At 44.5% G+C, this 288,358-nt stretch overlaps 1 long non-coding RNA gene across 9 annotated transcripts; it reads right to left on the bottom strand.

The window, feature by feature from the left end:
• Positions 1-15,420: 15,420 nt before the first annotated feature.
• On the bottom strand, positions 15,421-230,719 carry LOC103693014 (uncharacterized). 9 transcript variants are annotated; one of them, XR_015627511.1, is made up of 7 exons: positions 192,288-192,474; positions 191,561-191,675; positions 191,141-191,227; positions 173,189-173,353; positions 62,647-62,749; positions 38,883-39,075; positions 26,463-27,105 (listed from the first exon to the last, which is right to left on the bottom strand). It is a non-coding gene; the product is annotated as an uncharacterized LOC103693014 (long non-coding RNA). The 9 variants fall into 9 exon arrangements; XR_015627516.1 differs by lacking the exons at positions 26,463-27,105; positions 38,883-39,075; positions 62,647-62,749; ... (1 more) ...; positions 191,561-191,675; positions 192,288-192,474 and adding exons at positions 184,345-186,273; positions 196,087-196,250; positions 229,998-230,156; positions 230,693-230,719; XR_015627517.1 differs by lacking the exons at positions 26,463-27,105; positions 38,883-39,075; positions 62,647-62,749; positions 173,189-173,353; positions 192,288-192,474 and adding exons at positions 184,350-186,273; positions 189,473-189,601; positions 196,087-196,189.
• Positions 230,720-288,358: the final 57,639 nt, after the last annotated feature.

The following is a 288,358-nucleotide window of genomic DNA, read 5'->3' on the forward strand; positions in this document are numbered from 1 at the left end:
CCCCTTCAGATCTTGTCTCCATGGCAATCTGGCCTCAGCTCAGAGGATTCCTTAGAAGGGCTGCCCTCTGACACCCGCCACAGACATCATGGTTCACACCTGTCACTCCGTGTCCTTCTACGGGTTCTCAATCTGGACTAATCCTGTTTCTCTGTATGTTTACTCCTTACTCCTACTAGAGCTTAAAGGAGAAGCTTCCAAGGAGAAAGGAGCTCATCCGTCTGCCAGCTGAATGCCCAGAAGGCACTCATCGTCTGATACAAAAGTAGATGTTCCAGAATTATGTGTGACTAACTTAGGCAAATCCTTTCCAAACATTTTGGGAACTTGCAGGTGGATAGAGCAGGTGGGAGCCATGTTCTCCAGGCAGATTTCTGCTCCTGTGAGAGACGAAACAGGAACATGGTAGTTGGTAAATTAGCAGCGAGTTCTGGAGTCCTCAGGTTGTAGGGCAGCTGTGTTTGGAGGGCCAAACAATGTCGGATTGATCTTCCTTTCTGGCTTTGTGAAGAAGCAGGCAGATGAAATCAGTGATTTCAAGATGAGTCACTGGAAACAAGGGGGTTCACAGAACATCTTGAAGTTTAAACAGGTGGAGGCAAAGAATCAACAGAAACACAGCCGGCTCTCAAGCCTAGGAAAGCCTTGCAGTGCAGAGAGAGTCTGCCAGCTATGAGCCTCTACGCCAGTGTTTCTCAATTGATGGGTCACAAGCCCTCTCCCAGGGTCACCTAAGGCCACCAGAAGACACAGATATTTACATTATGATTCATAACAGTAGCAAAATCACAGTTAGGAAGTGGCAATGAAAATAATTTTACGGTTGAGAGTCAGCACAACACGAGGGACTGTATTAAAGGGTTTGCAGTGTTAGGAAGGCTGAGAGCCACTGGTCTAAGCCACACAGCCCAGGACACCCAACAAATGAGTGCTGCTTGTGATTTGTAGATGGCTGTCTTTCTGACACGGGCTGGTTAAACTTTTATTGCTGTGTTATTTTTAATGAAAAAAGTAATTTTTTTCTAGTTAAGAGGCATCTGGAAAAAAAAATCTCTCGAGCTTGAGAGTGTGGGGTAGACTTTTCAAGTTGTATACCTAAGACAATTCCATAGCACTGGTGCATGACTGTGCTGAACTGCTGTACTGTGAGCCTACTGAACACTCCTGGAAGGCCTGAAGTGTTTTTATGCGCAATAGGTGCCTCCAAGATGATGAAGACTATAGATGCCACCGGCGGAGCACTTCCCAGACACCACATTCTCTCCTAAACTTGCCATCAACATCCAAAGCAGATCCTTTTTGTGATGTCTTAATATAGCTGTGATGGGTATGTATGGAATTGGAGGTCAGGTGGGTGTCAGAACCACGACAGCATCAACACTGCTTTCCTGACAACACCGACACCAGCCTGTTCTTAATCATCCATGGGAGTCCCTTCAAGACTCCAGATGGAACCCAATAGGTAGAGTGTCTGCCTAGCATGCACAAGGCCCTGGGTTTGATCCCAGTCTCAGCCTTTGAGAGGTAGAAGCAGGAGGATTAGAAATCCAAAGTCATCCTCAGTACATAGCAAGTTCAAGGCCAGAGTGGGCTATAGAACAGCCTTTCTCAATGAATGGATGAATAAATGAATATATACCTACCTATATACATATATATACATATACATACACACATACATATATACATACACACATACATATATACATACATTCATACATATACATACATATATACATACATGCATACATATATATACATAAACACACATATGCATATATATACATATATACATACATATATGCCTACATACATATATATACATGCATACACGTATACATATATACACACATATACACACATGCATATATACGTGCATACATATATACATACATATACATACATACATACATACATACTAGTTAACTGGAACTTGGTGTACTTTGTGACTGCCAAGACATTGAAATTCCCCACTGCAAAGAATAGTCATGCCAGCAATTCCTCCTCCTCTGTTGTTTCTGGCCCTCCAAAAGGCCTCTCTTCGTGAAGGAACCTGACAGGCAGGCTTTCTGAGTTTCTGTCTTGAAAAACTGGGCCCAAGAAACAGTCCAGTGAGAGGGGTTTTAAGGAGAAGTACACTTGAGAATCTGACTCTGGCTCGCAGGGCTGTCCTCCCGGCCCTGAGGTGCCCAGAGCAGAGGAAAGGACAACTCTGTTCAGATGAGGCTGCTTCAACATTACACTACAATTTTCTTCAGTGCTGTGAGCAGGGAGCCTTGTTCTCCAGGGTCTATCACAGATGCCCCATTTCTACCAAAAGGCCGGAAGTGTTGTCCCTAACTGGAGAAGCTTCCAGAAGAAAGGGTGAGCAGCAGTCTGACCTTGAAATTTTATTCCTTTTCATGTTAGGAATGTTTTTATCCTGGGAATTGTCTTAAGAATCTGAGAGTGACTTAGAGAGCGATCGATCATGTTTTACTGTGTACCTAGGGAGAAAACACACAATCTCACTATACTGCCTTTATATCCAACAGTAAGAATATCTCTCAGACGGTCTTCTCTTGCTTGTAACTTTGATGTTTCTAGTTAGCATATGTTAATTATACATAACGGGGTTTTCATCGTGACATCCTATACAGGCATAATGCATTGTGGTCCTATCCACCCCATTCCTTTCTGTCCTCCCTCCAACTCCCAGCTGACACACCTGTAATTCTTCTTATGGAGTATGACCTATTCTTGTCCTCCCCAAGTGCATTTTTCTTTTTTTATATCATACCTTGGTTTGAAACTCCAAAATTAACCCTTTACAGGATGTAATGATGAACCTGAATTTTTCACTTCAACTATTCAGAAATTGTTTTATCCACTGAGCATTTGGCAGGAAACAGGGAAATAACAACTGGACGTGGGTAAAGACACAGAGAAGGGCATTGAGGATGTACCCTCAGTGCCTGTCTGCAGGCTTCCTGGGTCGCTGTACACGCTCTGCAGGGATATCACTGGTGGCAGAGAAACACGTTTGTTCTCATCTACTAGCATTTCCCGATACTCTTCTGACATTTCAATGTGAACAGCCTTTGGGACCACACTAACATTTAATAATAGTAGTGGCCATAAGAAGAGAGTCAACTATGGGAAAGGCTGAGACAAGAGGACTGCAACTGCAAGTCTTGGCTGCACACTGGTTCCAAGCTAGCCTAGAGGTGGGGGGCAGGGGAAAGCTCCTGAGTTCCCTGGTGTGCTCAAGGCTGTGGGTTTGGTCCCCAAGTACTGAGGCTCAGTTGTGTAACTAACTTCACTCTCAACACAGGGACGTGTAAGGCACTGCCTGCCATGCAATGGGAATTTATTTTTTATATATTATCACCATCATATGTGTATGTAGAAATTAAGGACAACTTTGAGGACTGGGGTCCCTTCCATCTCTATGTGCTTTCTAAGGGCGAGATTTGGCTTGTCGGGCATACATGTCAAGCACTGAACCCTCGGAGTCATCTTCAGGCTGATGCAGGTGTGTCTTCTGTTTTGACAGCCAAGGGGTGAGTTTAGAATTCAGTGTTGATGGCTCCTGGTCTTGGTGTTGGACTTCTCAGAAGTGGCTTCTCTGCTGCCGATGGGATTCTACTCTAGTCTCTTCAAAGAATTTCAGCCATTTTTGAATCTGGATTTGTTCCAGATTCCTAACAGCTCCAGCAGGTGCCTGTAAGGACAGACAAGGTTTTCTGTATGTCAGTATTGTAATGGTGCTTAATATTCAACATGCGTGTTCAACAGAACGCACAGCCCTGAGTAAGAGGCTGTGTTTTCCAGGAAGGCTCAGTGCAGTCATTAGAGAAAATGTGCCTTTGGGTCATTAATGCTTTAAAAAAGATGCAATTCTAGCCATTACAGATTTTGGAGGATCTTAAAAACCTTAAAATAATTTAGGGTTTGAAATCAGATGCAAAGAAGTAAAGTGTACCTGAAGCATCATGGGATGGTAAGTGGAAACATGAAGGCGGATGATGTCAGTGGCAAACTCTTCCAATGTGGCACCAGAAACCCAACCAAAACTGATGTAAGAAAAAGAATCCACTACTAAGGACTGGGAGTGTGGCTTCAGGGCCAACAGTATGATGAGGTTCTCTCTGTATCTCTCCACTTTGCTCCTCTTTGTCTGAGGTGCTCTGCTTACCACGTGGTGTGAGCAGGGAAGCTCATATGACTTATTCATCGTTCCAGGCCCTTGGCTCTGTGTCAATCTTTCCATCTCAGCGGCCACTGACCCTTTCCCAGACTTAATTCCTGTAAATCTCATGAGAGATTCTGACTGGTTCAGCTGAGGTCATTAGCCTATCACATTGATGTGTCATGCGACGCTTGGCCTGGCCTTACTCACTTGACTAGTTCTGTGGTAGGTGGTCTGTGTGGGTGTGAGTGCTCATGTACATGCCTGTGTGTGTGTGTGTGTGTGTGTGTGTGTGTGTGTGTAATGTAGCACTTGTCCCTACAAGTAGTTTATTTTGTATATCTTTCAAAGACAAAGAATGGTGTATTGGTAGAAAATGAAATTGTCCAAGATGTATGATTTAAATTTTATCCATTTATTTTCTTAGAATAGCATGGGGGCCATCTGGAAGAATCAATCTTCAAAGATTGGCTGTGGGTATAATCATGTACCATGAGAAGAGACACTGTAGAAACTGTGACCATGACCTCAGCTAGAGTTTCCCCCTACAGTCTGATGGAGCTAGTTCCAGGCAGCCAAGCATCATAGGAAATTTCCAGAGAGGATACAACGTGGCTTCATCTGAGTTGAGACTTATGTCAACAACAGGAATTGCAGGCCAACACAATACAGGGAAGTGTGGCTGGCACTTGGCCCTGCAAGGTCCAGAGGTTTGTGGATTATCCTTTCCGTGGGAAATAAACAGTTGGGAATCAAACGAAGTGGAAGGAAAATTACTCAGTGAGAACAAAGCGTGGCTTTCTCATGGCTCCTGATCAAAGCCGTCTGTAGCCGCACTCTCTGAAGGAGATAAAGCAGTGAGGAATATCCGCTACCTGGCACTTTTGATTGACACAGGCGCCTGGCCAGGGTCTTGACCTGCCTTCCTGGTGGAATTAAACAACATAAGTTGACACCCCTATGCATTAAAGTGGAAAGCGAGTGCTGTGAGTCCTAGCCTTCTCCGGAGACATGGCAGTCTGACTTTCTGAGTCTCGGTTTCCTCGTTTGCAATAGAGAAACCCAGGCTGAGAGCCTAGACTTGTTGTTTCCCATCTAGGGATTTCTAAGTGATGATGTTTCCCTCTTAACGGGATAGTTAGATGACCTGACTGGAAAGCACACGAAACTGCGTATATAAATTTCAGAGAAGAGGGCTGAGGTTTGTGATCAAGGCATTTGGGTTCAGGATTAACAGGATGGTGTCCAGCCCTTGGATGACATACTAGATGGATTAGTAGGCCTTGGCAATGACCACATCCTGTGAGCCTCTGCCCACCTTATCTTCCACATGGAGGGGCTTTGTAAGTGGTTAAGTTAGGATCTTGATGTAGAATGGGGTGATGGGACGAGGGCCCAAGCAAGGAGCTCTCTCTAAAGGGAGGAAGTCAGTTCTTTGGAGTCCTTAACCTAAGCCACCAATTTTTGTCGTTGTTCTTTAAAAACAATTCTACAAATTTTTGAGTAACACTCTGAGGATGGCAGCACTGGTTCCAACCAGTCTTGAAGGTTGAGATCTCTGATGATTTCGGAACAGGGAGGGCTTTCAGAGAATGGAGCCAGTGACATTTGAGTGGACAACTGAAGTTGGAAACATACTGAGGAGAAGTGGGCAGGGGGAAGGGGATTGGAGTGAACTGTAATTGGGTACAAGCTAAAAGAAGGATTTTTCTCTATGTGGGGGAGACTTTCAAATTCTTCTGCCTACTTTTTAAAAATGTTCCATGTACACTAAAAATCTTGGTCTTCTCACTACTCCATTGTAGGGCTTAGTCTGTACTTATTCTGACTTCCCAGGCCACTGTGAGCAGCACGTCTCTTCGCCGTTGGCTGTCAGAAGCATTTCAGTTTGTGGAACCCTGCCCATCTGTTTGTGACTCACCTGCATTTTGTTGCTGCTGCTTTTGGGGTTTGGTCCCAAGAAGTCGTTGCCTAAAAAAAAGGTTCTGGAATTTTCCCTGTATCATTATGTAGTGTCAGGCTCTTCTCTTACAGCCTTTATCTGTCTGGAGTTGAGTTGTGCATCTGGTGACAGAGAAGGTTCTGATTTCACTCTCCTGCATGCAGATCCACAGTTTCTCTCCACAACTTATAGGAGAAAATTGCGGACTTTGTGTTCCTAATAATGAAAACCTGTCCTTGTTCTCCCCACACTCATGTTTGTCTCCACCCTGTATACACTTCCTCTACTGTTAGAACCTCTCCTGCCCCTGACTCCTGGGACCTGAGTTAAATGCCTTCTCAGTCTGACCTAAGTTAGACTGTCAATCTTTCTCACTGACCATGTTGATTCATTCCTGGATCTTATCACAATTTATAATGATGTGCTTGTTTGCTGTCTTTCCTCCTGCTGGACAGGAACTTTTCTGAGAACAAATTCTTTCAGACAGGAAGACATATCACTTGCTCAAAGCACTCCCAGCTGGGCTTAATGCAAGGGGGAGTTACGGGGGTGGGGAGGATGCTGAAGTGTGGAGAGGACTGACCTGGTGCCAGGAACTTGTAAGAGTAGAGCCCTTGTCACCCCAGTCTGCAGGAGAAAAGAGGGCCCACGCCTGGGGAGGGAGAGAAACAGGAATGCAGTGGCACCCCAGCAGGTATCCTACCAATATCAGGAACCTAGCCAGCCAAGCCAACTCCACATACAGGAAACCAAGGCCACAAAGACCCCATCTTTCTTCTTTATGTCTCAACCTCTGCTGGAAGCCTAAGACCCAGGATGACCAGTGATATCCTGGAGGGTGAGAGAGGAGAGAAGACAGAACCAACAGCAAACACCACACTCGCTTAACTCTGTCCCTCGTGCTGAGCTCAGAGTGCTGAGTTCACCTATTATTTATCTGCAGATAATTGCAACTGCAAGTAAATGACGATTAAATCAAACAAATTAGTTCCCTGCCACTTGTTTTATTATACTTCCCTTCTCATTATTTTTGAGGAGGTGCTGAGGATGGTTCTCCCATGCAGGCTATTAGTTTGAGCTCTCTGGGGCAGATGGGCCCTGCAGCATCTCTCTGCTTGAAGGCTTCATGGATGGCAGGCGGTGACCAACAGCCCATCCACTGGAGAACTGTCTTGGGCTCGCTATTGTTGGGCTGTGGTAGGTGGGAGGAGGGCCCTTGACAGAATCAAGGACACAGCTCTGGTGAGGGGGAGAGGGAGTGGCAGTCTTTATCCACACTGCTTTCCTTTTCTGTCCCCGACCACTACCTCGTCCTGATGGTGAGGGGATGGTGTAACCTCCCGCAGCTATCGAGGTGTTTGGTAGAGCAGCACTCCTCGACTGTCCCATATCAGAAACGGGACAGTCTTATCTGGGGCCACATTTTGTCTCTCAGTGACTGCAGCACAGCCTGGAACAGAGAGGCCTCTAGGCACTAAGGGAGGGACCCCAGGACTGTCCCCTCCAGTGAGTGTGACAGACTTAGGAGAGGGATTAGAATACAAGTGTGAGCAGAAGAAAGCCGTGCTGCTAGGAGCTGTAGAGTGAGGAGAGAATATTGTTCCCTACACTATAGGAGCAGGGTTGTGACTCTGGTGGCCTGGCCTCAGGAGCGAGGTAGACATGGCGGTGATGGCTTAGAAGGGAGGATCCCAGATAAGTTTATTCCTAATAGGATGGGATGTTTTAGATATTCATGGAGCCAAAGACACATTGTATCTTTACCCAATTTTTGATGCAGTTGTACTGGGAAATATCTCTTGTTTGCATATTTACCACAGACAGAGTTTAATCCAGGTATCAGAGTCCTCAGGCTTTGCTTGGAGAAGGCTGACTCTCAGGTGTAAAGGTGAGCAGGAGCCTGGCCCAGGCAGGCCTCGGCTGCTGCCTTGCACCCCTGGAGCACTGCATGCTCATTACCTCACTTGCCTGGCTCTTGGCTCCCAGGGCTTAATCAAAACCACAGAGCCCACAGAGATGAATATGTAAATTATAATTTGAATTATTCATCTGCAAAAGAGCTATTTCTTACCCATATCTGAATTTATGTGACTCTCAGTGTGTCTTTGTCTTCGGTCTTCCCTGTTAGAGAGGCCGAGTGACTGTGTTTCTAGGACTTTAGGGTGGAATTGATGATGCAGCACGCTGTGGTTTGATTGCCGCATCTGGCAAACTAAAACCAGTGCCATACTCCGTGTGCTCAGTAGAAGATGCACACCAGTGTTTCACACGGGTGTGAAAACGGGGGCTGCACATAGCAGACTGTTTCTTAGAAACTGCAAGAGGTCTGGAGTGTGGCTGAATTGGCGTTGTGCCTACCCAGCTTGCACAGAGCTCTCTGCATTCAATCGCCACCTCGTCAGTGGGGTGCGGTGGTACTCACGCATGCTCCCAGCATTCAGGAGGTGGACGTGGGATGAGCGAGAGAGTTCAGTGTCATCCTCACATACATAGTTAATTCAAGAAGTGTCAGAGCGGCACGAGTGGAGGAACAGAGAACGTGTGGCCCATTCCTTGCGAAAGGAGCAATGGGGTGTGTTTTACTGAGAGATCAGTCAGGGTTCTTGGAAGGGGGTTTGAATGATGTGGAGAACTTATGATCACTTTAGAGTTAGTAGTATTTCACTTTGTAGTATGCACAGTTTAGTGTTAATTTCAAATTAACCTGGAGTGATGTTTTATGAAACAGAAACACTAGTCCGATTACTATTTATTTGAGGACCTGTTGCATGCCAAATATTGGGGACACTCTGGAGAGCTCCGGCCGCTCTTCCTCCTTGGTGCTGACGTACACAGACGTGCCAACCCAGCTGTCTCAGGAATGTTCTAGTGACCATGCTCAGAGCCTATCTCCAGGGAGATGGAGTAACCCTGATGGTTCTCATTGCCTACCTTCTTTCCAGGCTCCAGGGGCACTTGTGTCCACATAACACTTCGACATAAATTAAAGTAGCAGCCTGGCTGGGTGCCAAGATCCTTCTTCAGGAATGCAGTTCACTGTCCCTCAGCTTTCGCTTTTACAGCATAATGCTGTATGATGTATTTTTTTGAAATGAACAAATTATATCTGGTTAGAACCGGCACACTAGTCCAAACCTTTAGAAAGAAGATTCCCATCTGAGCTCTGGTAGGCATTTCCCTGTCACCTCAGTTTGAACAACCTTAACTGTAGCCAGTCCGAGTATTTAAGACATGATCCCACTGTGAAGATACATACGCGCAAAGATCCAGAGTAGGCTCCTGCTCTCTCCACAGTGAGGCACATCAGCACTCACGAGAAGCCTCCAAGAGGCCGGCGTCTGCCACACCAGTGCTAAGGGAGGAGCCGATTTTGGTAACTGATCAGAAACAGATAGTACAGCTTCATTGATGAAGACACCACATAGACAATCAAGCTGAAGCTGGGTAGCATTTAAAGTGCCAGGGTGCCACCCAGGCTGCTGGAGGGGAAAAGGCGTCAACTGTCTTACCGGCTATGTCTCTGAGGTACTGACTCGCTGGGTAAGATGCATCCTCTGGTGCAGCAGTGGCCTGGATGGTTTTTTTTTTTTTTTTCCTTTTTTTTCTTATTAACTTGAGTATCTCTTATTTACATTTCGAATGTTATTCCCTTTCCCGGTTTCCGGGCAAACATCCCCCTCCCCCTCCCCTTCCTTATGGGTTTTCCCCTCCCACCCTCCCCCCATTGCCACCCTCCCCCTAACAATCTAGTTCACTGGGGGTTCAGTCTTAGCAGGACCCAGGACTTCCCCTTCCACTGGTGCTCTTACTAGGATATTCATTGCTACCTATCAGGTCAGAGTCCAGGGTCAGTCCATGTATAGTCTTTAGGTAGTGGCTTAGTCCCTGGAAGCTCTGGTTGCTTGGCATTGTTGTTCATATGGGGTCTCGAGCCCCTTCAAGCTCTTCCAGTTCTTTCTCTGATTCCTTCAACGGGGGGCCTATTCTCAGTTCAGTGGTTTGCTGCTGGCATTCGCCTCTGTGTTTGCTGTATTCTGGCTGTGTCTCTCAGGAGAGATCTACATCCGGTTCCTGTCGGCCTGCACTTCATTGCTTCATCCATCTTGTCTAATTGGGTGGCTATATATGTATGGGCCACATGTGGGGCAGGCTCTGAACGGGTGTTCCTTCAGTCTCTGTTTTAATCTTTGCCTCTCTCTTCCCTGCCAAGGGTATTCTTGTTCCCCTTTTAAAGAAGGAGTGAAGCATTCACATTTTGATCATCCGTCTTGAGTTTCATGTGTTCTATGCATTAAGGGTAATTCAAGCATTTGGGCTAATAGCCACTTATCAATGAGTGCATACCATGTGTGTTTTTCTGGGATTGGGTTACCTCACTCAGGATGATATTTGCCAGTTCCAACCATTTGCCTATGATTTTCATAAAGGCATTGTTTTTGATAGCTGAGTAATATTCCATTGTGTAGATGTACCACGATTTCTGTATCCATTCCTCTGTTGAAGGGCATCTGGGTTCTTTCCAGCTTCTGGCTATTATAAATAAGGCTGCTATGAGCATAGTGGAGCACGTGTCTTTTTTATATGTTGGGGCATCTTTTGGGTATATGCCCAAGAGAGGTATAGCTGGGTCCTCAGGCAGTTCAATGTCCAATTTTCTGAGGAACCTCCAGACTGATTTCCAGAATGGTTGTACCAGTCTGCAATCCCACCAACAATGGAGGAGTGTTCCTCTTTCTCCGCATCCTTGCCAGCATCTGCTGTCATCTGAGTTTTTTATCTTAGCCATTCTCACTGGTGTGAGGTGAAATCTCAGGGTTGTTTTGATTTGCATTTCCCTGATGACTAAGGATGTTGAACATTTCTTTAGGTGTTTCTCAGCCATTCGGCATTCCTCAGCTGTGAATTCTTTGTTTAGCTATGAACCCCATTTTTTAATAGGGTTATTTGTCTCCCTGCGGTCTAACTTCTTGAGTTCTTTGTATATTTTGGATATAAGGCCTCTATCTGTTGTAGGATTGGTAAAGATCTTTTCCCAATCTGTTGGTTGCCGTTTTGTCCTAACCACCGTGTCCTTTGCCTTACAGAAGCTTTGCAGTTTTATGAGATCCCATTTGTCGATTCTTGATCTTAGAGCATAAGCCATTGGTGTTTTGTTCAGGAAATTTTTTCCAGTGCCCATGTGTTCCAGATGCTTCCCTAGTTTTTCTTCTATTAGTTTGAGTGTATCTGGTTTGATGTGGAGATCCTTGATCCACTGGGACTTAAGCTTTGTACAGGGTGATAAGCATGGATCAATCTGCATTCTTCTACATGTTGACCTCCAGTTGAACCAGCACCATTTGCTGAAAATGCTATCTTTTTTCCATTGGATGGTTTTGGCTCCTTTGTCAAAAATCAAGTGCCCACAGGTGTGTGGGTTCGTTTCTGGGTCTTCAATTCTGTTCCTTTGGTCTATCTGTCTGTCTCTGTACCAATACCACGCAGTTTTTATCACTACTGCTTGAGTTCAGGCATAGTGATTCCCCCTGAAGTCCTTTTATTGTTGAGGATAGTTTTAGCTATCCTGGGTTTTTTGTTATTCCAGATGAATTTGCAAATTGTTCTGTCTAACTCTTTGAAGAATTGGGTTGGTATTTTGATGGGGATTGCATTGACTCTGTAGATCGCTTTTGGTAAAATGGCCATTTTTACTATATTAATTCTGCCAATCCATGAGCATGGGAGATCTTTCCATCTTCTGAGGTCTTCTTCAATTTCTTTCTTCAGAGTCTTGAAGTTCTTATTGTACAGATCTTTTACTTGCTTGGTTAAAGTCACACCGAGGTACTTTTTATTATTTGGGTCTATTATGAAGGATGCCATTTCCCTAATTTCTTTCTCGGCTTATTTCTCTTTTGTGTAGAGGAAGGCTACTGATTTATTTGAGTTAATTTTATACCCAGCCACTTTGCTGAAGTTGTTTATCAGCTTTAGTGGTTCTCTGGTGGAACTTTTGGGATCACTTAAATATACTATCATATCATCTGCAAATAGTGATATTTTGACTTCTTCTTTTCCGATCTGTATCCCCTTGACCTCCTTTTGCTGTCTGATTGCTCTGGCTAGAACTTCAAGAACTATATTGAATAAGTAGGGAGAGAGTGGGCAGCCTTGTCTAGTCCCTGATTTTAGTGGGATTGCTTCAAGTTTCTCTCCATTTAGTTTAATGTTAGCAACTGGTTTGCTGTATATGGCTTTTACTATGTTTAGGTAAGGGCCTTGAATTCCTATTCTTTCCAGGACTTTTATCATGAAGGGGTGTTGAATTTTGTCAAATGCTTTCTCAGCATCTAATGAAATGATCATGTGGTTTTGTTCTTTCAGTTTGTTTATATAATGGATCACGTTGATGGTTTTCCGTATATTAAACCATCCCTGCATGCCTGGGATGAAGCCTACTTGATCATGGTGGATGATTGTTTTGATGTGCTCTTGGATTCGGTTTGCCAGAATTTTATTGAGTATTTTTGCGTCGATATTCATAAGGGAAATTGATCTGAAATTCTCTTTTTTTGTTTGGTCTTCGTGTGGTTTAGGTATAAGAGTAATTGTGGCTTTATAGAAGGAATTCGGTAGTGATCCATCTGTTTCAATTTTGTGGAATAGTTTGGATGGTATTGGTATGAGGTCTTCTATGAAGATCTGATAGAATTCTACACTAAACCCGTCTGGACCTGGGCTCTTTTTGGTTGGGAGACCTTTAATGACTGCTTCTATTTCCTTAGGAGTTATGGGGTTGTTTAACTGGTTTATCTGTTCCTGATTTAACTTCGGTACCTGGTATCTGCCTAGGAAATTGTCCATTTCCTGCAGATTTTCAAGTTTTGTTGAATATAGGCTTTTATAGTAAGATCTGATGATTTTTTTAATTTCCTCTGATTCTGTAGTTATGTCTCCCTTTTCATTTCTGATTTTGTTAATTTGGACACACTCTCTGTGTCCTCTCGTTAGTCTGGCTTAGTGTTTATCTATCTTGTTGATTTTCTCAAAGAATCAACTTTTGGTTCTGTTGATTCTTTCTATGGTCCTTTTTGTTTCTACTTGGTAGATTTCAGCTCTGAGTTTGATTATTTCCTGCCTTCTACTCCTCCTGGGTGTATTTGCTTCTTTTTGTTCTAGAGCTTTTAGGTGTGCTGTCAAGCTGCTGGCATATGCTCTTTCCTGTTTCTTTCTGCAGGCACTCAGTGCTATGAGTTTTCCTCTTAGCACAGCTTTCATTGTGTCCCATAAGTTTGGGTATGTTGTACCTTCATTTTCATTAAATTCTAAGAAGTCTTCAATTTCTTTCTTTATTTTTTCCTTGACCAGGTTACCGTTGAGTAGAGCATTGTTCAACTTCCACGTATATGTGTGCATTCTTCCCTTATTGTTATTGAAGATCAGCTTTAGGCCGTGGTGGTCTGATAGGATGCATGGGATTATTTCTATCTTTCTGTACCTGTTGAGGCCCGTTTTTTTGACCAATTATATGGTCAATTTTGGAGAAAGTACCATGAGGAGCTGAGAAGAATGTATATCCTTTTGCTTTAGGATAGAATGTTCTATAAATATCCGTTAAGTCCATTTGGCTCATGACTTCTCTTAGTCTGTCGACATCACTGTTTAATTTCTGTTTCCATGATCTGTCCATTGATGAGAGTGGGGTGTTGAAATCTCCTACTATTATTGTGTGAGGTGCAATGTGTGTTTTGAGCTTTAGTAAGGTTTCTTTTACGTATGTAGGTGCCCTTGTATTTGGGGCATAGATATTTAGGATTGAGAGTTCATCTTGGTGGATTTTTCCTTTGATGAATATGAAGTGTCCTTCCTTATCTTTTTTGATGACTTTTAGTTGAAAATTGATTTTATTTGTTATTAGAATGGCTACTCCAGCTTGCTTCTACTGACCATTTGCTTGGAAAGTTGTTTTTGGCCTGGATGTTTTATGGTAACCACTTACTTTCTGATTTCGTTGGAGGACTGATGCATGAGAACCAATGCATATCTCATGCTACAATCTGGTCAAAGCTTATGACAGGGAGGTCCCGAACCCTAGGTGCAGGGGGCTTACTGCTGATGTTATGCTAAATGAACATAAAGCCAAATTGCTTTCTAGATATTTGCGTGCCTACGTTTAGACTCATGCTGATCTCCTGAGAAGTTTGTCTTTACAGTGGCCAACAGTTATCACAGAGACCCTGAACTGGTGACAGTTTTGAGAATGAATAACTAGTGACAGAAGGCATCTGCATTGTCCCCTCAAGGCCCAGAGAGTGTGGCATTAGAGGGGGTGGAAAGATTGTGTGAGCCAGGGGATGAGGAATAGTGCTGCGAAATGCTGCCTTCTGATGACATGGCCCCTGAATCATGAACACACAGAAGTAAGACTACTTACATATACACGTGGACACATGTGCATGTGCGTGCACACACAAACACAGACATGCACATGCATGGGCCCACATATGCACACATGTGAAAATAGAGCTGGGAAGAAGGAGGAGAGGAAGAGGAGTAAGAAAGGACAATGGGAACAAATATGATCATGACACATTGTGCACATGTATAAAATTGTCAAAATAACTGTCTTGGTGTTCTATTGCTGTGGGATACCATGACCACAGCAACTCTTACAAAGGAAAGAGTCTTGCTTACAGTTTTAGAAGTTTAAGCCATTATCTGCATGGCAGAAAGCATGGTGGCATGCAGACCGACATAGTGCTGGAGAAGGAGCTGGGAGTTCTACAACTGAATCTGCAGGCAGCAAGAAGAGAAGAGATAATGGGACGGGCTTGGGCTATTGAAACCTCACCCCTTCCCTTCCTGTAACGCACTTCGTCCAACAAGGCCACACTTCTAACACTACCTCTTGACGAATGAATTCAAATATATGAGTCTATGAGGGCCGTTCTCAATCAACCCACCATAGTAATGGACTAAAGAACTGGATCTGTAAGGCAAGGACAAGAGAGAAAGGGCAGACGGGTCCATCAGTGCTGCCCCACTGTGCTGAACGGAGGGTGTGAGCATGGCCACTAGCTCTGCCAGGACTTCTATCCACTGAGCTTCCAGCTCAGACTCTGGAGCAGTCTCAGCTCTGCACAGTGACAGTGTTCTGTGGAGGGGACCCGGGCAGGCTGTCGGGGTTTTGTCAGAAACTGCCTCAAGGCTCTTGTCATTTGAGTTTTCAATTCTGTTTCCAGGATCTGCAAATTGACAGTTACTTGACCGCAACCTCACCAGTTTGGGACAAACTGACCTTTTAGAGGCATCACTAATTTTTGCTGTTGGTTGATGAATTCTTTTAGTTTGTATTAATTTATCTCCTCCCAAATTAACTCTTGGTAGAATTTTAAAACCACTTAAAAAAATACACCATGTTACCATGTTTTTTTTCCTTCTGAGCAGTCTGATTAAGGAGAGATTAGAATCCTACTGACAGATAATAGTTTGGAACCTACAGTCAAATACTAAATGTTCAAAGATATTAGAAGTCAGCCAACCTTGTTATTGGAAAGTTTTCATGAGCCTAGCAAGAAGCAAATGTTTTTTCTACTCTAATGAAGTTAGGCACTTTAGAAATCCAATGGGACACTGTACAAAGCCAGCCTGGCACGGGAAGGTGGGTCTGGTTCAGAAAGGACTTCTGTGACGACCTCAGCTGCTAAGGGTGAGAAATGTCATGCTTCCCTTCTGAGGGGTGTGTCCCTCACACACTGTGTCCTGTGAGTCCAGTTACTTCTTGGAAGCTCAGGTTTCTTTTCTGCTTGGGCTGAAACAAAAGGAATGAAAAGTAAAATTACCATCTATTGGCACCGGCACCTGGTGTTTCATAGGGATTTTTAGTATAGTGTGCCTTCATATTTTTACGAAAGTTTTTTATGCTACCTGTCACCTGTTCCATTTACAGGGGAAGAGAATGAAGTTTACATAGCTTGACTGACTTGTCCCAGATCAAATGCTAGTCACTAGCATTTTTATCTCTGACTCCTGAGTTTGGTCTCGGAAAGCCCCGCTTGGTGGTCCATACCTATAACTCCAACACTTGGGAGGTAGACGTGGAAGGATCACGAATTGGAGATCGTACTCAGCTACATAGTCAGTTTGAGGCTAACCTGGGTTATATAAGAGCCTACCTCAACAGATAGACAGACAGGCAAATAAGACAGACAGACAGGCAGAAGGCAGGCTGAGTGGACAAGAGTCTCTCTTGCAGGAACACATCATATTGCTGTTGCCTGGCCCATGTCTTTTAGCTACAGGTCACTACCAACAAGTATCAATGACCATAGGCATCACGGTCATCATTAGCAGACATCCTTTAACTCCAGGAGAACATGCAGCAAGCTAGACCATCCCCTGGTCTGCAGCAGGCATGACATGGACATTGAGCAGATCTGCCCACCTCTGTCTCCCAAGCACTGAGATTAAAAGTGTGCTCCACTGTAGCTGACGTCAGGCTTTAGTCTGAACATGGGGATGACTTAGAGCCAGATAAGGATTCTGTTCACATAGCACTGTGGCTGTATGAAATGTCAGTAAACCTTCCTCTAATGAGATGAGGTTTATATTCTACACACTTCACCTGAAACAAAGATGGGAGGTAAACAGGTCTTTATTCACTCATAGGTCTTTGTTTCAGTGTGCTCGTTGTGATGTAATTCCATCCTGCTTGAAAATCCTTACCGCATGGAATTTATGGTTGAAAGTCTTACACGGAAATGTCACAGTCCCTGCGACTTAGAGAACTCATCACTCATCATGATGAACCTGCATTGTTTATACCTGTCCCCAGAGTGCCACTGCTCTGTTGTACCCAGATGTTGTCTGATCTCAGGTCTCCCTTGTTCACACACACATATATATGTATATGATTGGTATGTGTGCATACACACACACATGAGCGACAGGCAGAGAAAGAGACACACAGACAATATGTTTTCTTCTGTGGAAAGCTGTGATCTGTATGACTGCTAGAGTGAGGAGGGCCTGTGGTGAGCCACCACAATAATGTGGGTGAAAAAGCTGAATACAAAGCTTTGGGTTTGGAAAAGCCAGAGTCTGACGATGGTGACTGCCACAGTGCAGATGTCCCACGTGCTTTAAGACCTCTGCTAAAGCCCATTCCTTCTGGTTTACTTAGTCCAGGAGGTTCCTATTTCTATTTAATATCATAGCGGATTTTCAACATGGCTCCAAAACCCAATAAAGAAGATTCTGCTCTCCTGCGGAAAGAGGTGTTACGGTTCCCGAAGCGGCCTGTCAGACGCTCACTCTTCATTCTCTCACCTGAGCCTCTCCGTGTGTCTGAACAGTCTGGGCATTTTCCTCTGCGATGTGTCCAGTGAGCAACCTAATTGGCCCTCCACAGACACAGTGTTTTGAAATGCTTTTCCTCACTCGGGTCAGATTCCCATTTTCTCCTTCAGTACTGTAAACTTGCCCAGAAACTCTCCAACAAGCCCCAACACTGATTCTCAGGGGCTTCGGTGCAGTGCACTGTTTGCCCACGACACCACTGTCTCCATGGCAACCCTTCCAGCTAGGCAGCTCTCGGTCAGAAGACAAATAAAGCAAAGGGGTTGCTGTAATGTCCTCATCCTTGTAATTGTTTCTTACTGAGAGGGAGTGAGGCTGAGGATTGACTGTGCTGGGAATACCAAAGGAAGCTTGAAGCCACGTCCTTAGAGCCCCTCCGGTCATCTCCTGTCTTCAGTTTCTCTCCCGTTCCCTTCATAAGTCTGAACTATTCCGAGCCTACTTGAGCAAGTGCTCTGCATACTGAAAAGGAAAAGGAACGTTATTAATATGGGAGGCCCCCATCCAATAGAGCCCCAGGATTAAGACTGAAAACTGATGGGGTCCATGAATCCCAGTGGTCCAATCAGATTCTCTGTGCCACTACTCAGGAATGGAAGGAGGTGAGCGCTCACTCTGTCCCTGAAATTGCGGTGTGACAAGACCTGAGTGGCTTTAATTTCCCCAAAATTTTAGTGTGTGTGTGTGTGTGTGTGTGTGTGTGTGTGTGTGTGTGTGTGTTTTGTTTTTGTTTTTTTTGCCAATAAGCAGAGACCATAACACTACCTTTCATACATATTTGCGCACTCTATTTTAATTATGGTGATCACTGTGCCATAAACTTCTTCAAGAAAACATTCTTCTCCCCAAAAGGAGATCTAAATAAACACGTTTCCTGTTTAGTTCTGTCCCCACTCCCGCTCCTCCAGAGCAATCAACTGGAGACGGGGCCTGAGGGATCCGTCTTAGCCTCTGCTGTCCAGAGAGCAAGATAAAGAACAGAAATCCTCTTTATGGAGAAGTTCTTCAAATATTTGTGGATTGCCTTATATGTAAAACTCACCATGGTGAACTCAATAGCAAGGCAGATACTGCTCCCTGCATCACGGGGCTGACAACATAGATTCTTACATTTAGGAAAACGTGCTCTGTAGCACATCATGTCATGAGTGACATGACTGATACAGTGTAGGTGCACACTGTGCATGGCAGGCTCACTGGCCACTTTAGGCTTCAGCCTCATGGGCAAGCCACGGTGATTCCGGTAAGGAGTGTGTTCAAGCAGTGCAAAGGAAACAGGAAAAGACCAGACACTGCTGGCCGGCCCGGAAGATTCTACATCGAATTTTCTTCTGCAGATACTCGGAGCAAATCTTCATTCCCTCTGACTCATGCAGTCTAACTAAAGCAAATGCCAGCAAGATTTGAGACGGCTTACATGGACCTTAGCTTTAAGGGCATGTATGACTCACTGCCCTCAGGCAGTGTAGATAGAGATGGGCAAACAGGATTGACAGGAAATAAGTAACTTGCATGGTTTCAGCGCCAAGCAATAAATACAGGTAGCAAATTGTAGCTGAATTTCGAGATGGCAAGTCACAATGTTTGAACTAGTAAATACGAACTTCTCTGCAGTAGAAGTTTTGTCCGGCTTATCTAAACTGTGGTTCAGTTGTAGCATTTTCCTGATGTTGATGGTAATCTCACTAGTTACCTTTACTGGTGCATTCGAAGTGTTTCCTCACTGTGCTTTCTGTGATTGACATCAAAGTTTACATATTTTATACTGTGTACCATGGACATATCTTTGTGACCGCAATTGGTTTTGAGTACTTTTATATTTTAACCTCGATGCTAGAATGAAAAGTGCTTTATAGCCCATTATTTTAAAGAATTATACTATATATTTCCTTTTATATTTGCACGTGATTGGATTTTGATCTTTGGTAGTCCTTTATTTCAACTTGGGAACTCCTTCAGTGCTCTCAGTGAGGCAAGTCTAGTTTCTTTGTCTGGAAAAGTCTGTTTTTCCATTCGTTTCTGAAGGACATCTGCATTCAGTCCAGCATTACTGCTTGGTAGCTTTTTTGTCTTTCAGCAATGTGACCATGTCAGCATAGTCCTTCCGGACTGCGAAGGGTTTTTTTCTGAGAAATCTCCTCAGTTTCATAGACATTTCCTTGGGAGGGGAAACCTGTTTTTCCCTGGATTCTTTCACAGCGCTTTCTTGACGTTTGGTTTTTGACTTTGACAGCTGACGTACAGTGTTTCTGTGTGGACTTTCGGGCTTCGAGTTTAGCATTTGTTCAGTGTCCTGCATCCAGAAGTGGAGGTGTCCCTTCCCTAGTTATTGCTCTGTTTGGGAAACTGCTAAAACACCAGTCACCATTAGATGACGTCTCAGTTCCTGATGAGGTTCCTGAACCTTCTTGACATTTTCATTTCTTCTTATTTTTGTCTCTCTGCCCAAGTCCTTTCAGATGGCTGGCCACTGGAGTTCACTGATTCTTCTGTCCCGGTTCGTCTGCTGTTGAACATTTAGCAAGGACTTTTCGGCTCAGTGTTTGTATTTTCCAGCTCCTATTCTCTCACGTGACTCCTTTTAGCTCAGCACTGCTCATGTGAAGTGGGAGTCAAGACCACAGGAGGAGCTGCCCTTCAGCTCCTGGGTGAGATCAGCTGCTTCTGTCACTGTGAGAAGACGGCTTAAGGAAGGAAAAGCTAATATGGCTCACAGTTCCTGAGACGTTTCATCCTGTCATGCTGGGGGGGGGGGGGTGAGTGGCAGTGTGCAGGGTGGCAACTTGTTCCTAACAAGGCAGAGAAAAGAAACAGAAAGACTAGGCTAGAACCAAGAGCAGTCGTAACTTCCAGAGCCCCAAAACGAATGGTTACTGCCAGCCAGCCAAGTCCCACAGCCTTTATATAGCACCATGAGCATTCAAACCATGAGTGTGGGATGTGAATGTGTATCAACCAGAGAAGTGTTTGCATAGCATGCAGCAAACCTGGGTGTCTGCCCTTTAGCACCTCATAAATTGGACATAGTAGTGCATATCTGTAGGTTCAGAATTAAACAGGTGAATTGAGGCCAGCCTGAGTTACACAGGCATTGTTTCAAAAGAGTAATTAATGTCTCCTAATGTCTCAGATGCCCGCTACAGCTGAGTGATAGGACACTTGAAGTGTAGTGATCACAGTGGAATATTTTCAGCCCTTGAAGGGAAGGACTTGGGAGTGGACATGAGTGCATCCTAGAGGTAGATAAGTACTGTGCCTGCTATAAGCAGCGCAGCCTGCTGCCTCTGTGCAAACTGCTAAGTGGACAGACTTCAGTAAAAAGTGTTATTACAACTTTTTTCCAGAAGCATGTATACTATATTCTTTTATTGGATTTTTATCTACATTTCAAATGTTATCCCCTTTCCCGGTTTCCCCTCAAGAAACCCGTTATCCCATTCACCCTCCCCCTGCTTCTATGAGGGTGCTTGCTCCCCCACCCATCCACCCACTCCCTCCTACCTCCCTGCCCTGACATTCCCCTATCCTGAGGCATGGAGCTGTCCCAGGACCAAGGGCCTCTCCTCCCATTGCTGCTTGACAAGACCATTCTCTGCCACATATGAGACTGGAGCCATAGGTCCATCCCTGTGTACTCTTGAAATGTCGGTTTAATCCCTTGGAGCTCTGGGGGGAGGGGTCTAGTTGGTTGATGTTGTTGTTCTTCTTATGGGGTTGCAAACCCCTTCAGCTACTTCAGTTCTTTCTCTAACTCCTCCACTGGGGACCCTGCTCTCATTTTAAAGGTTGGCCCCGTTAGCATTTGCCTCTGTATTTGTCAGGCTCTCTCAGAGACTCTCAGCAGACAGCTGTAACAGACTCCTGTTAGCATGCACTTCTTGGCATTCCCAATATTGTCTGGCTTTGGTCGCTGTATATGGGATGGATCCTCAGGTGGGACACTTTCCGAATGGCCTTTCCTTAAGTCTCTGTTCCACATTTTTTCTCCATGTTTCCTCCTTTGAGTATTTTTGTTTCCCCTTCTAAGAAGCACTGAAGCATCCATACTTTGGTCTTCCTTCTTCTTGAATTGTATCTTGGGTATTCCGAGCTTTTGGGATAATATCCACTTATCAGTAAGTGCATATCATGTATGTTCTTTTGTGATTATGTTATCTCACTCAGAATGATATTTTCTAGTTCTGTCCATTTGCCTATGAGTTTCATGAAGTCATTGTTTTTGATAGCTGAATAGTACTCCATTGTATAGATGTGCCACATTTTCTGTATCCATTCCTCTGTTGAAGGGCATCTGGGTTTTTTCCAGCTTCTGGCTATTATTAATAAGGCTGCTATGAACATAGTGAACCATATGTCTTTGCTGTATGTTGGAGCATCATTTGGGTATATGACCAGGAGTTGTATATCTAGATCCTCAGGTAGTACTATCTCTAATTTTCAATTTTCTGAGGAACCTCCAGACTGATTTCCAGAATGGTTGTACCAACTTGCAATCCCACCAACAATGGAGGAGTGTTCCTCTTTCTCCACATCCTCACCAGCATCTGTTGTTACCTGAGTTTTTGATCTTAGCCATTCTGACTGGTGTGAGGTGGAATCTCAGGGTTGTTTTGATTTGCATTTCCCTGATGATTAAGGATGTTGAACATTTTTTAGGTACTTCTCAGGCATTTGATATTCTTCATTTGAGAATTCTTTGTTTATCTCTGAACCCCATTTTTAATAGGGTTATTTGGCTCTTTGGAGTCTAACTTCTTGACTTCTTTGTATATATTGGATGTTAGCCCTCTATCAGATATAGGATTGGTAAAGATCTTTTCCTTATCTGTTGGTTGCCATTTTGTCCTAAGGACAGTGTCCTTTGCCTTACAGAAGCTTTGCAGTTTTATGAGGTCCCATTTCTTAATTCTTGATCTTAGAGCATAAGCCATTGGTGTTTTGTTCAGGAAATTTTCCCCAGTGCCCATGTGTTCGAGATGCTTCCTCATCTTTTCTTCCAATAGTTCAAGTGTATCTGGTTTGATGTGGAGGTCCTTGATCCACTTGGACTTAAGCTTTGTACAGGCCGATAAGAATGGTCGATCTGCATTCTTCTACATGCTGAGCTCCAGTTGAACCAACATCATTTGTTGAAAATGCTTTTTCCACGGGATGGTTTTGGCTCCTTAGTCAAGGATAGACCATAGGTGTGTGGGCTCATTTCTGGCTCTTCAATTTTATTCTATTGATCTACCTGCCTGTTTCTGCACCAATACCATACAGGTTTTTTTTGTTTTGTTTTGTTTTGTTTTATTCTTTTGTTTTTGAGCTGGGGACCAAACCCAGGGCCTTGCGCTTGCTAGGCAAGTGCTCTACCACTGAGCTAAATCCCCAACCCCTACCATACAGTTTTTAATCACTATTTCTCTTTAATACTGCTTGAGATCAGGGATGGTGATTCCCCCAGAAGTTCTTTTTCTGTTGATAGTGTTTGCTATCCTGGGTTTTTTGTTATTCCAAATGAATTTGCAAATTGCTCTTTGTAACTCTATGAAGAATGGAATTTTGATGGGGATTGCATTGAATCTGTAGATTGCTTTCTGCAAAATGGCCATTCTTACTATATTAATCCTGCCAATCCATAAGCATGGGAGGTCTTTCCATCTTCTGAGGTCTTCTTCAATTTCTTTCCTCAGAGGCTTGTAGTTCTTGTCATACAGATCTTTCACTTGCTTGGTTAGAGTCACACCAAGGTATTTTATGTTATTTGTGATTATTGTGAAGGGTGTCATTTCCCTAATTTCTTTCTCAGCCTGTTTGTCCTTTGACTAGAGGAAGGCTATTGATTTGTTTGAGTTAATTTTATACCCAGCCACTTTCCTGAAGTTGTTTATCAGGCTTAGTAGTTCTCTAGTGAAACTTTTGGGGTCACTTAAGTATACTATCATATCATCTGCAAATAGTGATATTTTGACTTCTTCCTTTCCAATTTGTATCCCTTTGACCTTTGTTGTTTGATTACTCTGGCTAGGCCATCGAGTACTATATTGAATAAGTAGGGAGAGAGTGGGCAGCCTTGTCTAGTCCCTGATTTTAGTGGGATTGCTTCAAGTTTCTCTCCATTTAGTTTGATGCTGGCTACTGGTTTGCTGTATATTGTTTTTACTATGTTTAGGGATGGGCTGTGAATTCCTGATCTTTCCAAGACTATTAAAATGAAGGGATGTTGAATTTTGTCAAATGATTTCTCAGCATCTAATGAGATGATCATGTGTTATTTTTTTTCCTTGCGTTTGTTTACATAGTGGATTACTTGATGGATTTCTATATTTTGAACCATTTCTGCATCCCTGGGATGAGAACTACTTGATCATGATGTATGATCATTTTTATGTGTTCTTGGATTCAGTTTGTGAGAATTTAATTGAGTATTTTTGCATCAATATTCATAAAGAAAATTGGTCTGAAGTTCTCTTTCTTTTTTGGGTCTTTGATTTAGGTATAAACGTAATTGTGGCTTCATAGAAGGAATAGGTAGAGCTCCTTCTGTTTCTTTTGTGGAATAGTTTGGAAAGTATTGGTATGAGGTCTTCTATGAAAGTCTGATAGATTTCTGCACTAAACCCATCTGGTCCTGGGCTTCTTTTGATTGGGATGCTTTTAATAACTGCTTCTATTTCTTTAGGAGTTATGGGACTATTTAGATGGTTTATCTGATCCTGATTTAACTTTGGTACCTGGTATCTGTCTAGAAAATTGTCCATTTTATCAAGGTCTTTCAGTTTTGTTGAATATAGGCTTTTGTAGTAGGATCTGATGAGTTTTTGAATTTCATCAGATTCTGTTGTTATGTCTCCCTTTTCATTTCCGATTTTGTTAATTTGGACACACTCTCTGTGCCCTCTGGTTAGTCTGGCTAAGGGTTTATCTATCTTGTTGATTTTCTCAAAGAACCAGCTCATGGTTTCGTTGATTCTTTGTATAGTTCTTTTTGTTTCTACTTGGTTGATTTCAGCCCTGAGTTTGATTATTTCCTGCCTTCTACTCCTCTTTTGTGTATTTGCTTTTTTTTTTTTTTTTTTTTTTTTGTTCTAGAGCTTTTAGGTGTGCAGTCAAGCTGTTTGTGGATGATTCTCCAGTTTCTTTTTGGAGGCACTCAGAACTATGAGTTTTCCTTTTAGCACTACTTTCCTTGTGTCCTATAAGTTTAGGTATGTTGTGCCTTCATTTTTATTAAATTCTAAAACGTCTTTAATTTTTTTCTTTATTTCTTCCTTGACCAAGTTATCATTGAGTAGAGCATTGTTCAATTTCCATGTGTATGTGGCTTTCTGTCATTTTTGTTGTTATTGAAGACCAGCCTTAGTTCATGGTGATCTGACAGGACGCATGGGATTGTTTTTTTTTTTTTTTTTTTTTTTGGTTTTTTTTTTTCCGGAGCTGGGGACCGAACCCAGGGCCTTGCGCTTCCTAGGTAAGCGCTCTACCACTGAGCTAAATCCCCAGCCCCGCATGGGATTGTTTTAATCTACTTATTTCTGTTGAGGCCTGTTTTGTGATCAATTATATGGTCAGTTTTGGAAAAGGTACCATGAGGTGCTGAGAGGAAGGTATATTCTTTTGTTTTAGGATAAAAAGTTTTATAAATATTCATTAAATTCATTTGGTTCATAACTTCTGTTAGTTTCACTGTATCTCTGTTTAGTTTCTGTTTCCACAATCTGTCCATTGATGAGAGTGGGGAGTTGAAGTCTTCCATTATTATTGTGTGAAGTACAATGTGTGCTTTGAGCTTTAGTAAGTTTTTTTTTCTTTAATGAATGTAGGTGCTTTTGCATTTGGACCATTGATATTCAGGATTGTGAGTTCAGGATTTTTTCCTTTGATGAATATGAAGTGTCCTTCCATATCTTTTTTGATAACTGTTTGTTGAAAGTCAATTTTATTTGATATTAGAATGGCTATTCCAGATTGTTTCTTGGGACCATTTGCTTGAAAAATTATTTCCCAACCTTTTACTCTGAGGTAGTTTCTGTCTTTGTCACTGAGGTGTGTTTCCTATATGCAGTAAAATGCTGGGTCCTCTTTCCTTATCTAGTCTGTTATTCCATGTCTTTTTATTGGGGAATTGAGTCCATTGACATTAAGAGGAATTAAGGAATAGTGATCATTGTTTCCTGTTATTTTTGTTGTTAGAGTTGGAATTATGTTTGAGTGGCTCTCTTTGTTTGCTTTCATTGCAAGGAGATTACTTTTTTGCTTTTTCTAGGGTGTAGTTTCCTTCCCTGTGTCCGAGTCTTCCATTTATTATCCCTTGTAGGGCTGGGTTTGTGGAAAGATAATTGTGTAAGTTTGGTTTTGTCATGGAATATCTTTGTTTCTCCATCTATGTTAGTTGAGAGTTTTGCTGGGTATAGTAGCCTGGGCTGGCATTTGTGTTCTCTTAGGGTCGGTGTGACATCTGCCCAGGATCTTCTGACTTTCGTAGTCTCTGATGAGAAGTCTGGTGTAATTCGTATAGGTCTGCCTTTATTTGTTACTTGACCTTTTCCCCTTACTGCTTTTAATGTTCTTTCTTTGTTTTGTGCATTTGGTAGTTTGACTATTATGTGACAGAAAGAATATCTTTTCTGGTCCTGTCTATTTGGAGTTCTGTAGGCTTCTTGTATGTTTATGGGCATCTCTTTCTTTAGTTTAGGGAAGTTTTCTTCTATAATCTTGTTGAAGATATTTACTAGCCCTTTAAATTGGGAGTCTTCACTCTCTTCTATACCTATTATCCTTAGGTTTGATCTTCTCATTATGTCCTGGATTTTCTGGATGTTTTGGGCTAGGAGCTTTTTGCATTTTACATTATCTTTGACAGTTGTGTTGATGTTTTCTATGGTATCTCTTGCCTCGGAGATTCTCTCTTCTATCTCTTGTATTCTGTTGGTGATGCTTGCATCTATGACTCCTAATCTCTTTCCTGGGTTTTCTGTCTCCAGGGTTGTCTTCCTTTATGACTTCTTTATCGTTTTTATCTCCATTTTTAAATCTTGGATGGTTTTGTTCAATTCCTTCACCTGTTTTGTTGTGTTTTTCTGTAATTCTTTAAGGGATTTTTGTGTTTCCTCTTTAAAGACTTTTACTTGTTTACCTGTGTTGTCCTGTATTTCTTTAAGGGAGTTATTTATATCCTTCTTAAAGTCCTCTATCATCATCATGAGATGTGATTTTAAATCTAAATCTTGCTTTTCTGGTGTGTTTGGATATACAGTGTTTGGTTCGATGGGACAACTTGGCTCCGATGATGCCAAGTAGTCTTGGTTTCTGTTGCTTATTTTCCCCCACGTGCCTCTCACCATCACATTAGTCTCTGGTGTTAGTTTGTGTTGCTGTCTCTGACAGTGGCTTGCCACTGTAAGTCTCTGTGTCAGCACTCCTTTAGTCCTGTTTTCTTTCAGCTGGATCTGGGACCAGAGAGCTGCTCCTTGGTTTGTGGGTCCTGAAGCCTCCGGGTGGGTCTCTTGGAGCAGAATAGTTGGTCTTACCTGTGCTCTCAGGTGTTTCAGCTCTCCTGGCAACTGGCTTTCAGCTCTGGGCTCAGGCAGAAACCAGAAGGGTCCTGCCCCTGACTTCTCCTAGGTTCCTGTATCCAGAGGGCACAGAAGGCACTAGGGGTTTCCTCTTGGGCCTGGAATGTGATCAGAAGTGGCTTTATTAACCAATCTATCCTCAGGCTAAGGAGCTAAGACTCAAACTGAGTTTGAATTGCAGTCCTTGTAACTGACAAAGAATTCTGCCTTGTGGGGGTGTCTATCAGTCAATGAGGTCCATCACCTGACAAGAAGTGACTGTCTATACACCAGCAGCAAGCCACAGTGTCCCTGAGATGGTTTTGCAGGTGTTGATTCCACAAAGAAAGTACAGCCCTGCTTCTTAATGGTGGGCACCATCAAATTCCTGATAAAATAGAATTTATTCTCCAAGACACCATTACCAGCATAGCTTCAGTTGCATAATAAGTTGATCTATTTAGACCCTGCCATAAAGGCTGATTTCTAGAAGTCCTGTATAAATAATGTTACTGGGGAAACAGCTAATCTATTGGAGTACTTGTCTTGTGAGCATGAGGACCTGAGTTTAGTCCCCAGAAACCACGTGGAAAATGTTGAATGTGATGGTGTGTGCGGGGGCGGGGGTGTGTGTGTGTGTGTGGAGATCGTCAAGTTTCTGGGACTTGATGGTCAGTCAGTCTAACCTATGGAGTGAGTTCCAGGCCATTGAGAGAAGTTGTCTCAGAAAGCATGGTGAATGACACCTAAGGGATGACACCAAAGGATGACCTCTCCCCTACTCACAAATCTATGTACCTTCATAAGCACATAAAATAATTTCTATTGAATGCTAAGAGACTTAGTTAAGTTAATCACAGTAGTATTTGTTTATTATATTGTTCAAAGCACCTTTACCTACAATGCAGTCAGCATCTTACCTTTTTTGTACAATTATTATAGATTTTTCTGGAGATAACATCTATAAGATTAGAAATTGCAAAATTGCAGTCTCTCAGGTTTTGTTGTTTTTTGTTTGTTTGTTTGTTTGTTTGTTTGTTTTTTGTTTTTGGTTAAGGATCAGTCCTAGCTTCTCTAAGCTGAAACAGGAGTGACAAGGTCTACTCCTAATAGTCACAGGCATAGCACCCTTAAGATCCCTAGTGATCCATTAGCTTACCGTGTGTACCAGGATTTCCTATGGGATGCTTTCACTGATTCTAAGGGGTCTGTGGGGGGAAGAAAACTCCCTTCTTACTTGTACTACAGCAGGGCAAGCACCAGAATGAGATCAAGAGGAAATGATCCAATGTTCATCAGAAAACAGAACATGCAAACGCTACCAGCATGGTTTAAAACAAGTAACCACGTGGGGGTTTCTCTCAATGATTTTATTTGAACCGATATAATTGATATGCATTCTGCTGATCTTGGTCCAAGTACTGTCTACTTTCATGATTCTCTCCCTTCCTGTTAGTGCCATCCAGTAATTCCTGACTTGGGCTCTTGGCCTAGAAAACTGGACCATGGCTTCTTCCTCTTAGCCTATGTGGTTCTGAACACCTGTGATAGCCATATACATTGGCGTATATTTGTGATTCTACCACTCCTGAAAGCTGAGTAGGAATCTGGGCTCAATCCGAAAAGAGAAGGAAAAAAAAAGGAGTACAGGTTGCTGCTAAAAAATGGAAATTTGGTGTAACCTTTCCCAGATAAAGGATTTAGGAAAGCTGTGAGGAAAGTAAGTGAGCTGCGCTGACAAAGACAGGTGATAGATATACCCTAAAATCCAAAAGCATTAACATGCCAAGACATGCAGCTTCCGCACAGGGAGGGTTTGGAGGGTCCCTGGGCGAGAACATGGAGGATGATTGACAATGAAGGAGAGATGCTGTGGAGATGGTTTGAATGTGAGGAAACCACTTCGGATCTGCTGAGGAGGGAGTTAGAGATGTGTCAGCCTCGAGTGAATGACGGCATTCAAGGCGACCGGTGAGCATGGCTAAGAGAAAAACATGCTTTGACAGGAAGCTGGTCCAAAGCAGGTGTGGGGAGAGAGGAATTCTGCTGAAGGGGGGGCCTTCTGGTCCCAAGTGGGTTTTCATGGTGCCACTGTTGACTTTTTCTATGAAAATAGAAAGACCAAAACCATGTGTAGAAGACATCATTATTAACTAAGGCCATATGGCTTGCCTGCCCGCGTTGAGGCAGCTCATTACACTCCAGAGTGGGTTTCCCAGCTCTCTAAAACAATTCCCTCTTCTCTGTCTATCTTGCTATCTTGCTTGTCATGCCTAACATCTGGGTATAATCTAAGTTATTATTTGTCTTGGTGAAAAACAATGGGCTTGAAGCTCATTTTAGCTTTCTGATATGAGACAGATTTTAATATTTAGATAAGACATCGTGTTTCTAAGAAGACTTCGTAAACTTCCGATCTGGTCTGAGAATGAAGCCTGGCACCCATCTTTTCCTGAGTTTTCTGCTGAGAGCTTCACCAGCAAACAGCCTGCCAGTTGTTGCATCTGCTGCTCTGCACTCTGCTCCTCGGTAAGGAAGTAGCTGGGCTCTCTTTCAGAAGCCCCACCTCACTTGCTGTCCCTCTCCTCAACACCACACCATGCAGGTCCCTCCAATCCCACTCTGAGAAGTGCCGCTCAGCCTAGCTCTGTGTTCCTCCACCTTAGCCCACATAGGCTGCTCAGAGGTACCTCGGTAGCCTGGATTCCTGAGCCAAATGATGCCTGGGCGAAGTATTATCAGTTTTCTGCAGTTGGCAATCTTAGTGATGGAATATAAACTTCTGAAACGAGCATTTCCAGCTTTAAACCTCTTTATGCCATTCGAAAGGACCGTTACATCATCCTTTTGCTCACTGTCTCTCTCCAGCCTGCCAAAATGTTAGATCTTTTAGGTGTTTTCTATGGGAAATCAGGAGGCAGAGGAAAGAGGGGAAGGAAAAGAGTACTTGGGCTTGGAGGAGGCAGCACTGCACATTCTGATGCTTGAAGATTGACGCTCTACAAATATTCATGAGACCAAGTTTACTGCTGTTGCCCTTTGAGAATAAATGTCCCTGTGGGTTTCTGCCTAACTTACATCAGTCATCACAGGAACTGATATTTAAATTACTTGTTAATGATTCTAGATTTGTCTATTTATCCTTCCTGGTTCACCTATCTTAAATTGCTCTCATCAGGAGCACAATTACTTGGGATCGTGGCATTCGAATGCACTATTCGCCATCCTTTTGAGACATGCCCCCTCATCCCTTATGAATATTCTCTGCTTCGGAATTTACTTCTTCAGTTCAAGTCACTCTGCTACATTTAAATTTTATTCTTAGAGTGACCTTTGCCCATCTTTTACTTTTAACTAATTTACATCATTATGTTGAAAATTATTTTTCACATGAAGTATGTTGGATTTTTAAACTGCCATCGGAATTCTCACTCTTGCTTGGAGTATGAAGAACATTTACGTTTAATGTAGTTATGGTTTGAGTCATTTTGCTGTTTGTTCCAAGTGCTCTTCATTTCTGGTTTCCTTTTTTTTTAAATTTTTAAAATTTTTTTGTCTTCTTTTGAATTAATTAATCTTGCTTCTAGTGATTCCAGTTTTCTGTTTTGTTTGCTAATTAGCTAATAAATGGTTGCTTTAGGGTCCAGTGATTGCCTTAGGGCTTGCTGATTGCCTTGGGGTTCGATGATTGCTTTGGGCTTCAGTAATTGCTTTAGGGTTTAATGATTGCTTTAGGGATTAGTGGTTGCTTTAGATTTTCATAGGATATCTATTTTAACTGGCCACATACCGCTAGTCACTGTCACTGCATTTACTTCACGAATGTTTAAGAATGTTCTGACATTATTTTTTTTATCTCCGCCTTCTTAGCCTTTATGTTGCATCTTGTAACATTTATTCTCAGTGGTTATGGGGGCTGTGCATGTTCAAGGTCAAGATGATGGCAGGCCCTGTGCCTGGTAGATGAGAACATCCTGGTTGTACTCCTACAGGGTTTCCTTCCTTTTAATCATGACCTTGACTTTCAATCTGTACTTTGACCTTGGGTCTTCCAGCCTTGTTTAAGAATGTCCTGATCCTGAAAAACAATTTCTAGTTGATTCTGTCTAGACGCTGTGGCTATTACCACTGAAAGTCACAACTTTAATTCACCTGTTCAGCACGTGCTAACACTTACTGCTTCGGAAGAGTCATTTTTAGTCATTAAATCACTTCTGTCTCTTGTGTCTCCAAAGGACAGGGGCTAGGAGACTGGAGTTCTCTTTCGTCTCTTCTTACAAGTGTGATAAAGCTGTCACTAGGGCACCATCCTCATGCCCTGATTAGCTGTCCACTTCTGAACAATAAATCATTGGCATCTCCAATACTGGTGTGGATTTTAAGGAGCATAAACTTGTAGTGATGATATATTATAAATGTCCAAATAGCTTGTCATTTTGTTTAGTTATTATCTCTTAAGGAGATTTGCATACACAAACAGCATGTATTATCCACATGAAGCCGGTTTCTGCTGCTCTTCATCTCTTTATATAGATCAGGTTTCTATCTTGTATCACCTCTAGCCTGAAGGATTGTTCTTTAACAAATGTATAAGGCAAATCTTGGGTGGTGTGATGAGCTCAGCCTTTGTGTATCTGGAAACACCTTTACTTTGAATGATGTTTGTACTGGATAAGTTAAAGCTGGCTGGTTTGTTTCTTTAGGAATTGTGAATACCTTCCGCCATCTTCTCACTTTCATTGCCTCAGGTAATGAGTCTGCTGTCACTCTTGTTTTCTTCTGTGCATAGCATGTTCTTTGGCTGTTTTCAAAGTTTCGTGTGTAACCTTCAGCTGTTTGCCAATAACATGCCTAGATTTTATTTTCTTCAGGTTTCTTGTGCAAAGCATTTATTGAGTTTCTTGGATTTAGAGTTCTTGTTATATTTTGAATGTCTTGCCTTATTCCTTATCTATGTATCTCTTCTGAGGGCCAGCATTACCTAAGTTGGCCCATCTGAAGCTCACTCACAGTTCTTGGTCCACATTCCATTTCCCATCTGAAGCTCATTTTGGATGAGTTTTAATGGTCTGCAGTGAAGCTCACCATTCTCTCCTGCAACATTTTTTGTCATACTCTGGTCCATTGTGGTTTCCCCCGTGGTACATCATTCTTCATACCCTGGAGCTTTGTAATTAATAGCTTTGCCTCAATTTAAATGTCCAACAATCTAGATTGTTAAAGGTCCTTCTGTGGATCATTTTGAATTGATTCTGTCTGATCCCCCACCCCCACTACGGACCATATGTCTTTGTATGCCTAGTGACCTTTGGTTGAATTCCATGTACTTTGATCCATTTTTAGTTTGACAGAGTCTCTCTATGGCTCTATGGCTCAAAATTCTGAGTTCAAATGATATTCCTACCTCAGCCTCCCAGAGTTGAATTACAGGCATGCACTATATTCCCAACATAAACCCAGTCTAAAACTTAAATTAGAGCCTTAGGGCGTAGCTCAGTAGCAAATCAAATGCTTAGTATTCATGAGATTCTGGATTTAAGCCCAAGTCCAATAAAGCAAAACACGCCAAACAACAACAAAACACTGTGTGTGTGAAAGGGAGAACTTGCCCGTTCAGCTTCTTCGAATTCAAGTTCAATACATTCCTTGCTGTACCCATCAACTAATCAGCATACACATTTCTTGTGTGAGTTACCATAAAATGCTGTCTTTTTACCTCATCTTTAAACATGCTGTTCCCAATGACTGAAGTGGAGCCTCTCATATTCATTTATTAACTTCTTATCCTTTATTTGTTAGTTCAAATATCACTTCCTTGGCACCTTCTCTTGAGTCCCAGAACTAGTCTTAATCCCTTCTTTTAGGTTCTGAGATTTCCCTTCTTCTCATTAAACTTAATTTCTTAGAGTTTGGTTCTTATCGTAAATCTTGACCTCTAAGTGTAGGAACATCAGTTATAATAAACGTGGGTAGGAATATTAGTTATATTAACACAAATATTTACATATACATTCACAAATGCACATTTATACATATATATATATATACACATGCATATACATATGTATATTTAAAGTAATGTCACTGATAGTGGGGAACCCATAAAAGTACTCACTTAAATTCCCTTTCAATGTATCCAGTTGACTATACATGAAGGACATATTCACCATTTACTGCCTAGGACCCCAGTGAGAAGGGAAGGTACAGAAGTGTGTGATAGAGAGTACACAAGCTTTTGACACCAGGCAAACATGAGTTTAAATGGTGGCCTCTTCATGTATTAGCTGAGCGCTTTTGAAAAGTAATTTGCTTTCTAAGTCTCAAGGTGTCAGTGACGTTGTTAACGTGGAGACAATAGCTTCTCTCTGGAGCTGCTATGACAAGTGAGTGAGGTGAATTTATAAAGCTCTTAATACAGTGCTTAAAATAGAGAGATGCTGCCCAGCCTCTGTTCATCCACTTGCTGCTCCACTCTGGACTTCCTTGCTCACCTTCTCCTGAGTGAATTATTAACACCAATGTCATAGAAGAATGTCCCTTCTCTAAGCTGTCAGCAGAAACACAAAAAAACCTAGATATAATGTAAGATCACAGAGAACCAGAATCAGAGGAGACTCAAGGAAAAACCTTAACTGTGGGGAAGAGATTGACATTCAGAGAAGTTAGTTATCCAGAGCCCCAGAGGAAGCAATAAAGGTCTCAGGGACAAACACCCCTAAATACATTAAGGTAACTGAATAGTCATACAATAGTAGTCAAACAATGACAGACTCATGTTGAGGCACTTGTGACAACTGACAAAAAAGGTGCAGGTGCTGGGGTCCACTCTGTCATATTCTCCATGCCTCAAACCCAAGACTGCCAGTGTCAAAGTGTCAGGAGGATTCTGGGCTTCACAGGGCTCATTGTTCAGAGTAGTCTATAGTTACCATCTTCTGTATCTCACTCTGTGTGTAAAACTCTTATGAGAGGCAAGTTGGGGCATGTCTACAAAGGTCAGGTCCATATGTTGTCCTGTTGGGGAAGGTGGCTGGTGGATAGGAAGGTAAGTGTGAACTCTAGTGTCAGTTGGTCCTGATAGGAACCGAGCCATTGGCATCTTATGAGTGAATGCGTTGTTCTTTAGAGTTGATCTCTGGGACAAGTGCCAGAAAATAAATGAGAACCAAAGCCCAAATTAAACATTGCCTTGTCATTATGTTAGTGACAAAAGCATGAAGATAAAAATCTAGAAGCCAAATAGATCCAGGACAAAGGGGAAATAGTGGCAGCTGGAAGCATAGTTTGGAGCTAAGAAGTGGAACAAATGAGGCGGCCATCTGCTCGGAAGAAGAGGGAGCCTCAGAAAGACACTGCATTGGGAATCTGCTGATGGGTCTCATGGCCTCTGCCCAGCCTTGGGGGACCTAGGAAGAGTAGCCTGTTCTCTCTGTAGTTCAGTCTCCTCCATTAACACACTCTTGCCTTTTCACAAGAACAATACAGATTAAGTCTCTAAGGGCTTCCTACATTCTGCCCACAGTTAACATCTACCTTAGCTTCCATGATTTCCTAAGACCCCCAGTGTGTGTGTGTGTGTGTGTGTGTGTGTGTGTGTGTGTGTGTGTGTTTAGAGCTCATATAGTGGCATGCATGTGGAAGTCAGAGGGCAGATTGTGTGGTTGAGTTTCTTCTTTCACCTTTATGTGGGTTCTGGGATTGAACTCAGGTCATCATGCTTGCATGCAAGCACCTTTACTGGCTGAGCCACCTTGCCATCCCAAACTCATTTTAAACATTTAAATGTATATACAAATACATACGTGTCAAAGACTTGTTTAGACTACCACTGGAGGAAGCGGGACTGGCACTGGAGATACTGGAAGAAGGAAATCTGTGTAGTCCATGGAAGAAAATTGCAGAATTTTAAATAACCATGACAGACTTTGTTTTCATCTGCTTGCTGTCTATTTTATTTCGGAAGAAGCATACCCCAAAGTTCTCCGAATTCTTTTTCTTTTGTAGTGACTTTTCTGTCAGTTAATTTCTGCATGGCTTCTACACAGGTTTCCTTGTGAGCTATTACATTTTATCAGTGATTTAAAAAAACAAAACTAAACTGGGTGCCTGTCAATCCTGTGAGATTCGGGGATGCTGAAGTGAAATTAAGTTGTGTACAAAACTGTCAGTATCCCACGGAGCCATGAAATGGTGTCCCCTTGGTTATCTTTTTAATGGGGTGTTTATTACGCTTATCTCTAGGGGGCCGTGGTAGCCTTACAGCTCACCAGCCTCCAAGTTAACACTTAGCTTTGCAGGCTAATTAATAAGAAAACCTTAGTTAAATGAAATCACAGTGCTGGGGCAAGAGGGTCTCAAGTGATGTCTCACTTGTTTTTCCATTTTAACCCTTCCATTTTAATTTATTCCTTATCCTGGGTCTTCACATGGACTCAAGCCCCTCCCATTTTACAGCCCTTTGCTTTAGGAATGCTGAAGGCAGAAGAACTGCCTCTCTCTCTCTCTCTGTCTCTCTCTCTCTCTCTCTCTCTCTCTCTCTCTCTCTCTCTCTCTCTTTCTTCTGTGACTCCTCTCTTAGGCAGGCTTTCCAAGATTCCTCCCGTTGGGGCCAGTCACCAGCCTCTGTTTCTCAGCCTTTCCTTCTGCCCCTTTCAAGTGTTCTTTGCCCTTAGTTAGAGGGGAGCAAAAGGAGCCCAGCAACTGAAGGTAAATCAACGGGCACTTCCTAAAGGGGCAGCTTTTATTCTTTAATCCGTGATGCCTTTTAGTCACAGTTAATACTTTAAATGCAAAAATAACATGAGTTTTGATCCCAATAGTAACACATACTTTAAAAGTAGTTTGGCATAGCATGTGTCATCACGATAGATTCTTGCATATTTGTCTTTGTGCCCTCCTGCATGCCTTTGTACAACTGTACCCACTGAACTGTGGACACCAAGTTGATAAAAGCTGGGAAACCGAGCCTGTCGGGACCTGTGCTCTTCCAGGATGAGTAAGACTGAGGAGCTGAGGGTTCAATTACCTAGCTCTGCACACAGGGCTGCCTTTCACAAGCAGACAATCTACAATTGTTTGTCTTCTAATTCATTTGAAGTACAACAGAAGTCAGTAACGAAGAGCATTCTCACAAAGACCCCTGTGCTCTGTGAATGCAGAGGCCCATGCAGTGCTACTGGGAGGACCTGAGACCTGAGTTCAAATCCGTGCAGGAAAGTAGGTAACCTGAGAGAGCCATTCACGGTCTCTCTGGGCTTTAGTTTCTTCCTCTATAAAATGAAGATGCTGGCCATCATTTTGAGGGTTAGTAAAGAAAGAAGACACTACGTGTTACACACACTCTGTGACAAGGTACAGATGACCAAGCATGCTGTGGTGGCATCTACTGAAATCCCAGCACTCAAGACACAGGGACAGAGGATAAGAAGTTTAAGGCCGTCTTGGGCTACTGGCAAAACCATGTTTCAGAAACAGGAAATCATAAGAATAAAAAAAAAATAGGTATTTTGAACAGTCACCCTCAGTTGACACTCAGAGCAGCTCTCTTTACAGGGATCCCAGAGATAGATGTGACCAAGGGGCCCTCTCTCAGCAACTTTCAACTCCTCCTTTGCTTTGTCTCTAGAACAACCCGTTTGCACCTGTTTTATCCTATGCCCTTATTTTACAGATCTGCAAATTATTAACTTTGACAGCCAAAGGACAACTTTCTTAAAAAGACATCTTCTTTGCCAGAGACCTCATGACCTTTTCATTCGCCATTGCACAATTAAAATTTTATCCCCAGGCAATGTAGATGATGCCTGTGTGGGCACTGTGGCATCTCCTGGTTCAGTCATGTACTGTAGCTGCTCCTATGCTGGCAGGATTTGGGAGGAGAAGCCATTGTGAACAGCAAGGTAAAAGACTAAAAATCGCCAGTAAGAATGGTGTGTGTATGTGTGTGTGTGTGTGTGTGTGTGTGTGTGTGTCTGTGTCTGTGTGTCTGTGTGTGCGTGTGTGCATGTGTGTGTGTCTGTGTGTGTGTGTCTGTCTGTGTGTATGTGTGCGTGTGGATGCGTGTGTGTCTGTATGTGTGTGTGTGTGTGTCTGTGTGTGTCTGTCTGTCTGTCTGTGTGTGTTTTCCTTCTACCCTGCATCATCATGTACACGGATGGCCCATGGCTTTTCCCAGTTCACTACCCAACTATTTAATTTCCTGAACCTATTGTAACATCACAAATGCTCCTAAGTTGGTGACAATCTAACACAAAGGCATTCTCCTTCTGAACAGCAAGTTCCAGGAGGGATTGAGCTGAGCTAGAAGCAAAGTTTTGTCAGGGCTGTTTTCTCACTGGAGACTTTGAGGCAAATCCAGTTCTTTGCTTTTGTTCTAGGAGCCGCCCAGGTTTCCTCATGAACCTCTTCAACCTCAGATCCAGTCATGCTGAACTGAAGTCTGACCGCATCTCTCTGACCTGCTTCTGCTCCTTTTCCTCCTTTAGGAACTTATGAGTTGACTTTGGCTTTACCCACAGAATGCAGAAGAAATTTGCTGTTCTTAAAGTCACCTCATTAATCAACCTTCTTTCCTTCCTCTTTCTTTCTTTTTCTTTCTTTCTTATTATTTTTGTAAAATTACACATTGGCATGTTCCAGAAAAGACACCCACTTTGGAGGAGGGGAACATTGTGCTCACCACGGAAAATCAAAACAATCTGAAACTGTTGAATGAGCGTCACTACTTCCACAGTATTTAATATACATATGAGTCGGTATCTGAAAGACGAGGACCCGGATGAGAGATGTGTGTGAATGCTGCCATGATAGGTCCTTCCGTCCAGGAGCCCAAGCTTGCGGCCATGGCCTCATGCTAGCAGTGCTTCTTAGCCCCGCTGTGAGAGCCCCTAAAGACTTCCTTGTCCTGTGCTGTTCCTGTCCTTCATGGATTTGCCATGAGGACGAGGAATTCTAAGCATTGTTAATTACTGTAGGTTTGGAAAAAGTGTCTCAACTGACTCAAAGTTAAGTTCTAAAGCTTGACGCATAAATCTGCTAACGCAGTTAAACCTTTGGTTCTATTAACTCACCAGTGAAATGAGACTCCTCTGTGTTAGGATGCAGTGCAGGGCAGGGTAGGGTAGGGGTTTGGAGCCTGAGACAGTAGAGAGGCCAGGATGCCTGGGGTGGGAGACTACTGCATAAGAGAAGGCTGTGCTGGGTTGAAAGACGTGTTTACTAATGTGTTAAGAAAACTGTTCATACTACATAGTAATTATAAAACACCCTAGAGACTTCCTTTACGGACCTTACTTAAGGGACATTTATGGGATGCCATGAAGATAAATGTATTTATTCTTTTTATTTTGAGCCTGGGTCCTTTCAGCGTGGGAACTTTCCAGTTACTTGGAACTTGAACTTGGCTATGGATGGCCTTGCTGGGTATTCTCAGGTGACGCCTATGTAGTTCAAAGGGGCACAGCTTTTTCTGCATTCGCTTTTTTCTACCTTGGCTGGCTTGCAACGGTAGAGTCAGTGAAGCCTCCTCACACATTCACAAAGCAAAGCAAGGCCAGAGCACACCTGTGAGCTCTTGTCTTTCCATCTTTTAAGCACCTTCCCTTCCTGCCTTCTTATGTAACGACTCCAGGCCTTCCATGGCAGGCTGCGGTGTCATCGCCTCCGGCTTTGGACACCTCTGTGTTTGGATGGGCAGGCTCCAAGGAACACTCCATCAGCCACACTGAGCTTAGGGCCAATGGAGGAGGACCCCTGCCAGTGATGCAAACTTAGGCTCATGGCCTGTGGGCTTCTGGGAAGGGAAAGCAAGCGTAGTAGAGGGCAGCCATCAGAAGTTGGCAGGAAACAAGTATCCTTTTAAACAAAACCGTTTAGAAGACCATGAATCAAACAGTACCTCAGAAGCTCTGAATATCTGAGCTCATCCTCACATCTCCTCAGGATGAGGAAGTAGAAAGAGATGGTTGTGTCCTGGGGTCCTGTGTCCTTGCACTCCAATGTCATTGGAACAGGAGGAAGAGAGGCCTCAGGAACATATGGAATCAAACACTCCATCAAGTATCCTGGAACTGCTGCCCCATATTCTTGGCCTGAAACAATAAAGAAGTCAGTGTTTCCTCCCACATTGAGGTATTTTACTGCTGAATGTCAGCAGTTATGACTGACTCAATTCTTCTAACAAACATCTGAAAGCTGGAATAATAATAAAAATGGGATTCATTGACGAATAACCAATCAGCCAGTCAATCAGGAAGGCTTAGGAAGCAGCCAGCAGATTGCTGACATGGTATATTAAAGATAAGGAATAATATTGTATAGTAGGATAGTAGACTAATAGCTGCCAGCAGCTATTCCGTGCATGTTTTGTGCCAAGTATCATTCCAGAGCTCAGATCGCACAGCTGTTGGTGTGTGTGTTCTTCTCATTCCTACTACACAGATGTGGAAACCTAGGCAAAGAAAGAATGAGTTTTAAGACACATGTTACATGCTAGGGGACAGACGTAGAATTCATACCTAGACATTATTACTTTCTGGGTCATGTTCTTTTCTTTAAAGGACTTAATTTTTTATTTTATATTTATGTGTGCAGATATTTAACTATATGTATTTCTGTGAATCCTGTGTGTGTCCAATGCCCATAGAGGCTAGAAGATGGCTGTAACAGACCCCCAGAGCTTAGTACAACTGACACCACCGTGGAGGTGTAGTTTAGGCCATAAAACTCAGTGTGAAGATAGCACTGAGTGCCAAAATGAAAACCAAGACCCGTAGTTCTGGGAAAGTCTCGAAATGCACTAACCTTGCCTTGCTAACTGTTCTTATTAACTGAAGTATGACAATCTAAGACATGGTTTTTTGTGCTTAAAAGCTCACTCTGAGAAGGGGATCCCCCACAGCCCACTGTAGTTGCAGAGACTTTCTATTGGCTTTACACCAATATCCAAGTAGTTGTCCCTGGTGGAAACCCCACAGCAAGGATATCGGATCCCCTGGAACTGGAGCCACATTCAGTTGTAGCCATCATGTGAGCTCTGCGTTATTTAACCTGGGTTCCCTGGAAGAGCAGCCAGTGCTCTTAACTGCTAAGCAATCTATTAGGTCCTCAGTCCATGTCCTTAACTGCTAAACTAATACTGCCTTCATAGAAGAGAAACAATAAGGCCTTCTTCTTTGAGGACACTGAAAATGAGAAGCTCTTCAGTGGATACAATGTGCTTCAAGCGAGAGATGACTTGGGCTAAAATGGATAATGAAGATCCAGTGTATTAGGAGAGAAGCCATGGCATGGAAATGACGTAGAGGTTCAGAAGTTCAGAGAGTGTTTCTTGACACTTAGCTTCCCAGCCTCCTTCAGTTACTAGAAGTGTCTGTCAAACGTTATGACAACCAAGAGATTCTCCATAGGCACAAACCAGGGCTGGGGAGATGTCTCAGTGGATAAAGGCGCTTGCTATGCAAGCATGAGGACCTGAGTTCAATCCCAGCACCCACCTAAAAAGCCGGGTGTTGTCTCTATGCCTGCAATCCCGGTGCTGTGGGTATGTAAGCCATAGATGAGGGGAAAGAGAATACTGGGGCTTCCTGCGCACCAGCCTTACTCCAGCTTCATCGAGAGATCTTGTCTTAAGGGAATAAGATAGAAAGTGAAAGAGCAGAACACTGGACATCTCCATCTGACCTAAGAGCTCATGAGCATGGGTGTGCACTTGTAATGCACACACACATACACACACATGCTCACAGACACATACACACATACACACGCACACACACATATATACACATATATTCACACACATCACACACATTCACACACATGCACACACACATGCACACACACATACACACACATACAAACACACGCATACATACACCCACCACTACATATCCAGAACTTCTGGTTCAATGGGGGAGGGAGGGCACACAGGAAATTTCTACCAAATTCCTAGGTATTATTATGCTGCAGAAAACTTTGAAATTTTTGTTTTTAAGCAGAAGGCAAAAAGACCCATGAGAAAGGCCCAAGATGTGGTTGGGGATGGAAGGGAACAGAAATGAAGAAATAGTATGAGTTTCTGACAGTGATGGCTAGCTAGCAAGTGATAATTTGTTCTGAACCCAAGCTTATCAACCATCCAGCATGTATTATCCTTTTATCTTCAAATCAAATTTATATGGAGTTGTTGCTCCCTTTTTACAGCAGAGCGAGAACTACATCACTAGGACCATCCCAGGCTGTGTACGTGTAGCCTGGCGCCCACGGTCAGGTAGACACAGTTGGCACCACTGCTCCAGAGTTCAAAGTGTATGATCCATAAAAGTTTCAGTCAGTGACATTGGGAAACAAACGAGCTAATTAGAACACATTATTTCCATTCCTAAAGGTCTTATAACCTCCCCAAACACTGCCACCAACGAAGGTCCAAGTGAGATATGTGAGCCTATGTGAGGCATTCTTAGTCAAATCACATCAAGTGCCCATCACTGGGAGGGGAACAAAGGACAAAATCATACGCAGAGACAGAGCCAGGCATCTCCTCCAGCCAAGATCTCTTTTTGTTCGTATATGTGATGTTTGCAGGCAGACTTTGCAACCACAAGTTTCCATCTTGTATCTGTGAGATAGAATTCACCAAAAACAGTGATTTGTTTTATTTTAATCATGTAGATGTGTGCACGCTTGCATATGTGTGCGGATGGCCTCAGAGACCAGAAGAGGGTCACATCCTGTAGAGTTGGAGGTATAGGCCTTTGGGACCTGCCCAGTGTGGCTGCTGGGAAGTAAACATGGGTTCTCTGTAAGCACAGTGTGTATTCATAACCACAACATCTTTTTAAGGAAAGGCCTTTTATTGCTCAAGGTTCCTGTTTAGCTGAGGAAAGCCTTGTGTTCCTAGCCCTTCTGCTTCTATTCCTGGGATTCCAGGAACACACCACCATGTCTGGCTTTTCTCTGCTGTTTAGAGATAAGAAATCGAAGGTGAGTGTAAGTTTCTTCACTAGTAGCTTTTTGCCCATTCCTGATGTTCTCCGTGTTCTAGACCTTTCCACAGGGTGGATTGTCTTGTCACGTTTGGATCAGAGTGGATGTCTTCTGGAAAAATCCTCAATTATCTCTTCACTTTTTTCTCAGTTTAATTGTGATTTCCTGCAGAGGACTCCAGTCTCTATGGGATGGAGCCTCTTAGTCTGTCCTCTAAGTTTATTGACATCTTCTGTATTTTTATGTGGATGCTTCAAAAACTCTGGGAATAAAGTCTTTAAAATGAGCATACAGTCACTATATTTCCCATCACTCATATTCTCTTAATGTGGTGTTTTGAATAAAAATGGCCCCTACAGGGAGTGGGACTATTAGGAGGAGTGGCCTTGTTGGAGGTAGATGTCACTGAGGGGTGAGTTTTGATGTTTCAGAAACTCAAGCCAGGCCTAGTAGTTCACTGTCTCTTCCTGCTGCCTGAAAATCCAGATGTAGAACTCTCAACTACCTCTCCAGCACCATGTTGGCCTGCATGCCACGATGGTAATGAACTAAACCTCTAAATTGTAAGTCAGCCCTAACTAATTCCTTTTTAAGAGATGCTGTGGTCATGGCGTCCCTTCATAGCAATAGAAACTCTAGAAACTCTAATACACTAATATTTAAACTTTACGTATATGGGTATTTTGCATGCATATACATGCACATGAACATATACATCCATGCACCATTTGAGTGAGTGCTTGGTGTCAAGTCAGACACCCTGGGGCTGGAGGCACAGATGGTTCCATGTGGACAGCCACATGGACAGCTGCGATGTGGGTGTCAAGGTTGACCTCCGTCCTCTGGAAAGGCAGCTAATTCTCTGAACCCCTGAGCCATCTCTCCAGCCCCCTCTCCCTAATCTCCCATTTAATTCATTTTGTTTAATTTCATTTACCTTTTGTCACTTTGATTTTTAAGTTATTTCCTTAAGACGTGTTTGGTTAGACCTTCTTTTCCCAGGCAGATCAAACATTCTTTATCTTATATCTGATATTCGGCTATTCTAACATTTTGGAACTTTGTCTGGCTATGTCTGCAGTGTTATTTCAGCTCTTACATATGTTGTCTTGTTTCTCTGTATATGGTCATTTTTTGAAAAAAATCTTTACCTAATAGTCATTCTTCCATTATCCATAGAATTCTTTTAGGCCATGCCAAAATAGATTTACTTAGGTAACATTTTAGCTTTCCTCTTATAACCTGTGAATAAGAATCAAAACATGATGCTACTTTATTAGAATTTCAATGTTGAGGTTTTTTTCACCATGTAGGAGGTGTGGAATTGGACCTAAAGCATATGCATGTCTAGCTTTTAATTCTGAAATCATCAGTTAATTTTTTCCTCTCCTGTTCCTACTGCCAAGATGAGAAGCGATGCCTCTGGGGCTCATGAAATGGCTCAGAGAGTAAGAAAACACGTCTCTTTCAATGGATCTAGGTTGGGTTCTCAGCTCCCACGTGACAGATACAACGACCCGTAAAAACATTACGCAGGATCTGATGCCCTCCGCTGTTCTCTAAGCCGACTAGGCCCGTACTTACACACATGCAAGAGAAACACTCGTCCACACAAAAGGCAGGGAGATGTCCCCCTGCTGCACTTCTAAGAGGAAGTTGTACTGAACGGCGTCACAGGCTTATGTGAGGAGCACAGTTACCCCTTCTGTTTGCATGTATGTTCATCTTTGTCTACTTTTGTGTGCTATGCAGTCCTTGAATATTCAGTTTCACCAGGACTTAGTAGATTCTGGTCAAAGCCAGTTCTTGCTTTCCCATATCACTTTGGTTAAGCTTCAGCAGTACTGCATGAGTTTGTGTCAGCTCAGTGACACACTTAAAATTGTCTAAATATATAAATGTACACACGGAAGAAATGCTTCAACTGCTTTCAACAGAAGGCTTTGTTTAGGGTACACAATTGCCTGATCTATAGAAGAAAGTGCAAGTCCAGAGTAAGTTTGAAAATGTATTAGGAATTAGGCTAAAACACAAGAAGAAAAATAGTGATTTTTTTTCACTTAATGCTATTGTTAAATGAAATAACAAGCAAAGCTCCCAAGGAGCAATATAGGTTTTTAATTTTAACCTTAACTTTATTCTGTATGAATGAGAGGTCTGCACACATGTATATATGTGCACTGTTTGCAGGTCTGGTGCCCAAGGAGGTCAGAAGAGGGGATTGGATCTCTTGGTCTTGGGGTTACAGAAGGTTCTGAGCCACCATGTAGGTGCTCAGAATTGAACCCCAATTCTTTGGAAGAACAGCAAGTGCTCTTAACTACTGGTCTCTCTCTCCAGCTCCAGAAACAGAACACTTTTTATTTCCACCTTTAAAGCTCTGTATTGTGCCAAGACAAGGAGCTCTGTAGAGAAAGAATATAACAGTGCAAACATTTGTGTGGAATACAGAGTTTCAAAGGCTTTCATGACTATAACCCATTATTGAATGTATTTGGGAATGTGCTTGGCTGGCTTCTGCCTGCCTGGATATTTATGACACACATGCGTGTGCATTTGCTAAGTATTTCTAGCACTATAATGTCCTCCCAGTTTGTGCAGAGCCCAACACCTTTCTGATGAGCTGTCAGGTAGGCTATTAACAGATAGGTGCACACCTCAGCAACTTCCATTAGCACTAACCCACTTCAGACTCGACATTCTAAATGTATTCTAACTTTAGGAGGTGATTCACTCTCTGGCTTTGATGAATTTTGTATATGGAATTTTTCTCAGGCTGGGTTTTCCATGTGCTAAGAAGAAGGCAAGATGCTGAATATAAAATTAAAGAAAATACGAGAACCTCCTGTGTGGGTTCTCTCTTCCTTAGTGTGGCGGCACACCCGAAGGAAGCAACTTCAAGGAGAGGTTTACTTTGGCTCACTGTTTAAAGAACTACCACCCGTCATGGTTGGGAAGGCATGTTGTCCTGGCTTCTGTTTCCCTGAGAATCAAGGAAGCAGAAAGAGAGAGAGGGGGCGGGAGAGAGAGAGAGAAAGAGAGAGAGAGAGAGAGAGCGCGCGCTGGGATTCTGAATAACCCACAAGGCTCACTTTCTCCAGGTTTGTCCCCTCTCCATGTGCTCTCCAACCTCCAAAATGGGCTGTCATCCAGGAACCAAATATTGAAGCCCATGGGGTACCCCACACTCAAATCATCACACCAAGAAAAGGCAAGTCTTTCCCCACAGTGTTCCCTTGAAAGTGGAGGAGCTCTTCAGACTTTGAAGTAGAGAGCAGTGTGGAAACCCAGAGTGTCAGAGTTCTGTCTGGCTCAGTCTGTCTGTCTGGAACTCCATTCTCTTGAGTATCTAACTGGGCTTGAGAACTCCCATTGTTCAGTGGTCAGAAGGCACTTTGTCTCTTTAAAGGAAGCTTAGAATGGCATTTAGAGCAGGTGTTAGAATCAAGTAAATGGGCATTCAACCCTGGCTTCATCATTTTACTGTCTTCATTTACAAATGAGCTACTAACCCTTCAAAGCTCTGTTCCATCGTTGGGAGTAGACTAAAGGAACTTGTCTTAAATACTGCCATTTTGACTTTAGACTCCATTTTACCTAAGCTGACCAACTCCCTCTCTAACCAACAATAGTTCCCCAAAACAGAATGCCTATTCCAAACTTCAGAAAGAACAAATGAATTTAATTGGTTGGGCAAAACCACTGACAGTCAGTTGACAATGATGGAACACTGGAGAAAGTCCCTCATCCCTGAGTTTTGAGAGGTGAAAATTATAACTGGAACTTGGCCTACATGCTTGTGTGTTCTGTGCTTATAAACCCCAATTCAGTCCCTGCTTGGGACAGCCAGGAGAAGCATGGCTCCCGAGACCCTGTCTGGTGGTCCTGGCTGATCACTGACTTCACTTAATGTTGTTGGCACACAATAGGCCAAGATATCTGCAAATTAAAGAGTCTACTCTCTTAGTAGTGTAAACTGTTGTCCACATTTCTCCTCTGACTTTAGCCTTCCCCAATGGGAGGAACGAGAGGTAAGTAAGGTGGTGCTTTGTTAAAATGAAGTCACATGGAGAGGTCTATTCAATCGCGGGCTGGCCGCTTGCCCTGTTTAGGGGTAGAAAGAATTCTCTCTGTTCTTTCGAGCTAGAACACCTGACTCGAGCTTCCCAGGCCGGCAGTCTTCGGTCCTTCCTACCACGCCTTGGCAGAGCTAACACACGACATTGAATCAAATGCTGACGGGGAGCTTTGTGGTAGAGGCCGCACCACCCACATCATCTCCATGAAGGAGCACTGTGTCCGACTGCCAAACTCCTCAAAGCCTAGCTAGAGATAAAAGCCGCGCCTTTCAGGACTGCTTTGCGGACACAGAGAGGCCTTTCTCTGCTCCTTTGTTTGAGAACTCCCACCTTGCCCGCAGCAATCACGCTTGGTTAGAAAGAAATATGGAGTTCTAACAGGAAATCTCGGTGGCCAATAGGTTTCAGAAGAATGTGTGCGGTAACATGCACTGTCTGACAGAAGAGTGACTCTGACTTAGAACACAGAGGCAATCAGAACGCAGGGTCATCTGTGGGGTTACAGAATTTCCTCTATACCGCAACCCCCACACTTGCGAATCTTTTACTTGATTTGTGACATTAAGGGATTAGGCATTATGGGCTATGAGGCCTTTCACTTCAACTTAGAAGCAAACTATTTTACAGAGATATTTCAACCTTCCTACTACATAACCATTATATATACATTATGAATCACTGACATCTGGGACAGAGAGTGAGAGCAAGTGGCTTCCATTGGGGGTAACTTCTGTAATCCTAGACATAGTGTAAGAGACTGTCCATGACTGCAGATCCTAGACTCTCACCATGACCACTGATTAGCACAGACAGCACAGAAAGCCCCACCCCCACACTGTGCACGGTGCCCTCAGCGGTCAGAAGAGGACATTGGATTCCCTGAAGCCGGAGTGTTAGGCGATTCTGAGTCATCAGTGGTTCTGAGAACAGAACTCAGGTCCTCTACAAGAGCAGAACCTTAATCTCTGAGCCATTGTGCAGGTCCTAGAAGTTCTTATTGTTATCATTTAAAAGTGAAGCTTGACAAGTTAAAAAAATGCACTAAAATCAGAGTGCTGGCTAATTGCTGTTCTCTGCTTCTACATGACGAATATGATACACTAAGGGCAACAACACGGGACTATGCATGGTTTCGGTTTCCCACACAGATCGAGTGTCTGCCAACAGCTCATGTACCTGTAGGTCTTTATCTGCCCTCAGTTTCATTCTCTTGTTGCTTCTTTCTTTTAAAGCTTTTAAAACAAATACTTGATGAACCATCTCTGAACCCAGAATCTCCCGCCTCCTTCTCTGTTTGTTCTTGTTCTCCTTCTCCTCCCCCTCCCCCTCTTCCTCCTTCTCCTCCCCTCTCCCTCCCCCTCTCCCTCCTCCACCTCCCTCTCCCCTTCCCCCTCCTCTACCTCCCCTTCCCCTCCCTCCTTCTCCCCCTCCTCCTCCTCTCCCCCTCCTCCTCTCCTCTTCCTCCTCCTCCTCGGATCTTACTATGTAGCCCAGGCTGGCCATGAACCCACTCTGTCTTCACTCTGTATTGAACTCACAATCCTTCTAGCTCAGTCTCTTGAGTATTTTGATTACAGACCTGTACCACCATATCCTGCTGTAATTGCATTTCTATAGAGGAAAGGCAAAGATAATTTGGCATCTCTCATTATTATTGATTAAATTCTTTTCGACTTGCTTCAGTGATGTTGTACATGGGTTTATTTCCGCTTTGCAGTGTGGCTAAAGGTCTGTGACCTATAAGGAATGCGGAAAGATTTTAGTTTGTTTGATCTCATAGGAAGGGCAGCAAAGTAAAAATAAACTTAGCATTTTATGTGCTGCATTGTTGAGTACCTTCTGGTAGAAGGGGATCTCCACTTTGTTCAGAGTGTTAAATGTCAGCTCTGTGATTTCCTCTTTGATGACTAGAAAGTTTTCCCAAAAACTCACTGCTTCTCCACACGTTTTCAAACTGATTTCTCATCCTCTCTTCACATTTAAAATCAGGCACTGTAGAATCCACTAAGTATGCAGCACATCTCACATCTTGATAGGACATTTCAGGAATACCGGTCAAGGGTGGTCCTCACAACCAGAGCAACTGTGTGCAGAAGTGAAATGTCTCAGTGCTGAACTAAATGGATCATGAATGCAACCGACTTCCTCCTTCCCAATCACTAAAAATGTGTATAGCTGCTCTAATACTTCTTACACACACAAACAGCCATGCATGTGCTGGTCAAACACTTGACAGAGAATAAAAATAAAAAATTAGTCAGCCAACACTGGAGCAAAGTTTCCTGTGAAAGATGGGACACACTGCAAACTAATGAGTCTTATCACCAGGCATGAGCTTGGATCTACAGAAGGAATAGCAAACACAAAGAGAGCAAAGGAAAGAGGTAATCGTGTGTGTGTGTGTGTGTGTGTGTGTGTGTGTGTGTGTGTGTGTACATACATATATATCCTCTTAAAATGAATATGACTTTTAAAGTAAACTTGCTTAAGACAGAAAAATGTAGCATTTTAGTGTAAAGTTTTTACAATGAACTCAGATGTAGAAAAACAAAAAAACTTGCAGATGTGAAAAGAGCGTGTGTATATAAGGCCTTCTCTATATGAGTTGGTGCAATGATGACCCTTCACATGTTGTTAAAGATGAATATTTAAATGCCCACACAAAGACACAAGATGGCAACTCATAAAGCTACAAAATGAAAAAATTAATTAAAATTAAATATCAGAATTTATTCAGGATAGGAAAGGAGTGACAATATCAGGGTCAAACGACACAAACAAAATCAAAACTATATAAACTAAAAGTCAGTGGGAAGGATGTAAATGTTAAGACATCTATGTATCCATACTTGATTTTAATTTTTGTACTGAGATGTTTATACACACGCATAATATGCTTTGAACAAGTCTACTCTCACTCCTCTTCAATCTCTCACCCCTTTCCCTCCACCTTTCCCTCTCAACTCCTCATGCTCTTCCTTTTAATCCCACAGAGTCCACTTAGTGATGACCCCCTGTGCATGGGTGTGAGACCACGGGCAGCTGATCAAAGCTGATTCCCTGACCAAAACTGATTCTGCCTCTCTCGGCAGCCATCTGTTACCAATAGGTCCTCAGGAAGGGTTGGGACATCATAAGCCCTCCCCATCGACACTGGGGTTTTGCATGGCTTGGTCTTGTGCAGGTCTTTCACATGCAGTGTAGCCTCTGTGTTCTCATGTGTGCAGCCCTTCAAGTGTCTGGAGAATGCTGTTTTGCAATAGTTGCTCACTGCCTCTGGCTGTTGTAATCAATCTGCCTTCACTGGCATGATGGTCTCTGAACCCTGTGAGAGGAAGCACGGTAAGGACGTCCATTGGAAGCTGAGTACTGCACTGTTTTTGATTCTCTGCATGTCCACCACTCGTGAGTGTCTGTATTAGTTTTCAACTGAATGAAGGTTTTCTGGTAAGATTTGAGAGTGTGTAGGTAGAGAGGCAAGTACTGAGGATGAGATAATACAATGCCCACTTAGCAGAACAATAATAATAGTTTTTCCCCTAGGAAACCCACCCACAGGTTCTAGGTCTATTTAACAGGTATGAGTTCATTTTTGTGGAGCAGGCTTTAAATCACTCAGAACATGATTGGTTACGGCTGTAACGCGTGTGCCTCTGTTGCGTCATTGGGCAGATCTTGCTGGGCCAGTTATTACTGTAGCTCGTATGGCTCACAGCTGGGTAGGGTGGATGATTACCTTTCTCCTCTGACGATGTGCACACCTTCCAGTGTTAGGAAAGCTAGCCAGTAGAGGCGAAGCTTCCGGATCAGTATTACCTCGATTTCATATCTCTAATCCTATCATGCAGGTATGTGATGTCCTCAGCAATAGGGTTTACCATCAGGTCTAGAAGGTCACTCTGAATAATGGCAAACATGCACTTTTTTTGGTGGTCTAAGAGATCCTGCTGATCAGCAATGTGAAAGGACCTGTCACCTGGCATACACCTGTCACATTTGTTTGATAGACTATATTGTCTTGGACAGGCTTGGTCCTCTTGTTATATAGTCTCTCTCTCTCTCTCTCTCTCTCTCTCTCTCTCTCTCTATCTCTATCTCTATCTCTATCTCTGTGAGAGAGAGAGATTGTCCATGTTAATAGTAGTCAAAACACTAACTGTGCAAAGCAATTGGAAGACTCAAGAGATAAAAAGATCAAGTCAAAAGGCTTTTCATAATAAGAGATGACTCTTCCATGGATATTTCCAAAGCCAGAAGGTCTTAGATTATGATACCACAAGTTTGGAAAGACTATAACACCAGCCCAGACTTCTATACCAAGTAAAAATGTCATAGTCAAAGGGGGGGGGGGAGGAATTTTCTGTGATAAAAAGCAGGCTAAAGGAATTTAGGACCACCAAAGCAGCCCTGCAGACAACACTGGAAGAAATGACTCTGGATGGATCAGATGATTGGTAGTTATTGATTGTGATTATGATTGAGATGATTTGATTTTTCAAAAAACTTTTATTGGTTCTTCGTGAATTTCACATTGTGTACCCCAATCTCACTCATCTCCCCATCCCCTTGTACCCCTCCTCCACCCTTGTAACTTTCCCCACCCCAAAGAAACAAAACTCTTGTTGTAGAAACTGTAGTATGTCACGGGGTGTCCCACAATATACCCTTTATCCACACTTCTTTACTTGCCGATGTTCATTGCAATGAGTTGTTGGTCTGGTTGGACGCCCCTGGCTTTTGCTACACTCTCAATACTGGATCCTCACCAGGACTCCTCTCCGAGATCCTGCTGTTGTCATAGAGAAGCTGTAGTTTTGGATCTGCAAGACTGTCCTTTTCACATGCTCCCGCAGCTCGTTGATGGGGTAGATGTTGGGGTGGGTGAGTTCAAAGCCCTGGATCCTGGACTGAGAAGTATTTGATCTAGTCAACCAGTAAGCTCTCTTTCACCCACGCCATGGCAGCTACCTCTACAGCTGTGCTCTGTAGATCATTCAGTGCCACAGCTAGCATGGGGCATAGCCAGATCTCATTCCCTCAGGGCTGGCTCACTTGCAAGCCCCACAACCAGGACTATCTCTTCTTTGCTGCCCAAGCAAGGTGTAGGACCCACTCTCCTTAATGACAAGCCCATCTCTCCCACTCTCATGACCCCAGGCCTTGTTCTCCCACCTGCCATAATGGTAAGGGACAGGGAGTTGGAGGTGAACAAGTTGCAAGGCCAGCTCTCCCATGCTCACACTGCCAGGGTCAGCTCTACTGTGCTGCCCAAGCTCGGTGCAGGGCCTGCTCCCCTGCTCTCATGACCCCAGGGCCAACTCTTCTTCCCACTGCAGGTAGTGAGGGCTAGGCAAGAGGGAGGGCATCGGTCTCTTACCCACACCACTTCACCCACAGAAGAGAGGCAGGGCCTGCACTCCCATGACAAGGGGTTGGGGGGACAGTTCTGCACAGCCCATCAATAGCTGTCTGAGCAGCTGCTCTTTGTTGGTAACGGATCCCTGCTACTGCAGGCCCATGGACCCAGACTTGGCCCTCAGTGGCAGCACAGACCAGAGACTCACTCTGGTCTTAGGTGGCAACACCAGCTACATACATCAGGGTACCCTTGAGTCTCCAGTTCTGCCTCTCTTCATTGAGCCCACATCCTTCTGTTTCTCTTCCATTTCTCTACCACTTGTTCTCTTAGAGGCCTCTGGAGTCTCTGAGTGGCTACGCTCATCTCAGGAGTAGCCTCGGGAGGACTATACCTGCCTTTGGAGTGTGACACTGGGCAGGAGTCATCTCAGGTGTGGTTTGCCCACCAGGGTCTGTGCAGGGTCTGTGTCTTCTTAGACTTGCTTGTTGCCTGGCCCCCATGGAGACAGAATAGTGATCGTCTTGGGCTCCCTCCTGCCTGGGCTGCACAGTTTCAGGCAGGGGTCTTCTTGTCATGGCCTTTCTCCCTGCTCCAGACACATGGCATCTGGCAGAAGTAGGTGTCTGGGTGGTGGTCATCTTTGGCTTGTCCCTTGCCAGCCTCCATGGCCCCAGACTAGTAATCAGTCACCTTGGCTCACTCTGTGCTTGTGTCCTGCTGGCCCCAGACGGAGGTTGTTACATCTAGGGCTGTGTCCCACCTGAATGCTGCATTTTTAACTATTGGCACTTAGTGATTTAATTCAGAGCCTCATACATTTTAGGGAAGAACTCTATTATTAAGTAATATTCAAAGCCCTAGGGTTTTATTTTTTATTTGACTTGTGAGTATGTATGTTTATGTGCATGTGTAAATAAAACAGTATTTGCTACTTAATGAACTGGGCAGACGGTAACCCAGAAGAATATAATCATTGCCTAGAGAATAGAAAATGTTATCTCCTAATGTTTTGCGCACACATGATCCTACTGCGTCCTCCTGGTGTCTCCACTCAGTGCCATTCTCACTTAGAAAGTCTAGAAGGAAGGGTTAGCAAATACCTGGGATTTCAGTTCAGAGTTGTATGAGTCTAAGCCACCTTCTCATCTTGCCTCAGAAAACGCCAAACCCAGGTGATGTATTTAAAGAAGCTTTGATGTCAGCACTAGTTAACATTTTTAGATGTTGCTTAGCAGAATTGAGGGGGTTTAATATAGAAGAGTAAAGTTGGCATTATCCTCAACCATCCAACTCACATTTATTGAGTTCCTACTTTACACAGGCACAGAGCAGATAGGACGCAGCTTTGATCCGGTCCAGTCCCTGTTCTATAGATGCTTACAGTGGAGCGTTTGGAGGAAGGAACACAGGTCCCGGCAAGACAAGCTGTTGAGTGCTGTGACAGGGTTGAGCACACAGGCAGGTCTCTGCTCAGCCATCAGAAGGTTTGAAAGCTGCTAGGACAGCCTGCTAGGGTAGGGGGATGACTCTGTGTGAGCTGTGTCAATATATAGAAGGAACAGAGAACATGATTATGAAGAAGGTGGGAGTGAGGGTGGGGGAGGGGTGATGGCAATCTCCTAAACAGAGGAACTTAATGGTAGGGACAGAGCCAATGTCACACGCTGTCGTCTCAAGTGGCCTTAACATGCTGCCTAATACTTGTGCTTGTTGGGACAAGAGTGTGTAGGCAGAGAGGGGGCCACTTATTGGATGTACGGATAATTGGGCAACATAATCCAGTAATTACTCTATGAGCAAGAGATGAGAGGTATTGACCCAGAAATTCCCTGTAAAAGGGCTTTCTCTGTCCTTTCAATTCCCAGAGACAGCTTGTGCTGATGTCGGAGGGGAACCCTGCGCCTTCGCCCCTCCTGTCTAAGTAGGTCAGCATTTGCTGACACTATGGGAGCCTGTGTTATTTCTCAGTTTGCTAGAACACTGCACTAATGAGGAGCAGGTCATGGGTTTAATCCCCTCTCGGGCCTCTTAGCTTCCCTCTGTTCTGTAGCCACAGACAGCACCCTTAACCCTGGTGATGCGTCTTCTCAAATGCCAGCAGCCAGCCCGGAAGGCTGGTGAGACTCTTAGACAGATGAGAGAAAATTCATCTGCATAAGGCAAGGATATGGCTTCCAGTGAGGAGTCCAGTGTCCTGGCTTTGCACAATCAGTGTGATTGTGGTTTGCCAAGAACGATAAAAGCATTTATCTTTATTGTATCTCTCACCTCAGCTCCTGCTGAACATTTGCAGACAGGCTATTATTACACCATTTTCCTCTTCAATGGAAACTAAAAAGATTTATCAATTTATCCTGCTGAATTGGGAGGGTCTTACTAAATTATCCAATAAGAGGACCCGAGGAGCTAACCCTCACGCATCCAAGCCTGATTTTAAAATTCGTATAAAACGCAATCATTTTGTAACACAATCCATAGCTCCAGGACTAAGCGAGGCATCTATGTGCTCATCACTCAGTGTTCAATAAAGCATCCACACTCAAGCTGGCTAAGTGTACTTCACTATCCATTCAACCCACTGCTCTGCATGCTCTTGTGAATTCTTCTGGCGGTCCACCACAGCTACAGCATGAAGTCATGCTACAGAAGACACCACACATCTTGATTGTAAACTACAGAGGAAACAGGCTGGGTTTTAGCTGGGAACTCTCTTTCTGATGGGTAGCATCCAATATACCAGAGGACATCAAGTAGGTTGTTGGAGCAGAAAGGGCATCTTTGATCTTGCCAACTATGAATCCTGTGAATTGGAAGTTCATTCTGGACAAGATATGCCAACCTGTGCAACTGCCACTATTGTGAGGACAACTGACTGTCCTCTGGTTGGATTTGAGGCCTACTCTGTGGAGGTGAGCGGGAGGGGAATCCATGCTGGTACAGTAAGCCCAGCTAACCATCCAGCCCTGGAGTAAATCAGAGTCACTTCCTTACAGTGAATGGTGGTAAATTAGAGACTCATGTTTGCCCGAGATACAGAGACCAAGCATCAACTATGGGCTCAGCCCTAAACAAATCACTTACGCCTCCTTCTCTAAAGCTTGAAGAATTTCAAAAGGGGGGGTAGGAAGTGCATAAGAGCAAGAAGATGGGGTCAAGACTTAGTGGATGGGGTGGTAGGGAGGTGTGTGAGGGTTGGTTAGTATTCATCATCACATTCATAAATTACCTAATAAAAATTTAATTAATAATTATTTTTAGCAAATCGAGCTCATTTGCCTTTTTATGTAATCTTCAGAACTACATTTATGGCTTCAGAGAGAGTTGTTGGGATTTTGACTGGAATTGCTTTGAACCTATGAATCCACAAGAGAACTGCCGTGCTCACTGTAGTGACTCTTCTAACAATGCCTCCAGCGTTCAGAGTCCTGGGATAGGTTTTATCAGCTTCTTGTAACTTCAGACACAGGTTTTGTTAGCTCCACATTCACTCCCATTATTCTAGAGTGATTGGAATGCTGCCATACTTATTTTTTACTGGTTTCTGTGAACTTTCTGTTGGTATGTAAATGTACCATGCCTGTATTTTGACCTTTATCCTATATCCTTGCTAAGGCTGTTGATTGCCAATATTTTTATAGAATATTGGAGCCATTCTGTATCTTTAAATGACACACCTTTCTGTCTTCTCTCCACATGACCCTGCTATGTGCTCTGATAATGTTTTGTTCCACAGCATCAGCCCATGATTAACTGAATCAGTTTGTCCCGTCAAAAATGCCTCATGTTACTGCTTGTTTCCTGAAGGATGTTTTCATTAGGGAGAAACTTACTTCTAAACCCACTTCTTACACTATTTGAAAAACGTTGCCTTGACCTTGTGGCTTCTGTGGGGAGATGGACTGTGCGGTCTTCCCTGTGCGGTCTTCCCTGTGAGTGCTGTCTCTTCCTCTGGTTCAAGGTGGGACTTCACCGCCTTTCCCTGACTGTGAATGTGTCTCACAGGGTGGCGTGGGGTTCCTTTTGGATTTCCTTGTTTGTATTATCTCAAGCTTATTAATTTACTGGAAAGGGGACCTGATCTCTGAAGACTGTGCACACATCTGATGAGTAGAAAAATGCAAATTAGAACCAGCCTCTGGTGCTTGAGGCTCCTATGCCCTTCCGTAAGGACTCTGCCAACTAGACTCTCTGGTCCCAACCAAGGATTTCCTCTGGGAACTTGTTTCCATGAAGAGGTCCCTGCTAAAAGCTTTGTGCTTGCTGGGTATGGCTGAGCAGCTGTCTTATATGCACTTACAACTTTAACATGTGTATAACATGGGAAATGGAATTGTCACTGAGCATGGGCACCTCTGAAACCAGAGGGTAAGGGCTAAGACAGCAGCATCCTTTGGGGTGAGCAATGCTCGCACCAGGGTTTCTTCCTAGATGCGTTTCCTTTACAGAACCTGCTCCATTGTAGAAGGCCCGAGGTCTATGTTCTCATGGATAAGTATTAGAGAATCCAAAAATGTTAAACATGCAGCAGAAAGGATTTATACTTTTCCCAGCCAGAAAGCTGGAGTGGATATTGTTCATTAGCCTGGTGATAATTTCCTTTCTGTAGGGCCAGGCCTTACTTAAAAAACCCATTCTTATGAAGAAGGTCCCATGTACTAAGCAAAAGAGTCTTCTCATATGCCTATTATAAACTCTTCCTCCTTTATTTCAGCATTGTTTCCCAGTCCATAGAACCCAGCCTTGGGGAAGAAGTCACAGGGGCTTTGCAAAAGATGGAGTTTCAGAGCAGCCAGGCCTGGAGCTTTGTTGTGATAATTATCAAGAGGAAACTTTCCCCCAAAGTTTTACTGTGTTTAAATATGTCAAAAATAGACTGCTTGGTGTCAGACTCCAGAGGTCTGAAGCGGCCCAGCTAAGTTATACTGAACCAAGATTCCTCATTAACTCTTGAGGATCTTTTCCCTGTAGGCGGCATAGGCCCTCTCTCTCTCTCTCTCTCTCTCTCTCTCTCTCTCTCTCTCTCTCTCTCTCTCTCTCTCTCCCTCTTTACCCCCTTCTCTCCCCACACATAGAGGCCAGAGGTTAGCGGCTGTGGCTCCTCAGACCCTGTCTACCCTGACATTTTTGAAGCAGGGTCCCTCATTGCACTGGTACTCACCATTTCAGCTTGGCCAGCTGGCTATGAAACTGCCAGGGTCTAACCATCTCTGTCTTCCCAGCGCGGGCATTACGATTGTGTACTGCCACATCTGGCTTTTTCATCTGGGCTCTGGGGATTGAACTCCCACACTCACACTGCTGCGCTTGCAAGGCAAGCATTTTACTAACTGAGTCATCTCCCCAGCTCTAGACTTTCGCTCTCTGATTGGCAAGGCAACAGAGCTAAGCTACAAAGCCGTCTTAGAAACTCAGCCAGGGATTGACTATTTGCTTAATAGCACTGTTTTGTGACTGTGTTGCTGTAGTTAGCAGATATACGCAGCTATGAGATGAAGTCTCAGCTCTTAAGGAATTCTTACTTTATCAAGGAAGACAAACTACAAGTTAAACATGATATGTTAGTAGATATAAGCCAAGGAGGTGTTGGGGATCCAAAGACAAGACCTTAAGTGGTCTCTGATGTGGTGACACACTACCAGGCTCCGAAAGAAAAATCATAGTTCATGGGGAGCAGTTTCGGCAGGGAGGGAGGTTCCCAGCAGAGGGAGAAGGTTTGCAGGCGTGGTGAGTACAGTGCCTCCGGTATCTTTACTTGGATTTGACTGGGACTCGGGGCATAAGGTAGTATGGACAGGTAGACTTCTGACCATAAAAAAGCCATTCCATCTCTTGCTCACGAGGGACTCTGAATGTGACAGCATGGGTAAGAGGTTTTAATTTATATCTAAACTGGAAAGACAACCCAAAGTACAAGGCCGGCTGCTGATAAATCAGTTGTCTGAGATGTGTGTCAGATCCTATGGGGTGGGGAGTGATGCAGAAGAAAGGCCGGCCTGCTGACTGAACCTGCTCTCTCAGACTGTGGGGCGGGAACTGCTGAGTAGAAGTCTTTGGCATCCCACTGTGGGTAAACAGTTTTGTTTAGAGGTCTATCCTCCAGGCAAATAGCAAGGTGTTTTTGAGGCATGGAGGAGGGCACGACTCACCAGGGGGTAGCTGGTGTGGGAAGTAGGAGCTGCCTGGGCTTGCTTAGGCCTCCCAGTTCACAGGAATCCCAAGAGGTGAAGGCATGGAGGAAAGAGTTCGGCCAAAGCCAAAGGGATGCTTAAACTTAGGCAGGTGCATTGGGAGAGAGATGCCCTGTGAGCTCTTGGGTGTTGAGCTTTGAGCTGAGATCCCTTCCTTGAAGTATAATAACAGTAGGCGATATGGTCCAAGCTTGCCTTTTCTCGAGTCCTAATATACACATGCCACTGCTCAGAATATCTCCTCCACTGTTCTGGGACCCAGAGTAAAACACACGAAGGGGCAGGCACCCTTATGGGCAACATTTGCAGGAGATTTTGGGAAAGAGAGGTGGTAAATTGGTTATGGTTGGCTAAGTTTAAACTAGGGTAAGAAAGGAGAGGGGAAGGGAAGGGAGAAAGAGATTGGAAATTGAGGATATTTGGAATGTGTACAAGTCATCCTTAGTATGGAAAAAGGGCGATGTCTTAGAGCACAATGACACAAGCAAGACTGTTTTTCATGGGCTCATGGAATGCTCAGTAGGCCAGATTCATCAGACATCCACCAACCCACCCACCCAAGCACCTACACATCCACCCAGGTACCCACTCACCCTGGTATCCACTCACCCAGGCACCTACCCACCCAGGCACCCACCCAGGCACTATATTTTAACCTGTTCTTCTGATCACCAGTTGCTACTCACTATACCTCTTGTCATTAGAAGAAACTCCACATTCAAATGCAAACTTGTTTCTGAAGGACTGGCATCCTATCTCATCGTGGAAAGCTGGCAGTTGCTTTTTCCTCTGTGTTTCATATTATGTACTCCCAGGTCAAGATCTCCCTCCCAAGGTCAAGGTACAGTGATTGTGCTAAGGCTAGACCACAGTTTGGGAAGATAGTCATGTGTAAGTTTCCAAGGGCTTCCAAGACAGATTCTAAACTTTGGTAAGATGGTTCCATTCTCACTTTGGTGCAACTTTGGGATTGGAGTTGAAAGCTGTTGTCGGATACTTGGAAGAAATAGCCCAATTGTTCTTCAGAGAGTCTGACTACCTCAGGGATGGGAGTCAAGATCTTGGAGGACTTGGGGTGGAAGTGATAATCAAGGCTTTGTTCTTTGGGCCAGAGACAGCATGGCTCTGTCTGAGCTTGCTCTGACCTTGAGACAAGTAGGAATTATGATAAATTTAGGAAGAAGAAGTGACTGTTGTACAGACACACAGGTGTCTCCAACTAGGGACAGAGAAGAGAGCAAACCAAGCAGGCCAACACTTGGAGCTACGCTGAGACTCTTAAGAAGACAATTGTCTTACTCAGAGTTACTATTACTATGACAAAACACTACGAGCAAAGCAACTTGGGAAGGAAACGGTTTACTATGCTCACAGTTCCTCATCACTGAAGGAAGTCAGGACAAATATGACAGGAATTGGAGGTAGGGGCTGATGCTGAGACCATGGAAGAGTAACACTTATTAGCTTGCTCAACCTGCTTTCTTATAATACCCAGGACTACCAGCCTAGGGATGGCCCCAACAGCAATGAAGTGGGTCCTCCCTCCCTCCCCTTCTCTCTCTCCCTCTCTCCCTCCTTCTCTCCCTCCCTCTCTAATTAAGAAAATGCCCTACAGGTTTGTCTGCTTAGAACCGGACCTTCTGAAGACATTTTACCATTGAGATTCCAGCCTCTCAGATGACTATAGCTGGCATCAAGCTAACATAAAACTAGCCAGCACAATATAAAGAGGTAAGTACAGCATCATTCGTGTCACTTTCTGTCCTATGTAGCATCAGCTGTTAACTTGGCACAGCCTCAAATCTTCTCGAAAAAAGTCTTTCTTAAGTAATTGCCTTTATCGGGTTGGTTTGAAGGCATGTATGTGAGGAATTGCCTGGAATATTAATTTATTCAGGAGGGCCCAGTCCACTAAGGGTGGCGCCATTCCCTGACAGGGGTTCCTGAATGCTATGAAGAATTTAATGAGTGAGTCAGCAAGCATATTTCCTCCATTATCTCCACTTCAAGATCTTGAGTTCCTGATCTGAGTTCTCTTAACAACAGACTGTAACCTGTAAGGTGAAGTAGACCCAGTCCTCTACTACATGGTTTTTGGTCTAGTACATGTTTTTCTGTAGCCCAGCAACAGAAAACAAGGCCACATCCTGAGCCTTGGAGACCTGTATAGGTTGATCTTGGTCTTGGATGATCTGGGAATGGGTACTTTAAAGTCTACTTGTACATCTCTCTATATTTCAACTCTATTTCAGAAAGAACAAACTCAAATGATGCTCTTCAAATTCTAATCATTGTCTTCAAATACCCCAAATGGGCAGTTCATACACTTCTATATTCATCTGCCCCACACTTTGTTGACAGAACATCTCATTTATTACAGGTTCCTGAGCCTAACTTCTTTGTCTCTAATGACCCTTGGCTACCCAGTCCCACTTTTCATGTTTTGTCCCTTTTTTTCTGGTGATCCAATCACAGAAGATTGTCAACTTTCCTTGTGGAGATTGAAGTAGGAAGCAGGCAGTAACCTAGACTGCCTTTAGGCTGCCTCCAGGTCTTCATGATGGGATTAAAGTTCCAGGCCTGGGTTCTCAGATGCTTCAGAGTCTGAGATGCTTGGATATGTTAGAATTGGTGAGCTTTGGAATCTATCAGAGTGAAACTCTCATCTTTTCTATATTGTTTCAGAATAAGATAGAAGTGAGGTTTGGTCTGTTCCCATCCATTGAAAAAGTCCTTCTTATCTCCAGCATATCTGTCAAATATGGTTTGGTCAGATGAACATTGGGAACTGGCTGGGCGTTTCTGTCCTCACCTATCTGGTGAGGGGAGGTTGGTGAGGAGTAGCGAAGGCTTTAAAAGGGCTTGCTTTGTGCCATGCTCTCAGCCTATTTTGCCAACTGTAGCTCTACTCTCATAAAGGTTAAAAAAGTAGACTGCATGACCTCACCCTTGGCCACAGCTCTGAGGTGTGATGCCGGTAAATCCAGCAGGGCAGAGTCAGCACACACAAAATGTAGACACCTTCATTCTCATCTCAGAAATGACTGTAACTGAAAACAGGAGGCTGTTTTTCCATATAAATTTTACCTTAATGTTTTAAGCCTGTGGGTTTCTTCTGAGGAATCCTTTGGTTGAGTTTGGGAAGAGAGGAGAGGAAAGAGTGGAAGGAAGGAGACAAAGTCCTCATTAGCTGGGCTTTGTGGAGGGCACTGCACAGATGACGGTGGACCTTTCTACCCAGTGTTCTAGAAATTATAGCCACCAGGGAATACAGCAAATATTTGCTCTACTTTTTAGCAAAAACACAAACCAGGGCCCTTTTTTGATATTGCTGTGCTTTGGAATTCTGCTAATCTCTGGGATGATGGTCCTCTTGCTCCAGTTGGCAATCTGCCCTACAAATCCCCCCACCCCCTGTGCTCCTCCAGTCAGCATGGCAGGCAGTGAGTTTGCTTTGCCCACAGCCTCCTAAGAGGATGGTAGCTCTAGCTCTTCGCCAGCATTTCAGACGGGATTGCATGCTCAACAGAAGCTGGACTTGCTGACTGCACCAGAGGAATCTAGATGAAGGTACAAGCCTGGCTTTACCTTCATCTCTAACCTCTCCCCAATTGCATAGCCTATCTCCTGAGCCCAGCACCCAAGAGAATAAAACTCTGGGGACTATGAATTCCCACCCCCAGTTTTGCTTTGACATCAGACTGCTAATGTGTACGTGTGTCTCTTTTTTAGAAGGAAGCACATGGCACTGGGCTTCTGGGAAATGCATTGCTACACACCCTTCAGAAAGACAGGGCCATAGGCTGGGAATGTGGTTCAGCTGATATAAGAGCATGCTGTTTCAAACATGCAGAACCCAGTTTGGAATCCTAGTACTCAAGACAAAAGACGGCTTGGTTGCGTACATGTGTAATTCCAGATCTGGGAGGTAAAGACAAAAGGATCCTTGGCAGTTACCATCCAGGAAGGCTGGCTGAATCAGTGAGCTTCAGTTTTAGTGGGAGACTTTGCCTCAAAAGTAAAGCTGTCTCGGTGAAGAGCTATGGGCAGTTAATTTCTACTGAGAGAGGGAGAATCATTCCCCAGAGATAAGCTCCTGGTTGGTTATCCTATACCCACTCTACATACCAGCAACACTAGATGGATTCAGCAGGTTGCATTTATACATGCCTATGTGTGCACACATGTAGCAATAATGATTAAAAAGAGAAAGAAATGAGTGAAGAGGAATAGAGGGAGACATTCAAGTTGATCTCTGACATTAACACAGGCCACTTGTGCATGCTTATCTGTACACATATGCATATATAAATACACACACAGACACACGCACATACAGAAACACACACACACAGACACACACACAGACACACACAGACATACACACACAGAGAAACACACACAGACACATACAGACATACACACACAGACACACACACACATACACACACAAATACACACAAATACACACACAGACACATGCACATATACATAAACACAGACCCACAGACACACACATACACACACACATACACACAAACACAGACACACACACAGACACACACAAACATAGACACACACTCATACACACACACAAACAGAGACACACATACACACATATACACACACAGAGACACACATACACACACAGAGACACACATATACACACAGAGACACACACGCACATATATATAAACACATACACACAGACACGCACACACACACATACATAAATAAACACAGACACACACACACTCACACACACAAATACACACACATACACTCACAGACAGACACATACTGACACACACAGACACACAGACACACATACAGACACACACACACACACACACAGAGGACAGGGGATCAGAAAAGTTGTCTTTGAGCTGAGGAAGAGTTAAAACTAAAAAGGACTTTAAATGTAGAGGATGGTCAGCTCAGATGACTGGGGAGGAGCTCTGAGGGAATGAAGACTGCAGTAGGGCTAGTCCTTCATGATACTGCAGAAGGCTAAGGCCCTCATGACTGGGTTCTTGCGGCTGCTCTTACCTTCGGGACTACTATCTCTTGGCTGCTTTCTGGATGTTTGGATAGTGGTATGTCCTGCTCAGGGCCAGGGTCCGTTGAGGGAGTCAGCTCTTCACAGCTGTACCTTGCATAAGAATTTGAGAAAACATGTAAGACACATTTGATGGCCTCCACCTATGTGTCAAGAGATAAGCAGACCTGAGCAGGTGCAGAGAGAATGAGATGGCCCAGGAGAGGTGTGGCTATACTGTGCAAGAAGAGAGTAAGAGAATGACGGTATTGTGCTCCTTCTGTTAGACATGTACCCTACACCATTTTGGCAAGTCAACGGAAACTTCAGGCAGCCTCAGTACAGACTTTGCTTCCCAGGCAGGAAGTAAGACGCGGGCTGTGACTGTCTTTCTTTGCTCCCCCCTCTTCTCTTTAGGTCCCATGCAATGGAGGGCAGTAGCTCTCTCTTTAGCTATCCGCCAGCAAACCGATGGCCCTGCCTATGTCCACACACATACATTTCTCCCACATTCCTGTTGGAGAGAAAACAGGACCATGAGCTGGTTCACCTCTTCTTTCCTTGGCTCGAGGACTTGCTCCCATAGTCGCCATTAAATTATCTCCTGTCTCCTGCATCGACAGTTTGTCCTCTGCAAAGTGGTTCCCATTAGTGAGATTCACTCCAGTGCAGCGTCCTAGCTGCCAGTGCATTCCTCTGCCCTATTTTAACCAAAGCTCCTCCACCCATAGTTACACATTTGTCTAGCTGTTAGCTTCCTACACTGGTTTAATACATTCCACTCACATCTTTCTCTCTAACCTCCCTCAACACCAGTCAGGGTCACTAGTGATTTTCATCATGACCAAGTCAAGAGTCTGTTTATACCTTTGGCTGTGCTCAGCTGCCCCAGGCTGGCCATTCCTGTCTTCAAAGCCGTGGGCTCTATCCCAGCATACCATTCTCTGCCACGTACTCTTCTGGGACAAGCGTTTTCAGACCTTCGACGCCTTCTCTCTGCACCTTGTCGGAATCTCTGCTTAGGAAGGTTTCCTTGTGATGCCCAGCTTCAGCCTCTGTTCCTCACCCCACCCTGCCTTCCTTCCTAACACTGAGCATTGCTGAAACGACATATTTATTTGTAGATTATGAGTGACGTCCTCTGGACCATAAATCAACTCCAAGAACAGAGGGACTTACACCCTCCACATCCCCGGTACCTACCCCTCAATAAGAACTACTGGGTACTGATTGAATGAAGGCATGGTCCTACCCCTAAGGTAGGACCCTCATTGAGAATGATGCTGATGCTATGGTGTACCAAGTGCTGAGTGTTTACACTTGCTGATCAGAATCTTCCTGGGAACTGTACGAAGGCACCGTGTCTACGAAACATGCCTACTAGGCTTTGGAGAATCCTGTGACTTGCCTACCATTACACAGTGGTCAACAGAGAAAGCAGCAACAGAAAGAAGGTCCCTCTGGTCTGGCGCTGGGTTCTTTGGCCATGAGGGCTTTGACCGCTCAGGTTAACAGTGTATGGAAAGGCTACAGCAGTCTGTTCAGGTCGTATTCCGGAGGACACAGCGGAATGCCTACTTGTGGACAGGCAACACCCACCCGTTTATGCTTGCCTGGGAGAAAAGAATGCTGACCTCACTCATTTCACTCTGAAAGCAGTCTCTATGCCAGAAGCCAAAACACACAGGGCTGGTAAATATTTTGCACTTGGTTATAATAGCAAGGACCCAAATCCAATTAATGTCGGCTCAGGGTCATACCGTTGTTTACCAGTTTTGGGAAATGTGTAGGTAGGTTCAGCTCTAGCTTGAAAGTGTTCCTCAGTTGTGTTTCAACTGAATCTTTTAGCCAATTAAAACCTTTCAATGTCTTCTGGCTTGTTCTCTATCATGGTTTATAGTCAGATTTGGTGCAAACCCCTGCCTATGGGGTCCAGGATTTGGAGTCTCCCATTGTACAATGAATGAATAAGGAGCTTGCTGTCTAGACTAGGAGAAATAAGCATGAGCTAGCGGAGACCGGAGGCTCCTTTCTGACCAGTTGTAGATGTGATGCTAATATGTCTAGCAATCTCATTAAACAATAAAAGGAAACTGGAGAAATTAATTTTAGCAGCAGATGTCAGATAATGCAATATACTCAGACTATCATTGCAATGTGCGGTGTCTATGTCTGTGCAATTATTAATTCTAGCTGTAGTGTACGCCTCCAGCACATCTCAGGTTAGCTGAGCTGCATTTCAAGAGCTGAGGGGCCACTCGTGGATGATAACCGTAGGGCTAGAGAAGGAATAGCGGCAGTGGGCTGTGGTGTCCATGAAGCCACCACTGAGGCCGAAGTATTTGATACTGAGTTAAAGAGGCCGGGTTGAGTTTCTCTGCGGTTGGGTGGAGAGCAAATCTGATGCCCTCCTGTTTGTACATTTGAAGCCAGTTTCTTTTGGTGTCCATCTCTCTGAATCAACTGCTCTCTCACTTCTGTCCCTGTTCCTGATGGTGTCATTTTGTTCCTGGGAACAGATTCCAGATTTCCAATGTCCACAGGAAAGGGGCCGCATGCAGCCCCAGCACCCTCAAATTAATTGAGTCCATGAACTCAATTCACATGACTCCTGGACTACAGTGTCACAGCTCCTTTAACCCACAAATCCCTCACCCTGGTTTCCATGGCAACACTTGCTCATATGTACAGTGTATCCAACCCACACTGGGCACATGGCTCCTGCTTCACCTAACTCTATAGAACGAAGAGAACAGTAGTTTTAAAAAAATGCCACAGTTAAATGATGTGAGAAGATTCTAATGACCATGACATGTTTTTCTCTTAAAACCAGAAATTCTAGGACAGTTTTCGTTACACGACCTAGTATACTAATATAATAGTCCTCCTCAACTGTCCATTATTAACATTTTTTAAGATGTTTTAAGTAACCTTTTTTAAAAAGTGTTTATGTCAGCAATTAAACTTTTAAAAGAAAGAATTTAGTTTTATTTTACATGTGTGTATGTTTTGCCTGCATGTATATCTCTGTACCAAATGTGGCCAGAGAGGCCAGAAGAGGGTGTTGGATCTCCCTGGAGTGGGAGTAACAGGGAGCTGTGAGCTGCTAGGTGGATGCTGGGAACTGAGCTCCAGTCCTCTGGAAGAGCGGTTGGTTCTCTGAAGTACTGAGTCGCCTTCCCAGAATGTGCCACTCAAATCCGAGGGTTCTATCTGCACACAAAGCCTTGCAACTTCAGAGCTCTTGAATTGGATATCCTGGGTGGCTGTGTTTAGTGACTTCTAACTACTGCATACTCTCTTAAACGGAAACACATCCATCTGTCTGCATTGCCCAGGACTGCCTTCTCTCTGCCTTAGTTCAGGAACTCCCTGCTCATGCCTGTGTTTAATTTATATGTCACCACTTATACCATATTCAGGATGATTTTAAAAAGGTTTTCAGCACATCCTGATCTATTGTGTGCATATGTGGCAGTCAGACAACTTTAGGAGTCAGTCGGACCCAGCCATACGGGTCTTTGGAATTGAACTTAGTTCATTAAAGCTGGTGGCAGGTGCCCTTACCTGCTGAGCAGGACTGTGATTTGGGACAGTTCGTGTTTGTATCTGCACTGTTACACGCAGTCCCTGTGGAAGCCATTCCTTTGCTTTGAGTGTGTGTGTGTGTGTGTGTGTGTGTGTGTGTGTGGTGTGGTGTGTGTGTGTGTGGTGTGGTGTGTGTGTGTGGTGTGGTGTGTGTGTGTGGTGTGGTGTGTGTGTGTATGTGGTGTGTGTGTGTGTGTGTGTGTGTGTGTGTGTGTGTGTGTGGGTATGTGCACCCAGACTGCTGGATTACACATTGTGTTAAAGATAGGGCTCACCTTGGTAATGGTGTGTAAACAACAGTAGTAAACAGTGCTCAGTAACTGTTGGTTAAATAACCATTTACTCAGGTAATGGTCCTCAAATCATCCTCACTCCTATTGTAAAGTCGAGCCAGTTGGAACTTGTCAGTGACTGACAAAGCTGCAGTTCCAGGTGGAGACTTCTAAGGATGGATCTAAAACCAGCTGCACTGCCTCTGTGCACTCCCTGGTGTCTGGAGCTCCTCAGACCACAGGCCTCTGTGATCTCATTGCAGAGAAGAGCTGATGTGCAGATTCCAGACAGAAAGACAGCACAGCGAACCTGCGTCTAACACCACCAAGGCTTTGAACCCTGGAGCCACTATGTCTCTGGGTGGCCTACAGAGAGCGTGAGCTTGGTGTCCCCGCTCTGCTTATCTCTCAGATTTCTGTCACACAAGCTTGCTGCTCATAGGACATACTTGGGTTCCAAACTGCTTAAGAACAATCTCCATCACTATGTCCTTGTCATGCCGTATAGCATAATAAGAAATAGTAACAATAACAACAGCAATTTAGTTTAAATGCCATTAATTTTGCCTATTCAAAGTAGTCATGTTTATTGTTGAAAGTTTGGGAAAATATACTTTCAATATCAAGTAGAAAAAATTACCCATCAAATAATCTTTTATTTTCTCTTACAAAAACCAACACATTTTCTCTCATTTGACATATAGATGTTTTATTTTAACATGTGTTGAACATTTTATTAAATATATTTATTAAATATACATACATACATATATATATACATATACACACACATATGGGGAGAAATTCTTATTGTGTATGTTTAGGATTTCCCTGCATTAAATCTTGTAAGTAATATCCTAATATTTATTCTTGGACATTAATCTCTGCACTCAGGACTTTTTTTTTTATTAACTTGAGTATTTCTTATTTACATTTTGAGTGTTATTCCTTTTCCCGGTTTATAGACCAATATCCCCCTAACCCCTCCCCCTCCCCTTCTTTATGGGTGTTCCCCTTCCCATCCTCCCCCCACTGCCGCCCTTCCCCCAACAATCACATTCACTGGGGGTTCAGTCTTAGCAGGACCCAGGGCTTCCCCTTACACTGGTGATCTTACTAGGATATTCAATGCTACCTATGAGGTCAGAATCCAGGGTCAGTCCATGTATAGTCTTTAGGTAGTGGCTTAGTCCCTGGAAGCTCTGGTTGCTTGGCATTGTTGTTCATATGGGGTCTCGAGCCCCTTCAAGCTTTCCAGTTCTTTCTCTGATTCCTTCAACGGGGGTCCTGTTCTCAGTTCAGTGGTTTGCTGCTGGCATTCGCCTCTGTATTTGCTGTATTCTGGCTGTGTCTCTCAGGAGCGATCTACATCTGGCTCCTGTCGGTCTGCACTTCTTTGCTTCATCCATCTTGTCTAATTGGGTGGCTGTATATGTATGGGCCACAGGTGGGGCAGGCTCTGAATGGGTGTTCCTTCTGTCTCTGTTTTAATCTTTGCCTCTCTATTCCCTGCCAAGGGTATTCTTGTTCCCCTTTTAAAGAAGGAGTGAAGCATTCACATTTTGATCATCCATCTTGAGTTTCGTGTGTTCTATGCATCTAGGGTAATTCAAGCATTTGGACTAATAGCCACTTATCAATGAGTGCATACCATGTGTGTTTTTCTGGGATTGGGTTACCTCACTCAGGATGATATTTTCCAGTTCCAACCATTTGCCTACGAATTTCATAAAGTCATTGTTTTTGATAGCTGAGTAATATTCCATTGTGTAGATGTACCACATTTTCTGTATCCATTCCTCTGTTGAAGGGCATCTGGGTTCTTTCCAGCTTCTGGCTATTATAAATAAGGCTGCGATGAACATAGTGGAGCACGTGTCTTTTTTATATGTTGGGGCATCTTTTGGGTATATGCCCAAGAGAGGTATAGCTGGATCCTCAGGCAGTTCAATGTCCAATTTTCTGAGGAACCTCCAGACTGATTTCCAGAATGGTTGTACCAGTTTGCAATCCCACCAACAATGGAGGAGTGTTCCTCTTTCTCCACATCCTCGCCAGCATCTGCTGTCACCTGAGTTTTTGATCTTAGCCATTCTCACTGGTGTGAGGTGAAATCTCAGGGTTGTTTTGATTTGCATTTCCCTTATGACTAAAGATGTTGAACATTTCTTTAGGTGTTTCTCAGCCATTCGGCATTCCTCAGCTGTGAATTCTTTGTTTAGCTCTGAACCCCATTTTTAATAGGGTTATTTGTCTCCCTGCGGTCTAATTTCTTGAGTTCTTTGTATATTTTGGATATAAGGCCTCTATCTGTTGTAGGATTGGTAAAGATCTTTTCCCAATCTGTTGGTTGCCGTTTTGTCCTAACCACAGTGTCCTTTGCCTTACAGAAGCTTTGCAGTTTTATGAGATCCCATTTGTCGATTCTTGATCTTAGAGCATAAGCCATTGGTGTTTTGTTCAGGAAATTTTTTCCAGTGCCCATGTGTTCCAGATGCCTCCCTAGTTTTTCTTCTATTAGTTTGAGTGTATCTGGTTTGATGTGGAGGTCCTTGATCCATTTGGACTTAAGCTTTGTACAGGGTGATAAGCATGGATCGATTTGCGTTCTTCTACATGTTGCCCTCCAGTTGAACCAGCACCATTTGCTGAAAATGCTATCTTTTTTCCATTGGGTGGTTTTGGCTCCTTTGTCAAAAATCAAGTGCCCATAGGTGTGTGGGTTCATTTTTGGGTCTTCAATTCTGTTCCATTGGTCTATCTGTCTCCACTCAGGACTTTTTAAAGGGGACTTTTTTCCCTCTAATTTACTTGGTCAAATGCTGTGCCAGGTCTTATGAGCATAAGTCCCTGCAACTGGGCCGCATGTCAAAGGGCTCACAGGACTCTGTCCCTCAGAAGTAATCGGATTAAATCGAGGATTAGAATTCCTGGCTTCTAATTACCTAGAGTAGGTTTGACTGCTTAAGGTTCTTTTTATTATCTCCCCATTTTCTTGCTGTCTGAAAACTGAGCCCAGAATGGGATGAGAGCTACTTTGCATTCAAGCTGGTTGCCTCTGCCACAAAGGCAGTGATGACCAAGAGAAGGAAGGACAGACAGGAGGCAGACAGGGAGACAGGTCATAGAGCCTCTGGCAGCCACCCTTCTCTCTAAGGAATTAGACCGTGCCACCCCCTCACACCAATGGGTCACTGCTGTGAAGTTTAAAGGACACACATTACAGATCTCCAAGAAGAGAGCAAAGCTTGCCCCTTGGCTTCTCAGCTGCAAGATAAAATTATGGTCCTACCTAGTACTTGACTCCATGCCTGTCAGGAGTTGAATTGACTAGGCCAGACTAAATGGTGTGGAAAATTCCCTTAGTTGGGGAGATTTCTCTGAAAACTTGCTCTCTGTCTTCCTTGAGTCTCTTTATCATGTTGTACATAAAGGCTGTCTGTCCTTACTCTTTTACTTTAATCTGTCTTTTAATATTCTCATGAAGTTCACAATGTGCCCACCTCAACACCTCCATGTGTTTGAAGGGAAATTCTCTCTGTCTCTCTCTGTCTCTCCCTGTCTCTCTCTGTCTCTCCCTGTCTCTCTCTGTCTCTCCCTGTCTCTCTCTGTCTCTCTCTGTCTCTCTCTGTCTCTCTCTGTCTCTCTCTGTCTCTCTCTGTCTCTCTCTGTCTCTCCCTGTCTCTCTCTGTCTCTCTCTGTCTCTCCCTGTCTCTCTCTGTCTCTCTCTGTCTCTCCCTGTCTCTCTCTGTCTCTCTCTGTCTCTCTCTGTCTCTCTCTGTCTCTCCCTGTCTCTCTCTGTCTCTCTCTGTCTCTCCCTGTCTCTCTCTGTCTCTCTCTGTCTCTCCCTGTCTCTCTCTGTCTCTCCCTGTCTCTCTCTGTCTCTCTCTGTCTCTCCCTGTCTCTCTCTGTCTCTCCCTGTCTCTCTCTGTCTCTCTCTGTCTCTCCCTGTCTCTCTCTGTCTCTGTCTCTCTGTGTCTCTCTGTCTCTGTCTGTCTGTCTGTCTATCTCTCTCTCTCAGTTATAACAATCATCTTTTCAGTCTATTTAACTAAGAAAGGAAAGAAAAGCTACTACCCATGTTAATGCTGCCCCAGGGCAACTGAGTGGCTGTAAGTTGAACCTGTAGCTTCTAAGGCCGCTGCTGTTAGGACCCTTGCAGGCTGCAAGAGAATGCAGGACGAACTCGCTGCACTGAACAACATGCTCAGTGTCTTGAGAACAAACAGACTTTTCTTTGGTGCGAGTTACAAGCTTCTTTTCTTTCTGCTTATTCAGGGCTCCAAGAAGCAAGAACTAAACTCTGTGGAAGTTCAAGGAAAGCTCGTGATGGAGTCACAAGCTGCCCAGCAGCCAGCGTGAGAAAAGCTCTGCACATCTGCTTCCCTGTGTGGAAGACAAAGCCATTCTGTTGACAGACCTATTTACAGTTCTTTCATTTCAGATGATTTTTCAAATAGAAGTCATCTGTCTGTCTGTCTGTCTGTCTGTCTGTCTATCATCTATCACCTATCTATCAATCTATCAATCAATCTATCTATCTATCATCTATCAATCTATCATCTATCAATCAATCAATTTATCATCTATCTACCTATCATCTATCAATCTATGTACCATTTATCAGTCTATCATCTTTATCAGCTATCATCTATTTTTTATTGTTGATCATAATCTATACTCTATCTACCCTCTATTAGTTCACTGTTATTTCTTTATCTTCCGTGTCAGTGGTTCTCAGCCTTCCTTGCACTAGTATAGTTTAGTACAGCTCCTCATCTTGTGGAACTATTTCCTCAATTGAGGCTTATGTCTCTGCGACGACTATAGCTTGTGTCAAGTTCAGATAAAACGAGCCAGCACATGCTGTTCACGAACACTTAGAAAACTTGCTTGTAATATTGACTCATGTGATCCGATCTTTGTCCACTATCAGCCCCCAAAATCTGGAATGCCTTTCAGCTATGTGCCACATGACCCCCAAGCATAAAATTTTACTCTTTGCTGCTTCATAGCTGTACTTTTGTTATTGCTATGAGTCACAAATATCTGACATGTGACTGTGAAAGTGGCATTTGAACCCCAAAGGGGTCTCCACCCATAGGTTAGAAACCCCAATCTATCATCTTTCAATCATCAGTCTATTAGCTATCAATCTATAATCTATCATCTGTCTGTCATTTATTATCTATCCATCTATTATGTATGTATGTATGTATGTATCTATGTGTGTATATATGTATATATGTATGTATCTATGTGTGTATATATGTATGTATGTATCTATGTGTGTATATATGTATATATGTATGTATCTATGTATGTATCTATCTATCTATCTATCTATCTATCTCTCCAGTTTGTGCCTTACATCAAGTCACATACCTGATACAAATGTCACAATGCCAGTCTCCAAAGAACTTAGTGTTAGTGTGACTCTCAGGTGGTGAGTACTGCTTAATTACAATGTAAGAGGTGCAATGGGGAGACCGGAAGCCATGCCTGGACTAACAAGGGCGATGACCCAGACGTGGGCAGAAAGCTGCCCAGGGAAGTATTCTCATGAAGTTCCTGTTGGTATCTAAGCCCGGCGATGAAAGAGTTCCCTCCGCACTAGCCAGGCAAAGGTGATTGCAAAGGAGTTAAGACACAGACAGACAATGTCCAGTTGCAGACAATAGATCATTCCCTCTTATACCTTTACCAGGAAAATCTTCATCAGAGCATATCATCAAAGATTATAAACAGACATTAGTCTTAAATCCTCCTGTCCAACTTCCCTTGCACACTTCCTTTCTTGGACCCCTAATCAAATACATCTCCATAAAACCCGGCTTGCTTTTCTTCTTAGTTGGTGTCTAGACCTCCCAATATCGCTTGATGCCCAACTGGCGCTGAGCAGAACATACGGAGAAGGAGTTTAGCAGCCCTCGTGCTGCAATCCCTTCGAATCAGGGACAAAAAGCAAATGATGCTGACCTCAGGGAGGAGAGTTTTAAAGGAAGGGAATTTCCATGAGGGTTGAGTGACTTGTCCAAAGCCTCGATAGCTCCAGAACCAGACTTGTTTAGGGCTCTTCCTCTAATACCCATCCCTGATCCTCCTGGCTTTTCTCCTAATGCACATCCAACTCAAGCCCAGACATGGGCCTTCAAAGTTATGGGCAGCAATAAACACCTAGTGACTTCTGAATTGGAGGTATGTGCTCATGTGAGTGTTTTCTGATCTCTGTGCTTTCTTATCCAAAGTCTCAGAACTGGTCATGCTTCTCTTCACTTTAATCCATTGTGGATGCTCATACAGGTGCATGTGCGCGCGCGCGCACACACACACACACACACACACACACACACACACACACACACACATGTTCAGGGACAACTGTTCTAAGATACATTGACTGTGAAGCAAGCGAAATGGCTTGTTGGGGTTTGAGCTACCCTGACTCTGCTTTAGACTAATGAGTCAGGGGACACCTCATCTGGAAAAGTGAGATTTGATCTGAGCTATGATAACGGCAATCAAAGCAAAGTGCTGGAGGAGGGGCAGAGAGAAATACCAGGGGTCCGGGGGGACATGAGATGGGGAAGCAGTACTTGGCCACTTGGTCAAGAAAGAAAGCCAGTATAACTGAAGCAGAGAGCATAAGAGGGGACAGCACATAGGAGGGTCAGAGCTTTGTGGACCATGTTAAAGACCCTCAGTCCAAGGCAGCTTCCTCAACCCAATAAGGGCAACTTATAACTAATAATTCTAATCCCTTGGTATATAGCTGATTCAGTGTACTTCTGTTAAGGAGTGTTTATATGTCTATCTACACAGGCATTTCCCACAGAGGGATGAGGAAGTTACAGCTTGCTGTCAGGATGTCCCAGAGGGTGTGGGGGATGGACCTGTACTAACACTGCAAACACCACAACAGTGTTTCAGACACAACCTTACACCTCTGTGCTTCTTTGTGGTTATCAGCAGTATAATCGCCAGAAACTGGGGTATTATTCAACACCTCTTATTACTTCTAGAGTCTTCCACGTATCTTGCTTTCAGAGACTGTGACAAAATACCCAAAGGAGTCAACTTCTAAAGACTCTGGGTTCTGAGTTTCAACATTTCAGCCCTTGCTCTAGCGCCTGTGATGGGCACACGGCCAATGACCTACTTCCTTTAGTGAGCATTAACCTCCTTGACATCCCATGGTCTCCCAAGAGCACCACCAGCTAAGGGTCAAACGCTCACCACAGGAGCTTCTGGGGGACATTCTAGATTTTAAAGTGTATACCTAACTCAATCCTACCCTCTTTCAGAGTGTTTTCAGTACTGAAGAGAAACTCGAATGTTAGCAACACACACGAAGATGGGCAGGGTACAAAGGTACCAGGCACACTTGCAGATTCTCGTGAAATGCCAGTGAATAAATACCACTTGTCAAATTAAAACCCTCTAGTAGCTGCATATTGGCCACAGGACATAGTATAAACTTATCAGAGTGCACGGCAACTTCCCAGGGCAATAGTATGAAGGGAGCCTGATTCTCACTTGTCAGGTTGTAAATCAAGCCCTCCGATGCACCTTCAGTTCTTCCCTGCCCGAAAGCCTTGACAAATGTAACTCCTGCAGCGATCGGGGAAGAGCCTGGTCGGGTTCCCAGACTCCTAGAATCCCAGTCCAGATGGTCAGGCACTGGGATGCCTGGGGCTCCTGTGCAGCCTCTTTTCTCTTCATCCCACACCACAGGAGGCCTCCTCCAGCATCAAACACCTCAGCCCTCATACCCAAGCTCCTCCTCCTGTCGCTGAGTCAGCCCCCTGTAGTCAGCTCTTAGTGTGCACAGTTCCTGACATTTATGGCAAACTTAATTCCAGACCTGGATCTAGTCTACAAAAGGCATTATCTCCAGAAGAACATGTCCTCTGGACTCTGCTAAACTACTCTGCAGACTATAGTGAAGGCCACAGATGAATGAGAGTCCAAGAGGCATCTGAGTCCTAGAATTAATTCCCCATTATACTTAAATCCGTGAGCAGTTCTGTAACCCTTCTTTCATGGGGTTGATTCTTCAGTCTTGACTGTACTTTGCCACCACAGCCCCAGGAAGTTTGTCTGTGTGCCTCCAGCCTTCCATGTCTCCCTACCTGGGCTTTACCCTAAATTTCCTTTTCTGTGGAAGGATTTTCCCATGGAAGCTTGGTATGATCTAAAAAAGTCCTCAAAACCTTTAACATTTCTATGGAGAAATCAAAGTCCCCTCCCTTAAATCTGAGTGGGCTTGTGACTCAAAAGAAAGCAATGGACATGCCACCAAATGACCCAGGGTCAGAACATCAAAAGACTGGCATCTTCTACTTTTCTTGCTGGAATTCCTTCTCTTGGAGCCTTGAGCTTCACGTAAGAAATTTAGCTGCTTTGAACATTCCATGACACCAAGTCCACGTGTCAGTACCTCGATCCACAGTGAAGTCAACTTAACCTTCCAGCAATCTCTCTGAAGGCAGCAGCAAGGGAGTAAAGCAGTCTGGGATTCTAGCGCCATCCCGTCCCTTGCATGTAATGATTTACCTTGACTCACACGGCCTCTTTGGTAAGAAGTCTCTGAGGACCTTATGGGCATAGCCCGTAGGATTCACAGGTTGATGTGTGTCTAAGAATCTCATGAGCATTGCCTCAAAATGGCCCCAAACTCCAGGACTGAAAATAGCTCATCTTAAAGTATGAGTGACTGTGGATATTTGTTTGTTGAAAATAATTTTATAAATCATCACACAAGAAACAAACATGGGGCCAGCAAGATGGCTCAGCAGGAAGAACTGGTTGCTGCCAAGTTTGATGACCCAGGTTCAGTCTTTGGAACCCATGTGGTAGACAAAGAGAACCAACTAGTAAAAGTTGTCCTCTGACCTCCACACTTGTGATATAGCATTCCCTGCCCCCAAAATATTGAATAAAAAACCTAACGAAGGAGCTATAGTCCATTCAGAATATGGTGCCCCAAATTTGTTTGTCCTAATGGTTGGTTTGACAGGATTAAGCAGCGTGATCTTTAGAAGGGAATTAAGTCATGAGGACTGGAAACAGCCACCATTATGACAACTGGAACCCTTATCAAAGAATAGATAGAATAGGTTTGTTCCCTTTTGCTTTCCTCTGTGTGTGTGTGTGTGTGTGTGTGTGTGTGTGTGTGTGTGTGTGTGTGTGAAGCAGAAAGGCACCGTTCTGAGAGACAAAGCAGCCTTTGCCTGACGGAACCTGCCAGCATCTTAATCTTAGACTTACCAGAAAGAAATTTCTGTTGTTTATTAATCATCTGCCCTCAGATATTTTGTTAAACCAGCATAAGAGACTCTGATCCGAAGCCCATAAAGCCTTTAAGGGCTTTCTCTCAGTGTGGATGTAAAGATACAGAAACAGTACAGGAAGGCAGCCTTGGATCTCTGAACTCCCATGGGTAGGAAGCACAATAAGAGATACATTTGACTGCAAATATAGGCTACACTGATTCAGAAGGGGAACCAAGAACCTGGAGAACGGACTGGTGAGTCAGGGCACAGGGTTAAAACCTAGGCAAAGGAAAGACTGACTGAGCTTAAGAGCTATGAGCCAGTAAACAAGAGCCTTCTCAAACAGGGCTGTGCACGTGCCTTCCTCTTCCGTCCCACCATTGTCTATCTGTGGGGATGCAGATAGAAAAAAATAATCCTTTCAACTTATAGGCACTCAGGCTTAGAGCAGCCATATCTAGGAAGTGGACCTGACAAGACCTGATGACTTCTGGGTTAATTTTGTGGGTGAGCGTCTAGACCTTAGGCTTAAACCTGATAACTGATTGAGGGAGGCATTTACAAAGGAGGTAAGTGGATCTGGTGCACAGACTACATTGAATAACAGATGGTACTAGGGATGGCCGTGGATGTGTGTAGAATGACACAGATACACATTAATTATCCCTCTGTCGAGAAACGAGGCATACATCCATCTCTTCTTATTGAGCCTGGAATATTTACATCTGCTTTGACTGATGTAACCTGGTGATTGCCAGCAAGCCAAAGGAAAAGAGAGTGAAGCTTCCATGCATCTTATAGACAAATTAGCCCCCAGAGCAGAAGATTAGCCAGTGACCCTTCTTGACCCCATATGGAAGGAAGGAATTCTCCAGCTCACCGTTTTCCAAATTCTTGACCCACAAACTGATGTTGTATTAAGACTCTAAATTTTTGGTAATTTGTTACCCAGAAATACATTGCTAGTTACCATCATTGAAGGCTGGCCTTAACAATTCCCATCTCTGTGTGTCTATGGAACATTGTCCTGCCACACTGTGGTGTAATTATTTCCTAGGGAGGAGGTGGTGTCCTGCATCTGGAACAAAGGCTTGCAAAGCAGCACCCGTTTGTCATCTCTTCCTTCAGTTCCTACCTAAGAAGCTGACCTGACTCACTGAGCAGCAAAGGGTGGGTGGGGTAGGTATGCTGCCTGCTTTATTCTCTGTGCTCACAGCGGGCTGAGTTGGGCCTGGCTTCCACAGGCTTCTGCAGTGTGCTTTAGCCTGCCCTGTCTGCAGACGTTCATAGGAGGGGCATTCTCCAAAATAAGAAACAGGACCAGGGTAGTCAGATCCTGTAGAAATACACATGGGTTTGAAGCTAAAGTGGGTAATTGTGTGCAGAAACATGTTTTGAGTTTGCCTCTCCCAGAACCTTTGAAAAATAGAACATAATGTGTAGCCAAACCCCCAGCACTCCTGGACTTGTAGAGCTTGAGTAATCCCATCCAGATTCATTTACTTTCATGGAGTGGATTTCTGATTTCAAGATTTTTTTTTCCAGTTTGAAAACCAACTCCTTGAGAAAATTGTTCATCTGTGAGTGGAAGCCTGCCTGATACTCCCAGAGCTCCAAAGTTACCCCAGAAATTGCAGGCACTGACCCTCAATCTTCTTGTCTAAAAAATATATACTTGAAATGTATGATGAGCCTACACAGTGAGACACCCTGCCCGAAGCCTGGCTTCCGTCCCAGCTCAGCCACTAGCCAGCTGGGTGACTCTCAGCAAGGTGTTTAATCTCCCCGAGTCCGTTTCCACAAAAGCAGGGAAGAATAACAGTGTCCCATTCCAGTCCTGGATGAACTAATGCATGTCAAATATTCAGCCATTTTGTGCGTGCTAAAACTCTCAGTGAACTTAAGAACCCTGACAGTTACTGTTCTGACACCCGTCCCTCCTCTGCTCTTTATGGATGAATCTGTTTGTATGAATCAGTGTTTGTGTGTATAGTTGTGTGTATGCTTGTGTGGGGGTCGGAAGCCAACGGCAAGCATCGTTCTCCACAGTCCTTCTTATTTTTTCAGAGACAGGTCTTGCATACTGAACCTGCTGCTTACACTCTGCAGCCAGCAAGCTTCAGGGACCTCCTTCTCTTGCCTCTCCAGTGCTAGGATTACCGGTGCAATCCACCACAACTAGCTTTGTAAAATGTGGGTTCGGGGATTGAACTCAGGTCCTCATGCTTGCACGGAGAGCATCGCACTGGCTCCACCTGCTCTGTCGGTAGAAGGTTAACAGAGTACCCCTGCAGACTGTCTGTCTGACTCTTCAGAAACAATGGACTGTCACCATTCCCCTGGAAGCACACCATCTCGGTGCTTTAGAGCAAAGCACCAAACTAGAACTTAGCAATGAGTGGAGGAGAGTTATACTAAAGCAGAAAAGAAGCACCCCAGCTTCTCTGTACCCTGTTTTCCCGCATTCTCTGTCTAGACCCTGTCAGATCCTGATGTCTGTCGTCATACTGACCATGTTTTCTGAATTTCACGTAAGGCCCCACGGTCTTACAAAAGCCAGACTTCTTCAGAGGTGACATGTCTCAAAATTTTAAATCAAGATTGCTCTAGAAAAATGTAGGACATATGGTGACCATGCCCAGGGCTCTCAAAGCCAGATGCTGACTGGCTCTGTGAGGAGAAAACCAAAACAATCAGAAATCCCTTCTTTTGCCAAAACAAATCCTGTGTCCCTCCCAGTGTTATTCCTGTAGATATCTTCATTTGGATTGGGCCCAGTCACAGTTTCCATTCTATTGCATTTCTGAGATGAGGGAAGGCTAACTTCACCCATGCTGGCAAATTTCTTTCTTGGGTGGATTTTAGGAATAGAGGAAATTGGAGAGTCCTTTTCAGTTTTGTGGCTCCTTTCCTGTCTTTTTCCCATGTAAGGAGTCTTCAATTATTGCTTTCCCTTCTGCCCCTCACTGATTAATAACTCTATCAACATGAATAAAGCCTTTATTATAGATTTTAACATTTATTTATTTAGCACTTATCAGGAACTTGCTTTTAAACATATTTACTTCTCACAACAAACTTAGTGGTAAGTGTTATTATCTTAGAGTTAAACACCAATGACTTAGAGATGTTCAGTTCATTGGTTTGGTAAGTGGTAGCAAAAGTTAGACACAGTTTTCTTTTCTTTTTTTTCTTTTCTTTTCTTTTTTTTTGGTTCTTTTTTTCGGAGCTGGGGTAGACACAGTTTTCTAAGTCACTCGTTCTCATTAGCCCATGCAGTTACTTTCCATAGATTGTCTTGGTAAAGTGAATTCTGGAGTCAGCCAATATAAACAGAGCATCTATTATAATGAGTTTCTGATAAATTGTCTTCTAGTCCTCACAGAAATCTTTCTTTGAGCTACCTGATTTCTAATCCGTCAAGCCAAGAACCAATCTTGTTGCTGTTGCTGCTTATGTTAAAGGTTCAAAGCCCTTTCGAGGTCTCAGTAGGCCTTTTGCTAGAGTTCTAAATGGATGTGTGTAGCAATTCAACTATCAGGAGAAGGGAGCAGAGTAAACACAGGATGTTAAAGGATCCTGTGCAGAGTCCAGACACCAAGTTTGGATGAGTATATGTCGATATTGTGACAAACATGAGACAAACAACTGAAGGAAGGAGGAGACCGTCCATGATGACACCACTATTTGGAGCCTGGTCAGTGTGGCCTTCCCTCACAAATCCATAAGCTCAGCACTGAAGTCAGCACCATCACTAGACCCTCCGCTGGGGACTGAGCCTGCTGGTGGGGCATAGGGAGAGAGAAGGAAAGGACAGGAAACAGAAGGAAGAAGGAATCTTAGCCATGTGCTCTGAGTAGCCATTAATCCACAGCACTGTGTGAGGCCTATCTCAGACATGGACAGTGACCTTCACCTTAGCCAAGGGTGTTGATTTCAGAAGGTTTCAAGTCACTGTTTTGAGTGTTCTGGAGAAAGAAGAAAACACAAAGTAGAATCAAAAGGCAAGGGGAAAAGTTAAAAAAGGTAAAATCAATTTTGTTTCTGAGAAACAGAACACCTAATCTTAAATGACTGCTATGACTAAAATAGGAAAAATGTAAAACCCTGAAATCTGATAGGCATCTAGAGAGAGATGGCTACACATCTGGCTCAGTGGTTAGGAGTCATGACAAGTGCTTGCTGTAGTCATGACAGCCAGAGCCAGTTCCCCACACTCCTGTGACCTCAGCGCCAAGGTGGCCAAAGGCAGGAGGACGATTGGGGTTTTCTGGCTTCCGGTCTGAGAAAATGGGAAGCCCCAAGTTCAGGGCGTCAAAGGATAAGTCAAGATGATAACAGAGCAACCTTTGTCTGGCCCTGTGTGTGTACAGACATACATGCCCACACATAAGTAAATAGATGTGTTATTAAAATGTCCACTTCCAGCCCAGTTATTTAGAGACCCACACCTCCATTTTACTTCCTACAACTCTATAGCTTCTCAAGACCATTCAAACTGATGTGGGCAAGCAGTGTTTACTTCAACCTTAATTCTTATTTTCCAAACATTCTCAAAAGCCTCTGGTTATAGAATGTGTGCACTCACCAGAAAAGCATGGGATATTCAGAAAACTTAATGGATCAGAATGAGAATCTTCTCCCACCCCTTCTCTCCCTTCATTGACATTGTTGAGGTTTTCCCCCATCTTCAATTCCCTCATTGAGATGATGAAGGAAGGTGCATTTTTTTTTAAAAAAAACTCAACATACACCACAGACTGTGTCATTAGTGTCTGAGGACACAGGCTTTAATCATCCCTGGAATTGTATCTACATGCTGGAGTGTGTCAGCAAACTGTGTTGTTATGTGTTTAGGCGGATTTCAAAATGTCAACAGTACACAAGCAGTATTCTACACAATACTTGCTCCATGGTGCTTGCTTCCTTTAACACACCTTGGCTCAGAATTACTTGTCTTTTACTTTAACCGACTCGATAATGGCAGGCACCCATGACCCTGTGACATCATCTTAGGCTAACCTAGGGCTATTCTACTTCTGTTTTAATGAAGATGTCAGTTCTTCTCCTTCTCCCCTCAGAAATAGAGCATAGGAAAGTAAAGATTAATAAAAATGACAGCTGAGATCTCTGTGAGTCTGCTACACTTACAAAACAAACAGTTTCCGAGCCTCGGGTCTTTACTAGTGGTAGTAAGGTGTTGCAAGTATACAATGTAGTTGTAAATCACTGTTGAGCTGACCCTAGCAAAACCCCTCAGATTTCTGAGTACATTTGGCACCAATTTCTAGCCAAAGATTCTCTCTAGCTGTGTGTGTGTTAGGAACTGTAAATTACAGATGAAAGTGTGTCTTCGTTTTGAGAAGTGAGTAGAACAGCCATTGGGGGTGACTGAATAAGTCTGAAGGGACATGTTTGAGTTCACACCTCTCCTCCCATCTGTGCAGGATTCGGATGCTGTTTGTGTGGGATGAGCTTAATGCAGGGCTCTGAGTCACTGCAGTAACACTGAGAAGGTATCGATGAACCTCTTTACTTTCTCAGATGGATATTTTCAGCTGTCTTAGTTTCTTACCTTAGATATTTTCCTTATGTTACATGCCTTCTAAGAACAGGAATGGGTGACTGAGATACCCAGGAACGAGTTGACACAATCTCCAGAGAAAGTACACTGCTTGAATCACATGCAGGAAGGGAACATCACAGCTCAGGGGGGTGCACTGCTGTCGTCTAGGTGTGCTAAGCTGGCAATCATCCCGTCTTTATGAGTCCTAATGTTGTACCCCTCCCTGCCCAGTAATCTATCATACGTGAAAGGCCTTTACCTGCCTGGAGAACTTTAAGCCTGCATTGGCTGGCCCCTTTTGACCACAACAACATATAAGGACTTGAACTAGTTTTAAGGGAATTAAGTTTACTGGCTAAATAAAGTCTATGGTTGAAATAGCAAATTGTGTTGGGCATGGATGCCACCAGCTAAGGGAATGGTGAGAGCGAGGACACACAATACCAGGCCTGGGTTCCGCCTTGTGCCTGAGATTTTTCTCCTGCCAAGACACCATCATTCCTTCTTCTTGGATTCCTTTTGTCTACTGCCTTATGTTCTTTTCCCGTTGCTGTGATAAATACTGGAAAGCAACCTAAGTCAGAAAGTGCTCTGGCCCACAGTAGGAGCACAGTCTCTGGGGCACAGTAGGAGCACAGCCTCTGGCTCACAGTAGGAGCATAGCCTCTGGCCCACAGTAGGAGCACAGCCTCTGGCCCACAGTAGGAGCACAGTCTCTGGGGCACAGTAGGAGCACAGTCTCTGGGGCACAGTAGGAGCACAGCCTCTGGCGCACAGTAGGAGCACAGCCTCTGGCCCACAGTAGGAGCACAGCCTCTGGCCCACAGTAGGAGCACAGCCTCTGGCCCACAGTAGGAGCACAGCCTCTGGCGCACAGTAGGAGCACAGCCTCTGGCCCACAGTAGGAGCACAGCCTCTGGCCCACAGTAGGAGCACAGCCTCTGGCGCACAGTAGGAGCACAGCCTCTGGCCCACAGTAGGAGCACAGCCTCTGGCGCACAGTAGGAGCACAGCCTCTGGCCCACAGTAGGAGCACAGCCTCTGGCCCACAGTAGGAGCACAGCCTCTGGCCCACAGTAGGAGCACAGCCTCTGGCTCACAGTAGGAGCACAGCCTCTAGCTCACAGTAGGAGCACAGCCTCTGGGGCAGGGGGAGTCCCAGTGGCTAGAGCTCAAGGGAACTCTTGCAGAGTTGAGTAACAGAGAGGTAGGAGTGCTCCCTCACTCTTAGCTCTTTATTTTATACTGTCCAAGATCACGTTCTCAGGAAAAACCCAGCCACGCCCAATTGGGTCTTCTCCATTAACACGCTCAGGGATCCTCTCCCAGGTGATTATAGGTCCAGGCAGCAGGTTGATAACTAGTACAATTAATATTGTCATTTTTTTTTTGCTGAAAACCTCGTGTGTGTGTGTGTGTGTGTGTGTGTGTCTGTCTGTCTGTCTGTCTGTCTGTCTGTCTGTCTGACTGTCTTATGGGAAGATTAAAGGATAGTTTTCCAAGACCAAACTAAAATGGAGGCAGCCACTAGCACCTGAGGGGGCTGTTCCGGGGAGTCTGAGAGACCGTTGGAGACTTTGTGGGGAGAAGGGGCAGTGAAGGATGAGCGAACAGAGAACACGATTTCTTCAGAACAACTAAGAAAAGGCAGGTCTCATGGGAAGATGCTTTTTTAAAAGTGGTTTTGTAGAATTGGAAAAAAAAATGGTGGAGCGAGCAGCATGCACCATGGAGAAAGAAGAAGACAGAGGGAAAGGTGACCTCAGAACAGAAGCAACGGGGACGACAGCCAAGGCAGACAAACAGGTCCTTCAGGAGTGGGGCCAGTCTGTGGGCCACCCAGAGGCACTGGGCCCATCAGACTACATTCCTAAATCTAGCCCCCAAGGTCCATTCCTTTGTTTGGCACTGACTCGTTCCTGAGATGGAACGCCAAAGTCCAGCAATCAAATTCACGATTTGGCTTCACTGGCAAAGTTAACCAATCAGGATGTACCAACTCACCCTAGCAGGAACTTTACCGTTTTCCTTAAAAACCACTTCCACAGAAACGCCTCCTGCTTGCTTGCTGTCTTTGTCCAGTCCTGGAGCATTTGCCCCTTCCTACCTCCTCCGTCCCTGACCCTCTGGGGTAATAAATGTTCTTTGTGATGCAAACTTGGTGTCTGGGTGTGTTGTGGACCAACTCCAAGGCCCCTTACAGTTTCTCCTTCTTCAACAGTGGCTCTCAACTTTCCTAATGCTGTGCTCCCTGAATACAGTTCCTCATGTTGTGGTGGCCCCAATCGTAAAATTATTTTGTTGCTACTTCATACTGTGCTTTTGTGACTGTTATGAATTGAAATGTAAATATCTGGTATGTAGGATATCTGGTGTGGGAGAGCCAAGGGGGTTGTGACCTGCAGGTTGAGAACTGCTGGTCTATGACAGGGAAGCTGTACCTAAGATATGTCAACTAAACGGTTGTCTAATGAAGACCAGCACAATGACCACCCAGTTGGCTCGCCCATGAGGACGGGGGAAATCTCACCAGGCCCCAACCCTAGATGCTACTGGCAATCAATGACTAACGCAGTGAGGTTATCCAATCTGGTAGCCAGCCCTAAACACACACACACACACAAATGGCCAATACTACATGGACTCAGCAACTTGTACTTACATACGTGTGTGTGTGTGTGTGTGTGTGTGTGTGTAACACCATGCTAATTACAGAAGAGCTCATGAATTTAAGGTGGAATTAGAGAAATATGAGAGGAGTCCTATGGGGACTGGGGGGTGGAAACTATGTAAATAAAGTACTCCTTTATAAAATTCTCAAAAATTAAATTAAAAAAAAGTGAGACAAAAGAATTTTTTTTTGCAATAAACAGAAATTTTTATTGCAACAGACATCCCAGAACTGGGCTATGTTTCAGAGGAGTCAGTGAGGGAGAGAATACAGAGGTTGAAGTTGGAGAGGATAAAAGAATAGAGTTGTGCAAGTAATGTATACCTCAGCATATATGTTACTTGTATTAGTGTCTTTCTATTAACAAGAATATGCATCTGTACTTATATAAGACACTGCTCCTGGCGGCCATCAATCTCCTCCTTGCCACCCCTTGCTGGAACCAAGGGTCTCAGACAGAAGCCAGAGATTCCTCTTTGGCTTGAGAGAGCAAAAGCTGGGTGTGTTTGGCTTTGCCTGGCTGGTCTCCATAGCCGCACAGCAATGCTGTCTACTCTCTCCCACACCCTGGCGCTGGGCAGACAGCTACCTTCCCCTGCAGAAAACGGAAACCGTGCACTAACGGGAAACACACATGCCAGCATTCAAGTCAAGCTTTTTATTAAGTGATCATTGCAGGGATGGTTAGTACTCATTTAAATAATTTGCTGGGTCGTCTGTGGGCTGCGTGTATGGAATCAGATTTTCCTTGCATGCCACATTGTTATAAAATTCCCAGCTTGCCCCAGAAATCTGTTTACCACAGAAACCAGGCAGGTTTTGCCTCTCCGGTTTGGAGAGAAGCGATTCTCAACTACAAGGTCAAACCACTGAAGCACCCACGGGCAAAAGAACAAATAGCCCGGGTTCCTGAAATGTAGCAAGATTCAGACACCAGGCGACTGAGAAGCTCTTACCTCGGAATGCAAGCATAGTTAGTGAGAGTCGCCCGGAAACAGCACAAAGTGAAAAGGCATGCTGTGATAAGCAAGTAAGACGCAAATCTCTGCTGGCCATAGCAGGCCATGAGAAGTCATGGCCGACCTGCACAGACTTCTGGGGGTCGTTGTCAAGGAGACCAGGTGTGAGGAACTGCGCACTCAGCAACTGGCCTCTGCTTTCAGTTCCTCACTAATATTGTTGGCTATTTTTAATATCGCTTTTGACAGAGGCTATAAACATATGTGTACAGATTACCTATGCGGGTGTACTTTTAGATATATAGACAAGACACAGGTTACTGTTAATTCCAAACATGCACGAGGAGGGACCGCCCACCTAATCATCATGGCCAAATTAATTAATGCAAGCAAACAATTAAAATAAGCTTTTCTTTAAATCTATGTAGATGGGCCGTCTCCCCCTAAAGACGGGGTTCCAGAGATTGGACATGAGGAAGACAAGGTTTTTATAGCTCGGGGTTCCACATTTCCAAATTGGGGTCTTGGCGGGCAAAATAGGCAGATTTACAGAAGCAGAAGACAAGCGTAAGAAGTTGGTCATAACAACCTCCTGAAACAAAGATGTAATTGCAAAGGTGGTTGCAGCAAGGTGTCATAGCAACTTCTGGAAAAATGGTTACAAGCATCTTTTTGAAACAAAGACGTGGTTGTCAGTTCCCTGGAAAAGACAGTACAGAGCCATTTGTAGTTAATATTGCAGGTGGGGACTAGCCCAGTGCTTGAGAAGTAGAGCTTTAGTCATAAACAGGAATGAACCTGGCTTGTCTTTCCTATAAGATGGCGTTTAAGCCTAAAGCGGAGTCAGGCTGGTTCACCATTACACAAATACCTTCATTATGGAGAGAAGACGGAAGAAACCCTGCCTGAAACAGAGAGCTTTATTTGCCTCTGAGAGAGAGTACTAAAGTCCAAGCATTTCTTCTCCTTGTCTGTGTGCCCCCTCCCCACTTTAAACTAGTGCCTCACCTGCTCCAAGTTGGAGTCAAACTTCGTATGCGGCCAAGGTTGGCCGGTGTGCCTGAACCCATCTCTGCAGGGCTGTGATTACAGATGTGCACCACCAGGCCCTGCTTGTGAGGTGTTGGGGCTGGGGTGGGACAGCCAAGGGCTTTATGCATAGCACAAGGGTACTTAACCAACTTAGTTACATGCTTGGTCCTTATCTGTCTTTTGTAAGAGGATTTGTCCCCTCGAGTCCTCACCTGACAGGCCCCATTTGTGTTCGTGGTGTGTCTGGGGGCGGGGATCTGCTACTCTGCGGGAGCCACATTTCCAGCTATTTTCCGCTTATATTGGAATTCTGGGATTCATTCGTCTTTCTTCCTTGCTTCCTTTTTATTTCCCTCCTTCCTTCCTGCTCTGGACAGAGAGGTTACATGTTCCTGGGCAAGGCTACTTCTGCCTTTCTTTGTATGTGTACCTTTCTTTGCTGTATTTCTTCGGGAAAAGGAATTTGCAGCCTCGTTCTGACTTGAAGCTCGGGTCTTGAATTTCACAAACGCCCTTTGCTTTGGAAAGTGTTTGCTCTCCTCCACGCAGCCTGACCTCTTCCCATCTACATGCATGGAATTTGCTGGCCTCCCTACTGAAGTCCACAGCACTGTCTACAGCAGTGCCTTCTTCCTCCTGTCCATCAGTAGCAGGAGAGGAAGAAATGAGATGCGTTTGCACATTTTTTTCTTCATAGGTTTATGCTGTTTTGAAGCATTCGGTATTTTCTTTGCTCATACTATCAAGAAATCTCTTACAATTTACTTCAGAATTTTGCAAAGATTTTATAGCTCCTCTAACTAATGTCTTCTGAGATCTTTCTCCATCTTTCAAAAGTTAGGACGGTATGTGCTTGTAAACTTTCCAAGCGTTTTTATTCTCGTTATTGACAGTATAGCCTTGTACATTGGCATAAAGCTGATAGAGAGCTAAGATGCTTAGAAACGGTGTCCATTTCAACCCAGATCAGAAAGCTCTCAGCGGCACTGGTGGATCATATGAACCCAAATGGGGACCTATCGGATCAGGAATTGGAAGGTCTAATTTATAAATCCTCTTACAAGACAAAGAGAAGAGCCAAGGATGGGGCTCAGTTGGTTGAGAATCTGTCTGGTATGCACAAAGCCCTGGGTTGCACCCCGAGGACCTCACAAACTGGTGATACCTGTCTGTAATCCCCGCACTAAAGAGACAGATTCAGGCAGACCGGAAGTTCAAACTCATCCCTGGCTACATAAGAAGTTTGACTCCAGCTTGGAAGACGTGAGATACCACCTCAAAGGAGGGTGGTGCACTCGCAGAGAGAAGAGACGCTTGCATTTTAGTAATTGCTATGAAAAGTACCTGTTACAGAGTACTGGCTCCTCTCCGCAACTTCCCCCTCCCCCGCCCAGCTCCTGACCCCTAGCCTAAGCTTCTGCGCCCCCTCCCCTGCCCAGCTCCCTGACCCCTAGCCTAAGCTTCTGCACCTCCTGGATTTTGCTTCCCCTCCTCCAGCGTCCCATCTCTGTATAATCCAGACATTTCTGCTACAAGCTTTCTTGGCTTCTTGGTTCTTCTCTTGGTTCCCATGTACACTCTTGGCTTACCTGTCTACATTCTCGCCCTCTCTGTTCTTCTCTCCTCATTTTCTTTTGCCTACTTCCACTCACGACCATGTTGAATCTGCTGGTCACATTCAGTCTGGACTCTTCCAGATGCCTGCGGCTGTTCTCTCCCTCCCTTCGACATTAAAACCCTTCTCTTAACCATATCCAGGAGCCGCCGCGTCCTCAGTTCCATGCATACAGTTTGTAAGTCAATTTCAAGTATATAATTATGTCTATAACTTATAAACATTATAGTTTTATAGTTAAGTAAACGAAAACCTAAGATATTGAAATGAAAAAAGAATTAAAAAAAATAAATTGGAGAACAAGTGTCACAGCAGGGGTCCAGGGAGGCTGGAAGACACCAAAGCCCTGTTCCCCGGTCTCATTAGACGCCATTACGCAATGGCAAGGTGGAAAAGAGAAACACAGAGCGGCGCATGTGCTGTGGAGAGAGGTGCAACTGGGGGTGATGGCAGCGACCTCTGACAGAGAGAGTGAGGCCTACACGCTCGCTGTCTTTGCCTAGTAAGGCTCTTATTGCCCAGTAAAGTCAGTGGAGTGTTGTACAGCAGCCTGGCGCTTACACAGATGCAGACTCAGCCCCTGACCTGCTGCTACTTCCTAAATTGGACCTCCTCAAAGGACTACTATGAGAGGCTGCGTTGGTGACTGTGGCCCATGCTCCTGCCCCAGACCACGATGAAACCTAAGATCCATGTGGATGAATGCAGTTCGTGATGTTCTTGAGCTTTTCTGCCTCAGAGGGCATTCTGATGTGAGGCCATGTTGAGACCCATGGCCCATGTAGCTGCTAAGGGCCATGAGTGGGTCAGTGGTCCTGATACAGCCAAGGGCCATGTAGATGTCTGGGGCCCTTGTAAACACCTAAGCCCATGGGGACATTCCTGGTCTGGGCTGCGACTGTCTGTGCTAGGGAGAAAGCCGGCCCCGCCCCTCGCAGGTAGAAGCAGAGTGGAACCTGCGGCCTCATCAGCCCACACCACTGGCTTTCCTCAATTGATAGCATTTGGAGAAAGACTCACTCTTCTTGAGGGAGCTGACTGCTAGGAGTTTGACCATGCATCAATGAGTATACAGACAGCACAAAGTGGACTTGTTCTTTCGTTTTGTTGTGTTTGTTTTTTAAGGGGGAGGAAGCCACGGAGGATGGAGGTGCGGGCATGGGAAAACTGGGAGATGAGCACGATTGGAGTACATGATGTGAGGTTCCCAAAAATCAATAAAGTAAAAATAAAATATTTGAAATGAAACAATACAAACGTTAATGGTTTCCCATTCAGGGGTCAGAGAAGCGACATGGCAGAGAGAGCAGAGACAGACGAAAACCCAAGAGCAGTAGACACAGACCTGAGGAGCACCGCCACACTCGAAAGCAGAACCCAACGACGTCACTGCACAACCCAGAGAGCATGCGTGTGGCTTGGTGGAATTAGGATTGTAAACTTGGGGAACAGAGCAGGAGGATAGTGAATGTTGAAAAATGGAAAGGGAAGAAAGGGAAGGGGGAAGGAGTAGAGGAGGGGGAGGAGGGGGAGGAGGAAGAGGAGGATGAGGAAGAGGAGGAGGAGAAAGGGAAGGGGGAAGGAATAGAGGAGGGGGAGGAGGGAGAGGAGGAGAAAGGGATAGGGGGGAGGAGGGAGGCTGGTAGAAAAGATCAAAGAGAAATGATCACATAATCACCCCCATTGCAAAATGAGAGAATTTACAACTATAATGGGAAAAAACAAAACCAAAATGAACTAAGACCCTGTGTCTGGAGAGGGACTCACTGGACAAAAACACCTTGTAAACAGGAAGACTTGAGTTCAAATCCCTAGAACATTGGTCACTGTGCCATTTCATTTCATAATACGTTTCTATCCCTGTTCCTCTGAAGGCTGAGTCTCAAGAGAGGCTCACGTGCAGCCCCAATCCTCCTGAGAACTCTTCTCAAAGGACGTGAGCCGGGCCTGGGCGGAATGACTGGGAAACAGATCAGTGCTTCTGTCTTTTCAGGATCCTGTAAGGAGCTGTGTGGAATGTCTTTGGAGTGTCGAGAAATGAATGAAGCAAACTTTTCTCCTGGGTTCATTTCCCCACAGGTCTGGTGTTTGCCTGGGAAGCTTGTATTTCTATATGTCCCTAGACTGAACAAACGGGACTATATGAAAAATTTAAAATTTTCTCACAGTAGAGGGAACAGGCAACCTACAGAAGTGTAGAGAACCCCTGTGAGCTAAGCTCATTCTGATTATTATCTAGAATAGATAAAGAACTTCAAAATTAAACACACAAAAAAGTCCCAAAGTGCCAATCAAAATGGACTGATGAAACGAACAGGCAGTTTTCAAGAAAAGAAATACAAATGGTCAATAAATAATTTTAAAGGTGTCCAACAGCCTTAGCAATCAGGGAAATGCAAACTAAAAGTACTTTGAGTTTCTCTTGCCAGTCAGAACAGCTCTCATCAGGAGAGCACAGCAGCAAGCACTAAAGACGCTGTGTGGAAAGAAGTCATCTTGTCTGCTGTTGGTGGGAGTGTGAACTGGTACAGCCACGTGGAAATCAGTGTGAAGGCTTCTCAAAACGTGAACTACCCCATGGCCCAGCTGTACCACCCTGGTGGATGACCAAAGGGACCCTATGTCCTAGCATATAGATACTTACACATCCATGTTCACTGGTCTATTCATAATCAAATGGTTAATGTACGCTTGCTGCATACAACAGTGGGTTTTATTCAGAAATTGTGATGGCTTTGGAAAGGGGATTGATCTGGGAATTATCACTTTAAATAAGGTGACCCAGATTCAGAAAAACAAGCATCCACTTCCCTGCACGTGTGGGTATGTATGTGGGTGTGGAGGTAATGGTGCATGTTGAAAAAGGACAGAAGAAAAAAGGACACACAAGGCACGAAAGCCTGATACTGATAGGAGAAGGTGGGGGGAGCAACTACAGCAAAACGTATTGGGGAAATGCGATCACAAAACCTAATCTTTTGTTTGCCAATTTAAAAATAAAATTAAAAAGGATGGATCAGGTAAGCAAGGGTTTCCTGACTCCTGGCAGGAAGGACAAGAGACTTGGGAAAGATACCAGCAACAATGGAGTTGCTGTGAGTGAGAAGGCTCCCTGGGGTCCTGATAAATGGTTTCTTCTTTCTCCTTACTGATTCTGGATTTGGGGACATGGCCCAGCTCTCCAATCACCTCACACAAGGACAATGTCAGTGATGGACACAGAGACCAGTCTCCTTCATAATTCCCCTTAAGATATTTTTTCTGAAAGAGGAAGCTTTTTCCCCTCCATCTTTATTAAATTGGGTATTTCTTATTTACATTTCAATTGTTGTTCACTTTCCCGGTTTCCAGGCCAACATCCCCCTAACCCCTCCTCCTCCCATTCTATATGGGTGTTCCCCTCCCCATCCTCCCCCCATTACCGCCCTCCCCCCAACAATCCCATTCACTGGGGGGTTCAGTCTTGGCAGGACCAAGGGCTTCCCCTTCCACTGGTGCTCTTACTAGGCTATTCATTGCTACCTATGAGGTCAGAGTCCAGGGTCAGTCCATTTATAGTCTTTAGGTAGTGGCTTAGTCCCTGGAAGCTCTGGTTGCTTGGCATTGTTGTTCATATGGGGTCTCGAGCCCCTTCAAGCTCTTTCAGTCCTTTCTCTGATTCCTTCAACGGGAGTCCTATTCTCAGTTCAGTGGTTTGTTGCTGGCATTCGCCTCTGTATTTGCTGTATTCTGGCTGTGTCTCTCAGGAGAGATCTACATCCGGTTCCTGTCAGCCTGCACTTCTTTGCTTCATCCATCTTGTCTAATTGGGTGGCTGTATATGTACGGGCCACATGTTGGGCAGGCTCTGAATGGGCGTTCCTTTAGTCTCTGTTCTAAACTTTGCCTTCCTATCCCCTGCCAAGGGTATTCTTGTTCCCCTTTTAAAGAAGGAGTGAAGCATTCGCATTTTGGTCATCCTTCTTGAGTTTCATGTGTTCTGTATATTTAAAATAATTTGAGCATTTGGGCTAATATCCACTTATCAATGAGTGCATACCATGTGTGTTTTTCTGGGATTGGGTTACCTCACTCAGGATGATATTTTCCAGTTTCATCTATTTGTCTATGAATTTCATAAAGTCATTGTTTAAGCTGGAAAGAACCCAGGTGCCCTTCCAGAGGAACGGATACAGAAAATGTGGTACATCTACACAATGGAATATTACTCAGCTATCAAGAGGAAGCTTTTTATACACATCCAGAAGTTCATGGTAGCTGAGCATCTGAGCCATGGCAGCAGCAGGACAGCTGGCTTGAATTCTCTGCTTCAAACAAATGATAAGAGTCAGACACAGAGGCCAGAAGAGCAGCATGTCCCACATGGACAGAGGAAGGAGACTCCAGGGCCACCCTGAACAACTCTAGCTCTGTTTACCTGTGGCCAGCCCACAAAGCACTGTGGGAGGACACAGATAAACACACATGCATCGCTGTTACATGTCTATAGTGTTTTTAGTTGCTCTGAGGCAGGGAGAGGAAAGGATAAGTACTTTGAGTTGTAGAGGGATGATGATGAACTCCAGGGCCGGAGCCACAGTGGTGCCCAGCATGGATGAGACCCTATATTTGATTCCTAGCTCCAGAAAAAAAAAAGAAAATAGCAAAATAAAATAAGCAAAGGTAAAAAAAAAATCTATTTCTAAGTCCCAGACACCATAGGGATGGAACACAGATTCAGAGACTGGCTTAGTACCATCTCTGGTCCTGCTAGCAAATCGGTCAGCTGTTAGTTGATTTTTTTTCAAAGGGAGCTTTATCACTGGAAAATCCCTAAGGTTTATCTGTTCCACCTCCTAAATCCCCTAAATCTCCAAACGTAAACCAATAGCAATGAACCATGAATCTTGATAGAGTAGAGCCCTTTGCCAAGGAGGAAATCCCATAATTCTCTTTACTTCTTGGGCTGGCCACAGGTAAACAGAGCTGGAGTTGGTCAGGGTGGCCCTGGGGTCTCTCTCCACTGAATGTCTATCCATGTAGGACATGCTGTGGAGTCCTGTATATACCTTTGCCAAGGGAATAGAATGGGATATTCCCCATTCAGTTTTCCCATCTCTATCAAACAACTTTTTGAAGAGATTATTATTCATTAAATTACCACTTAGTATAGGTTAAGGTCTACAAGATAGGACTTGACAACTGGATAGACCCACATAGCTAGACACTGGAAAAGCAAACCAGTAACTGAAGCTTTCATTTGGTAAAGACAATTCCCATTGTGAATTCACTGGGGGAGTGGGAAAGGCACGCGTAAGTGAGACATTGGGGGCTATCTAGCATCACTCCACTTTCTTTCTTTCGAGGAATTATTCTTGTTTTATATGAATTCACATACATCCTGAGGCTGAATCATTTCACTAGGGCTGGTCTGATTTAGACCTTGTGCATCAGAATCTTCTACCCCTATTACTAGAATAGTCTTTATACAGATGTTCATGACATACACGTAAGGTTTCCCATTCTTCCAAAGGCTTCATCACTACTGCTCATGGCTATATTTAAAAAGCATGGGTGACTTTTCAATTGATCTGTTCTTAAACATCAGAAGTAGCTGAACTGAGGAGCTATGATTTGTAACTGAAAATTTCATGGCTACACTCAGTTTCATATCAAGGGAGTCTTTTCTAATATTCAGAGTTGACTGTTTTAAGTTACCTGTCCCTTGTTAGTAATTCCATCCCTGAATAGCTACATCTACCAAAAGGAGACTTCAAACCTCATCTAATAGGGTAGGAATTCTAAATTCTTAGAGTAAATCAGATTCAAGCACAGCTCCATGTGGCACAGAGGAGGATTGCCTATGTCTTTCTGGGTAATAAGGAGTAGATGGGGGAGGGAGGTGTCAACAGTAGGCCTTGTGCTGTGCTATCACAGTAAGAGCTTATGCGTCCCCCAGGTTCCATTCAAACCTGATACAAACTCATCTTGTAAAACAGAAGTTGGATAAAATCGACTCAAGGCCGGCCTCAAACTCTCTAGATAGCTGAAGACAACCTTGAACTTCTGCTTTTCCTGACTCAGGCTTGGGAATTACAAACATGCCACCACCTCCAGTTCAAATTATCTTTTTAGAGTCTTTTGTGTGTCTTCTTGCCCACGTGTCTCTAGGTTAAGGGGTGATTGCTTAACCCCTTTCCACTGGGCATGAAACTATCTTCACTTTCTAAATAGGAAGTGCATGCTGGGAGTTCTTGGCCCCCGTGTAAGTACATGGAGCTTACTGCCATTGCTGCCATGAGCATATTTTTGTTGTGAGGCATCTGTAAAACGACATTTAAAGTCCTGGAACAACTTAGATTGCAAGAGGTAGAACATTTCCTTCTGTTGCTCTTTTAAAAAAAATAACAGTGGTTGTGCCTGTGGCTTGTGAAAATTACGAGAAGCCATGACAAGAAGCTGCAGTATGGAAGGATGCTTATTAAAGCCTGCATACATTATGTATGAATCTGCACTCATTTTGACCTCCTCTCCTGGAACCCTCCCAATCCTGATTATACCAGGCTGAGCTGTGAAGCTCAGAAAACTGCAAAGCCCTTTAATTGGGGCATTAGGAGCTTCAAAATACCAGTTCAGCAAAGCTTCTCAAGGCTTTATGTTTCTCAAAATATATAAGCTAAGTTCTTGTACCCGTGCCATGTTCTACCCTGAGAAGATAGATCCAGTCAACACTGAGTGTGCCAGCCCGGCAGCCTGTCAAGACCAGGGATGGAACACTTATTTTATAAATCTGTACAGAACAGCAAAATTAGGGAACTGGTAAATGCTAGGGCAGGACTACTCCTTCAACTTCAACCTACAAACTCTCCACTTCCTGACATTAGCAGATATAAAGGAACTGCTCTTTAGAATAAAGGACAATGTAAGTCACACAGGATGAACAGATGCCTTTTCAAAGACACATTTGAAATTCCAGCTGGTTTGGAGTTCTGGAAGAAGCCTTGATCTTTTGTTCTGGTGGAAGGTGTGTTTGCCTTTGAGTGGAGCAGGGACAAAGGGCTCCATGCCATGTCTAATAGCTGAAAGCTCCCATTTGATGAGAGGGGATGGCTTAGATGAGCCAGGGCACAGCAGTGCAGAGTGGGGGTCAAGACAGGGAAAGAGTAAATGGGTGAACAAGCCCCATCTCCTCTTCAATTACCTGAACCAGTTGTTCAAACTGGAATCAACACTTTGGGCTCCAAGATCACTCAAAGATGAGGCAGCCATAGTTGAGGCATGAGGGTATAGCACCCTGGCTTGTTGAACATAAACATGTCTCCACACTTGGGTAATGGAACACTTACTTTGTGGACCTGAATATGTAATAGTCAGACACAAGCTTTAAATCTCTGAAAAATGCAATTTAGAAAAATGAGTTTTGGCTTTTCGGCCAATCTCCAAAACATATCTAGCCCTGTAAGGGTCCATGATTTGCAGAAGAATGATACCCTGGACTCAATAGTATGTAAACACAAAGAGTGTTTTATTCTGCAGAAGTCCATCACACTGGGGTCTTCCATTATCAAGATAGATGAGCAAGTGAACTCCCAGGCCTGATTTAAAGCCCAAGAGGGAACTCTAGGATAGGTGACATCTATGTTAGTCCGTTGGGTCCACGGGATGAGGGGGCTGGAAACTTGCTGGGGAAGTTGGATCTGTTGCAGAGGCAGTACCTGATGAGGTCTGGAAACTGCTGCTAACACGAATTGTCCTTGTCTCAGGCCAGGTGGTAGGGCAGCTTCTGAAGCCTGGACTTGCCTGGAATTGCCCAGTTCTTGGAAACAGAGATTTGTTTAGGCCTAGTCTCCTTAACTGCCGATTTGAAGCCTGTCATGGAATCAGCCCGAGCCTTCTCAACCCATTTCCTAACATCATTATCTACCCTGTAATCATTATCTCGTTAAACTTTTATGTGTTGCTTTTGTTTTGTTCTATGTGTTAGTTTAGGGGGCAAAAAAGAATCTTGAAGAAATTCACTTCATCTTCTTGTTTTTTCAATAAGAATTACCAAAAATGCCTGGCATGCTGCTTGGTCAGGAGAGAAATTAATCAACCCAGATCTGTCCAGACTTTGGAAACAAAAACCACAAACATACACACAGAAATTAAGGTTCTAGTTAAAAATTATCCACTGATGTTTATCTCCTCTTTTCCCTCAAATCCTACTAAAAGTATGGTGGGAGGAGAGAGAAGATATTAATACACAGGTGAAGACACAAGCAAATGTGCTCATTCTTGGAATTGAGAAAACAGACCCAGACTAGCATCTTGCCACCTGAGAAATAGTACTAGAGGTTCCTAGGACCCAGTAAAAATGCCACGTGTAATTCCAACCTAGGAAGACAGACACAGGGGGATCTGTGGGGCAAGCTGGCAATGGAAACTAGTTTTATAAGCCAGTTCAGGATTTCACTGGACGTCTGCCTCAATGAATAAAGTAGGGAAGGAAGAAGAAGAGTCTTGGCATGTTCAAACATGGATAGGCACCTGCACGTATACCTGAAAGCACACATGCACATGTGTATAAACCACACTGACCATCTCAGGGTTAGCTGAGAATGAAAGAAGAGGTTGTTAGGCGAACATGGCCAGCACACTGAGAATGATTATTTAAAATTCATGACCACCAGCCACTACTTCGAAATTTTCAGTACTGAAAGCCTTGGGTGGGAGCTAATTACAATACCAACCGATCCCACCGCTCCCAGAAATAAAGGAGCAGTGGGTGGGGGAGCGCTGGATGCCTCTTGTCACGAAAGAAGCACCTAGCTCTATTTGTGTCTAAATTAGGAGTAAAATGAGCTGATGCCTCCCATGGTCCACGTGTCCTTTGTTAGCAGCAAGCTTCAAAATGAAAGGAGGTTCTTTACAAGAATGGACTCCCCTTGTTCACGTCTGGGGGGAAAGCAAGCCAGGTGGTGAGGGTGGCCCTGCTGTTCACAGCTTTCCCAGTGTGGATTATAGTCGCCAAAAGCAACAGGAAGGCAGTTTTGCCCAAGAACGTACAAACCACACAAACCACCCCAACTCCCTTTAGTGTGCCCCAGCTACACAGCAGTTTCCAAGAACACAGCTCTGTTTGTTTGGCGTCTAAACAAAGCTTGGCAGCTGCAGGGAAGGTAAGCCCCACCCGCATGCCTTTGGAAGAGGGACGCACTGGATTAAAGACCTATGTTTCCATTTTTTTGAGTTTTCCCTTGTGACCCCGACCATTAAATTCGAGAATGTTCAGTTGTGCAACTAGGGCTAGTGAGTGGTTTGAGTTTCCATTTCTGCTTTTTTTTGGATAATTCATGGGAAACAGATTAAATATTCATGGCTGTGCCCCCAGTCCCCCCCCCTCTCTTTCTCTCTTTCTCTTTCTCTCTCTGGAAGCCAAAACTGTCAGGCTGTACATAGATTGTGATAAGTCTTCTAAAGGGGTATAGCAGATAGAACAGTAGATTTGAATTGACATTAAGAATTGTATTTTTATTGTTTTATAATTTCATATTCATTGCTGATAATTTGTGAAGTTTGCACTCATGAAAGGTAGAGAGGGGGGGCGGTGATGGGTAGTCAACATCGACAGGGTATCTACAGTAAGGACAGGAAAAAGGTTAACGGTTTATCAGCCTTCTAAGCAGGACAGGCTATTACACTGTAAACCTAGGGATACAGCTTACGCCAAGACACTGGGGTGAAATTTAATAACCTTTGGATCACTTAAGCTTGTGCTGTGGGAGGGACAGCTCAAATGGCTGGGTCTAGGAGAGAATGGGCAAGGCAGCCTAGGGCTTAGGAGAGAGATGTGAGGAGGAGCCCCAGACTTGGAAGCCTGCTGTAAGCATATGTCAAAGAAAACCACAGGAGTGGATGAGACAGCCCTGGGCTGACAGGAAGAGAAGGAAGTGAATAGAGAGAAACAGGAATCCATGGAGAAGAGGAGATGGGACATCCAGAGATGTCGCATGGGAACTGGAAGAGAAATGGGAAAAGGATGCCAGCAATCACAGATGCTTCAAGAAACGTGGTTGTGAAAGGGAGAGCAACATGACAGGGGAGGGAGTGTGCAAGAAGCAAATTCAAGAGACAGGATGGAAAGCCCTGCACGGAGCCATCACATTAAGCAACTGAAGCGCTGCAGGAGTCAGTCCTCCGGCATCATGCTCAGTCTCTTGTTACGCTCATCTGTGGAAGAAGCTTCATAAAAGGAACCACATTTCTTGTTTTTTCTTTGATGGCTTCATCTCTGTATGTACTGTAACCTTGATTATATCTACCCCTGAAAGACCCTAGTTCTTACTGAAACAGAAGAGCTATTAAGAGGCTTGGCTTGGTAGAAAGTAGGTAGGTTGTGTGGACCTTAAGAGCTTTCACCAGCTTTACATTCACTGCCTCAGGTCAAGATTAAGCCACGTTCCATTCTCCACCCACAGTTCTTGGGGGGATCAGGGACATTATTGAAAATCTGCAGAACGTACTGACTGATAGTCACCTGACTCTCTGGTCCCAGATAGAGTTTGAATGCATGTCATGCTTGCCAGCCAATAGATTCAAAGGTCAATATGCTTAGCCAATAAGTTTAAACTGTAACCTTGCTGATGTAGCCTGTACCCCTAAAAAGTATAAAAACTGCTTGTCATAGCCATTCGGGGTCAGCTTCCAATAACTCGCCATTAAGGGCTGATTGAAGGTTGACCCCGATGTGCCGGAAAATAAACCTCTTGCATTTGCATCGAAATCCATTCTTGTATCTCACTTGGGGGATCTCCCAGGAGTTAAGACTCACTTTGAACCTTACACCCTTACTTTCCCATCCCTCTACCCTCCTACTACTCAACCTCCTAACATTTCTTCCCAACTCCCATTTTTACAGCCTATCAAGGCCCTCCCTTTTGCTCACAGGTGTGGAATCATTCACCAGATCAAGGGTAACACATCAGTGGGCACACAGCCAAAAAAGAAAGAAAGAAAGAAAGAAAAAAAGAAAGAAAGAAAGAAAGAGAAGGAAAAAGAAAAAAGAAAGGACTCCTCCCCAGAGACCAGTGACCAGTAACCACTAATAACTTTTTACCTGGGGCCAGAGCCTCATATCACTTCTCCTATCCGTGTAGGAATGCTGACTGGCTTGATCTCTCACAGGTCTTATACAGGTAACTACAGAAGCTACAAGTTTGCCACGGTGATGCTGTGTATTTCACAGCACTTCTCATCCTTCCATGAAATGTTTTCACCTTCTCTTCTGAGATGTTGTTCCCTGTGTATTGGTGTCTGGGGGGGCGTGGTGGGTGGGTGGGTATTAATATAGATGCCTCATTTAGGAGTAAGCAAACAATGATCACTATTCTCAAGCATTTGACAAATTATGAGACTCTATATAAATCTCTGACCACTGAAAAAGACTCTTCTCTGACCAAGGATCAGAGTACCACTAAGCTACGAATACAGGAATAGCTATTAGAAGAAAGCTTGACAACAGAGACATGACTACCTAAAGTCAATACTACACAAGGATCAGTAGTCATGCAGGTAGGCATTGCCACAGACACCCGGAGTTTGGATTTATTTTAATCATGTCATTAGGAATTAGCATCAGTGGATTCTCCGTGCTGTTCTTGACTGTTTGTGGCTTCCTGTCATCCCCCTCCTTCATCCCCAGTCTCAGTTGAGGACCTGGCTACATGCTTCACAAAGAGAGAGAGAGAGAGAGCAGTTATAAAATAATTCCCATATTCCTGCAAATGATGGACTTCATTCTTCTTTACTGCTAAATTTAAAAAGATTATACACACACACACACACACACACACACACACACACACACACACACACACATATATATATATATATATATATATATATATATATATATATATATATCACTTTATCCATTCATTGGGCAAGTACTCGGTAGGATAGCTCAGGGTCACGCAGCTCTGGCAGAAGGTGTTGCAGACATGGATGGATGAGTGTCTCTGTGAGTTGCTGACTTAAAGTCTTTTAAATGGAAAGGAAGATGTTAAAAGTTTCCTTCAGTCTCAGAAAGACAAATACTGCACTCTACTTTTTTCTGTAGATCCTTTATTTCATCCACAGTATGAATGGACCTTTTAGTTCTTTCTTCCAAACCCATCAGACAGTTCTGTAAATCATTTGTGTGTATGCACTATAATGCACACCAACATAGTTACTAACACAGACAAGAACATGGGGACGGCAAGTCTCACTGCAAGGCCTTAGGAGAGAAGACAAAGAAATCCCAAATCACCATCAAAGAAGATGAAGTCACACGCAGAGATGAGAGAGCAGAAGTGCTAGATAATCAGAGAGGTCTTTCCTAGAGCGGTAAATGTGCTTCCAGACGCCAGGGGAAAGTCATGCAAAAGCATTCAGAGGGGGAGCAGCAGGCCTCATATCGCAAGCCTCCTGAAAACTCAAGGAGTGGTAAGAACAACGGGGTCCTCTTGGAAGGAAGGCCTTGCCTGGTTCCCAGCACTGCAGAGAGCTAGGAAGGGACAGATGCAGCTGACTGGCTCAGCCTGCCTGGGAGCATCAAGGACTGGTGAGGAAGGCGGCTATTCTTAGCTCTCCCCTCAGAAGCCTGCCTTTATTTATTTATTTTTTTACTCTTCGTTCCTTCAGACACTGCCTTATAAATCACTTTATTCTCTGAGAGGCTGGTAGGACAGGCTTTGCTGCATTCTGGAGGTCTGGTGAGCTCAGCTCCCAGTTCTCACAGGATACAAAGGGTGAGTGTGCTGCCTGCTGAAGTCTGAGAGTTTGTCCGCAGCCTCTTGGGAGGCTGGCTCCATTATACAATGTCAACTATCCCTGCCTTAAATCTAGCAGGCTGTGAAAACAATGGGCAGAAAGTCACTTCACAAGAACTTCCCCTGAGGCCACTCATGCTTGATAAGAAACTGAGTCATCTAAAAGGGTGTGTTGGCTCTCATGCTGGTAGACTGCCTTCTTTTAAATCCATCCCCAATTAGTTGTGAGTCTGTTGTTGCAAAAAAACAACCAAGGCAACTTAGGGGAAGTTTATTTGGGGTTATGATTCCAGAGGGGCAAGACACAATCTTGCTTCATCCAAACAACCTGTCAGACTAGGAGGTGATCTATAAAAGTCAGTATCTGAGTGAACTAAAAAGGGAAAAGCAAATAAATAGAAGAAAGCCTGGGGTGGGGGCGGGATTAGAGGAGTTTGCTCTCTTCATAGGCCCATGGTGCTCTGGGGCAGGCTAAGCAAAGAGACTGGTCGTCACATGGCCCATTCCAAAGTCACTGCAGTCTTTGCTGATAACAGATCAAGGGGAAGTGTGGCAGCTGGAGGTGGGCATGGTGGGACATGCAGGATGCTGAGAGCTCACACCCTTACTGACACCATGTAGCGGAGAGAGAGCAAATGGGTAGTAGATGAAACCTTTTATTCTCAAAGCCCAGAGGGGCACTTTCTCCAGCAAGGCCACACCATCTAAGCCTCCCCAGACAGCACCATCGATCGGGGACCAAGTGTTCAAATGGCCAAGATAATGAAAGACATTTCTCATTCAACCCATTATCCCTCCTGAATCATGATGCCTGATGGGAAAGTCTTACCAAGGAGGGCCAAGCCACCTCATACTCTTGGACTTCAAAAGGTTAATTATCACCGAACCATAGCAGAACAGGGAAGAATGTGAGTCAGCACTCTCGAATGCTTCTAGAAGATTTTGCATTTTAATATCTTTCTCAAAGACATTCACGCTCCATGAGAAAGACTTGGCATGCTCTCTGAGAGAGCTGGGCAAAAAATCAGGTCATAGACCTTGCAGTATGACTTTGCTAAGAGCTGATATTAATTCACACAGGCATGTATGGCCTGGAGGATCTGTGACACATTGGTAGCAGAAAGTGGGTCTCCATTGCTTCTTCACAGGTGGCAACCAGCAAATGATTCCTTTCAGATACTACTGGAATCTACCAAGGGCAATACTGCAGGTGCCTGGACCCTAGCAAACCAATGAGAAGCTGTGGTGTATATATGCATGTCTGCGTGCATATGTGTGCCTGTGTAGAAGACTAAACTGTTATGCATGGGACCCGACACAAAAGAGTATGTGCCGTTCTGCCAGGAGGCGTTTTAGAAGATACAAACGTATACATTTAATTCAGTGGTTTGATGCTGGGATGCTGGGTGGGGTGGGACTACATTCTAGAGGAAGGAGCAGTCTGTAGAGGAACTGAATGCGAGATGGAGTCTAGCTCCTTCATTGGGTGGAGCATGGTGTAGGCTGGAAATGGTTGGTGTTGGAGCTAGAGGTATGAGCAATATAAAGTTACCTCTGTTTGGTCACAGCTGCCTTCCTTTCTGCTCTTCCTTTGTCCTTTCTTCATCCCAAGATGGTGCCTTTGACATAACCATCACAGCTGTCCAACATTCATGGCCCTTTCTTTTGGTAGTAGAAAGTCATTTCTCACTCATATATTATGGGGTTCAGATGAATTGAAAGCCTCTCTTCCCCATCCTGCAAACTAGGGATGGACTTGTGACCCAGAATTAGCCAACAAGATCATGGCATTTCCTGACCACTGAACTTGGTTCAGAAACATCTGCAGACCTATCTGGTTAAGACCTGGAAGTTTGGCCATATTAATACAGTAACGACTCCGGAAATCACACAACACCATTACTTCACTGAGGAAGGTGAATGGAAAAGCAAGCTTGGAGCTGTTCTTACCAGCCTGAGACCAGACATTATTCAGGACAGCGGAGCTGCATAGTAAAGAAAGACAAATCACACTCTGAGTGCCTCTGACTCTTGCTATTCTGGAAGCTACTTCACATCCTCACTTGTCAGTGACGAGTGATGAATCCCCTTTCCCACTAAATACATGTTACTTACAGATGAAGTGACTTCAAAGCCATTAGCTTCTTGCCACTCTGACCCCTGAGCCCTGATGCCTTAAAATGTTTGTTAACTGGTCTTGACCTAAGAATCTTTTGGAAAGGGGCAGTTCCTTAAATAGGAAATATTAGGCTACCATGCACGGCTCCAAATACCTTTAACTACTTAGATTCCTACTCTGAATCTTTCTTTTAACGCATGTTTGTTGGGTGATATTCTGGTGTCTACTGACAGATGAGGCCTTACCCAACATCTATGTGGTCACCCAGGGTTTCAGCAATGATTCATCAATTTACCCATTCTAATGACCTCACCCTGTTTAAAACATCATTGTACCTGCTGGAACATAGGGAATTGGTCCCTATCAGGACCCACATGCATAACTGACAATGTAAAAGAAAACCACAGTTTTGGCTACTTAGAATCAATCAGTACCATCCAACGGCTGCCATAGAAACCCAGTCCCCACTTTGAAACATCAGCCAACTAGGATCGTCTTCATTTGTGTGGCAGGAATTTCGTGGTGAGAACTGTAACCCAATGGGCATCTCTCAAATAAAAGCCACCCTGTGCCAGAAAGGTACCGCTGCTACTGCCCAATCCCTCAGCTTTCTGGTAGTGTGTATGAAAAAGGTGGCCTTTTCTACTCTACCCTGCCCTGCCCTGCACCACAACACCCACCTTCACAGACTCCTTGACACTGAAACAGCAATAGCAGTGGTTTACTAAGCCTGTTGTGCTAGTCCACTACAGTCTGGTTCCAGCCTACACCTCCGATGTGCAAACACAGCTCCATCCACAGGAACCACTTTCTATGCCCCAATGAGCTTGCTTCTCTCTAACACTGGACTTCCAGCACTGACACTTTCTTTACCTACGATGTCCTTTTAGCCCCCTTCAAGACTCAGATCCGAACCACCACACCCTCCAATCCTCAGACTAACTCAACTTTCTCAACAGCTGAAGAAAGTCTGCACCAAAGTTACCCATTTATCATCTTGGAGTAGCTGTTTATTTCTGTAGACAGGACAGTGATTCTTAACCTGTGGGTCATGGCCCCTTGGGGGTTGCAAATGGCCCTTTCATTGAGATTGCATATCAGATATCCTACATATCAGATATTTACATCATGATTCATAACAGGAACAAAATTACAACTATAGTAGCCATAAAGATATTTTTATGGTTGGTGATCGCCAACTGGAAGGGCTCTATTAAAGGATCGCAGCATTAGGAAGGGTGAGGAGCTCTGTAATAGTGTCTCAGTGTTGCAGCTCAGACTGAACTCACTACGTAGCCCATGCTGGCCTCAACTTCCTAACGATCGTCCTGCCTCTTGAGTGCTGAGAGCTTAGGTTTGAGCTGCCTTGCCCATCTGGGTATGAGCTTTGTTTTATGTCTTTCTATCCTAACTAGATTTTCTCCAAACCTCCTACACAGATGTGGTCCTCAACAATTGTTTCTTAATACTTTCTTTTCATTCCAGCCAATCATTTTCACTGGGTAATGCTGAAGCTGTAGATAAATTTTAAAAGAGACCCTGCCTCCCCAGCCCTCCAGCCCTACAGAAAGGCCGCACAGCTTGCATGTGGTCCTGTCTTGTTATTTTAAATTCAAAATTAGAAACATATGTTGATTTTCAAGACAAGCATTTTTCTCGTTTTTTTTTCAATTTCCCCACTTCAGAATAAACCTTTAAAACCCCACTGTGTCAAGAACAGCAATGAAAATATCAAGAAATTATAATACTTCCTCCTGCAATACACGCACATACACAGAGACACACAAAGACACGTACACTAACACTCACACAAATACATATACACAAACACACTAACACACAAACGGATATACTATACTTACACACTCATAGATATACTTACACACACACTAACATACAGAGACACTTACACAGAGACACACACTCAAGCACAGACACACACTAACAATGCACACACACACGCACGCACACGCACATGTACACGCACACACAGCACTCTTAGTATATTTACAAAGATCCAAGTTGATAAATAGAGGGCTAATTTTAGATTTGGATTTTTCCCTCAAGTCATAATGAGAAAAAAAAACCCAGCACACCAACATTAACTGAAACTCAGGGCATAGAACGTTAGTCGTCACCACCAGGCTCTTGCAAAAACCAATTTTCTAGTGAAAAGATTCTGATTCACAGCTCATGAAATCATGGATCCTGCCTGTCTGATGAATAGAAGTGATTGTAAAGGTCACCACTAGGACCTGGTTTTACATGAGGCCATCAGAAGGAGGAGCCAGGTCTAATCTACTCCTTTCCAGCTCATTTCCTACTCCGATGACTTTGTACATTGCAAAAGGCTTCTTCTCAGACTCTAGCCCGGAGGAGAGTGAGCTTCCATAGACAGCTATGCCAATCTTATGACATCCCATAATCATCTCAGCAAGAAGTAAATTAATTGTGCCGTGAAATGTTGACCTCGTTTGGGAAACCCTCCACCACTGCTGATGTGGTGCCCGTAGCTAACATCTGACTTTCTCAGGGGTTCTTTCTTGGTTATCTTGCATTCCGTGGGAGGAGTTTCCTGCTCTCTGAGCTGCTGGGGTCCCAGAAGCAACTCCTTCAGAGTGTCTTGCAGGATGGACATCTATTGGCCCTTGGCCTGTGTCTCCTCTTTTCTCCACTTCTTTGTAAATACCAGTAAATGTCTCAGGGCCAAGGTAAAACCAGGCACATTCGGAAGATGCCCTTGCTTTGTGTGATCTTTACATCGTTCCTAGAATCACCTGCCTCCCCACGCCCTTTTTAAACTGTGGTTACCGGGCTCTGGTGAGGAGAGCTCTCCATTATGAGTCAAGAGCTAACTCAAACTCAGCACCTTTGTGAGCCTTTCTTTGACATCAGTGTTCTGGAAACCCCTTCTCCTCTCAGCCTTGAGAAATGGACTGAGTCTACCTGTATTTGTTATTCTCTGTGAACTTCGTTTAATTCTAAGGCCTGGAGAAACAGGCTCACTGGGACCTCATTGGAAAGCAGGAAGCTGTGTGTAGCGAATTCTTTTCTGAGCAGAGGTTAGAAAGGAGGCAATGGAGGCGGATGCAAAGCGGTGGATGAATAGGCTCCGTTTGTCCAAGACAGTGTCCTGGCTTTGAAACGTCACATTGTCAGCTTCCCAGAGCTGTCCTGGGGAATTCAATCAGATTTAATCTGCAGAACTTCCATTTCCCCAGCACACGTGACCCAGCCTCACTCCTCTACTCCGAGGCTTCTGGATCACTCTGAATTTTTGGATTAGAGTTGATTTGGTTCCTAAAAATAGCTCTAGAACATTCTCTAATGGTGCTTGAGTGCAGATCACAGAGAAGCATTCTTACTCTCAGGCTGCTACCCTGTTTTAATGATGGTTTTGGCAACAATAGGAACCGAGCCCAAATAGCATCCCAGTAGAACTTCTATTATAGGAAAAACTGGGAAAAGATTTCTTTGGGTTAGGTACAACCCTGTAGTACCTTAAAAGTCTTAAAAGAGAGATTTCAGCCTTGTTCTGGGAAGGGGTGTGTGTGTGTGTGTGTGTGTGTGTGTGTGTGTGTGTGTGTGCGTGTGTGTGTGTGTGTGTGTGTGTGTGTGTGCACTTCTTGGCTAAGAGTGATTCTGGTCTTTCACACACCCATACAAACTTTGGCCATACCAACTATGTACCATGAGTTTTTCAGAAAATAGCTATCCATAGAATCTTTATCTATAGGAAACATGCATCAATAATACTTATCTTGTGTGTGTGTGTGTGTGTGTGTGTGTGTGTGTGTGTGTGTGGTGTATGTGTGTTTATGTGTGTATAATGGTATATGTTTGTGGAGACCAGAGGGCATTGTTAGGTGCCTTTCTCAATTGCTCTCTACAATAGTTTTGGACACACAGTTTCTCAGAGAACCTGGATCTTGCACCTTTAGCTAGATGACTGGTCAACAGGTCAAGGAATCTGCTTTTCTTCACTTCCTCAGCACCAAGATTACAGAGTTATGAGGCCTCACTTGCCTTTTACATGGGTGCTGGGGAATCTAATCAAGTACCAACTCCCTAGCCTTCATCTTGAGTTTTGAACAAGGATGAAACACATTAGTGAAATAGTACTACATTGAAACTTTTATTCCCAGAGAGTGATATGTCCCAGAAATTTTATGCAGCCCCTTCAAATACCATATACATTCCCCAGACGTATTTGCTAAGCCTCCTACTGAATTAAGAATGGCAGGGCTTATTTTTATAGGAGGACAGAAAACAGTTCCAATTGATTGCTTCATTGCTTCCTTGACTTATTCATTCATTCATCCACTCAGAACATACAATGTGAGTGTCTGTTAATAGAACAGATACTGGGAACCAAGAACATGCTCCCTTTAAGTTTACATTACAGACGTGGGCAAGTCAGAAAATAAATACAAACATGAGATGGTATCAATTAGTGAGCAATGCCATGAAGATAATAAAGAAAGTAATGTGAGAGAAAATGACTCTTCACAAAGGAGGATGTGGTACCAAGGGAGGATGAGAGAGGTGCCATACATACATTCAATAATAAAACCTCAGATGAGGAAGAGATATTTGAATAAAGTCCTACACAAGATCTGCATGGAGGCAGTTAGAAGTTCAAAGCTTCAAGTGGAAATGAACTCGGGAAAAAAGGACAAAAGCCCAAATATTCTGGGTGCCTGGTGTATGTTCAGAAAGGAAGCAAAAGATGAGGTCAGCAGAGAGTGCAAAGTAGTTTTAATTATGGCGTGTGTTTGTGTATGTATACCTGGGGGAGTGTGCATATGTGTGTAGTCCCCTTAGAGGCAAGAATAGGGCATCAGATCCCCTGAAGCTGCAGTTACAGTGATGTGAGCTGCCCGATGTGGGTGCTGTGGAATGACTCCCTTTCACATTCTTAACTGTTAATCGTCATCTCCAGCCCAAGGGTGGATGTACTAGGGTACCACTAGTCTGGGAAGAAACCTTGGGCTTTATTCGAAGGCCATTAGGAGAGCCTTGCCAATAGGTCATCAGCAGAGGAATGACTCCATTCCTCCTACATGCAGATAGCCAGCATCCTTAAGGAAGACCATGGTAAATGGGACAGCATTTGTCTGAGCAATCAGTCGGGAGTTAAGAAGTGAGGGTTCTTGAACTGTGGTGAGGACTAGAGAGATGCGGGTGACTTAGGATGATGGCAGAGACCAGAAGGGGAGTGGTAGTGGTTTGCATGTGATGCCTGGAGAGTTAAAAGAAGACCACAGTCAAACCCAACAAGGTTTTCATCCTCTGTCTGCTGCTGGTTGAGTTTGGTTGCTATTTCCTGAGAGAGCTAAGCTGCGTTTGAGAATCCCTATAAATGAGTGATGTGTTTGCCTTGAGGAGCCATGGCTCTTCCTGACAGCACGGCTGTCGGACACGCCTGGATTTCCATTCTTCTACGAGCCTTAACCTGCCACCCCTGGGATATGGTATAGACTGAGGAGAGCCATTCTGTGCTCTTGCCAGCGTCTCTTCTGAAATTTGCCATGCTCCGTTGTTTCAGGACACTTTATTATAAATGAGTAGCTAAAGGCAAAGTGTAATTAGGGACAAGGGCAGTGAGGCTTGCAAGTCTGGCATGGCCGTCAGCTCTGTGTCCCCCCACCCACCCACTTGCCAGTTCTGCACTATTACATCGTCACAGGGGCACTGCTGGCTGATTCCACTACCCACCCCCACCATACATCCTGGTGGTTAGGGGTGTCACGGGTAACTACCGTGAAGCTGCCTCTCCTCAGGCACCGATAGAAAAACGAATTAACTGGTTCAACCAGGTTCACATGTTTCTTTTAAGGACGTCAGAAAGCACATGGATGACTAAGAGGAACTTTCAGAGACCTCTCTATTTATCTGACAATAAAGGTATTTTATTAAACGGCATTCTCTATTTTTAATGTGGAAAATTTCCCATGATTTTCTTGGCTGCTATTGTGTGGCTTGGATGGCTTTGTGTTTGGGTGACAGCAACCAGCTCTGTTCCCATCTCCTTGGATTTTCATTATGTCCCCTCTTCCATGGCTGTCAAACCACGACTTAGGTCACAACGCACACGTGTCAGAAGTCCCTCTCATTGCTGGGTCTATTATGCATTTTACCACCTTCTCGTTACTTCCTTTCCAATTCTTGTCTCCAATTCTTGTTAGTTCTCTTTTTGTTATTTTTCCCCGTTGTTTTGTTTTTGCCTGTGTATCTTTGGGAACCGCAAAGAACAAGACAGAACATATGTCCTGCACACGCTGGTGCTCACTGGACTTTCAGGCCTGTGTGGGCAAGAATGCACTTTCTGTTTGACTCCAAAGGAAGGGTCTTAGGGTAGGTGCGTTGGGAACTATTCCAACACAAAGCCTAGCTCTCCAGCTGGAGTTCATACCAGCATTCAATGGGAGAGGCACAGCGAAACATTAAACCTTACGAAAACAAACTGTAGTTTGTTGCACTGTCCACTAATAATTTTAAGGATACTGTTGCATGGTAGGAGAGAAATTCTGTATCAGAATGAAAGGTTTTTCAAGAATCTTGAGATGGGAGTATGTAGTTTACTAGAGCCCCAAGGAAGGAGGGCCACTAATCCCTACAATCTCCTCCCCCATCAAATTCTCTTTTGTTTGTTTTGTTTTGTTTTGTTTTGTTTGTTGAGACAGGGTTTCTTTATGTAGCTTGGCTGTCTGTCCTGAAACTTGCTCTGTACACCAGGCTGGCCCTAAAATCACAGAGATCTGATTGCTTCTGCTTCCCGAGGGCTGGGATTAAGGGAATCTGGCCCCCAGATTATTTTTAATTAATTAATTAGTGTGTGCATGTACATGTGCATGCATGTGTGCGTGTGTGTGTGTGCCTGTCTTGGGAGGAGTTGCATACCCGTAAGCTTCCATTAATCTCCACATGCCTCTGAGGGACTGTTCATAAACCTGGGGTTGTGTGGGGTCATGTATCCACTCATCTCAGACCTGCCGTTGAAGGCATTGACAGGGAGTCAAGGTTTGTCACACGAGAGGTCAAATCTGAACTCTGCTCCTCATGATGGCAGACCAAGGGCTCATAATTTCTGAGCCACTTCCTCAGACTCCTACTTAAAACCGTTTACTTCCAACGAGGCAGAAGCTTCCTGATCTTAATGGATGCAGTCTCGCACTGCCTCTTACCACAGGGACGGGAGAATGTGGGCCACAGTTGGGGCCATCCTTCTGGTTTAGGGCTTAGGAGTCTGCAGGCAAGGATAGGAAGGGCAGCAGATGTGGTGAAGCTTGCAGGATCCCTCAGAAAGAGGAGATCATCACAAGTGACTGTGTGACAGCTGACCGTAACTCCAAAATGAGCAGAACAGAAAAAGAAAGATCATCTCCAATATAAGACCTTTAATAACTACGTGCAGAAGTTACACAAAAAGGAGAGGTTGGTTTGTTTGTTTTTAGTTTGTATTGTGCCATAAATCCCTCTGAGACAAGCGCAGGGTGCGAGTAGATTGTTGTAAGAGAGTTGAACAGGTAGGCAGTGAAGACAGAAGAGTCAACAAATGGCCAATATTTAAATTATCACAAGTGCAGCCAGCGACCTCACAGGACTTTGTTAATTCAGTGCTCAAAACCAAACAAACAGAACAGAAACAAACAAACAAAACCCCCACACATTCCTGGAAAATGTTGGATGTGCAAAATGTAGTGGACCAAGCACTTGCAAAGGAAAAAGCAGAAGGAAGCTAGGAGGTGTGGGCCAGTTGGCCAGTTCTATAACAAATGTCCTACTGTGGGACAGTGGGAAGGGAGGCTGGGCAGACGGCTCAGTGGGTAGGTGTCAGTCGTCCAAGAATGGACCGTGCGTTTGGGTCCCTAGGATAGAAGTACTAAGTTAGGCTCAGTAGAGTATGGTGATAGTCCTAGTTTTGGGCCAGCAGAGACAGGAAGGCAAACCCCAAGCTCCCCGTGAGACCCGATCACAAAAAACCAAGATGGAAACTGACCAAGGAAGAAGTCTGACCTCAACTTCTAACTTCCATATGCACTTTATACATACATGTGTGCCTATCTGCACACATACAAATATGTGCACATGAATACATCACACACACACGCACGCACGCACACACACACACACACTTTTAAACGTAAAAAAAGGAGAGTTAAGAAGTGTGCTTCTCAGACTATGACGTAGTTCTATGAAAATTTAGACCTCGACAGTTTGCCTCAACCTGGGGCAAAGCTGCAGGGCAGAGGACACTGGCATACGTACCTCAGGGACATGCTTGCCCCAGTTTCTTTCTCATTCCAGTCACTGGTAGGAAAATGACTTGTCTGAATTGTAACCTTTTAAATAAATGCAAGCTTTTCTTCTTGGTGGCCCCACTCCCTCCTCTGCTGACAAATCTCTTCCAGCTTTGACCCAGTCTTCATGCCTAATGAACACAGGTGGTCCTGAGAGTTCTCAGAAAAACAAAATAAGAATTTGGGACAGGCACCCTTGTCATTCATCAGGCAAAGAGGGCGTGTTCCGTGTGGCTGGGAGACATGGAGAGTCCCAACACAAGCTTTAGGCTATCTGCTAACAACTTCTCCTGTGGTGATCATGTCCTCACAGACCTAAGGAGGTTACCTTTCACAAACAGTGCAAGGACTCAAGTATGTGAAGAAAGAAGGCAAAGGAAAACATTCTTTACGGGCTGCAGAACTGACTGAAGTCTGCTAGATTACTGCTAGATTGAGAAGCTGTGGGTTACTGACGGCAAACAGTGAAGGCTGGAGAAACATCTATCTCACACAGCTGGTCCACACACCAAAGGTCCAGACCCAGAGCTTGAAGGATACTGAATGCTAAGTAAAAGCAGGCCTGTTGCTTTAAAGCTAGTGTTTTGATAAAAACAACTTTGGAATCCTAAGGGGTGAATTTGGGAAATTTGGGTGAATATTCTTGAAGACATTGCTTCTGAAGGTACCCATGAACCATATTCACTCTGTTGGAAAGCACGGAAGGAGCCCAAAAGGCATTAGTGTCTTGCCAGGAACTTCCTTGACTCTAGTCTTAGGGGTCAGGCTAATAACTTGCATTAAACTCCAGCATATAAGTCCACTGGGCCTTTGCTGAACTTGATAAAGATAGTCAGACCCAAGACATCTCATTGAGCATCTGACATGTGCCCTAGGAATAAAGGCCATAGCATGGGAGTGGACTTCAAAGTGCTCACCCAGGAGAGCTGAAAAGCAGGTAAGACTGGACAGACAGACCTTCACTGATCTGGGGCTACTCTCTTGTGATGTGAGATTTAACATTCTGTTGAGAAGCGCAGAAGATGTGAAAATGTGCCCCAGGCATGACTTTGAGACATTTGCAAAAGAAGTAACCGATGCTGGATGAAGAAGGGAGAGCTGGTTTTGTGTGTTAGGCTGTCTAGTTGGTTTTGGATTTTGTTTGTTTGTTTGTTTGTTTGTTTGTTTTTGCTAGAGTAGAAGGCAGGAGAAGGGGGCAGAGGATACATTTTTTTGAGACCAGAAAACCCACCCAAAGAGGATGCATCTCAGAAGGAGCAGGGGCAAAGCCAGGGGGATATATAAGCCATTAGGCCACCGGTACCTGTGAGGGTAGGAGACAGACACAGGGAAAGATGTGGTTCTCAGATAAGGGCCAGCTGCAGCAAACCACCACCACTTTGCCAGAATCATGGTGATAGACAAAGAGGTTTGACACTTGACAGAAATGGGAGGAGGAGGCACAATGGACAGGAAGCTAGCCAAAGTTCCACAACCAATTGGAAAAAATAGGTGGAAAGGAGAGATTGACCAAGGGCAGTCTGTCAGTCGTACACAATGTCACCAGTCCAAAACTGAGCCAAGTACCCAAGAACAAAGACAGATGATTCTGACCCTTCGATCCCCCAAAATTGTACTTCTAGAAATTACTTAGGTGGCTGTACCGTGTATAAATTAAAATATTTAGATGAGAGCTGTTGGACACAGTGTAAAATTAAACTTTGGCTGGAGACTCACAGCATATCACAATTCATCCATACCTATGGGAGTCAGGCAATATGGAGTTCTAGATAAAACATACTTCCCAGGACTATTAGTGGATTCAGCAACTTACCCAGTAAACAACAACCCGATTCCAGATGGGATGATTGAAATCAAGATACTCATATCCTTGACTTATAGTGTAAAACTTATCACAGTAGGGGGTGCAAACAGATACCTCTCAAACTGTCCAAAATTACTAAATCTGGATAGTGCCACATCCTGTGGGACCTGCCAGAAGTGGATACCACTCATAAAGACCAACAGCAGACAAAGGGGTGGTGGTAATTATCTTAATGAGAAGTTTACTAGTCTGTGCTATAGCAGATGTGTGCTGTAGCCAGAGACTGTAGATGAGCCTTTAAAGCCACAATATGCTAATACTGATTTGACAGCTGAGTTGTTTTCCATTTCAACTAGAAATGGAATGGAGGACTGAATGACAGAGCTTGTGCAGCGCTGACTACAGCACTAAGTCCATAGGGTTGGAGTCCTCACAGTTTGCCCACAGGATGGTTGCCACTCTCCTGTTACAACTGGGTAATTCATTAGGCAGCTGCATGGGCTCACTGCCCCATATAGAACCACTAGTGGAATGACCTTACACTGTTCACACGGGACAAGCAGTGGCTCATAGTTTGCTCAAGGACTTGTAAGACATGTAGAGAAGAAAGGCCTTATGAAAATTCAGGAAAACTTCCACCTGGTTATTTTAGGGGGGTTGGAGTTAAGCCCCCTTCAATACTAGCTTCTGCTTTGTAAGGCCCAGCTTTGCAGGGAACAGTAATGCTGTGGGTCCTGACACAGCCCCGCAGCTCCAGGAGACGCTTTTGGTCCAAGGGAAATGGTGTCAGAGCCTTTGAGAAGGGCTAGTAGTACACACGCATTGTATCTACAGAGTTGTAGGTAGCACCAGTAACAGGGTTTGTGTCAGGTCTTGTCTGGTTCCCCCACGGGGAACGGCAGCTTATCAGGTAGGTAGTGTCTCTGTCATTGCAAGAAGATTCAGGAATGAAGGATCAAGGACTGAATTTTCATGGATTCCTAAGACCACTCCTCGGATTTGTCCCCTAAAGAGGAAAGAAAGTTGGAGAATTATCCATAAGCACCAGTTTCTCACTGACTACTCAGAGTTCCTTCTGAGACCATGGCTCTGTCCCACCTGCTTTCAGCAGGGCACACGTTCTGTGGCTGTTGGCACGCTAGCTGAGAGACATGGGAAGCTAATCACATGCCTAGGCAATGTGCCTGTGACCTCCAATAAGGGCTAAAATGATATGAGCAGGGATTGAAAGCCACCTTCTGTACATTCACAAAATCTAGAATTCATAGCAAATTGTATTCAAGACAGATGTGCAGAGGGGGAAAATGTGTCTTTCAACTCCTCTGGCCTCTCTCTGTGTCCCCACTTCCTGTTGAGTAAGAAGCTCTATTGGTTGAATGTGTAATTTGATGTAATCCAGGTCTGACTTAGCACTGTCCACAGTACTTCCAAATAGCAACCACTCCTGTGAGATAAAAGCAATCTCTCCCTGACCTTCTCATCCTTCTCATCCTTGCTATGCTGGGAAGCCGTTGACTCCTCTTTCTCTCTAGCCTTGTCCACCATCCTTGCTCTGCTCATGTGATGTTAAAATAGATGTCTTTGTGGTTCACCCCATGGCTGCTCCAGGTTGCTTTGGTATTTCTGCAGCTCTTGAAATCATGTCTACTTAAGAACTGGCTGGGACTGCCCCTTACCCTATTGCCATGGCAACTGTCAATCAATTTTTTTATCTGCATCTTTTGCTCTCTTTTAAATCATTTTCCTACCTAAGCCCCGTTCCCTTTCTTCTCTGTCAGGAACCGAAGAAGTCCAGTTCTGATTATAATTCAGCACTGCGCTCTGATCATTTAGCACACAGTCTGTCACGCAGGGCATGCTGAAACACTAATTAACAAATGGAGCAATGTCAGGGGAGACAGTCCAGTCATGTTTGAAGAGCTTACCTCTCCCCTACATAGGCCTGCTCCATAGGAAAAATATGTTCTCAGAATACAAAAGTCCTTTTCCGTGATGATGCCTCTACCTCCTGATATCCCTCTGTAACTATGCCTGCCAGGGGCAGAAGTGTCTCTCTAAAGCAGTCATAACTGTCCTAAAGAGTCTTAAAATATTAACCATGCTTTGCTTCCTACTGGCCGATGAGCTGCAAAGAGAACCAAGAGAACCGATGGGAGAGGAGAACTTTGGGTTCTACAGCAACAGGGTCCATTAGATGTAACCTGGAACCAGTGCCTCTTCCTCTTTCCCTGTGGGACAACTGGGCACCCACCCTCAGGCTTGTGTGCTTCTGAAGACTGACAGTGCATGCTAGCACAGTCATGGTGGAACTTTAAATAGCCAGATTGGAGACCTGAATTAAGAATGAGCCTTGTGGTTGATTGGCTGCACAGGTCTAAAAGACTCTGAAAGAGGACTCAGGTATTCTCCCTGGTGGTTTCCCAATGCCTGGAATACTGTACAAAGACTAGTTTGTTTGAATGCTCCAGGGTCAATGTTCACGATCAACCTCGATTGTGTGTGTGTGTGTGTGTGTGTGTGTGTGTGTGTGTGTGTGTGTTAGAGAGAGACACAGAGAGACAGAGAGAGACAGAGAAGGTCTTCAGTAGCCCAAGTTGGCCTCAAACTCTCTTTAAAGATAGGGATAACTTTGAATTTCTTATCCTCCTGCCTCAACCTCCTAAGTGCCGAGATTACCAGTGCGTACCATCAGGTCCAGTTTATGCAGTGCTGGGATGGGACCCAAGGCAAGCACTCTACCCACTTAGCACAGCCACAGTAATCTACCTCAGTGCTCAGTAGCGAGAATGGAGGTTTTATACAGCAAGCACAGAGGAGGGTAGTTCTACAGCACAACTGGAGTCAGGCACCTGAACTTGGGTCTTCATTCTACGAATCGCTTTAGGTGGATCCCTGAGCCTTAGTGTCTTCATTTATAAAATACTGAAAATAAAAACTACTTTCTCATGGGGCTGTGAATTTTCTAGGAAATGAAAGTGAAAAACTATTTGTAAAACATAAAAGCATCACTTTATGATCTAATAGTTCATGCTATGCTATGTATCTAGTAATGCTATACAAAGATCGGTCCATATTTTCATCATTGATAAACTGTGACTATTTGGGGAGATGGAATAAAAAATCGAATGAGTTTGCAACTGGTCAAAACCAAATACACAAGCTCACTCTTATAATCCCAGCACTTGGGAAGCCAAGACAGGGGGATTGCCTGGGCTTTCTAGGCTAGCTTTGTCTACATATCTGAGCCAACCTAGACTACATACTGAGACTGGAGAGAGACTGGGGAGCGGGCAGAAACAGGGGGAGAGAGAGAGAGAGAGAGAGAGAGAGAGAGAGAGAGAGAGAGAGAGAGAGAGAGAGAGACTAAAGCTCAGTAAATACTCTCAAAGTATAACTGGATATTTTTTGAAGTCTATATTTTTGAAGAGAATAAAATGGGGCTAAAAGACATCTGTTTAACTTTATTTGAAATCTGTGCAAAGTGGAGAGATTAAGTAAACAACAAAGACATGTTTTGTGTTGGCATAACATGGTATTTATTGTTGATACAATAACTTAGTAAATTTAATCTGGTTTATTTGTCTAAAAAAGAACATCTTATCTTCTATTTAAAGTGGGCGAGGAAGCAGAATCCTGGTCTGATTTTTGGTGTCTGGCTCATTTGTCCTTGAGGTTTCCAGTACAAAAGCTTCCTCACAGAGCATCTGGCAGGGTCCCATGCTGGAATCAAATGGTGGTGTGGGAGACTAAATCAGAATGACCTCAGCTCTCAAGAAATTCAAGTCAGCTAAGACACATTGATTAGGCTCAGTGGGGCAGACGCTGGCCTAGCGTCTGAAGACAGCTAACTCTCCTAATTCTGTTGTTCATTTCGATTTTGTAATCTGCTTCCAACCCTCTGCCTCTTTCTTTTTGATTCAATTTTGTGGTCTCCAAAGTTGGAAAACAGAGAGAAGAATGTCAGCCTCCAAGCTGACAGGGCCAGAATGGAGGGACTGTGGTGCATGTAAGACGTAGGACTAGGACGATGTGGTCCTCGCATGAACCTGTTGGCGGCTGCTCTTCCCATACTAGCTGTTGGAAGTCAGTCACACCCAGAGTAGTGATGGCTGACTAAGTAACTGAGCCCATTCATATCCAAAGACTGTTTCCTTCTCACTTGGGTGGGTCCCTATTCTCTCTCCAGGGCCAAATATGCTCCTGAGGTGGAACTTGGGACTCTATATCCCAGAGGAATCACGGAGACACAGGAAGTGTGAGAGACACTGTCCCCCAGTACATCCTCTCCCCTCCTCCTCTCCCCTCCTCCTCTCCCCGCCCCCTTGGACTTGATACCATACCACTCACAGCACATACAGCTGCCCTCTATTGAAGCTTAAGTCTAGCTCAGGAAAGAGCCACAGACTGCATCTTACAGATTCTCTGTTCTCAGGGACATCCATGAATTTACGGTGTGAGTAGTAACTTGCAACAAGAAGAGTCAGGAGGACCTCGGCAAGACCCTTTTGGGAGAAAGGAACAGCAGAGCAGTGGAGAGAAGGAGACCTGCAGAAGTGTCTGCCCCAGCTACACCAAGGCTCTCCTTTCTCTCTCTAAGCCACTGTAAAGTTAACAGAAAGAAGAACCCAATTCCCTGAAAATACCAATGAAGAGAGTCCAGGGCATCTCCCAGGAGCCCAGACACTTTGCTTGGGGGGAAGACACATGGGACACAGGAGAGCCAGCTGCCTCTGTCAAAGGAGAGAATGGATCACAGTGGAGTAGGGCCAGGCAGCACCAGCTGAAACCACAATCTGTTGCACAATTGGTGACACGGGTGGGAACTGACAAATGACACTTGGACATCCTTTTTGTATGAGAATTTTATGGCTGCCCTTTCTCCAGGGAAGGGCAGTGTAACTGATCTGCTGTGACGGCAGCCCAGGTAGACTCACTAACACATAGGTACACACAATGTTCTCAAGAGCTAGCCACAGAGTTGAGTCCATTCTCAGTCCCCTCTTAGAATCTCCGTGGTCCTGCAAACGGAAAACGAGTAAAGTGCAGATAGTCTCAGCACCCATAACTCGATATCAAAACTGAGTCTCATTGCTGGCAGAGCATCGGAAAGCACACAGTCCCAGGAAAGTGTACTGTTTTTTTGTGGGTCAAGCGTTTCTCACTGTTAATCCCCCTTTTTACCTTCTCTGCACTGAGTAGTTACTGCTGGTTAAATCTTTGTGTGGACAAGTGTTCTGAGGCTTAGCCCAGAGCAATCTGGGGGCAGCCGGTCAGCCTCTCATAAGTATTTGTTTTTTTCCAGTACAAACAACCTCAACGAGGCCAAATGAGGGCTTTACAGCCCCCAATCTCCATGAAAGTTCTCAAAAACAAACTCAAATCTGGAAGGGATGACAGGGATTCAAAGTTTTTTCTCCCTTTCCCAACTTATCTCTAGATATTTGAGCCAGCATACTAAAATGAGGTCCCTAACTGACTGCTATTTTCTGCAGTAAATTCAAAAAAAAAGAAAAAGAAAAAACTTATATATTGAAAACTTTAGTCTCACAGCAAGCTCAGGGACAGCAGCGGGAGGTCCTTGATGCCTTTATTGTCCTCTTTTCAGCTATTCTATTACATGTCAGAGCTGAGGAGCCATTGGTGCTGCAGAGCACACACGCGTGCACACGCACACGCACACACGCACACGCGCACAAACGCACATACGCACACACGCACACGCACAAAAACCCCTTTTGTTTTAATATGCCTAATTACCTCAATGGCTGGACACTTCCAAACCTCCCCACAGCTAGCACACATTCCCCTCAGATATTCTTGAATTAATACTTGCTAAATCTATGTTTGATCTCTGCTTCCACAGATCTAATAAGGGGAGTGGCTCCTGGGGCCACTTCCCCACAGTCTTACAGGTCAGCAAGCCTTTAAGTCAGATCTTTCTGCTTCTCTGTCGTGGCAATTCTCTCCTTCCTATTCTCTTTGGCTCTTGTCTGGGAAATCTAAAGTCCCGCTTCTGTCTTTCTGCCCAACCATTGCCAATCAGAGACAACTGTGGCCAAGCTTCCTTTACCTATGTGTGGGACACTGCAAACAGGTTTTTGGGGTATTATTAGCATGAGAACATCAGCCACTACACTGGGAGGGACCCTCTGTATAGCTCTAACCACTCACCTCTTTTCACAACCCCTGAACCCAGACAGTCGCTAATATGTTCTCTACGTTTTTAGCTTTCCTCTTTAAGGGTGCTTTATACATGGAACTGGACATGGTAACGCTTGCCTCAGCGTGAGGGAGGATGAGGTTCGAGGACTGCCATGAGTTCAAGGCCAGGCTGGGATACAGAATGTGTGTGAGGCCATCTGAAGACTTACAGAAAGACATGTCTCAGGAAAGAAGGACTGATGACATTGAGATTGCTCAGTGAATGGAGGCAGCCACCACTCTGCCCAATGCTCTAGCCTCAAGCCCCGCACTGAGTAGGTGTGTGTGCCAGAGCAAGCTGCAGTTCTGAGACCTTGTTTCAGCACTAACTCGAGTACAGGTTGTCCCAGCACTTTCATGAGAGTCTGATGACCTGCATGAGCACCCCTCTCTCCACATACACACGAATACACGCATATGCACACGAACATGTGAGCAAAGGTAGAAATGCAATCAAGATAACGGGAATGGTGCTGTGTGACTAGAGCTGCTGATCATTACTAAATGCAGTCACTGCTGTGGGAAGACTCAAGGCTGCAACTTCAGTTTAATTTTCACGTCCCCTCTTTCTCACCTTTCCTAACCCCCATGAGGATTCCACTTTGATTGATCTATCACATTTTTTGATGTATTTATACACATCTGGCAAACCAGAGCCTATGAATGGTAACAGTTTACCAATCTGAATACATTAGAGATCTTCCTTGCCTCTGAGTTCCCTACTCCTCACTCACACAGTATGGGTGATAGGAATGTCTTCTTTACATAGATTGACAATCTTATCAGACATATGGTAATTCTTGTTGAATAAAATTTAGGAAACTTGAGATTTAGGAAACTCTTGAGTGCACCTGTATCTTTGGATATTTTTCTCTTCTTCAAAATATTTGAGAAGTCTTAAAAAAAAAAACTTGCCTTACTTTTTCAATAACTCCCTCTAGCTATTCACTTGGGTATATCTGTGGTAACAGATTCCCTTGGGGTTCCTTTATCTGAGAAATGTTTGTTTCTCTTCATTTTGAAATGAGGTTTCATTTCAAAATATAAAACTCTGGACTGACAATCTTATCACTGGAAAATCTCATGTGACACCATCCTTGGGGAAACATAAATGTCCAGGGAAGGAACCAATGACAGACAAATCCACGTGCTAAACCAGAGAATTTTGTCAGAGTTGTTTACAGGAGCATGAGTGAGAGGGGTCATCGACTGAAGCAGAAATAACTCGGCAACAACGGCATCACCACAGCCTCAGCTAAGCATGGGTTACAGTGTATGAAAGCTGGGACCCAGAAACCCACTGTACAACTCCCAGGCAACTCAACAGGTTGAGCTTAGCTGACCTCTGTCTCTTTCAGGCAGTTCGAAGCCTCTGTCTCTTCCAGATGCTTGTCTTGTCTCTCTGCCTCTTCTAGGCAGCTCAACGGATCTGAGAGTCTTTCTGGAAGCTCCATAGGTCTCTTTCTTGTTCAGGCTGTTTGGCCAGTCTCTGACTCTTCCAGACAGTTCCATTGGCCAGGAAGTGTCTCTCCCCAGTCCTTGATGCATATGGATGTTCAAGGAGGGAAGGATCTGGTATAACTAGTCAGTTTCAGGGACTTCCTGAGTCTTCTGAGTTGCTTACTTCCCAAGTGTTAATGAGGTTTCCCTGCAGGATATAATGGCATTGCAGAAAATGTTATACAACTTCTGTTTCTGTGGTTTCTCATGATAATGGGGTAGCACATGATAGAATACTGAGCAGAAAATGAGTGAATCAAAGAGTATGTCCTGAACAGAATGTGAAAACCAAGAGGCAATTATATGTCAGAAGTAGCAATAGAGGGAAGGTGAGCTGTAGAGTAGGACAGGTAAGCTGAAAACTATTTAGAAGTGACAGGGAGTGAGGGTGGTTTCTGAAGTGAAACCATGGGAACTCATGGGATGTAGAGGTGGAGAATCCACTTTAAGACCAGGTACTGTTTGCTTACTTGCCAGTACCTTTTGGCAAAGAGGTTTCCCCTCTAAGTCTGTTTGCCATGTCATAGGATCGAGACTGTCTAGCTGCTCAATTCAACAGGTGAGAGAATTCTCTTCCAGGTAGTTCAGCTGACCTTTTTCAGGAAGTTCTTTTTTAATTATGTATGTGTGTGATATGTGCTTTCATGTGTGTATGTGTGTGTTTTGTGTTGTGTTTCTGTAGAGGCCAGAGGAGGATGTTAGTTTTTTTTAGTGCTGGACTTATAGGTAGTTCTGAGCCTGGGTGTTGGGAAATGAACTTGGGTCCCCTGCAAATGCAGCACTCATTATCAGCCCGAGCTGTGCTTGCCAGCCCCTGTTGGTTTATTTTAAGTTGGTTTCCCAACATGACTCTCCCACAGTAGCATCTCTCAGTGTAATTGACGTGGGACTTATTTAACGTGTGGTGGAATCCGGGGTAAACGTTGGGAGGAGATGAAAAGATTTTTCTAACTCTTGTGTGCATAAGCATGAATAGCCTGAGCATAGTGTAAGCTTGTTCCAGCTGGTTTCTGATTGACAGCTGAAAGGGTTTATTAAGTTAATGCTCATAAAAAAGAAGACCCATATAAATGATATCACATATTTTCTTCTTTGATCCCTCTTAAAAAGACCAAAAAGATGTTTGCTATTCCCTCAGACTTTAGTGAATGTGTGTGACATTTTATCTCCTATCTTCTTATAGAGTAAATATCAAGTACATCACTTCATGCAAATGTGCAGAACTGAAGGACCAGCCTCTGTCTACCTCAGGAGGATGCTGAGCTGTCCTTGTGTTTTATGTTTCTTCTCTCCCTTAATTCAGTAATAATAAAAATTGTTATATCCCACTTCTACTCATTTAACAGAAACTGAGCTTTAAAAGGTGATAACCACTTCAATGTCTGTTTCAAAGCTAAGTAAATGTGCTGAGACCCGTGTGGAGACTGCTGTCCTGAATGACATTTTCATGACTTTCCCATTAACTCGGATATCACTACATTGTACAAATAGCACAGCCTTACCCTCACCCCACAGGAGCCTTCTGCAATGCCCACATCTTTACCCCATTTCTTCCAGGGGCTCATTTATTCTTCCACTTGCTAATCCAGCAATGAGAATGGATTGGTCACCACCTTCATCATGATGTCTGTTAGGCCATAGATATGATGGGTACATTCTTATATACTGACCCTACCTGCGCTATGCGGCTGCTGTGGCCTCCAAATTAACGTATTCCTTCTTGGCAGCAGGAGAAGCATAAACCAAGAAGCTTACAATTACTACTGACCATCACAAACACCAACATTTCCAAGGATCTTCCCTGTAGAGACTCATGGTGTCTCTCTTAAAATCTGACCAACACAATGCGTTCGGGACGGGTAAGTAAAATTTCCTCTCCTGAAAACTGTTTTTTTTTAAACATTCATTTTTGTAATCAGCTGATGAGCAACAGTGGAGCTTAATCCCATTTCCAGTTCATTCTGGACATACTGGGCTGCTATTGCGTCTGTGCGTCTGTGTGTGCTGCAGTCCCAGCCTTCTCCATCTGAAGAAACAAAGCGGCAGTGAGAAACAGGTTGCTTTTGTCTGGATGATGTCATGCAGGACCGCAGTGAAGGATGCTGTCTGCCAGCTCTGGTTTTCTCTGCAGTAAGAAGATGTCTTTCTCTCTCTCTCTCTCTCTCTCTCTCTCTCTCTCTCTCTCTCTCTCTCTCTCTCCCCACAGGGGTGCAGCGGGTCTAGGAGGGAGATGGAGGAGCCTGCATTCCCACTGATGATTCTAAGAGCCCATGACAGAGTAAAACCAGGCTATTACTAAAACTGATCCGCTCAGAGGCAATGCAATCAAAGCCTTCAATTACACCTGGGTGATTTAATCAACTCCCTGTCAAACTCAGGCTGGGGCTCCTCCAGTACTGTACAAATACAGTAATTACCATGCCAGCTTGCAATAAGATATCATTTCAGTGGATTAGAAAACACATTCTGTCCTCAATTACCAACAACCAATTTATGGGCCCTGAAACAAGCAATATTTTTTAATTGCTGCCTTTGTGTCATTATCTCAAAATTACCTCCCTTATGAGGCATTGAATCGTCTGAGCAATGTTGGGAGTGAGGGCAGAGAGGAGATTCAAAACCTTTTGCTCTGTTCTTTTAGATAGAAACACCAACCTCATTCCCTGCTGTGTTGGATTTTGAAATAAGAAAACAATCAAAACCCCAGAGACTCTCAACTATTTAACGGATCATAAACAACTCCAAGTGGTCCACCAGAGGATCAGAGACTAGGAATCTAGGAGTCATTTATTTTGACCTGGACGTCTTCTCTTCTCCTAGCCAGATTTCTCCCCACCCCCTCCCAATTCCCCTATCTTCCAAACTTCCTTTTGTTGAGCATCATTCACTTCTTTTAAGGGTGTTTCAGCTCAGGCCAGATTTGACCACTGTTACTGACAATTTAGAAATCTCTACTCAGTGCCTCTGGGGCTCAGGTGCCCTTCCGGAGTGACTTAGCTCCACTCAGCTGTCAAAGAGCACTTAGGATTCTCGACTTCCTGGATGTCACAGAGCACATCCTGGCTGAGCACACTGAACTCCTGCTGACTTCCTCTGCCCTCCCAGGCTCAGCTTAGAGGGCAATGGAGCTAGTTTTCCCGGAAGCTCTTTTGTGACTACAGAAAAAATGTATTAGTTACATTACAAACCCTTCATAGACCTTTACACTTTTCAATAAGGTTCTAAGTGTTTTACGAATACTGTAGCAGCCCTTGTTTCTTAGTCTCTCTAAGAAGGCTCAAGGACAGACACAAGTTTCTCCCTGGGAAGGGGAAATAGAATAGATCCTACCAGTGGACTGTAGGTAGGTGGGGAGGGAAACGAGAGGGATCAAGTTGGGGAGCAGGGATGGAGGGAGAGAATAGAGGAAGAGACGACTGAAATTGGTGGACTTTGGGGGGACAATGTGGAAACACAGTGCAATGAAAGTCTCCTGGAATCTACAGTGGTGACCCTAGGGAAGACTCCTAGTAACATAATGGATTATAGAAACTGAACCAGCCATCTTCTGTGACCAGGCAAGGCTTCTAGTCGTGGGACTGAGACACAAACCCAGCCACAAAACCTTTGACATACATTTTACTTTGTCCGGCCTGCAAAATATGCTGGAGTAATGGCGGATCAGAGCTTGTGGGAGTGGCCCACTGGTCTAACTTGAGGCCCATGCCAAAAGTGGGAGCCCATGCTTGGCACAGCCTGGATGACCGGGAACCAGAGGCTGGATAGCCCAGAGACCTAGGACCAACCTAACTGAAAGAAGAAAAAAAAAGAGAATGAAATGATTCCTAATGATATTCTGCTACACTCATAGATCAGAACCTAGCCCAGGCATATCAGAGAGGCTTCGTCCAGCAAGTGCTGGGAGCAGATGCGGGGATCTGCAGCCACGCATTAGGTGGAACTGAGGGGCCCTGTGAAAGAGGGGGCAGAAAGATTGTAGAATCCAGAGAGGGATCGAGAACAAAAGAACATGGCCTACAAACTCAACTAAGAAGGGCTCGTAGAGGCTCACAGAGCTGGTCTGGATCTGACGTAGGCCCCCTGCATGTAATTTATGGTTTCATAGCTTGGTACTCTTGTGGGACTCCTAACAATGGGAACGGGGGAGGGGGGTTGTCTCTGACTCTTTTGATTGCTCTCGGGACTCTGCCTCTTACTAGGTTGCCCTGTCCAGCCTCGATATGAAGGTCTGTGCCAGTCTTATTGGAGCTTGTTATGTTGTGTTCAGTTGATATCCCTGGAAATGGAGAAGGATGGATCTTGGGGGAGTGCGGATGTGGGGAAGCTGGGAGGAGTGGAGGGAGAGGACTGTGGTCAGGATGTATTTATTATATGTGAGAAGAATTTAAAAATGAATAAAAATAAAACAATACTGCAGCAGACAACCATAGCATGCGCTGTTGTTCTTACTCCCTAGGTAAGGAGCCCAAGGTTCTGGATGTAGTGGCTGAAATCATAGGACGTTGGCCAAAATCCAGACACTGGCACTCGGTGGCTAATTAGCATCTTTAGTAGCAATATTTACTCAGAGCGCCATGCACTTTGAGGCGTTTTGCCTATAATATTTAATCTTCATAATGACTCCATTAGGTAAGAATTACAGTTACTCTCCACCGAACAGCGCATGAAGTTGAGAGGGAAAGAAGCTACTTGTCCAAGACAACCCTGCAAGGAAATGGCACTTCTCTGCTCCTGTTCTTCACTAACCATTGCCTATGTATTGGTGACTTCTCCCAGGCTGTGGCAAAACGCCTGACAGAAGCAATGGTTTGACAATGCAGTCATGGTGGTAAAGCCGTGACAGAGTTCACCATGGTGGGAGGATGGGGTTGGGGCTTCTCACTTCTTGATGACCAGAAAGCAATGGGTGAATGGTGTAGAACTCACGAACATCTTTGTTTTCCATTTTTATTCGGTCTGGGACTCTAGCCCAGAGGTGGTACCACCCCTCTCATCCAAGGCAAATCTTCTATACTCAGTTAAACAGCACTGTAAATACCCACGCTGACACCTCTAAGACGTGTGTCTCCTTGGTGAGTTTAACTCTAGTCAAGTTGATTACTGAGATAAACTATCACAGTGTCATGACTCCTCTACTCTGCACTGTCTCTAGGCGTGATCTCCCAAATCCCTATTTCCCACCACTTGGGCAGTGTCCTAGAAGTCTCAAAGACTATGTCTACCATCTTGAAGACACCATTATCTCCATCCCAAACCCACATATTCTTCAATATTTCCAATATTCCAGAATGTATACATTTATCTGCTTGACAATCTAAGCCTAGGTGTAATCCTAGTTGGAGAATTGCCACAATCTTCTGATCGAAAGGCTGAGATATACAGTAATTCACCAACAATGCTCGGCTCTTGGCTCTGCACACCCATCATGATAAGCTCCTGCAGACTGCTTTATATAAAGTAATAGTGCTGCCCTCTCTTGTCTTTGTATTGCCTGTCCTGGTTTGGTGCCACATCCCACCCTAAGCTGCAGCCTTCTCCACAGGCTCTGTTGCCTCCTTTCCAGAGGCATAGAGAGGAAGTGAGTACTTGATAAAGTGGGCTTAGCCTTAGCTCCTGTTCTGAAGTCAGTCCTTCCATCCTGACCAGAGCTTGAAAGCATCACAAAACTCAGGGAGTTCAAGGAATTGAGTTTGAATGAATGGGCCATAAACCTGGACAAGATAATAACGTAGCTTCACTTGGTCAAATACCCCAGTGTTCAAAGGAAGAAGGGACTGGGAAACTGTATGACTAAACACACGGGGTCCAAGAGCTAAGCCTTTACTCCACGAGGTTCAGGACAAATCTTCTCTGGATTAAGGCAGTGCTCCCTGCTCCCACCCCACATGTTTCTATGTAGAAAGTCCTTTCCATTGGACGTGCCTCATGATGGACATAAGCATAGGCCATCCTCGGTTACACACATTATTCACTTGTCTTCTTCTTCTCTGGGCATCTGCCTGTTGAAATTGTATATTACCAAATCATTTTAACAGAAGTCCAGCTTCTCAGATTCACAGCCCATGGATAACTAACTTAGGTTTGGAGCTTGATACTGGAACAATCGCGTGAAAATGAAACTAAGTGGACCGTGAGGACCTAGCCAATGGCATTTCAAATGCTCGGCAGCTGGTGACAAATCTATTAGGCTATATAATTTAAGTAATAAGCCTATTACCTTAATCAGTCAAATGATTTTTAAACATCCACCATTCGCTTATTCTGCCACATACTATTTTGCTTATTTCATTTGAAAACTGCTGTACCTCAGAAAAGAAATCTGCATGCAGGCTATGTCAGCGCTGTGGCACACTGGAGATATTTGGACAGGACAGACTAGAACTGTGTCAGCATGGTTTTCCACAAGCATATGGATCTAGGTATATCCCTAGGAGTTATTTACATTAAAAATAACACTGTATTTGTTCAGTCCCCACTCCTGGAATTGGATCTGTTTGCTGGCTGTGTAGACAGTCTTGTCCAGTCATAATTTTTATGCCATACAAGGGATCTGGCTAGAAGAAGCCAACACCACTCCTTGCCCTGAGATAATGGAGTCAGATTTGCCATCATGGCTTCTGGTCTGTTCTGTGAAGGTTCCAGGGAGCGTACTTCTCCCTGGAGAGAAGAAAGGAAAAAGACAGAAAACGAATAGCACTGGATGACTCATAAAACTCGCCCTACTCTTTGGAGCCTGGTACATTGGATTCATGGAGTTCACAAAGCATTACCAGATTAGAACAGGAAGTGTCCTGCAGAGCACTCCTTCTCTAGTAAGGAAGGCCTCTTGAGCATCAATCTAACGGTAGGAGAGTGGGCCAAGAAACAGCACCACCCTGCCCCCAGAACCATCCCCCAGCCTGCAGCAAAAGCACGCACATCAGCAGAAGGGGGGCAGGAAGGTCCTGGTTTTCCTTTGTTCTTCACCCAGAGACAGAGAATTTATAAGCACTCTTTGGAAGCTTGTTGAGAGATAATTTGCTCCCCCTGTGGATGGGGCCCATCTCAAAGTCCTAAGCAGGAAGGGAGGACAGATTCATCAGCCCACTCACTCTTACCCTCCGCTTCACAGACCACTGTGACAAGGGGATTTTCTCCAGGCTGTCTCTCCTGTCATTTGGATGTTAACCCCTTCGTTCACATGGACTTGAAACTCTGCCTCTCAACCTGACGTCCCCACTCAAAGCAATGCCTTTGCCTTTCTGATCTAAGACCAGGCCTTGCTCCTAATTAGCTGATGAAAAATAACAGGGCCCTTCCCCATCCTGGAGCCCAGTGGAGAAGACTCTGGGAGCAAAAGGGTAAGTCAGTCACCCAGATCTACAGTGATCACCAGGGCAGTGGTTTTTACCCTTCCTAGTGCTGCGACCCTTTAATACAGTTCCCCATGTTGTGGTGACCCCCCCCAATCATAAAATCATTTCACTGAGGCTTCATAACTGCAATTTTGCTACCGTTATGAACTGTAATAGAAATACATATGGCGGCACCTAAGGGGGTCGCGACCCACAGGTTGAGAACCATTGCACTAGAGGAAGCCCGCACAGAATATGCTCCCCTCCCCCAATCCAGTTCTTTCTCTTTGTCTTTAAAATAAACACTCGGTACATGTCTGCCATGTGCCAGACACCAAAGATAAAACTATAATAAGAGAACCCTTGTCCTCAAGGAGAGTCAGGAAAAGCAATTAAGGAGTCACAAACGGACATTTATAGACACTATGTGGGTGGCTCTAGGTTGGTGTGGGGACCAAGAGAAATTCTGAGAGTATAACAATGGCTCAGCCGAGATCTGGAGAGTGGACTGTTTATTAAGCAGAGGGAGAAAGAGTTTCTGGGAAAGGCCCTGTGGTAGGTGGTGACAAGGTATCCATTGGGAGACTCAGGTGCATAGAGGAACAGTAAGACAGTCACGGATATGTCTGGAGAGACCGCACAAGGCCTCAGCTTCCTGAAGCATCCACTTTCACAGCATAACTAATATTCTATTGAAATGCTTTGGCACTCAATTCTTAAGCTGAAATTTCCATCAAGTCAAATGTAAGCTCTAACTAACCAGTCTACAGGATGAACTTGCTGCTGCTAAAGATCCTCTATGCCCAGGCCCCAACCTCCAGTCGCCAACTCTTTCTTTTAGTTACCCCATAATGGTGGACCTGCTGAGCTAGTTTGGCTGGATTTATTCTGTATGTGTCTGCAGGGGTGTTCCCAGAAACATGGACTTCCCAGGAACATGGGCAGCGCCATTCTCTGGGCAGGGTCCTGCTGAATGAAAAGGAGAAAGACGGCTTGCCACCGGGTCCATTGCTCCTGTTCCTGATAGCAGACTGGGAGTGACCAAGTGAGTTCTTGCACTTCTGCTCCTGTGTCTTCCTGCCACCATGGACCACACCCTCATGGTTATCCAGAACAAACCTCTCTTTTTCTCAAGTGTCTTTTGGCAGGCATTCTGTCATGACAATAAGGACAGTAGCTGCTATGCCCCATGTACAACGGACTCTATCTCAGCCATGTTGCTCACTCACAGAGCCTCGTGCTGTCTGGGACTACATCTATTTGATCTTGTCAGACCTTCAGTCTGAAACGAGCAGGCTGCATGCTCCGCAGAAACCGCACTGACGTCCATCCATGTGCACTGCAAACAGCTAGACACATAGTGGAATTTTAATAAATGTAAATGAGGGGTTGGGGATTTAGCTCAGTGGTAGAGCATTTGCCTAGCAAGTGCAAGGCCCTGGGTTCACTCCCTAACTCCGAAAAAAAGAAAAAAAATGTAAATGAATGAATGAATGTTTTAAATATTTTAATCCAAATCCACTCTTCGAAGTTGACCCTACTTTGCTAGTATCCTGGGCTACAGTTTATTCTGATTATAACATTGGGATCTTTCAGTCTCATAGATAGGAAAAGGTACAGAAACACATAATAAGTATAACCTACTCAAGTCAAGGCTCCGAAAAGGACCTTGCTACCTCCCCTGTGGTCCCCACCACATAGTAAGAGCTCAGCCTTCCTTCTCTGTCTCTCCTCAACTGTATGCACTGCAGCAGGATGGAGGCCTTTCCCACCTTGAGAATATTGATGCTGTCCCAGGCTTCCCCCTCCATTTCTTTTCAGACTGTCAATCACTGGGGTATTGAAGCCTTTCTGTAGGTGCCCCTACCCAATACACACACACACACACACACACACACACACACACACTCACACTCACACAAACACATACACTCACACACACACTCACACACACACTCACACACAAACACACACACCCACACACAAACACTCACACATACACTCACACACACACTCACACACATCCACACACACTCACACACACACTCACACACAAACACACACACTCACACACAAACACACACACCCACACACAAACACTCACACATACACTCACACACACACTCACACACATCCACACACACTCACACACACACTCACACACACACACACTCACACACAAACACTCACACATACACTCACACACACACACACTCACACACACTCACATTCACACACATACACTCACCACACACTCACACACACTCACACACACTCACACACAAACACTCACACATATACTCACACACTCACACACACTCACACTCACACACACTCACATTCACACACATACACTCACCACACACTCACATACACTCACACACACACTCACACACTCACACACACTCACACACACTCACACATTCACACACACTCACACACATACACACTCGCACACACATACATACACACACACTCACACACATACTCACACACTCGCACACACATACATACACACTCACACACGCGCACGCACACGCACACACACACACACACATGCATGCACGGGTACTGGTGGGGCTCAGTGTCATTCTTTGTACTCAGTTCTGCAATGGCTGTGCTTGTAGCCAGCTGTTTGCTGAAATGTCTCCTCAACAGATGATTCAATGTTTGCTCTTTGCAAAACAGAACCCCAAACCACTCAAAGGAAAGCAAGTCCCTCTCCAGCAGCAGCTCCTAGACAGACAGACAGGGTGAAGAACTTCCCTTTAGCATATTTTCTCCAGGCTGCTTTAAAACAGAGCAATGACTTCTTGTCTTGCAACACAAGCTGAGAAGAGAATTAGGGTCTGTGCTGTCTGTGCTAGGCATTTATTTCCTTAGTGAATCCACACATGTGTGGACATACACACACACACACACACACACACACACAGAAACACACAGAGACAGGCAGACACAGATACAGACACAGATACACAGACACACAGACACACACACACACACACACACACACACACACACACACTTGATACAGGGAAGAAAATAGGCCACACTATTACCTTCATACTCCTTTCTGCATGACACGCCAACCCTCGCACACTCACATGGCAATAGGTCTTTTTTACTACATGTCTACACAAGTGGATACCAGGGTGACTGTGCCTTGGGAATTAATACTCTTCAGTTCAAATTCACACCAGATGCTGAGCACATCAGTGTGTGTGTGTGTGTGTGTGTGTGTGTGTATGTGTGTGTGTGTGACATCTACAGATATTTGCTGAATTGTGAATTACAGTAAGTAGGAAGACTAAGCATCTTACAGACGGGGATCTACATGAGGTCAGTCAGCCTTTTAGATCATGACACTTTTGGAGCTTTGGGCGACACATTTCACAGGCAAGAACTTGAAACGTGGCCTGGTGGAGGGGTAGATGACCTTTGTCCTTTTGCTTTTTTTAACTGTTTTTACTTCAAGAATTTGGATTTCTTTTCTCCATCAGAAAAAAAAATACTCCTGGGGGGAAATCTGATATTAATTCACAGCTTGGTGTACACCCATACTGCCCACGCTCCCCTCCTTGTTCTGAAACCAGCATCCTATATCAAACAAAAATTAGAGCATGTTGAGTTAATAGGCCTCTAGGAATCAGGATGAAACCAGAGAGTATTCTGGGAAGAAAAAGTTCCATTCCCACATCCTTCCATCCATGCAGACCAGAGAGCCTTCGGGGTATGTGATGGCTGTCATGTTTTACGTAAGCAGTCCACAGGGGAATAGGCCCTGACAGCAGTGTGCAAGAGAATGTAGCTTAAAAGCATGGGGCATGAATCTTCCTTTCGAAGCTAATAAAGAGCTTCCTTGTCACGGAAAGAAATCTCAGAGCCCTTTCCACCTACCCAGCACCAAGTGGAGAGAAGCATTGCTCAGAGTTCTTTTATGAACAGTCAGGAAACCATTACTAACAGTTGAGAAGCCAAGTTAAGGAACGATCGCATCACCTCTGGCGTCAACATATCCGACCGGTGGGCTTTCCAGCCATTAGCTCAAGGCTGGAGTTGTTCTCAGAGAACTTTCATATCCTCTGAACACTTGAATAGGTTTTAAAACAATCAGTATGTTATCAGCCTTCTCCAACGTGCACCTATGGACCTATAAGAATAAAGTCTCCCCCCTCCCACTCTGTGTGCGTGTGTGTGTGTGTGTGTGTGTGTGTGTGTGTGTGTGTGTGTGAAGACACTCGTGTAGAGGTCAAAGGGCAGCTTGTAGAATTTGCTTCTCTCTTTTTCTCTGGATCCCAGGGAATTAAACTCAGGTTCTCAGGTTCTCAGGTTTGGTGAGAATGCCTTTACTGACTGATCTATGTCACCATCCCTTCACCTTATGTTTCTGTGAGACAAGGTCTCTCGTTGGACCTGGGACTCATTGATTTGGCTAATGGACTCCGAGGATCTGCCTGCGTCCTCCCCAAGCCCTGCCCCTTAGCACAGGAGTGCTCCTAGGCTTGGTTTTTACCTGGGTGCTGGGATCCACACTCGAGTCCTCGTGCTTGTTCAGCAGTTTACTGGTTAATCTGACTCCGTAGCCTCCATACTATAATTAATACAAGAAAATGCCTCAGTTGCTGTGGCTGCAGTGTGAAAGCGTGGTCCCAGTGGACACACATCAAATTAAGACCCATCCAAAGGAGTGGAAGATAAAACATAAAGAGGGTAAAGAACCAGACAACAGCTTGTCCAATAACGGTTTGACTTGAGAGGAGAAAGAACCCAGCGGCGGAATGGGAACCCGAGCCCACTTGGAGGGAACCTGAAGACTTGCGAGCTCCTGAGCAAATGAAAGTTGTCCGGGCTGCTTTATATTGTTCTGCTTTCCGAAACTGCCAGGAAAACCGTGCATGCTCTTAGTTCAGAATCAGGCTAACTCTTGGGGACCCTTGGAACGCGCTGGGTTCCCCCCCCGGGGCCATGGATGGGGCAAGCTGGCTACATCTAAGGTTCCTAAGCAAACCGAGGTGAAGTCAGGCTCAGCTTGTGGTTCTGTGTTGGCAGCCCAGACCCAGCTCACACATCTACAAGACGACCTCCTCTAAGGCTCAGGGATCCTGTGGAAGAGAATAGCGGAAAGATTGTGAGAGCCGAAGTAGTAGGAGCTTTGCTGTAAAAGTGTGTCCTCTAGAAATGTCAGAGAAGCCCCACCTATGAAGTCTTATCAGCACGGCTGCCTAAACAAGCCTTGGACAAGGTGACACAAATTGGCATGCTAACACGGGAGAGTGAAAGCTCAGCAGGCTGAACCCTAGACAGAGAACCACAGGCAACCAAGGAATGCTGGGAGTGGGAGGGACAGTCTTCTCCAGAGAAGAGCCTCCTCGGGTCATGTGTTACTTGTATGTAGGGTGGTCAGCCTTGAAATTCTACACACTAGTAACATATGGGCTGAGCAGGTTGTATGCATATATTGAGGAGTAGATATGTGTGTGTTGAACAATTGAAGAAAAAGAGGCCATGAGTTCAAGAAAGAGCAAGGAACGGGGACTTGGGCAGAATTGGAAGAAGGAAAGGGAGAAACTGATATGATAATAACTCCCAAAAATAAAAATTATCATATATTTATATATGATAAAGATATTATATATACAGATACATTAGCTCATTTCCTTCGCAGTGAAAAGATGTGAGTGAATTTCTCCTGACCTTTTCCATTAGTTCTTTTTCTTCCTGACTCCTTTAACCTACACTGAACCATCAAAGCAGGGTCATGTGTTAACCCATGAATCCTCCAACCAAGATGCTGAAAGGAAGGAAGGTGCAAGAGCAGTGAAGAGAGAAGCTCAAACTGCCTTGCCTTGCTCAGCTTCTGGAGAAAACACTGCTTGTCCCCAGAAACCCAGGGGAGAGGGGGGATGGGAAGAGAGAGAGGGACCAAGGGAGGGGAGGAGGGGGGAGAGAGAGAGAGAGAGAGAGAGAGAGAGAGAGAGAGAGAGAGAGAGAAGGAAGAAACAGCTATTGGCACAAAGCTGTCCACAAGTGTCATGCCCCCCCCGGATTGGATTCAATGTTGAAGAAACCTGAAGAAAGAAATCACCAGAGATTCCATGGAATCTGAAGCCAAAAGCTGCCAACACTTGTCCTTCCCTCCCTTGTGAGATCTGCAGGTTGGTAGCTTTCAGACCGGAGAGGATACTTAGTATTTCCTACTGAGTCACCCAGATGTGTCCATCTAGCCAAAGTCCCTGTGGCTGTTTATAGACTCATGTTCACTGCATGAGTCTTGTAGGTCACAGCTATGATTTCAGAGAGTTGTTTAAGATCCAAGAGTAATCCTAGAAATGACTGTGTGTGTCCTCGTCCCTAGGTGTGTCCTCAGGGTGGCACAATTAGTATGGGTTCATAGCAAAAGTCAAAGGAATAATAGAACTTCAGATTTTAATAAAACTGAGGCAGTAAGTAAATATCCCTAATGTTTCTGCTCAGAGACCAATATTTAAATATTTAACATATACTTGGCATTAACCAACAAGACACATCATCCTTTTAAACAAAATAGTGACCCAACACGGCGGTACACACCATTTCCACAGTACAGAGAAAAGGAGACTGTTAGGTTCAAGGTGTGATGAGTGGCCAGGGAGCCGGGAATGTTGATTGAGGAGCATCTGACCTGACCACTGGGTTACACTGCCTCACTGTGAGTAGCCTGAACTATGTGTCCTTCAGATGGGCAGCGAGGCTGGAGATTATCTGAAGCAGAACCTCAACGAAAGATGAAACACCCGCAGACGCAGAGACCTCCTCCACTCCTCAGAGGTTCCTCTCTAACCAGGTGAACATTTCCACTTTCCTTCCACAGAACGCTTTCCTTTAAAGCTGGCTCTCACGTGGGTGTTTCCTGTACTCAAACAAACCACAGGTTTTAAAAAGTCATTGGCCTGTTCTCCTGAGGTCGACAAAGGAACCTGCGGCCATAGGCTTTGCAGGTCTCTCAAACTTCAGTAAGTAAAGGTGTTTTCAACTTGGAAAATGGGGAAGACATGGCCACCCTCATCCATTCAATTCAGCGAGCTCTCTGTGTACTGGCGGTTGGAAAACCTCTAAGTGGTACTGGTTTACCCATTCTGAACAGTCAATCATGGGCCAATTTTCAAAATACCCCTCCCCCGCTTTTCCCAAAACGGTGAAAAGTGTTTCAGATATGTTGTCCAAGGCCTCTCTATACCACCTCTGAAGCCTCTTGGGAAGTGTAAAAACAGTCCTTGGGGCATTAGCTCTGTACCATGAAGAATTCTTCCCAGACATTTTGGAAAGCAGGTCACCCACCCCCACTTTTTCTATGCATGGAATTCCAGCAGTCATGTTTGTTTCGGTTTCTTTTAAGCTAAAACTACAACAACAACAACAAGAGACTGTTTTGAACCACTCATCTAACTCACTTCTCTGGATGCCTCGCTGTCCCTTTAAAACGGTTCATCCAGTTCTGAAAGGCAGAGAAGGGGTAAGTGCCCCACAGTCCCTGTGTTTCTTCCTCCAGCTCAATTCTGAGAAAAGCCCACAGCCTAAAAAGGAAGACTGAAAAGAGGGGAAACCATGGCAAATTACAAATGGCCTGAGCAAGATATGTCCACTATAACTGATGATAAATTAAAAACCCCAAACGCCATCAATTTCTCAACTGCACAGCCTGCAGTGAACAGCCTTAATCCAATGTATTTCCCAATGTCACAGGCTTGCACTGAATAGCCTTAACCCACTGTCCTCTCAGCTGTTCCAAATTTGTCCTTGTTCTCCAAGGTCCTTCATGAATCACATAATTGTGGGGAAATGCAAGTTTTTCAAAGCTTGGATCCCGCCACACAACTCGTGTGTTCCTTGGTGTCCGTACACACTGTCCAGGTCAGGCTGGTGAGGACTTCTTAGCTCCTTGTAGGAAAAACTGGACAGGTGTGGCTTCTAGAGGGAGGGCAAAGAACATGCACCAAGACTCTATTATGTGTTGAGACTGCCACCAGTGCACTTAAAACTCAGTCCTGGTTCTGGGCGTGGTGGTATATACTAAGATATACAGTCAGAGTAAGAGCCCGAGGTCAGCCAGGGCTACAAAGTGAGTTCAAGGTCAGCGTGGGCAAGGTCGTGAGACCTTGTCTTCAAGAAGGAAGAAGGAAGGAAGGAAGGAAGGGAAGAAGGAAGGGAGGAAGGAAAGAAGGAAGAAAAAAAGAAAATTCAGTCCTTTAGTATGACTCAGTGAGGTAAATAGCAATCTTCCTTCTTTACAAATAAGAAAGTGAAGGTTTAGAGAGGGGAGGGATAATTGTTAAGGTCAGGGTTGGACACAGGCATGCGATCCTAAGTGTTATTCATCCTGACTCTGCTCTGTGGAGACTCAGGCAAAGACAGTTTTGGAATAAATGAATCAGTTGCCCAGCCAGAGCCTCATATTTCTGCAAGACCTAACTAGCAAACCACGCCCAGAGCGTGAGTCCACTGAACTCGGGGTCCAAGACCGTCCCTGTGCTTATTTACAGTATGCGGTCGGTCCATGCTCGATTTATGAGCTGACCCTGGTGCTCGCCTTTCAGGCTAAGCTTCCTACCCTGGCACTGCAGATCATTGCTTTCTCTTTCATCACACGGGCATGGTAGACACTGACGCCTTCCAAATGAAGCAATTAGTGAAGGCTATTAAAAGAAAATTCCAAACCCAGAGATTGCAAAACCCATTAGCTGAGCAAAAATTTAGGGGATGGGGGTTGTCCTCCCATTACCTGACTTGAGTTCAAGTACCAAAGGCAAGAAAGAAGAAGCAAATTATAATAAACCAACCAGATCCAAAATTCACAGTAAACAAAAGAGAGTCGGCAATGTGATACTTGAGTCCCTGGCAGAGTGTCCCGTAGGAACCTATGGGAGATGCTTGTGAGCTCTTCAGCCTTGCCAGGGAGGCAGAGAGGCACCAGTAGAAGGTGGCAGGGTTATTTTCAGCTCACGCTGAGACTCAGCAGGTGACAATGTGGAGCAGAGAGAATTGGGGTCAACTGTGTTCCTCTGGTGACCTGGGCATTCTTCTAGGGAATCAGCCTTAAAGTCTCATCACGGTGGCTATTTTAATTCATTTCTAGAAGACATAGATGCTCGAGGTACTCTTTTATATGACTTATTCAAGGATATATCCAACCACAGAAGCCTACCGTTGACTTATCTTACAGAACCACACATAATCGTGTGTCCTCTTATAGCTCACTCTGACATCTGAAGAGACCAAAGTCAAAACTCCTCAGATATCCAAGGAAAGCCTACAAGAAAGACAGACATGCCTATGTCCCAGGAAGATAAAAGGCAATTAGGGAACAGAAGAGAACTTAACAAACAGAACTAATTCAGTATCTCAGAAGTACTCAAGACTATGTAAACAGGTACCCAGCAGAATGAAGAGATGAACACTTGAAAAGTACCGTTGACAAGCAAAAGGGATGCTTTGAAACTTGAAAATAAGAGGTTGAAATTTAAAAGTTGCATATCTGTGGAAGTCATAATATGAACTGAGCTTGGGGAACTTCACAGATTACAGAACCAAGTATAAGTAGAAAAAGAGGAGGAAGCAAAGATAGAGGGGGAGAGAGAGAGAGAGAGAGAGAGAGAGAGAGAGAGAGAGAGAGAGCGCTGTGGTGGAGAAAGAGCAATCATAGAACAGCTGAGTCTTTATTAAAGAGAGTTCTAGAGACAAAACGGATACCAAAGGGTAGAAATGTATTTGAAATGTGAAACACAGGAGAATTCCTAGAAGGGACTGGAGGGTATCCTTAAATACCAAGACCCTACACTGTGCCCAGCAAATTAACCAAAGATAGATATGCCTCAACACATTAGGCTACAACTTGAGAACAGAAGAGATTAAGAAAGTATCTTAGGACTTTTCTGGGGTTGAGTAAAACAGAAAAAATGTCTTACCAGATTACAGTACAAAGCTAATAGCTAAACACCAGAGGTTTAGAAAGAAAAACAAAACAAAAAAAAAAAACCCAATTCGACAGCTAGTTTCCAAGGAACCGGAACCACAGGATCTGAAAGCAGAAACAACAACAAAACTCCAGCATCTGTGAAGAGCTGTCTCAGTGAAGAAGAAATACAGAATCCTAGGCCACCAGGACCTCTTACTACCCTTGCCCAATTATTTACTTTCAAAGTGAAGATACATATGTGCATAAAAATTATATGATAAAACATTGATTGTAAAATTATGTATACTGCTATGGTAAAATATGTCACCTATATATTTATTAAAATATATTACTTATATATTTATAAAATATCACAGGCAGCTATGGACTATGTGTTACTGTGCGCATGAGTCTAGTAAGGTAATATTCGTAGGCTGTGTGATTTTTGCTCACAGAGAGGAAACTCCATCCTTTCCTGTCTGTTTTGTCCTAACACGGAGACCAGGTGTTCTCCTGTGTCTCTGGATCACTCTGCATTCACTACTGACGAGTGTCCTACAGAGACATAAAGTCATTTCCCATAAAGGTCCCCTAGTGGCCTGGAAAGTCAACAAGCCTCCCCGGGTAGCTTCCAAACAAGCCGGTGGTTAGGCTGAGCCAACAGGATATAAAAAACAGTTGGTTCAGACATGGAAACTTCAACTTGAAACAGTTGGGATTTTCTGATCTTAACTAAATGTTTTTTTTTTTAGAAACCGAATTTCGTCAAACCTGTTTGTGTAAATGGGGAGCAAGCCATGGGCACCCAAGGAGCCTTTGATTCTTCCTGCTGCTAAACAGGCTGGGAAAAAAAGAAACTTCCTGGTTATTTTGAGCCTTGACTAATTTCTTTAGGGAAAGAAAAATAGTTTTCTAATTGGTCCCTTTGTAGCACAAAGGGCTAATCTGAGTGGAGCAGGCCATCAGGTAATCGGGCAGAGTCCTCGATTGGGGCTGAAGACTAGAAACCCTGATCTGGGGGCTTTAAAAGCACTTGGCAAACACTGCAGACCGCGTGTAAAGGGGGTGAAGCAGGGGAAATTAAATCCCTGCTTGGTGTGTGGGAGCTGCAGAAGCACTCCCCAGCCCCAGGGATGCAGAATTCATTAAGCTGCACTGGCAGCTCCTGGGGCTTACGTTGTCTTTCATGGTATTTTTCTAAGCCCAGTACCTTTCCAGTTGACTATAAGAAAAGCATCCCTCGGAGCTGGAGCACAGGGCAGATTTCAAGATCCAACTCACAGCTGATTATTTCCCTAGAGGCAGGCAAACCACAGGAAGGGGGGAAAAAACCCACCAAGGTCTCACAAGAGAAATTGTTTTTGTGGAAAAATCCAGAGTGCACAGAGGAGCCGGAGGAGGAGAGGGCCAGTCACACAATAATTCAAGGACCACAGGTAGGAACAGTCCCTGGGGAGGGTGCAGTTTGGTCATGCACTCGCTCAAGGAAGAAAAGCAACAAGCCAGAAATCATGGTGAAATTGTTTGCCCGAAAGAGGAGTTGCTATAAATATAAATGCCGTGGGATAGAAAGAACAGGAAGAAAAACAGCAAGCCTGAGCTCAGAATGAGATGCATGTTCCACAGCGATGGGAGCCCCGGGGGATCCACACATCTTGGTATTCTAAAGTGATGGTTTTATTGAATTTAGACTCGCTGCTAACAATGTCCCTTTGGATCTGGACTGCTTTTCTTGGGTGCAGTTGAAGAGTTAACTTCACCGGGAGGATGTGGGAAGCAGCTATCCAGACACAATCCTGAAGTTGGGGATGACGCTCACTAGATCTCAGGGGGCCCAGTGTGTCCAGGCACCTGGAGTCCATACCTACACAGGCCACGCCCCTTGAGAGTGGGCGGAGTCTTATTCCACCTGTGACTGGCTTGCAGAACTGACTGTGGGGATGGTCCCCAAAGGCCTGTCCTGGAATGGCTAGATGATTTTTAAGATTCTGTCTTAGTAGATTGGGACAAAAAGTCCTACTTGAGTTTTGGTGAAGTAAGTAGCCTGTTAATAGAAGCCTCTGTAGCAAGAACCTACAAGTGAGTTGGAAATGATAGGAAATGCTAGGACCTAAGTTTGGATCCCAGCTGCAGCCAAACACAGGCTGGTTAACTGGCTCATAGAACCCTAAGGATGTGAATTCTGCTCTCAGCCCACATGAGCTTGACAGAGGGCCATGTGAAGCCTGGAATGGAAGACTTACAATCTTGAACTTCTCTCCCCTGGGACCTGAGACAGAATGTGTGGTACCTTACAATATCGATAGTTAGTTGTCAAGCAGCAACAGAAAATGGTCTCTCCAGTTAGAGGCAGGAGAGAGGCCATGAAGGGTGAAGGCAGATGGCTTTCAACAAGATTGGGGGAGTGGCACAGCTGCCTGCGTCCTTCTGCATGAGCTGATCTCCTTAATGCTATGACAAAGGACCTGGCAAGTGCGGTGTAAGGAAGGAAAGGTTTACTTCAGCCATGACTTTAGTCCAGCATTAAAGAGAAGGCATGACGGCAGGAATATGAGACCCGGGGCTCCGTGTGGCTTCTTCTTCTACTCATTTCAGAACTCCATTTCTCAACTCAGTTAAACCTCCCTGGAAACTCTCATAGACACACCCAGAGATGTGTCTCCCGGAGAATTCCAGCCTTAGTCCAGTTGACAACCAGGATCGACTGATATTAACCTCCATTGTCACAGACTCCCTGCTGAGCACTGCCCACAGCGCATCCAATGTAAGCTCTGCTCACCACTGACACATTGCCAAGACAACACCCAGTCGTGTTTTCTAGAAACATAGTTCATCAATAGAGAAAGTTCTTCAATATTGGCCCTACAGGTTGCCAAAAGGGAAAGATTTGTTCCTCTGTTCTGCTCATAGACTTTTGATCTGACGCAGACCCTTCTGGAAGAGGGAAGACAGAAGAGCTTGCAACTATCCCTCACCTGCCTCATCTTACATGCCACAGCTTCCTAAAACATCCTCTTTCCATGAAATGTTTCTTCTCTGTATTCTGTCCCTTAGAGTTGGCCTGGTATCCGTGAGTTGAGTCAACTTGCCCCAAAAACATTTAATAATAAATAATATATAATATAATATATATGTACAAAATATATATTGCATATATATAATATCATATATATTTTACATTTGTCTATTTGTAGAGGAGGTAGGCATGTGCTTGCTGTAGAATGGGTGTGGAGGTCACCTCTGACCTTTTGGGAATCTGGCTTTGCTTTCTGCCAAGTCAGTTTCTAGAAGGTCAAACTTAGGTCATCGTGGTTGGCTGCAAACCCCTTACTGACTGAGTCATCTCTCCAGACTTCTTAACAGATGCTTTCAAAACTCAAAGAGTAAATTTGAGAAACACACAAATGTGTATTGTGTCCAGGTGGGAGTTCTGGGCTCCGTAAACCATGGCATCCAGCTATATGGGGAGAAAATTCTCCAGAGCTTGCTTGGCCCTTTCTTGTTCCTTCTGGGGTCTGTTTGTCATGCATGGCAGTGGTGCTTCTTCTGGGGGCCCGAAGCAGCATCTGTGTCGTGTAGATCGATGTCAGACCCCTCCCTCACCCTAAGTAGGAGAGGTCGCACAGCTTGTCCTGTGCAGCTCACAACTGCTCACATCCGGTTTTTCTCAGCTGTCATTCTTACTGCTAATGCTTCCTGAGCCACAGAACAGTGTGTGTGTTCTTTACAAGAGCAAAGGGGGAGAGGTCAACACGTGGAATGCAGTTGCACCCAGTGTGCTTCAGGAAGGAAGGGTCTCACATCACAGGAAGGGCTCTGCTTCCTTCCACATGAAAGTCTCAGAGCAGATCCCGCACAGGGAAGACTGAGAGGGGCAATCCACAGTCTTCAGGGTAGTCTGTCTTATATTGTCTCCAAACATTCTCGAAGCCCTCCCCCTGGCCCCTGCCTGCAATGCTCTTGCCTTCCCATGGTAGGTCTAATGGAATTAGGCAGAGATACTGAAAACTCTGCCCTGTGCAGCCTCGAGTGGTCAGGGTACCCCACTCAACATCCGAAAGAGCTGTGATAACAGTGACAGCTCAGCACCGTAATTGTCAGAACTTTCTGCCTTCCCTCTCCGGCCAGCAAGCTTCTTGTAGATATGGCTTCTGTGGTAGGCCCTTATCTATAGAGCCTGTGTGTGTGTGTGTGTGTGTGTGTGTGTGTGTGTGTGTGTGTGTGTCTGTGTGTGTGTCTGTGTCTGTGTGTCTGTGTGTGTATCTGTGTGTGTGTCTGTGTGTGTGTCTGTGTCTGTGTGTCTGTGTGTGTGTCTGTGTGTGTGTGAGTGTGTGTGTGTCTGTGTGTGTGTGAGTGTGTGTGTCTCTGTGTGTGTGTGTCTGTGTCTGTGTGTCTGTGTCTGTGTGTCTGTGTCTGTGTGTCTGTGTGTGTGTGTGTCTGTGTGTGTGTCTGTGTGTGTGTCTGTGTCTGTGTGTGTGTCTCTGTGTGTGTGTCTGTGTGTGTGTCTGTGAGTGTGTGTCTGTGAGTGTGTGTCTGTGAGTGTGTGTCTGTGTGTGTGTGTCTGTGTGTGTGTCTCTGTGTGTGTGTCTCTGTGAGTGTGTGTCTGTGTGTGTCTGTGAGTGTGTGTCTGTGTGTGTCTGTGAGTGTGTGTCTCTGTGTGTGTGTGTCTGTGTGTGTCTGTGAGTGTGTGTCTGTGTGTGTCTGTGAGTGTGTGTCTGTGTGTGTGTCTGTGTGTGTGTCTGTGTGTGTGTCTGTGAGTGTGTGTCTCTGTGTGTGTGTGTCTGTGAGTGTGTGTGTGTGTGTGTCTGTGTGTGTGTGTGTGTTTGTGTGTGTGTGTGTGTGTGGTGTCTTGGACCAAAGAGGTGGCTAGCAAATGAGAGAACTAAATTAATGTCCAGATAGGGACAACAACTTAATCTCTCGACACTCCAAAAATAAGGAAAGAAGACAAGATAGTAGTTAGGAGTTTTAAAATGTCATTTTATCAGGTGCTCTTCATTAAGATAAACCACAGAAAGCCACCCATCCCATCCTGTTCCACTGAATTATGAGGCAGCAAAGTCATTTTATCATATTTTCCAAAAGGGCGTGTATATGAACACCAGCCAGCTGAGGTCAGGAGGCCAGGACGTCCTTGTCAGCAGCGGTGCGAGGAAGGAGTGTTGTGGAATAGTATTATATGTGGATCTCCCTTTTATGGCCGTTCCCGACTTCTTCTCTCTTTCTCTAACAGTTAGGGCATATTACAAACTTTTATTTATTGTGTTTACAATGTTACACTGCTAAAGACTTCTTCATCCATTTGCTTTCTGCTGTTATTCATCCTATTAAAACATGGTATAAACTGATTAATTTAAAGTGTGTCTGGTGCCAGCTGTTTTAACCAGACAGTAAAGTCACAGTAAAATACAAGTGAATAATTTTGTAGCATCTCAAAGCAAGAGTTCCCGCTCCTCTCCTCTACCACTCCCTAACTGTCTTCCTTGCTTCACCTTCGTTGAGAGTCTGAGCTGAGAATCTAGATGGGGGAAGGAACCAGGAAACAGGGCTTTTCAGTACTTCTTGCCTCTCCTCAGGACTCCTACTTCTTCATGCTCTTCACGTCCTGGGGTGCATGTCTGTCTTTCCTCCCCTGTGGTGGCCGTCTCAAAGCCAGACATGCTTGGAAGGGTAGCCAGTACCAGCATTTACAGCTGGAACAGTCTATGTTCCACCAGATGTGCAGGCCTCTGCCTCTAGCAACTTTAGGACCGCACGCCTGGCTCAGAATCTTCCAATGTTCTGGAAAGCCCCGTGGTTGCAGGTTTTGGCCTAGCCTCTCGTAAGCTGCCTGTGTTTGGTTCCTGATGATCCTTCTCATTGATGCACACACAATTCTTTTATTGCCGCCAGCATCTGTCATGTGAGCCTGAACGTCGTTGCAGAGGCTGGCTCGTTCCCTGGACAAATGCAGAAGTGTGGGTGTGTTGGGTGGGGTCTCCTGTGGCTCTACACTCTCTCGAGTCCTTTCTAGTCCATTCAAGCACACTTCCCACAGCTATTGCATCAACCATTTCTTCCGTCTGCACTGCTTTCCCTCAGACATTTTTATAGTCAATCTTGTCACCTCCTTCAAGTTTTTCCTACTTCCACTTTGCTGGAAATACAGGCCTTACCATTGTTCACATCCTGAGGCACAGTCTTTGCTTTGGCCTAATTCTGTGCTCACTATCTTTCAAGGTGCATGCGCTATTTTATTTCTTCTTGCAGTGAGTTCCCCTTGTAATCTTAAAAGTACCTTGTCTATCATTTCTATAGATTTGCTGTGGGAAAAGAGCTCGTCATTTTGAGAACTGAGAAAGCCCCAAGAAAATTATGTTAATTATGCAGATGTCTGAAGGAAGAACATTCCGGAGAGAAGAAACAGCTGGTGTAAAGACTGTGGGGGCAGAAGTGTGGTGGCAGGAAGGAGCAGGGGCCTATGGAGGCTTTCGATTGACTAGAACAGAGTGTCTGGGGAGAAGTCAGTGGAACGTAAGCTCAGAGCAAAGGGGACAAGGAGGTTTACAGAAATGTATATGGAGCCAGGAGGCCATTTTGTAGACTAGACTTTTCCCTTGAAGAGAACAGAAAGAGAGGAGTGGAGTGATATAACTCAATATTTCTAGAGGTAAGAGTAGGCAGGAAGAAGAAGGACCAGGGCCTAGCATGCATGAAACCCTAGGGTTCAGTCTCTGCACAGGGTGGCAACACGCACCCTTAATTCCAGCACCTGATAGGCTGAGGCAGGAAGTCCAGGCTTTCAAGGTTATCCTTAGCTATTCAGTGAATTCAAGGCCAACCCGGACAATGTGAGACTTAAAAATATGTGCCAGGTATTTTCCCATTTCTCCAACATAGTGTTGAAGGCCTGCGCGGAGTGCCACCTTGAGTCCTGCTAGTTGTTAATCAAACGGAAGGATGTCGTAGGTTACTTTTAAAATAAATTAAAAATCAGTTCGGTTTGATTGCAGGATGAGGAAATAGCATTTGCTCATCAGCTGTGAATTCCCCAAGCCCTGGCACTTTTTGTAACTTAGATGAACAAGATCTTGAAGCCAGCTTCAAGCTTGGCTAGATGCAGGCGCTGTCTTGCAACCTCTCAGGCTCACTCAGGGGCATCGGACAAATTTCTTGTTTGTTGTTGTTAAGATCCCAGGCTGAGGTCCTTTCAGGAGGATGCTGTGGAACGCCAAGTTCTTATTAGAACTGGCAAAGCTGATGTTAGCCACCCTCTGATCCATGGAGCGCCAGTTGTATGTGATAGATTTAAGGAGCCAGAGAGACAGCACATTACTCAAAAGACAGTGAGGTCAATGATTCTATAGCAATCAGTGTGTTTGCCGAGGGAGGGAAAGAGGTGCCCGCTGCAGGCACAGATTCCAAGAGGTGACTCAGGCCACTAGGCTGAGCTCCCATCTCCCTTCAAGACTGTGCACTTCCTGATTTGTAACATGGCTGGCAGAGCTCGCTTGGCTCCCAGCTGTTTGACCTTGAGGCAGGTGGTCTCAGCTGGAGTCCGTCCACCCATCCAGGCCTCCTCGAAAGGGTCATGAATCTCCCTGAGAGGTGAGGTAATGGCTAGATCAGCACATGACACCTCCTGACGTGACCCCAGACAGGCAGAGGGCAGCCAATACTGAAGAGCGCTTCAGCCTGCTGACTGCTGATTCTCGAGCAGGACGGATTCAGTTTCTTGCCTCATACTTTCCATGGCTTTCCTGGCCAAGCCCTTGAAGCTTTGTAAGCAGAGGAAACCAGTGCAGCTAATTGCTCTGAGGAACCGTCTCACACTCCCCGCTCAGGGAATTTCAAAGGTCAACACCACAAGCTCTCTAAGTTCTCATGTGGCTCCAGTGAGATTCCTGAAAGCCCTCTCCTACGATGGCATTCAGGGCACACGTTAGCTATCTTTGTTCCTCGGGAGGAAGACATCATGGCCGTGAGGTTGTAGCTCAGTTGAAGGGTTCTTGAGAGCAACTTGTGTTGTGTGGGCCAGCACAGGGTCCTACACATCATCTCCTCATGCTCCTCAGCTTAATTGTGGCTGCAGTGGAAATTGTTATTGCTTGAGTGTTTATGTAAGGATGAAGAAAGGTTTGGTTGGAGCTCTCAAGAACATGGCAGTGGGTGTCATGGGGTGATACTTAGTCTGGATCTGCTGGAAAAGACTTCGCCCTGACGCGTGCTACTTTCCTGTTGCTGTGACAAGATCCTTGGTAAGCAGTTTAAGGAGAGAAGAATTTCTGTGGGTTCACGGCTGAGGATCTAGTCCATCTGGTGGGGAAGTCACCATGGCAGGAGCTCGAGGCAGATAGTTGCATGACATCTGCAGCTAGGTGGCTGGTAGTGATAAGTTCTGGTACTCAGCTCTCTCCTTATCTTTATCCAGTCTGGGACCCCAGCCCAGGGGAAGGCACTGCCCAGAGTTATCGTTATCATAGGTCTTTCCACTTCAGTGAACCTCATCTAGGAATTTCCTGCCTGGCTACCCAGAAGCCAGTTTTTCGTGGTAATTCTAAATCCAACCAAGTTGATAAGATGGACCGTTGTACCGTGTGATTGATTGCTACTCCTGGTGAGTAAAACAGAGTTCAACCACCTTTAACTCTAGCTCCTTTGTCCTTGAAGTACAAGGCAACAGCACGAGACTTGTGAGATTGCGAGATCTGGCTCAAACAGGCCCTCCCAAAAGGAAGACAAGATATATGCAAATTGTTCCACACAGAGGTGACCCGCTAAAACTGGCGGTTTCTTATGCTGAATGTGGTTGGCACTTCTGGGTGTAGAGTAAGAACACTGGAAATTTGAATGCCCTGCTTTGTGCATATACTCTTATGTTGAAATGTGCAGAATCTTCTGCAAAGCCATTCATCACACCCTGATATTCAGGTCATAACATCTATCGCCTGCTCCCAGCCACAGAACTTTGAGTCGCTGAATGACTATTTTTAGTTTATACAGAGAACATGAGGAGGCTGTCCTATCTGACTGCATGTCTTAGGCTTTAGGTCCCTCTGCCCAACACAGTTTGCTCTTGAGGGATGCTTTCAGAAAGGTCTCAACATTCTGAAGAACTCCCTGTAATTAGGGATGCTCGAACACAACGAGAAGGCAACTAGCTCCATGAATGAAGTACAAGCCTCAGGCATCGCTGTGAAGGGAGACTCAGTAACCAACAGCAGGCATCTGTAGGCTGACATGGAACCATTAGAAGGACCCGACGGCTTCACCCCTGGACTGGAGTCCTGCTCCATGCTATGTGAAACCTCCAGGCTATACATGCTTTCCCAGAGCAAAGACTTAGAAACCTACCCAAGAAGATGTCTGCTTTGCATGAGCCTCCCTGCTGTGGGAAAATTGAAAGTCCCTTTAAAGCTCCCTTCCTCTCTGTTAACCCCAGTTCACACAGTTCTTGCTTCTGCCTTGCTTTCTCTGTGCTTGAATTGGTGCTTTTTTTTTTCCCCCTACTGAGTTCAAGCATCAAGTTCATTCAAAGATTTGACCTGGAACATTTACAGTGGGTCAAGTTCTCTGCCCCGAAGATCAGTGACTAGGGGGGTGCCTAGGGATTCATAACTGACTGGGAAAAGGAGACGCAGACCCCACATTGTATCCTGAGAGGAACAACCATGTACAAATAAAAATATTTCTCCCTTTGGGTTAGTTACAACGAGTTAGACCATATACATAAATAACAGCTCATGTAAACACATTGGAAGAATTCCTTCTGTATGAGCTCGGCCTTCTCTAGGGAATACATATGGGCATAAATATCTTCATAAAGTCAGCTTATTTATTCACAGTACCATGGGAGGAAGAAGTACTCTCACTTAAAACTAATCATTATAATTAAATTACAGTCAAGCTCCAGTGATCTACACTGTGATGTCTGAAGCTATGAACAGCAAGATTGTTTTGTGGATGACAAGATCCTATTTTCTACCAGTGACTTTTTGGTTCTTTTCCTTAATTGAATGAGTTAAGGTTCTTTTAACCCACTGGGTTGACTTCAAGTATTGAGAGTTTATCTGTGAGCGCACAACACCAATGATAGATGATGACAGTGAACTCAGACAAGAATCGAGGAGCCATCAGCACCCTACAGAACCCTAGAGACTTCACCCCACTTCATCCTGGGTTTTATACTCGCTCATTCTTTAAAACATCATGGAGCCATTTCTGACTTTTGTTCATCCTTTAGTCTCAATCTAAACCCTTGTTCAAATCCATGACCCATCACTTCTGGCTGTGTGACCTTGAGCTCATTAATTAATATCTGTAGATTCTTGGTCTGTGAAATTGAAGTGTTAATAAATAGGAATCACCTTCCAAGCTTTCACTGGAGATTTTATGAGGAGGTCTGAATACCTAGCACATGGTATCACTACAGTTCCTTAAAGTAGGTTTCCCTAACTCTCCGCCACAATCCCCAACATCCTCTTCTTTCACAAACACTGTAACGCCAGCATCATTTTGCTCTGTTCATAAGCTTACCCTCTGTCATCAGGGGAAATAACATATTTTACTTGGCTATTCTGTGTACCCATATAGTGTCTGTTTTATCTGCCATAACAAAAAATGCAAAATAGTGCTGCCTTATAAAAATAAAATTTGTGGTGTTGCTCTGGCCTCCAGAGCTTGAGGATAGCCAAATGTAAGGCTTACCTGTAGTAAAAATAAAACAACAACAACAACAAAAACTCCACTTAGTGGTCAAGCCTTTGTCTAGCATGTGTAAGGTCCCAAGTTCAACCTTTAAGTACCTCAAGGGAAGGGGAAAAGTTTGTTTCAGTTCTGAAGGCTGGGAAATCAATTAACAAGGTCCAGCAGGTTCAGTGCATGGTGAGAGCTATGTCAGGTTCACTGTGCTCATCTTTTCTCAGTGCCTGTACCTGGCAGAAAGGGGCTGGGAGTTTACATGATAGTTCTGTCATCAAAGCCCTCTCCCCTGCTGAGCATGGTCATGACAGGGATCAGGTTTCAACTTCTGCATGGGAGTTCAGTCTAGAGCCTGATAGTCTTTATTCTAAAACAAGGAAGGAGGAAGGGCTTACTTTGGCTCATAGGGCCTGGGTTCAGGGTAGGGAAGGCAGGTAGGAGGAGCTGAGGTGGCTGGTCACACTGCGTCCAGCCAAGAGGAGAGCACAATGGATGCTGGTGCCCAGCCCACTTTCTCCTTCATAGTCAGTCCATGGCCCCTGCACAGTGAGTCAGCTCAACTCATTCAGTCTGGAAAGTTCCTCACAGACATGCCTAGAGGGTTGTCTGTTAGGTGATCTTGATCCAGCCAGGTTGGCAGTCAATCAGCATGATCCCTTATAGTGTCATCTTCTGTCCATCCTGTATTCATCCATCCATCATCCATCCATCCATCCATCCATAGCATAGATGTGCAGAACTAAAACAAGCTAAACATTTAGTAAATATTCGCTAAATAATGAACGAGAGAATGAGTGGTCTGAAAACGCCGCCCTGTCTGGGATTCTGGCTCTACACAAAGCGACGGATGATGGCTATGGTTACAACTAATGGCTCTTCCCAGCTAGAACTCAAACACGGAATTGGATCACACTTCCTTCCCTCTCTTGTTCCACTCAGCCATATCCCCAAGCAATGGTTCTGCTCTCCTGGCTTCACCCAGAACAGTAGGCTACGTGCTTTTACCACATAAAGAGACAGTGGGAAGCCGCACACTACCTCCAGGTGCTAGCTTGCTTTCCACTCATCCTTTACTAGAAAGGCGTGCACTTTGACAATTACTGAGCAAGCCTAGCAAAGTGTATCTCCTGATCCTCTTGGTCCCTGTGAGTTTATGGATGTTGGAGGCAATGCTTTGGATAACAGGAGTCTGCCCTGTGAGGGAGACTAGAAGAGAGGTACTGGGGCCCTGCATTTTTCTGTTCTGAGATTTCTTTCTGAGTGAAGTAGATGTAAGAAAGAAAAGCAAATTCTGTCATAGACAGAACCAGCTTGGGTGTCAGTGCTACAGAGGCAGGGGGATGGACTGTGGTCCATCAGGAGCCAGAGCCCCAGGGAAATCAACAAACAGCCAAACCAATACAGACAACTATATGGGGCAGGGGGTGGGAAGTGGGGAGCGATGTATCACAGTAACGTATCACTCAGTGGTCCCGGACTGGCACCCTGCTTCAAAGTGAGGTAAACTGCATTCCCTGAAGGAATGGGCTTGTTTCGCCTTTACACACTTGTGGCAACCGAGGAACTTCTCGGGTCTCAGGGAATGTGCCCTTAAAGACACTCCTTAGTATGAGGATGGGCTTTATCTGAAATGAGCTGGAGGGCCCACGTAAGCAGGTGGAGAGCTCAGAGCTAGGAAAATTTGTCAAATATGGTTGTAAATGTGAATACTTTTCTCACCCACCAGCTGGCGAAGCTGGAGGGCTGTCAGTCGCTTGCTGATTGACTGAGCTGCGAGCCCATCCCCGTGGCCACTGATCTATTCCATCTGGCATTTCGACTCTAGGATTGGGACGGTTTGGGAAGATAGCCAAGTGATCAGCTCCCTCTCCCTGCAGTCTGCCTCAGCAGCTGCGATATGCCCAGCCCATGCCCCAAACACACTAATCCAGACAAAATAGATTTGACTTTGGGTTTGATTTAGAGGAGATAAAATCAGAGATGGGAACATTTTCCATGAATGGGTACACATAATCAGTGTGCTAAATGATGGAGTTCAGCTTATGCTCTCTACTGGAAGACTGTTTGAAGTTACAGAAATTCCATATGCGGTCACATTTCAGAATTATCATACAAAAATATAAAACAAGACTGCAGTTCGTGCATAAACGCTGTGCTAAGCAAAGGTGCCCGGAGGTCACAAGATTTGACTTTGTGTAAAACTTGCCAAAGCTAAAATGGTCACGGGCATCTTTTGTTTCTTCAGGGTTGCAGACCATGTCACCAAACATTCTTATTGCTAATCTCAGACAGTTTATACACCGTACCCTTTGCTCTTTGGAGCCGAGGCCTTTCTTCCTGAATCTCAACAGTGCCATAGTTAACATACTCCAGTATCTGGCTTCCTTTCCTTTCACTGGGCAAGAGCTTTAAGCCACGCTTGTGCACTCCTTTGTGATGTGTAGAAAGAAACCCTGGGTTTCTCTTGGTTGGCATATTAGGTGCAAATTAACCCAGGTCTCGTCTTCATGTTGTGTCTCAGTGATGGATGTCCCAGATGCCGGGGAGCAACCATGGAAGAATTGCTCCTTCTATCACAACTGCCATGAACTCTTCAGACACGGCCACCATCCAGTGCTCTGCCCCAGGCTCTATAAGGCTTAATTCAAAGCTTAACGTTCCGTAGCCTTAGAGCCTGAGGAGTATGACCTATCTGGGAACCGTATCCTTAGATGAGTAGCCTTTACAACTGGTTGATGTGAGTCTGACCCTGCCAGGTCAGAGGTGTAGCAGTGAGAGTACAGAGTAGGTATGGGGGCTCCTTGTCTAGTCTTAAAGATGTCAACTGTAGCCACCGGTACAACCATGGTGAATGTTGTGACTTCTTTGAAGGTAGGCTTTCTCTCATGGGAGCTTTTTGGCATAGGCAAGGTATCAGATGAGTGGGCATCCTTTAAATTATACGTGTAATTTTCAACCAGCTCTCTTGATATCATAAACAGAGAGAGGGAGAGGGAGAGGGAGGGGGAGGGGAAGGGGGAGAGGGAGAGGGGGAGAGAGAGAGAGAGAGAGAGAGAGAGAGAGAGAGAGAGAGATTACATGTGCTCATATTTCCTCGAAACTGTGTGATTTGCTCTGTCAGTGGACTGAACAGACAAGCAGGAAGGGCAATGATGGAGCCTGACCCCGCGCAGGAGTTTCCCTGCTGTGTCTCCAGATCACCTGGGATCTTGAAATGCAATTCTTATCCGGGCATTTTGGGCTGCAACTTGCGATGAATGTCGCTTTTTAATCAATCTCTAAGGAATACTGTTACCATCCAAGGACCTAGAGTCCAGTTGGCCATTTAACTAGACTCACACACCTTGAGAGACTTGAGAAGAAGGTGGCAGTCAGGGACGAAGGACTGTTTACATCTCAACCCAGTGACTTAATAACCAATTGACTTAAGTACCACGAGCCCTACAAGCCTTGTCTGTAGCTTACTGTTAACTCGACCTCTCAGAGAGTTACTGCTGCACAAACCCAATGTCTAAAGGGCATGCTGTATTCAGAGCTCTGCATACAACAACTGCTCAATAAATGCACACTGAGATTTTACCCCCATGGCAAACCATGGCTGAGGCAGCCAGGATGTGACAGGTGTCTTTGTGCATACTGTCCAGCCTGAGCAGACATTTCAACCCCAAAAGGTACAGCCAGTCTGCTGTGTTGCTGAGCCTGTGTCTCAGAAAGGGAGGGATCTCAGGCTCCAGGATGTAAATTAGGGACACCCTCAGTGGTCAGCTGAGAAGGAACCTACATCACGGCCCTCCACAGCCTGGCTATCTCAGGAAGAAGGAAATCTTCAAGAGGAACAGGGGCAAACCTTGTATCTTGACAGATGAAGCTTGGAGAAGCTGAGGGACAAGTCCAAAGGGCTCCAGGAGAGGAACTGTCCTGGTCCAGATGAGGAGGAGAACAGACCAAGTAGGCTGGACCATCGTCAGGCAGCCCAGTCCCCTGACTCCACTTTGCAGCTATGGACCACCATGAACAAGATGTAAAACCCTCAGCTCCTCCTGCACCATGCCTGCTTGGAAGCTACCATGCTCCCACCTTGATGACAATGGACTGAATCTCTGAACCTGTAAGCCAGCCCCAATTAAATGTTGTCCTTTATAAATACAAAAAAAACAGTTATGCCCACTGGTTTTTTCGCTAAGTAGATGTAAATGTCTAACACAGTCCTTTTTGTGTTTTTCAGTTGTTCAAAAGCCAATGTGGTCACAAAATGAAAGAGCTTGGAAGGATGAATATGCTTACAACAGACATATGTGACCCGATAAATTAATTTTTAGCAACTACGATCTACTAAATACCATTTTATGAGTAGCTTACACCCTTCTCCAAGTGACAAAATAAAGCCTACACCTAGCACCATGTGTTGGTGGCCTGCCTGTTATGTGTGTCACCGAACACACTGGTCCACTGTTGAGGCCGATTCTCCATTCTGCACACTCGATTCCTTCTGCAGCTTGTCTGACCTCGTTGTACTCCCCTGGTGCTGGGGCTGACACCTCATATCCCCGGCTGCCCCACAGATATCCCGAGCTATGGTGGTGCCCCGGCTGACCTCAGCAGGGGTTGTTTGGGCACAGGAAGGAGAGTGTGAGTTCAGTCTCCATCTTCTGTGATATGTCTTCTCTCTCTTTGGAGCAGCATGTCCGTCTACAGATGAGCAGCACACAGAGAGAGGAGATACTTTCACTTCTGCGCAGGCTCTTTGAAGGTACGCTCATCTTTTGGAGATACCTTAGGAAAAGCGGCATAGCTGTTAGCCACATCCATTTTGGTGCAGAACTTCATGCCCAGGAGCACCAGGCTCTGCTGCTGTCTCGTCCCATGTGTGTTCCACACATTTGATGCAGAGCTGGCTTCTTTCTCAAGTACCTCACACTCGGGGACATGGCCACTATCACCAGCCTATGACATACACAGGCTTTTCTGAACATCCTTTCTCCCGGGCCACGTTTATTTCCTTCTATTCTGAGCATTGTCTTTTGGGTGAGTTATTGAAGTCCCCAGATGAACACAATTAAGGGGAAATAACATGTATCAGCCACTCATACACAAAACCTTACCATTAAAAAACCCATTCAAACAGATAAAAACATCACACACCCAAATTAACCAGACCCAGCTTAGTGAAATTGCATATGGTTAGAGCTGGCATTCGAAACGGAAAGTGTGATGCTTCGTGTTAATTTTTACACTTTCAGCACTGAGTATCTCTTATGCCCGCATCCTCCAGCAACTTCAAACACACCGGTGGCAGAATTAGCACTGGAGAGACGATTAGCTTTATATCCGAGTTCATGGCGCCTGTCCACCACCTGCACTCGCTCTTCCTCATCCCTTTAGAGCTGAGTTTCTTTCTCTCTGTTCTTCACGACAGGAAAGCTGTTATGACCTTGCCCAATACCTGAAGAAACTGCAGATTACAGATACCAACTGTCCTGAGTGGCCTTGTGTAGGCAGCCCGTTCCTGTGTAGATTCCAGTCCAAGGTTGTCCTCACAGAGCAAACCCTTTTGCTGCACAGCAAAGAAAGGAGTGGAGCTGAGACGTGCCCACCGGTTGTCTATGAGTGTGCTGGACGGAAATGAGCAGTAGTCAGTCCATGGGCACTGTTGGTAACACACTTCCTGGAAAGTGATCCTGTTTCTCAAGAACTCTTTTTATTTTATAGAGCATTTGAAAATAGCTTCATTAGGTTCTGTCTGCAGGATTTATTAATCATGTGTTTGGTACGGTGTTGCTAGCCACTAAAATTCTAATAGCATTCCACTTGCACAGTGTCAACATCTGGTTGGGAAGTGAAGTGATGAAGCCATTTAAACTACTGCTCGCTAATGCTAACAGATTATCACTTACGACTTTCAATAGAATTACTGGGTTTTGGAAATTAAATAGGTGGGACCAACTAGTTGGCTTAGCATTTTAAATTCCAAGAACCCAGAGTCCTCTTAACTTGTATTAAGTCTGAATGTAGACGAGCAGCTACATCAGTGGTCCTTTAACCATTAAGAAAAACAAAAACGGAGTTCTTAAAATATCATTATTAAAAATCCAAGCAGTGAAGTACATAATACGAATACATTTTAACCCACAAAGGGGAAGGATGCCAGGATATACAAGTCAAAGGGCATAGAGTGGCAGACACGTAGAGAAACAAGATTAAAATACGGTGTGAGCATTATACTGCAGACCGTTCACCCCTGCAGGGGCCACAGACTACTAATGACTCTTGAGATGAGGCTGGGTCTCTCCCTTTACTGGATGTTCAGTGTGAAGTGGTCAGCACTGAAACCAGCAAAAAGAGACTCAATGGGATATATATATATACATATATATATACATATACATATATATATATATAATCCTATAGAGTCTCTTTTAGTATTTTGTATATTACTGTGCATATACATACATATACATATATTTGTATATGTAGCAATAATAATCAAAGAAAGAGAGCCTATCAACTTGAGGGGGCTCATGGTGTTTGAGACAGGGTAGTTGAGAGAGGCCGGAAGGAGGAAAGATAGAAGTAGAGAAGTAAAGTGATAGAATTCTATTTTAACCAAAACATTCTGGAAAGAATATTATCTATTATAGTCGGCGTTTTTGCTAAGTGAGTAGTGGCTCTTTCTGTCTCCCTCCCTGCTTCTCCCCCGAGTTGTACTGGGAAATAAACTCAGGGTTTTGCAGTTCTAAGCAATGATTGTGTTGTAGAGTTGCAGCCCACGCTGCTGTTGCAGGTATCACACACACACGCATCCCTACACTTGCTTCCTCCAAAATAACCACTTTGGTATAGACGTACACGCCGTCTTGCGGTATTCTTTAAGTATATACAAGGCAATTCATTTTTGAAAATTACTTAGAGAAGATTAGGAGACCATTAGCCTCCTGCTCACTGCCTACAGTCAGACTGTATTTGACATGAAGCCCAAGAAGCCCCATGATAGCATCTTTTAAGTACAAAATCCACCTGTGGAGGATGCTCCAGAGAAGCTTCCAGGCTAGCAGCTTCTTCTTAACTGTTCACGTACTGGGTCAGTGCAGTTGAAGAATTGGGGCCACACCTCCTCCTCCCTATCACTACTGAAGGGAGCCACCCTCAGTACAGGGTTTCAGACATTGATTGATTCTCTGCTTTATGAGATTTAATAACCTCGGGTGGGGGAGGGGTGCTTTAATAGTGTTCTCTTTCCTGATCTGGTAATGAAATGGACACCATGACTTTGTGAAGTACCCACATTTACAAGGTCTGCTGGACAAGTTCAGTATGCCTAAGACCCCCAAATGTAAAGAAAATAGTCTTTCCCAAGCTCTTCTTAAGCATATGTTGATTCCTGTTTGTCTCAACACTTAGGAGAGATGCCAACACTTGGGGATCACTTTAACCTGTTTATATCATCACAAAGAATACAGCAATACCTCCTGTTTTCTTTATTAATTTGCCAAGCAGTTTCACATTAATTATTCAAACTTTCTGGACTGTCTTTTCTTTAAATAGAAACAATAGAGGTGAAGTAGTCATAGACAGATGACCAATAAATATCATATTTGTTGTCAAGTTAGTTATTATCTCAACAACAATGGCTTTAGATTCTTAGAGAGGTGGAAAAGCTAACTATTTCTGTTCAGCATGTGATACACACTGACAGCCTTGGTATTAAGGAGGCTGATGCTTGGAGGAGAAGCATAAGCTGGAAGCCAGCCTGGACTACATGGAAACATTGTCTCAAGACAAAACAAAACAAAACAAAAAGTCAAGGGAGGGGAGGACCTGATATAGAAGGATTGCTATGAGTTTGAGTTCAGTTCTAGGCCAGCCTGGGCTAAGAAGTAAAACCTTGTCTCAAACTAACTTACTAACTAGCTAGCCAGCAAGCTTACTGAATAAGTAGAAATAACTTTGTGTCTCTTCATCTGTACCCTGGAGTCATGTTGCTACCTGCCTATTCTTTGGCTGCCTAATGGGAAAGGAGCCAGCAAGGACAGGAAACATCTGTGCATATGGTGCCCAGTACTGAACCTGAAAGGTTCTCTTTACCCCAGTTTTAATTCTAAAAAGGGATTAAAATATAAACCCTTTAAAGAAAATTTATCCAGTTTTAAGGACAAAAGTTCCTAAGAAAATATCTTACTATATCTGGGCCCAAGAACATATTTAAACAAATCTAAGGAGTGAAAAATGGTCTTTTCCCATTTCTTGGGGTCACATCTATCACAGCGTAAAGAAAATAATGGACAATGTAATACATACAGGACAAGTGACATAAAAATACAATTTTCTGGTGCCTGACATTCAAGAATATGTAGCAAGGGAAATGATAATGTTTCAAATGCTGTGACATTAAAATAAAGATTAAAATCCCAAGATAACTAACTTTGGTCCGATCTAGAAAGACTGTGCCAACCTCTAGGAGATTCTCCGGCTTTCAGCACAAGCTCTGACATCATCTCCTTCACATCTAGGTTTGGCCTACCCAAGAATTAGTAAAAATACATAAAACGTAAATACTTCAGTTTCAATCCTCACCCGTGTGGAGTCTCCTGCACAGGGTTGTTTCCAGCCGGGCTCAGGTCATTACCGATAGAGTGAGGGGCTGATTGACAGCTCTCAGCCCCACTGCAAGATGTAAGCTTTTCAGGCTGCCGAATGGGTGATAACTAACTTAATGAGTGTTTGCTAGACGAACCGTAAGTAGCCACACACAGAGAGCCTGGGCACAGCTCTACAAATGAACTTTCTCTAATACAGTAACACACAAATCTGATCAGAAAAAGATGGACCCCAGAAGTTAGCACACGGGCTCCAGGAGACCTGGGATTTTTAGCCAGTGCTTTTCTGAAGTTGCAAACAAGATGTCATAGCCAGAGGTGGTGCCACTTGTTTGGGAATGCATTCCTTAGGACACGGAGCCAAAAGGACTGTAAGGAGCTCAACAGCCTGGACTGATGGTGAGTGCCAGGTAGCTTGGACTGCTATGTGAGAGAGAACCTGTCTCAAAAAAAAAAAAAACAAAAAAAAAAAAAACAGGACAAAAACAAACAAAACAGGACTTGGCATTGACGATCACCTTGGGGATTGTGAAAGTACAGGGAAGGAGCTTTTTCCGTGTAAAGGCACCCAGTCCCGGTCTGCATAAGAAACCTCTGCATATTTATGGCTAGATTTTTCCAGTGGAGAAAAGTTCAAGTTAGGCAATTACAGCAAGAACACTGGTAGGACCAGGAAACCTGAATTGGCCCAAACATCTCCCTTTGGCAATTTACTTAATTGCCGGTAGTCTTGTTTCCCCTACAGTTCTCAAAGTCTCTGTGGTGTGCTACATTTTAAAGAGGAGATCGTGTAGGATGATGACATTCTCACAGTGGGCACTTCACTGGATGTGTAAACCAACCCTAAAAAATAATCACTTTAAACAGTATGACATTGGAGTGTCCACGAAGTTCTGATTTTTCTGCTCGTTGCTATTTGATAGTTCTTCTCTTTAATGTTGCTAGTGTTCCAACCTAGCAGGAGACTGTATATCAAAGCAATTTGCTGATGGGCAGACAGTCATGAGGAAGTCTAGAATAACTTTTGGAGACACCTCTCCACTTAAGATGCCCTGTAGACTTCCACCAGGAAACTGGCTAATGGCCACACCTAGCAAAATTCCAGAGGAATTTCCTACTAAAAGAAACACACAGCACTACACCCTCCTAAGAACCAGGAAGGGAAATGGAAGCCAAGGACAGAACAGTGATGTAACAATGCAAGACTAGATCTCAGCATCTAGAATTACAATTACCCCAGACCCAGAGGCCTAGATGCCTAAAGCATAAACAATCAATACCAACCAGAAAAATATGTCTCCACTAGAGCCCAGCAACCCTACCACAGCAGGCAGTGAGAATTAAAACTAGCTGAAGACAAAGTTTTTCTGAATAGGGTTACAGAGGTTCTTAAAGAGGAAATGAATGACTCCATTAACAAAAGCCATGAAAATACAAACAGTGGAAGGAAACAAGAGTTCAAGACTTGAAAGTAGAAATAGAATCAATAAAGAAAACCCAATGTACCCAGATCCCTCTTGGAGAGAGATGGTCTCTCAGGAGTACTGACACCTGAGAGCACAGGTGAGACCACCTCCTCAAAGGGACCCACCAGAAGCCCCCAGGACACAGCCAGGAGCCCTCAGGACACAACCTCGGAGCAGTCTAGGACAGGATCCTTCCTGTTTCCTACTGTGCCACAGCTCTTGGTACCCAAATCCCACTGAGAGAGAGTTGACACATAGACTTGTAACAGGAACAATATACAATCAGAGACAGCAAGACCAGCTAACATCAGAACCCAGTTCCCCCACCACAGCAAGTCCTGGACACACGGGGACAGCAAGATGCCATTTTAAAAATCACATCTCATGATGATGTTAGAGGACTTTAAGAAGGACATAAGTAACTCCCTTAAAGAAATACAGGACAGCACAGGTAAACAGAAGCCCTTACAGAGGAAGCACAAAAATCCTTTAAAGAATTACAGGAAAACACAACCAAACAGGTGAAGGAACTGAATAAAACCTTCCAGGATCGGAAAGTGAAAATAGAAAGAAAAAGAAATCACAAAGGGAGACAACCCTGGAGATAAAAAAAACCTAGGAAAGAGATCATGAGTTATAGATGCAAGTATTACCAACAGAATACAACAGATAGAAGAGAGAATCTCAGAGGCAGAAGATACCATAGGAAATATTGACACAAAAGTTAAAGAAAATGCAAACGCAAAGAGATCCTAACCCAAAACATCCAGAAAATCCAGGACACAATGAGAAAATCAAACCTGAGGATAATAGGTATAAAAGACAGTAAAGATTCCCAACTTAAAGGCCAGTAAATACCTTCAACAAAATTATACAAGAAAACGTTGCTAACCTAAAGAGATGACCATAAACATAAAAGAAGCCTACAGAACTTCAAATAGATTGGATCAGAAAAGAAATTCTTCTGATCGCACAATAGTCAAAACACCAAATGTACAAAACAAAGAACAAATATTAAAAGCAGTAAGGAAAAAAGATCAAGTAACATATAAAGACAGACCTATCAGAATTACCCCCAGATTTCTCAATAGAGACTCTAAAAACCAGAAGATCTTGGGCAAATGTCATACAGACCCTAAGAGAACACAAATGCCAGCCCAGGCTACTATATCCAACAAAACTCGCAATTAAGGTAGATGGAGAAACCAAGATATTCCATGACAAAAATAAATTAACACAATATCTTTCTACAAATCCAGCCCTACAAACGATAATAGATGGAAAACTCCAACATAAGGAGGGAAACCACACCCTAGAACAAGCAAGAAAGTAATCTAATTTCAACTAACCCAAAGGAATATAGCCACACAAACATAATTCAACCACTAACAACAAAAGTAACAGGAAACAACTATCATTTGTCTCTAATATCTCTGAACACCAATGAACTTGATTCATCAATAAAAAGACACAGATTAACAGACTGGAAACATAAAGAGGACTAGCATTTTGCTGCATACAGGAAACACACCTCAGTGACAAAGAAAGCACTTCCTCAGAGTAAAATGCTGGAAAAAATTTCCAAGCAAATGGTCCAAAGAAACAAGCTAGAATAGCCATTCTAATATCAAATAAAATCAACTTTCAACCAAAAGTTATCAAAAAAGATAAGGAAGGACACTTCATACTCATCAAAGGAAAAAATCCACCAAAATGAACTCTTAATTCTGAATATCTATGCTCCAAATGCAAGGGAACCTACATACATTAGAGAAGCTTTACTAAAACTCAAAACACATAGTGCACCTCACACAATGATACTGGGAGACTTCAACACCCAACTCTCATAGATGGATAGATCATGGAAACAGAAACTAAGCAGAGACACAGAGAAACTAACAGGAGTTATGAACCAAACAGATTTAACAGATATCTATAAAACATTTCATCCTAAAACAAAAGAATATACCTCCTTCTTAGCACCTCATGGTAGCTTCTCCAAAATTGGTATATGATTAGTCACAAATCAGGCCCCAACAGATACAAGAAGAAAGAAATAATCCCATGCATCCTATCAGATCACCATGGACTAAGACAGGTCTTCAATAATAACAAAAACAACAGAAAGCTGAATAACATTCTACTCAATAATATCTTGGTGAAGGAAGAAATAAAGAAAGAAATTAAAGACTTTTTTAGAATTTAATGAAAATGAAGGCACCACATACCCAAACTTATGGGATACAACGAAAGCAGTGCTAAGAGGAAAACTCATAGCGCTGAGTGCCTCCAAAAAAAAAAAAAAACTGGAGAGAGCATACAATACAAACTTGACAGCACACCTAAAAGCTCTAGAACAAAAAGAAGCAAATGCACCCAAAAGGAGTAGATGGCAAGAAATAATCAAACTTAGGACTGAAATCAACCAAGTAGAAACAAAAAGAACTATACAAAGAATCAACAAAACAAGGAGCTGGTTCTTTGAGAAAATCAACTAGATAGGTAAACCCTTAGCCAGACTAACCAGAGGGTGCAGAGACAGTATCCAAATTAACAAAATCAGAAAGGAAAAGGGAGTCATAACAACAGAAACTGAGGAAATTAAAAATAAACCATCAGATCCTACTACAAAAGTCTATATTCAACCAAAGTGGAAAATCTGGTTGAAATGGACAATTTTCTAGACAGATACCTGGTACCAAAGTTAAATCAAGATCAGATAAATCATCTAAACTGTCCCATAACCCCTAAAGAAATAGAAACAGTCATTAAAAGTCTTTCAATCAAAATATGCCCAGGACCAGATGGGTTTAGTGCAGAATTCTATCAGATCTTCATAGAAAACCTAACAGCAATACTCTCCAATTATTTTGTGGAAACAAAATAGAAAAGGAAGGAACTCTACCCAATCCATTCCATGAAGCCACAATAATACATAAACTACAAAATGACCCAACAAAGAGAGACTCTTCAGACAAATTTCCCTTATGAATATCAATGCAAAAATACTCAATAAGATTCTTCCAAACTGAATCCAAGAACACATAAAACAATCATCCATCATGATCAAGCAGGCTTCATCCCAGGGATCCAGGGATGGTTCAATATACAGAAATCCATCAATGTAATCCACTATATAAATAAACTCAAAGAAAGAAAAACCCGTGATCATCTCAGTTCTGAGAAAGCATTTGACAAAATTCAACACCCCTTCATGATAAAAGTCTTGGAAAGATCAGGAATTCAAGACCCATACCTAAACATAGTAAAAACAATATACAGGAAATCAGTAGCCAGCTTCAAGCAAAATGAAGAGAAACTTGAAGCAATCCCACTAAAATCAGGGACTAGACAAGGCTGCCCACTCTCTCCCTACTTATTCAAATAGTACTCGATGTCCTAGCCAGAGTAATCAGACAACAAAAGCAGGTCAAAGGGATACAAATCAGAAAGGAAGAAGTCAATATATCACTATTTGCAGATGAAATGATAGTTTATTTAAGTGACCCCAAAAGTTCCACCACAGAACTACTAAGCCTGATAAACTACTTCAGCAAAGTGGCTGGGTATAAAGTTAACTCAAACAAATCAATAGCCTTCCTCTACTCAAAGGATAAACAGGCTGAGAAAGAAATTAGGGAAATGATACCCTTCACAATAGTCACAAATAACATAAAATACCTTGGTGTGACTCTAACCAAGCAAGTGAAAGATCTGTATGACAAGAACTACAAGTTTCTGAGGAAAGGAATTGAAGAAGTTCTCAGAAGATGGAAAGATCTCCCATGTTCATGGATTGGCAGGATTAATGTAGTAAAAATGACCATTTTTCCAAAAGCAATCTACAGATTCAGTGCAATCCCCATCAAAATTCCTATCCAATTCTTCATAGAGTTAGAAAGAACAATTTGCAAATTCATTTGGAATAACAAAAAACCCAGGATAGTGAAAACTATACTCAACAATTAAAGAACTTCTGGGGGAACCACCATCCCTAACCTCAAGCAGTATTACAGAGCAATAGTGATAAAAAACTGTGTGGTATTGGTGCAGAGACAGGCAGGTAGATCAATGGAATAGAATTGAAGACCCAGAAATGAACCCACACACCTATGGTCACTTGATTTTTGACAAAGGAGCTAAAACCATCCAGTGGAGAAAAGTCAGCATTTTCAACAAATGGTGCTGGTTCACCTGGTGGTCAGCATGTAGAAGAATGCAAATCAATTCATTCTTATCACTTTGTACAATGCTCAAGTCCAAGTGAATCAAGGACCTCCACATAAAACCAGATACACTCAAACAAATAGAAGAAAAAGTGGGGAAGAGCCCTGAATACATGGGCACAAGGGAAAATTTCCTGAACAGAACACCAATGGCTTATGCTCTAAGATCAAAAATGGACAAATCGGACCTCATAAAATTGCAAAACTTCTGTAAGGCAAAGAACACTGTCATTAGAACAAAACAGCAACCAACACATTGGAAAAAGTTCTTTACCAATCCTACATCTTATAGAGGGCTAATTTCCAATATATACAAAGAACTCAAGAAATTATACTCCAGAGAATCAAATAACCCTATTAAAAATGGGTTACAGAGCTAAACAAAGAATTCTCAAGTGAGGAATATGAAATGGCCGAGAAGCACCTAAAGAAATGTTCAACATCCTTGGTCATCAGGGAAATGAAACTCAAAACAACCCTGAGATGCCACCTCACACCAGTCAGAATGGATACGATCAAAAACTCAGGTGACAGCAGATGTCGGGGAGGATGTAAAGAAAGAGGAACACTCCTCCATTGTCAGTGGGATTGCAAGCTGGTACAATCACTCTGGAAATCAGTCTTGGAGTTGCTCAGAAAATTGGACATTCCACTACCTGAGGATCCAGCTATACCACTCCTGGGCACATTCCCAAAAGATGCCTCAACATTATAACAAGGATACATGGTCCACGGTGTTCATAGCAGCCTTATTTATAATAGCCAGAAGCTGTAAAGAACCCAGATGTCCTTCAACAGAGGAATGGATACAGAAAATGTGGTACATCTACACAGTGGAATATTACTCAGCTAAAACGATGACCTCATGAAATTCTTAAGCAAATGGATGGAAGTAGAAAATATCATCCTGAGTGAGGTAACCCAATCTCAAAAGAAGACACATGATATGCACTCACTGATAAGTGAATATTAGCCCCAAAACTCGGAATACCCAAGATATATTTCACAAACCACATGAAGCTCAAGAAAAAGGAAGACCAAAGTAAGAATACTTCTGACCTTCTAAGAAGGGGAAACAAAAATACTCACAGGAGAAAATTTGGAGATAAAGTATGGAGCAGAGACTGAAGGAAATACTATCCAGAGACTTCCCCACCTGGGAGATCCATCCCATAAAAAGGTACCAAGCCCAGACAATTATTGCAGTTGCCAAGAAGTGCATACTGACAGGAGCCTAATATAGCTGTCTCCTGAGAGGCTCTGTCAAAGCCTGACAAATACAGAGGCAGATGCTCACAGCCAACTACTGAACTGAGATCAGGGTCCCCAACGGAGGAGTTAGAGAAAGAACTGAAGGAGCTGAAGGGGTTTGCAACCCTATAAGAACAACAATATCAACCAACCAGACCCTCCAGAGCTCCCAGGGACTAAACTACCATCCTAAGGGTACACAGGGATGGACCTATGGCTCCAGCCACATATGTAGCAGAGGATGGCTTTGTTGGGCATCAATGGGAGGAGAGGCCCTTGGTCCTATGAAGGCTTGATGCTCCAGTGCATAGAATTGTCAGGGTGGGAAGGTGGGAGGGAGTGGGTAAGTGGGTGAGGGAAAAACCCTCATAGAAGCAGGGGGAAGGGGGTGGATTACTGGGTTTCTGGAGGGAAACTGAGGAAGTAGATAACATTTAAAATGCAAATAAAAATGCAATAAAAGAAAAAATGTAAAAAGGAAGGAAGGAAGGAAGGAAGGAAGGAAGGAAGGAAGGAAAAGAAAAGAAAAGAAAAGCCAAACTGAGAGAGATATGGAAATGAAAAATTTAGGAACTCAAACAGGAACTTCACTTCTGAAACAAGCCTCATCAACAGAATACAAGAGATGGAAGACAGAATAGAAGGCATTCTTTGGACATTGAAGACAAGATAGAAGAAATGGATACATTGGTCAAAGAGAATGTTACCTCTAGAAAACTCCTGACACAAAACATCCAAGAAATCTGAAATACTATGAAAAGACAAAAGCTAAGAACAATAGGAATAGAGGAAAGAAAAGAAGCTCAGGTCGAAGGCACAGAAATGTTTTTGTGTCAAAGGCACCAAAATCAGAGAGGAAAATTTCCCTAACCTAAAGAAGCAGATGCCTATCAAGTTGCTAGAAGTATACACTTCTGGACCAGGAAATAAAGTTCCCTCAGTGCATAATAATCAAAACAGTAAATTAAAAACAAAGTAATAATATTAAAATCTGTGAAGGAAAATAACCAAGTAATGTAAAAAGGTAGACCTGTTAGACCTGGAGATTGTAAAAGCCCAAAGGGCCTGGATATATGTTTTACAGATTCAAAGAGACCGTGGATGTTAGCCCAGACTATTATACCCAGCCAAAGTTTTATTACAACAAATAGAAAAAATAGGACATTCCATGATAAAACTAAATTTTAAAAAATCTATTTATAAATATAGCCACACAGAAGATACTAGAAGGAAAACTCCAACTAAAAGAGGTTAAGCATACCCTAAGAAAACACAGGGAATAAATAACCCCAGACTAGCAAACCAAAAGAGGGGAGACAAACACACAAATACACACACCACCACCACCACCACCACCCACCACCACAACCACCGCCAGCAGCAGCACCACCACAACAGAAAAATAACAGAAATAAAAAACACTGCTCATTAATATCTCTCAACATTAATGAAATTTCCCCAATAAAAAGACTCAGACCAACAGAATGGGTGTTGAAATAGGATTCATCATTCTGTTGCATTCAAGAAATATTCCTTAATATCAAGTATGGATATTACCTCAAGGTAAGCAAATAGACCCAAGAAGCAAACTGGTGTAACCATGTTAATATCTGATGATATAGATTTTAACCCAACACTAATCAGAAGAGTTGGGAAATGACATCACATGATCATCAAAGACTAAATCTACAAGGAAGAGGGATATTGTAATTCTTTAATACCTATGCACCAAATACAAGGGCACTCGTTTGTAAAAGAAACCCTCTTGTAGCTTAAATCACATGTTGATCCTCACATGTTGATAGTAGAAGGCTTCGATCCCCACTCTTTTCAATAGACAGGGAATTCAGACAAAAACTAACAGAATAATGGTGGAGCTAACTGATATTATAGACCAAACTGACCTAACATATTTATAGAATATTTTATTCAAACACAATTTATTCTCTTCAGCACTCATGGAACTTTCTCCAAAATTGACTACATACTCAGTGGCCACAAATCAAAACTCAACAAGTAAAAGAAAGTTAAAACGACAATCCAAATAACATCTACAATCTATCTAACCATCTCGGATCAAAGCTGGATATCAATGACAACAGAAACAATAAACAGTTTATAAACTCATGAAAATGTGATGACACACTGCTGAATAAAAAAATGGGTCAAGACATAAAGTAAGAAATAAATTAAATGCTTTCTAAAATTGAATGGAAATGGATACACAGCATACCCAAGCTTATGGATCACAGGGAAAGTAGTGCAGAGGCAAGTTCATAGCACTAGAGGCAAGTTCATAGCACTAAGTACATATAAAAACATAGAGAGATCTCATACTAGTAACTCAACAACACCTGAAGTCCCTAAAACAAAAAGAAGAAATCATACCCAAAAGAAGTAAATGACAAGAAATAATCAAACTCAAGGCTGAAATCAGGAAAACAGAAAAAAAAATCAATGAAACAAAGAGTTTGGGTTGGGTTTTTTTTGTTTGTTTGTTTGTTTGTTTTCATTTGTTATTTTGGAAAATCTTTAAGATTGACCAGGTTTTGTCCAAGTTAACTAGAAGGCTGAAACAGAAGACCCAAATTAACAGAACTAGAAATGAAAAGAAATATAAAAACAGACACCAAGAAATCCAGAGAACCACAAGGACATACTTTCAAAACTTGTATTCCATCAAATTGGAAAATCTAAAAGAAATGGATAATTTTTTCCCTATATACCACTTACCAAACATAAGTCAATATCAGAAAAGCAATTTAAACAGACCTATAATCCATAGTGAAATAGAAAACATCAATAAAATTCTCTCAACACACACACACACACACACACACACACACACACACACACACACACACACACACAAAATTTAAAGCACAGAGCCAGATGGTTTTTAGTGAAGAATTCTACCAAACTTTTAAAGAAGAGTTAATTCCAATGTTCCTCAATTTATTCCAGAAATTAGAAACAAAGGAAACAATCTCCAAGGCATTTTATTCAGACATAGTTACCTTGATACCCAAACCACATGAAACCCAAAAAAAGAAGAAAAATATGGACTAAGTTTCCTTATGAACATAGACACAAAAATGCTCAACAAAATTCTTGTAAACCAAATCTACAAAGAGAACACTCACCATGATCAAGTAGGCTTCAACTCAGAGGCACAGGCGTGGTTCAGCATACAAATATTATGCTTCAAATAATATATAATATCTTGAGATAACTCAAACCAAACAAGTGAAAGATTTGCAAGATAAAATCTTTAAGACATTGAAGAAAATATCAAAAGATGGAATGATCTCATGGATTTGTAGGATTAATACAGTAAATGTAATCTACCATATAAATAAACTGAAAGAAGAAACCACATGACCATTCATTAGATGCAGAAAATCCATGTGCCTTTCATGATAAAAGTTATAGAAAGATGGAAATACAAGGGGTGTACCTAAACATAATAAAGGCGGTACAGCCATCCCATAGGCAACATCAGCATAAATGGAGAGAAACGCAAAGCAATTCTTCTACAGTCAGGAATAAGAAAAGGCTGTCCACTCTCTCCATACCTATTCAATGTAGAACTTTAAGTTTGAACTAGTGTAATGAGACAACTGAAGGAGATCAAGGAGAGTCAGGTTGGAAAGGAAGAATTCAAAGTATCTTTATTTGCAGATGATATAACACTATGTACAAATTACCCTAAAATGTCTAATGGAAACTTATACAACTGATTAACGCTTTGAGTACAATAGCTGGATATGAAATTAATTCAAAAAATCAGTCGCCTTTCTATATAAAATTACAGTCTGAGAAAGAAATCAGAGAAAAACGGCATTTCATAATAGCTTCAAATAATATAAAATATCTTGAGATAACTCAAACCAAACAAGTGAAAGATTTGTATGATAAAATCTTTAAGACATTGAAGAAGATATCAAAAGATGGAATGATCTCATGGATTTGTAGGGTTAATACAGTAAACATGGACAGCCTACCAAAAGCAAAGTACAAATTCAGTGCAATCCCCATCAAATCTTTAACATAATTCTTTGTAGACCTTAAAAGGACATTTCTCAACTTCATATAGAAAAAAAAAAAGCAAAACAAAAAATCCAGGAGAGCTAAAACAATCCTGAATGATAAAATACTTTGGAGACATTGTCAAATTGATCTACTGACCTGCGGAGTAATAAAACAGTATGGTATTGACACAAAAACAAACATGTCCATTAATACAATCAAATAAGATGACCAGGCACAAATACATACATCTATAGACACCTACTTTTTTTTAAAATAAAGTACTTAGAATCACACATTGGAAACAAGATGGCGTCTTCGGCAGAGGGTGCTGGTCAGACTCGATGTCTGCTTGTAGATGAACCCAAATAGATCCATAGTCGCCCATCCACAAGCGTCAACTCCAAATGCAACAAAGACCTCAACATTAAACAGATACACGGAATCTGATACAAGATAAAGTGGGCATTAGCCTTGGACTCATTGGCACAGGAAAAGGCTTTCTGAACAGAACACCTTCAGCACAGGCATTAAGATTAATAAATGGGCCCTCATAAAATAGCCTAATTCTGAACAGCAAAGGTTGCTGTCATTTGGACAAAGCAGCAGGCTATAGGATAGGAAAGGGTTTTTACCAACTCCACATCTAGTAGAGGGCTGATATCCAAAGTATACACAGAATCTGAAACACTAGATATCAAACAAGCGAACAACAACAAAACTATTAGAAATGGGGTACAGATCTAAACAGAGATTTCTCAAAGGAAAAACTCAAATGGCCGAGAAACACATTAAGAAGATTTCAGTATCATTAGCCATAAAGGAAGTACCACAAATGAAAACTACTTTGAGACTTCATCTTCTGCCTGTTAGAGTAGCTAAGATCAAACAACAACAATTACAACAACAACGAAACAAACTGACAAAAAAACCCACGAGAGTTCACGCTGGCAAGGCTGTGGAGTAAGGAGAACATTCTGTCGGTGGGAGTGAGAACTTGGACAGCCACTATGGAAATCGGTGTGCCAATATCTCAGGAAGATGCGAGTTGATCTACCGCAAAATTCCACTATACTAGTCTTGGACATATACTTTTTTTTTTTTTGGTTCTTTTTTTCGGAGCTGGGGACCGAACCCCGGGCCTTGCGCTTCCTAGGTAAGCGCTCTACCACTGAGCTAAATCCCCAGCCCCAGGACATATACTTAAAGGACACTTCATCCCACCATAGAGACACTCAACTATGTTCATTGCTGCTCTATACATAATATCCAGAAATTGGAAACAACTTAAATATTCCTCAACAGATGAGAAATTTAAAATGTGGTACATTTACACAGTGCAATATTACTTAGCCTTTAAGGAGAAAAATGAAATGAAATTCACAAACAAATTGATGAAACTAGAGAAAAAAATCATCTTGACTGAGGTAACCTAGACCAAGAAAGACAAATGGGCCATGCATTTAAATATGTGGATATTAGCTGTTAAGTCAATGGTGACCAGGCTAAAATCTATAGACCCTCAGAGATTAGTTAGCCTCAGAGAAAGGGGCTAGGGAATACAGTTAAAACGAAGGCCCATTTGAAGGGAGTCTGAAGACCTAACACAATAGAAGCTTCCCAAAATGTATACAGCTATGAACGGGATCTAAAAGAAATCATCAAATAATGGTGGAGAAAGAACTCCAACTAGACATCTCTTGTCACTTCCAGTACCAGAAGTGGATTACATTTAATTGAGTTGTTGGCCAGAGGGGTCCTATGGAAGTCCCCAAACTCCTCAGGCTTTTGTCAAAACTGTAGGTTGTCCCCTATAACTTGAGAGCAAGGCCTTGTTACTAAAGATGACATGAACATCAAACATGGAGCGGTTGAGCTTGTGCCTATGTGTCCCTGCATGGCAGTGTCTTTGGTACAGGAAGGTACTCTGTATGCTACCAAAAGAAAAACATGAACCCAAGCCCAGTTACAAACCCTCTGATTGACAACGGTGTCCTGTCTGCAAGACACGCCATTGCAATGGTGGCTCAAAGCCTGTGGGAAGAACAAATCAATGTCTGATTTGGCTTAAAGGCACGTTTCACGAGATGGAATTTAGGCACAGCACGACCTGAGTAACCAGGAGCCCGAGACTAGAAAGAGCAGGAACACAGGGTAAAACAAAATGCCAATGTTCTACACACACACACACACACACACACACACGCACGCATGCACGCACATAAACACACAAACACACACACGCACACACCACACACCAACACACACACACACGCACACACGCACACACCACACACCAACACACACACGCACACGCACACACACACCACACACACGCACACACCACACACACACACGCACACGCACACACATGCACACACACGCACACACACAAACGACAAAGCAGTAATATAGCCCCGATGACATTCTGCTCTACTCACAGCTCTAAGCCTTGCTCAACTATCTTCAGAGAAGCTTTCGAGCTCGCACAGCTCTGTGACACATGGGATCCCAGAGCTGAAAGGAGAAATGGAAACAAGTCCTCATCCCTAACCCAGAAGTCTTCTGCAACTGATGACCACTTGCAATTCAGTTTCCTCTAAGGAAGTTCACTAGGGAAACATTATTACTAAGGGCAGGCTGTGTGCCCAGCAGTGGATGTCAACAGAAAATGAACTCAACAGTATCTTTGGGGGTTCTTTGTCTCACAACGTCACATCAGGGAGGGGCTTTTGGGTTTTTTGTTGTTGTTTTATTTTTTATTAATAATCTTATTTTAATCTTAATTTAATTTTTTATGTTTATTTTGTTCTTTTTTATCTTACAGGTCTTTTTCATATATACCATAGCTTCCCGTTTAAGGTTTTTATGGAATTCCTGAGTGTGCAGATGAACAGGTCTCATTATTCTATTTTATCAGTATCCCTTAGAAGCCTGTTTGTTTCCTAATGAGAGGCAGAAATGGGATGGATCCTGATGGGAAAAGAGGAAAAGAGAAATCTGAAGGAGTAGGAGGAAGAACTGCAACCAGGATATAGTATATGGGAAAAAATCTATTTTCAATAACAACAACAACAAAGAAATTAAAATAATAATAATTAAAAATTAAAGATGGCCTGTAACCTGGGCCTTTCTCCCAGGTCCCTGGCAAACGATGTGTTTCAGATCCCTGAATGCCCTGGCCGTGTAAGCAACCCCTGAGTGAGAGCCTGGGCTGGTAGAACAGTTTAGGAGAATCGTACATAGCCAGCTTTCTGCTGTTTGACACTGGGCACCATGCAAGGACGCTCACTGAGCCAGCAGCTGGGGACGCAGGCACATAGGGCAGGCCTCTCTAATTTGCTGGCCGCATGCCCAGGACATCAGGCAGCTCTCTAGGTGATATCAGTCAAAGTGGGGCAGGCTAACCCCACCTGTCTCCAGATATATCATTCACTGGGCCTGTTCATTTGTAACTCATTACTCAAGTGAGGTAATGACAGGGTGCACGGATCCGAGATGTGATTTACAGAGAATTCTGAGCACACTGCCTGGGACATACAGAGAAGTCGATTCATTTAACTCAAGGGACCACTACGGTTAGTTGTCCCTAGGGGGTAAGTTATTGAAGCAGATTTAAATGAGATAGTATAGTGAGCCAGGAACTGTCATTAATAGTTTAATAAAGGATTTTCAGATTCAACTCTGACCCTAGTTAGGACCTCTAGGATCAGGGTCCAGAGAGAATGCAGGATATGATGATTTGAAAGATTTTGATGCCAGGATCGGGTGGGCAGTATAGCAGGGCCTGAGAAGGCCGCAGGGTGCTGCTGGGAAAACAGGATCTAAAGGCGGAGAAAGAACGAGGCCTGCTTGGAACAAGCTAGAGACATGGTTTGCATCCAAACTGAGATCTAATTCTCTACAGAGAACTTTACAAGTAATTAAGCCTCTTTCAGTGCTAGTGCCCTTAGCCCCAAATGACGGGTGGGTTTGGTCACCTTGGGGACCCTCCGGGAGGTCACAGAGCAAAGCTTTCTTAGCTTCCTTTAAAGAGTGTTTGGGCAGTAACTGCATATCGTGGAGCTTAGCTTTGAAGAATTCTGTAAACATTAACACTGTCCAAGCTACACATGGTGACTTACAAGTGAGTCAAGATTGAAGAAATATATCTCTTAGGAACTCCTATACAGCACCCACTGTCTCAAGGTTTCCAGTAAAGCTCATCCCTATTTTTTTCAGCTTAAAATCACTAAGGACCCTTTGCAAATGATGTTTTTAAATAAGCAAGTTTAACTGCTAGGAAGAGGGCAGGTCAGGGCCTTGGCATTCGGAGTTTGAAAATATTTATGTTCTGCCAACGTATGGCTTGATATTATTCAGGGCACACAATTTGTTTGGATTTTTAAATCATGGCAAAGAAGAGCATTAAGTTATACTTAATGAAATTAGAAGGTAAATTACCAGGGAGCAGATGATTATAGCAAAGTTGTTTTTATGTTCCTCTGTTTTCTACAGAAATTAAAAGCTTTCAATCAAAACATCTGCTTCAATAAAGCAGTGAGCGCACGGTTGTGACGTGTTAGCTTAAAAGACAAGTGAAGAATTCTCCCAGGAGCAACCAAACAACTGATGAAGACAGACATGGAAGGCGAAGGAAGATCACCCTGGACTCTGACAGATTCCTGGGCCATCACCTTGTGTGTAACTGAGAATCCTTGGAATCAAGCTTTGCTTCAAACAAACAGGGGCAGGCTCCCCTGCACACGTACTCCATGCCAGCAACTCCTCGTGTGCAGAGCTCTGGCTGCATGAATAACTCCTTGAGAGTGTTTACCCAGTCTTCACAGGTGAGGTACGCCTGAGCCTCTGCCCAGGATGAAGTCCGAGCTGCTCTCCTTGGCTAGCTATGCATGGGTTTGCAGCCCTCCATCTCCAAATCCATTTGATCATGACAACAAATGTGCAGGTGGTCACCAAAGGTCAACAGTAGCGTCTGTAGCCCAGATACGGCCCATGCTCAGCAGGGATGAAGCTAAGTGGCTGCCACCAACAATTCCTTAAACATCCCCTAACTGCTCGTTTGGTCAGCTCACTGTCACAGTCATAAGGTTTCCGTAGTCACAGGAGAACTAATTTATGCAAAAGGCAAGATGATTCTTGTGTGCTACAGCAAGCGAGGAAAAATGTGCTTCATAAATCCCACATACAGAACAAAAACAAAACAAACAAAGCAAAGCAAGGGCCCCAAAACACATCTTTCTTACGAAAAGACAGTTGTAAAAATTATAAACTACTGCTGTGAGGATCTAACGCATGTTGCATGGTACAGCGTCTTTAGAGCCAGACACTGAGTAACGATACTGGCTCCCTCCTACTTACCTCCAGCCGGGTGTAATCCCAGCACACGCCTGTATGCTGAGACGTGTAGACTTTACTCAATGAGATAAACTTGAGCAGCCAGAAGAGTGTTGAAAATGTCCAGCAAGTTTGTGATCTCCATACTTAAGGCCAAGACAAATCACTTCAGTTCAGGACACCATGGCACTGTGGAAGTCAACATAAAGCCAGATGGCCATGTCAGCCAGCTATGTCAGTGGGGTAAAATTAAGAGTGGAGAAGCAGACTCTCGGCCATCTGACTCTCAGCAGTTCCACAGTAGAGAGAAAAGTATGTAATGCTGGAACAAGGAAACTAATCCATGGGAAGGAAACTAAAACAATAAGTGAACGTCTGCCCCTCATACCACACACAAGGTCAACTCTGGATAAGTCACAAATCAAAACATGAATGAAAACTGGGTTTCAAAGGAAAACCTGGGATAATACTTCTGGGCTTCGGAGTAGCTGAATATTGAATAATAACCAAAAAGCTATACGCCCGAAAAACAATATTGGACTTCACCTCTGTTGAGCCCAAGACTAAGAAGACTATGGTGCCATCCAGAAGCTGAACAATACCGATTGCAGCACAAAGACTGGGAAAACAATTCTAAGGCAGACTCTGTGGGAAATTTCTATGATTCAGTTGAAAAAACACTGAACAAGTAAACACCCCCCCCCCATAATGAGTCCTTGTTCGTTTAACAATGAAACCTATGCAAGTGACACATGACAAGGTTTTTAGTATCTTTGATCACCCGGTAAATAAAAACGAAAGACATAATGAGATATGTTACACCCACTAACTTATTAAACTAAAAGCTATCGAGGGAGGCGGGTTAGTAGGTAAAGGCTTGCAGAACAAGCCTGAGGAGCTGTGTTCAGTTCCCCAGTGTGCACATAAAAACTCGGGCATGGAGGCACATGCCTATACCACACGGCTCTGAGGGCAGAATCGGGGGCTGCCTGGAGCTCACTGGCCACACAGTCTAGCTGAATTGGTAACCTCCATGTTCCGTGAGAGAACTCATCTCAAAAGCTAAGGTAGAGGGTGATTGTGGAAGACAGTTGGCGCCACATGCATGCATGAACATTTGCATGCTAATACACACGCCCCCTCTCCCACATACACACACACACACACATACACACACAAACACAGCATGTATACAAGGTATCAAGAATTGGTGTTTCAACAATGAAGCTGTTCTAGAGACCTCAGAATGTTTGAAATATGAGCAATGTGGAACATCTATCCCCCAAAAGTGATTGAAGCCAGCCCAAGAGAGAGGCCACGTGAGCTACAGAGAGCAATGCTGTTCAGCTGGACCTGCCTGTGCCTCTTTGAGCTCACGTCCCAAACCCTGGCCCAGCTGTGGGGGATGAACTAGATGACTTAGTGTCTGCTTTCCAGGGTTCCGTCCTATCCTTCCTCGTAGCTCCCCCTCCCTCTCTTGTGGAGTGGGGATGTTTACTCCGTGCCATTGCATCTTGGAATTAAGTGATTTTCTTTTTCCTTTTTCAGGGATTCACAGCTGACAACTAGACTTCCATATCACAAGACACTTTCAGTTCGGAGTTTGGGGGATACCTGAAGATGAATTCACGTACTGAGATAGGTGTGAGCCTTTGAGGGCCAGAGTAGTCAGAAGTTACAGTTTGGATGGGAAATGTTCCTTACAGGGAAGATTTGAACACTTGATCCCCGGCAGGTGCTGTGCCTTGGGATTGCTCCAAACTTTAGGGGTTGAAGTGTAGTTTGAGAAGCGGGTGGCTATGGACATGATTTTGGAGGTTAAACTGGTCTGGCTCTCTTTCCTTGTTCTATGTTTACTGTCTTCCAAGAAGCACACATCCTCTTCCTCCACAAACTCCTGCTACCATGACATCCTGCTTTCCCGTGGGCCCATAATCAACAAAGTCGAGTACTGTAAGCCTAAACTTCCGAAAACTTAAACTAAAGCATCTGTGAGTGTACTGCCTAGTTTAAGTCAACACGACACAAGCTGGAGTCATCTGAAAGGAGGGAGCCTCAATTGAGAAAATGTTTCCATATGATTGGGCTGCATGCAAGTCTGTAGGGCATTTTTAAAATTAGTTATTGATGGGGAGGTCCCAGCCCACTGTGGGTGATTCTATCCCTAGGTTGGTCCTGCGTTCTGTAAGACAGCAGGCAGAGCAAGCCATAGGGAGCAAGCCAGTGAACAGCACCCCTCTATGACCTCTGTATCAGCTTCTGCCTCCAGGTTCATGTCCTGTTTTGAGTTCTTATCCTCCAAAGATGAGCAGCAAGGAGGACTTATAAGCCAAAAAAATCTTTCATCACAGTAAGAGTAAGAGAAACCATGACTAAGAAAATCTCTGTCTCTGTCTCCCTGTTCTCTCTCTCTCTCTCTCTCTCTCTCTCTCTCTCTCTCTCTCTCTCTCTCTCACACACACACACACACACACACACACACAAACACACACACACACACACACGTACATGCATAGTCATAAAGGTCAAAGGCAAAATATTTGAATATGTAAAACATCCATATGATTTCAGGTTTGCATAGAACTTTTTTTTTTTATTAACTTGAGTATTTCTTATATACATTTCGAGTGTTATTCCCTTTCCCGGTTTCCAGGCAAATATCCCCCTAATCCCACCCCCTCCCCTTCTTTATGGGTGTTCCCCTCCCCCCATTGCCGCCCTCCCCCAAAAAATCTAGTTCACTGGGGGTTCAGTCTTAGCAGGACCCAGGGCTTCCCCTTCCACTGGTGATCTTACTAGGATATTCATTGCTACCTATGAGGTCAGAGTCCACGGTCAGTCCATGTATAGTCTTTAGGTAGTGGCTTAGTCCCTGGAAGCTCTGGTTGCTTGGCATTGTTGTACATATGGGGTCTCGAGCCCCTTCAAGCTCTTCCAGTTCTTTCTCTGATTCCTTCAACGGGGGTCCTATTCTCAGTTCAGTGGTTTGCTGCTGGCATTCGCCTCTGTGTTTGCTGTATTCTGGCTGTGTCTCTCAGGAGCGATCTACATCCGGCTCCTGTCGGTCTGCACTTCTTTGCTTCATCCATCTTGTCTAATTGGGTGGCTGTATATGTATGGGCCACATGTGGGGCAGGCTCTGAATGGGTGTTCCTTCTGTGTCTGTTTTAATCTTTGCCTCTCTATTCCCTGCCAAGGGTATTCTTGTTCCCCTTTTAAAGAAGGAGTGAACCATTCACATTTTGATCATCTGTCTTGAGTTTCATTTGTTCTAGGCATCTAGGGTAATTCAAGCATTTGGGCTAATAGCCACTTATCAATGAGTGCATACCATGTGTGTTTTTCTGTGATTGGGTTACCTCACTCAGGATGATATTTTCCAGTTCCAACCATTTGCCTACGAATTTCATAAAGTCATTGTTTTTGATAGCTGAGTAATATTCCATTGTGTAGATGTACTACATTTTCTGTATCCATTCCTCTGTTGAAGGGCATCTGGGTTCTTTCCAGCTTCTGGCTATTATAAATAAGGCTGCGATGAACATAGTGGAGCACGTGTCTTTTTTGGTTGTGAGCCTAGCCTTTAACGGCTGAGCCATCTCTCCAGCCCACGTGTCTTTTTTATATGTTGGGGCATCTTGTGGGTATATGCCCAAGAGAGGTATAGACGGATCCTCAGGCAGTTCAATGTCCAATTTTCTGAGGAACCTCCAGACTGATTTCCAGAATGGTTGTACCAGTCTGCAATCCCACCAAAAATGGAGGAGTGTTCCTCTTTCTCCGCATCCTCACCAGCATCTGCTGTCATCTGAGTTTTTGATCTTAGCCATTCTCACTGGTGTGAGGTGAAATCTCAGGGTTGTTTTGATTTGCATTTCCCTTATGACTAAAGATGTTGAACATTTCTTTAGGTGTTTCTCAGCCATTCGGCATTCCTCAGCTGTGAATTCTTTGTTTAGCTATGAACCCCATTTTTTAATAGGGTTATTTGTCTCCCTGCGGTCTAACTTCTTGAGTTCTTTGTATATTTTGGATATAAGGCCTCTATCTGTTGTAGGATTGGTAAAGATCTTTTCCCAATCTGTTGGTTGCCGTTTTGTCCTAACCACAGTGTCCTTTGCCTTACAGAAGCTTTGCAGTTTTATGAGATCCCATTTGTCGATTCTTGATCTTAGAGCATAAGCCATTGGTGTTTTGTTCAGGAAATTTTTTCCACTGCCCATGTGTTCCAGATGCTTCCCTGGTTTTTCTTCTATTAGTTTGAGTGTATCTGGTTTGATGTGGAGGTCCTTGATCCACTTGGACTTAAGCTTTGTACACGGTGATGAGCATGGATCGATCTGCATTCTTCTACATGTTGACCTCCAGTTGAACCAGCACCATTTGCTGAAAATGCTGTCTTTTTTCCATTGGATGGTTTTGGCTCCTTTGTCAAAAATCAAGTGCCCACAGGTGTGTGGGTTCATTTCTGGGTCTTCAATTCTGTTTCATTGGTCTATCTATCTGTCTCTCTACCAATACCATGCACTTTTTATCACTATTGCTCTGTAATACTGCTTGAGTTCAGGGATAGTGATTCCCCCTGAAGTCCTTTTATTGTTGAGGATAGTTTTAGCTATCCTGTGTCTTTTGTTATTCCAGATGAATTTGAAAATTGTTCTGTCTAGCTCTTTGAAGAATTGGATTGGTATTTTGATGTGGATTGCATTGAATCTGTAGATCGCTGTTGGTAAAATGGCCATTTTTACTATATTAATCCTGCCAATCCATGAGCATGGGAGATCTTTCCATCTTCTGAGGTCTTCTTCAATTTCTTTCATCAGAGTCTTGAAGTTCTTATTGTACAAATCTTTTACTTGCTTGGTTAAAGTCACACCGAGGTATTTTATATTATTTGGGTCTATTATGAAGGGTGTCGTTTCCCTAATTTCTTTCTCGATTTGTTTCTCTTTTGTGTAGAGGAAGGCTACTGATTTATTTGAGTTAATTTTATACCCAGCCACTTTGCTGAAGTTGTTTATCAGCTTTAGTAGTTCTCTGGTGGAACTTTTGGGATCACTTAAATAAACTATCATATCATTTGCAAATAGTGATATTTTGACCTCTTCTTTTCCGATCTGTATCCCCTTGACCTCCTTTTGCTGTCTGATTGCTCTGGCTAGAACTTCAAGAACTATATTGAATAAGTAGGGAGAGAGTGGGCAGCCTTGTCTAGTCCCTGATTTTAGTGGGATTGCTTCAAGTTTCTCTCCATTTAATTTAATGTTAGCAACTGGTTTGCTCTATATGGCTTTTACCATGTTTAGGTATGGGCCTTGAATTCCTATTCTTTCCAGGACTTTTATCATGAAGGGGTGTTGAATTTTGTCAAATGCTTTCTCAGCATCTAATGAAATGATCATGTGGTTTTGTTCTTTCAGTTTGTTTATATAATGGATCACGTTGATGGTTTTCCGTATATTAAACCATCCCTGCATGCCTGGGATAAAGCCTACTTGATCATGGTGGATGATTGTTTTGATGTGCACTTGAATTCGGTTTGCCAGAATTTTATTGAGTATTTTTGCGTCGATATTCATAAGGGAAATTGGTCTGAAGTTCTCTTTCTTTGTTGGGTCTTTGTGTGGTTTAGGTATAAGAGTAATTGTGGCTTCATAGAAGGAATTCGGTAGTGCTCCATCTGTTTCAATTTTGTGGAATAGTTTGGATAATATTGGTATGAGGTCTTCTATGAAGGTCTGATAGAATTCTGCACTAAACCCGTCTGGACCTGGGCTCTATTTGGTTGGGAGACCTTTAATGACTGCTTCTATTTCCTTAGGAGTTATGGGGTTGTTTAACTGGTTTATCTGTTCCTGATTTAACTTCGGCACCTGGTATCTGTCTAGGAAATTGTCCATTTCCTGCAGGTTTTCAAGTTTTGTTGAATATAGGATTTTATAGTAAGATCTGATGATTTTTTTGAATTTCCTCTGAATCTGTAGTTATGTCTCCCTTTTCATTTCTGATTTTGTTAATTTGGACACACTCTCTGTGTCCTCTCGTTAGTCTGGCTAAGGGTTTATCTATCTTGTTGATTTTCTCAAAGAACCAACTTTTGGTTCTGTTGATTCTTTCTGTGGTCCTTTTTGTTTCTACTTGGTTGATTTCAGCTCTGAGTTTGATTATTTCCTGCCTTCTACTCCTCCTGGGTGTATTTGCTTCTTTTTGTTCTAGAGCTTTTAGGTGTGCTGTCAAGCTGCTGACATATGCTCTTTCCTGTTTCTTTCTGCACGCACTCAGCGCTATGAGTTTTCCTCTTAGCACAGCTTTCATTGTGTCCCATAAGTTTGGGTATGTTGTACCTTCATTTTCATTAAATTCTAAAAAGTTTTTAATTTCTTTCTTTATTTCTTCCTTGACCAGGTTATCATTGAGTAGAGCATTGTTCAATTTCCACGTATATGTGGGCATTCTTCCCTTATTATTATTGAAGACCAGTTTTAGGCCGTGGTGGTCTGATAGCACGCATGGGATTATTTCTATCTTTCTGTACCTGTTGAGGCCCGTTTTTTGACCAATTATATTTGGAGAAAGTACCATGAGGAGCTGAGAAGAAGGTATATCCTTTTGCTTTAGGATAGAATGTTCTATAAATATCTGTTAAGTCCATTTGGCTCATGACTTTTCTCTTAGTCTGTCTACGTCTCTGTTTAATTTCTGTTTCCATGATCTGTCCATTGATGAGAGTGGGGTGTTGAAATCTCCTACTATTATTGTGTGAGGTGCAATGTGTGTTTTGAGCTTTAGTAAGGTTTCTTTTATGTATGTAGGTGCCCTTGTATTTGGGGCATAGATATTTAGGATTGAGAGTTCATCTTGGTGGATTTTTCCTTTGATGAATATGAAGTGTCCTTCCTTATCTTTTTTGATGAATTTTAGTTGAAAATTGATTTTATTTGATATTAGAATGGCTACTCCAGCTTGCTTCTTCTGACCATTTGCTTGGAAAGTTGTTTTCCAGCCTTTCACTCTGAGGTAGTGTCTGTCTTTGTCTCTGAGGTCTGTTTCCTGTAGGCAGCAGAATGTAGGGTCCTCGTTGCATATCCAGTTTGTTAATCTATGTCTTTTTATTGGGGAGTTGAGGCCATTGATGTTGAGAGATATTAAGGAATAGTAATTATTGCTTCCTGTTATATTCATATTTGGATATGAGGTTATGTTTGTGTGCTTTTCTTCTCTTTGTTTTGTTCCCAAGACGATTAGTTTCTTGCTTCTTCTAGGGTATAGCTTGCCTCCTTATGTTGGGCTTTACCATTTATTATCCTTTGTAGTGCTGGATTTGTAGAAAGATATTGTGTAAATTTGGTTTTGTCATGGAATATCTTGGTTTCTCCATCTATGTTAATTGAGAGTTTTGCAGGATACAGTAACCTGGGCTGGCATTTGTGTTCTCTTAGGGTCTGTATGACATCTGTCCAGGATCTTCTGGCTTTCATAGTTTCTGGCGAAAAATCTGGTGTGATTCTGATAGGTCTGCCTTTATATGTTACTTGACCTTTTTCCCTTACTGCTTTTAATATTCTTTCTTTATTTTGTGTGTTTGGTGTTTTGACTATTATGTGACGGGAGGTGTTTCTTTTCTGGTCCAATCTATTTGGAGTTCTGTAGGCTTCTTGTATGCCTAAGGGTATCTCTTTTTTTAGGTTAGGCATGTTTTCTTCTATGATTTTGTTGAAGATATTTACTGGTCCTTTGAGCTGGGAGTCTTCACTCTCTTCTATACCTACTATCCTTAGGTTTGATCTTCTCATTGAGTCCTGGATTTCCTGTATGTTTTGGACCAGTAGCTTTTTCTGCTTTACATTATCTTTGACAGTTGAGTCAATGATTTCTATGGAATCTTCTGCTCCTGAGATTCTCTCTTCCATCTCTTGTATTCTGTTGGTGAAGCTCATATCTACAGCTCCTTGTCTCTTCTTTTGGTTTTCTATATCCAGGGCTGTTTCCATGTGTTCTTTCTTGATTGCTTCTATTTCCATTTTTAATTCCTTCAACTGTTTGATTGTGTTTTCCTGGAATTCTTTCAGGGATTTTTGTGACTCCTCTCTATGGGCTTCTACTTGTTTATTTATGTTTTCCTGGAATTCTTTCAGGGATTTTTTGACTCCTCTCTATGGGCTTCTACTTGTTTATTTATGTTTTCCTGGAATTCTTTCAGGGATTTTTGCGATTCCTCTCTGTAGGCTTCTACTTGTTCTCTAAGGGAGTTCTTCACGTCTTTCTTGAAGTCCTCCAGCATCATGATCAAATATGCTTTTGAAACTAGATCTTGCTTTGCTGGTGTGTTTGAATATTCCGTGTTTGATTTGGTGGGAGAATTGGGCTCCGATGATGCCATGTAGTCTTGGTTTCTGTTGCTTGGGTTCCTGCGCTTGCCTCTCGCCATCATATTATCTCTAGTGTTACTTTGTTCTGCTATTTCTGACAGTGGCTAGACTGTCCTATAAGCCTGTGTGTCAGGAGTGCTGTAGACCTGTTTTCCTGTTTTCTTTCAGCCAGTTATGGGGACAGAGTGTTCTGCTTTCGGGCGTGTAGTTTTTCCTATCTACAGGTCTTCAGCTGTTCCTGTGGGCTTGTGTCTTGAGTTCACCAGGCAGGTCACTTGCAGCAGAAAAGTTGGTCTTACCTCTGGTCCCGAGGCTCAAGTTTCCTCGTGGGGTGCTGCCTACGAGCTCTCTGCAGCGGCAGCAACCAGGAAGATCTGCGCCGCCCTTTCCAGGAGCTTCTGTGCACCAGGGTTCCAGATGGTGTTTGCTGTTTTCCTCTGGCGTCAGAGATGTGTGCAGAGTGCAGTCTCTTCTGGTTTCCCAGGTGTGTCTGCCTCTCTGAAGGTTTAGCTCTCCCTCCCACGGGATTTGGGTGCAGAGAACTGTTTATCCAGTCAGTCCCTTCAAGTTCTGGCGGTGTCTCAGACGCAGTGGATCTGCTGCTCCTGGGCCCTCCTCTACGGGGACCCAGAGGCCTTATACAGTTTCCTCTTGGGCCAGGGATGTGAGCAGGGGTGGGCAGTGTTGGTGGTCTCTTCCGCTCTGCAGCCTCAGGAGTGCCCACCTGACCAGGCGGTGAGGTCTCTGTCCCAAGGGGTTTGGGAGCAGAGACCCGCATAGAACTTCTAATACTGCATAGGAATCATAATGAAAGACTGATAAGTTCAGTTATAATCAACTCAAGAATTACATTCCTTAAAAGGGAGAATATCTTCTCTGTTTGGAATAGGGCAACAGAACGTGAAGGGCTGGAGAGATGGCAGGAGTTCAGTTGCTCTTACCAAGATGCCCTTAAAGAGAACTAAAATTCAGTTTCCACCATGTCAAGAACAACTGTTAACTCTTGCTCCAGGGGACTAGCTCCTCTTCTGGCTTCTGTAAGTAACTGCACACACATATACACACACAGGAAAGAAATACATACTGTTTTAAAGTGAAAAGTGAGTCTACAAACTGGAATATACATCTTCACTGAGATACAAGTTTGTACAAGTTTGGTCTCGTTCTTCCTCCCAGCTCCAGTCCCAGAAATTAGACTCGGACTCAAAATATATTTGCAAATACCTCAGTCATACAGTTAGGCTCTTCTCCAAATAGATCATAACTTAAAACAACCCACTTATTTTATTCTGTTGTGCGGCTGGTAACCTGTGCTTGGGTACCATATTGCGTATGTCTCAGCACAGTTTCCTAGGTGAATCTCCCGTGCCTGGCTCTATCCCAGAATTCTTTTTGCCTCCTGGGTGTTCCATTTCCTATTCAACCCTTTCCTCTAGGCCACAGGGCTTTTTAATTAACAGCTGATACACCCATGTAATACACAAGATAGTCTCTCTACAGATACCTGGAGGGATTTCTGTTCATCGAAGGCATTCATATCTGAACTTACAGCAGAATGAAACAGGTAACCCGATGAGACCTGGGTGCATACACACAGGACAGAAATGGATGTAAGTACACACGGATACCTGATCGCTTTCATTAAAAAGATGTCACTCAGGCGCCACTCTGGACATTCCCAGAAGCCTGGCAGTTCATAGCTGGTGAATTAAGAGACACTGGCATTGTCTGTCCACCGCTGGAAGACAGACGGACCATCAGAACCTGAAACGCCATCTGGCATTCTCTAGTGAAGTGAATGTGCTCTACTTTAAAGACAAGCTATTTTGTCACATGGATCGAAACTTAGAGAAACCGCTGCCCCTTGTACATCAGAAGGCATGGACAGTGATGTTCGAAACTCACACAGAATGTAGAGGCGCACGTGGAGAATGGCCCAGTTTTTCCTGTGAGAATCGTTAGCACACGCCTGTGTGTTCATGCAACACTGTACCTTTGGTCGGCCTGGGGCAGATCATGTGAACCCACGTGGGCAAACCTCATCCGTGCAAACTGAAACTAACAGGCTGCTGGTGGAAACATCACACTCAGCACGAGGTGAGCCCACTTAGGTCTCAGGTGATGTTTATTGAACACAGCTTTTCCCAAAGCCCTTAAAGAGAAAAGTGTAGTCACAGCAGAGGGAGGGAGAGGGGTAGCCTGAGGACTTCCTATGCCTTCAGAGAGCCCAATGAGGATCAGCTCTGTCCTTCTGTCCTTTTGGGGTACCAAATACAAAGATGTTCACTTTGGCTTTTTTCTTTTTTTTAAGATGTATTTGTGTGTGTGTGTGTGTGTGTGTGTGTGTGTGTGTGTGTGTGTGTGTGTGTAGGTATGTAGGTAGGTACGTATGGAGGTCAAAAGACAGAATCAGACCCCTTGAAACTGGAGTCACAGGTAGCTGAGGACCAACTGATGTAGGTGGGTGCTTGGAACCAAGCTCAGGTCCTCTGCGAGAGCATCAAACACTTTTAGTTGCGGAAGCATCTCTTTAGCCCCAGTTTTGTCTTTTTTTAGTGCTTTATTCACATGGTATAAATATTCTTTTGGTGTATATAAATATCTCATTTAAATACTCTGAGTTTTTTCTTTCTATGCTTGTTAAGGAACAGAGAATTAAGAGAAGTCATTTGGCTCCTGCTCATAATATTACAAAAAAAGCAATGTATTCCTTTCAACATACCTCTATTAAATTTCTTTTCCTCGGCTGTGACAAAGGATAAAGCAAATGTCCCTCAGGGACAACAAGATCTTTCTAGATTATCACCTCTACGTCTGCAGACACATTTGCTCTTTATTTAAATGACAAACAATCATATCTATTGGGCATTCCTCCAAAGTGAAAAAAAAAGTAGACCAAGAGAAAGATCGTGTTCCAGCTATCGAAAAAGCAGCCATACACAAAGCGTCTCTTCCTCAGAGGGAACAATCCCACCATCCAGATCCCCACTGCTGTGCACATTTATGAAGTCGGCTTAGGAGAAGCCAGGAAGGCACGTGAGTTGGACAGAGTTGACAGTTTTGCATGAGAGGACGGAGACATGAATTCAAACTTCTGACTCCTGCTCTTCTAAGTGCTTTTAGAAAATTAATTTGAACATGAAGGACAAATGCACCAATGGTTAAACAATTAGGCAGCCGAGAGGCCGATGCTATAGTTTGGGGTGAGGCATTTTTGCCAGTTTCCATATCTCTAACGCACCCCATCCATTTGTCTTCCCACCTTCCTCTCCACTCACTCCCACTGCTCTATGTGTTTCCTGACACAAGGACACACAGACACATGGACACACAGCAGAAACCTCTGCCTTACCACACAGTTCTATCTCATAAAGACAGGAACCTTAACTAAATATGGTTGTTTTCATGTGAAGGGCTTCACATGGGCGTCAGGATGTACATAATCTCCACCATGAGATTTCACCACCTTCATGCCCAACCCTTCTCCAACAGAGTCTCAGGCTACTGCCTTTCTATGTTCATATCTTTCTCTGCTTCCTTAGAAAAACAATGGAACGTGGCCCCCATTTTTATCTTGTAGAAAATAAACATTTCTGCACTAATATCGGAAGTTTGTTCAAAAATGTTACAGTGTTTTGAGTGTTCCAGGAGAATCTAAAAAATAAAAAGAACACATTAGGGCCAGCAAGGTGGCTCAGCAGGCAAAGGGACTTGCTGCCAATTTGAGTTTCATCTTCAGCCCCATGTAGTGGAAGGAGAGCACTGACCCCTTCAAGTTTTCCTCTGACTTCCACATGTGTGCCATGGACTATGTACACACACACACACACACACACACACACACACACACACACGTGCACACACAATATACATGTATACACATTCAACACATACAACACATGCATGCACACATAGCACACACAACACATACACAATATAATACACACACATACAACACACACAGACCACACATGTATGCACACAGAACATACATGTACACACAACACACACAACACATGCATGCACACACAACACACACACCATACACATATAATACACACACGGACAACACACATACATGCACACATAACACACATAAAACACATACATGTATACACACAACACACATGCACACATAGCACATACAACACACGCATAACATACATACAACACACACAATACACACAACGTATATATACAACATGTACAGACATAAATAAGTATAAAAATGTAAATTACAGCTAAGTAAAATTGAACACAAAGAGCACACCTCTATTCACGGTAGACATCTCTGGCCCCTGCTCTGATGCCCAACGTCCTAAGAGGCAGCAGAACTGATCTAGGTCCATGTCTCATTTCCTCCCTACTCTCTATACAAAGAGACTTGGGAGAAGGAAGAGAAGGAGGCGAAGGGTCGGATTAGAGTTGAAGTCTGTAACTTCCTGTGCCATTAGTGGTAAATCCCCAGGAATGGTAGAAGGGTGCTCCACAATCCTGCCCAAGCCAAGGACATTCTAGCATCTCTCATGGACAGTGGAGTGTCTTAGAGATTCTTTTTGCCACACAGAATCTGCAAATCCATATTGAAGAAGAGCATGAGGAGGAAGTTCTTGAAAGGCTCTTCCATGTCTACTCTGAAGTTTTGAGATGTAAATGAACATGAAGATTGGTAGCCCTTGTTCCTGAAATTTCTGAAAGAGGAGGCTTGGTAGAGCGTGTTCTCGCAGAGCAAGAGGAGACCTGGAAAGAATATGGAAATGGTATCCATGAATTCATTCCCACTGGACTTTGGAGTGTGAGAAGAGAAACTTTGGCATCCTCATGCAGTTCTGGAAGAAACCCATGTCTTAAAGATGAACATAGTAGCTAGATGAAGCAAAGCTTGCCCTATCTCACCTTCAGGTTAAACAGTAACAGTTACCAGAGCAGACAGAATTCAATTAAACCACTACGGGGCCTAGGATACTCATACACCATGCCATAACCACTTACAGAAGATCACACCTCCATTTCCTGTGCACCTCCCCCCCCAACCCCCCTGCCCCAGTTCCCACCCGAATGGCTAGTGCCTGGGGAGGAGGGGAGGAGAAAGCTCTCAGCCCTGCAACCTGCCCTAACTTCCCAGGTAGCACATATTGAAAAAACGAGAAAGTGGGCTTGTAACTCCAGTTTGAATGTAGACAAAGATTTTCATAACGACCCCAACTGCCCAGATACAGCCTGTGCCCAAAATGCCACTCAGAGGCTGACTTGATGATTGACACAGACCAGGGACCTGTGAGAGGCAGAGAAGGCAGGACTGGGGAGTTGTCCTTGGCCCTGTGTGCCCCACGGCAGGTAGTGACGTCTCTCCTCCCAGGTACCCACATCATGCTCACACAATAAATAATGGTTATAGTCTAAGACATGATGGCTTTCACTTTAATAGTTTCTGAAATGTTTCTTTAGTTTATTTTTCTGCTCTTCTAGTTTGAAAGTCACCCTTCCATCTATTTATCAACTGCTTATTGACTATCTAGTGTGCTCAAACTGCAAGAAGGAGCAATGTACCCTGCTCAGGGAGCAGGTACTGCCTGGCCCACAGCTCTCAAGAGCTTCAGCTGCAGCCCTCCTGCACTTCTCAGACCCCAGCCATCCCTCTTCCAACCCCACCTCTGGAATCCTTCTAAACCACAGTTCTTTCCCCAGTAAAAATCTCCCTTTTGTCAGTGAAACGATCCTAGCCTTCTTAAACAATGCTTTGGACACATCAATCTTCTCCGGTGTGGGAAGGGCTATTTCAAGTCAGTAAGGTTTCTGAGTCCTTGTCCCAGCTCCATTTCTTCCTGGATAAATGTCTGGACTGTGTACATCTCCCCTGGGAACCTCAGTGTTCTGGGGAGAAGAATATACCTGCCCCCGAGGGGGTGCTGTGAGAATCATGTGAGCTAATGTATATAAAACACTAAGAATTCTGTAATGATGTTCAATGTTATTACAATTCAGGTGAACTGGGGCAGGTCATTTACCCTCCCAGAGCCTTAGGCCTTTGCCTAGAACAGAACAGATCATTTACAGCAGGCTAGTCGACTTCATAAGGTTGATGTCAGACCCACTGTGATACCAGATGTGAAAGACATCTGTATTATAAAGAATCATCCAACTGTAAGGGATTAGCATTTGTGATGCTGCACTGAGTTGAAAGCTTCTTTTAAAAAGACTCAAAAGAAAATAAGGAGGGAGGGTGGGTACAGCCACGTTCTGCTGCCTCTCTGGGGCATTTATCGGTAATTTGGAAACCATCTACCTCCTTGAGTTACTTTGGTTCTGCTTTGGATCAAAGTGCACCAAAGAGGTGAGACTCCTGTGTTACTCATCTGTCCTCTGAGCTTGGTTTCCTGGGAAGTGGAACAATTCCTGAGCATTTTAGGTTTTGAGGAGAGTCGATGGGACATAAGTCCCAAAGGTTACAGAGTATCAGTATACAAAAAAAGTACTGATAACTTGAGTCCTTAGAGAGACGCTGGAAACATACATGGCAAGGGTTTTCCACAGGTGCCGCTGACCTCTAACTTATCACCTACCACAGTTGGTCAAGACGAGTATTGGGAGAGAAGGAACTGACCTCACTGGCTTTTGGAATAACAGGCAATTGTTACAGTGCAGTGAGATATAAGGTGCAGAAAGGACCTGGTGGTAGCTGGTCCCGGGGAATAGGTTGTCTGTGTGAGTGGCTGTGCTGGAGAATTGATTGCTGTGATATGGCTTAGGACTGTTACTAGAGTCACTGACCCTGCCTGAGAGGAGGGAATCTCCCACTGATCTTTCCAGTCTTGTGGGGACAGTGAGTAACACAGTCCCCAAATGTGTCTTTCTCTTACCCTGAAGTATCTGGGCTTTCTCTCAGGTGTTTCTAAGGACAAGGGCTAAGAAAGTCTTCATGTCCCCGAGGCCCACATCCCTATATCAAGAAGGAACCAGAGCAAAGCCCTGTTCTGCCCATCCTGTTAAGGAGCTGCTTAGGGAAGGGTCACTCTGATCTGGAGCCTCTCCCTGCTTGTTACATCCTTTCAAGTTGGCCTTGGAAATTGGGAAGTCCATCTTCTGTATCCTCCCAAATACCCATTGCAGCTACAGCTTCAGAGGGCATTAAAGCCTCAGTGTTGACACCTTCTCTTGCAATCTACTGTCCACCCATATGGGACATTCAGCAATCAAGTGTGTAAGGATTCCGGCACACCTGGCTCTGCTTCGAGGACCAAGGCTCTGAGAGTTAACAAGATACCAGTGGCTTTCTATAAGAAATCTACAGTTGTCCAGCAGTTGGAGGAGATGAGGAGAAAAGAAATAAATATAGATAAATATTACAGATTGGATGGCAATAGGAATGCTCTTGAGAAATGTCAGGCAAAGCAGGCAGCATGGAGAATCCACTGGAGTCAAGGAGGGGGCAGTAAGAAACTCTCACTCTGCTAATTGTCAAAGGAGCACTCTCTTCTCCACCCTCTATGCCAAGCTGGTCTCCTGGCCCTTCTCTTGAAGCGTTTCCTCTAGTTCAATTACTAAAAGATGAGTTCCTGAGCAGGGACACTCAGGACCGCAATCCCATTCTGTGACCTTGACTGTCACCATTGGCCAGTCTATAGCTTCCGTGTTTAAAAGACATCTGTGCATCATGTGGTATCCTCTAAGTAAGTCTCAGTGGAAGTGGACAGGCTAAGTAAACAGGAAGTGCAAAGGACCTGAGGCTGCAGCACACAGTGACCAAGGTTTGCACACAGTGATGGAAAACGGTGTCAGAGTTATAGGGGAAACTGTGGGTCACATAAGGACTTTGAGAACACTTATACTAGTTACGTATTTCCACAATGGTGTTGCATAAAACAGCTGGACAGCCCAGAACTTAATTCACACATATCTTGCCTGGGAGTTTACAGTTCTGCTGAGTTCACATGCTGACCTGTTCGCTTAGGGTCAGCTGTTGGCTTGCAAGGCTGGCAGTCTGGGATGGCCACATTACTCTGTCCAGCTGTTGAGGGCAGAAGTGTGATGACTAATCCCGTGCCATCTTGATGGAATTTAGAATCCCCTAGGAAACACATGTATCTGTGAGGGCCTTTCCAAAGAGGTTCAACTGAGGAAGGAAGATACATCTGGAATGAGAACAGCATTGTAGCACAGGCTGGGGGCCCAGACAGATTGAAATGCGAGCACCAGCTTCCTGACCGTGAACACAATGTGTCCAGCTGGGTCACATTCCTGCTGCCACAGTTACAGCACTCTTACCACCATGCCTGGCCCCATCTCTGTGGACAGCATCCTCAAACTGTGAATTAAAAAAAAAAAACAAAAACAAAAAAAACAAAAAAAACAGAACCTTCTCCCTGAAGCTGTTTTTCCAGGCATTTTGTCACGATGTCACACCAGGGTTCTTAAAGAGGACAGACTCAGAAGTGGCACACTGTCATTTAAGTTGCATTCCATAGGCCAAAACAACCAGGATCTAGACCATGCCTCCTTGGAGTCCCGTGGAGACGGACTGTACAGTTGCTTTTTAATGGAGACCTGGAGAACTAGTGAAGCAATTAGCATGTGAGCACACACTGGAAGGATTTTGAGTTATTCTGAATATCAAGGAATGTCATCAAGGGCTGGAGGAGAGGGAGACATTCCTGGGTCAACATATACTTTAAAGTGATCGTTCTGACAGATGGGTTGCGTGAACCGTAGGGGACGGGATCGAGGCAGCTAAGAGAAGGATAATGGGGAGCGGGAGAAGGAACACACACAAATGCTTGCACTTTAGAGCCTGGGCCCAGGTAATGTGGCAGCCTCTGGATTCACTTAAGGATGAGCGAAGGATTGCATGTGATGAGGAAAGGAAATGCTATTATTACACAGCTGGGCAAGGAGCCTGAATGCGGTATAGAGACATCATTGTGGGAGATGTTGGCGACGCTCGAGGCATTGACGTGGCTAGAATCACCACAGCAGTGGGCATGGTTAAAGCAGAAAGGAAAACAAGAGGCTGGGCCTGCAGTTCTCCAGTAAGGACAGACTGTTTCCAAGAAGCCTGAGATGGATCAGCCAGTGGTACTGAGGGAAAGCCAGAGGCCGTGGTGTTCTGGAGGCCATGTGTGGAAAGAGCATAAAAGAGTTGGGAGACAATTAGTGGGGTCACCACTAAACCCAGCTTCCGCCGGAGAAGCGCCTGGAAGATGAAGGCCTTCTGAGATTTTCTCTGGAATGGGGACTCCAGCCGAGGGTGAGGGTGTAGGTGAGAACAGGAACCCGACCTGCTGAGGAAGGCCCTTGAGCCTCCTGTTACTAGAGTTCTCTAGTGCTCAAGATGAGAGGATCGTCCCAGGGAGCAAGCTGAGGAACCAGAAGTAGCATTGCACCCAATCTGACAGACGCAGAGGTGCACTGGGCAGAGAATGAGGAAGTGAGTGCTCGCCTGTGAGCAGAGCTGTGGTAAAAGCTACCGTTGACAGAGGAGAAAGGGAAAGGAAGCAGGCAAATGCTGAGCCTGAGAAAGAAAACCTGTGGGTGATCTGAACCAAGACATTTCCTGCCAGATTTGCATTGCTCCCAGTCTCTGATCCACACCCTTCTCGGGTCTTCTTACCAGAACTCCACTAGCTTCAGAGACCCAGCTTCCTCTACATGTTTCTCAGTCTGCAAAATTCTGGCTGTCCCAGAGAGATCGAAGGACCTGGAGATGGAGAGAAACAAGCCAGACTTCAGGCCTAGCTTCATGGGATTGTTGGGGAAGAGTTTTCTATAAAAGTGTCTTTTAATTTGTAAAGTGTTACCCAAGTATACGAACAAATGCTCTCAGGGACAAGCCTGGGAGATGCCCTTTCTATACAGTGTTAAGAGGAGAAAGGCGTTGAAATATGGCTTCTCATGGAGGCACAGGGGAAGACAGTCCCAGAGCCAGATGGGAACAATAGTAAGAGAGGCCCACCCCCAGCCCACAGTACCCTCTCTCCCTCCCACCCCTGAAGCTATGCTAGGATGAACTTGCTCCTCTGTCTTCGCTGACCTCACAGTCTGTGTGAGGTTCTTGGCACACGTGTGTTTGATGATCCCCAGGAAATCAGCCGCCTTGAGGATGGAGGACAGGAAGACACAGTCTTGGAGGGAAGTCCCTGGGAGCTCTGAGGAAGGAAAGTCAGGAGTTGTAGACAGCTCTGCAGACACTTTAAGAAGGACTGAGATGAAAGAGGAGACCCTGAGGGTAAAACAGGTCCACAGCAGCCACCAAAGCAGCACTGTGTGTGTGTGTGTGTGTGTGTGTGTGTGTGTGTGTGTATACACGAGAGTGTGTGTGAGTGTGTGTGTGTGAGTGTGTGAGTGTGTGTGTGTCTGTGTGTGTATGTCTGTGTGTGTCTGTGTGTGTGTGAGTGTGTGTGTGAGTGTGTGTGTTAAATCCTTTGGAACTGGAGTTATACACAGTTATGAGTCACCATGTGGGTGCTGGGAATCAAACCCAGGTCCCTGGGAAGGGTATTCAGTGCTCTCCAACCTTATTACTATTTTCTGCAAGTTTAAATTAGATTTCTAACTTTAGTCCAAAAGATATAACATTGAACACATTAATGGAATATCTTGTATTTTCATTAACTATTAAGTTAATTATTAAATTAATTATTAAATATTGACATTAATAATGTCAATATGAACAAACATGTAAAGGACATTAAATCAGCTCCTGTGCTCCTGAGGTACCAGGTACAGTGCCCAAGAACAGTTGGAACAGTGTTCATTACCTGATAGATGGATAGGAAAAACATGGTCCATGCATGCAGCAGAATACTATGCAGCCACAAAAAGAATGTGTGATAGCGTGGCTGCAAGTGGAGCTCACTAGGTTGAGCGAATTAAGCCAAGCGTGAAAGCACAAGTCCCACACTCTCTGTGGCATCGGAGACAGTTGGTGTCACAGAAGGTAAGAGCAGGACGGAGGTTACCAGGCTCAGAGAGTGAGGAGGGAGGGGAAGAAGTGGGTGGTAGCTGTGTTTGACCTGATTTACATGCCACTTTCTTTTGTTTTCCTTTGGTGTCTCTCATTTTTTCCCATGATGCCTGAGGGTGGCTTTCCAAGACAAGCAGGTGTCTGTTCGGCCTTTATTGGCTCCCTCTGCTCACCTGCTCCTGTCAGCACTACTGTTACTGGGGAAGGGCTCCTAGCTTACGAATCAGACAGCTTGTGTGTGACCCTTCTCCCCCCACCACCCCGGCCCCCGAGTACTAGAACAGTGTACACCAGCTCCAATATAAACTGTGCTGCTTGGGGCTTGTACCCTGCAGAGCAACTTCTGCTGAGCCATCCAAGCCCAAGGAAAAGTAACCCACGGTGACAAAACAAAGGCAGCTTTAGCTCAGGCCGGTACCTGCCTGTCAGAAGAGGCAGGCGAGGGCACCTCTGGGTAAGCATGGCTTTTGGTGTGCTGCCAAGCTGACTGTCCCGAGTGTGACAAAGCATGGGAGGGGCCCAGTGGGCCCCAGTCAATGAGAAACAGAACTGCCCTAAAAATAACAATGAATGAACAGGCTTGCTAACACAGGCTTGCTTCAGAGTTGGGCTGGCACAAAATCAGACCTAATGATAGGTTCAAAAGGAAAGATTCATGGTTGGGATTCGGAATCCTGTGAGATAACGGGTTATCCACAAACAAGTCCAAAGCTCTTCTCTTGGTTTTCCCAGAAGGTCTTCCAGGACAGGTCTCTTGCCTGGCAGCTGCCCTCTGTGGAGGACTCCACAGCCATATCTGGAGTTGTTTATTCCAGAGTGGAGAGACGGAGAAGGTGAACTCACATGGGTGCCTAGTTCCAGGTCACACATGCAGAGTGAGAGACTCAAAAGGAGAGAGCTTCTCTCGGAGGGATGGGGAGAGGAACTCAGCAGCCAGAGGGTCTTCTTCAGGCCTCAAATATTTACAGAGCTCTTCCTGAAAGATGAGGCACATGAGTAACAGCCATCATCCCGCCCACACGTTGCTTATCAAAGTGCACATCACAGAGTGATTTAAAAATAAATGTGTGGGGGTGGAAGATGATGGCTGTTACCAAAGATACCTGGAGATCATTTCCTTCCTGGCCCAAGTCCAGCTGCCTGGAAGCCCGTGCTGGAAAAGTTTATGAAGGTGTACATGGGTTCGAGATGACCACAGTGAGGCTCCAGGTCTGTCAGTGCTGTCTATGAGGATGGAGGGGGTTGCTGCCTGTCCAGAGCTTGGAACTCCCTACAAAGAGAAGAGCTGAGTTCTAGGCAGGGAGGTGCAAGGTAGAAGGGAACCAGCTCTACCTCAGCACAACTGAGGCTCTGCATCCCTGCCATTGGACAACAGGATGTAACGACATATTCCGGAAGGAATAGACAAGGAAGGGCACAGTCATGGAGAGAAGCAGTGAGGAAGAAGGGGATGGAAGGTTCCCAGAGGCCACAGGACAACAGCCTGTTAACACATTTGCTTTTCATGGCAGTGAGCTCCTATGAACCCTCCTGTCTTTCCTTGACCAGAGAAAGTCAAGGTGAGTTTGTCTCAGAACCCAGCAAACTTTCCCACAGAGCTACCCTGAGTACAACTTGGAAACAGTTTGAATGGCCTCTTAAGGATTCTGTCAGAAGCTACAGCCTTTGATGGCAGAGAAATAGAGAGCAAGAAAGTGAGAGACCGGGAGGGAAAGAAGGAGAAAGAGACAGTGAGAGGGAGAGAGAGTTTAGGCACACTTTCGTTCTACAGCTAACACCTGCCGATAGTGGTAGGCCAGCCTCTCTGTGAAGCCCGAGGTCCCATAGAGATATTATTATCTCTCTGTCTTCAGCTAACAGGACTGTATAAACAGCGGGTGCCCATCGAATGTTTATATGGGGAGTAAAGGCATGAAGAAATGATTCATTTCTATTTCCAAAGGATTCGGAGATTCAGGGGAGATGTTCTAGTTAGAGAGCAAAATGTTCAGTTCAACACTTAGCATTTCTAAGGAGTACATAATAATCACCATCATGGAAATGACTAAAATTTACTGAGGGATTACCAGGTGATTCCCAAGAGCAAACTCGTCAGAGGAGACTGCTTTAACATACAATGCTAGAATTCCAATAGCCCAAACTGTAATCCAACACAGATTGTCAGGAGAGAAAGGAATGGTATGTTCCACATGGACCAAGGCTCATTCCTCCTGGCTGTGCCGTCCCTGACCACTCTGCTTCACTCCTGAGTCCTGTGCATCCACCTAGCAGAGGAGGAAGGAAATTTAGATGTTCAAGGGGGACTATACGGAAAAAAACCCAGTTGAACCCACTTTCCCTAGATCAAAGAGTCACAGAATCTTATCTGGATTCCTGGGGATTGGAAAGTGCCTGCTGGTGACCAGATGTAGAATAGAGGTTTGCAGTGTGTCTGAGGAGCTTCTGCCACGATATGCTAACTCACCTTTCAAGACAAGCTGGTGAGTCAGACACTATTTGAGTTTTCGGTTCTTACATGAGGAAACTTGGAATTCAAAGCAAGGGCCACCATTGAACATCTAGTAAATAACAGGACTGGGTATTCTAGACTAAACAAGCTAGGCTTCTTGTGCTGACGCTCAGGGAGTTGACCTGTGTATGTCCTTGTGACTTAGGGGGTCTGACAGAGACAACTTAAGAGGGAGGGGCTTATTTTGGCTCATGGTGAGGGAGACATAACGGGGACTCCGTAAGAAGGCACACATGGCAGAATCCATTCACATGGTGGTAAACGAGGAAGCAAAGGTTACCAAAACCCAGAGCTGGGCTATAGCTTACCTTAGCCAGCTAGGCCACACCTCCTGAAGGTGCTGTGCTGTATTCTCTAAGACAGCAACGCCAGCAGGGAGCTTATGGAAAACACCCATGAGCCTTCTGGGAAAACTCAGGTTTATACTACAGCTGCCTACCTACTTCACCACACAGGTGCCCACATGGCTGATTTGGTCTTTTCTGGATCTAAACTTCTGATGCCATTTGGCCAGAATAGACTACCCTGTGTATTTCCCATTGCACAGACATGGTATGGGCTCTTAGCTCCACTCTCCTGGAGAAGAAACAGATGACTTATATAACGTGGACGTACGCCTTTGGCTGACGCAGACACAGCCCGACTAGACTACGTGGCCCTTTAGTAGCTCTGACAGAATTTTCTCTGCTTCTGTCATATCGCACTTCCCCAAAACTGAATATTAAAAGTCAGTTCACCAACCCACTTACTCTGGAACACCTAAAATATCTGCTGGGTCAGTGACCTCAACTCTGAGGTAACCTTAGCCTTCACATCAGATTCTACTCTTAACACCTTCAACAGCCCACGGCCTTCCTAACGTAACATCATTAGGTTGGCACTTCTAATACTCATAGAGGTTCTCCCCAGCCAAAACCATACAGGAAGCAGAGAATCAGATACACCACTAGGCTGACGCAAGACTAGAGATAAACCCCAGACTTCAGCAAGGGGTGGGTGGTCTCTCCAGATCAAGTGCAAGCTAACCCTGGCTGCCCTGCTGAATGCAGATGTATGAGTCGTAGCTAGGACAGGGTCTGCCTACCAGGCTGTCTTGTCTCCTCTCCTGCAGTCTTCCCTGGAGTGACCTGTCTACTCTGACCCAAGCTTCTCCGTGCCAGGCATTAGCTTTGAGAGTCTTCTTTTCTCTCTCTCCCCACCCCTTTCTCAAGGCATTAGTGCAATCAGACATCTTTCTCGGGTTGGTCTCTGTGGGGAGAAAACAGGAAACGAGTCTAATTAAAACCACTGCAGTGAGTAGGAAGAGTTCATGAGGACAACAGCAGTGTGATCGGGGGAAACTGGCAGATAAAGGCAGCAACAGTAGCTACAAGCCTTTGGGCCATTTGACTTCACGGTATCTTCAATTAGGACCGTTGTACTGGTCACAGAGGCTCACTGCTGAGTCTAACAGCAGCAATGATGGCTGATGACAGTGTGGAGAACCCTTCCTGTTGGAGCCATTGATCCTCCATTTCCCTGACCAATTAATTGTGTGTTCCTATTACTATGACAAAATACCAGAAGCTGGGCACTTTATAAGTAAAGAGGTAAGTTTAGTTCATAGATTTGTAAGCTGCATTGTACACACTCTAACAAGGGTCCCTCTGACTTCATCACACAAGACTGATTATATAATGGTGTACAAGGATTACACACAGAATGGGGAGGGGGTCAACCTTGTTCTTTTGTGGTAATCCCCTCAAGAGAACTCTCTGAGGCATTTCAAAAACTGTATCAATCTTTTCTGAGGATTAACCTCCTACAATAGTATGTTCTATCTTAAATTGCCACACTTGAGGGACACATTAAAACCACACCAAAGCAAGTACCAGAGAGGTGCTGAGGGCCAGATTGGTTAGCAAGGGACCCAGGACACCCAGAGCTCTGGCCTTCAAGACTGTCCATCCCCTCTGCCCACCCTTGGATGTGTGAACTAGTAAGTGGTAGGTTCTCATCTTCATAAAATGTAAGCTCCTAAAGCATTTACTCTGGGAGGGGATGTCCACGCATACATGCACGTGTGTTTGTGTGTGTGTGTGTATGTGTGTGTGTGTGTGTTCTATGTGATATGTGTGTTGTATATGGTGTGTGTTGTATGAGTATATATGTTGTGTGTGTGTTGTATATTGTGTCTGTTGTATGTGGTGTGTGTCTATTGTATTATGTGTGTTGTATGTATGCATATATATGCATGCATGCATGTATGTATTGTTGTGTGTTGTATGTTGGTGTGTGTGTTGTATGTTGGTATGTGTGTTGTATGTTGGTTTGTGTGTGTGTGTGTGTGTGTGTGTGTGTGTGTGTGTACATGGAAGGGGAACTGTGGCTTCTCATTCTTAAGCTGGTCTAAGAACCGGGGCTTTAGAACTCTCCATGCCTCTCAGTTCAAAAAGAGTTCTTTGCCACCTCATTGAGAAGTCCTTCTTCTGTCCTAATTCCCATGGCTATGAACTTGGCTCACCCCTTCTGTGTTCTCCCCGTGCTCCGCCAAGGATCTGTGCTCTCAGTGTTCAGTGGCCTCCTTAACCCTCCCAGTTTTTAATCTTCTAACAGAGACAGAAAATCTTCCTTCATCCACACTGAAACATCTTCAGAATAAACATGGGGTCTCAGGTAGGTTCCTCAAGGAGTATATGGCCCAACCATTGTCGGCCTCAGTCCTGTCTCATCTGCCTTGTTTCCTAGACGATGCGCTCTATTCCACTCTTCAGAGACACCAACCTCTTTCTCTCCCTGTCTTTGCCAGGCTGTTTGTTTTGACAGAGCCTTACTCCCTCGCCCAGTTTCTCATGCTCACACCCATCTTCTGGCAGATACCCTCTTTTTAGTCTTCAATGTCCAGCTTGTACCCCATTTCCTCTGAGCAACCTTCTCTGATCCCCTTGCCCCAAATTATCTCGGGGTCCCGCAATGAAGGTTGAGATAACCATGTACTTTTCTTTGTGTTACATGGTGACTTATTTTCTGTGTTCTTAATAGACAAGCAGAGCTGCATGTGAATAGTCTGCAGGAGCTGGTGTGTTTGTGCGCATGCATTGTAAATGCTACTCTGGAGAGAGTTAGCTGACACCCCGGCAACATCTAATCATTTGCATGTGGAAGCCGCTAACAGGAATATAAACCCATTGTGGTAGAAACCCATGGTGGGGGTTCTCTAATACAAAATGCTCTCCCGTGAACACACAAGAAGCAGATACCAATAACAAAGCCCTCTTAAAGGCTGGGGTTCGGGGACGTGTGTGTTCCACCAGTGAGCCTTTGAGAATGATCGGAAGGGCTGCAAGGAAGAAAGTGTAAAGTGATCAGCCATTTCTCCTCATCATCTACCCTTTCCTGGCTCCTTCCCGGAAGCTCTGTGACAGTGCCTCCCACTCCTAGCTACCCAAAGCTGTGTAACAAATCCTCAGAAACTTAGCATCCGAAAACAGGACATGCTTGTGGTCTCACAGCTTTGAGAGCCAGGAGTGTACACACAGCTGAGCCAGGCCCTCCGCTCTGCACTGGCATCAGAGCCTCAAGGGAACTCCTTTGTATCGGAGGCCTGCATTAGGGAAAGCTTTGCTTCCAAGCTCTCCCCGGCAGGTGACAGGTCCTATTTTCTTGCAGAGATATGTCTCACGGTGATGGCTTACTTCTTCATAGTAAGCATCCTAGAGAGGAGGCTCTGAACAAGCCGAGTGCTACAGTCTCCTGGAATCACAGACTCACAAAGATCCACATCACCTCTGTGCTCACCTCTGCACAGGGGATGGCTTTAAACAATTGCAGAGAACTCTGTACAATGGTGAGAATGATTCAGGGGTAAGCAACACAGAATGTAGAGACCATGATCTGCTTTAAAGTCTGCCCACCCAACCTCTAAGACAGGGACATTCAGATGCGGACCATATCCTGACAAAATACCTTTCTGAGAAAATTGCATAAACCAAACCGAAAACCAAGTCATTTGGTGACAGAGACCACACACATCTGTCTGTATTTGTTAGTTCTGTGTTTTTGAGGAAGCTGGTCACTGTGAGGAGATGAAGAATTTAAGATCAAAGAGGCAAAGGAACCAAAGTCAACCAAGAGGAGAGGGCCCCTGCTGGTAGGAACAAGGAAGAAGTGTGGTGTGTGTGTGTGTGTGTCTGTCTGTCTGTCTGTCTGCATGTCTGTGTGTATCTGTTTGTCGTCTGTCTTTTTTTCTGTGTGTCTGTCTCTGCTGGGGGTGGGGTTCAGTGTATGTGTGCCCGTTTCTGTGTGCTTTGTCTGTGTGTCTGTCTCTTTGTCTGTGTGTCTGTCTCTGTGTATGTGTCTGTGTGTATCTGTCTGTCTGTCTGCATGTCTGGGTCTCTCTCTCTCTCTCTCTCTCTCTCTCTCTCTCTCTGGGCTGGGGTGGGGGTGTTCAGTGTGGGTGTGTGGGTGTGTGAGTGTGTGGTGTGTGTTTTGTGTGTGTGTGTGTGTGTGTGTGTGTGTGTGTGTGTCTAACACCAACCCTGCAAGGCTCAGCGCATCTCCTATATTCAGGCGCTGCCTGGGTGTGTATACTCTTACTTCCTGGCTCCAATGCTTCTCCAATTGTGAGAGAAGCTTACCTTAAGCCTCAGTCTGCTTTATGTCCCACAACGGTCGCTATTCCTCAAGGTGCCTTGGAGCACCCACTCCACATTGTTCAAAGGAGGTCAGAAGGCTGGCCCAGCAGGCCCCTCAGACCTGCATCTTTATCCCCATGGACAGAGGGTTCCTTGGATACCTTTTCTTCCAGAGCAAGAGGGCTGGACTCTGCCCCACTAACCACTGGCTATGGCCTCACTAAAGGTGCATAGGCCACACTAAGATGGGCCCTAGTGTTCAGCTCCAGTCCCAGGAAGCTCTAAGTTGGTTTTTACAGAGCCCTCCTGGCGTCCATTCAGGAAACCTGCAAGGCTGGTAATGAACACCAAAGGCTAGAGAGAGTCATCAAGAGGACTTCATTCTAGAGCCTTTGCTCCTGGTGCTGGAATGCTTCTCAGAATCTCATCTTCTTAACACTGAGCCATTTCCAGGGGCAACCTGGACTTCTCACCTTTGCCCAGCATTGGCCTCATTCCAGTCATCACTGAGATGTTGATCACAGCTGTTAGTGGTCATGTCTCAATGTCTAGATGCTGTACTTCTTAAGGAAGCTTCTAGGACAGGGTTCCCTCTCCAATAAATCCACCTCTCCCCACCAAATGCCCAATGCAGACCACACAGAGAAAAGTCAGTTGTTAATCAAGTACTCAACACCCCAGTGAGTTGTGTAAAATTAGAGAAGACATTGAAATCACAACCCTCAGTTTGTCCATTGTCTCTAGCAAGACTTTCAAGCCTACTCTGGACCTTCAAGTCTAAGCAGAGATTGCTAAGGCAATTAGGGAGCAAACAAAAGGAAGGATGTTTTTTAACCTTTCTTAGGAGAACAAGATGCGCTCAAGCTCTTTACAAGGCCTATTTTTACACAGATGAGGTCATCCAAATATCTCTGGAGCCAGCTGCCACCAGGCAGGGCTTTGGATGTCTGCTCTGCAATCCCTGTTGACCCAAGCACTCATTCACTTGGAAAGCCCCGACTGGCAAAGAGCTGCCCTTGAAGTAGGCACTTCAAAGGGGCCACAGCTACTGGAAAGCCTTCAGATCTCTTATCTGAGGAACCGGTAAATGAATCTGATGACATTAGAGGAGCCTGACATAATTGAAGGAGCACCGTCCCCCAGCACTGCCCTCGCTGGGACTAAGTTCTGAAGGACAGTGCTGCAGGTTCTACCTGGTGTAGTGATGTGGTGGGGGGAGCAGGAACATCAGGGCAGGGCCAGCGGGTCTGGGTTTGAGTGTCCCTGTCCCCTGTGTTCTCTCTGACCTTCAGTCCCTGACTAGATCTGCTTTTGCACTTGGCAATCCATTTTAAACAGAATGAGGGAATGAGTTAATGAGTTAATGGGTAGGAACGGTAAGAAGAGGTACACATGCTAGCTCTGTATTTCAAAGCGCCCCATCTGACATTTTGTGACTTACAGAGTATACACTATTTCCTACAAGCTAGTATAAGTCATAGGAATTTGGTAAACTGTGCTAGTTCAATGACATAATCAGCTACATGTGTGATGACCAGGTTCTATGCAGGCACTCTGGGAACTATCTGGTACAAGAGTTAATGGTTTGCCACTTGAGGCAGCTAGGCTGGGATCTGAATCATGATCTTCTAGTCTACTATCCGGGGTCTTGAAGCAGATAACTCTCAAAGCCTCAGTTTTCTTCTCTCTTTTCAATGTTTTATTGATTCTTTGTGAACTTCACATCATGTGTCTCGAACCCACTCATCTCCCTGTCACTTTGCCTCCACCCTCCACCCTTGGCAACCTCCCTCCCAAAGAAAAGAAAAAAAAAATCTCATCATGGAAGCTGTAGTGTGTCAGTGTTCACACGGTGTACCCTTTTGTCCGCACATCTTTACTTGAAAATGCCCATGGCAATGAGTCACTGGTGTGATTTGAGGCCTCTGGCTTCTTCTATACTGTCAATGCTGGGTCCTCACCAGAACTCTTGGAGATCCTGTTGTGGCCCTGGTCATGAAGATCCTGCAGCTTCGGTTCTGCAGGATCTGCCCCTTCACACACTCCAGCAGTTCATACATGGGGTAGATGTTGGGTTGGGCCAACTCTGTGCAGTAGCAGAGTTAATCAGCCAGCCGGCTGTCCCACCCCACGTCACCAGGGCAAGCTCTCCAGCACTGCCACAAGGGCAGCCAGCAAGGGGCAGGACTAGCTCACCTGAGCCTTTGCCACCAGAGTCAGATCTATTGTGTGGCTCCTGCAAGGTCCAGGGTCCTCTCCAGACTGCTGCTGCTGGAAAGGGGTTGGGCCAGCTCTCCCACCTGCTGCAGGTGGTGAGGGGTGAATGGGGGAAGGGTACCTCTCCTTCACCCCCTGGCACTGCATGGCAGAGGAATGGCAAAGCCAGTTCACCCTGCACCCAACCACTCAACCTCACTCCTGTCCCCAAGGCCAGCTCTACTATGCTATCCATACACAGTGCAAGGCCAGCTCTCCTGCATGCCACAACCACTGAGGGCTGGGGCCAGCTCTGCACAGCCTTTAAACATGAGCATGACCCCAGGCAGCAGCCCAAACCAGGGACATCTGCATGACTTTGGCTGGTAATATAAGTCGAAGACAGATCCTGAAGCTGCAAGGCTGCAGTGGCCGACATGGTGCTCAGAGGCAGCATGAATCAGAATTTCACCCTGGCCTCAGGTGGCAGGGCAGGCTTCTCACAGCAGGCTGCTTCTCTCCGCCATCTGCCTCTCTTCATAGCCACCAAACCACTCTGCTTCTCTTCCTCTCCCATCTCCCCACCGCATACTTACAAATTGTAGCTGAGGGCAAGCCTCTTGGCAGGCAGGCCCCAGGGTGTCACCCTCTACCCCACCCCACTCCCTGTCCCCAGTTTCTTAATCTTTAAAGAAAATTGTGGACACACTTTGAAGAACATGTGTATGTTCTTTCAGAATTAATATTGAAGTGGAACCTCTGGAATATCTTAAAGTTAGCTGAGGTCCTCATGAGAGGATTAATGCCCTTAAGACTCTCCAGGAAGGTTGCTCATGTGCTCCCTCCCTGAACTGTGAGAACACAGCCAGCAGAAAGAGCTAGTGCTGTGAGTGGAGGGACATGGAAGGACATGGAGGGACATGTCCCAGTTCCTCCATCTTTCCTCTCCAGAGAAGTCCAGACCACACTGGGCCTGGCACTTGTAGAGCTCTGACAATGACACCAGAGTACAGAGCAGAAAGGAGAGGTGAGAAAGGAAGTTGGTGACATGCAGTTCAGTGATCAATTTCCTGCTCTTAATATCAACTGGAGCTTAATATTAATGACATGACTTTATTAATTTTCACAGAAAAATAGCTGACCTTCTGGCTTCTGCCTGCACCTGGAGCTGACCCTGTGCCATAGCTCTCTGTACCCAGATCCCCCTGGGAGAGAGCTGGTCTCCCAGTGGTGCTGACACACAGGAGGGTCAAGCCACTGCCAGAGACCGCAAGACCAGCTAACACCAGAGAAGCCAGATGGCAAGAGGCAAGGGCAAGAACATAAGCAACAGAAACCAAGGCCACTTGGAATCATGGGAACCCAGTGTCACCACCACAGTAAACCCTGGATACCCCAGCATACTGGAAAACCAAGATTTTGATTTAAAATCATGACTCATGATGATGTTAGAAGACTTTAAGAAAGACATAAATAACTCCCTTAAAGAAATACAGGACAACACAGATAAAAAGGTAGATGTCCTTAAAGAGGGAACATAAAAATCAACCAAACAGGTGAAGGAATCGAGCAAAACCATCCAGGATCTAAAAATGGAAATAGAAACAATAGAGAAAGTACAAAGGGAACAATCCTGGAAATAGAAAACTTAGAAAAGAAAACAAGAGTCACAGACGTAAGCATCACCAACAGAATACAAGAGATAGAAGAGAGAATCTCAGGGACAGGAGATACCATAGAAAACATTGACACAACCATCAAAGAAAATGCAAGACACAAAAAGCTTCTAACCCAAAACAGCCAGAAAATCCAGGACACAATGAGAAGATCAAACCTAAGGATAATAGGTATAGAAGAGAGTGAAGATTCCCAACTTAAAGGGTCAGTAAATATCTTCAAAAAAATTATAAAAGAAAACTTCCCTAACCTAAAGAAAGAGATGTCCATAAACATACAAGAAGCCTATAGAACTCGAAATAGATTGGACCAGAAGGGAAATTCCTTCTGTGACATAATAGTCAAAAGACCAAATGCACAAAACAAAGAAAGACTATTAAAAGCAGTAAGGGAAAAAGGTCAAGTAACACATAAAGGCAGACCTTTAGACTATTAGAATTATGCCAGACTTCTCACCAGAGACTATGAAAGCCAGAAGATCCTGGGCAGAGTCTTCTAAGAGAACACAAATGCCAGCCCAGGCTACTATATCCAGCAAAACTTTCAATTAACATAGATGGAGAAATCAACATATTCCATAAACTAAATTCACATAACACCTTTCCACAAATCCAACTCTACAAAGGATAATAGGTGGAAAACTCCAACCCAAGGAAGGAAACTATACCCCAGGAAAAGCAAGAAAGTAATCTTTTTTCAATTAACCCAAAAGAAGATAGCCACATAAACATAATTCAACCACTAACAACAAAAATAATAGGAAACAACAATCATTGGTCCCTGATATCTCTCAACACCAATGGACTCAATTCCTCCAATGAAAAGACATAGACTAACACACTGGATGCATAAACAGCACTTTGCTGCATACAGGAAACACACCTCAGTGACAAAGACAGACATTACCTCAGAGTAAAAGACTGGAAAAATTTTTTCCAAGTAAATGGCTCCAAGAAACAAGCTGGAGTAGCCAATCTAATATTGAATAAAATCGACTTTCAACCAAAAATTATAAAAAAAATAAGGATACTTCATATTCATCAAAGGAAAAATCCACGAAGATGAACTCTCAATCTTAAATATCTATGCTCCAAATGCAAGGGCACCTACATACATAAAAGAAACCTTACTAAAGCTCAAAACAGACATTGCATCTCACATAATAACAGTAGGAGATTTCAACACCCCACTCTCATCAATGGACAGATCATGGAAACAGAAACTAAACAGAGACACAGAGAAACTGACAGAAGTTATGAACCAAATGGAATTAACAGATATCTATAGCACAATTCATCCTAAAACAAAAGAATATATCTTCACCTCAGTACCTCATGGTACCTTCTAATACCATAAAATCAGTCACAAAAAGGCCTCAACAGATACAAGAAGATTGAAATAATCCCATGTATGCTATCAGATCACCATGGACTAAGACTGGTCTTAAATAACAACAAAAATGACATAAAGCCCATATGTACATGGAGACTGAACAATGCTCCACTCAATGATAACTTGGTCAAGGAAGAAATAAAGAAAGAAATTAAAGACTTTTTAGAATTTAATGAAAATGAAGGCACAACATACCCAAACTTATGGGACACAATGAAAGCTGTGCTAAGAGGAAAACTCATAGCGCTGAGTGCCTGCAGAAAGAAACAGGAAAGAACATACACTAGCAGCTTGACAGCACACCTAAAAGCTGTAGATCAAAAAGAAGCAAATACACCCAAGAGGAGTAGATGGCAAGAAATAGTCAAACTCAGTCAACCAAGTAGAAACAAAAAGACCTATATAAAGAATCAACAAAACTAGGAGTTGGTTCTTTGAGAAAATCAACAAAATAAATAAACCCTTAGTCAGACTAATCAGAGGGCACAGAGACAGTATCCAAATTAACAAAATCAGAAATGAAAAGAGAGACATAACAACAGAATCTGAGGAAATTAAAATAAAAATCATCCAATCCTACAACAAAAGCCTATATTCACCAAAACTGGAAAGTCTTGATGAAATGGACGATTTTCTAGACATATATACCAGGTACCAAAGTTAAAGTTAAATCAGGATCAGATAAACCACCTAAACTGTCCCATACCTCCTAAAGAAATAGAAGCAGTTATTAAATGTCTCCCAACCAAATAAAGCCCAGGACCAGATGGGTTTTGTGCAGAATTTTTCAGACCTTCATAGAAGACCTAATACCAATACTCTCCAAAATAGAAACAGACCAACTACTACCAAATTCCTTCTATGAAGTCACAATTACACTTATACCTAAACTACACAAAGACTCTTTGAAGGAGAATTTCAGACCAATTTCCCTTTAGTCAACACAAAAATACTCAGTAAGATTCTCAGAAACTGAATCCAAGAGCACATCAAAATGATCATCCATCATGATCAAGCAGGCTTCATCCCAAGGATGTAGGGATAATTCAATATACGGAAATCCATCACCATAATCCACTATATAAACAAGCTGGAAAAAACCCACATGATCATCTCATTAGGTGCTAAGAAAGCATTTGACATAATTCAACACCCCTTCATGCTAAAAGTTTTAGAAAGATCAGAAATTCAAGGTCAATATTTAAACATACGTAAAAGCCATATACAGCAAACCAGTAGCCAACATCAATCTAAATGGAGAGAAACTTGAAGCAATCCCACTAAAATCAGGGACTAGATAAGGCTGCCCACTATTCAACAAAGTGCTGGACATCCTAGCCAGAGCAATTAGACAGCAAAAGGAGATCAAGTGGATACAAATTGGAAAGGAAGAAGTCAAAATATCACTATTTGCAGATGAAATGATTGTATACTTAAGTGACTCCAAAAGTTCCACCAGAGAACTACTAAGCCTGATAAACAACTTCAGCAAAGTGGCTGGATATAAAATTAACTCACACAGATCAGAAGCCTTCCTCTACTCAAAGGATAAACAGGCTGAGAAAGAAATTAGGGAAACGACACCCTTCACAATAGTCACAAATAACATAAAATACCTCGGTGTGACTCTGACCAAGCAAGTGAAAAATCTGTATGACAAGGACTTCAAGACTCGAAGAAGATATCGAAGATCTCAGAAGATGAAAAGACCTCCCATGCTCATAGACTGGCAGGACTAATATAGTAAAAATGGCCAGATTGTCAAAAGCAATCTACAGATTTAATGCAGTCTCCATCATAATTACAACTTAATTCTTCATAAAGTTAGAAAGAGCAATTTGCAAATTCATTTGAAACAACAAAAAACCCAGGATAGTGAAAACTATTCTCAACAATAAAAGAACTTCTAGGGGAAATCACCATCCCTAACCTCAAGCTGTATTACAGAGCAATAATGACTTTAAAAGAAACTGTATGGTATTGGTATAGAGGGAGGTAGATCAATGGAATAGAATTGAAGACCCAGAAATGAACCCACAAAACTATGGTCACTTGATCTTTGACAAAGGAACTAAAATTATTCAGTGGGAAAAAGATAGCATTTTCAACAAATGGTGCTGGTTCAACTGACAGTCAGCATGTTGGAGAATGCAAATCAATTCATTCTTATCACTCTGTACAAAGCTCAAGTCCAAGTGGATCAAGGATCTCCACATAAAACCAGATGCATTCAAACTAAGAAAAAGTGGGGAAGAGCCTCAGACACATGGACACTGGAGAAAATTTCCTGAACAGAATACCAATGGCTTACGATCTAAAATTAAGAATTGACAAATGGGATCTCATAAAATTGTAAAGTTTCTATAATGCAAAGGACGCTGTCATTAGGGCAAAACAGCAACCAACAGATTGGGAAAAGATCTTTATCAATCCTTCATCTGATAGAGGGCTAATATCCAAATATATGAAGAACTCGGGAAGTTACACCCCCAGAGAATCAAGTAACCCTATTAAAAATGGGGTACAGAGATAAACGAAGAATTCTCAAGTGAGGAGCATGGAATGGCTAAGAAGCACCTAAAGAAATGCTCAACATCCTTAGTCATCAGAGAAATGCAAATCAAAACAACCCTGAGATTCTACCTCACACCCGTCAGAATGGCTAAGATCAAAAACTCGTTGACAACAGATGCTGGTGAAGATGTGGAGAAAGAGGAACACTCCTCCATTGTTGGTGGGACTGCAAGCTGGTAAAACCACTCTGGAAATCAGCCTGGAGGTTCCTCAGAAAATTGGACATTGAACTACCTTAGGACCCAGCTATAATTCTCCTGGGCATATAGCCAAATCATGCTCCAACATACAGCAAAAACACATGCTCCACTATGTTCATAGCAGCCTTATTTAGCCAGAAACTGAAAAGAACCCAGTTGTCCCTCTATAGAGGAATGGATAAAGAAACTGTGGTACATCTACACAATGGAGTACTACTCATCTATCAAAAACAATGACTTCATGAAATTCATAGGCAAATGGATAGAACTAGAAAATACCATCCTGAGTGAGGTAACCCAGTCACACACACACACACACACACACACACACACACACACACACACACACACACACATGGTATACACTCACTGATAAGTGAATAGTAGACCAAAAGACCAAATTACCCAAGTTACAATCCACAGACTACATGAAGCTCCAGAAGAAGGAAGACCAAAGTGTGGATTTTTTCAGTCCTTCTTAGAAGGGGGAACAGAAATACCCACAGGAGGAAATATGGAGACAAAGTGTGGAGCAGAGACTGAAAGAAAGGCCATCCAGAGACTGCCACACATGGGGATCCATCCCACATCAGTCACCAATCCCAGAGACGATTGGGGATGCCAAGGGTTGTGTGCTGACAGGAGCCTGATATAGCTGTCTCCTGAGAGGCCCTGACAGACCCTGACAAATATAGAGGTGAATGCCCACAGCCAACCATTGGACTGAGAAAGGGGTCCCAAATGGAATAGTTAGAAAAAGGATTTAAGGAGCTGAAGGGGTTTGCAATCCCATAAGAACAACAATACCAACAAACCAGAGCTCCCAGGACTAAACCACCATCTGAAGAGTACAAGTACACATGGAGGGACCCATGGCTCCAGCTGCGTATATAGCAGAGGATGACCTTGTTGGGCATCAATGGGAGGAAAAGCCCTTGGTCCTGCCAAGGTTCAGTGCCCCCGTGTAGGGGAATGTCAGGGCGGGGAGAGGGGAAGGGATGGGTGGGGGAACATCTTCATAGAAGCATGGGGAGGGGGTTTATGGATGGGAAACTGGGAAATGGAATAACATTTGAAATGTAAATAAAAAATATCCAATATGAAAGAAGAGAAATAGCTGACACAGAGCTGCTGCCTAACCTGTTCCATTAAGGCCAGATTGCACTGACTGCATTCAATACCCTGGTGTCATAAACACCTAAGCCTTTCTTAAGTTCCAGGAGCATTCGCATGTGTAAGCGTAAGCCCCCAAACTAGTTATGCTGTGCTCTGTCCTCCCTTTGTCTGCTCAAAGGTTCTCTACCCAGAAACTGAGGTGGACGTGCCAGGATACTGGGCCAGAATTCAGCCCTTGATAATGTAACACCCACCTCACTGCCCAGGGGAATGCTCTCTTGCCTCTTGACCATGAACCCCACACCTTTGCACAGAGCTCACCTTCAATTTCCAGAGCACCCACTCCTTAAGGCTTCCCTGAGACACGCCCACCATCTTTTACTGAAAGCATCCTTCATTTCTGGACCAGCCCGCCCTCCCAGCATCCAGGCCTGACTTCTGTGGAGCCTGGAACCTAGTTCCCTGGCAGGTCTAAGCATCTCCTCCTGTGTGATTTGTAGTCAACCACATCCCGAGAGCAGTGTATGTTCCTGCCACACATTGAGCATAGGTAGCATCTTCTTCTAGGACAGCAGGTTCTGGTTACCATGTCAGGAACACAGAATCCTCCAAGAGAAGAGGATCAGCCAGTGTGGCATAAGGACTTAGAATCTGAGAAACCTGGGTTTCTTAGCTGAGGTGTTAGACCACCAAACCACATCTTTGCCTCTGCTGAATTGAAAAGATAAATGCAACCATTTCTTGGGGTCATTTCAACAATGGAATTAGATAAACCAGATCGAGAGTTTACGGAAGGCAGATCTCTGCCTCCTTCTTCTGTCCTGTGCTCATCGTTGGACTAGTGAGATTCACAAGGCGACAGGCCTAGAGCCAGGCAGAGACACTGAAGGGAAGAGAAATGTCCACCTCTGTCAGCTGCATCTGCTTTGTCACCTACTGTTTGTTTCTTTCTTGTGTTATAACTGTTTTAAAGAGCAGAAGCAAATCCAGGCATGGGAATGGATGCCAGTAGTCATAGCACTTGAGAGTCTGGGGGAAGGAGGTTGCTATGAGTACGAAGCCAGCCTGGGCTCTAAAGGGAGTTTCTGGCCAGCCTAGGCTACAGTGATCTTATCTCAAAACAAGCAAGAACAAGAGAATATAAGAGTATAAGAGAGAAGCCACGGGGAAACCCACAAACAGGTCACAGGGCAGGAACTAACCCACGGTCTGGAGCGCCGAGCTCTGCCTGGTCCGGAGTTTGTCAAGACCACGAAGACTCAATTGGTCTTAGCATGACACTATCCTTTGCTTCCTCAATTGGCCTTAGCCCCTTTCTTCCTTCACTTTTCTTCCTTTTACTTTCTCATTCTCCCAACATAGAAGTCAAAATCCAGGTGTGAAATCAGACAGTCTGCGGGCAAACATTGGCTCTATGCAGAGTGGCCCACAACCCTGAATAACTTATTTAATGCCTTGACCTTCTACTGCCCTCTCTTCCTGGACCCTGCAAAACCTGCTAAGACCCTGGAGGAGTTACAGAGACAAACCACTTCTAGTCAGCTGCTGGAGACAGGTCCAAAGGCTTCTGGGAGCTGACTGCTAAATTCTCAGCATATTCACGAGCTGGATCTGGAGTTCCTGGTAGCACATCAGAGCCATAGTGCCCACCTCAGTTCCTCTGAAGCTGGGCATTAGATATTTGCAGCTCCACTATAGCCTCGCCTCGACCCCTCCCACTTCTTCCTACCCCCACCCTGCCTCTTCTCATCTTCAATATAGTGAACACAGTGATACCACAAGCCTTTGGAGTTTCAGAAGATGCCACATGAAGGTAACAGATTGAGCTAATGGACCCAAGAGGAAGAAGAAATACGTGAACTGGAAATGAATTGGTATTTCCAAGCAGAAAGCTCCTGGGAGACGTTCCTCTGAACAGGAGAACAACATTTTTACTGTTTCACAGCAGAATAAAACCATCTTTTCGTAACTTACTTTTGGTCTTACCGTTTGACAAAGAACACAAAGATATGAGATCTAAATTCACTTCAGACAATTCTTGGTTTTACTTTACATCTTCTTTTTTTTTTCTTTTTTTTTTTCTTTTTTTCAGAGCTGGGGACCGAACCCAGGGCCTTGCGTTTGCTAGGCAAGCGCTCTACCACTGAGCTAAATCCCCAACCCCACTTTACATCTTCTTTTCATTGATTTAAAGTAAGGATTGATTCCTCTGGAGGTGGGCTTGACTTCAAGTCACAGAAGTCAGAAATATCAGTGGTTTTGAGAAGAAAAACCTTTCTCTCTGTCATGTGACCAAATCTAGAGGTAGGCACCGTGGGAGTGATGTGAAATCCCAGTCTGCTTCTGTTTCCCTCTCACCATGGCTCAGGGTGTGAATCTTTAATGTTACCCATGATCCAACAAGACACACATCAACGCTTTACATACTGCATCGTCAGTGAGGAGAGGGGCGCTGAGGAAAAAGGTGTGTCTGCCCCTTCAGAGATTTCCAAGATGACCCAGCAGCTTCCGGTTAGACTCCCTGGTCACCTTTAGACAGACAGAGAGTCTACGGCCATACCGCCCTGAACGCGCCCGATCTCGTCTGAGAGACAGAGAAACAGCCTTGAAGGCCGAATGTGTTGCTACCTAACCCAGATCTCAGCAGTTACTAAAGTGAATAGAAGGGGGCCATCTGGTTAGGCCACAGTAATAAGTGTCAGTGTGGCGTTCTCTGCCCAATCGCCTGCGTGTCCAGTATAGAAAGGGTAAGAGCTTGTGTGTGTGTATGGAACATGAGTATGTTTAAACGTAGAAATAAATCAGGATATTCTGTAATCTCAGAGAATGTGTAATCTTGACAACAAAATTGATACACATGCACACACAGATGCACACAGAGAGACACATGCTCAAGAACCTATGAGAGGTGAATTAAATGAATTAAAGAAGTACAAACAAAGGCCCATGGAGATACTGTGCTAATGTGCATTGCTGGTGTCTCAGAGCATTTGATGTATAACCTCTAGATTTGTTCTCTGTTTAGAAGTGTGTGTGTGTGTGTGTGTGTGTGAGTGTGAATGTGTGTGAGTGTGTGTAAGTGTTTGAATATGTATGTGTATGTGTGTGTGAGTATGTGTGTGTATGTCTGTAAGTGTGTGAGTGTGAATGTGTGTGAGTATGTATGTGTGTGTGTATGAGTATGTGTATGTATGTCTGTAAGTGTGTGAGTGTGTGAGTGTGTGAGTGAGTGTGAGTGTGTGTTATCAGTTTTTGCAAAGGTAGAAGTAAATGGTATATAAAGTGAGTAGACCTCTTGCACTTTCTACTCCTCTCCTTCATGCTCTGTTATATCAAATTAATGGAAAATTGTTGCGATGTTGTTACACGTGCGTGCATTATGGAGGTATTATTCTTTGCATCTTTCTTTTAAAACAAGAATCTGGGGTTGACACAAGGAGACTGAAAACACTTTTGAATATTAAAAGAAAAGAAAAAAACAGAAATGAACAGAGAAGTTGTTTAGGAGCCAAGATTCCAGAATGTTCCTCCAACCCTGTCTTCTGCAGGCATTACCCCATCTGTAGAAGGAGATATGACAACCCCTCCCTCAGCAATGCTAACTGGGGTGTGTACACCGAGTATAGGAAGGTACTCGGCATATGGTAAGAGACACTGGGTATTTCTTGTGGTTGTTGCTATAGTGAAGTAAGCTGAAGTCAAGAGAAACAGAAGTCAGAAACTGGACCATAAAGCCTCATCATAGCCTTCTCGTTGTTACCATAGGCCTGCCTTTGTATTTCTGTAAACTTGGATAGTGTTGCCTATCCACAGGGTGGTCACAAAGGTCAAATAAACTGTCGAGGACAATACATATCGCAGGAGGGTATTAATTGTGGGTTTCCCAACACCTTCATCAGCTCAAAACCACTGCCCCCCTTTTTTGAGAAACACTGTCTATCATGTAGCTCTGGTTGTCCTGCTACTCACTGTACAGACCAGGCTAGTCTTGAACTCATAGAGATCCACTTTCCTCTGCCTCCTGCATGCTGAGATTAAAGGCTGGTGCTACTGTGCCTGGCCCCAGGACTACTCCTGTAGCTTTAAGCGACACTTACAGATGTCTGACTCCTACTCTTAGTGTGGTCAACAGCGTCAAGCACAACCTCTCCCTCCACCCAAGCCCACAAACACCCCCATGGAGGGCCTTGACTTCATGACAACTGAATGAGTGCACATTTGATGGAGGCAAAACTCAGCTCGAGGGCAATGGCCTAAATGAAGTGCAGGGTGGGGTGAGGGTGGGAGCGGGGGAGCAGCAAAGGAAGCTGGTGTGAGGGTGCGATGAACTCAGCTTTTCCTTTATACTTTTAATCAGAATTTCTGTGCTTATCAAAAGCTGCCTAACCTGGAAAATGTTATGTGGTAGCAAGGGACTTACTTAGAAAGTGGTCCCTTTGAGGGACTTAGAAAGTGGTCCCTTTGAATTTTTGCCAGAAGACAATTCTCAGAAATCCCATTGTAGATTTTATAATTTTGCTGTCTGGAGCCATCTACTTTCCTGAGAGCGGTTCTGAGTCTGTACAGCAGTTTGTACTAGTGTGTGTTCCCGCTCAGGCAGAGGGACCAGGATCTGTCTCCACCATCCTCCATTGTAAGCTTAAGAGCTCCAAACTCAGGGTTTGGGGGAGCCCAGTGTGCAGCAGTTGGCACCTTTCTCAGAGCTATGAGCCCTGAACAGAAACGTCATCTGTCACACAGTGTCATAGCAACCATGACAGCACAGCCAGTCACTGTGAATTGGCCCAGCCCCTGGCAAGGGGCAAACAGTTTGTACACATTATGACATCCAGTCTTCCCAACAGTCGGCTGAAGTGTGTGATTTTATTATCGTCATTCTTCAAACAACAGAGCTGCAGCTCCGAGAGGCCGAGCCACTGCCCAGTGGCTAGTTAGAGTCCCAGAGTGAGGGTGTCATCTCAGGAGAGGATGTGTTTATCACTCACTAGCTGTTGTCTGAATGCTATTGCTAAAAATGCTCACTTTTGATTGGACAGGATGTAAATGGGAAACTGGCCAACTTGGTGTGAAGTTGATTTTCAGAGGAAGGAAGAAGGAGTGGGAGCCCAGGTTGTCTGTGAGGCTGGCGTGGCTGGCCAGGCCCAGGTTGCCTGTGAGGCTGGCGTGGCTGGCCAGGGGGAACACGGGGAGTTAAGGATTGGGAGGTGCGGGTAACTGTTTATTTTTGCAATATGCACATAGGTCATGCCCTTGACCTTGTAATGCCTTCCAAAAGCCCTACTTCAAGAGTTCTGTGATCCTGCACCCAGTACCCCAGTTGCTGAGAAGAGTGGTGGAATTCAGGGAAGCCATGTTCTCTGCCATCACGAAGCTCACAGTCAAGTGCTGTGAAACTTTCAAACCTCCACTGGGCATGTGGTAACTACTGCTCAACCCACGTGTACTGTGGCCAAGTCCCCATGTGTACTGTGGCCAGGTCCCCAGACCACTGTAGCCATCCTCTCCCTGAAGACCTTCATACAACCACAGCTGGCATTTAGAATTTGGCGAGCATACGTGCTCGCGCACACACACACACACACACACACACACACACACACACACACGCTGAGCGTTGGGCACAGGCTCAGGGTGAGGTCACATGGAAATAGAGGCCTGTGACGAGAGAAACCAACACTGAGGGCAACCATGCCTATACGTTAAGCTGTTTTAAAGTCCAAGCAACCTGATCTCTTACAAGCTTTCGGTGGCAGGCACAAGAGAAACAATGGCTGGAAATCACACAAATTTGCCTGACTTTGCTTGCATGGATTATCTACCTGTACAACACCTGCACGCAAATACTTTTAGGCCGTGACTTACCGCACAGAGCATTCTGCAGACGATACCTCTCTCCAGTCCTGTAATCTTAAATCCTACCAAAAAGCCAGAGGCTTGGAGGAAGTTATGTTGAACAGGATATATGGTTCTAGATTAGGAACTTAGGTCCATCTGTGGATGCAGGTTTTACAAAACCTCAGAAGAACAAGAATCTTGAGCTTCCCTGGGCTCCCCACCACACATGCACACACTCTCGAACACACACACACGCACATGCACACATGCTTGCATGCACGCATGAATGCACACATTAGTATAGGTGCCCTGGCATGTTTGTGCATCCACATTTCTGACTGCCTCTCTCCTCCACAGGGTGGTCTCCTGGAGCTCACGCTGCATTATCAGAAGATGCCCCTGTGTCTCTCAGCTTGTCTGGGGTGTCGCTTCCACTGCGTGTGCGTCACAGAGATTGGGAGGTGTCCTATGCAGTAGGTACCTCCCGTGTAAACGTTCTCTGGTGAAGGACAACAGCATCAGCACTGTCTCTGTCTGTGGAGCACTGAGTCATGATTGTCACTGCAAAGGGTTATTTTCTTTCATCTTCCACCCCACCCTTGCTGTCCAGTTTATTGAAATATCATATCCTCCCCCTTCCCTGAAAGTTCCCAGGTCCTTTAACCCCTTGATTAGCTAAGAGCCCCTGAGCACCCACTTCCTGGATGACGATTTTAGCACCAAAAGTTTCTGTTCCACTTCATGCCTGTCATCAGCCCTGGAAGCACAAGTATTCACTGGTCCATGCAGAAATCCGTTCACCACACCAGCCACCTCATTCTCAAGCTCCACTTCATGGAAAGGAAATCCAAGAGAAGCTGAAATTCAGGGGCATCTTCTGATAATGCAGCGTGAGTTCCAGGGGACCACCCTGTAGAGGAGAGAGAGGGTCAGAAGCGTACAACGCACAGCATCTCAATCTCGCCACCCAACGATCTTTCTTCCTTCATCCTCATTTATGCAACCTCTTATCTGCCCCAGTGACCTTGTGATCTCCCCAACCTCAGCTTCAAGGGCTCTTCTGTCAACAGTAGTTCTTACCCATCCCTCTCACTCTCTAAGTACTGTCATCACTCCCCACCTCCTCAGGTGACCATCAGTGATCCCATTCCTGTCCTCCTTTCTTGCTCACCCAGAGAGAATGTGGATCTTTCTTCTAATCATTCTTTTAAAAACCACTTAGCAGGCTATGAAGGTAGCGCTATAAGACAGTGTTTGCTGTGTAAGTACAAGGACCTGAATTCCATCTCCAGAAGCCACACCTAAGGCTGCAGTGACAGAGCCTTGCCATCCCAGTGCTGGGAAGGTGTGGCAAGTGGATCCCTGGGGCTTGCTAGTCAGCCAGCTTCATCTGCTTGGCAAGCTCTAGGCCAATAAGAGAAAAAGACAAGGTAGATGGCTCCTGAAGGAAACAACTAAGGTGGGTCTCTGGCCTCCACCATGCATGTGCACACATGCACACCAATCATACAGCCATGCATATGCAAGACCACACACACCACCACCACCATCGCTGCCACCGATGCCACCATCACACCACTAACTCAGCTCACTTTCCCAGTATGGAGCCAACCATGTGTGCTAAGGTGAAACCTGATTAAACCATACTGTCACCTTTTCAGGACTTACAATCCAGATTGTTTTAATGATTTTCAAAAGAAGGTATAGCCTGGTCACAAACCTCACAGCCACCGGAGCAGACGTGTGCAAGTTGTCACACTTCAAAGCTCTTTCACATTTTATCCCCTCTCCTCAAATTCCATGCACCTGTGTCCTTCCACCCTTGACCTTGTATATTTCACTGAGAAAATCAGAGCAGGCACTAGACAAAGGACTCCCTTTTCTCTCCATCTGAACTCCTACTCTGCCTGCTCCAGACAAGCTGTTTGTCCTCATTAGTTTGGGAGAAGGCAGAGCTCTTCTAGTGAACGTGTGACCTCTGTCTGATCTCAGCATCTCCCTTCTCCCAGAGCTAATTCCCACCCTCATCCTCTCCCTCTTCCAAGCCAATGGTCCCTCTCCATTAACATCCTGACCAGTATCCATGCCATGTCTTCATCCGTAGTGATGGGGGCTCAACGCCACATCTCCTTGCACAGGAAACTCTCAAGCAGTAGACTGTGGCCAGGGCCCTTAAATCTCCTCTGCCTCCTACAGCATGGCCCTGACCCTTCCCTTCTCGTCAGAATAATGTCACAGTATAGCTGAATCCATCTGAAGTACTTGGTGTGGCTGGCACCTGCTGCCTTTGCAAATTATTCCCTTCTCTTGTGTCTGTTTTCAGTGGGAGAATCTCTCGTGGTTCCACTAGGGTGGATTTGGAAATATTGAGCTGTATAGGGCTTTCAATGTGATCTTGTGTCTCTTCTGAAACTTTCTTCACTCCTTTTTGTTACCATTTTCTTCTTTGGGGACATGTTCTTATGTAGCTAAGTCTGAACTCAATATGTAGCTAAGACATATTGGTCTTGAACTCATTATCTTTCGGCTTCCACCTCCCATGTACTAAGAGCACAAACTTGTCCTTACACAACCAACACTGTCTTTGCACTTTCTAATAAGATAACCACTAGATGAGTATGACTGCCAAGTATTTGAACTGTATTTCTCCAGATTGGGACATGCTGTGTTCATGCAAGCATACACACACACACACACACACACACACACACACACACACACACACACACACACACATATCACACACACACACACACACACACACACACACACACTTTAATTATAAAAGAGCAAAGCATTTTAAATGATGTTAAAGCAATTACACATTGAAATTATTGTATTGTGAATATTTGCGTTGAATATATTACTAAAATTAATCTTCTGGGCTTTGTTTACCTGCTTTAATATAACTGCCTTTTCTTAGTATAGTGTCTAGAAAGTTTTAAATAGCATATGGCCTCCGTGTAATGAGTATTCCACTTCTGATGGACAGCCAGAATCTACACAGTGAACCCCATTCCCCACTCATTTTCACAGCAATACCCCAGGTGCTGTCTGGAGACTGGTTAAAAGACAACTCTTTAAAAGACCAAAGACTCGTGAGCTCTGAAGCGCATTCAAAGCCCTCTAGAATCTTATATTCTATTTCAAAGTCTCCTCAGAAAGCCTGCTCTTCTTTTTTTTTTTTTTTTTTTTTTTTATTAACTTGAGTATTTCTTATATACATTTCGAGTGTTATTCCCTTTCCCGGTTTCCGGGCAAACATCCCCCTCCCCCCTCCCCTTCCTTATGGGTGTTCCCCTCCCAACCCTCCCCCCATTGCCGCCCTCCCCCCATAGACTAGTTCACTGTGGGTTCAGTCTTAGCAGGACCCAGGGCTTCCCCTTCCACTGGTACTCTTACTAGGATATTCATTGCTACCTATGGGGTCAGAGTCCAGGGTCAGTCCATGTATAGTCTTTAGGTGGTGGCTTAGTCCCTGGAAGCTCTGATTGCTTGGCATTGTTGTACTTTTGGGGTCTCGAGCCCCTTCAAGCTCTTCCAGTTCTTTCTCTGATTCCTTCAATAGGGGACCTATTCTCAGTTCAGTGGTTTGCTGCTGGCATTCGCCTCTATATTTGCTGTATTCTGGCTGTGTCTCTCAGGAGCGATCTACATCCGGCTCCTGTCGGTCTGCACTTCTTTGCTTCATCCATCTTGTCTAATTGGGTGGCTGTATATGTATGGGCCACATGTGGGGCAGGCTCTGAATGGGTGTTCCTTCAGTCTCTGTTTTAATCTTTGCCTCTCCCTTCCCTGCCAAGGGTATTCTTTTTCCTCATTTAAAGAAGGAGTGAAGCATTCACATTTTGATCATCCGTCTTGAGTTTCGTTTGTTCTAGGGATCTAGGGTAATTCAAGCATTTGGGCTAATAGCCACTTATCAATGAGTGCATACCATGTATGTCTTTCTGTGATTGGGTTAGCTCACTCAGGATGATATTTTCCAGTTCCAACCATTTGCCTACGAATTTCATAAACTCGTTGTTTTTGATAGCTGAGTAATATTCCATTGTGTAGATGTACCACATTTTCTGTATCCATTCCTCTGTTGAAGGGCATCTGGGTTCTTTCCAGCTTCTGGCTATTATAAATAAGGCTGCGATGAACATAGTGGAGCACGTGTCTCTTTTATATGTTGAGGCATCTTTTGGGTATATGCCCAAGAGAGGTATAGCTGGATCATCAGGCAGTTCAATGTCCAATTTTCTGAGGAACCTCCAGACTGATTTCCAGAATGGTTTTACCAGTCTGCAATCCCACCAACAATGGAGGAGTGTTCCTCTTTCTCCACATCCTCGCCAGCATCTGCTGTCACCTGAGTTTTTGATCTTAGCCAATCGCACTGGTGTGAGGTGAAATCTCAGGGTTGTTTTGATTTGCATTTCCCTTATGACTAAAGATGTTGAACATTTCTTTAGGTGTTTCTCAGCCATTCGGCATTCCTCAGCTGTGAATTCTTTGTTTAGCTCTGAACCCCATTTTTTAATAGGGTTATTTGTTTCCCTGCGGTCTAACTTCTTGAGTTCTTTGTATATTTTGGAAATAAGGCCTCTATCTGTTGTAGGATTGGTAAAGATCTTTTCCCAATCTGTTGGTTGCCGTTTTGTCCTAACCACAGTGTCCTTTGCCTTACAGAAGCTTTGCAGTTTTATGAGATCCCATTTGTCGATTCTTGATCTTAGAGCATAAGCCATTGGTGTTTTGTTCAGGAAATTTTTTCCAGTGCCCATGTGTTCCAGATGCTTCCCTAGTTTTTCTTCTATTAGTTTGAGTGTGTCTGGTTTGATGTGGAGGTCCTTGATCCACTTGGACTTAAGCTTTGTACAGGGTGATAAGGATGGATCGATCTGCATTCTTCTACATGTTGCCCTCCAGTTGAACCAGCACCATTTGCTGAAAATACTATCTTTTTTCCATTGGATGGTTTTGGCTCCTTTGTCAAAAATCAAGTGACCATAGGTGTGTGGGTTCATTTCTGGGTCTTCAATTCTATTCCATTGGTCTATCTGTCTGTCTCTGTACCAATACCATGCAGTTTTTATCACTATTGCTCTGTAATACTGCTTGAGTTCAGGGATAGTGATTCCCCCTGAAGTCCTTTTATTGTTGAGGATAGCTTTAGCTATCCTGGGTTTTTTGTTATTCCAGATGAATTTGCAAATTGTTCTGTCTAACTCTTTGAAGAATTGGATTGGTATTTTGATGGGGATTGCATTGAATCTGTAGATTGCTTTTGGTAAAATGGCCATTTTTACCATATTAATCCTGCCAATCCATGAGCATGGGAGATCTTTCCATCTTCTGAGGTCTTCTTCAATTTCTTTCCTTAGTGTCTTGAAGTTCTTATTGTACAGATCTTTTACTTGCTTGGTTAAAGTCACACCGAGGTACTTTATATTATTTGGGTCTATTATGAAGGGTGTCGTTTCCCTAATTTCTTTCTCGGCTTGTTTCTCTTTTGTATAGAGGAAGGCAACTGATTTATTTGAGTTAATTTTATACCCAGCCACTTTGCTGAAGTTGTTTATCAGCTTTAGTAGTTCTCTGGTGGAACTTTTGGGATCACTTAAATATACTATCATGTCATCTGCAAATAGTGATATTTTGACCTCTTCTTTTCCGATCTGTATCCCTTTGATCTCCTTTTGTTGTCTGATTGCTCTGGCTAGAACTTCAAGAACTATATTGAATAAGTAGGGAGAGAGTGGGCAGCCTTGTCTAGTCCCTGATTTTAGTGGGATTGCTTCAAGTTTCTCTCCATTTAGTTTAATGTTAGCAACTGGTTTGCTGTATATGGCTTTTACTATGTTTAGGTATGGGCCTTGAATTCCTATTCTTTCCAGGACTTTTATCATGAAGGGGTGTTGAATTTTGTCAAATGCTTTCTCAGCATCTAATGAAATGATCATGTGGTTCTGTTCTTTCAGTTTGTTTATATAATGGATCACGTTGATGGTTTTCCGTATATTAAACCATCCCTGCATGCCTGGGATGAAGCCTACTTGATCATGGTGGATGATTGTTTTGATGTGCTCTTGAATTCGGTTTGCCAGAATTTTATTGAGTATTTTTGCGTCGATATTCATAAGGGAAATTGGTCTGAAGTTCTCTTTCTTTGTTGTGTCTTTGTGTGGTTTAGGTATAAGAGTAATTGTGGCTTCATAGAAGGAATTCGGTAGGGCTCCATCTGTTTCAATTTTGTGGAATAGTTTGGATAATATTGGTATGAGGTCTTCTATGAAGGTTTGATAGAATTCTGCACTAAACCCGTCTGGACCTGGGCTCTTTTTGGTTGGGAGACCTTTAATGACTGCTTCTATTTCCTTAGGAGTTATGGGGTTGTTTAACTGGTTTATCTGTTCCTGATTTAACTTCGATACCTGGTATCTGTCTAGGAAATTGTCCATTTCCTGAAGATTTTCAAATTTTGTTGAATATAGGTTTTTATAGTAAGATCTGATGATTTTTTGAATTTCCTCCGAATCTGTAGTTATGTCTCCCTTTTCATTTCTGATTTTGTTAATTTGGACACACTCTCTGTGTCCTCTCGTTAGTCTGGCTAAGGGTTTATCTATCTTGTTGATTTTCTCAAAGAACCAACTTTTGGTTCTGTTGATTCTTTCTATGGTCCTTTTTGTTTCTACTTGGTTGATTTCAGCTCTGAGTTTGATTATTTCCTGCCTTCTACTCCTCCTGGGTGTATTTGCTTCTTTTTGTTCTAGAGCTTTTAGGTGTGCTGTCAAGCTGCTGACATATGCTCTTTCCTGTTTCTTTCTGCAGGCACTCAGCGCTATGAGTTTTCCTCTTAGCACAGCTTTCATTGTGTCCCATAAGTTTGAGTATGTTGTATCTTCATTTTCATTAAATTCTAAAAAGTTTTTAATTTCTTTCTTTATTTCTTCCTTGACCAGGTTATCATTGAGTAGAGCATTGTTCAATTTCCACGTATATGTGGGCATTCTTCCCTTATTGTTATTGAAGACCAGTTTTAGGCCGTGGTGGTCCGATAGCACGCATGGGATTATTTCTATCTTTCTGTACCTGTTGAGGCCCGTTTTTTGACCAATTATATGGTCAATTTTGGAGAAAGTACCATGAGGAGCTGAGAAGAAGGTATATCCTTTTGCTTTAGGATAGAATGTTCTATAAATATCCGTTAAGTCCATTTGGCTCATGACTTCTCTTAGTCTGTCTACATCACTGTTTAATTTCTGTTTCCATGATCTGTCCATTGATGAGAGTGGGGTGTTGAAATCTCCCACTATTATTGTGTGAGGTGCAATGTGTGTTTTGAGCTTTAGTAAGGTTTCTTTTACATATGTAGGTGCCCTTGTATTTGGGGCATAGATATTTAGGATTGAGAGTTCATCTTGGTTGATTTTTCCTTTGATGAATATGAAGTGTCCTTCCTTATCTTTTTTGATGACTTTTAGTTGGAAATTGATTTTATTTGATATTAGAATGGCTACTCCAGCTTGCTTCTTCTGACCATTTGCTTGGAAAGTTGTTTTCCAGCCTTTCACTCTGAGGTAGTGTCTGTCTTTGTCTCTGAGGTGTGTTTCCTGTAGGCAGCAGAATGCAGGGTCCTCGTTGCGTATCCAGTTTGTTAATCTATGTCTTTTTATTGGGGAGTTGAGGCCATTGATATTGAGAGATATTAAGGAATAGTGATTATTGCTTCCCGTTATATTCATATTTGATGTGAGGTTATGTTTGTGTGCTTTCATTCTCTTTGTTTTGTTGCCAAGACGATTAGTTTCTTGCTTCTTCTAGGGTATACCTTGCCTCCTTATGTTGGGCTTTACCATTTATTATCCTTTGTAGTGCTGGATTTGTAGAAAGATATTGTGTAAATTTGGTTTTGTCATGGAATATCTTGGTTTCTCCATCAATGTTAATTGAGAGTTTTGCTGGATACAGTAATCTGGGCTGGCATTTGTGTTCTCTTAGGGTCTGTATAACATCAGTCCAGGATCTTCTGGCCTTCATAGTTTCTGGCGAGAAGTCTGGTGTGATTCTGATAGGTCTCCCTTTATATGTTACTTGACCTTTTTCCCTTACTGCTTTTAATATTCTTTCTTTATTTTGTGCGTTTGGTGTTTTGACAATTATGTGACGGGAGGTGTTTCTTTTCTGGTCCAATCTATTTGGAGTTCTGTAGGCTTCCTGTATGTCTATGGGTATCTCTTTTTTTAGGTTAGGGAAGTTTTCTTCTATGATTTTGTTGAAGATATTTACTGGTCCTTTGAGCTGGGAGTCTTCACTCTCTTCTATACCTATTATCCTTAGGTTTGATCTTCTCATTGAGTCCTGGATTTCCTGTATGTTTTGGACCAGTAGCTTTTTCCGCTTTACATTATCTTTGACAGTTGAGTCAATGATTTCTATGGAATCTTCTGCTCCTGAGATTCTCTCTTCCATCTCTTGTATTCTGTTGGTGAAGCTTGTATCTACAGCTCCTTGTCTCTTCTTTTGGTTTTCTATATCCAGGGTTGTTTCCATGTGTTCTTTCTTGATTGCTTCTATTTCCATTTTTAATTCCTTCAACTGTTTGATTGTGTTTTCCTGGAATTCTTTCAGGGATTTTTGCGATTCCTCTCTGTAGGCTTTTACTTGTTTATTAATGTTTTCCTGTGCTTCCCTAAGTGTGTTCAGGTCTTTCCTGAAGTCCTCCAGCATCATGATCAAATATGATTTTGAAACTAGATCTTGCTTTTCTGGTGTGTTTGGATATTCCATGTTTGTTTTGGTGGGAGAATTGGGCTCCGATGATGGCATGTAGTCTTGGTTTCTGTTGCTTGGGTTCCTGCGCTTGCCTCTCGCCATCAGATTATCTCTAGTGTTACTTTGTTCTGCTATTTCTGACAGTGGCTAGACTGTCCTATAAGCCTGTGTGTCAGGAGTGCTGTAGACCTGTTTTCCTCTCTTTCAGTCAGTTATGGGGACAGAGTGTTCTGCTTTCGGGCGTGTAGTTTTTCCTCTCTACAGGTCTTCAGCTGTTCCTGTGGGCCTGTGTCTTGAGTTCACCAGGCAGCTTTCTTGCAGCAGAAAATTTGGTCTTACCTGTGGTCCCGAGGCTCAGGTTTGCTCGTGGGGTGCTGTCCAGGGGCTCTCTGCAGCGGCAGCAACCAGGAAGACCTGTGCCGCCCCTTCCGGGAGCTTCAGTGCACCAGGGTTCCAGATGGTCTTTGGCTTTTTCCTCTGGCGTCCGAGATGTATGTGCAGGGAGCAGTCTCTTCTGGTTTCCCAGGCCTGTCTGCCTCTCTGAAGGTTTAGCTCTCCCTCCCACGGGATTTGGGTGCAGAGAACTGTTTATCCGGTCTGTTTCCTTCAGGGTCCGGGGGTGTCTCCGGCAGGGGTCCTGCCGCTCCTGGGCCCTCCCCCACGGGAGCCCAGAGGCCTTATACAGTTTCCTCTTGGGCCAGGGATGTGGGCAGGGGTGAGCAGTGTTGGTGGTCTCTTCCGCTCTGCAGCCTCAGGAGTGCCCACCTGACCAGGCGGTTGGGTCTCTCTCTCACCGGGTCTGGGAGCAGAGAGCTGCTGCGGGCCGGGATCCGCGGGTGTGGGACTTCCGGTAAACACAGAACGTGCCCGGTTCTAGAGAAATTCTGCTTCCGTGTGTCCCAAGCTCACCAGGCAGCTTTCTTGCAGCAGAAAATTTGGTCTTACCTGTGGTCCCGAGGCTCAAGTTCGCTCGTGGGGTGCTGCCCAGGGGCTCTCTGCAGTGGCAGCAACCAGGAAGACCTGTGCCGCCCCTTCCGGGAGCTTCAGTGCACCAGGGTTCCAGATGGTCTTTGGCTTTTTCCTCTGGCGTCCGAGATGTGTGTGCAGGGAGCAGTCTCTTCTGGTTTCCCAGGCTTGTCTGCCTCTCTGAAGGTTTAGCTCTCCCTCCCACGGGATTTGGGTGCAGAGAACTGTTTATCCGGTCTGTTTCCTTCAGGGTCCGGCGGTGTCTCCGGCAGGGGTGAAGCCTGCTCTTCTTAATACTCTTATAGGCTTCTTAAACCTGGACCCTGACTTTTATCTCTTACCCCACGTGATACACCGTTAGCGTAATGCTAACTCCACAGCTGAGCTCACTACACTGTTGACTGAGTGGCCTGAGATCCCGATGGCATACCTTGGAGTAGGTCTTTCAACCGACCTAAGCTAAACTCATCTAGAACTGTTTTTTTAATTTCTTTGTCTCTGAGACAGGAAGGTTTGAAACAGTCTCACGTAACCCAGGTTGGCCTCAAACGTTGTATGTGATTGGAAGGCGGTTTTTGACTGATCCTCCGGTCTGAGCCTCCAGGGTGCTTAGACTGTGAACTACCACATCAGACCTGAGTTCTTGAGTGGCCAGAAATCAAAGTAGCAACCAAAGCAGACACAAAAACCCTGAAAACCCAAAGTAGATGTGACAAATTCTATATCGAAGCCACAAAAAAACTACAAAGAGAAACACTTGTACCTCGTCCTCCTTTCCCGGATCTGATTCCCGGTCTGTCTAACACAGACGCCATCTTTCTGCTGACTTCCCAGGGATGAGGACTCACTGACTGACTCCTTTCATTGAGAGATTTACCTGGGGTCATTTAGTGAAAATATCTGAAGGCTTGGACACTTTACCTTATGCTCTTTGGTGTTTATTTTGCATTCATTTCTATAACTGATTTTTAAAATCTCCTCTACATTAGCAAGTAGAAATCAAACCAAGAAGTGAACAGCATGCTTCGCCCTTGTGAAGATTAGAATCTAGGAAGGAAGCTGTGTTTAAAACATGGCCTATGATGTCAATCAGAAATGTCATAACGGAAAACAGTGGGCTAGAAATGCTACTAACCTTTTCCCCCTATCTTCTATTTTATATAAGTGTACTTGTTGTGAGGGAATAAGACCCACATTCAGAAAACGTGTGGGAACTCCTCAGCTCTCTGCGTGCAGGGAGAACCTGACATAGATTCTATGAAGTGGCAGCCGATGTCCGAGTGTTATGAGGGAAATTTAGAACAGAGCACAACACAGGCAGGAAGGAGAGTGAAGCCAAACACCTCTGCACCAGGTTACCTTTACTAAGTAGTTTTTAAATAGTCACTAGGCCGTAAGAGCACAGCCATATTGGAGACCAGTGCCACAGTAGAACCCACCATGATCTGTATAACGTTTGAAAAAAGAAGCAACCCCACACCAAGAAGATACTCATCTGCCTTTTTTAAAACTTTAAACTTGTATTTCTGTATTCTTTTGGGAAAAAAATTATAATTACCTAAAGGCGATAGCAATATGTTCCTAGAAGCCATAGCTCTTCGTCCTGGTTTGTGTCTGTGTACCTCAAATCCACCTCCCCGTTAGAACGAGGTCGGTGAGTACCGTACTGAGACATGCTTTGTGCACACAGGCTGTGTTCCGCCTTCACCCTGGCCTGTGTCAGAAAGCCCCTTGGCCTCGTACTTCAGGATATGGTTTTGTTGGCATGATAAAAACATTTATGCTCTATATTAATATTTTATTCTGGCTTAATAGAACTCATCAAGCTCTTCTATCCCATAAAGTAAGATAAAATCTGCATATTTTTCTCTGGAGAACACTTAGTTAGCCTATCTGCTTTGAACACAAGGTTGAAGCAATTTTCTACTTGGCTATGTTTACTTATTCAACCCCCTTTCCACTTACGAGGGATGACCACCAGTGCTGACCAGCCCTACCTGCTGTTTCCTGGCAAATTAAGGCTACTTGGTGTTGTTTCCACCTTGACAGACTAATGAGCAGCTCCCTGCTGCTTACATAATAGAAACGGCTGCTTGCGTGTTCAGTTCTTGAACAGCTATGCACTATAAATGAAAACAGAGGCCTGTGCACGTAATGAGCTAACCACACATGCATGTGTTGCCCTGTAAATTGACTCCCTTTTCATTTCAGTGCCAATTCTGATGACTTCGAAAAGACCCTACTGTAGTTTATCTAGTACAGATAAATTATAACCTAGCAGACCTGTGACGACACTTGAAAATTCAAGAGATCCTTTCTACGATTAGAGCTCCTTTGTGTGAAAAGGGTCACTATGCAAGCCCTACCTTCCTCACAGGACTTCTTAAAGAGGGGACGAAAATGTCCTTATTCTACAAACATAAAGCCAAGGACTATAGAAACCATGATGAACTTTCAGTCTGGAAAGCTTCCCAAGGGTGCAAGGCCACCATCGGCCCTTGAAGGCAATGAACCTAAACACCAAGGTTCCAATCAAAAGAACCAAGCTGGTGGCAGTCGGTGGGGGCGGAGGGCAGGGGTTACTGCTGAGGTTATTAAGCCTGCTGGGGGCAGCTTCAGAGTCACCCCTCAACTAAGAGCCAAAGGAACTGCAGGGTAAATAAACCCCATTCCCAGCCCTCAGGGAGATTCTGCTGGTACATTTCATGGGATTTTACAGTGTGTCTCCAGCAGGATGGAACCTCCATTCACCATGACAGGAAATCACCCGTTGGTCAACAGTCCCTTGGCTCTTCTCCCTTCTCCAGTTCCGCTCCCTCGCCATGCTTCCTGGTTTATCTCCACAAAAGCTACTTGCCCCAAAGCCCTGGCTTTTGGTATCCTTTAGGGTGAGCACAACCGAAACCGAGGCAAGCCTTGATTTCCTTTTTATTCACAGCACTAATATTCTCTCATGTGTGTGGTGTTTGAAGGAGAATGTCCCCCATAGGCTCATGTATTTGAACTCTCATTTCCCGGTTGGAAGTGTTGGTTGGGAAGGTTATAGAGAGGTGCATCCTGGCTGGAGACAGCACATCACTAAGTCCTGTGCTGGGCTTTGAGAGGTTATGCCTGCACCCACTTCCAATCTGTATTCTGCTCCACTTTGCAGTCGAGAATTGATTGTTCTGCTTCCTGCCCTGACCCCCTGCTACTGGGTCTTTTCTAGCATTGTGGACTACACACTTTACACTGTTTCGTGATGGGAACTGGTTGTCAGTAAACCAAGGCATGATTCAGGACCTGAAACCTTGAGTAAGGCTGATATTGGGTTAATCATGAGCTACTAATAATTTAATCAATCACACTAATATCATAGAACTACCATCAAAAACCCTAGATAATGCCAGTTGGTGAACTGTGTGTGGGGTGTGTGTATGTGTGTGTGTGTGTGTGTGTGTGTGTGTGTGTGTGTATTGTGTGTGTGTGTGTGTGTGGTGTGTATGTATGGTGTGTGTGTGTGTGTGTGTGTGTGTGTGTGTGTGTACCAGGAGGGGTGTGTTTCCTGACTCCACACGGACATAACTTCCTGGGCTCAGGAACCTTCTACACCGTACTAGATGTACCTCCCCGTGTGGCTGCTCGCTTGTATCTTTATAACATCCTCACCTGAGACTGGCAAACACAAGCCAAGTATTTCCCTGAGTCCTGGAAGGTCATATGCCGAATTATTGAGCCTCCATAGAGTACTATGGGGACTCCTGATGAAGAGCCAAAGTGGACAGAGTTTAGTCATGCGCAATCTGTGATCTGAGGTTGGAGCATCCTGTGAAGTTGGGCACTTACACAGTGGTGTCAGCACTAATTTTAGGTAAGCAATTTCAAACTTGAGTCATTTTGTAGGTTAACCAGTCTACATAAAATCGGAGAAGAGCTCAGGGTAGAAAGCCCACATATTAGGAAGAGAAGTGCGTGACTGAAGGACCGGGTCACTTTTTATCATGAATATGGAGACTTTTGTCCCTGTTTTTCACTTATATATTTTAAACATGTCATCCAGTAGGTGCTTGCAAAACACTGTCAACAGAATTAATGAGAGAATAGAGCTTGGTGTCCTTGCCCATTCACGCTTTTATAATATAATGTTGCAAACTTGGAGGCTAATAAACTAATGGTTTTAATTTCTCACAGTTTCAAAATCTGGAAAATCCATGATCCTGGTGCTGACAAACTTGATTGCCTAGTAAGGCTCTGTTTTCTCACAGACACCCATCTTCCATGGAACCCCCATGATGGATGGTACCACGGATCATTTAGGGCGCTCTTTTAGAAAGGCACTAGCCCCAGTCAGGAGAGCTCCATGACTTGATCCCCTCCCAAATGCCTCGCCTCGGGATACTCCAAGCCTCCCCCAGAAGCTTTAGCCTCCCGTGGGCCCAGCCTATCAGAAGCACCACCTCAGCCCCTATTCATTCCTTCTTGCCAAGTAACTTCCTAGTTACTTCCTGGTGCTCCTGAAATTTCTGGATACTAGGAACTAAACACATGAGCCACCTGTCTTACTGAGTGATTTCTTGTGAGTGTTGTCATTCTTGTTCTTTGCCCGGAGGCTAATCATCTCTGAGTATATTAATTTACCCAATGTGGACTTTTGCAAAGGAAATAGGAGTGCACCTTAGGTGAGCAAACTAGCTTTAGAATGGGGAAGAGTAGCCGTTCCATCTCTGCCCAGGATTAGCCATGGGTTTAAAAGCAGGTTCTGTATGACTAGGAGATGATACAGCTATCAAAGCCTGGAACTGAAATCCTGACCCACAGTAAAATCACTGTCTTCTTAGGCCTCGATAGGTGAGCAGTCCATAGATGTTCCCAGCAGCTCCTCTACCACACCTCAGGGCATCCTTCTACCCAGCTTCACCCTCCTAACAAAATACAGTTAAATGGGCCAATGGTGTGTGACCCGGCTCTCACACCTTGTATGTCTTGATGTCTGTCTTGTTGTCATCTTAATGTCCGTTCAATTGTGTATTGGAGCAGTGGTTCCTACGTCTGCCCCCTCCACTCATCAAATCTGCACACATTCTCGTGCACATGTGCACGAACACTGTACTGTTGCTGGGCAGATAACCCACAGTCTCCTGTAAACAAAACCATTTGGCATGAACATCGAAGACGGACACTCAACGGACAGCGGGAAAGCTCGCCTCTGCCTGTTGGTTATGGTGCCTCTTGCCTCTACACTGATGCTGAGTTGAGGGGCCAGTGTTCACAAGCCTGTGCTGGCTCCCTCTGGCACCAGAAAGAGCATATAATTCCATCGCACCTCATTGTATGCTGTGGAGTCAGTGACATGCGCCTAGGAATCTGGGCAGTTTGATAAAGTATGCACCACTCTCTGACACTCTCTTCATCTCCTCTGTGCAGTCGGTCAGTTTGGAGAGAGCAAATCCAGTTTCTGTAACGTTATGAGTAAGAAAAACTGTCCAAAAGTCTCTTTTGCGGCAGCTACCCAAGGAAGATGAAATATGGGTGTTCTTTCAAACAGAAGAAATTGTTTTCTTTTCTCTCTTACCTGCCAGATGCTCCCAAGTGCAGAGGACTGTGGCCGTGTCTTCAACTTCTTCTTCTAAGTCCTGCATCCTAAACTGACAGGGGATTCTCTTTACCAGAATCACACTTACCTGCCTGCGCTTGAACTGCAGGTGGCCTGGAATCTCTGACAAAGAATATCACTCCTTCTGACTGGATCCTCTGACTTCAGAAGCTAAAAGAGGGTCTTCCAGCTCTCACAGCAAGTGATGGAGGCCAAGCGACCGGGGTCCAAGGAAGCGTGTGACAACCTGAGTCAGAGGCCATGGACAAAGCAGAGGCTGTGCTGACAAAGTCGATGTTCCAGCCCCGGTGAAGCTGGGGCACCAAACCTGAGGAGCGAGGGGAAGCTCAAGTGGTAAATGAAACTGTTACAATGATCTGGGGAGTATGGCTCAGCTTAAAGACTGCTTGCCTAGAACACATGAACTCGTGGTTCAAAGACACTACCACATAGACCAGATGTGGTGGGAGACACCTGAAATCTCATCACCTGGGAGGAGGAGGTGATTGGATGAGAAAGTCAAGATAACCACCCTTAGCTTCATGAGTTTCAGGCCAGCATGAGGTGAAGACCCTACCTCAATGAATGGATAGATGAATGGCTGGATGGATGGATGGATGGATGGATGGATGGATGGATGGACAACAGACATATAGCAGTGAACTTGAGCATGCAGAAGGCAAACAAAATGGGAGGTGGGTAGCTACAGACTTTCTTTTCGGCGGAGTGTATTTAGACAGAAGCAAGAGACAGCTTTAAAGCAATAAGACAGAACTTACTTACCAAGAGTGTTTCTTCAATCACTGATATATAAAATTGCACTTTCCTGTGTTCTTCTACCAAGGACAGGCTGGCCCCATTAGCAGGTGAAAGGTGGAGTATGAAATCCCACACTGTGGGATTGATAAAGTTACAGGAAGAGGTGAAAGTGCCCAAAAGTCCCCAAGCATCTGTGGATTCTACAAAGAAGCAGGACTTGAGCTTCAGACACTGATGCGTGAAATTTAAGCAGTTCTTCTAGTCAAAGAGTCAGAAATAATGAGCAAAATTATTGTTGTGAGCAGCAGCCCCAGAAAGGGATCAGGCAGGATCTAGGAAGTTATTTTAATTATACAAGCAGGTAGGGCACTGGATCTTGAGGAACTGTAACAAGACTGGGAAGCCCAGAGTTCAGGAAGGCATTAGTCTGTCATGCTGCCTGTCTGCCTTGCTGCTGGGAGGCTGGAGCACCGCCAGCATATCGCTCAGGGAAGGCAGAAGACAGTCCAAGGGAGAAACTCTGTTTCTCCAGGTGAGAAACAGCGCGTCTCAGATGGATTCTGTCATTCTCAGTCCCCTGTGTATCCAGATGCTGCTGGGGACCACAAGGAGTGGGGAGCAGGGGTCAGTGAGTCTGGTCTGGCACCACATGAGTCCTGAAAGTACAGAGGAGCTGGAAAAGAGGCCTTCTCCAGGAGATTCAGGCACAGCTCTTTATGACAAAGGCCTCCCTCTCCCAACCCCACGGTGATCCTTGATTGTCCAAATTGCTTTATTTTTATTGTGGGTATGAATGCATACATCTTACTTAGGGTAAACCAGGGATTAAATACTTTTGCAGGGAGGGGTGCCCGGGAAGGGAAGCTCATCGGCTGAATATTCAGGGCCTATCTAGATACCTCATTAGCATGGAGGAGTCTAGGTTTTTATGCTATGTGACAGATTCTTATGGCCCTCTCAATGTGCTGTGGTTACCTGTTTCAGGAAAGATTGACCCTGGCCAGGAGCCTGCTCTTCTCAATTATGAAAATTCCTGGGTATTGAACCTGCTTCGACCTTACCAGGTCTAAAGTATGGTGGCATGGCCCACTTGCCCACATTGGTAGGACCAGGGCATAAGGTCACATGTTTGAACACATGGTTGCCACCTGGTAAGACATATTTCGAGAGACTGTGGAAGCTCTGGAGGTAGAGCTCAGATGGTTGGCATTGGGAGTCAGCCAATGGCATTGCTTCTGATTCAAGACCAAGCTCTTTGTTTCCTGATCTAACAACGTGTGAACAACCTGTGGCTCGCGCTCCCACTAATTCTGATGATGCTACCCCAGTGGTCATGATCCACCATGGTCCGCCATGATGGATCCACCCTTTAGAACTGTGAGCCAAAATGGATGCTCCCCCTTTATGTTTTCTTGCCAGATAGTTCACCAGGTCAATAGCAAAAAGCGACCGGTAACCGAAGCTTTAGATGACAGGTTGTTCCAGCAGCAAAGTTGCTGTGTCTTCTGAGGGACACGAGGATTGGCTTTAGCTTCATTCTACTCAGCATTAAAGACTGCTTGTGCTTCAGGGTTTCTGGGAGGAACAATCAAACCAATTGTTGTTTAAAAGCAGCAGTGCTGCTGCCTGTATGTGGCACATGTTCTTCTAGCTGGGCTGCCTTGTCTGGCCTCAGTGGGACAGGATGGGTATGGCCTCACAGAGACTTGATGTGTCAGGGTAGGGGGACACCCAGGGGGGAGGAGGAGGGGGAATGAGGATGAGGAGAAGGATTATTGGAGGAGGTGACTGGGGGGGCAGTTAGTGGTTTATAAAGTGAATAAGTAAAACAAATTAGTAGTAGCAGTAGTAGTAGTAGTAGTAGTAGTAGTAGTAGTAGTAGTAGTAATAGTAATAATAGCAACAGTGTTTTATGTTAAAAACGTTGGAACCATTCTTTCACAAGACCCTTACTAAGCTTTCTAACTAGACCATTCTTTCCCAAACAAAAATTTCCAAAGGACCTACCATGTCGTGGCTGAAGACTGGACACAGAAGCCTAATTCTTTGACTTTGTAGAATAGGCACACATAGGTAGAGAGCTATAGTCCTGCTGTAAGGAAGTGACCGTCAGTACTCCCGTTCAAAAAGAGTGAGGTGGCAAAGCCTCATATCGTTTCTTCTTAGTGTCTGTGGCAAACCTGAGCCAAGCACTTGGATATTCAGTAATAAGACAGATAAGGCGTTACAAGATAGAGAAGTGTGAGGTTTAATTCTCACCATCAACTCAAATGGACTCAGAGTTACTATGGAAACACCCCTGGGTGTCCCTGCGAAGCTTTCAACTGAGGAGGCAAGGGCCCAGCACTGATGTTTCCAGCTACAGACTATGGATACAATGTAACCGCTGCCTGCTTCCAGATATGGATACAATGTGACCTATGTGACCCTGCCTCAAGCTGTGGCCTCCGTGTCTTCCCTCCCAGGCTAGACTACTGTAGAGTCAAACTGTGAGGAGAATGAATCCTTCCTTACGTTAAGTTGATTTTGTCAGGTGTTCTGACACAGAAACAAGAAAAGCAACCCAAAGCCTGAAAACTTTATAACCTTAAAGTGAGAGGGGTTTGAAATGCTCAAAAGGGGAGGACAGAACACAAGAGCGCAGCCTGTAGTGTTGCAGGCAGGCGGAGCCGGAGGGCGCAGAGGGAACAGAAGGAGGGAATAACTAAGTGAACACCCAGAGAGACACCTACAGGATCACCTGAGGACACACTAGCTCTTTTGTTAAGAGGGTGAGCCAAGAGAGCAGTTAAAACTGGCCCATCCTCTTAACTCCTTTGTCTTCACTTCTACGGCCTTCGAGAGAATGGCTTCTTTCTCTCAGATTCAAATTTCCAGCTTAGCTTTTACCTTTCTTAACATATCTGATTTATGCTAAGTGCTTACAGTAAACCATTGACATTCAAGATGCAGCCAGACATACTGGAAATAGCCTATCCTGGAACTGGCTGTCCTGGACAGAGTCTGTGAGTGTGGGAGCAGGAAAATGGGGGGTGGGCGGGGGTGGATGGGAGAGGACAGCTTGCCAGGCACCAGAAACCAACTCAGGTGAATCAGCCAGGAACTTCCTCAGCCAAACAATTGCCAAGAATGACTCAAGCCCATTAGAGTGCACTGACTGACCAGACACCCACATGCCAGGCCCACCACTAGACGAGTTAGCAGGAAATCACTGTCATAGGCTTCCAGCCTCCATCTGGCCAAAGTACCAACTAATAGAATACTGCTAATAAAATTGTTCCAGTATCTGAATTTCCTCTATTGGATGGGAGAAAGGGAAAGTTGGTGCTTTCGTCAACTTAAGAGAAGCCAAGAATAAAGTAGGGAACTAAGAGATCTAGATCAAGCTAATAACTGCCCTCGGCTGGGATGTCTTAGCCCAGTGGCATCTGAGTGTCCATACAATGGACTTCTGCAACACTTGAGGCAGCTGGTATGATCTGTGCTGTATTCCTTACGTTTGACCCAAAGGTTAACTGGAGTCAGCTTGACGTTTAAGATAAAGTCCACCAGGGGCTGGAAAGATGGCTCAGTGGCTTGTGTGCTTGCCATGAGAGCGTGAGGACCTTGGTCTCCACAGAACCTACAATAAAAGCCAAGTGTGCCCGTGCACACCTGGAACTCCACAGCTGGAGAGACTGAGACAGGACGGTCCCGGGGGCTTGTCTGGCAAGCTGGGCTATGCAGATCAGAGAGCTCCAGTACAGTGAGAAGCTCTGCCTTAAAAGATAATAATGTGTAGAGTGACTAAAGCACCCAACATTGACTTCTAACCTCCACACACTCACACATCCTGACATAATACATGTGTGCCCCACCTACTGTACACATGAACACACAAAAAGATAAGCTTTTTCAAAGAAATGTAAAATATTTCAAAATCACAATGGATGGTCCCTACCTTGAAATGGAACCTAAATGGAACATAGCCTGGATAGAACCGTGGAACACTAAGGGTAGGCCTTCAGGGTAACAGGCTGACCATGTTTCTGGTCCTGGGTTTATCTCCTGATCCATCAAGACATGAAAGCCTCCACTACCTACCCTGTTCTCCTTGCCCTAATAGTGTTTGTGTCTCAACCAATGGCTCAGAATAAACCAGTCCTCCCTTAAATTGCTTCCCTGGGATACTTTGTCATAACAAAGTAGAAACTAACTAATACGTACTTGCTGCCCTTCGTCCTGATAATGAGTGGCAAAGGCAACAAGTCACTCAGATTCTGCATCAAGAAATATCAAGCTGAGAGGAGAAAGGGCCAGCCAACCTCCACACACCAAACTCTGTACTAACTTACCCCCGAGGAATGCCACAGGCCCTGCTATGTAGCAATTTCCTTCATATTGAGGCATTCTGTCTTACAGGGAAGAGAGTGGCCCATCACACCGAGAAAGCGAACAAAACTTACATGACTGGGAATGGCAGAAAGTTAAGAAACTCACGAGACCAGTTCCACCATTATATAACAACAGTAAGCAAGCTTTGGGGCTGAGGAAACTCCTCAGTTTGGCTGCCAGCAAGTTGGGCAGGGACCTCCAGAAATGCAGCTTTCACAAGTTGTCAGCCATGCTAGGTTGGGCTTTTTAGTGATGAAGTTGACTTTAGGTTGTAAGAAACCACTCACCCTTGCTCCTATAAGTAACCCCAGTGAAAAATTGCTTCTCAGAGCGGGACATGTGGAACTATCTGCTTGTCCATACTGCTCTAATGTGCAGTTAGCTCACACCTCTCAGTCAGTCACTTAATGGCTTCTCCTTCAAGTGCCTGGTTTTAGTGAAAACACTGAAACTGTCTAAAACAAAGAGTTTTCCAGTTTTGAGGCAATCGGTGTGTCACCTCAACACCAAGGAGGATTCTTGGTCTAGCATATTCTAATAGTCTCTGACTCAAGAAAATATCAAAGGACAGAATGTAGGCTTAAAGGTTCAGAGAACAGTAGAGAGCTCAGAACAATTTAAGCAACGAAGAGGAGGGCTTTCCAATATTATAAAAATCATACCATGTAAGCAGAATCCCCATGGCACAAAAATGGTGAACATCTTCCAATAACGAGCTGGTGTAGTAGTGATCAGATGCAGCCCAGATATGTAAGGAAACACCAGGAGTTTCCTGCAGCCATGGGTCACTGGTTTGCCTAAGAGCATGAGGCATTAAATCTTATGGCATTTCTTTTCTTCCTCTAGTTAACACTTGTGTGTTTGATTTTGAAGCAAGGGAACAAGATTCAGCCTCTGAGAGTTAACAGTGATGTTAGGCGTCTCCAAAGGTTTGGTCTAGATGATTTTATCCAGTCTATACCTTCCGAGGAGGTCATGTCTTACTACAACAAAACATTCTTAAAGACAACTATCTTAGCTACTTTCTTCTTGCCCAGATAAAATACCATGAGAAAGCAGCATCATAGAGGACAAAGTCTATTTGGCTTACAGTGACAGAGGGATGCAGTCCATCGTGATGAGGAAGACACAGCAGCAAGCAGGGGAAACACAGTGGCAGGAGTAGGAGGCTGGCTGGTCTCATATGATTGGATCCTAGGAAGCAGAAAGTAAACATGAAATGGGGCCAGGTCATAAAAGTCCTAAGGCTCTCCCTCAGTGACCTTCAGTGAGATCCCACTTCCTAAAGGCTCTCCAAATTCCCCCAGGGCCAACCGCTGCTACTGGGTTTTTCCACAGTGACACTGCCTTCAAGTACTCAAGCATGTGAGCCCATGGGGGAATCTTCCCACTCAAGCTACAACAGTTGATTCTAGTTTGGAGAATTGCTGAATCAGCTCAGCGAATAACATGGCTTTGGGCCTCCATGAAGAGCAAAAGTGGGCATATCTCGACTAGACCTGACTAACTAAATACATCATCCCTGTAGAAAGAGAAACCTCTTAAAATACAGGTATAAGATGCAGGCTCGAGTAATCCTGGACTCTTTCCTCACATACTATTTGCTTAGATAGTTTAGTTACTTTTGTATTACTGTGATGGAGCACCATGACCAAAGTGACTTCTAGAAGAAAGTTTATAGGTCCGGAGGGTTAGGGTCCACGACCACCATGGTGGGGAGCAAGACAGCGATCACTGGCACTGGAGCAGTAGCTGAGACACAACCGTGAAGGAGAGAGAGAGAGAGAGAGAGAGAGAGAGAGAGAGAGAGAGAGGGAGAGGGAGAGGGAGAGGGAGAGGGAGAGACAGAGAGAGACAGAGAGAGACAGAGAGAGACAGAGAGAGACAGAGAGAGACAGAGACAGAGAGAGACAGAGAGAGACAGAGAGAGATTGAGAATAGCAGTGCCTTTTGAAAGCTCAAAGCCCACCCCTACTGACATGACTCCTCACAAGGCCACACCTCCTAATCCGTTCCACCAACCAGAGCACAAACATTTAAATATTTGAATCTATGGGGGCCATACTCATTCAAATCACAAGCTACTTTCAGTCACTTTCACTGAGAGTCTGAGAGGATGATGCCCTGGATGTAGAGAACAACCCAGGGAGCTCAAGGGCAGAGGGATTTCGTTTTCTTTGTTCCAATTCACAAGTTGTTCTGTGTCTCTGTGTGTGCTAGGTCTGCTGGACAAAGAGAAGTGGGTCCAGAGCTAGAATCTACATGTAATTCTTGGTATAGCCTTCTCTTGTAAAATAGAACAACAAAAAACTACTAAATTTGTTAACCTTAGGCTAATGAGAACACAAATTCAAAGGTCAGTGGATATGTGCCAGATCACTTTTATCAGTTTTTTACTTCTGTCCTAGTTTCATTGTTTCTTTTTATTCATTCCTTCTTTCCTTTTCCTATAATAAAACACTCCAATGCATACAACTTTAATGGAGAAACACTTAATTCAGCTTACAATTCCAGGTTACAGTCTATCTCTGTGGGGACACCAGGTAGTTACTTAAAGCTATTAGTCAAATCCAGAGTAAGAACAGAGACAAATGCATGCATGCATGCCTACGCAGTTCACATTCTCTAGTCTAATATAGCCAGGCCTCAGATCTAGGGAATGGAGCCACCCACATTGGGCAGGCCTTCCTACATCAGTCAACATAATCAAGACTGTCCCCACAGACATGCCTACAGCCAACTTGATCTAGAGAATCTCTCATTCAGAATTTGTCCCCAGGTAATTTCAGGTGTATCACACTGACAACTGAAATTAACCATCACACTTCCTTTACCTCTTATAAATATTTATAGGCTACAATAGTAAAATTACATTTTAGGGTCAGGTATTATGACTCCTTTAGTTCTATTGTTTTTACAGTTCTTAAGATAAAAATATAATCCAACGAACACAAAAACACTCTCATACATTCAGACATAGCTTTAGCAAAATTCTAAAAATTAATATTATTATCTCCATTTGTCAGGTAAGGAAACTGAGATTCTTGACTATTGTTTAAAATCAAGCAATCAGTAAATAACATGGTCAGAATCTGAAAGGTCTTTTTAAGCTTCATTCCACACTATACTTGGTACAAACTGGTAAGCAATTGTTAACTTGAGTTGAAAATCAGAGATATTTAGTAAATAGGATGAAAAACTGCAGACATAAGCTATCAGCTTCCAGAATACGCTAAATTCAATTCTTGGTATCTCTGGTGCGTTTATCTTATTTCTTCAGTCAAAGGGAAAATGCCTGGACTCCGAATCCTGGCATGTATAATCCAGTATGAAGAGGGAGTTTTCAAAAAGTGTTGCAAACATAGTAATTATAATTAAAATGTTTACTTATTGAAGGGCCCTAAATGTAGCTGTCATGTCTCCTGTTTAATGTTGCTCCTCCTCTTACGGTGACTGTCAATCTGGTCTGTGCTGGAGTGTCACCAGTAGGAAACCCCCCCCCAGCTCCAGTGGCGATAGTCCCAGCCTTCCTCCAGTCACACCACAAATGGTATCCACCTTTGGGCATCTTAAGCCTTTCTCTTGCCCCAGGGCTCCAGGGCCCTAAGCTACAGGTTATTTGTTTCTCTTACTGCATTCGCCACAGATATTAATGCCTTCATCAGCAACTAAGGCACAGGTCACAACAAACGGGACGGCTCTGAACTTGATGTCTGTGTAACGCTGCACACTCCACAACCCTCAGGCTATTCAGGGGCTTAGTAACTGACGAAGAAGAAAGGCAGGAAGAGGCTCTTTTGGGGATACTGGTTTGGGGAATTTCTGCCACTTGGGATAGTATAGCTTTCGCCTTCCATTCCTGTCCACTCACACGGTCAGCCCATATCTCCCTTCCTTTTACCCTCATAACATCACCTGGTATCTAATAACTAGAATGTCAGGGAGTGGAGCAGTGGGATAAAGAGTGGGGAAGTAACCTTGGTATTAATGGGATCTCCTGCTACTTCTGTAGTACAGTAAAGAGAGGCTGGGAGAGAGAGTCTACTCAAATCAGGAGACGGAGCTGGTGCTGAGCGAGCACGAATGGAGGAGGAGGAAGTAAAGGGACTTGGGGGCAGAGAAGAAAAATAAAGGAAGCTGAGTTCCTCTTTGCACACAGATCCTGTGTCGATGACCTCAGCGTGAGGCTGATATTGCCAAGGATGGATTCCAAAAGGCAGGGGCCCTGCAGTCTGGTGTAAAGAGATCTCACCGAGGCCCTAACGCCTGGCTCCTATTTAGCCTCTCTGCAACCAGCTCGAGAGGTCACTTCAGGTCTGTGAACGCTGGTGTCCATCTATTCCATGAGATGAGAGAACTAACTTTTATAAGGTTGCAGATTATTGTCTTGTGAAAAAAATACAGTTTGTAAATGAGTCTAATGCAGAAGGAGGGAGAGAAGGCAAACAATGTCCTGTGTTTGCTCCCCTTCAGGAGACAACCCAGCTATCATCACACAGGAACCTAAGGGGCTCAAAGGAGAGTTGGAAAGCTTCTAGTCTGATGGTCTGTAGCAGTCTCCCAGACTGATCCTGTGTGGTCAGTAACCTGGGTTGTATCCTCAGTGGAGAGCTAATGTTCTTTAAGGGTGGTGTTCAGAGAAGCCTGTTGTCCCAGCCTTGGCCAAATTAGAAACCTGGCAGAGAAGGAAGTGAGGTAATGGACCAGCTGGGCAACCATATCTGTGTCTGAAATACTGGACCGGGCAGCTCCAGTCCTGCCCTGTGGACCCATCATGCAGACTACACACTGGGCATAGTTTGTTCCTCTCTGAGGATATTAATGACATTATTTAGGGGTCCATGAGTATCTTACAGTGATGAATAAGCTGAGCTAATCATGCCCAGTGGACATGCTCTTTATGAGCAGTGATGTATCACTGAGTCCAGCATTTCAGCTGAGTAAAAGACTGGGTGCTGGGTGCTGGTGTGCAGGAAGTCCCCATTCCATCCCCCAGCGCCTCTTCTCAGTATTTCCCCTTCTCTTTTACAATTCTCTCCAAATAACTTCTAGAAAATCCTCAAGATATTTAACAAATTCCCCACCTCACCTCAAACACATGCTCACGGAGAAGCTCAGCCGCATCTCCAGAGACTCTGCAGCCGTCCCACACTAACCTCCCTAGTGACGCCAGCTTGCAGTAATGCCTCATGTCCCGTCAGAGGCATCCATGTCTCCTCAGCAAAATTAAACCTTCACAGACTCGGGGAGATTTTGTGCTTCTCTGTAGGAAAATGGAGCAGTGTTCTGAGTCCAACAGTTGGTGTTTTCTCATCGTGGAACTTTAACTTAATGTAATTTATTCTGATTAAGTTTATCCTAGTACTGGATATTAATATCTACATCTCAAACATAACATGCAAAAGAGAACCAAGGCCTGGGGAGTGTCTGGGACAGAACCTAGCCTCGAACAGCCATGACAACCAGTACACTGACAGTAAGTAGCATTTAAATAATGCCCTGAAGACACATGGGAAATTTGCTGAATGGATACTTGAACTTTGTGGCTGTTTCCCTGACAGAAATCTTTTCTTTTTCCTTATGAAAGAGAGCTTATGGATATAATATAAATAGTAAGATAGACGGCACAATGTGATTAGTCAGAAGGATTTAGGAAGATAATCCTAACAAGACTAGAAAGGGGGATATTCTTACAGTTTAGCTAGAGGAAGCAGGTATATCCTGGGGAAAGAAGACTGCCTTAAACTGCTATGGCACAGGTCTGATAGTCTTGTGTTCACTGTTGATCTGGAAAGTGATGGGGAACCAAGAAGGCTGTGGTTAATGACACAGAAAATTGCCTGAAGTTCAGAAATGATGTTAGGAGTTGCCTAATCCAGTCCTGTTGACTGGTTTCTGATCCGATAGCTCCTTCTATCTCACTGACTATACTCATAGTATCCACGGTTTCTGGATGTAGCATCTCCTTCCATTTTCAGGAGTGTGGCTCATGCATGTCTTCCAACACAGCATAGACTCTCTAAGTCTCATAAGGAAAAACACTGTTCTACCATGATCTTACCACAGATGAAACTTAGGACGCTGTTCTGTCAATCTCTTCAATCACAGGACCAGAGATGAGCAAAGCCTTAAGTGATTTGATAGGACCGTGTGTGGGTCTGAATTCTAATTACCAATGAAAATGGCAGTTGCTGTGAGCTGTGTGGCCCTGGAGATGGGGTTAGCTTCCCTCCTTGCCTTAGGAATCCTAGGGGCCCATCTGTTGAGCCCTAAAGAAACCATGCCCCCCATTACCAATAATGGTTTAGAGACAGTGCAATGATTCAGAGACAGTGACCCCTAGAGCCCCCTAGGCCAGTTGAAATGGTCCCCAAAGGGAAGGCACAGGGAGCTCAAGAAATGAGGAAATGCAGAAGAGCAGACATCAGTGGCTTGGAGAGATGTGGACAAGAGATGTCTGGATGGACATCAGCTAGAGGACGCACTGCAATTGTTAGCAGGGAGGTCTGACCTCCGAGTTGCCTGTTCTCAGCACAACCTCAAGAGAAACAGGGAAAATAGCCAGTGAGCTTGTCAAAGACTGCTAAGCCCTTGACAATGCAAATTAAAAGGGTAAGGACATACTTTTTAACCTATCAGATTGGCAAAAACCTCACCTGATAATGTTCACTGCTGGCAAGGGTATGAGCCAAGAGTCATTTTCATACACTTTCCATGAAGTATAATTTGACACAACCTGGAGGATGAATCAGCACTGCCTGTGTGAGGAAACAGCCATGAGCTTATACACCCACTAGCCTGTTTGCTCATAACTGCCTTCTAGTTCACTTGTGTTTGCAAGAGTTCACCTACATGTATATGCTGGGGCGTTCTCAGCCACAGGTTACAGAAGCCAACATCTGACAACATGAAACTAGTTGAACACACTGTAGTGAGCCACGGCATGAAATACATGGATGAAAGAGAGGCTGAGGATCTTGGGAGAGATCATGGTGGCTAAAAAGCGCGTAGAAGAAGGGACAGCTGAGAGAAAGAGAAGCCTGGGAAGAAGCAGCACTTTCCCTACAAGGACCCACATGTGTGTATGAGGACACCAGGGCAGGTGCAGAGCCATCTGAAGGGACGAGAGAAAACACTACGTAATAGCCACAAAGGGCAAGGGATGATGCCTGTTCCAACCATGAAGGACACTAGGTAGAAGATTCAAAAGGGACTTGATGCAGTCCAACTTGATTTGCCCAACACTAAACATAGCTTTAGTCCCACCTAAAATTCGTTATAGAAAGGACTGTAAGTAACTTGATTCGGGGGTGGGGGGGAGTAGCACTTATTAAGAGAAAATTCACAATGTCTGACATTCATTTGAAAGGTGCAGCAGAACATACTGGTGGTATAGCGGAGAGCGTAGTTGCTGCGAACCAGGCACACAAGATGCAGAACATAATTCCTGGGAAAATCAACTGATCTTGACAGAAGCAGAGCTTAAAGAGACATTAGAACAAGCAGAATACGGTCGTAAGGCAGTGACCACACCTGCATCCATGCAGAGAGGTGTTAGCCATAATCACAACCTGAGAGAGAACCAGAAGCGAACAGGGCAGAGCTGAGCGACGGGACTATGTGGACAAGCAAACAGAAGCATGACTATGCACTGCTTTGGCCAGATGCTTGGCAGTGTCTTCCAAATTAGTCCTATGCTCAGTATGTATTCTGGGTATTCTACTCAAAGGTATTTATGTGAGGACAAAGGAAGAATGGGCCCCTATGAATTGTTGTACACCTATGCTTGTAGCTGTTAATCTGTAACAGTAAAAGCCTACAGACAACCAGAAGCTGTAGGCAAGGACAAGCGATTTGGTGTCTATGCCGTTCTGCACTGCCAAGCAGTAGAGAGTAGTAAGCCACTGATATATGGCAACAACCTCAAGACAGTCATTCTAGGTATAAAAATAAAATCAAAAGAGAAAAGAAGGCACATACTGCAGCCTCTAGCTGAGGACCTGTATTCAATTCCCAGATCACAATCATGGTAGCTCACAACCATCTCTAAATCTAGTTCCAGGGTGTCCAAAACCCACTTTTGACTTCCACAGGTGCCAGGCACACGTTGTGAACATATATGCATGCAGGAAAAATATTCACGTACATGAAATAAATTAAAAATACTTTAAAAACTAAAAAGCTATATATTTTAATTATGTGTATCCACTTACTGTGTGTGTGCACGTGCTATGTTGTATGTGAAGATCAGAGGGAAACTTTTGAAAATCCATTCTCTCTGTCTATAGCATGTGAGTCCAGGGTATTGAACTCAGGCTGTCAGGCTTGGTGAATGATGCCTTTCCCACTTTTCCATCTCTCTGCACCCATTTAGAATTTTATACAAGTCATACCATAACAAGTGAATTACAAACCAAAACTAACAGTTACTAGGCTAGGAGCAGAGGCAGACACTACAGAAGATGCTTTTGTTCTCATCCTTTCCCATCCTTTCACTTTAGGACTTTCTATGCCCTTGTGAGTGCAGTGAGTTTCTTGCAGACAGCACATAGTTGATGCTTATTTAACATTTCTTCTGCCAATGTCTGTTATCATTTAATCAGTATTTGGTATATTTATATGTAAAGCATTGTTTGTATCATAGTTTAGAACTTAACCTTCTATTTTTTCATCCTTCTCTATCTCTTCACATCTATCAGGTTACCTGAATTTTTCTAGAAATATACATCCCATTTATACTGGTTCTATGTATATTTTAAAATTATCTTGGTGGTTATTTATACATGTGACTTATCACAGTTTTACTGGTATTTGTATTTTGCCATTTCCATTAGCATGCTTAAATTTTACATCCATGTAGGTCAATTTGTTCTCACATTTCTTAAAGTTTGTGTTTTGTGTGTGTGTGTGTGTGTGTGTGTGTGTGTGTGTGTGTTCACATAGGATCAAAGAGGATGGATGTCATATCCTTTAGAGCTGGAATTACAGGCAGCTGTGAGACACCCAACATGGATACTGAAAACCAAACTTTAGTCCTCTGGAGGAGTAGGAAGCACTCTTAACCATGAGCTATCTCTCTAGTTCCATTACTCATATTTTAAATAGAATATTCTTAACTATTTTCTTACTGTGTTGAGCATCAAGGCAGATAGTGTTCCTTTATTTCAGTCATTAGCTATGACTTGAGGAACTTGTGAAGAGACTTTTATAGATTTACCAGTATTTACCAATTCTGTTCTTTTTCTTTCTGAAGTCTTGGGCCTTCTGACATTATCTCCTGTCTGGGTTGAGACGTTCCTTTAGCAAATGTTTAAGTGTAAGGCTGATGATAATAACCTCTCTTAGTTTTCCTTTGCCTGAAAATAATTTTATCTCCTCTTGTTACCTAAAGAATAGTTCCACCAGATTCAGTGTCTGGGATTCAGTGTCACCATTATACAGTCTGACTGTATAAGAGACAGCAGTGAATTAGGAGCAATGAGCATAGCTTTGGAATGGAAAGTAGTGGGTTTCAATCCTGTATCCTCCTCCTGCCGGCAGCTACCCTTGGAATAAGTCATTAATGAAGTTGTGCAAAGAACTGAACTTCGAGGGGAAATTCTATTGCTGTTAGTTAATGGCTATATAAGCATGAATAACTCATTAAGGTGTCAATGACTAAGAGCTCCTTAGTTGCTGGGAATACAGTGAGAGCCAAATATGAGTAAGTTGATGGTGCATACAAAGACCCAGTATAGCACTTTGTACCAGACATAAGTATTCAAGCTTTTCTGGCTCTCCGTCCACACTGTAGGCACACATATAAACAGTTGCTCACTTCTTAGGGGGTTGAAAGGCTTTGATGGGATGGTTCATAAACACAGCTTACAGCGGACACATAAAAAGCATTCAAATAGCAGGCAGTTCTCCCCCCCTTACCCCCCACTTCTTCTCTTCTTTCTAAATGTGCAAACTGAAAACAGAAAGGCCCATTTCACAGAGCCACTACAAGGATGGGCTGTAACCGTACTCATGAGAGCTTCTTCTGTTTGAGGCAAGCTGTCCAAATATCAGTTATCTTAGGGCAATAGGCCCTCCCCCACCCCTTCCTTGTTTGCACAAGCCTCTCAGAGTACCCGATAATTGTTATAATGATAAATAGTTAACTGGGAGCTAAAAGCAGAAACAACCATGCCTGGGAACCAGAGCACAGATTGAGTAAGTATTTAAATGCAGCCCACACATTGACAGACATTTTCTCTGCTCTAGAAAGCCTCCTGCATTTGCTCATTGTGAGAAGGCTTGTGGGAAGATGCAGAACTTTGGAGACTGGCGGAGGAGGGATAAACACTCAGCAGAGGTCTCCTGGCCTGTGTCTCCTCTGACACAGTCATGCCTCACCCTGAAGCATTTAGGTTTGGCCCATAAGCTCTGACAGGACAGCTGTCCTGGTGAACCAAACTTAGAATACTCTTGGTTAATAGCATTCTTGCTCTCAGTTTTGTAAAACTTACGGGCAGGGATGGAGAAAGGCATGACAGAGTCATCACAGCAGGAGAGGCGCTGAAGCAGGAGACGATCCCGACTACAAACCGTGTCATGGGGGAGCAGTGCTAAGATAGCTCTGTGGACAGAGGCTTGAGCATAGCGACATAGTGCGGCAGCCCTTCAGTTGTGGCTGGCTGAGGGTGTGTATCAGGACTGGAATTTTCTAAGGATGTTGGCCCCGGCATTAGTTGGTTAGATGCATGGCCACCCAGCCTTTGGAAGGACTTCTTTTTGTCTTTATAACTAACTCATTTTGATGGTTCACCTACAGTGCACTTGGTTTTTATGACAGACGCCATTAGAAGAAGGGACTCAGGGAGAAATTCATGTATTTGCCTTCCAAGAAATACAATGTTCTCACCTGCAACAAGGTAGTCAGCATGGTCTTTCCCCAGTGCCATAGATGTATAAATACACAGGAGGCTTCCAGACAGGCTGACAGCCCTTCCACTTGGAGATTCCCAGTAAATCTGGGCACCAGAGGACAGAGAGATTACAGATCTGAAGCCAGGTCCCAGGAAGCAGGAATGTTTATAAATGCTTCGGAAGTGGTAGGCGGACCAGACTTCATGGAATGGGGAGAAGCAGGAAGGTAGGAGAAACCAGGTGCAAGGACACCCACTGCGGGGACTTATGGGTGTCTCCCTGGGGATTTGGAATCACCAGCCTGTATAGAGAAGAGCACCGAAGCATTCAAGCGCACGGTTGGGAAAATGTCTGTAGAGGACGGAATCTGAAGAAAGGGTGAGAGATGTTGCTCAGGCAGCTGTTCTGGTTATCTCGAGGAGAGCCTGCGTCCACACGGCGTCTGTAAGCATAGGGTGGATCCAGCAGAAAGGCCAGATGCTGGCCATTAAGGCCCAGATAAGAGAACAAAAGTGCCGATACAGATTTAGAAGTAGGTGGCCGGCAGCAGGATGGATGTGATTGGGCAGAAGCATAGAAGTCAGTTGAGTGGACTGGGTTGTGTAGGGGATTCTTAGCTTAATCATTGCATTGCCGCCTTCTTCCCATGGGATATGGATGAGGTATTTGTTCTTCCATAAAACAAAGGTCAGAGTACACACCTCTAAGGGAGGTCGTGAGGGTTAAATAAGAAAATAAACGTGAATGATCCAGCTGAGTGGCGGGCCCACTGTGGAGGCCCAGTAGCTTGGGGGTTCCCTTTGCCCTCTTCCTACAGCAGCTGGGGAAGGAGCAGGCAGACAGCTCCCCCGAGTGCTTCCTCACTTGTCACAGTGATCAGTTTCCATGGCTAGAGTCTATGTGGGAGGGTAATTCATTTGTGTATCTGCCTCTTGTTCATAAATGGTCCCTGAAAGAAAACCAGGCAAATCAAATGGCCCCTGTTTTACCAATGAAGTTTAAGATCACTGGGGATATAAACTTCAGGGTAGACAAAAAAAAAGCCTCAAAAGTGGTTGCTAAGAAATTCTTTTTGACATGTTCTACCTCAAGTTGCTAGACAAGAGAACCCAACCTGGACTTGCAGTGAGGTGTTCACAGGAGCCTCGATGTCTTTCTCATGAGCAAGCAGGAAGATCCATAGGAAGGATGTGAAACAGTCCTTCCATTAAGGCCTAGAATAGAAGGAAGCAAGCACACAAAGGCTACCAATCACAATTCATCTCAATTAAAGACCGATGGGAAAAGGAGTGGAACGGCGCAAAACTGTAAACAAACTATCTGAATCGAGGTAAAGGCATGGCCATTTGCCACCCAATGGACAGGGGAAATGGTGCTTCTCTTCTCGGTGGAAAAAATGGGGAGCAGGTGCTCAGGGTAGAGGTTGCTCGGCCTTCCAAAGAAAGGTTCTGTACAGAACACTAGCAATAACTTGTCCACACCCAACAATAACTGCACTTTACCAAAGGCTACCCCATTTTTCCTGTACTTCTGCCAATGCGTTCACTGCCTTTGGACTACCTAGGTAGCCTCCAGCTACCTTAGGCTAAGCTGTAATGATGAAAATTCCTTAGTTTCCCTCTGCTTCCTGTTTCCATCCCTGACCTGACTCACGTAGGCTCTCACCCCCTGAATGCTTGGGAAAGCCAGGATTTGCTGCCTGTTTCTGCTCGGTTTCAGGAAACCTTTCTTAAAAGGCTCCCACTGCAACACAACACTGCCCAGGCACCTTTCTGGCCTCCCCAATTCAACAGAAGAGAAGTTTAAAATCTTCAACCGAGACTGTAGATACTGGCTTTGATCTAAACACTTAATGTTAAGTTTATTGGCTGTCTTGTGTTTAGATCACATGACTTACACCCTTCCCTGACTAAGACCTTTCCCTTTAATGAAGCCTGAGTGCTGTCACCTGAGTTTGACCTCTGTGTGCATCCACATGTGCCTGAACATGTTAGCATCTGCATACATACGCATGTGCACCCCCACACACATCCATAAACACAACTAGAGTAAGTCTTCCTTTGTTCCATCCTGTCACTTTTCCCTCAGCTCCAGGCACTGGACAGTCACTGGCTTTGTTCCCTACTCGTAACCGAGTAGAAATGGCAGGAGGCAGGACCCCAGCAAGCTGCTGGACTAGCAGCAGGAACCACACTAAGCTGTGCAGCTCAGCGGGACTCAGATCCCAAGAAGGGAGCCAAGGAGAGCTCTGTGGAAGGCTGTGATGTGGCACAGTTGAAATTATGTCAGAGCAGGTTGGTGTTTTTAATTTTAATTTCCTGCACTATGAGGAATTTTTATAGTCTAACTTGCATAGAGCTGTGCTAAATATTTATGTTTCAATTCAAAATTATTCCATCCATTGAAAAGGCAGCAGAGTGAGTAATTACGAACACAGGCTCTGTATGGAACTCCAGCTCTGCCATTTCCTGATGGTGTGACCTTGGCCAAGTAACCTAAACTCCATTCAATTTCCTCTTCTACAGAAAAGTGATAGGAAAGCTCAATTAGTTGTTCATAGAGTTTAGGACGCTGTCTGGAACAATTTAAGCACCAGGTAAGTACTGGTTACTTTTAGTGTTTCATGAATTTACATAATTATTAATCCTCATAGCGGGGTCCACCAGAGGATGATGGGGATGAGGAATTCTGATGCCTGTCTTAGGGTTTCATTGCTGTGAAAAGATACTATGACCACTCTGATGGAGTAAAACATTCCACTGGAGCTGGCTTACCAATCCAGAGGTTTAGTCCATTATCATCATGGCGGGAAGCATGGCAACATGCAGGCAGACTTGGTGCTAGAAGAACGGAGAGTTCTACATCTTGATCCAAAAGTGGCCAGAAAGAGACTCTCTTCTGCACTGGGCAGAGCCTAAGCATAAGAGGGGATGTCAAGGCCCACACCCAGAATGACACACTTCCTCCAACAAGGCCACACTTACTCCAGCACCTCCTATAGTGTGTGTCATTCCCTGTGAGCCAAGCATTCAAGCACATGCATTTATTTCGGACCAAACCTATTCAAACCACCACAATGCCATTTTACAGATGAGAAGGTAGAAGCTCATGGTGTGGTAGCCATGCAGAGCTGGGAGCTGGAGAAGCTGGGTGTGAGTTCACATCCTCCCAAAGCGGAAGGACCTCCAACGGCAATCCCTGTTGTCTGCACAAGCTGAGGAGTCAGCTATGCGCTCTGGAAAGCAAGCCTGGGGACTGCCTTTCTATGCTTCATCTACGAGCCACCTGTCCCCTGATGTAAGGAGATGCTGCAGTACCATTCAATGGTGACCTCAAGCTCACACACAACTCAGGTAGTTCATATCAGTAAACATTACAGTTTTCTCTCAAGTTCAACTAGTTCTAAGCCCTGCTGAATGGTGGGATGGATCCTGTGGCTTGTGGAGATGTCAATCATGTCAATCTTTTTGTAAGTCCTTATGTGTTTGTGTGCATGTGTGCACATGTGCGTGTGTGTGTGTGTGTGTGTGTGTGTGTGTGTGTGTGTGTGTGTGTGTGTGTATTTGCACTTGTGGAGCCAGAAGCCAATGCTGGGAGTCTTCAGTAACCTCTCTCCACCTAATTTCTTGAGTCATGATCTCTCACCAAAGCCACAGCTTAATGACTCTGCCACATGAGCTCTTCAGTGATCCCAGAAGATCCTCCTCATCTGAGCTTCCTAGCACTAGCGTCCCCTGAGTCTCCTCCATCTTTTGATGTGGATGTGGAGCTCTGTCCTCTGGTCCTTGTGCCTGGGCAGCGCTTCACCATCAGATGCCTCCTGTAATTTAAGCACTGTAAACTATGGGAATGAAAACCCAGCCCCTGCACTGCTTCTTGGTGATTTCCAGGACAGCTTATCTCTGGTCATGCTTGGTTTTACAGCTTCCTTTCTCTGCCTCACAGTCGCACAATGTGGTCGGCACTGGAGTAGAAACTCAATCTGCTGTTTGGTTCACCTCGGCCAGCTCCGACCAGAAAATATCCGTAAAGCCAAAGTAAATTAACCTGGTTTAGCCTAGGCATGTGGACAGACCTGTCAGGCAGCTTGGCTCTGGATTAATCACTTGGGGACAGGTAGCCACTTTGTGTCTGTAGTAGTTCCCGTTAAGACCATGTGAGGGCTGTTCCCAGGTGTGGAAAACCCAGTAGGAGTGACATATGTTCGCATATCAGAATATTCCCCTAAAATGGATGTTTGTTTGTTTGGTATTCAGATAGAAAGGCTCAAATGGAGCCTTTGAATGAGGACAGGACTTAGCTGTCCACAAAATAAATGGAACGGTAACCATAATATTGATGTTTACAAAGTATGTGTTGTTATGATAAGCATATGTTCATTGTTTTCCTATAACCAAGCAAACAGACTTCTCCAGCACCCAGATGTGAACCATTGATAAACTGACGGCTGAAGGACCAACTCCATGCGAAGCCTGCGACCTGCCTATCATCTAAGCAACCCACACGTGTGAGAAGGTGAACCACTACCTGAGTTCTCATTCATAACGAAATCATCCCGTATGCATCCTGTTCACTCACGATGTTCTAGAAAAACCTTTGAAATTCATAACTGCACATTATGCAGGCTGCTCTACTGAAGCGGGGCTAAAGGTTCTAAATCTTGGGAGATGACCCAGCTTGCTAAAAATCTCTGGCTAGGCTTGCCCAATGCATTATTAGTAACAGTAGTCATTATCATCCGCTTGCCGTGCGAGCACCATATAAGGACTTTGAGGACATAATCTCACATAACCTTCACTTTGACTCGATGTCTGATTCTCCTGCTTAGTGCCTTGTTAAATGTGTCCCTTTGTCAGCTGGCCACAAGACGCAGAGGGGGGACGCTTACCTTTAGCTTGAGACATGTCCGTTGTACTCAGGATGTCTCCTCATTCAGCATTGACGGATCAAGAGGTAACACCTTGATAGCTGGAGAGACAGCGCCACCACAAAGGAAGAACCAGTGGAGCTCCATGGCGCTGGTTGCCATGGAGTGGGAGAAGGCAGACTGGGAAGAAACATGAGATTTCATGCTTAAAAAGAATCATAACAAATATTTACTAATCTCTAAAACCCCCATGGCAAGAGTTAGGCTGTTTCTCTTCAATGTGATGTCATAGGCATCGATTTTGCTTGCTGCTTCTTCCATGACTTCTTATGGATGACATTTTTATGTAAGATGCTTGCAGGCTGGAGGGAGCAGAACTCCTGGCTTTACCGGATGGCTTCTGTCTGTCTGTTCTCTCCCTTTCTGTTGTTTGGCACCCTAGACAGTCTTCTCTGGGAAGCATCCTCCCCGACTTTATAAACACACCACTGTCCTCCTAGTGTCTTCTCTAATTTTGAATGGAGCCATTCAGTCATTTCAAGAGGGTGGGCCTTGAACCTTAGTTCCAAATTGAACCCTGTCGGGGCTGCTTTGGGTCATTTTCCTCTTATGGATAAGGTGACCTCTAAGTTACCAGCTTTGCCTGAGGGTAAGGGGAGGAGCAACAGATTCTTCCTTGGTGTAGCATTTGGACTGGGCTTGTGAAAAATGAGCTGAGGAAGCTGGTCCCGGGAGAGTGCTGTCCAGAGAGCTAAGGCTCTGAAGGCCGTGCCCGGCAACACGGAGCAAGGCAACTGCTGTTTATTGTCTAGATCACAGCTTATCAATGCTATCTCTGTTGTACAGCAAGAGGATAAGAAGGGATAGCCTTCAGAGAAACTCTTGAGAAAGACTCTTGTCCCAGTGTCAGCCCGGGGAAGCTTTCTGGCCCACAGGTCTGTCTTTAAGCCAGCAGCAAATGCCTGGGATCCCTTATGCCCTGCCCTAACCCCATGCCAACCTCCTGAGCGAGTCTCTGGGTCTCATTAGATGTACATGAAAAAAAAAATTCTAGGAACAGGGCAAACTGTGGCCTGTGGGCACCTAGCTTTCAGTAGGGAAATTCCAACCATCTGGTTTCTGGAGAGACTCACTAAAGACACGTTTGTCAAAATGCCAGCAAACCAGAGGCTTCCATTAACCACCCTAGAACAGCAAATGCCACTTTGGTGGCTTGTACGTGGTTTCCTTTGATGAACGAAAGACTGCAGTGCTTTTCTCTGGCTGAACAGGTTCATAATTTCTTTCCCAAATGCCAACCAAGTCACTGCAGAGGGGAGGAGCAGCTAAGCTCACGAATGCCCACTGTTTGAGACTCAGGCCCCAGTGAAGAGCACACATCGCTGTACCCTCGTGTCTCAGCTGTGTGGGGAGCCACCTCACTCTGCCCCTCTTCAGGCAGCTGGCGTCTGTGGTCTTCGGCAGCTCTGTGGACGAGTCTGTGCACATGCACTTTGAGTTGGATCACGAAAAGCCGGCCAACAACCAGATGTGTGAACTCAGAAGCAGGAGCTTCCACCAGTCAGGTTGCCACCTCTTACGGCTTGAGTGTGAAATGTCTCCCACGGGCTCATGTGCTTGAACATTTGGCAGCCCACTAGTACACTGTTTTAGGAGGTGAGGCTAACAGTGGGATGTAGGTCACTGGGCCAGGCCTGAAGCCTTCATAGCCCAATCCCATTTCTGGTTTCCTCTGCTTCGTGTTCATCAATATATGAAAGGGTAATAAGGAAGCCCAACGGTATGTTCCCACTGCTGTGAAGCTATCTGCCTGCCATCCTGATAGACTGCACCCCTCAAACTGTAAGCCAAAAAAAAAAATCTTCCCTGCATCTCTTTAAGTTGCTTTGTCAGGTCTTGGCCCAGCAACAAGAAGAATAAAGTGTAACCAAACACAAATAGCAAATCTGTGACAGCCCCTGAGCCAGACTCACCCAGTCAGATCCCAACTGGATATCAACCTCATAAAAACTGATGTAGGACTAATGTGTGTCGTCTAACAGATACTGTTCATCAGACTTTTTTATTTAGTGGATAGTTAATGTAGTACTCAAGTTGGATGGAATCTTGGGTAAGAACAGAGACAGAGTTTCACATTCTGCCAAGCTTCTCTTTTCTACCTGAATAATTCTCCATAGTGGGTTGTATATCACTGTTTGCATCCCAAGAGGCATGGCATTCTAAAGCAGTTCCCATCTAACTAGACCTTGTGCTACCTGAGTTCCAGATTAGAAAATGCTTACTTACATAGTCTACGTCTTTGTATTCAAGGAACTGAGACCCAAGGGAAGCGAATTATTGAAGATCACAGCTAATTAGTAGCAGTCAACTAATTACTAGTCATGACTAGTTACTGAAAATATTCCAATTTTTTTTGACCAAGGGTGTGTGACCCTTCCCAAGGTCCCATGCTCCTTCAAGAGATCATGTGAATGCACAACTATACTTTTCTAATCAAATATGCAGCTGGAGATGGGGCTTCCTGATGTCCCCTCTTCCCCAGAAACCCACTTCTAACTGCCCCCCTAAAGCCTACTGAAATTATTTTAAAAACAGCCATTGCTCTCCATCCCTACCACCTGATTCTGAGATCAAGTGAGAGGCGAGGCGAGGCTTTGGGAGCAGTTTCATCTCTAGATTTCTGTGTCGTACATTGAAGTAAAAATTATTAGAAATCTGGGCGTGGAGCCTTTTCCCCGCCTTAGACTATTTATGTTCATGAATGAAAGATGAGCAGTTTTTATATCTTAAATATAAAATATATCACAACTTATATCAAAAATCAGGCACGCTTTCTGCACCTTTGAGCTTTTCCATCTGTACCTCAGGTTCCCAGAGCTCTCTACAGCCAGGGAGGAGTTAACAGAGGCCACTCATCTCCACCTGGACACGGTGCAGGTCAGTTCTGCTTCTATGCCATTGGCCATAACTGGTTGCATAAATAAAATCGACTACAGGTTATACTGGGCATGGTAGTTTCTCTCCAGCTGTAACAAAATACTTAACAAACAGGTACAAGGGAGGAGAAGTTATTTTGGTTCTTGGTTTCAGTCCACAATAGCGCTGGGCTCTGTGGGCGTTGGTCACGTAGTAAGACAGAGGAAGCCTGTGGAAGAAGTTACTCATCTCTGAGTGGGGACTGAGCAGAGGGAGCAGGGAAGAGGCTGAGGCAGGTATAGCATTCACTCGAAAACACTCCCCAGGACCTACTTCCCTCCCTAAGCCCCACCTCTGAAACTTTCTACCACTGCCTCAAATCTGGCCACCAGCTGGGGATCGAGCCTTAAAAACATGAGGCTCCCAAGGACATATTCACATTCCATATTCACATTTCATATTCTAACTGTAACACAAGAATGTCTTCCAGGGGTAATGTCTTCCAGTGATTGCTGGGGCATTGGAGTCCAGAACACCCTAGCCTGTCACTCGCAATGCACCAAAAACAGCGACTGCTGCCAGTTTCTCAACTGACGTCCACATCCAGTACTTATCTCTTCTTGCTAGAACTGTTTTGTGAGGATCTGAGAGGTCATCGTTAGCTTCCCATCATCCTCAGGATACCCCCTGGGCCTGACATTGTGTGACTCTGAACTGGTCTGAGTTCCTCCTCCCCCTCACGACACTGCTTTCTTCAGAATAGCCACACATGTCCTCTCGTTCCTCCAGCTGGCTACCCTCCTCCTTTGGCAGGCCAGGCAATACAGGCAGGCCTCACCCTGAAGTCTGAGAAGGGTCAGACCTTAACCCCAGATTGTGAGTAATTTCATTGCAGTTTACCACTAGTTCAGTGAACTCGTGATGCAACAGACGGGAGCAAAAGCAAGCTAAACAAGGATGGATGCTGTACTGGCTGGTTTTGTGTGTCAGCTTGACACAAGCTGGACTTATCACAGAGAAAGGAGCCTCCCTTGAGGAAATGCCTCCATGAGACCCAGCTGTAAGACATTTTCTCAATTAATGATCAAGGGGAGGGCCCCTTGTCGGTGGTGCCGTCCCTGGGCTGGTGGTCTTGGGTTCTATAAGAAAGCAAGCTGACCAAGCCAGGGGAAGCAAGCCAGTAAGTAACATCCCTCCATGGCCTCTGCATCAGCTCCTGATTCCTGACCTGCTTGGGTTCCAGCCCTGGCTTCCTTTGGTGATGAACAGCAATGTGGAAGTGTAAGCTGAATAAACCCTTTCCTCTCCAATTTGCTTCTTGGTCATGATGTCTGTGCAGGAAGAGAAACCCTGACTAAGACAGACTGTGGCATCTCCAACTTCTCGGAGGATGCATCTAGCCCCCATGGAGCCACTCACCATGAAGAATATTTTGAGTCAGAGTGGAGTCCCTCGAGCTGTGTCGCTCTGCAGGGAGGTAGCGTCAGCACACACTGTTATCCTGTGGCACCAGGCACAAATGGAGTCCTGCTCCGTTTGTTTCTGCATTGCCAAGTTTCCTGGATAGTTCGGCCCATCACCTTGACACATCTTGCTTCTTTCCGAAATATTCTCCACTCTGTCATACATGTCTTATCTCTCTGCTGTCTGTGACACTCCCTTCTGTTCATAACAGTGCCACACTTGCTGCTTTAGAGCTATCTGCAGGCTTCTTGTCCTGTCCACTGTTTCCACTAAACTCTAATGCCAGAGAGGTTTGTTCATATGCGATATCAAGACCCATGTGCTGCCCACGTATGTAAGATCTCAGCAAGAATAGATGAAGGCATCGGAAGTCACTGTGTTCCTTCAAAGAAGTGATGAATTCTTTGTATTCATTATACATAAAAATGACAGTTAAAAAAAAATCTCATCTCAAGTCACTTCTCTGCTAAAAGCTTAGTGTCCCCACCACCCAGGTGTCAGCAAACAGCAAACCAAAAAATGTGTCAGTAAGTAGGCAGCCAACGTGTGTGTCTGCCGTCTGCACCCATGGGTCCTGAACTGCATGGCTCTCTCCTACAAGGGACTTCCATTGGTCAGCCCCATCTCGACACCCCAAGCTGGAATTTAGTCTATGCACAAGAAATACCCAAGCGCTTACAGTTAGTTCCTCAGGCTAGCTCTCACCTCCAGTCCCTCGCTGGTCCCTTACTTCCCTCTAGAATTTAGCTGCCTCTCCTCTCTGACTCATTCAGTAAGATCTGACTTGTTTCCTAACCTCTTAAGAACGTCTCTCAATTTGTAAAGGCAGGGAAGAAAGGTGCTTCCTTGGGCCTTCACAAACTCTCACACAGAAAGAGAGAGAGAGAGAGAGAGAGAGAGAGAGAGAGAGAGAGAGAGTGTGTGTGTGTGTGTGTGTGTGTGTGTGTGTGTGTGAAGATGCCTTTTGGAAGTCAGAAACTGACATTGGATCCCCTGGAGCTGTAGTTACAAAGGGTTATGGGTCATTTGATGCGGGTGCTGGGAACTGAACTGTGGTCCTTGATGCTATCTCTCCAGCCCCAATATTGGATTACAAATGTCTATGTGCGGTGCTGTCAGCTTCCACACCTACATAAGCAATCATATCCTTGACGACAGAGACTGTGTATTACTATTTCTTATGTATACACACACACACACACGCGCACGCGCGCGCGCGCGCGCACGCATACACACCAAACACATTTGAATAAATAAACATTTTGAAATTGTTTTATTCAACAAATGAAATTCTGTAAATCATCCACTTCCTTTCCTGATGCAAATCATCTCAAAGTTTCCACTTGAATTTCTGTCCCACACAACAGCAGGCATGCTTGCCCACGCTGAGTCAATATTATAGTCCAGCAAAGCCTGCCGCTCCAAGTGTCCCATGTCCAGTTTCCATAGTAAAACTTGTAGGCTATCAAGTTGCCAAGACTGTAAAGTTAATCAGGCTGTCTTCCTCCTCTTCCTCCTTGGCTTCTCGTCCTTTTTCACCTCCTTCCCCTAAACGTCTTCTATGTCTCCCTCCCACTGCATCGCTTTCCCAGTGGAAATCCTCAGGCTCTACTCCTAAGTCTCACCTCTCCTCCCTTGTTCTTCCCATCCCCTCTGCTCTTCCTACCCTGAGCTTTCCCGAGATCCATCCACAGTGGTTCTGGCCACTTCAGATGAGAGCGTTACCTGACATTACCCTAAGCATGACTCCAGTGCTGCCTGTCGTAACAGACTTGCTGCGTAGGTCTCTGGAAGGAAGCCCTGTAAAAACTGTTATGCTCTAACCTGAGACAGACAACATCTGGTAGTATAAATGAGTTTCCTTTCATAAAAGGAGAGAGTCTGCATTAAGCAGACTTCGGTTTTGAACTAGTCTCTGGTTTGCCTAACATCATCACTTTTTATGTCTACTCCTACGGCCCCTGTGTACCCAGCCCTTTTCCTTCAAGTGTAATATCTGAGTCTATGAATTGGACAAGTGTCAGTGGGAGACCCTGGGAAGCTATGGATAAGGATTTATCCATGATATAACCTTACGTAAGAAAATATCTCCAGGGAGACTTAATGTGTGTGTGAAATACTTATATGATTGGTGTTACTTGATTATGAACAAAACAGCTGGATATAAATTCCTTAAATGAGGCTTTTATATAAATAGAAGCCAAAATGAATTTATAGATCAAATACAGAGAAGATAACTACGCAGACCTGCAAACGAAACACAGCTCAAACTCTAAACTGAAGATTGATGAGATGGCCAGCTGTAATCTTTTATTGTTTGGTGTTTTTCATTGTTCTGCATTTTATTGCATTGTTTATTAGCACTAACACTCAATTTCTAACATTAACTTGATATTGAGGACCTCACTACCCTGCCCCTCCTTTTGTTCTCAACGATATATTGCTATGTCCAGGCAGGCATGGGACTCACTATGTATGTAGCCCGAGCTAACCTTCAACTCATTTTAATCATCTTGCCTGAATCTCCCAAGAGTTGGCAGTACAGGTGTGAGCCTCTGGGAAAAGCTGGCAATACAGGTGTGAGCTTCTGTGGAGAGCTGGCAATACAGGTGTGAGCCTCTGTGGAGAGCTGGCAATACAGGTGTGAGCCTCTGTGGAGAGCTGGCAGTACAGGTAAGAGCCTCTGGAAAAAGCTGGCAATACAGGTGTGAGCTTCTGTGGAGAGCTGGCAATACAGGTGTGAGCCTCTGTGGAGAGCTGGCAATACAGGTGTGAGCCTCTGGGAAAAGCTGGGAGTACAGGTGTGAGCCTCTGGAAAAAGCTGGGAGTACAGGTGTGAGCCTCTGGGAAAATCTGAGAGTACAAGTGTGAGCCTCTGGGAAAAGCTGAGAGTACAGGTGTGAGCCTCTGTGGAGAGCTGGCAATACAGGTGTGAGCCTCTGTGGAGAGCTGGCAATACAGGTGTGAGCCTCTGTGGAGAGCTGGCAATACAGGTGTGAGCCTCTGGGAAAAGCTGGGAGTACAGGTGTGAGCCTCTGTGGAGAGTTGGCAGTACAGGTGTGTGCCTCTGAGAAAAGCTGGGACTACAGGTGTGAGCCTCTGTGGAGAGCTGGCAATACAGGTGTGAGCCTCTGTGGAGAGCTGGAAGTACAGGTGTGAGCCTCTGGGAAAAGCTGAGAGTACAGGTATGAGCCACTGGGAAAAGCTGAGAGTACAGGTGTGAGCCTCTGTGGAGAGCTGGCAATACAGGTGTGAGCCTCTGTGAGAGTTGGCAGTACAGGTGTGTGCCTCTGAGAAAAGCTGGGACTACAGGTGTGAGCCTCTGTGGAGAGCTGGCAATACAGGTGTGAGTCTCTGTAGAGAGCTGGCAGTACAGGTGTGTGCCTCTGAGAAAAGCTGGGACTACAGGTGTAAGCCTCTGTGGAGAGCTGGCAGTACAGGTGTGTGCCTCTGAGAAAAGCTGGGACTACAGTTGTGAGCCTCTGTGGAGAGCTGGCAATACAGGTGTGCACATGCCTTTTTGTCTGATTCCCCCACCTTTTCCTGTAAACTCTCATGGCTTCCATTCCGCAAGCTGTAAAACAGAGGTAGTTAAATAGCAGAGTGATAGACCTGCTAATAATCTCAAGAGGAAGGGCTCAGGAGTCGATCTCACCACCCGATAAAAAGAACCAGAAGACAGCAGGCTGTGCCATAGGGGTTAGTTCAAGACTTCAGCTCAGACTCTAAAGAAAGAGGGTAGGCTGCAAATTCAGACTATCTGTCAACTCCAGACGTTTTAAGAAAATCATGGAAGTAGGCCTCTAAGTTGCGTACTTGTAATCTCAGCTACTCAAGGGGTTGAGGCAGGAGGATTCCAAGTTCAAGTTTGTCTGGGCAACCAGATCCTGTCTCAAAACCAAGGCCAAAATGAAGGCTGAAGGCACTGCCTGGTGGCGGAGCATGTGCAAGGCCCCAGGCTCAATCCCAGCACCACTAAACAAATAAACTGAAATCCTATTTGTTTATAGATTTATTCAATTGTTTAAGTTGTAAATTGTATATAGTTTTAAAATTTGTATTATAAATTATATAAAATTTATAATGTTATACATTTGTTTAAATTTTATTTATATGTTTATTTGTGAATTTATTTCATAGAGAAAAGACACCCATGTGTAAGTCAGAGAACAACTTTCAAAAATCAGTTCTCTCGTTTGCCATGTGGGTTCTGGGGGTTGAACTTATAAAGAAGCACATTCCCTTTCTGCCTTAATGGCGCTCTGAGGAATCCTGGAACTCTCAGGAGAGTTTAACACAGATGTGACACAGAAAGTCATGTCTTGGAAAAACTGTGTTACTTTCAGTTAGGAGAGAAAAACTTGCTGGCCAAGAGGAGAGGAGCTGCTCCCGATTCCTTGTCTCCTGCAGCTGGGAAGTTTCCCCAAGGTCCCGAGGGAGGAACGGGGCCACCACAGGCTGAGCAAGAGTGACTCAGGAACATTCTGAGTTGAGCAGAGCCTGGGGACCAGGGTGTAATTAAGGCATGGAATCAACAGAGGTGGTTTCCCTTGCTTCTCAGGGAGCCCTTAAAACAGACAGCCCAGGAGGTCCCTAGGGAGGGCAAGCTGCCAATGGTGGAGTATGGGGGCAGGGTCATGCTTAGGGTGATGCCTTCTCCTTGGCTGCATGGACACACTCTAACTGGCAGGAGGTATCCAGAGCATGAGAAGGAGGAAGCAAAAGACTTTTCGTCCCTGTGAGGCTGGCCAGGCAGGGGAGGTTTTTATGTGGAGGGGATGCCCTGAGAGGCAGTGAAGCAGCCTGGGATGGGACAGATGAGCTATTATACACTGAGCATTAAAAGTCAATGTGAGGGACAGCCCATTCGCAGGGTAAATAAAATTGATACTACTAATAAAATCAGGGCCAGCCCCAAACCAAGAGAGAAAGAGAGTCAGTGGCCAACAAAACCAGATCTTATCGATAGGTACAGAACAAGTGACTAATATACCACGTTATTAATGGGGTTATACATTTATCTTTTCATACTCACCCTCACAAAAGTGATGCAAACTCAATGGGATACGAATGTTTAATACATGTGCAGAATGAGTTTGAGTTTCTCATGGGGAAAATGTCAGGACAGAAAGGAAGAAAAGTGGAGAGAGGAGAAGGGGAGGGGAAAGGAGACAAAAGGAAGAGGAAAGGGATGAGAAAGGAAGGGAGACAGAAGGAAAGGGGAGGAGGGAAAGGGAGGGAAGGAGGGAAAGGAGTGGGAGGAGGGAAGGGAAAGGGAGGGGAGGGAAGGAGGGAAGGGGAAAAGAGAAGGGGAGGGGAGGGGAAGAGGGAAAGGGAGTGGAGGGGAAGAGGAGGGAAGGGGAGGGGAGGGAAGGAGGGAAGGGGAAAAGAGAAGGGGAAAGGGAGTGGAGGGGAAGAGGAGGGGAGGGGAGGGGAGGAGGGAAAGGAAAAGGAGAGGAAGCGGGAAGGGGAGGGGAGGAGGGAAGGGGAGGGAAGGGGAGAGGAGGGGAGGGGAGGAGGGAAGGGGAGGGGAGGATAACATTACTGCCTTATCAGACACCACATAAACTCATTACAAAAATATATTGTGGTATTGGCTCAGATGAATGAAACAGAGTAAAACGTTCAGGAAAGCCCTAGCACACACAGAAGTGCAGTATGTGGCAACGGGCACACCCACCCAATGGTGAAGCAGGGTTTACATCACTGCTTCTGCTGCTGACGTCATTGCGGATTTATCTAGGACAAAAGAGAACCCTAGTTTTCACTGCTCACAGAATATAATTACAAATGGAAAAAAGAAACTATACGGTAGGAAGAAAAATAGGAAACTATTATATTAGGGGGAAATGATTGTTTTACGTAAGTTGGAGATATAAAACCCATAGTAAAATGCCAACATACCTAACTACATTAAATGTATTTATTATTTTTATTTATGTGTGTGTGTGTGTGTGGTGTGTGTCTGTGTGTGTGTAGTGTGTGTGTCTGTGTGTGTGTGTCTGTGTGTGTGTGGTGTGTGTTTATGTGTGTGTGTCTGTGTGTGTGTGTCTGTGTGTGTGTGGTGTGTGTTTATGTGTGTCTGTCTGTGTGTGTGTGTCTGTGTGTGTGTGGTGTGTGTTTATGTGTGTCTGTCTGTGTGTGTGTGTGTCTGTGTGTGTGTGGTGTGTGTTTATGTGTGTGTGTATGTGTGTGTGGTGTGTATGTGTGTGTATGTCTGTGTGAGTGTGTGTGTGTGTATGTGCGTGGTGTGTGTGTGTGTGTGTGGTGTGTGTGTGTGGTGTGTGTGTGTGTCTGTGTCTGTGTGTGGTGTGTCTGTGTGTGTGTATGTGTGTGTGGTGTGTATGTGTGTGTATGTGTGTGTGTGAGTGTGTGTGTGTGTATGTGTGTGGTGTGTGTCTGTGTGTGTGTGTCTGTGTGTGTGTGGTGTGTGTGTCTGTATGTGCGTGGTGTGTGTCTGTGTGTGTGTGTGGTGTGTGTGTCTGTGTGTGTGGTGTGTGTGTGTGTCTGTGTCTGTGTGTGGTGTGTGTGTGTGTGTGGTGTGTGTGTGTGTGGTGTGTGTGTATGTGTGTATGTGTGTGTATGTGTGTGTGTGAGTGTGTGTGTATGTGTGTCTGTGTGTGTGGTGTGTGTGTATGTGTGTGTATGTGTGTGTATGTGTGTATGTGTGTGTATGTGTGTGTGAGTGTGTGTGTGTATGTGCGTGGTGTGTGTCTGTGTGTGTGTGGTGTGTGTATGTGTGTGTATGTGTGTGGTGTGTATGTGTGTGTATGTGTGTGTGAGTGTGAGTGTGTGTGTGTATGTGTGTGGTGTGTGTCTGTGTGTGTGGTGTGTGTGTGTGTGTCTGTGTGTGTGGTGTGTGTGTCTGTGTGTGTGTGGCGTGTGTGTCTGTGTGTGTGGTGTGTGTCTGTGTGTGTGTGGTGTGTGTGTCTGTGTGTGTGGTGTGTGTGTGGGTGTGTGTGTGTATGTGTGTGTGTGAGTGTGTGTGTGTATGTGTGTGGTGTGTGTCTGTGTGTGTGGTGTGTGTGTCTGTGTGTGTGGTGTGTGTGTGTGTCTGTGTGTGTGGTGTGTGTGTCTGTATGTGCGTGGTGTATGTCTGTGTGTGTGTGGTGTGTGTGTCTGTATGTGCGTGGTGTGTGTCTGTGTGTGTGTGGTGTGTGTGTCTGTGTCTGTGTGGTGTGTGTCTGTGTGTGTGTGGTGTGTCTGTGTGTGTGGTGTGTGTCTGTGTGTGTGTGGTGTGTGTCTGTGTGTGTGTGGTGTGTGTGTCTGTGTGTGTCTGTGTGTGTGTGGTGTGTGTCTGTGTGTGTAGTGTGTGTTTGTGTGGTGTGTGTGTGTGTGTGGTGTGTCTGTGTGTGTGTCTGTGTGTGTGTCTGTGTGTGTGGTGTGTCTCTGTGTGTCTGTGTGTGTGTGGTGTATGTGTCTGTGTGTGTGTGTGTGTATGTGTGTGTCTCTGTGTGTGTGTGTGCCATATGTGCATGTCCCATGAGCCTTGGGCAGGGTTAATATGAGTGCCTCATTCAGGGCAGAACACTCAGAAGTCACTTATCCAAGGGAATCTGACCAGCCATGAGCCTTGACATTAACTGCTGCCCGCTATGGGCTCCATCTTTATAGATACTCCTTGCCTCATGCGTGTGCATGCATGTTTCTGTGAATGATTAACATGGAGGGTGTTCCCTTAGAGAGTGAGGTATGAAGAACGTGGTGAGGCAAAAGCTAGATTCTGTGTCTGTAGCATTTCACTGGGTGGGATGTTTATGTTGTACAGCTTCACTTAACACAGTACAGAAGATAATCTACGAAATGGGCATCAGTTACTGCCACCACCAATAAATTAAGAATTAAGAGAGAATGCAGGCATGGTGGCTCACCCCTGCCACGCCAGCACTTTGGCGGTAGAAGCAGGGTGACAGCGAGGGCAGCTGAGACAGGACCTAAGCAGTTTCCAAACAAGCAATGGAAAAAATAAAAATGATGTATTCAAAGAAAATGTCACCTCACAGGCTGACCATGTCTGAGCTTGTAAGTGGGATACTCTGTTCTCTTAGAAGAGCTAGGAAGTGGCTTGGAAAAGGAAGTCGGGGGACCGGTGGGTCATATCTCATTCCTGTGGTGAGGTGCCTCAGTTCTCCCTCTAGGAAACCCTTCCGGGAACACAGGCTCTCTGCTGAAGCTTCTCCTCTGGGTGTCCAGTCCTCCTCTTGGGACCTCTGGGCTTTGAGGCCACCACCTTCCTAGGTGGTCTAGTTGAGGCCATGTGCATACATACTTGGGGACACATGCACTGCCGGTGGCTAATGTCTCTACATGTAGATTGCATAATAGTCTTCATTCAATGATGGCTCAGGCAAACAAAACGAGGGTTGTGTCAACATAGTTTAGCCAAACTCTGCCACCCATGAGCTAGCCAAGTGTCTAGGGAATTTGGTCGGGATGGACTTGGTCCATTTATCCTAGGCTATAGCCAAACCTTCCTCAGCCTGGAGTACATTTGCATAGAATACGTTTTAAATGAGGAACACACTATTGGAACATGTTTTAAATTATTTACATTCATTCAACAGCAAAGCAGAGCCTCGGGGCACAGACCCAGGAACAGTATCTTCCAGAGAATAAAGAAGCATCTTGACTTCATTACTGCTCCCGAGCCGTCCAGATGCCGAGCTGAGTGTTAGGGATGATGGAGACCTAGCCTACACTAAGAGTTGTAGCTGAGCATGTGTGGCTGCTGTCTGGGTGTGAAACTCAGAGGTGCTTTGTGCTCTAATGAAGACACACATCCTTATAGACACTCACTGCATGATGTCAGAAGCTTACGACTGTCTGAGGACATAGTTGTTTAAGTCTGTCTCCTCTTCCATTCTGGCCAAATTGAGAAGAAGAACAAGTCTCTTTTTAAAAGAATTCTCTCTCTCCATCTCACCCCCACTTCAGTGTGTGTGCAAGGTGCATATATGTGAGTATATGTGAATGTGGATGTGTACATGCCATGGCACACATGTGGAAGATGTCGGTGTTGGTCCTCATCATCCACCCTATCTGAGGCAGGTTCACTTGTTCTTGGAGCACACACCAGACTCACTGGCCCTTCAGCTTCTGGGGATTCCCCCTTCTCTGCCCATCACCTCACTGTAGGCACACTACTGTGTCCAGCTTCTCCTGGGTTCTGAAGATTTGAACTCAGGTCCTCACTTGCAGAGTTCTTTGCACATTGTGCCATCTCCCCAGCCCAGAATGAGCCTCATCTCAAAACTTGAGCTGAGCAAGGAATCCTTTACCATGGATGAATCTATAAAGTTTTTTTTACAGATAATTTCACTTGAGAATCATTTTTAAAGACAGGGACTTGTATGGTAAAACTTCCTCAGAGACAACAGATGATCAGAGGCAAAATCTTGAGTTACGTGAGGGACAGATGGATGGATGAATGGACTGCCCAGTATTTACCCATGAAATCCTGCTGGGTCTTCGCTTGCCACTTCTGGAACTAATCATACAGTCAGAGGCATATTGCACAGGATGTGAGCAGGGCCAGCCACATGAACATTTCTGAAAAGAGGAGCTATCTCCACAGAAGTCAGTCTGCTTTCCAGCAACAGGCCTCCAGAGGATGTAGATGAAGGAGCACATTCAACTTTACCTTTTATAAAACTTGGGGTAACAGACGCTCTAAAGTGGTAGTAACTTTATTACTCACCTTTCTGAAAGTGAGAAAGGTAAAATTGGGTGAGTTAGCAGAGGAGAGAGTTAAGTTAAGACTTTCATTGTTGAGGTTCAGTCTACCTTCCTGGCTACACACTCATTTCCGCAACCTGGATTCCCAACCCACCATATTGCCACAGTGCTTGTAGTAATGATGGAGTACCTGGCATTCAGTGGGCACTCACCAGATGTGGCCCAAACACATACACCAGTCATAGCATCAGAAAGTCAGAAGAGGGGTCCAGACTGATGATATTGATCTTGGGGGTCACGAGGATCTTGGGAATGAGAACTAGAAGACTATGCAGAAAGAACAGGAGACCAGGAGAGAGTCCTACCACAGGAAGGGCAGGTACAGGAGGGGAAGTCTGGGAGGTAGCTGGCACAGGAGTGATCAGAGAGACAGACAGCTGGTGATGAACGCTTTCTGATCGTGTGATCTTGGGCAAGCTATTGCATGTCTGTGTGCCTTAGTGTCCCTGTATCCAAAATGGTGACCACAATATCTCAGCACTGTTATGAAAATTTTAAAAATAAAATTATATAATTTTCAAAATAAAATTATAAAAATAAGGCCAGTGACCCATTACCTCAGCATTTACCTAGTGACCAGAGAGTAGACAAGCAAGACAAGGGTGACGATGTCTCCACAAGAGCTGGTGTGCATTTGATTGATAGGTCATACCACGTGGTCTGAACCCAGTGAGAAGCTGGCTTTGGAAACTGAGCTGAGGTCCCCATCAACACTTTGGACCAGGCCTATTGGTCTCAGAGTGTCTTCCATGGTCTGAGACAGGCTACCCCTATCTGTGACAGGGAGGGAAGAGGTCAGTCAAACACCCCACGAATAAAAACAGTGTGCCTTTTAGAACAGCTAGGTCAGCCATTTCCAACAGAGGTAACCATCATTTATCCCACGATATAACAGCGGCACCTGCAGTGGGGAAGAGAGGGCAGGAGCTCAGCCACCATGCAAGCAAGGAGCGAGCGAGGTGAGAGCTTGAAGAGACAGTTCAGAGGGGAACACCAGATGACTGCCTCGACTTCCCCTTTCCGCTGGATGTTTCTAAGCCCCCAATGTGACGATCTCACCTTTCTGATGTTATTTTTTTCTCTTAACTTAGAAAGAAGTCTTGGTGGAGGTGACACTGAGGTAACACTGTGCTCTACCTTTCCATTGGCAACTCCAGCCAATATGACTGGCTCAATGTGGCTGCCTCAATCAATATTTGCTGGATCTCTCTCTCTCTCTCTCTCTCTCTCTCTCTCTCTCTCTCTCTCTCTCTCTCTTCCTCCCCTCCGCCCCGTGCGTGTGTGTGTGTGTGTGTGTGTGTGTGTGTGTGTGTGTGTGTGGTGTGTGTGTGTGTGTGGTGTGTGTGTGTCTGTGTGTCTCTCTGTGTGTGTACGTATTTAATCTTTTACTTTGGCTTGCTGCATACTTAACAAGCTCACTCATTATGACCCTCAGTATGACTATGGTAGAGCTTTCTCTGGAGTGTACAGAACAGCAGAGCATTGAGGAGCTGGGGCATCTATAGGTCTGGGAATAGGAGCCCAGACTGTTTCAATCAAGAGAGGGAGGTCAGAAAAAAGAACTTTAGCCAGTGTTTGTTTGTTTGTTTGTTTGTTTGTTTTTTATGTCACACGAGCATAATTCTAATATACAATCCTGTTAGTTTTCATGTTTCCCAGGTAGAACATAAGCATTATCAAGGCAGTGGGCTATATCTGCCCCAAATCCCAGTGTTTAGAGCATGTCGGCATGTAGAGAAAATTCAGCAAGGGTTTGTTGAATGACTGCAAAGAAGGTCATGGATGCGGTAGTGAAACAGGCACTAGGATGATTTATTGAACCAACCCCTGTACTCCACAGAGCCTCATCCCTGTAAACTTCATGTTGAATTGTGGTGCTACCATCATGGTCACAGCTGAGCCCTCAAGAATGGCTTAACCTCAGAATCCTGAGAAGGCGTTAGTTATTGGAGTAAGAGACTGTGAAAGGGAGCTGACTCTCACGTTCCAGCTCTTACACCGGCCACTTAACCTCCACCTTCTGCTGTGGTATGGGCCCCTCACAGACACCATTGCTGTGCTTCTCGTTCCCAGGATCCAGCAGTATTTTCTTTATAAATCACTCAGCCTGAGTCATTCTGTTACAAATGGGCTATGTCCTGGTTAGTTTTAACTGTCCATTCGAAATCTAGATTCACCTGGGAAGAGAGTCTCATGAGGGATTGTCTACACTAGGCTGGATAGTGGGAACTATCTTGATTGCTAATTGATGTAGGAAGACATAACCCACTGTGAGCAGTTCCATTCCCTAGGCTGGGACCTGAAGTATGTCAGAGTAAGGAAAGCTAGCAAATGACCAAGGAAGCAGACAGGCAGCATGGCTGCATTCATGTCTTTGATCTTGACTATGGCTATACTGTGACTAGATGTCCTGAACTCTTGCTTCTGTGACTTCTCTACAAGAGTGACTGTAGACTAGAATTGTAAGTCATATAAACCCTTTCCCTCCATACTTTGTTCTTTGTGAGGGGATTTTATCCTAGCAACAGACACAAAACTACAACAGGTTGACAAAGTTTTGACTACATAGTGATTTATGGATTTGTTTCTATTTTCATTTTAAACACAGATTCCCCAGGCCTCTCTCCTCCATACACTCTGGATGGACACCTGTAACTGAGCTCTAGACTTTGCAGGAATGGTTTACAATTTCTAACCTATATGCTAGCTTGATATAGAAATCAATAGAAAAGGAAAGAAATTCAAGCCTTCTCACAATTAGAGTCAGATAATTTTTAAAATATAGTTATATTTGATAGTTGGGATTTTAAATAAAATTTCCAAAGCAAACAACTCAGAGGCACCGTAACAAGAGAGCCAAGGTAGAAGAAACAAGTTAGGCCTCAGGAAGAAAATACCCAGCTAAGCAATTTCCAGCTGACACCATGCCTTCTACTAGGCAACAAGAATTTACTGAGAGGTAGCCATGTTCCACACAGAATGCTTGGGAGCCTAGACAACACAGGCCAGAAAGGCAGAGAAATGGCCCCATGCAACCAAGATTTATACTAAAATCTCTAAACAGCTACCAGGGAGTTTTCATAAGTCTGGAGCTTCTGTCTGGTTCTAAAAATACACAGAATGAGCAGTGATATTTCTCAGGGAAACAAAAGAAAACAGTTTTGTCTTAGCCTATCATGGAGCCTGGCCATTGAAAACAGAACATACAGAATGGTGTAAAAAGGCTCCATTTCATCAGGAATATATGTACAGCTCACAGTCCTATTGAGAACTGGCCTCCAGCATCATCTCCCACAGCCGAAGCCACCCTGTGGTCCAAGCTGCACTGACTTGGTCACCTTTCTCAAATGAGCAGCACAGGCTAACTGTCTTAGTAGGGTTTCTACTGCTGGGATAAAACACTGACCACACCAGCTTTAGAGGAATGGGTTTATTTAATCTTATGCTTACAGTAACTGTCCTTCACTGGGGGAAGTCAAGAACTCAAGTAGGATCTCGGATGCAGGAACTGAAGCAGAAATCAAAGGAGGAATGATGCTTACTGGCTTGCTCTTCATGAGTCCATCAGACTACCTTCTTGTAGAACTTAGCACCATCCACCCAGGGGCGGTACTATCCACAGTGGGCTAGACCCTCCAACATCCATCTTTCGTTGAGAAGATACCCTGGCAGACTTTCCTACAGGCCAATCATCTTCCTGGATGACCTGAGCTTGTGTAATGCTGACAAAACCCAGCCAGCACACTGACCCACGCTCCTGTGCTTACAATGCTTTACCTGGTCCTACTGAACAAACAAAGCTCCCAGCCCAATTGTAGCCCACTGTGGGTGTTGCTATGACTTTCCCAGGCACAGTAAGCTCATTCTTTACCCCTTTCTCCACCCCTATACCTGCTTCAAGTCAATGATGTAAAATATTAAATTCCGATGTGATAATTTACGTATACTATCTCTCAGACTATTACTTCTCAGGATTGAATTGTGTATTCAGACAAATGCTGTGTTGGGCAGTCACTTATTTATAATTTCTTTTCTGAGCACTGATTCTCATTTTATAGATGAGAAAACTATCCCTCTGGTGTTCAGATAAATTCCCCAAAGTTGTGTAATGAGCAAGCAGGAAACGGTACTTCTAAGGTCAACGTCATGGTCTCTTCCAGTATACCACAGTGCCTTTTGCTTGGCTTTGTTTCTTTGTTCAGAGATCTGGGCACTCAATAAAGGAATAAAAGTCGAACGGTAAGTGCTTTGAGAGCAGGACCTCATCTAGAATTGAGAGCAGAATCCATTCCTGTAGCTAGTTTAAGGCCTGTACCCTTTAAGTAGTCCATAAACGTTTGAACAAGGTAGTTTAACATGCGTGCAAATGGATTCCATGGTACACCCGCCGTGGCAGCATGACTGTAACTGTACCTACGAGAAGAGCAGCTCTGCACCAACTATATAAAGAAGCCGTCCTCCATGCTAACATGTATGCTACCCACAGCCTAACCCAATGGGGAAGCCATTCTAGATGTGTACACACAGGTTTTAGCCATCCAGTCCTGGCAGGCCTGTGCAAATGTAGTGCCACAAACAGTATCTGAATTCTGGTCCTCAGGAACCTTAGCCACTAAGCCATCTCTCCAGCCAGAAGGTCCCTTGTGATGGTTAATCTTGCCATCATGGAGAGCCTCTGGAATCCCGTATAAGGCAAACCTCTGAATACGTCTGTCGACGGAGTTTCCAGAGAAATTTAACTGAGAAGTCCCACCTTGAAAATGGGAGGCGTCTGGAGTCTCAGGCTGTGTAGGAAAGCAAGCTTGGCGCCCAAGTTCTCTCTGATCTCTGGCTGTAGGCACATTAGGTCCAGCCCCGTCCCTCACACTCCTGAGGGACACTTCCCAGCATGCTTTCTCTGCCAGGATGAACCAAAGGAAACTCTCCCTTCCTTAAGTTGCTTCTGCTGGGATTTTGTCAGAGCCATAGGAAAGTGAATGTTTCCCCACAGTGACGTAGCAGCACGAGCTGGAGAAGCAACCTGCGCTCCATAGCCTAATCACAAACAAACCTGCATCCAGTTTACCGACTAACTGCAAAAATCAGGTTGTCTTAGGTGCCTCATCACTCTATTATTTTATAAGATTTTACTTCTACCCATTATCTCCTTATTTGATTGGAAGTGTTAAAGGGCCACTTTAGGACAAGTATGTCAAGTAACATTGACCGTGAAGAGTTCAAGCCTTCAGGGCCTGGGTCAGGAGAGAGAATGGTCCCCGAGGGTGTGGTAGGCCCTGGGAGGAAGAAGACACCGAGAAGCAGTTTGCACAGCCTGCTCATGGAATGCTTGCATTTCAAATTGCTAATACCGTGACTCAGGGGGAAGGAATTGCAGGGTAAGAAGGTTTCCAACCTACCCAGCTTACATTGCCATCTTTTCTTTAGACTCTGCCAAATTGAAATGTAAACAGTGCCTTAACTTGCTGGAGTCTTCAGGGGAGAGGACGATCCATGTGGAGCCTCTTGGTCTCTGGGTTTGTCCGTGTTTATGGGCGCTACTTTTCCAAATAGCTGCTGTATTTGTCTGCAAGACAAATAAATGAAAGCAAGGAGCATTTTGCCTGCGGGCTGGTGAGCATGGCCTCATGGGGACATGGTTTCCAGAGCCTTCTGGCAGTAACCTGTCTGAAAACAGCAGAGAGAACAGCAAAATTTTTGGCCACACTTCTTGATTTTTCCATTGGCTCTGCACATCTGGCACTTCTCCCCGCCACCAATTCCCAACAATCGTCCATTGGAGAAGTCGTCCTCTTAGGATGCCAGTGCCCCATTGAGGCTGGGGAGAGTGGGAGCCAAGCTCACAAGATGGCCAGGCTCCACCTCTCCAAGTCCGTCTTCCATAGCCCCAGAAAGGGACTCCCACTGTTTCTGGAGCAAAAGAAGACAGTAGCAGACATGGACACCATGACGAGAGAACAAAGCCAACAGTGCTGTGAGGAAAAATCCCACCAAAGACATGAGGAAAACCGGGAGAAGGGCAGGAGGAGAAGTTGGGAGATGAGACCGGCATTAATGCCAATATTGAGAGGTAACAAAAGACGGCTCCTCTGTTCTCAGAGAGCTTTAACATGCACCATTTCAGTGCCTACTCACAGCGCCCAGGATGGGTGTCAGAAGTGCCTTTTCCTAACAATGGCATTTCAGGGAGATCAGCTTCCTGGCTACACAACAACTGACTAGAGCTTTTAAACCAGAACTTTGTGCCTCCTTCCCCAACCCTGGGCTCAAACAAGGGACAGGCTGCCTCATGCAAACGTGCACTGGTGACTTAACACACACGGGCAGCTCTGCTGTTATTCAGGGGAGGGGACAACCTTGTGAAAAGGAGTCGGGATTCTCAACTGCAGGGAAGAAACCGGCTGGGCGAAGCTCGGGCAAGTTGCTTCGGGTCACGGGTCACGTAGCTAGAAGAAGCAGAGCTGGAATTTGATCTCCAGTCTGCCTGACGCCAAAGAGCAGAGCAAGACCAGCCCTGCAGTCCTGGCAGCAGTCTGTGTCTGCTGCCCTGGTCCTGTGAGGGATGGAAAATACCCTGCCCAAGCCAAGTGCCCTGCGCTGGATCCCAACAACACCACCTCCCAGCTTTGTGACCTTGTCCAAGTCAGGTTACCTCTCTGATCCATAAAAGGAAGAAGCCAGAATTAAAACCTAGATCAAAAGTCAACTCGTGTACACACAATGTTTGTGCATATTTGGATCTTTGCATAGGAATGGAGTTACAAAAGAGACAGGGAAGTGCCACCCACAGACAGGGCAGAGCAATACACATGAGGCCTGTGGGAAGTTGCCCTTTTGAATAGCAGATGTTAACAGAAATGAATCCGATCCCCTGTCCCGGGTACCCACCCCCCAACCCTGCCCTCAATGGTGCTGCCCTGGAGGGAAGGCAGCTGCTGATCCCTAGACAATGTCTCCTAAAATAGGTGCTTAGCATCAGAGTAAGGACTCAGGTTTTGCTCCCCCAGAGAACACGGGATGACAGACCTGGCTGTGCACTAGATAGACACAAGCTCCCTTCCTAGGAGCCACCACTTCCTCTCTCCCTTAGAGACCCTTGTTCATATCCCCATCCCCATACCTACTTGTTTTCCCTACAGATATCGTCAAGGGTCAGATTCTTTCAAAGTTACTGAGTACACCAAGGATAATTAACTTATTTAACACAGTGTCTGCTGAGAACCTACTGTGTGCCAAGGCAATAGAGGATAGAAGGGCAGGTGTGTGGTGCTCTCTAAGACCCTGAAGAGAGGAGGATCGCAGAGCCTGGAGACTTGCTTTCCCCCTCCTGTGGGTCCTCTCTGCTAAGAGACAAACAATCCTTCCCCATGTTTGCTTATTTTACATCAGGACTGACTGACTTCCTGGCCTTGCTCTAGTCCTCAACATTTTCCATTTTCCTGAAGTCTAAATTAAATCCTTTGGAAGACTGCATCTTTGTCTTACCTCATTTTAGGAAAGAAAATACCAGAGAATTCCCAAGTCACTGCCATTAATCACCTCCCTCTCCTAAGTAGTTACAGGTAACAAGGCAGCGAGCGGCAGCAGCAGCAGCAACACACAATGACATCACACCTCTCTGCGAGACAGCACTACCAATCTTTCATTTGGGCAACTCTGTTCTTCTGGTCTTCCACTTCCTTGGATAAATCTAAAATAGCAAACTGGAGATCAATGGTGGGGCTTTCTTCCAGAAAAAGCTTTCTAAAGTCAAATTTTAATACTGTATGGGGCATGAAGCTCAGAAGTGTGCTGGGAATTTCACAGCCACAAAATGGCTTCCTAGGAGTGTGTCATGGTCTGTATTCAACACTAAGTCTTCAGACCCAGTTGAATGCAGACAGATTCAACATTAAGCCTTCAGAGCCAATCAAATACAGAGGGACATTAACAAAATAATCAGGATGGACTCAGGCCAGCTCTAACATGGAAACCAGAAAGGACTCCACATTCCAGTGTGAAGGGGGGAGTCACCCATAGGCCCAGCTCTGATCTCCCTGCACCCTCCCATACAACTGACTGAGAGACTTACCCTCATCCCTACTGTCCTCATAGCCATGTACGACACTTGATTCTCTTCCTCAAGAGCCATTTGAATCACAAGCTTCACCGTCCGATATCCTTAATATTATCTGGATGGTTCCCTTCCTAGAGTAATGTAACTCACTTACCACAGACAGCATCTTTAGGAGTAAACAATATTAACACACCTTCAAAGTGTCCTCAGTGAAAACATTTTGGAAAAAACCTATGTCTAGAGATAGTCCTGTCAGCCATCTTTTTGACCTATGTTGAGCATGCCCAGAAGTGTTCCTGACAGCCATATTAACCTTTGAGGCCTAGGTTCCATGACCTTGAGCTAAGCTTGCCCAAACATAAGTCTGCTATCTTCTATTCTTAAACAGTCACTCTAATCTAAGCATGCTTATAATAGGCATGCCTTAAACTGGGCATGCTCAAAAAAACATTTACTTCTGGAATATTTTCCTGTGAGACCATGTATCATCTGCTTGAATGACACCATAGTTGTGGTGATTTGAATATGCTTAGCCCATGGGAAGTGGCACTATTAGGAGGTATGGCCTTAGTAGAAGAGGTGTAGCCTTGTTAGAGGAAATGTGTCACTGTGGAATAGCACTTTGAGGTCTCATGTATGCTCAAGTCTACCAATGAGATACAGAGCCTATTCTTGGCCACCTGCAGAAGACAGTTTCCTCCTGACTGCCTTCAGATCACAGTGTAAAGCTCTCAGCTCCTTCTCCAGTACCACATCTGCCTGGATGCTGCCAGGCTTCCCAGCACAATGATGATGGACTGCGCCTCCGAACTGTAAGCCAGCCCCCAATTAACTGTTTTCTTTATGGGTTGCCTTAGTCATGGTGTCTCTTCACAGCATTGAAACCCTAACTAAGATAATAGTATTTGGTTTGTCCAAGGAGGTGCTTCTCTCAGGGTAACTCCAGTTGCTGTAGGTAACATCTTTCTCCATTCTTTTATGTCTGGTAGTGCTCCTTGGGGTATGGCACTCACAAACAGGAGATCCCAACCATGGTTAGTTACAGGCACCCAACATTTCAGTTCAGTTAAACACTTGATTGTCTCCTGGCCCCCATGGCTCCAAGTCCAGTGTCATTGATCCCATCATCTTATACTTCTCTAAGTGAGAAACAGTCTTCTTCCACATTGATGCTTTTTTACCGGTACACTCTGTCAACCCTTTGACTCCACCCCAGTGCAGCAGTTGGTACCAAAAGAAATTGAAATGATTCAAGCCTATTGTGATGTCTGATTCCTTGTTACCACTCTGCTCCATAGCATTTTTCATTCCATCCATGGTATTGTAATTACTTTGAGTGGAAGTTATATCTTACCCCATTGATGTACAGCCATGATAGTGGACCAGAGCAGAGGCTCTAATCTGTGAAACAGAGGCAGAAGCTACAATACATCTTTCCTCCTGGGATATCTGCAAAGACGTTCCCATGTCTGTCACTTTCCCAGATTCTTTCAGTCAAACCAAAGCCAGCATCCCCCCAGGAACTCATGCAGCTGGTTCCCTTCTACCAAAGGAACCTGTTCCCTTACCACTGTCAGAAAAGACAGATGGTTCTCCGTGGTGCGCTAGCATACCAAAGTGCATGCTGGCCGCCAGGCTCCCTCAGTATCACAAGTACCTGTTACACATTTCACAATCCATGCTGGCATCTGGCTCTTCTCACCCTATCCCCTACCCTAAACTTCTCCAGTTCATGGGCTTCCCTCCCCAGACATTCTCACTTGTAACCCTGCTATTCCAACTCTGCTCCTTTTTGTCCCTCTCTCTCGGTCCTCTTCTCTCTTTGTCATTCTCTCTCACTCCCCCATAATCCCCTGTTTCTCTCCTCTCTTGCCCAGCCCCAATCTGCTGGCCATGTTCAATCTAATACTTTTTCTCTCTGCTCTAGACTCTTCCAGGTGCCTCTGGCTGTCCTCTCCCTCATATCTACAATAAATCCTCTGTTTAACCATAATTTGGAGTAGTTAGGCCAGCAATTTATCATGTGGAGAACACAAAAACTCAAGTGGGACATAAAGGAGCTAATTATATGACCTAGAATGTGCCAGATTGAGGAACTGAGAGGGCAAGGAGGTTCCCCTACTGGTTGCTGTGACCAAATACCTGACAAAAAGTGATTTAAGAAAGAAAGCACTTGCTTAGGCTTACAGTTTGAGGGGATATAGTCCATCATGGTAGGAAACACCATCACAGGAGGAAAGGCATGGGAAACAAGTGTGTGGGGTGGCTGGTCACAGTCTGTAGTCAAAAAGGAAAGCAGGAGGTGGAGCCTGGCTGTCAAAGCTTCTACCCCGTGATGATCCCACAGCCTTCCAAAGACAGGTTCTAGCTGAGGACCAAGTGCTCAGACACAGGAGCCTGAGGGCGGGGGCAGGCATTTTATATCTAAACTGCAGTACCTGCATTATATAGAGAAAAGCTATAAGGCTTATAACCTTGTGTGCATTTGGTGACGGAATTATCGTAAACCTGTCCTAAACCAAGGAGGAGCAGAACTGTCAAAAGTGATTTTGTGGCATACTAAGCAGAAAAGAGGCTGCCAGAAGTATCTTCCAGGCCTGTATATTAGATGAGACACATTGGGCCCCATATGTAGTAATAATATTTTTAATAAATCCTGTCACGGGTTGCTTCTTCCTCAGTAGTTTGTGTTCCCAAATGAAAGGCACGCGCGCACACACAGCCTTTATGTTGTAATATGCCTTAAGCAGCACAATAGCTGAGCAGCTGCTAGAGTCTACCTCCCGTCGGAAATTCTGAGTTACTACTTACTAACGTCTAAGTTCCATCTTGGCTGCTCCTGACCCAGTTGAGCAGCCCTTCCGGCTGCATTCTTGTGGCTCTTTTACATGGTGGCTCTGCTTCTCTTTCCTGCACCCTCCTCAGGCATGGTGTCTTCCCTCTTTTTCCTTTCCCCATTATGGTTCCAAGCCTGGGAATCCTAAATCCCTCCTCTGTCTCTCCTGCCCAACTATTAGTTGTTGGTGTCTTTATTTACCAATCAGAATTAACTGGGGGCAGGTTCCCAGAACCTACCTGCAGACCCCCTCATGCAAACTGTTTTGGGAGACCCAATTAGCATTAGAATGCAAGCAGCTACAGATGCCACCAAAATATGTAAAATGCACGGATAAACTATTCATGAATGTCATCTCCTTTGTTAAAGCCCCACCTCTGACTTTGTCTCTCACTGTCTTCTTCCGACACCTTCCTTCCCCAGGATCCACCAGACTCTCCAAGGCCAGTTTGAAGAACTGCAAACCCTGCTACTATCCTCATTGCCCATGTCTGTTCCTTCTTCCCCTCCCATCCAAATCCTGCACAGCCAAGGAAGGGAATTGCAAGGCATGGGCCTCCACAAGTGTTGACATTTGCTGAGTTTGAGGCATTTGAGGCACACACACACACACACACACACACACACACACACACACCCACAAATACACATACATCCTCCTTCTTTGGGAAATATTTTCCTTGCTAAGGTTACAAAGGAATGTAATCTATGCCAAGGTTAATGACTCCATGACAATCAGAGACAGCCTGAGTCTGGGAGGCAAGAGTGTGTCTATGTCCTTATCAAAAATGACAAATGCTGTGACCTTCAGGATAATCCTTAAGGCTGTGGGAAGGAACTCTGAAAACTTGAGTTCAAAAATATAAAAAACAGGAATTCTCAACTATGCCAAATATAAGGATGCAATATGATGAATTATATGAAGGGCTTCATAGACCTAAAAGAATAAAGGCAGCTGCACTAAGAGCCTGCTTGTCAGAAAGATACTAAGGAAGGAGATAAAGAGATTTGGGAAGATATGATTTCAGGGCAAGATCCCACCCAACTAACTTTATTGTTTATGCTTACAAAGGCAGTCAGATTCCTGAGTTCAAGGTCAGCCTAAGACAGAGTTAGTTTAGGCCCAGGCATAGTGGGGATCCCCCCAGCTACCTTATTGTCTGTGCTTACAAAGGCAAGCATTTCTCTGCATTCATTTGCCATGTTAAAAAAAAATGTACTTGCTGTCTTTTCCTAAGTGTCAAGGAGCTGGGGTCATAGAATGTTGATTAGTAGGATAATCAAAAGGGAACCTGGAGTAAATGATTGAATTGATATGTAAATAAAAGACTGTGCTTTGGCCTGCAAGAGCTGAGCTATCTGGATAAGCTATCTGAAGATCTCTGGAGATCAAACACAGCTCTTGTAGAATTTTTTTCTAGAAAGAGAGACCTATCTCAAGCAGGGGCTATCTCAAGCAGAAAACCATCTCAAGTGGACTTCAAGGCTGTCAGCTTGCACCCCATCATTTGACTTAGTGTTTTTTTTCCACCACTCCCAAACATGCCTTCTTCAGGACCCCTGACCAAACTGAAGCTGGTCCTTGGCAAAGATTGAAGCCATGTCTAATTCAGTTTTGGATGCCCTCAAAATTCAGTGCAACATAATGATAGAGAAATACAATAAATTCTTAGCAAAATGTTTCTTTGTCTGCTAACACCCAACGGTTTCCTACATTGCAGGTGAGCTCATCCACTTTTGCTTTTATTTTGGCTCACGGTCCATCATGGTGGTAAATCCTAGCTGATCACATTGTGTCACGGAGAAAGAACTGATGAATGCTGATACCCAGCTTGCTTTCTCCTCTTTTTTTAGCTCAGGATCTGAGCCAATGAAATGATGGCATCCAATGTTGATCTAATGTAAGTAACCCCCACAGGCATACCCGTAGCCTGTCTCCTAGGTAATTCTAGATCTTGTCAGGTTAACAGTGAATATTGACCAATGCTCTTTCAGAGTGATGACTGGAAAACAAGGCCACACCCATGGCAGAGCATTCAGGGGAACTTTAATAAGCTGCCCACAAAGTTGCAATAGTGCTTAAGAATAAGGTAAGGGGAAAATATGGTGTCCCCAGAACTGCCTTAGTGGAGAACCAAGGGATGGGAGGGAGAATCTCCAGAACCCAGAGAAAGTATCTGTATGGAAAGAGTCACCTAACAGGGGGCTTCAGTGAAGACAGAGAGCAAAGTGAGTTTGTTGGTAAAGCTCTCAAGGTTGACTGAAGAGGGTGGGGTTTAGCTACCAAGAGCAGACAGACTTCTCTTGCCCACCTCTTAAGTTATGGACCCTAGACATGCTGCTGTCCAGACCCACAAGTGAGTCCACAGAGAGAAGATTCCACTCAGAAATAAGCCTGTTTGTAACTTCTCCCAAGTGAACTTTTGTTAAAACTACAAGAGCCCAAGGAACACAGACAGGTCCATTACTGTGCACACTCTGGCAACCATCTTCAGTCTATCTTGGTGGGGAGGGCATGGCTGCCAGAGCATGAGGAAGCTGGGCAAATGCCATCTGTTTCCAGGAAACAGAGGATAGTTGCCATGCCTGGCTATCACTGCTCTTGACATTATTTGGTTCAGGACCCCAGCCCGTGCGATGGTGCAACCCACACTCAGGGCCAGTCTTTCCTCCTCAGCAATGACCTCATCGACATGCTCAGGTATTTGCTTCCTGGGTGAGTTTAAATCAAGACTAACAACAGAATGGATTGAAATATGCAAACTGTATGAAGACTGGGACACCTGAGGGTCAAGTCCTAACTCTGAAACTTACTTCTAGCTATAAAACTCCCTGGCCTCTTCCAGTACTGCCACCCAGTGCTCCTTGCTGCAGAGGATGAGCAAATGTCACCTCATAGGTGACACTGTAGGGTCCTGCCTGAGTCTTCCCTTGAATCCTGGAGCATCAGTAGGTGAAATTTTAAGATCAGAAATTCCGTTTCTTCCTGTCACCTCTCCACTTGCTACAGCACAGTTCTGTCGCCGAATAGGAACGTGATATCCTAGTTATTTCTTAATGGTTTTGGTTTTCAGTTTTATTTCTTAAAATAATTCAGAACAAACTACAAAAAGAAGGATATACAAGGCAAATTAAAAAGATTCACATATCATGTGTCAGATCCACATCTTAAGAACACCAGAAGCCATATGGTCACCCACACTCCTGAAAATGTCTGCATTGCTCTGGGCCTCAGGACCTGCCCTGACTAGCAGCCCTCAGTTCTACCTGGAAGTCAAAGTACTGAGATCAGGACATTGTGATTACTGACTGACAAAATTATTCCAAAAGAGAACGTTCCTTGATCTCTTTATTTAGAAGGTTCTCTGAAGAAACAAAACTGGCAAAATGTATACACACACACACACACACACACACACACACACACACACACACTAAAAAGTAGGTTTATTAGATTGACTTACAGAATAGAGGTTGGGTAGTCCAACCAATACCATAGTTAGCCTTCTATGTGCTGAAGATGAGAACCCACGAGCTGCCCAGTCCTCTGCAATCCCAGTCTGACACAGAAGGCCTGGAAGACTTGAGACAGTCTGGGTTTCAGTCTACATAGGAAAAACAAAGCTACAGTCTGAAGTCAGCAGTGGGTGGCTGTGGTAGCCGCCACCACCACCACCACCACCACCACCATCACCATCACCACCACCACCACCACCACCATCACCATCACCACCACCACCACCACAATAGACACACTTGCTTGAAAGATGTGCAGGCAATGCTGAGTTTACTGCTTGCTTGTTTTTTTTCCTGAGATCTCTTTCTGCCCTTAGAAACTGCCACCCTCTGTGGGGGTGAGTCTTATCCTTTCAGCTAAAACTCTCTAGAAACTCCCTCATAAGTATAACCAGTAGTGTGTCTCCTAGGCGGTACTAACCACTGTCGGGTTGGCCATCACAGCCAACCATCACACTGTGTATTAAGTACTCATTATCTGTCATTTACTTGTGACAATTATGCTTCAGTCTTTATTGGATGTTACCTTAAGATATGTAAAAGTTAAAACAATAAATTTTAAGGTTTTTATTTACTCAACATATCCGGTGGCTGCCCCCAACATTCCTACTGGAAATATTAGTAGTTCGTGGTGCTTTATGACTCTCCACTGAAGAAACTGCTCTCTGCAGAGACAGAGGAAGGTGAGCTTTGACTTGTGGATTCCAACCAGGCAATTTTAATAAGAAAGACAGCTCCTTCCTGGGCTGACAGCCTCTGCTCTCCCTCAGAATATTAAGAATCATTCTTTTTCTTCACATAAAAGGATCTATTTCAAAGAAAGGCAATAAGTTCCCCATCAATGAAAGACAAGCAAAGTTAACAAGAACCAAGCCCTAGGCCTTGTGCTCCTTGCTGTCTGTATCTCCACGTTTGAAGCAACTCTGCCCTCTCCCAGTAGAAGCAGGGGACAGTATCTTCCAATTTCGGTCCAGCACCACACGTGATACACACCCAGCTTGTGCTTAAAGGAACCATAAGGAAGGGGCAGAAACTGTCACAAATACCTCTCCTGCCACAAAGATGTGTTTTAGACAGCCAGCAATCTCAAAGTCTTCAATCCTGGCCATTTCCTCAAGCTCTGAAGTGATCTCAAAGATTTTCAGCCTTGGGGTGGTTCATTCATGGCACCTAGAAGTGAGGTGACTGTTCTATCAACTGAGCAGTGCCCCTCACCCCCTGTTATGCCCTCAGAAACTTGCATTGTGCAGAGGAGGGAAAATGCCATCTCCTTCTCAGGACCTTCTTGGTGTCTGACCTCACACTCTGTATTTTGAAACAAGTCTTGCCTAAACCACAGCCTAAACCCCCCAGAAGTAGGTCAGGGCAGCCTTCATGTTATAATGAATGTCTTCCTTTATACTTCCTTTAAGTCCTGTGCTGTACTGCAATGCGCCTTCGGTACTGTGTTACCAACGTACCAAGTTGATTATAGAGAAGAGGGGGGCGGAAGTGATTCTGCCCACATTCACAAGGGGGTAAGCTTCCGACTTAGGACAATGTGCAAATCGTACATAGGCCACTAAAATTGAGCAGCGTCCCCAGTCTGCCTAGCTCCCCTATCCTTTGTCAATTGGTACCTGTTTTACAGGATTCTAGAAGCTAAATAGAAATAATGCTTGCAGAGTTGTCAGACAGTATGACTGACACACAGAAAGAATTCAAGTACAAGCATAGAGAGATCAGAGGAGGAGTGACAGAAAGTGGCTTCTTCAAGGTCCCAATGTTTGGTATCAACTCCTACAGGAAAAATGGTGTCGAGGCTGAGCTGAGGTGCTGGTGAGGGGCTCCCTCTGAAATTTCCCACATCTTCTCTGGGTCTCAGAAAGAGATGATTCATCAATATTAAACTAAAGTTATGGAGTAGAGGTTTGAACTTGAGATGATGTGGTCCAGATAAGCCTGAGTTCAAGTCCTGCCTTTATTTTTTTTTCTTACCTGGGAAATACTCCAGAGCTCCAGTTTCACCATTCCTACAATCAGTTCACTACTGGTATATATAAACCTGGAAATCTAGAGGTAACTGACACACTGGGCATACTAGTATATCTGTATAATCCCAGCACTTGGAAGGTGGAGGCAGGAGGATCAGGAGCTCAGAGCTAGTATGAGATACAAAAAAAAGAGTTCACGTCCTGCCTAAGCTACTTGAGACCTTGTCTCAAAACAAAGAAACTGAGCAAAAAGATAACTGAACGAGATCAGAGGAAATGATCTAGTAGAAAGTGTACTGTACCTGTACATGGTACTTTTTACGTCAAAAGGAAATGGCACCCACCCACACACTCGCATCCCAATGATGGTACCACAAGGTGTGATGGACTCTGCAGAGAAGCAAAGGAAAAGCACAAGCCAATAGAACTGAAGAAACTTACGAGGCTGGGTAGGTAGGGCGTGGCATTGCTCGGGTCCCTCTGGAGGATAAATCTGTCTGTCCAGGCTAGAAAATGCAAACCACTGAACTCAGGCCAGCAGACCTTGCTGCCTTTGGGGAGAAAATGCCAACCGTGACCCAGAAGAAAAGTCACAGGCAAAAGCCTGCCTTTGTGAAAGAGTAAGTGGGAACAGATGGTCCGAGAGCACACTTGAGCCAGGCAGCAGCATCCCAGGGAGGTTAGGACCAGCCTAAGCTGTTCAGCCCAGAGGCAGGCGTTAGTGCCCCTGTGCGTGTGGCATGCTCCAGCTGTTTGGTGGGAGGATGGCTGGCAGAGAACAGGCTAGCAAGAGTGTGTCAGCATGTCTGCAACCACTGTCCCCAGCCTGCATCATCAGAAATGACTAGGAGAGCCAGAGCGAGAGAGACAGAGGCTCAGCACCTGTTGCATGGACCACAAAGCTAAACTTCCCAGGCTGATTGTAGGAGGCACTGAAGGACCCAGACAGAGAGACAGAAGAAATGAGTGTGTGTGTGTGTGTGTGTGTGTGTGTGTGTGTGTGTGTGTGTGTCTCCCACTGAGTTTAATTAGGGTTGCTCCAGGAGCATGAGTGAGAAGCTATTCACAGGACCATGGGCATCTCAGTGACTGCACCGCTGGAAAAAATATCTCATCCTCCCTGGCAATCCTTAACTACATAGAGTAGCAAAGAGAGGTGGAGCCTCCGGAGCCCCTCCCCCGAGCTGTGCCTTTCTGACCTGCCATGTATTGATTGGCTCTCTCGGGCAAACCTGCCATCCGGCCAGGTACGATCCATTCACTTGGCCGTTCAATATCTCTTTATTGTATAATTACTGTGCTCCAGACACTAAATATTTGAAACCATCAAAATCAAGCAGGCACAGTCGTCTTCCTCACACAGCTTATCTCCCTTTTGAAGAAGTCCAGACAGTAAATAGACGTTAGATGAAATCACTTTAGGTGGAGAACGAACTTGGCTTGAAGACAATGACACAGGAGAATGTGGGAGCAGAGGAGAGACACACAGGCACCACAAGCCATCATTCAGACAGCACAGGCCACAGGGGTCTCCTGACAGGGACATAAGGACAAGGCTCTGCACAGCCCTGAGCTGGCATGTGCTGATGTTAAAGGGCTCGCTTCTTTCCCTTGAGCCTCCAAAGCTGGTTGCAGCAGGCCTCTGACATTGGCCTCTTTCTTGGGTTTTCCACTATGGCGGAAACTGCTGGAGAACCCACTGTCCAATTTGCCTTTCTATCCACTTGACACATACTGTGCGTGCCCCATGTGTACTGTGCCACCCTCGAGGAACAAGAGACAGTATAGAAACTGGCACCTGACCATGGCCTCATGGGCCACACAATGAATTCAAGTTACACACCAAGAGCAAGTTGCATATTTACGGCCGATTGTGTTTGGACCAAATGTAAACTCGGGATTACTTATAATGGCCAATGTAGAGAAACATCTCAAGTATTCATTGAAAAACAGGTGAAGAGGGAAAATGGGAGGTAAGTTTACATCTGTGCATGCTTATTCTTCTGAAAAAAAAAATGTAGTTAATACAGTGTTGTGCCTTAAAAATATGCAGAAGTATAACTTATTTGCGTACAAGTGTTCTTACCACCAAAACACTCTGGGATTTTGAATAGGCTGTTACATTTATTTGCAAATTGTGTCATTGATGTCCATGGTACTACTGTGCTCACACCTAACAAAGTGAACACAGTGTGTCTGAGGTTTAAAAGACTGAATTTAGACATGGTATTATGTATGTGTGTACACATATACCACCCATGGGTGTGTTTGTCCTAATAAGTATATGCCTGGTGGTTTATGAGCTCACAAATCAGAACAAGAGACATTGGGCTGTGACAAGAGTAAAGCAAGCCTGCTGTCCAGTGGAATTCACTTCCTCAAGTTCAGCCAAGAGCAGGCTGCCTGAGTTCTAAAAGGCAAAGGCTGGTAACCAGGCAGTCAAACCTTCTAAGTCACAGCAGAGGAGCAGTGATCTCAAGAGATGATGGGTAACCGCTGGTCCAGCCAAGCAGATGCCAGATGAGCAGTGATCTGTAGGTGTAAGGGGAGGGGCTAGTGGCTTGGCTGTTGCCAGAGTGGCCTAGGCAATAGCAACTGCCTGGCAAACAGATGAAATCTGGTTCTTAGAATAGTCTCAGAGATGGCTCCGTGGTTAAGAGCACTGACTGCTCTTCCAGAGGTCCTGAGTTCAATTCCCAGCAGCCACATGGTGGCTCACATCCATCTGTAATGGGCATCTGACACCCTCTTCTGGTGTGTGTACACAAAATAGATAAATCTTTTTTTAAAAAAAGAATATTCTCGGGGCTGGGGATTTAGCTCAGTGGTAGAGCGCTTACCTAGGAAGCGCAAGGCCCTGGGTTCGATCCCCAGTTCCGAAAAAAAGAACCAAAAAAAAAAAAAAAAAAAAAAAAAAAAAGAATATTCTCGATACTCCATGCTTACTGCTCCCAAGGCTCCTTGGGAGTAGAAGACATAGCCAAGACTTGGGAGGAAGGTGAGGAGCTCACAGGAAAGAGAATAAAAACAGCTTTCTTCCAAACTTTCAAAGGTGCCAATGATATTTCTTAACAGTTCTCCTTCATTTTGTGCAGTAACAACAAGCCACGTCCACGGAAGCATGAAAATCGGTACCTCGGCACAGTCAGGCTCTCCACATGACTGGCACGACGCTGCTTTGTTTGAAAAAAGCGTCTGTATTCTGGGCAGCAGTTTTTGAGCAGAGGTCTTAAAGAGCGACCTTCTGGGATGATCCTGTCCAGACCGGAATCAAGAGGGAGCTGGATAGAATAAAAGTACTTGGAGGCCTCTACCCAGAACTTTCTGCTCCTGTAACAGTATTTCGGTCACTGGTCCTCTGGTATCTCTCGTTCCTCCTCTACCCAGCAAGGGTGCCAACGCCCAGAAGCGCTGCAGTGTGCGGGGATGGACATGGAGTTACAGTGAACCAGCAAGGGCACCTGGCCCTCTCTGGCCCAGGACTCTGCCCTTGCAAAGCTCTAAGCTCAAGCCAGGAAAGAGCACCACCGCGTTTGCCTTGGCTTTTTATAGAGTGTTGATCCAGGGATCTGTTTTTACATTTGAATGTGGCAGTTAACTGTAGCGTAATAGATTGCAGACCTTAGAGAAAAGATCGCCTGGAGGCTTCAGTGAAGGAGAGGGGGCTGGCTGCACGGAACTGCACCGTCAGCTGGTTCTAGCCGGGCACTGGGCCACCACTGCCTTTATTTTTAAAGGAGTCGTTGACCTTCAACAGGCCTGTATTAGAGTGGGGTGTGGGGAGGATGCTGCCAGGCACGGTGGGATTAGAAGAGTATGGGAAGCTTTCAGGTTTTTTTCAGTCTGTTTACTGTCATGGAAATTCTGAGTGTGACTTAGAGGCCTCTCTGGCTCTGAGCCAGGTAGAAAGGTTTCATGGGGTGGGGTGGGGGTGGGGGTGGGATAAAATCAGGGATTCAACGGGGAAAAGACCAGAGTGGAAAAGCAGCTGTCTTGGCTCAGACCTTAGAAAAGGATGCAAAGGCCCAGTGCCCACTGTGAAGACAGGAGATGAATGAGACCCCGAAAGTTAGGGTGAAGGAGCCCATACCATTGTCGGAGGGCACCAGGCTGGGTCAACATGCTGACAACCTGTTAGAAACTGATTACAGTGTGTGTGTGTGTGGGGGGGGGGGGGCTTGATAAACACACACTCATTCATTCATTCATTCATTCATCCTGCAGTCTTTAGAACCTACTGTGTTTGAGACACACTGTGTTCACAGAGGTGACAAACACTTCAGCTCGCCACTCCATAGGACTGAGAGCTCAGCAAACACAGAGGCTCTGACTGGTGTAGGTAGAGAGAAACCAGAGCGACTTTGGGAAGGGAAGAGACAGGTCTCAGACCCTCAGGGCACACGGCCCTCTTCAGAGCACCCTGACTCATTATCACAATCGGGAGTGGGATTGCTAACTAATCTTGTGCTGAGGAGACTAGTGATTTAGTGTGTCCCCTGGCATTGCTGTCAACTGCCAAAGACACACAGGCTGTGAGTGTCCCTTCTCGTTCCAGTGTCGCTTTCAAAGGAGCTTTACATTGAGCCCTGTGAAAAAGGCTGAGGTGCCTTGCCGGAGGAAGCAGGTTGGGAAGGGACATGCAGAAGACCGCCTTCCTAGGAACACAGATGTCACTTAGGTAGACAGGCTGCTAGCCCTGAGCTAAAATGCATTCTGGGAACTGAAAGGGAGGTGGAAACCTTCTGGCAGGGTGGAAAGCTGAAAGCCCATGGCGAACAGCCACCACAGCCTTGCTTCCCTGGTCTGTTCTAGGCTCCCCACGAGCATGGACTTGTTTTCTGCTAAGCTCTCTGGAGTGAGTGTGTGTGTGTGTGTGAGTGTGTGTGTGTGTGTGTGTCTGTGTGTGTGTGTGTGTGTGTGTGTGTGTGTGTTTATTTTTTTAACAACCTGAAGAGAAATAACACATGGCAACTTGGTGAGCTAAAGAGGTCAGAGAACAGATGCAGAGTGAAGGCGGAGGCAGGGAGCTGCTCCTGGCTGGCGGCCAGAGCCACTATTATTTTTTCTGGCCAATAATCAGAGTGCTTAAAGATGATGAATACCTTCAGAGTTGCGGGGGGCGGGTGCTGGCTCCTTGGACAGTTTATTCACAGAGACCCCGAGCAAGCAGGACAGTAGGGGTGAACCCGATGTCCCCTTGTGCATGGGTAGGACAATAATACTGTGCTGCTGTCCTTTATTTTAACAAGCCTGAGACTCTGACAATGCTCTGAACATGACGCTCCCACCACTCCTCCCCAGAACTCAGATGGCGCACCAGAGGAAAGGCAGGCCGTGTCAGCTGTGTGGAATTTCAGCTTTCTACTTTGCTTGTGTGACTTCAGGCTCTCCCCAGCTCTCCACTATCTCCTTACGGAGATTAGCGGAGCTTGGAAAACATCAGGCACCTTAAGTTTTATATACACTAGCAGAAATATACTTCCCAGCTGTCCCTTTTTTTGCTTCTCATTGGGTTAAATAAACTAGAAACAGTTTTTAAAGAGGAAATTTTATAGTTTCTCAATATATGCTGACAATATATGCTCAGATGTTGTCAGCAATGGAGTTTAGCGTGAAGAAAAGTTCTGCTAAGTAAGGAGGACAAGGACACAATTGTAATGTTGTCCAGGCTATCTGAGGAAACATTTGAACAGCAGTGGCACCCGCCCACATGTAAACCTTGGTACGCTACTCACAAAGCCTGCCCCTTTCTTAAACGCTTACTCTCCAAAACCGTTTCAATAATGAGTGTTTAGCCTGTTTTCACTACTGCACTCTTGAGAGATTTGTCAAGGTACACACCTTTGCAAGCACACCCTCAAAGTTAGCTTGAAATCATAATTCTGCTCCTGGTTAGAATTTTCTAAAATCAACCAAAGAAAGAGGATGGCAAAAAGCTAGAGAGATGACTCTGCAGTTATGAGCACTGGCTGCTCTCGCAAAGGGCTGGATGTGGTTCCCAGCACCCACACAGCAGCTCACAACTGACTGTAACTCCAGCTCTATGGAATCTGCCACCCTTTCCTGACTTTTGTGAACATGCAGCACATGCATGGTAAACAGATATGTATATGCATGCAAGCCACTCATACAGGTAAAGTAAATAAACCTTACTTTAAAAAAAAATGCTATGTAAAAGGATGGATAAAAAGGAAGGAAGCTAGATTTCATGCAGTCTGCAAGATCCATGGCCTTCATTCCCTCAGGGAGGGGCATTAGACTCAGAAGGCCCCTTGGAACCCATTTGCACAAGACTTTATCTCCAACCAAGACAGGGCTTCATCCACGGCACGTGTGATGAACAGCCAACTCCGAGCCAGCGTCAGAGTCCATGAAAGCCTCTCTCCCACCCTTCCCTGTGGCTTTTGGTCAGCTACCTATTTTGATGTGACACTTTTGAGCTCACCACCTCAAGGTTGGAAACCAGGACTTGAAATAACCCAACAGGGGAAGGATGGATCCACTGTTTAGATCCAGCTCGGTCTTGAACAGCCTGTCCAGGCTTTCACACTTTGATCGCCCTCAACCTTTGCTGGTCTGCTCCACTCTTGCTCTCACGGTTTAGCCAAGAGCCTCCCAAGCCAAGCTTGCCAGGGTGAAGCAGGACTACAGCCTCCTCTCAGCTCTCAAGGAATCCCTCAGATCCCCTGCAGTTGACCTAACAATTCCTAAATATCTGGCTTCACACCTTGTTCACGGTCAGACTCCACACAGCCTCACCTCCAAAGGGCAGGATTAGCTCTACTTAATAGCATGGCGCTGGGAAATCTTCCTTCCTAATGGGAAACGGCTGGTGGTCTTACTCAGATTGAACATTCTCCACATCCTCTCTCTCCCTCTGAACCAAAGCATCCTCTAGTTAGCCAACAGTCTCGTTTTCCCCCTTACCTTTTCAATAGACCCAAATATTTTCTGTTTGTCCAACTCTGCCCTTGATATCTCCCTAAACTTTCTATGAAGCTTCTTTAAAATATCTTGGCTTTTGTGTTTGCAGTCAGAGCATTTCAAAGGTCACAGCTGGCAC

This window comes from Rattus norvegicus, chromosome 8 (assembly GCF_021556685.1).
Source record: "Rattus norvegicus strain SHRSP/BbbUtx chromosome 8, alternate assembly SHRSP_T2T, whole genome shotgun sequence".
NCBI lineage: Eukaryota > Metazoa > Chordata > Mammalia > Rodentia > Muridae > Rattus > Rattus norvegicus.